The following is a 252217-nucleotide window of genomic DNA, read 5'->3' on the forward strand; positions in this document are numbered from 1 at the left end:
TTATCCAGACTGTGTCAGCCCACTCTCCCCACTACTCCCAGCCCCAATATGTATAGGGCATGCGATGGTGACACAGTACAATACACTGCACACTGATTTATTCTGATAGGGCTCTGCAGACAATATAGGAAGAATAAGGGGCAGCACTGCAAATGATATGGTGAAAGGCACTGTAAATCTTGCAGGTTGACATTTATTGTTTATTGTCTTTTCCTGGAGGCAGAACTGAGCAATGTATTTTTTTTTACATAGGCTAAAAGTAGAGACTCAGAGCTACAAAATGTTATATCATACACTACAGTTGAGGAACAATGGGAAAGTAATTCTGCTTTGAAAGATGATAAACTTTTAAACTCACTTTTGAGAAAATCGCCTTTTGAATGTTTTGGTAGTACTATTGGAGAGCCCTTCTTTGTCTACACCCATTCAGCATCGTTCACACCCTCTTAAGCTTTAGCCCCACCCATCTATTTAACGGTTGATCCAAATGTACTAACAGCAGCAGTCAAGCACCCAAGCTAACTTGCTAGCTACTTCCAGACATTTAAGTGAGAGCGAACAGCTCACTGAACATTACTCGCCCTAGCATGGCTGGTTAGCCTGTTATGTTATCCAGATCATTGGTGACTGCAACTGTGCTGTCAGAATGTCCGTTCATAAATTCAGAGCGCATGCCGGACGTTCTGGCCGATGAACTTACTGGCACCGGCCATATTCAACTGGTGTTGAGCTTTCGTAAATTCATCAGTTATTCTGCCTTCTCAGAATTTACGAATGCACCCGAAATGTTTACTTTCATAGTGGAGTCTTTTGTTAAGACATGTAGCTAGCTAGCTAGGTAAACAATGAACCATGATCACAACTCATGACGTTACTACCCTGCTTGAATCTGCAGGTAGATAACCAACCAGGTTGAATGTTAGCTAGCTAACAGTAGGCTATAGCTAGCTAAGCAAATGGCTCTGAGATACAAATAATAAGGTCATGCACGTAACGTTAGCTAGCGAGCGAGCCAGCCAGCCAGCTAACGTTAGCTAGCTAGCTAGGTAAACAATTAACCATAATTACAAGTCATGACGTTACTACCATGCATGAATCTGCAGGTAGCTAACCAACCAGGTTCATTGTTAGCTAGTGTAACCAGTGCTGAACTGAACCGCTGTAACTCTGCGTTGTATGTGATTGATTGAGACTATAGACGTGAACTTCAGAGATCAGGTTGTTTTACTTCCTCAGAATATTTTCTGCATCTAAAAGAAAAGACAACATATTTCTATTGCACAAATATGTTCTGGCAATTGCCACCTCTTTCTCTCATAGTGCGTAAAAAATATTTTAGAATACAAAAATGAGTACAGCCTCTCCTTATAATGTATCAACACAACACACATTTTACATCGATAAAACTACATAACTGCATCAAAAAGAAAATACAAAACATTTGAAGAGCATAAATATGTTCTGCCAATTGTCACCTTTTTTTAAAACATAGACGCACAATACAAAGGACTGGGATCAGTCGAGGAGCTAGCCATTGTTTGCACTTACAGTACATTAGCTAGAGAAAAAAAAAATCCAACCAGGAAGTGGAAAATCTGAAAATTGTAGTTCTTCTTTTGAATCATTATCGAAACTACAGTGTCTGTGGGGTCACATTGCACTTCCTAAGGCTTCCATTGGCTGTCAACAGCCTTCAGAAAGTTCTTTCAGCCTTCTCCTGTTACTGGGCAGATAATAGTAGCTCAGTCAATCAGTGGACTGCCTATGGACAAAGGGTTTGGGTATGCGCGATCCCGCGGGCGCACCGTTCCTTCTTTTTCTTCTGGAATGAATACGCTATTGTCCGGTTGGAATATTATCGCAATTTTACGTAAAAAATACACTAAAAATTGATTGTAAACAACGTTTGACATGCTTCTTCGAACGGTAATTGAACATTTTGACTTTTCGTCTCTGGTACTGCGCTCGCGCGTTATGCCTTTGGATAGTGATCTGAACGCATGAACAAAACGGAGGTATTTGGACATAAATATGGATTTTTTTGAACAAAAAGAACATTTCTTGTGGAAGTAGCAGTCCTGGGAGTGCATTCTGACGAAGATCAGCAAAGGTAAGAGAATATTTATAATACTAATTCTGAGTTTAGTTGACCCCAAACTTGGCGGGTGTCTGTATAGCTTGCTGGGATGGCGAGCTATGTACTCAGAATATTGAAAAATGTGCTTTCTCCGTAAAGCTATTTTAAAATCTGACACAGCGGTTGCATTAAGGAGTAGTATGTCTATAATTCTTTAATTGTTATATATTTTGTCAATGTTTATGATGAGTATTTTTGTAAATTGATATGCTCATTCACCGGGAGATTTGGTGGGAATACATTTTCTGAACATCACGCGCTAATGTAAAATGCTGTTTTTGAATATAAATATGAACTTTATCGAACAAAACATACATGTATTGTGTAACATAATGTCCTAGGAGTGTCATCTGATGAAGATCGTCAAAGGTTAGTGCTTCATTTAGTTGTGTTTTGGGTTTTTGTGACACATATACTTGCTTGGAAAATGGCTGTGTGGTTATTTTTGTCTATGTACTCTCCTAACATAATCTAATGTTTTGCTTTCGCTGTAAAGCCTTTTTGAAATCGGACAATGTGGTTACATTAAGGAGAAGTGTATCTTTCAAATGGTGTAAAATAGTCATATGTTTGAGACTTGACTTGACTTGACATTCGATTTTTTATGTTTTGTATTTCGCGCCCTGCTGTTCCATTGGATGTTGGCTAGGCGTTCCGCTAGCGGAACGGCTATAGCCAACATTAATATATGATCCTGGTGAAATTCACAAAGTATTTTAACAACTGTTACACTAGCTAACATTAGGCTATAGCTAGCTACGCAAATGGCTCTGAGATACAAATAATGTTCTAAATGTAACGTTAGCTAGCGAGCCAGCCAGCTAAAATTAGCTAGCTAGGTAAACAAGAAACCATAATCACAACTGATGACGTTACTACCCTGCGTGAATCTGCAGGTAGCTAACCAACCAGGTTCAGCGTTAGCTAGCTAACATTAGGACATAGCGAACCAAGCAAATGGCTCTTTCTGTCAAAATTAGAAATGTGTAATACCTGAAAATGTAGCTAGCTAAACTATCTTACCCATATACATCATTCATGGTTTGATGCGTCTCCGGTTGGATGCCATGGTTGCCCTTAGTTTGAAGATATAATCCGGAGACAGGTGTTTTCTCTATCTCCTTAGCTATCATACTCAAATTCCACTGATTTCAAAACTCAGTACTCCAGAAAGTGGAGAGCAACACTTATGCAGTTTTAATTCACGATACATTTTTTTTAAAGCCACGTTAGACAGGATTACCTACACATACTGACCAGCTCAAATAGACAGAAGTGTGCTATATGGCAGACCAATCCAAACTCATCTCTCTGCATGTCCAGCCCACTCATTATCTCATCCAATCATGGCTAGCAGGAAGGTTGTTTTTGCTTAATCTTTGGCTAAATCAACTAGGCTCGTAATTTAACACTTTTATTTGTATTTACAGATAGCATACAAGTTTGTTATTAAGGAACATGAAAGTTCAAGACGGCAAAAACGCATTTTGATAAAAAAATAAAAGTTTACATTCAAACAGCTCTCCTGTGAAGCAGTGACCCGCGACATACGCCTAGTTTCTTGAAACAGGTCACATATTGTAAACATTTTAAGGTTAGGGTTAGGCATTAGGATTTGCGGTGTGGTTAGGATTAGTTTTAATATCAGATTTGATGACTTTGTGGCTGTGCCAACAAATGACCACTCTGCAGAGCTGCCTCCAGAACAAAACTAAAAACGCTAACCTGCGCAAATCTCACTCTGGTGCTGCACACAAGATGGGACCCACCCTTGGTCCTGCCAGTAGGGATGCGTGGGTAAAATCACCGGGGAAGCCAATCCCCAAAAATTGCCGTATTACAACCTACTGTATGTGTTGTGATAATTGCGTTGTTTGCTCAATAACCTGTTAAGCATATGAATTGACACCCTGATATAAAGGCCTAAAACCGAGCCAATAAGAAGACAGTGGCAGAATAATTTCAACCACACATTTGTTTCTTTACAAAAGTGGAGAGCAACATCTATTCAGTGAAGTCCACAAACATATTGCATGTAACAAACAGTTACATGACCTACAGCATGGTCAAGCAAGGCAATGTTTCCTACATTTTCAGACTACTAAACAACTATTGATTTAGAACGAGAGTTACCGCAAGTCGCAAAGAAAACAGGAGCTGCCTCCACTATTCCAGCAGCATTTCAACTTCAACTAATCACCTGTGCTTAGCCTCAACTAAAAGATACTAACAATTATTTAGTCCAATCAACGTAAGCTTAATATGATGTGGCTGTCCTTACTACTAATTTCTATGTGTGTGTGTGTGTGTGTGTGTGTGCGTGCGTGCGTGCAAGTAGAAAAAACATATTGACTCACCCTACTTGTAGAGAAACGCCAATGCCATCCTCCTCTTTCATGTTGCCTAAACGGTCTATGACTTTGTCATTTTATATATTTTTATCAAAAGAGGCCAAATGCTTGCTGGCTTCCCTTGCATTCAAAGCTACTGGCAGCAACAATGTCATACTCATTCTGACCAGACAGCATCAGATAGATACACTACACATACTGAGACAGAGGGGCGCTGTTTTATTCGCTTGGATGCTTTCTTCTGTGAGATACATTCAGCCTCTTGCGAATTGAAGGAAATGTTTGAAACACAGAAAGACGAAAGATAAATTATTTTGTATGTTTTTTCTGGGAAGTCTCGGCTTCCCTTGGCATCCATGAATACATACCACTGGGCGCTGCTCTACTCTGCCCACCCCTCTAAAGGGACGCTCAACTGCTATGGGACAAAATGGGTGAGGGAAACACAAACAAGACATCACATGAGCCCTACATTAAAGACATTTTATGAGCCCAAGCCCCAAAAACCCAAAATTATTGTGCCGTTATCCAATACATAGCCTATGAAATAGGCTACCGCACATTAGTCTACGCGTCACAGAAAATAATAAGGTGCCCATGAAAGCCAGATGGAGATGTGTAAATTACACATACAGTTTATGTACATGCAGTCCTTATATTACTGTAGCATATGCTGCAGCAAATGTAGTGACCACAATGGTCACTTGTACCATTTTTTTTTTAACTGACAAATAAAATCAATCAAACCGAACTGTGCAGCGCAATCAATCCAAACTGTGCGGCGGAAATTTGATGAATGGAAAGAGACATCTGTAACAAAACACCAAAAAGTTGAATGACATTCAGAGATTGTCAAGCCAAGCCTTTGGTACTGGGTAAGCCTACAAGGTAGGGAGGGATGTGTTTTCTGTTTGTCAAGATTGAAATAGACAATTTATTGTGGTCTTAAAAACACACCATGATTTTAAAGTGCCCGAAGTCGGTATGTTTTGTTTATTGGTTGTGTGGTGCATTGGCACAGAAACCTGTTGCTGGATAATTCATTGCTTAGATTTTATATAATTACAAATATGCCATCAAAACGTAAAAAAAAACGTGATTTCCCCTTAGCTGATAATTATCTGCAACCGGCTCTGATCGTGAAGTATTGAAAAAGACAGGGAGAGTGAGTTCCTCTGGTGGTCGGCGAACTCTCAACCTTCTTGCACATAGCCCTGCCTGGCATCGACTGTGCCACAAAAGTGAAGTAGATATCCACGTTTATAAACACAGAGTAGCTACAGTTGTTATTTGTGTTGGTAAACATTATTTTGAGTTAATTCTATGAGCGGGAGGGTGTTCAATTTATTTTACAGTACAAGAGGAGGGTAATGTGAATATATATTTTTTATGTTGGGGTGGGGGGGTGCATTTTATTATTTTTTTTACACCTTGAGTTGGACCAGATCAGACATACATACATACATACATACAGTAACAGTCAAAAGTTTGTACACACCTACTCATTCAAGGGTTTTTCTTTATTTTTACTATTTTCTACATTGTGGAATAATAGTAAAGACATCAAAACTATAAAATAACACATATGGAATCATGTAGTAAACAAAAAAGTCTTAAACAAATCAAAATATATTTTTGATTCCTCAAAGTAGCCACCCTTTGCCTTGACAGCTTTGCACATGCTTGGCATTCTCTCAACCAGCTTCACCTGGAATGCTTTTCCAACAGTTTTGAAGGAGTTCCCATATATGCTGAGCACTTGTTGGCAGCTTTTCCATCACTCTGCGGTCCAAGTTGGTTTGAGGTCAGGTGATTGTGGATGCCAGGTCATCTGATGCAGCACTCCATCACTCTCCTTCTTGGTCAAATAGCCCTTACACAGCCTGGAGCTGAAAAACAAATGATAGTCCCACTAAGCGCAAAACAGATGGGATGGCGTATCGCTGCAGAATGCTGTGGCAACCATTCTGGTGAAGTGTGCCTTATCACTGACAGTGTCACCAGCAAAGCACTCCCACATCACCACACCTCCTCCTCCATGCTTCACGGTGGGAACCACACATGTGGAAATCATCCGTTCACCTACTCAGCATCTCCCAAAGACAGTGGTTGGAACCAAAAGTCTTAAATTTGGACTCATCTGATGTAGCACTCCATCACTCTCCTTGGTCAAATAGCCCTTACACAGCCTGGAGATGTGTTGGGTCATTGTCCTGTTGAAAAACAAATGATAGTCCCACTAAGCGCAAACCAGATGGGATGGGGTGTCACTGCAGAATGCTGTGGTAGCCATGCTGGTTAAGTGTGCCTTGCTTAAGTGTCACACTGACAGTGTCACCAGCAAAGCACCCCCACACCATCACTTGTCCTCCTTCATGCTTCACGTTGGAAACCACACATGCAGAGATCATCCGTTCACCTACTGTGCATTTCACAAAGACACGGCGGTTGGAACCAAAAGTCTCAAATTTGGACTCATCAGATCAAAGGACAGATTTCCACCAGTCTAATGTCCATTGCATGTGTTTCTTGGCCCAAGCAAGTGTCTTTTTCTTATTGGTGTCTTTAGTAGTGTTTTCTTTGCTGCATTTCGACCATGAAGGCCTGATTCACTCAGTCTGCTCTGAACAGTTGATGTTGAGATGTCTGTTACTTGAACTCTGTGAAGCATTTATTTAGGCTGCAATTTCTGAGGCTGGTAACTCTAATAAACTTGTCCTCTGCAGCAGAGGTAACTCTGGGTCTTCCTTTCCTGTGGCGGTCCTCATGAGAGCCAGTTTCATCATAGCGCTTGATGGTTTTTGCGACTGCACATGAAGAAACTTCCAAAGTTCTTGAAGTTTTCCGGATTAACTGACCTTCATGTCTTAAATTAATGATGGACAGTCGTTTCTCTCTGCTTATTCGTAGGTGATTTGAAGTCTGATACAAATCTGATTCCTGGCCATCATTTTTATTTGCCCTTAAGTGGTTTTTAGACTGATATTCGGCGTATCTTGTTGCTTGCTATCTACTCTGCTGACAGTTTGACAAGAACATGAGGTAGCTAACTAGCTTTGTTAAAACCTCTTAAGGATTTGCCTCTTTTTTTCAACATTTTGAATCTTGAATACTCTGAAAGTTGTTTATGAAAGGAAGTTCTGTTTCCCCTGTGGATATAAAAAGGCAGGACTTACTCATTGTGTGAAGTAGCTTACCTTCTGTAAGCATACCTTTCTCTTGATGGACTTATTATAGTCCACAAATGTTGTCTCTGCTCTTTGGGTGGTTATTACAGTTTTATGGCTATATTTGCACACTCACACACAAGTACAGCAGCATGTATACACACACACACACACACACACACACACACACACACACACACACACACACACACACACACACACACACACACACACACACACACACACACACACACACACACACGGTCAGTCATCAGAGAGGATACTGCACGTTATATTTTTGTATTTGTGGGACAAAACCAAAATGGTTTCCACATGTCAGTCACTTTAGTCTCACCCTAGTAACATCCTGGCTTCCTCCTCAGAGTTGATTAATAAGGTGACGGTTTAGAGATGGGAGGTTTTGATAAAGAAATCTGATTAACAGAGGTACCATTTTGGTATATTGGTTTTATTGAAGAGATCTAATCAAACATGATAATACATTTATTATTTTGCAATTGCAGCATGGGAATAGCTTTTTAAAATGAAAAACTCAGTCCCCCCTATACAAAAAAATAGAAATGTCACAGTCCACTAAATACTTTAAGGGCACTATGAAGGGCAGTAAGATAAGCTGCACCAATAATGCATAGTCACTTGTTTTCGTTACCTGGATGTGTCCCAAATGACTCCCTATTTCCTGTATAGTGCATTACTTTTCATCAGAGCCCCATGGACCCTGGTCAAAAGTAGTACAATCGGGAATAAGGTGCCATTGGGATGCAGACCCAGATAGCATACCTTATTCTCCCTAAAAAAAAAATAGAACGATTCACAGACACGTATTGTACACACATCTGCAATGCATATTATGAATATGACTACTGCATATATTTCATGCTAAAACAAATACAAGAACTCAGGTGTATATAAAATACATACATGTGCACTTGAGATAATATATGCATTGCCGTGGGAAGATGTTTGTCGGTGGGGGTGCTGTGATTTTTTGGGGGGAAGGTTACAGATGGCTATATCAGTCCGCTAATACAGGACTAGTAAAGGCCCAGTGGACTACTTTTGTGAAAAATTTTAATTATTCAAAAATATTTGTTAAACATTTTTTGGTTTTATTATTATTTTTCAGGGGATGCTGCAGCACCCTTAGCAACCCTACTTCCCGCGGCTATGAATACATGCACATGTATGCATACTGTGCAGTGCAGTGTGCACTTACAGTACATGCTCATAAAAATTTGTTCACGAGCAGATATACACACATGCTGGACACATGCTCTGACTTTGCATGTTCAGTGGCTGCAGCTTGGAGCTGGAGCGGCTGGGATGGGAGGGGGAGGATAAGAGAGGAGGAGGAGGCGGAGGAAGGAGAACAGGCAGGGTTGGAGTCCCACACAAGGGGAGCTAGCCAGTGGAAAATAAGCCATGTTCATTGCAGTGTGCCTCTGTTAGGAGAGTGCTTCTCTCTCTGTGGCTCGCTCTGTTTTTTGACGACTTACAGAGAGAGTGTGTGCAGGCACAGGCCCTTTATGTGCTCTCTGCTCTCTCTGTGCTTACTCTCTTTCTCTCTTTTTTTCACTTTCTGTTTATCATGACTATTTTGTCAGGAGCTGGTTGAGAGATAGACTTGGCAGGAGAGCGGCAGAACTGGATTTGTGCGAAAGAACAATCGTAGAAAAGAAGTGCATAGAGAAGAGTTTGTTTTGAACTTTTCTTTCTTCCAGCTTGAGAAGATGGAAATCTTTGATGAACAAAGAGAGAAAGAGGGACTGAAAGATGTACGACCTGCAAACAACAAGGTAGGAAGTGCATTAGACACAGCACAGGTTTGCTTCTGTGTGAATGTGTTTGGGGGTGGGGAAGGAGGAGTGGAGACAGACTATTCAATTTATTCAGAATATTCATTTTTCTGAGACAAGTTTAGAAAATGTTGTATAATTGTGACGTGTTCCCAGTGTTCACACGTATAAAGTCTGTATGCGTACTTGTGTATGAACATTTGTATGTTAAAGTGTGTGTGTGTGTGTGTGTGTGTGTTCTCCCAGGGCATGCCTGTGCCTCTTTGTGTTCAGACATCCAGACATCTCACACTTACAGAAATAGAGACACACACACACCACTGTCTCTCCAGTCACTCCACGGTGTACTGAGTGAACTCCAGGGAAGAGTGTAGAAACCTTAGTGAAAGAGCTTGGTTGGACAACGTATTTGCCTGCTCTGCCCAGCGAGAGAACACTGGAATAGTCTTCAATAAACAGTTTTCAAAAGATACACAAATAAATTCAATTAGATGGCTATAAGTTATCAATAACATTCTACAGTTGATAAATATTTTATTGATACACTACATGACCAAAAGTATGTGGACATCTGCTCGTTGAACATCTCGTTCCAAAATCATGAGCATTAATATGGAGTTGGTCCCCTCTTTGCTGTTATAACAGCGTCCACTCTTCTGGGAAGGCTTTCCACTACATGTTGGAACATTGTTACAGGGACTTGCTTCTATTCAGCCACAAGAGCATTAGAGAGGATGGGCGATTAGGCCTGGCTAGCAGTTGGCGTTCTAATTCATTCCAAAGGTGTTTGAGCTCAGGGCTCTGTGCAGGCCAGTCAAGTTCTTCCACACCAATCTCGACAAACTATTTCTGTATGGACCTCGCTTTGAGTATGGGGGCATTGTCATGCTGAAACAGGAAAGGGCCTTTCCCAAACTGTTGACAAGAAGTTGGAAGCACAGAATCGTCTAGAATGTCATTGTATGCTGTAGTGTTAAGATTTCCCTTCACTGGAACTAAGGGGCCTAGCCCGAACTGTGAAAAACAGCCCCAGACCATTATTCCTTCTCAACCGAACTTTACAGTTGGCACTATGCATTGGGGCTTGTAGCATTCTCCCGGCATCCGCCAAACCCAGATTCGTCCGTTGGACTGCCAGATGGTGAAGCGTGATTCATCACTCCAGACAACGCGTTTCCGCTGCTCTTGAGTCCAATGACGGCAAGCTTTACACCACTCTAGCCGACGCTTGGCATTGCGCATGGTGATCTTGGTCTTGTGTGCGGCTGCTCAGCCATGGAATTTCATGAAGCTCCCGATGAACAGTTAATGTGCTGATATTGCTTCCAGAGGCAGTTTGGAACTCAGTAGTGAGTGTTGCAACCGAGGACAGACATTTTTTTACGCTCTACTTGCTTCAGCACTCTGCGGTCCTGGTCTTTGAGCTTGTGTGGCCTACCACTTCGCGACCGAGCCGTTGTTGCTCCTAGACGTTACCATACCATACCATATTTGATGAACTGACTTGTTGGAAAGGTGGCATCCTATGACAGTGCCACGTTGAAAGTCACTGAGCTCTTCAGTAAGGCCATTCTACTGCCAATGTTTGTCTATGTAGATTGCATTGCCGTGTGTTCAATTTTATACACCTGTCTGCACCGGGTGTGGCTGAAATAGCCGAATCCACTCATTTGAACGGGTGTCCACATACTTTTGGTGTATATGGTGTATATTCAGATGCTATTTGTATGTTTGAATATTGTCTTGATATTTGGCTTTTCATGTCATTATTAATGTGGTGTCTTGGTATTTCACTTAGGTTCAGGGAGTTTATGAACTCCTTTGTCTTTCGGTGTTTGTTTTTAGTCATTGCCAGCCATAAACTATGGTGCAATGATGTGAAATGCTTGCTCTCTTTAGGCTTTTTACTGGTGGTTGAGAAGCAATTCATTTCTAATCTAATGTTGGGGAAGTCCCCTGTTTGTTATTAAAATATTATGTTACTGTTATAATCATTTATATTATGATATGAGGTGTAGCTTATAACTGGGATGTTGGGCTAGCTAGTATCACAGGATGATACCTGTAGAGGTAGTGTATCAAAAACACAATCAATCAATCAAATATATTTTATAAAGCCCCCTTTACAGAAATGGTGGTCGCAAAGTGCTTCACAGATACCCAGCCTTAAACCCCAAGATCAAGCAATGCAGAGGCAGAAGCACAGTGGCTTGGAAAAAACATGTCTCGTGTGTTGCGTGTTGTCCTAGTGGGGTGGTGTGCATTCCACATTTTACAACCATTTTTTATTAAAACATTTGATTAGCAAACTGAATCCCATGGATGTATTGCTGTTTGTGTGTTCACTAATGTTCCCAGTGACTGCTGTTGTACATTAAAAAAAATATATATATATATATTTATATATTTTCGATTGTCATAATGTGTAGCATATTTACACTCTCTGTACCCAACATGATTGTATCTTTCATGACATGGCTAAATTGTGTACTAGAGGGTTTCAAAACACACTCGGTGTCCAAAAGGATATCCTGCTAGGAAACAGGCTAAAATAGCCCCCCCCCCTCTATTTTTTCGAAGATCTGAGCAAAGATAGGTCCAGCTGGGGAATATTAACCAATGTGAGTTTCACACAGCCTTGGAACCACATCCCAGTGAACCCATTCACCCTCACAGAATGGGGGGGAGGGGGGGACTGAGAGAGAGAGACGGCATACATTTTAAAAGTAAGAAGAGAAACAGAGAGGGCGACAGAGGTAGGGGAAGCGAGACACAGAATATGTCAAAAAAGAAGGGTTGTGTGGGGTGTTGGAAAAGAGACAGAGATACAGAGAGAGAGAAAGAGAGAGAGAGTGAGAGTGTGAACGTGAGAGACTGTTAGACTGAGAAAAAGAGAGCGAGGGAGGCATGTTTCAGTGCTCTGACTGCATGCCTGACGTTCTTAGTAGCTGACCTCTATGGAAAATAACAACCAAGGTCACCTCGCCATGGCCACTGGCTCTGGATGACTGACCACTGATGTTGCCATAGAGACGCTCAAGTGGAAAAGTCTCTGATCGACTTGACTTGTGTCACTCTGGTGCTTTTAGTGTATCAATAATGTTCTCTAAAAACATAAAAATAACGTTGTTTATCAGTCATTCAAATGTCGAAAAGTCTCTGACTGACTTGACTTGTGTTACTCTGGTGCTGTTGTGCATCAATAAAGTTATTTATCAGTTAAGTGTACAACTGACATGAACACTATTAAACTGACTTGACTTTTGTCACTCTGGTGTTGTTGGGGCTGTTGTGTGTCAATAAAGTTAATCAGATTGATTGTTTATCACTTACTTCATTGCTAGTGTATTTGTTCAATTTGGATGCTCTTACAATTGGGGCTGAAATCATTACTCTAAAAAGGGAACTACAGTAAACACTATCCTACTGATTAACATGAGTCCATCTCATCTGTGGATGTGCTCTTCTTATCCTTTTTCTGCTCTTTTGGACTGGTATCTGCACTATCCTCCGTCGTTAAGGAGTGTTTAAGATTGATTTGTAAAACATCTATGTAAAAGACTCATTCAAGTTCTGATTCAAGAGCATAGTGCCTGACACAGCTGTATTACTGAAAAGAGAAATACAAAATCATGATGTAAAAAATGTCTGCCTGCTTTGAATAACAATGGAGTCCTTTGGATTCATTCAATGTTGATCAATTGAAAGGTATCCACAAGCTATTTTCTATGTGGATTCATACACTGTTTATGTTGAAAGGCATCTGTATTTGCCTGTGGAAGAGAGGGTGGAGGTTTTAGTGGAGGGAAAATTTCCACAGATGCCCTGAAGTGCCACATTGACAGTAGAAGATTTGTGTGTGTGTGTGTGGGGGGGGGGATTAGGGTCAGAGAATCAGGTTATGCCCTTTTGTGTTCTCAAACCCTGCCTCCGGGATCACTGCCGATGGTGACGCAGCACAGGGTCAAAGTTCAGAGCAGAGTGAGCCAGAGGTAGTCAGTGGAGATAGACGATGCGAGGCCATCGAAACATTAAACTGATCCATATTCAGAGCCAGCCGTAACATGTGGCTTAGGTCTGAAAGGGTCATTTGATTTGTGTGGACACAGACCATTTAACAAACGTTTCAGGCCTAATCCCTAAAGAAACCAGTTGAAGGCAACAGTGGCAATGAAAGGCTCCATCCCAACCTTCATCTCTGCTCAGTGGAAAGAGTATGAGGACTGGAGAGAGGAATTAGACTTCAGAACACAGGTACAGAGTTAGAATGACTGTCAGCCTAATGATACTAATTTACCATAAGTAACATAATAAAAACATTCCCAACAAAATCTGTTAGTTTGAGCTAGAGATATAGTTTTTTTTTGCATGGGCTGCGTCTCAATCCACCTCATCTGCCTATGTCGGCCTTCCGCATCTGCGGGGGAAAGTGGCAAAGCTACAGCGCTGTTTGTCAGATCAGTAGAAATTGGTTTTCGCATGAAAACGTCGGTAGCGTCTGAACGGTTTGGCTTACTAACTAATATGACCCCTCTATGGAAAGGGGAGATTCTCACGTACATGGTGGTGTTCTCCACAAGTGTCAAGGGACTCATCCGAAGGGAACCAGATACTGGTTAAAACAATTATTGGAAGTATGGAGGTAGTTTTGTGTCAACAAAAAATAGGTTTCGAAAAACAAAAAGATTCTTATATCGGGATATAGGACAGACACTTCAAAACCTTATTCCTTATTATTTATTTTTTACTGTCTGTTTTGCCATTTATGAATGTGTTTTCAATGCATTTCTATGGACTATAGTAGTAAAGGACAAATGTTGTATATATTTGTTAAATACTTACAGGGGTTCTAAAATTCTAAATCAAATAGCTCAATGATCCATGGTATGACCATTTCTTTTTTATTCCATATGCTAGTTTAGTATAACCTGTCTTTTAAATAAGCATCACCATGGGAAAAGCATATACACTGAGACTAATATATAAAGACAACATGTTAAGGGTTGGTCCCATGTTTCATGAGGTGAAATAAAAGATCCCAGAAATGTTCCATGAGTACAAAAAAACGTATTTCTCTCAAATATTGTGCAAAAAACGTGTTTACATCCTTGTTAGTAAGCATTTCTCTTTTGCCAAGATAATCCATTCACCTGACATGTTTGGCATGTGAAGAAGCTGATTAAACAGCATGATCATTACACAGGTGCAACTTGTGGGGGCAATGAAAGGCTACTAAAAAATGTGTAGTTTTGTCACACAACACAATACCACAGATGTCTCAAGTATTGAGGGAGTGTGCAATTGGCACTCTGACTGCAGGAATGTCCACCAGAGCTGTTGCCAGAGAATTTTATGTTAATTTCTCTACCAATGTCGTATTAGAGAATTTGGCAGTACATCTAACCGGTCTCATGCCAGCCCAGGACCTCCACATCTGGTTTCTTCACCTGCGGGATCATCTGAGACCAGCCACCCAGACAGCTGATGAAACTGTAGATTTGCACAACCAAATAATTTCTGCACAACCTGTCATAAACTGTCTCAGGGATGCTCATCTGCGAGCTCGTCATCCTTACCAGGGTCTTGACCTGACTGCAATTTGGTGTCGTAACCAGTGGGAAAGGCTCACGTTCGATGGCCATTGGCACGCTGGAGAAGTCTGCTCTTCACGGATGAATCCCAGTTTCAACTGTACTGGGCAAATGGTAGACAGCGTGTATGGCATCGTGTGGACGAGCGGTTTGCTGATGTCATTGTTGTGAACAGATTGCCCCATGGCGGCGGTGGGGTTATGGTATGGGCAGGCATAAGATACGGACATCGAATACAATTGCATTTTTTTGATGGCAATTTGAATGTACAGAGATACCGTGATGATATCCTGATGCCCATTGACATGCCATTCATCTGCTGCCATCACCTCATGTTTCAGCATGATAATGCACAGCCCCATGTCGCAATAATCTGTACACAATTCCTTGTAAGCTAAAAATGTCCCAGTTTTTCCATGGTCTGCATACTCACCAGACATGTCCCCCATTGAGCATGTCTGGGAAGTTCTGGACCGATGTGTACGACAGCGCTTTCCAATTCCTGCCAATATCCAACAATTTCGCACAGCCATTGAAGTACAGTGGGACAACATTCCACAGGCCACAATCAACAGCCTGATCAATGCAAAGGAGGTGTGTTGCGCTGCCTGATGCAAATGGTGGTCACACCTGGTACTGACTGGTTTTATGATCCACGCCCCTACCTTTTGTTTTTAAGGTATCTGTGACCAACGGATGCATACAGTGGGGGAAAAAAGTATTTGATGCCCTGCTGATTTTGTACGTTTGCCCACTTACAAATAAATGATAAGTCTATCATTTTAATGATAGGTTTATTTGAACAGTGAGAGACAGAATAACAACAAAAATATCCAGAAAAACGCATGTCAAAAATGTTATAAAATGATTTGCATTTTAATGAGGGAAATAAGTATTTGACCCCTCTGCAAAACATGACTTAGTACTTCGTGGCAAAACCCTTGTTGGCAATCACAGAGGTCAGACGTTTCTTGTAGTTGGCCACTAGGTTTGCGCACATCTCAGGAGGGATTTTGTCCCACTCCTCTTTGCAGATCTTCTCCAAGTCATTATGGTTTCGAGGCTGACGTTTGGCAACTCGAACCTTCAGCTCCCTCCACAGATTTTCTGTGGGATTAAGGTCTGGAGACTGGCTAGGCCACTCCAGGACCTTAATGTGCTTCTTCTTGAGCCACTCCTTTGTTGTCTTGGCCGTGTGTTTTGGGTCATTGTCATGCTGGAATGCCCATCCACAACCCATTTTTAATGCCCTGGCTGAGAGAAGGAGGTTCTCACCCAAGATTTGACGGTACATGGCCCCGTCCATCGTCCCTTTGATGCGGGGAAGTTGTCCTGTCCCCTTAGCAGAAAAACACCCCCAAAGCATAATGTTTCCACCTCCATGTTTGACGGTGGGATCATGGGATCATAGGATCATGGGATCATAGGCAGCATTCCTCCTTCTCCAAACACGGCGAGTTGAGTCGATGCCAAAGAGCTCCATTTTGGTCTCATCTGACCACAACACTTTCACCAGTTGTCCTCTGAGTCATTCAGATGTTCATTGTCAAACGTCAGACGGGCATGTATATGTATTCTTGAGCTGGGGGACCTTGCGGGCACTGCAGGATTCCAGTCCTTCACGGCGTAGTGTGTTACGAATTGTTTTCTTGGTGACCATGGTCCCAGCTACCTTGAGATTATTGACAAAATCCTCCCGTGTAGTTCTGGGCTGATTCCTCACCGTTCTCATGATCATTGCAACTCCACGAGGTGAGATCTTGCATGGAGCCCCAGGCCGAGGGATATTGACAGTTCTTTTGTGTTTCTTCCATCTGCGAATAATCACACCAAATGTTGTCACCTTCTCACCAAGCTGCTTGGCGATGGTCTTGTAGCCCATTTCAGCCTTGTGTAGGTCTACAATCTTGTCCCTGACGTCCTTGGAGAGCTCTTTGGTCTTGGCCATGGTGGAGAGTTTGGAATCTGATTGATTGCTTCTGTGGACAAGTGTCTTTTTTACAGGTAACAAGCTGCGGTTAGGAGCACTCCCTTTAAGAGTGTGCTCCTAATCTCAGCTCGTTAGAAATCTTTCTGATTGAGAGTGGGTCAAATACCTATTTCCCTCATTAAAATGCAAATCAATTTATAACATTTTTGACATGCGTTTCTCTGGATTTTTTTGTTGTTATTCTGTCTCTCACTGTTCAAATAAACCCACCATTAAAATTATAGACTGATCATTTCTTTGTCAGTGGGCAAACATACAAAATCAGCAGGGGATCAAATTATTTTTTCCCCCACTGTATCTGTATTCCTACTTATGTGAAATCCATAGATTAGGGCCTAATTAATGAATTTAAATGGACTGATTTCCTTATATGAACTGTAACTAAGTAAAGTCTTCGATATTTTTGCATGTTGCGTTTATATTTTTGTTCAGTTTAGATGAGTGGAACTTTAAAACAAGAAGAGCATTATACTATTTTAAAATGGAGAACGTTGAATAAATGGTAGTCAGGACAACAGTTCAAATGGTTATAAACTCTGCTGAAATGCACTTTGAGTTCTATCAGCTCCTCTCCTTCCATTTTTCTCTGTCTTCTCTCCCCTTCTCTCCTATCTTCTCTGCTGCTTCCCTTTTTTCCTTAGTAAAATGATCTCACTGCCTCCTCTTTTTTTATGGGGCGAGAAAGTCAAGTTTCACACCTGAAGACAAAGCACTCATCCGCTGACAGCATCAGCCAGCTGTGGTAGGACACACGGTAGATGAGAGTATTTGTTAATGCTAGTGAAGATAGCTAATCCTCTTCATACAGTACATGTGGTTTTATGACCCATCCGGGATAGTTCAATACCGCATGCATGTGTACGCAGAGGGGAGTGAATGCGTATGTCCTGTGTGTGTGTGTGCATGTGTGCCAGACAGTGTGTGAGTGGTTTTATAGGGGACTGATCCAGTCCTTTATGGAGCAGCAGTGTGCGTGTGCTGCTGTCTGGGATGTAGCCGTGGGCAGAATAGAGAAGGCTGGTCTGAGCCTGCAGGCTGGGATTTATTTTGTTAGGTAGAGTAAGCCAGCCCCTCATAAAAGCAACAACTCTAATAAACTAACCCCTGCTGGACCACACGCCCGTAGTCACTAGAAAGATATGGCCTCTCTGGCCCCTTCACTCCCTGGCCAATTCTCGCTCTGGCCCCTTCCCTCCCTGGCCCCTTAGCTCCCTGGCCTCTCTCTTTGGCACTTTCACTCCCTGGCCCCTTCTCTCTCTGGTCTCGTTCTCTCCCTCTTCATTGGCCTCTATTTCCCCTCTCTCCCTCTGCCCTCACCTTTCTTCCCACTCTTTCCTCTCTCTCTCTCTCCACCCTTTCCCCTGTCAATCTTCTCTCCCTTCTCCCTTGGCCTCTATTCTCTCTTCCCATCCTCTCTCCCTACCTTACAGTACCTTTCTTCCCTGCCTTTCCTTTCTAAATTTGTTCTCTCACATGCACATTATTTTTCTCAACCTTCTCCTCTCTCTCTTTCTCTTGCTTACCCTCTTTCTCTCTTTCTACCTCTCTTAATTTTATCTAATTTTATTTCCACAGTCAATCCCCCTTCCCACTGTTTCTCTCCTCCTCTCTCTCTGCTATAGGGGTGTTTAAAAGCACAGGCAAAGAAATAGAAAGACCAAATCTCAGATTGATTCTGCATCCAAAATGGCACCCTATTCCCTACATAGTGCACTACTTTTGACTAGATACTTATGGGCCCGGTCAAAAGTAGTGCACTACATAGGGAAGGGGTTCTTAAACTTTTTCAGCCTGGGACCCAAATATGAAATTATTTGTGTTCCTGGGACCCAAGCTTAGGAAAATATGCAACTATATGTAAATATCGGTACATTTCATTGCCCGTATGCCTAAAACAAATGTAACATAGACAAAACTAAATAACAATTCAATGAAATACCATATACATATCTATTCATGTTTATTTTACCCCACTCTTACATATCTGTCTAGGTTGGAACTGTTGCTGTTAAAATACAACAAATAAGTTTCATTCTGAACTGGAATAAACTGATTTGATCACATCACACAAATGTATAACAGAACGTAATGAGAGATGAGAGATGTGTGGCTGGTTGAAGTTTTCAACAAGCATGTCTATTCTGGGCTCAGTTTTTGACAGTGTAACACTGAGGTCATGCTCAGCATTGAGACTGTTTCTGTACTTGTTTTTTTAGTTTATCTGAGTGGAGTACCCTGACTCGCATAGGTATGTGGTGCTAAACTGGATTAGAACATCTACTGCTTTCTCAGTCAGGCAGGAGACCGCTTCCTGCTGTAGATGAGCAACCCAGAACTGTGTCAAAAAGCATCTTGCTTCAATCAGTTTATTCAAGTTCAGAATACAAATTATTAATTGTATTTTAACAGCAACAGTTCCAACCTAGACTTGTTTTTAACAATCATTTCATTTCATTTTCATCTATACTGTTATTTAGGATTGCACTAAAGTAGCTAGCTAGCTTGCTTTGGCTAATGTAAGCTATTAGCTGTGTACAAGGCCATGGGATTGTTTGAAAGAGAAACTCACATCTACCACAATGAGCGATAGTACTCCCTTATTTCTACTTTTAATCACCTGTTAAAAAATGACAACAATGCCTTGCTAGCTGACTTACTTTTCCACTGTCGAAGCACTGATTCCTGAAGCATTCTGCCCTGTTCTGAACAAACTCCCTGGGTTTAGCATCATACTGTGTATGTTTGGTCAGGAGGTGTCGTTTTATATATTTTTTAATTTTGAGACTCAATATTAAGCACTTCCTTGTACAAAACACATTGTGGGCGCTCCTTGTTATTAATCAAAGTTTGTGTGAAAGAGAGAGAAACTCATCACTGTATTTGCGTTTCATGACAATTGAGCCAGTCAGAACTCAGTCAGTGGCTAGCATGAGTCCATTTGGTGTTGAAGGGAGGAACAAAATTGAGTTGTGATCAGGGAGGGCGGGGAAGGTGTCACGACTTCCGCCGAAGTCGGTCCCTCTCCTTTGTTCGCCTGACTCATCTACACCAGCTACACACAGACGCATTACAGCAGGGACTTGTAAGCATTTCGAAAAGCTGAGTAGCAGTGGTATAAATGTGTTCTCAGAGCGAGTGCTACAGTCAATGTGTTGATAGAACTTCGGTAGCGTTTTCAAAAAATGTCCTTTGCTAAAATCTCCAGCTACAGTAAATGCGGCCTCCGGATATGTGGTTTCCAGTTTGCATAAAGTCCAGTGAAGTTCTTTGAGGGCCGTCGTTGTATCGGCTTGAGGGGGAATATACATGGCTGTGACTATAACCAAGGAGAATTCTCTTGACAGGTAATAAGGTCGGCATTTGATTGTGAGGTATTCTATGTCGGATGAACAAAAGGACTTGAGTTTCTGTATGCTATCACAATCAAACCATGAGTAGTTAATCATGAAAGATACAACCCTGCAATTCTTTTTCCCGGAGAATTCTTTATCCCTGTCTGCGTGATGTATTGAGAACCCAGCCGGTCTGGACAAAGACAGTATATCCCTAGAGAGCAATATTTCCTTGAAACAGAGTATGTTACAATCCCTGATGTCTTTCTGGAAGGAGATTCTTGCCCTGAGCTCGTCTACTTTATTGTGCAGAGACTGAACATTAGCGAGTAATATACTCGGAAGTGGTGGATAGTGTGTGCACCTCCTGAGTCGGACTAGAAGTCGACTCCAAATACCCCTTCTCTGTCGGCGGTGTTTTGAATCAGCCTCTGGAATCAGTTCAATTGCCCTGGGGGGTACGAACAAAGGATTCAATTCGGGAATGTCGTATGCCCGGTTGTAATGCTGGTGAGTTACCGTCGCTCTGATATCCAAAAGTTGTTTCTGGCTGTATGTAATAACACAAAACATTTCCTCGGCTAATAATGTAAGAAATAACACACACAAAAAAAATACTGGAAAGTTGCTTAGGAGCTAGAAGTAGAGCTGCCCTATCTGTCGGTGCCATCTTGCATGATATAGGGAATAGGGTTCAATTTCAGATGCACCCTCAGACTAACTTAAGAAGAGGAAACAGACAGAAACCAGACTATTGTTGAGGCCTTTTTTATTCCCTATGGTGTGCCCTACTTTTAACAGGGCCCATAGGGTCCTTAGGGCTCCGGTCAAAAGTTGTGCACTTTATAGGAATAGGGTGCCATTTGGGACTCTGACTGTTTCAAGTCAACCTTATAGAGTGGCTGTCTCTATGCTCTGTCTCAGTACATGTGCTGCTTGATTCAGATCAGACCCAGCCATGGTAACTGGCTGTTGTAATTGCAAAACTGCAAACTAACTGCAATAGCAGCATACTCTCCACACTCCCTAACAAGTCTGTTAATGTTTTGCCAGAGTGTGTGTGTGCACGCGCACGTGTGTGAGTGAGACAGAGAGCAGAGCAGAGAGGGAGTCCCCTCCAACAGGGCCTCATGGTGGTGTCAGCCTCAGGAACCTGGTGAGCAGTTCTAAGAACTCTGCCTATTGACCAGAGTAAAGGACCAAAATAAACAAGGTCGTAGCTACTGATACAGAGTTTTTGCCCAAGCCCCGCCCCCACTCGCCCCTCCGGAAACCTCTTTCTTAAAGCTAAGGATCCAGATAACATTCTGGCAATGTGTTATTTTACGCACACATTTGTTTTTCTAAAATAGCTGCTGCTCACACTCCCCTTCCCTTCATGTTTCGCTCACCAGGTATCAACATGTGGCGGCTGCTCGCCAGGTGATACACGTGACACAGCTGTCATGTGGATGAAGGGAGGGAGAGGGAGGGAGGGAAAAGAGAGAAGGGGGGTGAGGATAAAGAGAGAGCAAGAGGGAGAAAGCGAGAGGTGCAGGGTTGCGGAAGGGAAACAACCATACAGATATAGAACTACTGAACCGGTTTGGGCCTCCTTCCTGCCACCTGTGCAGATCTACAGCGGCAGAGGGTCTCACACCACCCGGGCTCTGTTTGGCCCCAAGGCTGGGCTTTTTAAAGGGATAGTTTGGGATTCTGGCAATGAGGCCCTTTATCTATAAGTCAAATGAATGTATTGTGTTAGAGGTTTCATTATGTTTGTATCTAAACCAAAGTGGATAATTCTATGCTTGTTCTATACTTCAGTTGGGGTCTCTATAAGCTTCAATTTGATTTTCTAAACTTAGCATGAACGTGCATCCTTGTAGCAGTGTGGGCTAATATAGTCAAAATGTTTGCTTTGGGTAAGTTGAGCCAATGGTTTGAGCCAATTGTAAATTTAGCAAATCGAAGTGTTTTCTTCCCAGGCGTAATGCAAAGCATTATCGCTGGGACATGAGGTAACAACAGGGCCTGGCCAATGTTCAAAGTGTTGGTTAGGTTTTAAGCCTATTTTATAAGATGTTTGAATTTATTAAAAGACAAAAAAGCGATTTGGATTGTGTTGCATTTTGTTTGGGAAATAAAGATAGAAGAAGAAGGCACTGCGTGCTGAAATATTGTTTGCTATACCCATTAAATGTTATGGAGCATAATTAGTGTGCATCTCTATTTATTTTTTGAGAAATAAAGACAGACATGGTTTTTAAAAGGTAGTGGTAATATTTCATTCAGTGAAAGTCAGTATGGCTGTTTGCTCTCAGGTCAGAATGAAAGGCGGCCAGTGCGTGGGAGAGGAAATATTTGTGGAGTTCAAAAAGTACTCACACTCAAAACCATGAAAATGAATAACACAATATTTCATTCAGCACATAAATGTGTAGGGAGCTTAACTTACATTGTCACGCAACTCAATTTACCCCACACCCAGGGGTAAGTTTTGCCAAGAGACCTCTTTTTTTGGACAAGCTATGTTTTCAAAACTGTCATGTTTACATGAATTTCCAGCGATACACAACATATTGAAATCGTTGTACATATTTTTTTATCTTTGTTAGAAAGAATACTTTATTTCCCTTGACAGAGTGATGCTGAATGTAAAAAATGTCTCAACTTACCCCCTCTCCCCTATAAAGGAAGTTGCTAACTAGCGTTAGCGCAATTGCTAACTAGCGTGGGGATGGGGGAGATTTGTTTTTTGGTAAAAGAAAAGACTGTAAAATCACCAGGAATTCAGCTAAAAATTACTTTAATTTAGGAAATCTGTTCCCAAGTATTCCCATGAAACAAATTGACATGCGATCATGTCTCAATGTAATCAAGGTATGAAATTATTATTATTTGAAAATAACTGTGGTCAATTTGCAGTGTACAAATTATTATAATTATGTTCTGGCCCCCAGACCATCCTCTTTGACAAACTTAAAAGAGTGAATGGCTCCCTTCCGACTTATCCTCTCAAGTAGAAGTACTATTACTTTAATTAAATTGTACTCAAATGGAAATAAAACTACTAGTGTAAAAAACTAGTCAAATAAATGTAAAAAGTTGCTCATTTTAAAATTGACCTTAGGTAATTTTGTTACACATGATCTTTTCCATGCAATAAATTGAAAAAGGAAGAGAGGAAATTAATGTACAGTATGAACTAAGTTAATTTATTGTTTGAGTTGCAGCAAGGCACATCTGTATATAAAAAACGAAGTATTTGTCAATACTATTAATATTTGAAAATAAATGTAACATTGAAAGTAATTAAAATGTATTGATATTTTATTATCAATACAAGATAAAGTACAAAAACCAAAAAAATCACCCATTCACGCTCCTTTTCACACTTTTCCACATTCCTCACTCACTCACTCGCTCACTCGCTCACTCGCTCACTCACTCACTCACTCACTCACTCACTCACTCACTCACTCACTCACTCACCCGTACAAGGCCAAACGGGGAGTCCCATAGCACACTCGACATACTTAAAGGATTTGATGTCAAATTTGCTGTGGAGGCAACAACAAAACATAATGTATATAAAAATGTATGAGCAAACCCCCCTGAATTAGAGAAGGGCCTACAGATGTCACATTTAATTGATAAACTATATGTAGGCTACATGTACAGAGTTCATAAAGTTTTTTACAACGAGTGGGTTTAATCCTGAATGCTGATTGGTTAAAAGCACATTCCCATTCCAGCCGGTGCCTATTCCACAAGTTACCACCGGATAAATCTATGATGTTAAAATGCCTATTTACTCAGTTCCATCTGACTGCGCAATCCACTGTCTCATCAGCCCAGCCAGGCAATTTATAAACTTGCTCTCCACTATAAAAAGCATCTGGACATTATCTCACATTTCTTTTAGAATAAAATGTAGATTTCAACAGCTGAGATTTGTACTGTATAAACCTTGCTGTCTGTCTCCGACATTTGCAACAATGTTTACATTTTCAAATTAGATCTCCAGCTCTCCCATAGTAAGGAACGTGTAGAGGTCAAGAGTCCGGACGAGACAGACAGGCAAGCAACGTTTCTTAGCCAGTCAAAATCATGAATCAGTTGGTACCATTTTTATGGATACATACAAAGAAATGTTAATTGAGAAAAGGTAAATCTGCTAGTTTGCAGTCTTTCCAGCTTCAGTTTGAAGTTATTGTGTTAGCAGTGTTGTTGGCTAGCTCCTCTGATCAAGTGTCCTGACGAGAAAGCACATTTTCTGTGCCAGGCGAAATCGCACCTCATTAACTTATTGTTATGGATGTATTCAAATAAATGTCATTAGAAAACAGCTTAAACAAATGCAAATTCAGCTACTGTTGTTATTCTGTCTGCACTGTTTGATGTGACTGTAAGTTAGCCGTATTTGGCTAGCTAGCAAGCAAGGGATAAGAATGTTGCCAGCCAGTATGACAATGGAACATTTAGAACAAACGACTAGGTCACATCCATAGATGCAGAACAAAAATCCTGAATGACTGGGTCGTGTTCCTGGCAACTGAACCAATAGAACAAACGACTTACATGTAGTGTTTCTTGAGCAAAACAAAGGAGTTCTGTTCTAGCGCCTTCACGTTTCTTTGAACTTGCTGTTCGGTTTCAGCAAACACTGATTTTCAAAGGTTATCAAGTCTATCCTGGCTCACTTTGCAGTGAATAGCAGTCCAACACAGGTTAAAATATGCTTACAGGCTGTAGAAGCAGGCAGGCAGGCTAGCAGGCCTGTGTTCATTTTGAGGAACAGCTTTTTTATGTTTGGAGATGAATGAAGCATGTCCATCTTGTCTGACAGACAGTCAAGGTCCCCATTCTGACCTATTGGGCATCAATGATGAGACGAAATCATCTTCATCAGATGAGTGTTGCCTCTGTTGCTCTGTCTTGTCCTATGTCATTGTGTCAAGACGATGCTAATGGTAGGCCAAAGCTGTATAGTGGCAAATACTGCTTTATGTGGCAACTTACTTCATCATATCGCTGACAGTACAATAGCCCAAACAGACTTCCCATACTTGTTATTCTCAGATACTGAGACTGAAGTGTGTCAGATGTTCTCAGACCTAAAAAGATGTCTAATGAGTCCATGTCTTGCTGTGCATATTGTGTAGACTCAAACATTTATATGCACAGTAATATTCACAGTTAGACTTATTGAATCTCTGGCTTTTAGATTAACAATATACTAATTTACACAGGCAAAGTACATGTATATGTCATGACCAAGCAAGCTAATGTTAGCTAGCTAGCTAGCTAGTTCATTTAGCTACTCGGAAAAGCTACTCAATTACAGTAACAAGAGTACTTGTCATTTGTTACTTCCACCCGAGTATTGTATTTGTTTACTTTCATATACAGTACACTTGATTGAGCTTACCCGGCACCAATACCCTCATAGTATTACACTAAACAGATACTTTTATCCAAAGTGAGTCAGTGCATTGAGTACATACATTTTCATTATGTGTTTCTGCAAACATCTCTTTGACACAAAAGCCCATCCGTCTGTATAGTACATTTTTATTTATCTAATACTTCAGCCATATAATGAGGGGGGTAGCAAGAGAGAGGTGAGAGAGAGGGGGAGAAAGAGAGAGATGGGGTGAGAGAAAGACAATACTAGAAAAGGGGGGTGATAGACAGGTGGATGGCACTTTTGTTGTATAGGTTTTGCTAAATAAGTTGTTCAAAAGAAGGACTATGGGTACTAGAGAGCCAACTTGCAGTTCCTATTAGGGATGTGCTGTGGTTATTATATAATATATTATATGATAACAGTTTGATATTAATATCTATCCTTTGCTCTCTGTCTAACTCTTTATCAATTATTTGTTTGTCTGTTTGTCAGGTAATGGTACGATTCGAACCTGGTCCTAAATCTGTTTGTATGGTCTTGCACCCTCCTATGGTCATTGTCATGCCAAACTTATCATATTATCTATCAGCAATCTTCCTCTCTCTCCGGCCCCTTTGTGTCATCAGTCAGTCCATCATCTCTCTGTCATTGGGTCTGAAGTCTCTCACTAACAAAGATAACTTTAAGTTGAGCGGACAGACAGACAGACAACCAGCAGCCCCAGGCCCCTGCTAAAATTATAAGCTATAAATACGATACAGACTTTTAGTCCCAGATGGCTCGGCGGCAGGTCCCCAGCTCTATTCTTAAGGAAGCCTGTTTATCTCACAGAAAATGTGTCCCAAATGGCACCCTATTCCCTATATAGTGCACTACTTTTGACCAAGGCCCTGGTTAAATGTAGTGCACTATGTAGTGGGTAAGTATAATTAGCTGCTCCAGAATGTGATCCAGAATCAAACAATGAACTGGAAGTATCTCTGTCTGACTGTGTTGTGTGTCTCTAATAGTTCTCGAATGGGAAGTGTCCCAAATTACACCACTATGGGCCCTGATCAAAAGTGGTGTACTATATTGGCAAAGGGTGTGATTTGGGATGCATCCATGGTCATGGTTGTTGTTGTTGCTGTTGTTGACTTGGTTTCTTCCCACAGCCGCTGGAGGGCCGTGAGTCTGGCAGGTGAGAGAGTAGTTGACTGTGGGGTTTGTTGCACAATAATTGTGAATATGAATTGCCCAAATTTCAATTGTCCGATTTATGTTAATCTCTGTGTATAGCAGTTAAAATGTATAAATAATCACTCAGTCTGTGAAATGCTGGTGTCGGGAGCTACAATCTAGATTTTTCCAATGGCATTGAATGCCCCCCAATGGTTTCTATAGTGCACTGGTGCTAGACACAAAACCTCTATCACACTTACATAGCCGAGGTCATGGGAAAAAAAGATGCGTATATACAGTGTGTGTGTTTGCGTGCGTGTGCGTGGGTGGGTGCATGTATGACTGTGTGTAAAAGTGCCCACCTGTTTCGATCACCTACAATGCAATCAACATCTGTAATCAACAGCTGTGGATCAGGATAATAATGAAAGAGAACTGATATTAGAAGGCCACAACACCTTCCAAAACCTTACTGCAACACATTTACATCATTACATTTTTACATTTTAGTCATTTAGCAGACGCTCTTTTCCAGAGCGACTTACAGTAGTGAATGCATACATTTCATTTCATTTCATGCATTTGTTTTTGTACATGCCAATCCAGGATGGTATCAGTTTATAAGCCAACAAACATTTTAGCTTTTACAACACCAATCAACCTGACTGATGAGGTTCTTCATAGAGGTTGTAAAGCAATTAAGATGAAATAGGAGCTGAATGTCTGGTGTTAGCTGTAGTGCCTGATGTTAAGGTTCCCTTATTAAGAATTACCCCATGGAATAAGTTACATTATATTCACATTACAAGGTAGAGTTGGGATAATATTGTATTATGTCCACAATGAATATAAATCTCTTTTCATGTAGCGTGGACATAATCTTAGACTGTTAGGTTGGTTTGCTTAACATTTTGTGTGTACACCAGAGGAGGTTCCTCAGAGGAAGAAAGGGAGGACCATCCGCCTCGGTGAATTTAATAAAAAAGAAAAAAATAACATTTCAAAAGTTATAATTTTTCGATAAAACTATACTAAACATAATCACGTCACCATATAATTGATTAAAACATGCTATTTTGCAAAGAAGGTCTACGGTAGCCTCAACAGCACTCTGTAGGGTAGCACCATGGTGTAGTCGGAGCACAGCTAGCTTCCGTCCTCCTCTGAGTACATTGACTTCAATACAAAACCTAAGAGGCTCATGGTTCTCACCCCCTTCCATAGACTTACACAGTGATTATGTCAACTTCCAGAGGACGTCCTCCAACCTATCAGAGCTTTTGCAGCATGAACTGACATGTTGTCCACCCAATCAAAGGATCAGAGAGTTAATCTAGTACTGAAAGCACATGCTTTTGCTAGCTAGCACTGCAGTCCATAAAATGTGTAGAGTAGGTGACTCAAACAGAGAGAAAGAAAATATTTGAACAGTTTTGAAACAATGAATTTCTTGAAAGAAAGAGAGAAATAGAGAGTGTCATTTTTTTTCAGTTTCACTTACTTAGCTAGCAAATGCAGCAAGATAGTTTAGCCTACTGTTACACCCTGCTCAAACAGAAGGATACTATGTTAGCTAACGTAAACTAACTCACTTTTGTACATCGCGCTAGTCCGTACAATTGACCTTATTTTAGTGCCCAAAAAACGTAATACTTCCAGATCAACTGTAATAACAATACCACTGTAAAGCACAATTTCTCCCCTTTCCAACAAAATCAATGATGAGACCTTCATGATGCCCATCTCTGCATGATTCAAGAAGGCAATGAGCTCCGTCGGGTCTTTTTAAAAATGGCGGGTGGGGAAGCGAAACCTATTGCGTGATTGTAAGGAGAGATGTCGTGTGGGAAAACAGCTTTTTTCAATCGATCTGTCCAACTTATCACCTTATCGCCTCTAAAATGTCAATAAAACACTATAAAGAGTTTATATAATGTGTCATTACATACCTATTTGAAGGGTTGTGTCGAATTTGAATCGGGTTTTTAGGGACATGCTAAAGTGATCTTCAGAAGTAAACAGGCTTTGAGAGTCATGATAGCTTGCAGTGATGATGCAAAACATGACTAGGTATCGCCCCTTACCCTGTCCCTTTCTTGTTTTTAAATGGTGAGAGAAGTGCTACACCTGGTGGAGAGAGGCTGTAAGACAGAATTAGCTGCTTTATGCGTGCTGTACGTTACGCCATGACACGTCACGATGTAACGTACAGCGTCGGAGGGGTCAGTTTTTTCAACTTTTCTCCAATACTATAGAGCCATTACCATGTCAATCAACGCTCGAATAGAAGCGTAGTTCACACCCCAGATTTTGATGTCAACACAGTCGCTACGGTCCCATTAGCTTTCTTTGCAGCCTCGTTTGTAGGTCACGGTTGCACACATTTTGTACGGAATGGGGTTAGCGTACGTTAGCTGGCCATGACTATCGAAGACAAAACTGGAACTCTTCCAAGTCGAGGTAAGCTTTTGTTTTTACAAATGTATTGCCACCGGGGCACGGCAGTGCTTGCTGACTGTACACTATAACGTTACTGCATGATTGTAGCGGGTTTACTAATGCGTTAGTTCTATTAGCTATGACTATGATGTTACTTTAGCTAATATGGGGACAATGATGTGTAGCGGTTTGACTTGGAAAGGTTTTTTGCCTGGTTACATACAGCTGATGTGTTGTGTATTGAAGTCCACAAGCAAAGGGAAGAGGTGAAAGGAGGAGAATGTATAACGTAGATGCGAGAAGGAATACAACGTGGCTGCTATGAAACTGTGAACTGTGTTTACGCGTGATCAGCGGTGGTTTCATTCCGCCGATTCTGTTGAAAAACGTTTCTTAAACAGAAGCAAATGGAACAAAACATGGATAAACATAACTGCATTTGTCCAATAGAAACTCTTGTTTGCAACTGTTGGACCAATGATTACACCCACTATCAGCTGGATGCAGGCAAGAGTGTGCAAGACGGTATTGAATGTCACTGTCTGTCTATGTGTCACTGTCTGTCACGTCAAATTTGTCTCTCGACCTGTGTGCACCTACGTTGTAAACTTTCATCCATAGGCTAGGTTGTAGCAACCTCATGATGGGTATAGGGTGAAATTAGAGTGTTATGTAGTAACCTAAACCTATCGATGTTACATTTACCTGGTTGAATGGAATATGAATGACAGTCATCCAATATGCTGTAATAGAAATAAGTCCATGCTCATGAAAAATTGTCCTCCCTCATCTGAAACGGCACTGACCGCCACTGGTGTACAAGTCATTTTTTTTTGTGTGCACACATCAATTCTTTATGTGCACACATCACCTCAAGGGAGTTACCTACCTAGGGTGTGATTGAGTCAGCGTGTCAGCCTTTTGGTTGTAAACGTATTCCCAGTATCCCCATGCTGCTACTCAGAACCATCATACTCCCTCTCCGAAGGCAATGTGGAAAGAGTTATAACTGCATCTTAAATCGTACCCTACACTCTACTTACTTACTTACTTACTTACCCACTTACTTACTTACTTGTATGTGGAGGAGAGAAGCTTGATATGTGGGCAGGAAAAGTAAATAGCGGTTAGTGTGAGTAGGCCCACATGTTCCCAGAGCACTGAGCACAGCCCCTGCAGACTGTGCTCTCATGTCACACTGCGTTTCCTCTCCATCATATCCTCAGGACCACTGCACAGCAGGCAGGCAGGCAGACAGGCAGGCCGGCAGGCAGGCAGGCAGGCAGCCAGGCAGGCAGGCAGGCAGGCAGGCAGGCAGGCAGGCAGGCAGGCTGAACTCTCTCACCCACTCAGCCTGTGCTGGAGTTGTGTGCGTGTGCACATATGTTTGAGTTGCAATATTTTGCTATCTAGCTTTGGTGAGCCGTGTGTGTGTGTGAGCGTGTTTGTGTGTGTGTGTGTGTGTGTGTGTGTCTGTGTGTTTATGTGCTACCTCATGCTTTAACAGCTCTCTTGATATTGATCGCGTGCAGAGTGAGTAAGTGTCATTGAGTAAAATAATATATCTGGAGGGAGGAAGAGAAAGAGAGTGGAGGTAATCGAGAGGGGGAGAGAAGGCATGTTAAGGCACATAAGAAAGAGAGAAAGGGAGAGAGACTATGTGTGGAGAGGAAAGGAAGGAGGAACAGAGGGAGGATGTGTGCAGAGACAGAGAGACAGAGGGAGGAATGGAAGAGAGAGAGAGAGGGCATGTTGTGAGTGAGGCCCATTATTTCCCAGATGTATTTCCAGGGAGGACTGATGGCTGGGGAGGATGGCTACTAGTCCAGTCTGACAGACTGGACTAGCAGAGCTCTGGCTCTGCCCCCCAGCCCTATCCCTCAGCCCTAAAGCCCCTGGGTCCCCCTGCTCGGCTCTGTCACTATGGCCTCAAGGTCCTCTTCATGCTTCTCCCCTGGGAGCCCCCTGCATTTTTGTGGCTAAGTCTGGCCACCCTTGGGATCATAACATGTTGACCAGACTGCACGCGCATGTTGATTTTGTCCCTCCACACCAAATGCGATCAGGACACGCAGATTGAAATATCAAAACAAATTCTGAACCAACTATATTAATTTGGGGACTGGTCAAAAAGCATTAGACATTTATGGCAATTTAGCTAGCTAGCTTGCTGTTGCTAGCTAATTTGTCCTGGGATATAAACATTTGGTTGTTATTTTACCTGAAATGCACAAGGTCCTTGACAATTAGTCCACAGATAAAAGGCTAAAAGTTTGTTTCTAGTAATCTCTCCTCCTTCAGGATTCTTCTTCTTCTTCTTTCGACTTTACATGGTGGTTGGCAACCAACTTTAAGGTGCATTACCACTACCGACGGGACTGGATGTGGACCTCAGTTCATCTTTCAATCACCCACGTGGGTATACGCTCCTAAAAACCACTGACGAGATGGGAGAGGCGGGACTTGCAGCGCGTTAAGCATCACAAATAGAACCAAGTTCTATTTTAGCGCCTGGCTACTCAAACACTCGTTGACGTGCGCGAGCAGTGTGAGTGCAATCATTGAATAACATGTATGTGTACGTTTATTTTGCAATGCTCGCGCACGCAACGCGAGCTGTGTGGTCTGCATGTAAGAGCCCTGAGGTTTCTAAATCAGTTGTTTTGTTGCTCTATGTAGTAAACAGAGAGTCAGCAGAACATACAAATATTTAAAAAACATGCATGTTAGCATATTCTGTGCCTTGCTGACCATAGCACATACTGTACGGGGGGGGGGGGGGGTGAAAGGTAATACTTACTGTAGTTAATGACTGAGGAGTGTTGCTGTCCTGTGAACTGGTGATGTTAGGCGCTGTCTCAGTCCGTCTCTCCCCCTCTCTCTCTTGCTCTCTCTCTCCCTCCCTCCTATCTTTAGGGTGTCCATGATCATCTGTACTGAGTGTCAGTGTCTTTGTTGTAAATATTTTCTTTCTGAATGTGTGAAGATGTTTCCTTTTTCAGGTATACGTCTGTTTATGTGTGCGTATGAGTCATATGAGTCGTAGGATAGCACATACTGTACCATTCTTCAACAGATGCAGGGCAAAGGGGAACACTGGAGAATGTGTCAAATGTCTTCTACAGTTCCAGCCCCAGGGGATAGAGCTACAGCAGATACCAAACTGAAGAAAAGGCAGCAGCCCTACCCGTGTCTGTCTTCTGTGTGTGTGTATGTGTGCGTGTGTGTGTGTGTGTGCTCATCTAGCTCTCAGTCTCATAGCAAAATTTTACATTTCTCCAAATGTCAAATTTTGAAGGTGCTCCAAATGTCAAATTTAGAGCACATTCATTCTCATTTCTATGTCATTACTCATCTAAGGCTCGAGTGGGTTGTGCAATATGAAACTATAAGGCTAATCTGTTCTATTCTATAGGCAGTAAGTGCTCTGTGCATCTGTATCTATTGCACTGTTCAGAATAATAATGTATAGACACACACCCACTGTCCTGTCCCTAACCAGCAGTAAAGGGAGGAGAGAAGGGCCACCTGGTTCATGTGTGTGTGTGTGTGTGTGTGTGTGTGTGTGTGTGTGTGTGTGTGTGTGTGTGTGTGTGTGTGTGTGTGTGTGTGTGTGTGTGTGTGTGTGTGTGTCTGTTTTCAGAGAGCTTTACTTTTAGGGCGAGCCTCTCCACTTAGTTAAACAAAAGGGCCTCACAGTTGGTCCTTTAGATAAACACACTTCCCTGAGAAAACACGGACATGGTTACATTTTAACCTGCCTGGGGAGAGAGGCCTACAGCTAGCTACAGCTACATCCTCCCGTCCTCCCGGACAGTTAGGGTCAGGCAGGCCAGGCTGGGGCTAGGGGCCAGGATGGGCTGCAGGGGTGCATTTTAGAGTCAGACCCAGAGAGAAAGAGAAATAGAGGCTGGCACCCTATCCCCTAAATAGTGCACTGCATTTGACCAGAGTACTTTGGGCTACCATAGGCTCTGGTGAAAAGTAGTGCACTACATAGGGAATAGCCAGGGTGCCGGAGACAGTCATCTGCTGTATGTGAAGACCTCGCTCCGCTCTGCTACCCTGCATGTCAGACAATGACATCTAGTGACATCACAAGACATCTTGTGGCCCTTTTCGCGACTTCAGATTATCACAGGTGTGTGTAAAATATGAAATAATTAAATAACATGATTTTAAAATAAAATATTTAATGACAAAGTTGTAAAAAATTATCCGAAATATAAACCATCAACTTAGTAATACTTAGTAAACCATCAACTTGGTGTTTAATATGACGGTTTCAGCATGAAATATCTGTTATATATTTTTTACACACATTAATTTATTTTACTATGTCAACATGTTTTTGTTTTCAATGTTTTGGCCTTTAACTGGTGGCCATTGTGAAAAAGTAAATAGTTGGACCAGTTGCAGAGGTAATTGAGAATAATGCCATTGTTGATTAGATGATTTGTTTCATTAATTAGGCTCTTAACTTGAACCATATGGTCTGTCTACTAGAAACTCATGGACACAGATATAAAAAATTAATACTTGGGGACGGCAACCAGCAGTCGTGTAAACAGACAGGGCTCCAGAGGAATGCTGGACTCTGTGACCTCACGCCCTGAGTGCTGCTACAGTGCACTGGGTTCAGCTGAAACAGGGCCGCCCCCTGCTGCGGCCCCCAGCCTCGCACCGCCTTAACCCCCCCCCCGCCAGAGCAGAGGCCCCTCAGGGCGGAAAAAAACACACCTCCTTCATCCGACACCTCCGACACACACATGGACACACACATAAGCACATGCACACAAGTCAGCATACACACACAAGTGAATACTCACAAACGAGCACACCCATGCACACACACACACACAGTTCCCACCCTCCCTTAGCCCAGCTGTCAGAGCAGCTCCAGTACCAATTCCTGAGGCTCAAACAGTTTCTTCTTACCCTCCCCATCCGATCTGCTAGATCGTACCCTGTGCTGTACCCTGTGCTGTACCAAGACCTGTAGAAGTACCCTAACTACCTTAAAATAGCTATAGTAGCCTGACTAATTTAAAACACCTACAGAAGTACCCCAACATCAGTTCCAAGACCTGTAGGAGTACCCTAACTACACTATACAGTGCCTTCGGAAAATATTCAGGGGTTAACAACTAACGCCCTGTTGTAAATCAAGGGAGAAGATCCAGGCTTGCACTCTCAAGATACACCAAAGGAATGTGCTTTGTTTCAATATACACTGCTCAAAAAAATAAAGGGAACACTTAAACAACACATCCTAGATCTGAATGAAAGAAATAATCTGATTAAATACTTTTTTCTTTACATAGTTGAATGTGCTGACAACAAAATCACACAAAAATAATCAATGGAAATCCAATTTATCAACCCATGGAGGTCTGGATTTGGAGTCACACTCAAAAATAAAGTGGAAAACCACACTACAGGCTGATCCAACTTTGATGTAATGTCCTTAAAACAAGTCAAAATGAGGCTCAGTAGTGTGTGTGGCCTCCACGTGCCTGTATGACCTCCCTACAACACCTGGGCATGCTCCTGATGAGGTGGCGGATGGTCTCCTGAGGGATCTCCTCCCAGACCTGGACTAAAGCATCCGCCAACTCCTGGACAGTCTGTGGTGCAACGTGACGTTGGTGGATGGAGCGAGACATGATGTCCCAGATGTGCTCAATTGGATTCAGGTCTGGGGAACGGGCGGGCCAGTCCATAGCATCAATGCCTTCCTCTTGCAGGAACTGCTGACACACTCCAGCCACATGAGGTCACATGAGGTCTAGCATTGTCTTGCATTAGGAGGAACCCAGGGCCAACCGCACCAGCATATGGTCTCACAAGGGGTCTGAGGATCTCATCTCGGTACCTGATGGCAGTCAGGCTACCTCTGGCGAGCACATGGAGGGCTGTGTGGCCCCCCAAAGAAATGCCACCCCACACCATGACTGACCCACCGCCAAACCGGTCATGCCGGAGGATGTTGCAGGCAGCAGAACGTTCTCCACGGCGTCTCCAGACTCTGTCACGTCTGTCATGTGCTCAGTGTGAACCTGCTTTCATCTGTGAAGAGCACAGGGCGCCAGTGGCAAATTTGCCAATCTTGGTGTTCTCTGGCAAATGCCAAACGTCCTGCACGGTGTTGGGCTGTAAGCACAACCCCCACCTGTGGACGTCGGGCCCTCATACCACCCTCATGGAGTCTGTTTCTGACCGTTTGAGCAGACACATGCACATTTGTGGCCTGCTGGAGGTCATTTTGCAGGGCTCTGGCAGTGCTCCTCCTGCTCCTCCTTGCACAAAGGCGGAGGTAGCGGTCCTGCTGCTGGGTTGTTGCCCTCCTACGGCCTCCTCCACGTCTCCTGATGTACTGGCCTGTCTCCTGGTAGCGCCTCCATGCTCTGGACACTACGCTGACAGACACAGCAAACCTTCTTGCCACAGCTCGCATTGATGTGCCATCCTGGATGAGCTGCACTACCTGAGCCACTTGTGTGGGTTGTAGACTCCGTCTCATGCTACCACTAGAGTGAAAGCACCGCCAGCATTCAAAAGTGACCAAAACATCAGCCAGGAAGCATAGGAACTGAGAAGTGGTCTGTGGTCTCCACCTGCAGAACCACTCCTTTATTGGGGGTGTCTTGCTTATTGCCTATAATTTCCACCTGTTGTCTATTCCATTTGCACAACAGCATGTGACATTTATTGTCAATCAGTGTTGCTTCCTAAGTGGACAGTTTGATTTCACAGAAGTGTGATTGACTTGGAGTTACATTGCGTTGTTTAAGTGTTCCCTTTATTTTTTTGAGCAGTATACTTTTTCCCGCTGAAACTCTAACACGCTCAAAAGCAAATACTGGAACAATATTTCTAACATAGAACATGGGGAATGGTCAGAGGCGATCTATAGAACACTAATGTCATATTGTTTGTTATTTTGTGATGTAATAAAAAAATATGAAGGAAATACTGTAACTTGGAAAGTATACACTATATATATGAAGTTTCCATGCGTTGTGCATGTAATATGAAAAATTATGAACGTTTTTTTGTTAAGTGCAGGATGTTATGTGAGAAGCTATTAGAGGTAATTGTTTTTCCTAACTTTGCACAGTGAGTAGTTACCGCCCAGAGTGAGTTCAGGGAGCGTCCCAACCTGCTTGTACCACCCCTTTCGAGTAAACTGTATAAATGATGGGTTAAGAAAAAAAACACATTATCCCAGAACAGCGTGAAGCTGCCGCTGCATGCTTAAAGCGATTTCAACTTTGAATCTCAACACGCGGTGGAGATGATAAACTCACCACCCGGACGATCACTGGTAGGGCTGATTAGCTGTTCTAAGTAAAGTATCTTCGAAAGAGAATTTAAGTAGGATCATCCTGTTACTCTGCTAGCCTATCTTCAAAGAAGCCTATTCAAGAGTGAATGGAAGGAAAGTCTACGCTGTTGTTTTGTCCAGGACTACACGACAAGTCACCGGATACCGGACAACTACAAAGAATTTAACGATTGTTGTCGGATAAAGCGGACCAAGACGCAGCGGGGAAATGTGCACTCAACTTCTTTATTAATAGGACAAAGAAGGAAAAACCAAAATATACACGTACACAAAAAGACACAACGACGAATAAAAGTCTGGTAAGGCACAAGGCTATACACAGAGCAATCTCCCACAAAACACAAACAAAACACATGCCTATATATAGGACTCTTAATCAAAGGCAACTACAAGCACCTGCCTCCAATTGAGAGTCCAACACCCTATTACCTAACATAGAAATACTAAACTAGAGAGAACATAGAACATAACCCAAAACCCGGAAATAATAAATCAAACACCCTTCTAAACAAACAACCACCCCGAACCACATAAAACAAATACCCTCTGCCACGTCCTGACCAAACTACAATACAAATAACCCCTATTACTGGTCAGGACGTGACAAAGAAGGACAACAATAGAACAATAGAAGACCATTTCGGACAATCAGAGCCTTACAAGAGTTCCACGAAAAGGCCCAACCCCCTTTCCAAGGCTGCCCTGTTCGCCGAGAGATCCCCGGCGAACCCAGGCATTTCACGTAAATACATTTATGATTTCTTACTCAAAGCGGGCAGCGTTTCGTGTGCAAAGTATATGGTTACTGTAGGTTAGAGTAGTTTCTGAATGAACCAATGTTAATTGTCTCTATCCCTCTCTCTCTCAATCTCTTCTTTAACAAGTAGACATGTTGTTGTCATTCCGCTAGGGACCTGTTTTCAATGTATTAAATCTCCAGTCAGTAACCGGTGCAAAGTGTGTATGTTTATTTTGTGATCTCATATAACCCTTTCACGTGTGAGTTCCAAATATCTCTAACGGTCGCCTCAGCATGAGTTTTTTTATGCACGTGATGTTCGAACGTTCTCTCCATTCCAGGATGTGATTGTTTACATAAACAACAACACTGAATGGCATCAGAGTGGGAGTGAGAGGTTACCTTGATTGACTGCCTGCACGCGCCATTTGTATCAATAAATCACTATCAGAAAATGTTTTGTGTGGTATTATTGATATATTTAGTATTTTATTGATGTTTTTCAATTACCCGTGATAAATCATGCATTCCGATTTTTGCATAAATTGTAATGGGCGCATAGCATGTGTGTAAAATAATGTTTTGAAGGTTGTACTGATTATGATGAGCTAAGCTAATTCCAGCTATGTGTATGGAGCCATGTTTGTTGACATACAATGCATTCTGGGTTTCACGTAATCATCCATTTGACCAAAGATGTTATAACAAAATGAGGTGAGTAAGAGTTCACTCATTTTTTGAGGACTTCTGCAAATGAATGGTGGGATGTGAATGACAGTAGATGACACACCCCTTCAACATGCATACTGTAAACAGACCAAACTCATCTTGTCTTCTCTTATTATCTTCTGTTTCTGTGAGGAAAAAATGCATGGCTGCGCGCTGAAACTAATCGACGGATTACTTTCAATTTCTAGAAAGTGTTTTACCTAATTATTTCGATCAATGGTGAGCTCACTCGTGATGTGATTAATTATACATAGTAATTGCTATTAGCTAATTCATGGTATAGTTTACGTCAGCCGAGAGTTAGAAAATATGACCGCTTGTGTTGCGTCAGTCTTTCCTCAGTTAGCGCTAGGACAAATGTAGTCTACATTTTTCCAGTTAGGATGATTGTGTTATGCTATAGATACTTCTGTAAATATCTGAACATTGCATCCAAAAATAAACTGCTCACATTCTGGACATAACTTTGTAAGGACTGTTTGTGTAAATAGTTTCTGAAAAAAGTGTAGCCAGCTCGAATGCTGATTGTTGCGTCATTTGAAACTGGCCGTTCTAAATGAGCGTTCTAAATGAGTGTTCTAATCACACGGGGTGTGATCGTATGCTTCAGGGACCACTGTAGAACGATCACACCCCGTGTGATGGTACGTGTGAAAGGGTTAATTAGCTATTAAATAAGGAGCTGATCGTGGACTACAGGAAAAGGCGGGCCGAACAGGCCCACATTAACCTGTTGGGGCTAGCAGGCAGTATTTGCACGGCCGGATAAAAAAACGTACCCGATTTAATCTGGTTACTACTCCTGCCCAGTAACTAGAATATGCATATAATTGTTTGATTTGGATAGAAAACACCCTAAAGTTTCTAAAACTGTTTGAATGGTGTCTGTGAGTATAACAGAACTCATTTGGCAGGCCAATACCTGAGAAGATTCCAAACAGGAAGCGCTCTCTCTGACCATTTCATGGCATTCTTGATCATCTCTAACCAAAACAGGGGATCTCTGGCATGACGTGACATTTTCTAACGCTCCCATAGGCTCTCAGAAGGAGCCAGAAAGCTGAATGGTGGCTTTGCAGGCCCTGGCTGAAAAACATTAGCGCATTTTGATAGTGGTCGATCTGAGGACAATGGGACGGGGCACGCATGCCCGAGTCGACTCCATGCTTACTTTCTCTCTCTAGCCCATAGAGGTTAACATCGACGGGGCTGTTTCAAGTTCCTTGGTGTCCACATCACCAATGAACTATCATGGTCCAAACATACCAAGACAGTCGTGAAGAGGGCACGACAATATATTTTCCCCCTCAGGAGACTGAAAAGATTTGTCATGGGTCCCCAGATCCTCAAAAGGTTCTACAGCTGCACCATCGAGAGCATCCTGACCAGTTGCATCACCGCCTGGTATGGCAACTGCTTGGCATCTGACCATAAGGCGCTACAGAGGGTAGTGCGAACAGCCCAATACATCACTTGGTCCAAGCTTCCTGCCATCCAGGACCTATATAATAGGTGATGTCAGAGGAAAGCCCATAAAATTGTCAGACTCCAGTCACCCAAGTTATAGACTGTTTTCTCTGCTACCGCATGGCAAGAGGTACCGGAGCGCCAAGTCTAGGACCAAAAAGCTCCTCAGCAGCTTCTACCCCCAAGTCATAAGACTGCTGAACAAAGAATAAAATTGCCACTGGACAATATACATACACCCCCATCTACATGTACAAATAACCTCAACTAACCTGTACCCCCGCACACTGACTCGGTACCGGTGCCCCCTGTATATAGCCTCATTATTGTATTCTTATTGTGTTACTTTTTATTATTACTTTTTATATTAGTCTACTTGGTAAATATTTTCTTAACTATTCTTGAATTGCACTGTTGGTTAAGGGCTTGTAAGTAAGCATTTCACGGTAAAGTCTACACTTGTTGTATTCGGAGCATGTGACAAATAAAGTGATTTGATTTTAAATAAATAATGAATACATTTTGTGAAGTACTGAATCATAAGTAAGGCTCAGGTTTTTGCAGATGCAAGGAGGTTACGACTGTTCAGAACGATGATATGAATCGAGGTTATGATTATAAGTTGACTGTTTATAGATGCAATAGGTAAAGACCTTTTAAAGTTTAATTCGGGAGATGGTAACTCTTTAAATCAAATAAAATGTTATTTGTCACATAAACCTGTTTAGCAGATGTTATTGCGGGTGTAGCGAAATGCTTGTGCTTCTAGTTCTGACAGTGCAGCAATATCTAACAAGTAATATCTAATAATTTCACAACAAATACATAATACACACAAATCTAAGTAAAGGAATGGAATTAAGAATATATAAATATATGGATGAGCAATGTCAGAGCGGCATAGACTGAGATACAGTCGATAGTATGGAATACAGTATATACATATGAGATGAGTAACGCAAGATATGTAAACATTATTAAAGTGTCATTATTAAAGTGACTAGTGTTCTAGTTTATTACAGTGACCAATGATTTCAAGTCTGTGTATGTAGGCTGCAGCCTCTGTGCTAGGGATGGCTATTTAGCAGTCTGATGGCCTAAGATAGAAGCTGTTTTTCAGTCTCTTGGCCCCAGCTTTGATGCACCAGTACTGAACTTGCCTTCTGGATGATAGTGGGGTGAACAGGCAGTGGCTCGGGTGGATGTTGTCCTTGATGATCTTTTTGGCCTTCCTGGGACATTGGATGCTGTAGGTGTCCTGGAGGCAGGTAGTTTGCCCCCGGTGATGCGTTGTGCAGACCGCACCGCCCTCTGGAGAGCCCTGTGGTTGTGGGTGGTGCAGTTGCCGTACCAGGCTGTGATACAGCCCGACGAGGTGCTCTCAATTGTGCATTTATAAAATTGTACGAGGGTTTTAGGTGACAAGCCACATTTCTTCAGCCTCCTGAGGTTGAAGAGGCACTGTTGTGCCTTCTTCACCACACTCTGTGTGTGGGTGGACCATTTCAGTTTGTCCTGTTGGCACAATGGACTGAGAATCCAGATGGCTGGACCGACTCCGATAGTATATCCAGAGAAAACCATGTTTCTGTGAAACAGAGTATGTTACAATCCCTGATGTCTCAGGAAAGAAACCCTTGCCCTAATCTCGTCAACCTTGTTTTCCAGGGACTGAACATTAGAGAGTAATATACTCGGAAGCGGTGGGTGGTGTGTGCGCCTCCCAAGTCTGACTAGAAAACTGCTCTGACTACCTCTTCTTCGCCGGCATTGTTTTGGGTCGGCCTCTGGAATCGGTTCAATTGCCTTGTGTGGTGCGAACAAAGGATCTGCTTCAGGAAAGTCGTATTCCTGGTCGTAATGCTGGTAATGCTGTTGAGTTACCACCACTCTGATACCCAATAGTTATTCCCGGCTGTATGTAATAACACATAAAATTTACTGGGCAAACAATGTAAGAAATAATACATTAAAAAAAATACTGCAAAGTTTCCTAAGAACTAGAAGCGAAGCAGCCCTCTCTGTCGGCTTATCCATATGGAGCCAGTCAATTAGATAAATAACAGTCTTCAGATTAATCTTAAAGTCAAGTCACAACACTATATAAAGGTCCCACAGTTGGCAATGCATGTCAGAGCAAAATCAAAGCCATGAGGTTGAAGGAATTGACCGTAGAGCTCCGAGACAGGATTGTTTCTAGGCACAGATCTGGGGAAGGGTACCAAAACATTTTTGCAGTATTGAATGGCCCCAAGAACACAGTGGCCTCCATCATTCTTAAATGGAAGAGGATTGGAACCACCAAGACTCTTCCTAGAGCTCGCCGCCCGGCCAAACTGAGCAATTGGGGGAGAAGGGCTTTGGTCAGGGTGGTGACCAGGAAGCTGGTGATCACTTTGACAGAGCTCCAGAGTTCCTCTGTGGAGATGGGAGAACCTTCCAGAAGGGGAACCATCTCTGCACCAATCAGGCCTTTATGGTAGAGTGGCCAGACGGAAGCCACTCCTCAGTAAAAGGCACATGACAGCCCGCTTGGAGTTTGCCTAATGGCACCTAAAGACTCTCAGACTAAGAGAAACAAGATTCTCTGGTCTGATGAAACCAAGATTGAACTCTTTGGCAATGAATGCCAAGCGTCACATCTGGAGGAAACCTGGCACCATCCCTGCGGTGAAGCATGGTGGTGGCAGCATCATGCTGTGGGGATGTTTTTCATCGGCAGGGACTGGGAGACTAGTCAGGATCGAGGCAACAATGAACCAAGCAAAATACAGAGATATCCTTGATGAAAACCTGCTCCAGAGTGCTTAGGACCTCAGACTGGGGCGAAGGTTTACCTTCCAACAGGACAATGACCCTAAGCACACAGCCAAGAGAACGCAGGAGTGGCTTCGGGACAAGTCTCTGAATGTCCTTGAGTGGCCCTGCCAGAGCCCGGACTTGAACCCGATCGAACATCTCTGGAGAGACCTGAAAATATCTGTGCAGCAATGCTCCCTCTCCAACCTGACAGAGCTTGAGAGGATCTGCAGAGAATAATGGGAGAAACTCCCCAAATACAGGTGTGCCAAGCGTTATAACCAAGAAGACTCAAGGCTGTAATTGCTGCCAAAGGTGGTTCAACAAAGTACTGAGTAAAGGGTCTGAATACTTATGTAAATGTGATATATTTCAGTTTTTTATTTTTTATAAATTACCTAAAATTTACGAGGTAAAAAAATGATGTAATACATTTTAGAGCAATTCTGTAACGTAACAAAATGTGGAAAAAGTCAAGGGGTCTGAATACTTTCCAAATGCACTGTATATACAAAAGTATGTAGACACTCCTTCAAATTAGTCAATTTGGCTATATCAGCCACCCCCGTTGCTGACAGTTGTATAAAATCAAGCAAACAGCCATACAATCTACATAGACAAACATTGGCAGTAGAATGGCCTTACTGAAGAGCTCATTGACTTTCAACATGGCATCATCATAGGATGCCACCTTTCCATTAAGTCAGTTCGTCAAATTTCTGCCCTGATAGAGCTGCCCCGGTCAAAAACACAGAAGCTCACAGAACGAGACCGCTGAATGCTGAAGCGCGCGACGTGTTAAAATTTTCTGTCCTCGGTTGCAACACTCACTACCGAGTTCCAGACTCCCTCTGTCAGCATAATAACCGTTAGTTGGGAGCTTCAGGAAATGGGTTTCAGCCGCACACAAGTCTAAGATCACCATATGCATTGCTAAGCATCGGCTTGAGTGCTGTAAAGCTTGCTGCCATTGGACTTGGGAACAGTGGAAACGCGCTCTGTGGAGTGATGACGATCTGGCAGTCAAACGGACAAATCTGGGTTTGGCGGATGCCGGGAGAACGCATAGGGCCAGCTGTAAAGTTTGGTGGAGGAGGATTAATGGTCTGGGGCTGTTTTCATGGTTCGGGCAAGGACCCTTAGTTCCAGTGAAGGGAAATCGTAACACTACAGCATACAATGACATTCTAGACGATTCTGTGCTTCCAACTTTGTGGCAACAGTGTGGGAGAAGTCCCTTGCCTGTTTCAGTATGACAATGCCCCCATGCACAAATCAAGGTCCATACTTAAATGTTTTGTCAAGATTGGTGTGGAAGAACTTTAGTGGCCTGCCTAGCCCTTACCTCTACCCCATCGAACACCTTTGGGATAAATTGGACCGCTGACTGCGAGCTAGGCCTAAATGCCCAACATTAGTGCCTGACCTCACCAATGCTCTTGTGGCTGAATGGAAGCTAGTCCCAACAACAATGTTCCATAATCTACTGGAAAGCCTTTTCAGAAGAGTGGAGGCTTTTATAGCAGCAAAGGTATAATAAGGTATAATACTATATACCTTAAGGTATAATACTATATACCTTAAAGGAGCATTTTAATGATTTGGGGCAATATATTAAGCCTAATGATAGCTTAAAATGTCCAAGGTAGTGTGGAAAATACATTTGAGTTTATCATGTGTTTTTTTTGTCTTTGAAGATATGACCACAAATGTGCCCAAAATGCTGTCCAAGTCACTGTGTTTTGTTGATATTTTGATCCCTCGATTGATAGGATCACATTTCAGCATGCTCCTAATGATTTCAAAATATTGGGTTATATCTGTGAATTAGAATGACATATAATGTGTACCAAAACAGTGATTGCATAATAAGTATTAATAGCCTTCGTATCGTGTCCCATACATCCCATTCCCAAAAAGTAGAGTTCTATTGGAATGGCTTCTGTTCATAGATGCGGTAAAGAGGTCAATGGAACGTAGGTCACAGTCATTGGCTCACATTCAACAAATCTGATCTACTGTAACAAAGACGATTTTCGGGAAATCTGTCATGATTTTTGTCTTGTAACAGACCCACAACGTGGTTACTAAAAGTCAGATTTGGATATATTTGGCTGTTTTCGCTGCATAATATTTAGAAGTTTTCATTTTCAGGTTTAGAAGAAGTGAAGCTAGCATACAGAAATTGGTGGTGGTAGTCAAAGTTGTTTTTACTGTAATGCAGTTTATTGGTGAAGATGACATGAACATACATTCATGGGACAGTTTATTAGGTACACCAGCTGTTCACGAAAATGTATCCCTTCTAACAGACAGTGAGTCACGTGGCCATGGCTTGCTATATGAAGCACGCAGACAGGCATTGAGGCATTCGTTTACTGTTTGTTTAAATATTAGAATAGGCTAAAAGAGTGACCTAAGCGACTTTGAGCATGGTATGATCGTCAGTGCCAGGCACACCAGATCCATTATCTCAGAAACTGCCACCCTTCTGGGTTTTTCACACTTGCCAACTGGAAGCGGCTCCAGTGGAAGCAAATGGCTCTGAGATATGAATAATAAGATCATACACATAACGATAGCCAGCGAGCCAGCCAGCTAACGTTAGCTATCTAACTAACAGTACACTTTAACTTGAAATGAAAAGACTTGATGTCAAAATTAGAAATGTGTAATATCTGAAAAAGTAGCTAGCTAGACTATCTTACCCGTGTTCTGAAATCGGAGTATATAGCCAGAGCGAATTTACCAGCTACGTATATTAACAGTTGTTGCAGTGACATTCTATTGATATCAGTACTTGCATAGTGGAGTCTTCTTGTTAAGACATGTAGCTTTTTCAGATATTACACATTTCTAATTTTGACATCAAGTCTTTTCATTTCAAGTTAAAGTGTACTGTTAGTTAGATAGCTTTAGCTAGCTAGCTAAACAATGAACCATAATACCAAATCATGACATTACTACCCTGCATTAATCTACAGGCAGCTAACCATCCAGGTTCAATGATAGCTAGCTAACATTAGGCTACAACTAACAATACAAATAGCTCTGAGATACGAATAATAACATCATACACGTAATGCTATCTTACCCGTATACATCGTTCATGGATGGACGTGTCTCCCTGTCACGGATGCCATGGTTTAATTTGAAGATTAGTTTGAAGATGTAATCTGGAGACAGGTGTTTTCTCCATCTCCTTAGCTATCATACTCAAATTCCACTGATTTCAAAACTCGGTCCTCCAGAAAGTGGTGAGCAACACATGCCGTTTTACTACGCGATACATAAAAAAAAGCTGCGTTAGACAGGATTACCTACACATACTGACCAGCTCAAATAGACAGAAGCTTGTTATATGGCAGACCAATCCAAACTCATCTCTCGGCATGTCCAGCCCACTCATTATCTCAGCCAATCATGGCAAGCTGGAAGATGGCTGTATTTTTCTGTGGCTAAACCAACTAGGCTCTTAATTTAAGAATTGTATTCGTAGCTAACAAACTAGGTTCAATGTTAGCTAGCTAACATTAGGCTATAACAAGCAATGCAAATGGATTTCTGATTGGAATAATATTACTACACAGATCATACACGTAACGTTAGCTAGCGAGCCAGCAAGCTAATGTTTGCTAGCTAACTAACAGTACACTTTAACTTGCAATAAAAACAACTTTCTGACAAAATAAGAAACTTATATCTGAAAATATAGCTAGACTCATACCCGTATACATCAATGAACGCTTCATGGCAGACTGGAACCATTTAACTCTGTTTTGTTTGTAGCTACATCTTGTTTGACCAGTGTTGTGTCAGGTCACTCCAGTTCACACTGACCGTGGCATGTGCAGAAAGTAGCCCATCACTTGTTCAAACTGATCTGTTGATAGCGTCTGCTAAATTCAGGCCATCAATGTTTTTGAGAAAAGTAGCAAAACTTTTGTAGTTCTCGATGGCTAACATATCTTTCAAAACACTGCGGTAGAAAGGACTATCAACACATACTGAACAGCTCACATTACAGACAGACGCATGCTACATGGCAGACCAATCCAAACTCATCTCCCGGCTTGTCCAGCCCATCCATTATCTCAGCCAATCATGTGGGAAGGTCTCTGACTTTTTCCATGGCTAAACCAACTAGGCTCGTAATTTAACAATTTTATTCATATTTATGGATGGAATGCAAGTTTGTTATTAAGCCACATGAAAGTTCACATGTTCCAGACAAAACATAAGCATTTTGATAAATAATAAATGTTTATGTTCAAATGCCTCTCCTGTGAAGTTGTGACATGCGACCTACACCTAGTTTTCTGAAACATGTCACATTTGTTGATGTAAAAATGAAAATGTAATTGTTTTTCAGCATGTGTGATTAGATTTGGTGTGGGGTGGGGTCTCGAAGTTCTTCTGGAAAAAAATCTTGTCCCCAGAAATTATGGGTTAAAAAATGGGGTCCACTCAAAACAAGTTTGAATAACACCGCTTTAGAGTATAATATGTTAAATCTGCAATGATACTACAGCTAGACATCTTTATTTAGACTTTTACTTACTTTGTGTAAAGGCTGAAAGATCTCATCATAAAAGTATTTTGTAATAATATGGCCATGTGTCCAATATGGCCCCATGTAGCTTGTTGGCGGCCATATTGGAAATGGCCACCAGGGGTGTAATAGACAAAATCTGCGATGGGACTATAGCCCCAAATAAATATTTATAAATGCCGTATAGCTGTGTGTGAAATTTGGAGCCTCTATCACAAAGTCCACAATATCTTCGCGTAGCTGCTGGACTATTGTCAAAATGACCCACATGAAGGTCTTAAGTGTACTTTATGATCAGAATTTTCTAAATTATCTGTGGAGTTTAATTAGTGGGTAGATAACATTATGATCCAAGTCTTTTTGATATTGTTTGGGATAATTTTACCCTCTTTTCTTCTAACAGGAAATCCCAATGGCAGCCATTTTGTAAAAAAATTGGCACCCTCGTTGTCTGAAAGGCTTCCCAGAATGCCTTCAATCTTTAAAATGTTCCTTAAGGTATCTAGTACTAGTGTAAGTTTGAGAATTGTATCATAAATTGTACAATTAATTAACCTTTCTGCTGGACTATGACCTGTCTTTGCAACTATTTTATCTTCTTAGTTTACCCTATGCTGCTTTTTTATCTTCTCTTTCATACACAAATAAGTTATTATCACTAGACAATGCTTTCTCTCTATGACTTGACCTGAGGTGACTGTTCACCTCATCCTTATACCTTTACTATTAGCATTGTGTGGAATGTCATATTCACTTACAATGCAACAAAAATAAGAATGAATTCTGAGCTTGAGGAAGAAAGGTGAAGATAAGTCTTTATAGAGATACTGTAGGGAGAGGAGAGATGCTAGAGAGTGCAGATGGAGAGTTCATTATAATGTTCTGATAAGTCGTGTTTTGCTGAATAAGAATTTTATTTGATCTATTAAAATATCTTGTAATATTATTGTCTTGTAATATTGTTTATTAAAAGATAGTTATGTGTCCGAGTGGGGAATCGGACATAGTGGAAAGACACTGCCCTCTACTGGAATTTGGTCTATATACAGGGAAGAGGAGAGGGACTGGGAGTGAAACAGGGAGGGAGAGAGACAGGGAGAGGGAGAGAGAGACAGGGAGAGGGAGAGAGATGGGGAGGGAGAGAGACGAGGAGGGAGAGAGACTGTCAGGAAGACGGGGTGGGAGACTGATTGGCAGGGAGATGGGGAAGGAGGAAGACGGGTGGGAGAGAGAGTGGCAGGGAGATGGGGAGGGAGAGAGATAGATGGGGAGAGGTACGGGGAGGGAGAGAAAGAGATGGGGAGGGAGAGAGAGACTGCTAGGGAGACGGGGAGGAAGAGTGATGGGGATGGAGAAGGGGGAGAGATAGGGAGAGAGAGACAGGGAGAGGTAGAGGGATGGAGAGCGAGAGACGGGGAGAGGTAGCGAGATGGGAAGAAAGCGGGACGAGGAGGGAGAAAGAGGGACGGGAAAGAGAGAGGAACGGGAAGGGAGAGAGACGAGGAGGGAGACAGAGAGACTGTCAGGGAAACGGGGTGGGAGAGAGAGAAACTGACAGAGAGACGGGAAACTGCTAGGGAGACGGGGGGGCAAAGGGAGCGGGAGAGAGAAAGAGGGATGGGGAGAGAGAGAGAGAGAGAGAGAGAGAGAGAGAGAGAGAGAGAGAGAGAGAAGGAGGGAGAGAGACGGGGAGGGAGAGAGACTGGGAGGGAGAGAGACTGGGAGGGAGAAGGGGAGGGTGAGAGGGAGATGGGGAGAAAGAAAAAGGGACTGGGAGGGGGTGAGGGAGACGGGAAGGGAGATAGATGTGGAAAACGAGAGAGGCTGTAGATTTAGCATAATGACCTAATATAGTAATAATAATAATAATAATATAATGCCATTTAGAAGACACTTTTATCCAAACAAACTTACAGTCACGAGTGCATACATTTTACGTATGGGTGGTCACGGAAATTGGACCCACTGTCCTGGCATTGCAAGCATCATGCTCTACCAACTGAGCTACAGAGGACCTCTTTCTTACTTTTTTGCATAATGCATACATTTTCTGACTCAATAGTAATGTTATGAGTTAGAAAAAACACTTTCTGTCTGGCACACACACACACACACACACACACACCTAGACAGACTCACAGATCAAATCAAATCTATTTATGATAATCGTCTGATCATATGCCAGCTGCTACCTCATTTCATTCAAATCTGCCGTTAGTGAATTATAGCCATTTCTCTCATTAAGTAAATCACCAGCTAACAATGGGGTGGCACAGTCTTGCAGCCACTCACCAATAAATTAATCAGTTTTAATGAGAGTTAATGGTGATCTTTCTAAATGGAAACCTTCCGTCCCTGAAGCTGACAAAGATGCCAATTACTGTCCCACACATCATGTTAACAGACACACACACACACGCACACGCACACACACGAACTGACAGACATACTCACAATCACACAGAATCACACTTACCCCTGAGTCTGAGGAGGGAGAGAGAGATGTCTGGTGCCATAGCAACCAATGCGGATATCTCCACCCTCCCTCCATCAGGAGGAAAGAGAGAGAATGACAGGAACATAATGAGAGCAGAGAGAGGAACAGAGAGACAGACTCACATACACACAAACACGCAGAGAGAGAGAGGAACGAGTTGACATGAGACAGGGCATCTGAAGACACAGAGAGAGAGGGATAGAATGAATGAGAACAAGAGAGGCAGAGAGAGAGAGAGAAGGCAGGAAGAAGAGGGAGGGAGCAAAAAGAGAGATGAAGAGCATCAGAAAAATGGAGGGAAAGAGAGAGAGAGGAAGATGAAGAGCGAAAAACAGACAAAGCGAGGGAGAGAAAGACAGAGAGAAGCTGCTCAGCCTCTCCCAAACACAGACATCTTTCCTGTCTTCATGACTGTGCCTTTCAGTGAGCCGCAGCATACTAGGGTAGAGTCTGAGCATTGACAGACAGTACATGCAGTGACTGACAGTACTCCAGTTAGCCTTTTTAGATAAAACTATACTAAATATAATCACATTAACAAATAATTGATTAAAACACACTATTTTGCAAAGGTCTAAAGTAGCCTCAACAGCACTCTGTAGGGTAGCACCATGGTGTAGCCGGAGGACAGCTAGCTTCCGTCCTCCTCTGAGTTCATTGACTTCAATTCAAAACCTAGGAGGCTTATGGTTCTGCCCCCCTTCCATAGACTTACACAGTAATTATGTCAACTTCCAGAGGACGTCCTCCAACCTATCAGAACTCTTGCAGCATTAACTGACATGTTGTCCACCCATTCAAAGGATCAAATAATTAATCTAGTACTGAAAGCATAAACTACAGCTAGCTAGAACTGCAGTGCATAAAATGTGGTGAGAAGTTGACTCAAAGAGAGAGAAAGAACATTGTTGAACAGTTTTGAACAAATTAATTTCTTCCTAAATGAAGGAGAAGCTAGAGAGAAATAGAGAGAGAGAAAGAGATTTTTTATTATTTTCACTTTCAGGTTCACTTACTTAGCTAGCAAATGCAGCTAGCTAGTTTAGCCAACTGAAACACCCTGCTCAAACAGAGGGATGCTATATTAGCTAGCTGGCTATGACTCTTTAACACAACACTGGAACTCCTCCAAGTCAAGGTAAGCTTTTGGTTTTACAAATTGATTGCCACCGGGGCCCGCCGGTGTAACTGCTTACTGACTGTACACTGTAACGTTACTGCATGATTGTAGCGGGTTTACTAACGCATTAGTGGTAGCCTTCCACAAGCTTCCCACAATAAGTTGGGTGAATTTTGGCTCACTCCTCCTGACAGAGCTGGTGTAACTGAGTCAGGTTTGTAGGCCTCCTTGCTCACACACGCTTTTTCAGTTCTGCCCACATCTTTTCAATAGGATTGAGGTCAGGGCTTTGTGATGGCCACTCCAATACCTTGACAGTGTTGTTCTTAAGCCATTTTGCCACAACTTTGGAAATATACTTGGGGTCATTGTCCATTTGGAAGACCCAAATGCAAGCTTTAACTTCCTGACTGATGCCTTAAGATGTTGCTTCAATATATCCACATCCTTTTCCTGCCTCATGATGCCATCTATTTTGTGAAGTGCACCAGTCCCTCCTGCAACAAAGCACCCCACAACATGATGCTGCTACCCCCGTGCTTCACGGTTGGGATGGTGTTCTTCGGCTTGCAAGCCTCCCCCTTTTTCCTCCAAACATAACGATGGTCATTATGTCCAAACAGTTCTATTTTTGTTTCATCAGCACAGAGGACATTTCTCCAAAAAGTGCGATCTTTGTCCCCATGTGCAGTTGCAAACCATAGTCTGGCTTTTTTTATGGCGGTTTTGGAGCAGTGGCTTCTTCCTTGCTGAGCGGCCTTTCAGGTTATGTCGATAGAGGACTTGTTTTACTGTGGATATAGATACTTTCGTACCTGTTTCCTCCAGCATCTTCACAAGGTCCTTTATTGTTGTTCTGGGATTGATTTGCACTTTTCGCACCAAAGTACGTTCATCTCTAGGAGACAGAACGCGTCTACTTCCTGAGCGATATGATGGCTGCGTGGTCCCATGGTGCTTCAACTGTATATAGTGGACTTTATCTCAGCATTATTAAATGATCAACCTATATAAAATCACGTGAATATTTTTTTTCATCTGAAGGGCTCACAAGATCACAAGGAGTGGAGTAGAAAGGCCATTGGAAGAGGATTTTTCATATGCTCCATGGAGAGGTGTGTCACAGCCTGAGGACACTCAAATTAGTATGATATGTTACGTTTGGTTTGGTTACATACAGTGCATTCGGAAAGTATTAAGACCCCTAACTTTTCCCACATTTTGTTACGTTACAGCCTTACTCGTTTTGGTCCCCTCATCAATCGACACACAATACCCTTTAATGACAAAGCAAATAAATGTTTTATTATTATTTATTCTTCTTATAATTTTTTACCCCTTTTTCTACCCAATTGGTAGTTACAGTCTTATCCCATCGCTGCATCTCCCGTACAGACTCGGAAGAGGCGAAGGTCGAGAGCTGTGCATCTTCCGAAACACAACCCTCCAAGACGCACTAATTCTTGCCACAATGCTTGCTAAACCCAGAAGCCAGCCGCACCAAAAACCTTGTCAGCGTGCATTGCGCCCGGCCACAGGAATTGCTAGAGCGCAATGAGACAAGGACCACCCAGCCAGCCAATCCCTCCCCTAACCCGGACAACGCTGGGCCAATTGTGCGCTGCCTCATGGGTCTCCTGGTCGGGGCCAGCATGACACAGCCTGGGATCGAACCAGGATCTGTAGGGATGCAGTTAGCACTGCGATGCAGTGCCTTAAACTGCTGCGCCACTCGGGAGGCCCCTGTGAAAACAGGTTTTTAGAAATGTTTGCAAATTTATACAAAATTAAAAACAGAAATACCTTACTTACATAAGCATTCAAACCTTTTGCTATGAGACTCGATATTGAGCTCAGGTACATCCTTTTTCCATTGATCATCCTTGAGATGTTTCTACAACTTGATTGGAGTCCACCTCTGGTCAATTCAATTGATTGGACAGGATTTGGAAAGGCACACACCTGTCTATATAAGGCCCCACATTTGACAGTGCATGCCAGAGCAAAAATCAAGTCATGATGTCAAAGGAATTGTCCGTAGAGCTCCGAGACAGGATTGTGTCGAGGCACAGATCAAGGGAAGGGTACCAAAAAATGTCTGTATCATTGAAACCACCAAGAGTCTTCCTAGAGCTGGCCACCCGGCCAAACTGAGCAATCGGGGGAGAAGGGCATTGGTCAGGGAGGTAACCAAGAATCTGATGGTCACTCTGACAGAGCTCCAGAGTTCCTCTGTGGAGATGGGAGAACCTTCCAGAAGGGGAACCATCTCTGGCACCTAAAGACAGGCACCTAAAGACTCTCAGACAATGAGAAACAAGATACTCTGGTCTGATGAAATCAAGATGGAACTCTTTGGCCTGAATGACAAGCATCACGTCTGGAGGAAATCGGTAAAGCAAGGTTATGACAGCATCATGCTGTGGTGATGTTTTTTAGCGAGAGGGACTGGGTGACTAGTCAGGATCTAGGGAAAAATAAACGGAGCAAAGTACAGAGAGATCCTTGATGAAAACCTGCTCCAGACCGCTCAGTACGTGTACAACAACGCTCCCCGTCCAACCTGACAGAGCTTGAGAGGTTCTGCAGTGAAGAATGTGATCAACTCCCCAAAAACAGGTGTGCCATGCTTGTATCATCATACCCAAGAGGACTCAAGGCTGTAATCGCTGCCAAAAGTATTTTGTTACATGTCTGAAAGTACTGAGTAAAGTATTGAGTAAAGTGTCTGAATACTTATGTAAATGTGATTATTCCGGGGGTTTTTCTGTGTTTATTTTTTATTTCTAAAATACTGTTTTGCTATGACATTATGGGGTATTGTGTGTAGATTGATGAGGAAAAAATAAGCCTTACAGAATAAGGCTCTAACATAACAAAATGTGGAAAAAGTCAAGGGGTCTAAGACAGAAGGTTACTTAAGACAGAAGGTTAAGGCAGAAGGTAAGACAGAAGGTTACTTAAGGAAATTCTTAAGAGTTTGATGCACCTGTTCGTCAATTTAAGTAACATAATGAAAAAATCCCCATCAAAATCCATCAGTTAAGCTAAAGATATGTCAATCCAATGCATCCGCCTATGTTTGCCTTCCGCATCTGCGGTGAAAGGTGGCCGAGCTACAGCTGTGTTTGTTAGACCATGAGACATCCCGAAAATTGGGTTGGCTAACAGTTTTAGTAACTAATATGACCCCTCTATATAAGGATGAGAATCTCACAAACACGGTGGCTTTCTCCATTTTGCTCTACAATCCCCGCAAGCCCAACGGGACTCGTCTGAAGTCAGTACCGTCGATGTAACAACCAATATAGGAAATAAACTTCAAAACCATATTCCTTAAGATACATTTTTTGACTGTCTGTTTTGTAATTTTTGAATGTGTTATTCAATGCATTTCTTTGGGCTATAGTAGTAGGCCAAATGAAATATTTTATCAAAACATTTGTACATAATTTTTTGGCCTAAAATTCAAAATCAAATAGCTAAATAATCCATGGTATGACCGTCTTAAAACAATTCCAATGAAAGGAGGGTGGTTGGTCGGGATGGATGGATGAGTGAGCATACAATTTGAACTTTAGCATTTTAGCTATTTAGAAACTTGTTTGCTACTTTTTAGCAACTTTGCAACTAACCTTCCCCTAATCCTAACCCTTTTAGCTAACCCGTCCCCGTCCCCTAATCTTAACCTAACTTCTAACTTTAAACCTAAACTTAACCCTAACGCCTATGTTAGCCAGCTAGCTAACGTTAGGCACAACAAATTAGAATTCGTAACATATCATATGTTTTGCAAATTCGTAACATATTGTTGGTATTGCAATTCGTATATATTGTACAAAATTGCAATTCGTAACATCTCATACGAAATGGATAATGGACATCCACAAATGAATGCATACCATACCATACGAAATGTAACATATCATACTATAAGGAGTGTTGTGGATTTACGAACAGAATAATACGAAATGCTCTGAGACCAGGTTGCATAATCATGTCTTGTGCAATATTGCACGACATCTAAAAACTACGACTGATCACTCTACCTCCTGACGATGGAAATCCAGAAACTGACGATGACAGTGACGACAGTGATATTGACACTGATGGAGACAATGACGATGATGATGTGCGCCCAAATGCCATATGTGGAGAGGAAACTCTTTTCCGCCAGCACTTTGCCAACCTTAATTCTAGGTACGCTCGCATAGCAATCTCCACACTTCGTTTTGGCGCAGTGTCAGCAGAATGGTCTCGCAGAACCCAATATCTAGCTCAGGGTTTCCCAAACACCAAGGGGTGCATGTTTTGGTTTTTACCCCTAGCACTACAAAGCTGATTTGATCATTTGAATCAGCTGTGTAGTGTTAGGGCAAAAAACTAAACATGCACCTCTTTGGGTCCCCAGGACTGAGTTTGGGAAACGCTGATCTAGCTACAGATAAACATTTAAGCTAAGGAATTGGAGAGTATAATACAGATATGCCATAGTGGGCTAACATTTAAGTACAGGTTAGATTACTGTGAACAAATAAACACACCATATTATTTCTTAAGCTTTTTTATTTTAAGAGAGTAATATGCCTCCTGCAAACACAATACTTTTATTAAAAGTGTTGATTTCTCCCGTTGAGGCTGAGCAATGTCCTCCTCAGGGTTTTACTTTTGTATTTTTCTATTTGCTATTAGAGTAAAAGACTTTCATCCACCTGCCAGTTTGGTTTTCTTTTTATTACCATGAATGCCTCAAAATATTACATGTTGTGGTTAAAAAGCTAGAAGCCAAAAACGGATTGGTAGTTCTATGTAAAGAGGGTAATGTGAGACAGCTGTTCATAATGTTCTTTCAAACTAATCTCTCAAACTAATTGGATGATTAGCCTATTTCTCACCACAGTGCCAACCTTTCATGCACCGGTGTGCCTGGGAGTATTATATAATCTAAATAGGCCTAATAACCAACGGTAAAACTGTCCGACACAATTATGATTATATTTTATGATGATTACATTTTAATGTAACAATAAAAACAAGACATATGTAATAGCCTACAACACAAACATGACGCTATGTTGATAGACCTATAATTGGTTTGACGTTAATGTTGCATCAGTCTTGGTTTTGGAAATATGGAATCCACTTTTCTACTTGAAAAACTACAAAACGTCATCCCATGTTGTAAAAGCATGCTGAGATCAACTCATAAGTAACTCATCGCTGAGAATAGGGGAGAAATGTTGGGGAACTACCTGTTATGTCTTACTCTGAGCTGTGAGTAAATTAGGTCACAGTCATTATTTTAGTGCGATACCTAGGAGTAACTAGGTCACTCTCCTAACTAGGTCACTCTAACTCCATCACTCTCCTTGGTCAAATAGGCCTTACACAGTCTGGAAGTGTGTTGGGTCATTGTCCTGTTGAAAAACAAATGATTGTCCCACTAAGCGCAAACCAGATGGGATGGCGTATCGCTACAGAATTCTGTAGTAGCCATGCTAGTTAAGTGTGCCTTGAATTCTGAATATATCACAGACAGTGTCAGCAGCAAAGCAACCCCACACCATCACACCTCCTCCTCCATGCTTCACGGTGGTAACTGCACATGCAGAGATCATCCGTTCACCTACTCTACTTCTCACAAAGACACGGCAGTTGGAACCAAAAATCTCCAATTTGGACTCATCAGACCAAGGGACGGATATCCACCGGTCTAATGTCCATTGCTTGTGTTTCTTGGCCCAAGCAAGTCTCTTCTTCTCATTAGTGTCCTTTAGTAGTGGTTTCTTTGCAGCAATTTGACCATGAAGGCCTGATTCACGGAATCTCCTCTGAACAGTTGATCTTGAGATGTGTCTGTTACTTGAACTCTATAAAGCGTTTATTTGGGCTGAAATTTGTGAGGCTGGTAACTCTAATGAACTTATCCTCTGCAGCAAAGGTAACTCTGGGGCTTCCTTTCCTGTGGCGGTCCTCAAGAGAGTCATAATAGCGCTTGATGGTTTTTGTGACTGCACTTGAAGAAACTTTCAAAGTTAATGGACTGTTGTTTTTCTTTGCTTATTTGAGCTGTTTTGGTATTTTACCAAATAGGGCTATCTTCTGTATACCACCCCTACCTTGTCACAACACAACTGATTGGCTCACACTCATTAAGAAGGAAATAAATTCCACAAGGCACATCTGTTAATTGAAATGCATTCCAGGTGACTACCTCATGAAGCTGGTTGAGAGAATGCCATCAGTGTTCAAAGCTGTCATCAAGGCACAGTGTGGCTACTTTTAAGAATATCAAATATAAAATATATTTTGATTTGTTTAACACTTTTTTGGTTATTATATGATTCCATATGTGTTATTTCATAGTTTTGATGTCTTCACTATTATTCTACAATGTAGAAAATAGTAAAAATAAAGAAAAACCCTGGAATAGGTAGGTGTGTCCAAAAACGTTTGAGTGGTACTGTATGTAAATACAATATTTCTGTATTTAATTTTCAATACATTTGAAAACATTTCTAAAAAAATGTTTTCACTTTGTCATTATGGGGTATTGTGTGTAGATGGGTGACCAAAAATATATATTGAATCCATTTTGAATTCAGGTTGTAACACAACAAAATGTGGAATAAGTCGAGGGGTAAGAATACTTTCTGAAGGCTCTGTATACACCTTCAGTTCATGCTACATCAACTGCTGACTGTGGTCTGAGTAGTATTCTAAATCAGCAAGCCTTGCAGTTAACAGACATTATACTATAGCTATGCTTATATTTGTGCTATTTTGATTGTGTAGGCCTATGCTTGAAAATGTTCTTCAGGTGGGGTCAAGACTTACATCTGCACCACCCTGTAGCACCCACTTCAACACTAAATCTATCGGAAGTCCCCACTGTCTGTAGTAAAAATGTACAGGAATCATGGACATTGAGATTACAGGGATGTGCAATAATATATTATGTGTAATGTTCATTAAGTGTAATGATGATTAAGTGGATGCGTAATACACTTTATTTAAAGTGGGGGGGGGTACAATCTAATCGAATCTACTCATACAACACCAAGTTATTGACCTCCTCTGACTTCCCCTCTTTGTTTTGTGCTTTGCAGGTGGCTGAGTCAACCTTTGTCTTAATGAGGAAATGGTCTATCTTCAATGGTTTTTATGGTAAGTGTTCTTACTCTGTTATTCCTTATGGGCTGTGTATTGTAATCAACTCAGATTCACTACCAGGCCTGGTCTGCAGGTGTCAGTCACACGCCCATCTCCTGCAGCTGTGATCCACTGGGCTGCATACAGCACTAGCAGCAGCTGAAAAATATCCAATCAGGTTCTACACTCCCCTTCACATCCTCCCATTCCCTCCCTACTCAACACATGATGCAGCAGAATCTTGAACGCCCGAGATGTGAGTGAGAGAGGAAATAGTAAAATAACAAAAAGACAAAAGGGATCAGTTTTATGGCACACGCATACGCTCGCACACACACACGCACACACACACACACACACACACACACACACACACACACACACACACACACACACTGACACAAACACAAACACACGTCCTCGGAATCAGACGCATTCCAGCCCTCTTCAGTCAGACTACCAGAGCTCTGAGTCACCTAACCATATAAAATCAAATCATATCAACGTTTATTTGTCACGTACACAGATTGGCAGATGATATCACAGGTGTGAAATGCCTGTGTTTCTAGCTCCAACAGTGCAGTAATACCTAGCAATACAAAAACAATACACACATAATCCAAAAAGTAAAAAATAAAGATATTAAGAAATATCAGAGTGAGAAATGTCAGAGTCCGGAATATAAATATAAATAAATATACAGTACCAGTCAAAAGCTTGGACACATCTACTCATTCAAGGTTTATTTAAAAAAATATATATATATTCAAGGTTTATTTTTTACACATTGGAGAATAAGAGTGAAGACATGAAATGTCACATATGACACATATGGAATCATGTAGTAACCAAAAAAAGTGTTAAACAAATCAAAATATATTTTATATTTGAGATTCTTCAAAGTAGCCACCCTTTTCCTTGATGAAAGCTTTACACACCCTTGGTATTTCATAGTTTTGATGTCTATATATACAGTTGAAGTCGGAAGTTTACATACACAAAGGTTGAAATCATTAAAACCCGTTTTTCAACCACTCCACGAATTTCTAGTCAGTTAGGACATTAGGAAATCTACTTCGTGCAGGACATCTAGGTTAGAACATCTACTTTGTGCATGACACAAGTCATTTTTCCAACAATTGTTTACAGACAGATTATTTCACTTATAATTCACTGTATCACAATTCCAGTGGGTTGACTGTGCCTTTAAACAGCTTGGAAAATTCCAGAAAATTATGTCATGGCTTTAGAAGCTTCTGATAGGCTAATTGACATAATTTGAGTCAATTGGAGGTGTACCTGTGGATGTTTTTCAAGGCCTACCTTCAAACTCATTGCCTCTCGGCTTGACATCATGGGAAAATTTTTAAAAAATCAGCCAAGACCTCAGAAAAAAAATGGTATATCTCCACAAGTCTGGTTCATCCTTGGGAGCAATTTCCAAATGCCTGAAGGTACCACGTTCATCTGTACAAACAATAGCGCGCAAGTATAAACACCATGAGACCACGCAGCCATCATATCACTCAGGAAGGAGACGTGAACTGTATCCTAGAGATGAATGTACTTTGGTGCGAAAAGTACAAATCAATCTCAGAACAACAGCAAAGGACCTTGTGAAGATGCTGGAGGAAACAGGTACAAAAGTATCTATATCCACAGTAAAATGAGTCCTATATCGACATAACCTGAAAGGCCACTCAGCAACGAAGAAGCCACTGCTCCAAAACCGCCATAAAAAAAAGCCAGACTATGGTTTGCAACTGCAGATGGGGACAAAGATCGTACTTTTTGGAGAAATGTCCTTGGTCTGATGAAACAAAAATAGAACTGTTTGGCCATAATGACCATCGCTATGTTTGGAGGAAAAAGGGGGAGGCTTGCAAGCCGAAGAACACCATCCCAACCGTGAAGCACGGGGGTAGCAGCATCATGTTGTGGGGTGCTTTGTTGCAGGAGGGACTGGTGCACTTCACAAAATAGATGGCATCATGAGGCAGGAAAATTATGTGGATGTATTGAAGCAACATCTTAAGGCATCATCAGGAAGTTAAAGCTTGCATTTGGGTCTTCCAAATGGACAATGACCCCAAGTATACTTCCAAAGTTGTGGCAAAATGGCTTAAGAACAACACTGTCAAGGTATTGGAGTGGCCATCACAAAGCCCTGATCTCAATGCCATAGAAAATGTGTGGGCAGAACTGAAAAGCGTGTGCGAGAAAGGAGGCCTACAAACCTGACTCAGTTACACCAGCTCTGTCAGGAGGAATGGGCCAGAATTCAGCCAATTTATTGTGGTAAGCTTGTGGAAGGCTACCCGAAACGTTTGACCCAAGTTAAACAATTTAAAGGCAATGCTTCCAAATACTATTTGAGTGTATGTAAACTTCTGACCCACTGGGAATGTGATGAAAGAAATAAAAGCTGAAATAAATAATTCTCTCTACTATTATTCTGACTTGTCACATTCTTAAATAAAGTGGTGATCCTAACTGACCTAAGACTGAATTTCTACTCAGATTAAATGTCAGGAATTGTGAAAAACTGATTTTAAATGTATTTGGCTAAGGTGTATGTAAACTTCCGACTTCAACTGTATATATAATGGTGTGTATAGACAGTCTGAACAGTATATGAATAGAAAAGGTGTGTACAGCTGTAGTTATATAGGATGAGATATGACTACAATACCGTATGAACAAAAAATGGGCAAAACAGTATGTAAACATTATTAATGTGACCAGTGTTCAATGACTCTAGGGCAGCAGTCTCTAAGGTGCAGGCTAGAGTACCGGCTAGTAACAGTGACTAAGGTTCAGAGAATGGTACTGGGCGGAGGCCGGCTAGTGATGACTGATTAACAGTCTGATGGCCTGGAGATAGAAACCGCTTATCAGTCTCTCGGTTCAAGCTTTGATGCACATGTATTGTCTCCGTCTTCCGGGGCTCGGGTGGCTGAGGTCCTTAAATGTCCATAAAGGCCACACTCCAGCAAAGGAAGTCTGTGTGTGTGTGTGTGTGTGTGTGCGCGAGCGCCAAAGATGATGGACCACAGCACCACCCAGTGACACATACCTTCTGAAGAATGAACAGAGCCTCAAATTTAGATATGGAAAGAATGTGTCTCAAAATGATGCACATGACTTAGATAGAGTATGTCGGCTGAGAGGGATTGAGAAAGTGAAGATGTAGTGAGAAAGATCATGACTCAACTGTATAATAGTACCGCTCTCCTCCTCCTCCTCCCCTTCCCCCTCCTCCTCTTCCTGGCTATGTCAGACCTAGATTAATGTTAGTGATGATCCTATTACTTTGTGATTAGTCTATCTGGGACTGGGAGGATCTGAGCCAGAGCCACGGATGGGCATGTCCTGCCCTGTTGCCTGGAGCTCTCTTACCCTGGCAGCCCAGAGTGCCCTCCACTCCCTGGCTGCAAACAAAGGGGCACAGCCCCACCTCATCTACCAACCTGCCCTCCCGCACACCGACCCGCCCGGCTCAACCAGGGGGGACAGCAACAGCCAATAGCACCTCTCAGCCAGCCATGGTTTGAGACAGGCATGAGACAGGCATTCAGCCAATCAGACTGCACTGCAGCAAAAATAGCAGCAGCACTAACAAACAGAGAGAGAGAGCAAGAGGGAAAGAGGGAGAGAAAGAATGATAGAAAGATACATTTTTTCTCTATCAGACACAGACAGAGGAATTTAGAAAAATGTTCAGGGAGAGGGAGAAACTCAGGTAGAATCTGTCGATTCAATTATTAGGATGACTGACTGCATTGTTTGAATCTATTTAAGGTACAACAGGTACAACGTAAACAATTGTAAGTCCATAAACAGCTCACAGGAAAAATTGACCTGTACTGAAGCTGAATGACATTCATGTAAAAATCATATACTGTATTCCCTAAAGGTTTTCTACAACGCCATCTGATATATCAATACACACAGAGAAAACTAAATTGTGATTGTTACAGTGATTTAATTCCAGACAGACTTTATTGAGAGTCTGGACACAGGCTGATTAAACGTCCTCACCTCCTTTTCATTCCAGCCTTGACCGTTGCCCGATTTAACATACACTTTTCACCAGGGACCCAACTTTCACTGGGGACGGGGACAGGGGGGTGGACATGCCCCACGCACATTCTGAAATTGCATTTTTGTACCCCCCCCCCAGTTTTATCATTGGAATATGATACAAAATGAGGCAATGGTGTGCTTTAGGAGCACGCGGACGCCTCCGAGTGGTCGGGTAGGCTGTTTGTAGTATCTATCCGACTGAATAAAAAACGAACAAAAATAAAATTATGTCCCCTCCAAACCAAAGTTGCGCCCCTGCTTTTCACAGGGCACCCCTGTTTAATATCGACCTATAACAATGCACCTTGATCCATCCACATCCTGGAGGGAACACATTATTTTAACTTAAGGCCTTCCCACACTGTAGGTTGGATTCAGTCTTTTACGATTACTACGTCACATACTGTAAGATGTTGCCAAACTAAAATCTTGATATCAACTGGCCAGATTTTACGATTTGCTTCAGTTCTGTCATCACATTCTGCTATTAGCTTGCGAGGATACATCAGCCAACTGCAGTGGTGAATTTGTATGTGCCAGCACCAGCAGTGCAATTCTCCTTCTATGCTAATGCACGCTTGAAGTGAGCTCGGAAAAAGTTAAAATATTCATTTTAGAAATAGTTTTCACATACAAACTTGTGTCCGAACTCAGAATCAAATATGCTTCCCAAAAAGTAAGATGGTCGCTGTGGTATAACGTTTAATTTGATTAGTGATTTGTGGGCTTGTGGGCTTGCTTTATTGTATTGTATTTGCCGATTTTGAGTAAATTAGGTTTATTTACTCATATCTGCTGCCTGACTCCTCTACACAAGCTACACACAGACCTCATTACAGAATTACTCACCTGAAATGGAGTCAGCAGGAGCAGACGGTCCCCCTTTCTCGGTTGAAGAGCACGTCCAGCAGCACGCGACCTTGTTACAACGTCTGGGCACCGCCATGGATCGCGTGCTGCAGACAATGGATAGATGGGAGAGAGAAGGAGGTTTTCCAACGCCTCCACCAACCCCACTACAGCAGGCTCCACGGTCCACCCCTCCTTCACCCGGTCCCAGCGGGATTCAGCTCGCACTCCCGAGGGAGTATGATGGGACGGCTGCCGGATGCCAGGGGTTCCTACTCCAGCTGGAGCTCTACCTGGCGACCGTCCACCCGGCTCCTTCGGGACGTGAGAGCGTGTCCGCCCTCATCTCCTGCCTCTCAGGTAAAGCCCTGGAGTGGGCCAACGCCGTATGGAGTGAGGGAGACGCGGCATTGGATCATTGCGCAGAGTTCACCCTCCGCTTTCGGGCAGTGTTCGACCACCCGCCTGAGGGTCGAGCAGCGGGTGAATGTCTGTTCAACCTGAGGCAGGGAACGAGGAGTGCACAGGATTTCGCTTTGGACTTCCGGACCCTGGCCGCCAGCGAGGGATGGAATGACAGGGCCCTGATTGATCACTACCGGTGCAGTCTGCGCGAGGACGTCCGTTGGGAGCTGGCCTGCCGAGACACCACCCTCACGTTTGACCAGCTGGTGGACCCTATAAGGTCACGATTGGTTGTGTGCTAGGACAGTTAGCTAGCTCAATCACAATCAATGGAGGCGTCATGGTTATGTGAGGGCTGTAGGTAATGCTTTTCTATAGATGAAAAGCCCTATTATCTGTGGGACCAAGTTTTCACTGTGAAGAACTAATTACACATGGTCTGGAACCATTTTCCTTTTTTACATTTAGCTCGACATTAAATTACTTCAACAATCAGTGTGGATAGAATAGCTTGGACAGACACGTGTAGGGTGTGAGATGCGACTGAAATTTTGCAGATGGGGAGAGAGCGAGAGAGGGTGGAGAAGGAGGCTTGGCTTGAAGCACTGGGCATCTTATTGTTATGACATGCATTATCTGAATTAGGCCAACAGAATTATACCTGCGGAGGAGCGGCTTCTATGAAGGAACATTTCATATCTTTGAACTTCAGAGAGTTGGCTTAACATTGGACCAGCTAGCTAACAACCTTGTGTGTGCAGAGCCGCACCAGAACTACATTTGTAGTAAATAAATCCAATGTGAAACGTGATTACTATAGTATCCTTAACTAGCATTGAAAAGATTAATCCATTCTTCTCTAATAAAACATCTCATTCCCTAATTTCTGAATAACACTTGGAATGTCAGTAGGCTACTAGACTGTGCTTTGGAGGGGGAGAAGCACTTTTGTTCCCAGTTTTGTTTCTGTTCCTCAAACAGAAATAGACGGTAGCTAGTAACGTGGCCAATTCTGTCCTCCCAGGATTATATTTCAAGTAGGATAGCAGCCTACTCAAGAAATGACTAATGTTGGTAGCCATCTAGATGTCACCATGATGCAGTCTACACAGTGTCCTCCTTAGCTTACACAACCCTGTGTGATTCGGGTCACTCGGCTCTCAGCTGCGTGACATACGTCTGTGTCCATATAGCCTCTCCCCGCTAACCATTTGTTTAATTTAAAGAGTGACTACCCCATTAAAAGCAACTAATCCCTTTGAAAACGACCTGTGGCATTGATATTAGTCAAGAACATTTATTCTAGTGTCAAATTTGAGTACAAAGTGTAAATAGGATAATTTTGGTCATGAAGTCAGTCTCGTCTAAAACGAAGTTTGGAACCTCATTGCATCACAATGAGTAAATTAAGATTGGGTTTGGATTACAATTATGTCAACAAATCATGCCCCCTTTTGCCAAGCTCCTCGTGCAAATCGTCCCTCCTCCCACTTCAATCCCTTCATTGAATGGGGCACTGTTGTTTCATTGCCCCCAACGTCCTCAAAGAATGGCAAACTGAAAAGCCTCCACAGACAAATTTCTATGGTTTGGATGCCCTGCCGAAGGACCTTGTTATGATGAATAGCTAAGTGTTTGGAGTTTGTGGATCCCCAAGTCTGCACCAGTAATGCTAGCTTGGTTTGCAATGACCGGTGGTGGTGAGTATAACCAGAGATATTGGAATATATGGACCTCTTTGGTATAACTTAGCTAATGACATTAGATAACGTTATTGCTGGTTATATAGTTAATGTTAACTAACTCACTTTTGTACATCGTGCTGGTCCGTACAATTGACCATTTTTGCGGCCAAAAAACGTAATACTTCCAGATCAACTGTAATATCAATACCATTGTAAAGTACAATTTCTCCCCTTTCCAACAAAATCAATGATGAGACCTTCATGAACAAAATCAATGATGAGACCTTCATGATGCCCATCTCTGTATGATTCAAGAAGGCAATGAGCTTCATCGGGTCTTTTTAAAAAATGGCGGGTGGGGAAGCGAAAGCTATTGCGTGATAGTGAAAGGGAGAGATGTCGTGTGGGGAAACTGCTTTTTTCACCTGATCTGTCCAACTTATCACCTTATCACCTCTAAAATGTAAATAAAACACTAGAAAGAGTTTATATAATGTTTCATTACATATCTATTTGAAGGTTTGTGCCGAATTTGAATCAGGTTGTGTAAATATGTACGGAATGGGGTTAGTCACCGTTAGCAAGCTATCTTTTGATAAAGTGAGGCAGGCTAGCTATAACATTAGCTAGTGAGGCAGGTTAGCTAATGTTTTAGCTAACGTTAGCATAGCTAGCTAGTTATAGCTACCTCATTACAATTTAGCTAGGTCGTAGCTCATACAAGTTTATGGTGTATTGTCTATATATTAGTTATGTAACGTTATCATTTGATAATCTAGCAAGGCAGGCTAGCTAGCTAACTACAGGCTAGCTAATGTTAGCTAGTTAGCTAGCTAGCTAAGGTTAGCCTACAAGTCGAATTTGCAAATTAGTTAGTAGCGCATACAAGTGCATTCTGTATTGTCTAGGGCAGGACTAATCTACTCCAATCTGGAGCTACAGTCAGTCTACATCTGTAAAGCATAGAATTAGGGTTTCCACTACTTGCCACAGAGCCAAAGTCAAAATTGGCTATATCGTAAAAATTCATGAAAACAAAAATTTGCTTTTTGGTCTTAATGTAAGGTTAGGCATAAGGTTAGCAGTGTGGTTATGCTAAGGTTTAAAATCACATGTTAAGATAAGAAATTGTAGAAATAGGCTGGGTTTATGACTTTGTGGCAACTAGTGACAACCTAAAATTAGCTTGACCCGGGTTACTGTCCTGTTGAGACAAACAGTATCATCAACAACGGTAATGTGTGTCACGCAGTCATGCCCTTGCTGTGAGCACTCCTTAAAATGGAACAGGGGAGACACTTGAATCAAGTTGGTGACATTTGACCTGGTCAAAGTTGAAAACTATTTCAAGTTTTGTCCCAATTGCTGTGTTAACCATTCCATTTCACTTCACATATGATATCTGAAGTGAAATAGAAAGGTGAATGCAGCGAAGGGTTGGTTCCACCATGCTAATCATAACCACCATTGATAATGTAATCAGTGCTCTGTGTGTGTGTTTGTGTGTGACCGACAAGTACCTTTGATGAGTTGCCAGGAACTGATCTACACTGCCATGCACATAAATGGGGCGCTGGCAAAGACCTTACCTCCAGCCTTACCTTTTGCCTGCTCACCAACCGTTATTGAAGGGGAGACCAGAATTATGTAGGTTTAGTCTGACCAGTTCAAACTTCAACATAGTATTTGTTTGCTTGTCAGATAATATAGTATATGTTTGTTTGTCAGATATCATCTATTCCAACTGGTGGTGGGTCACATAGTATTCAGTACTCTGTAGGCTACTAACCTATTCAAAGCTTCCACTGGCATCTCACCACACATCTGCCTGTAGTTATTGAACTCAACCTGCAGGAGGTTTGTTGTGATTGAGTGCGGGGGGGGGGGGGGGGGGGGGGAGGACAGCTACAGGTGGGTGTGTTCTGACAGGTGGGTGTGTCTTGGTGGTGGCAAGGACAGACGCAAGAAACAACCACATCAAACCACACCACCAAGCCAACTCACTTTTGGATTCTGTCATGGCCGCCAGCATTTCTTGAGGAGCAAGCCAAAAAACTATACCAAATAAGCGGGTGCACTTCCCCTTTAAACAACATTGTTGTAACGGTCGTCGTATGAAGAGGACCAAGGCACAGCGGGTTGAGTGCTCATTTTAACTTTTATTAGAACACTGAAAAAACAAGCAAACGAACAAACAGTAATGCAGGCTACACACAGCTGTGCAAAAAACAACTTCCCACAACAGACAGGTGAAAAAAGGGCTACCTAAGTATGACTCCCAATCAGCAACAACGATGTACAGCTGTTCCTGATTGAGAGCCATACCAGGCCAACACAAAGAAATACACAACATAGACAGATCATAGAAATAAAAAACATAGAACATAACCAAAAACCCCGGAATACTCTAAACAAACACCCCTCTACATAAACACATATCCCAACAAACCCCGAACCACATAAAACAAACACCCCCCTGTCACGTCCTGACCAAACTACAATAACAAATAACCCCTTTACTGGTCAGGATGTGACAATTGTTCCATAATGTTACAGTATTAGCTAAACCTGTCTTATTTGTAATTGATTTCATAAACTTTATTGGAAATATGCACAGATTCCTGGTTCAAATCAACCCAAGATGATGAACCCTGAAGATGGGACAAAGTGCATGACAAGGTGACCCAGAGGAAGCGCCAGCTGTTCTCAACCCCTACACTCTTGGACAAAAAGATACTACAGTATCTAGAACCAAAAAGGGTTCATCAGCTGTCCCCATAGGAGAACCCTTTGAAGAACCACTTTTGGTTCCAGGTAGAACCCGTTTGGTTCCAGGTAGAACCCTTTAGGTTCTAGGTAGAACTTGGGTTCTATGTAGAACCCTATTGTTTTCCATGTAGAACCCTTTCCACAGAGGGTTCTTCATGGAACCCAAAAGAGTTCTACCTAGAACCCAAGTTCTAGCTTGAACCAAAAACGGTTCTCCTTTTTTCTTAGAGTGTACATTGCCCCATTCTTACAAGTACACACACACACACACACACACACACACACACACACACACACACACACACACACACACACACACACACACACACACACACACACACACACACACACAGACGACATACTCTCTGTCTACCATTCTAAAATTTCTTTTTCTATGCTTGTACTTTTAAATGAGTGTCATAATTATGGTCTTATTTTGCTATATACACCACCGGGTCAAAAGTATTAGAACTTAGAACTTTTTCTTTATTTTTACTATTTTCTACATTGTAGAATAATAGTGAAGACATCAAAACTATGAAATAACACATATGGAATCATGTAGTAACCAAAAAAGAGTTAAACAAATCAAAATACATTTTATATTTGAGATTCTTCAAAAAGCCACCCTTTACCTTGATGTCTGCTTTGCACACTTGACATTCTCTCAACCAGCTTCACCTGGAATGCTTTCAACAGTCTTGAAGGAGTTCCCACATATGCTAAGCACTTGTTGGCTGCTTTTCCTTTACTCTGCAGTTTGACTCATCCCAAACCATCTCAATTTGGTTGAGGTCAGGGGATTGTGGAGGCCAGGTCATCTGATGCAGCACTCCATCACTCTCCTTCTTGGTCAAATAGCCCTTACACAGCCTGGATGTGTGTTGGGTCATTGTCCTGTTGAAAAACAAATGATAGTCCCACCAAGCCCAAACCAGATGGGATGGCGTATCGCTGCAGAATGCTGTGGTAGCCATGCTGGTTAAGTTTTCCCCTTATTCTGACTAAATCACAGACAGTGTCACCAGCAAAGCACCATCACACCTTCTCCTCCATGCTTTACCATGGGAAATACACATGCAGAGATCATCCGTTCACCCACACCGCATCTCACAAGACACGGCGGTTGGAACCAAAAATCTCAAATTTGGACTCCAGACGTAAGGACAAATTTTGACCGGTCTGATGTCCATTGCTCGTGTTTCTTGGCCCAAGTAAGTCTCTTATTCTTATTGGTGTCATTTAGTAGTGGTTTCTTTGCAGAAATTCGACCATAAAGTTCTGATTCACACAGTCTCCTCTGAACAGTTGATGTTGAGATGTGTCTGTTACTTGAACTCTGTGAAGCATTTATTTGGGCTGCAATTTCTGAGGCTGGTAGCTCTAATGAACATATCCTCTGCAGCAGGTTACTTTGGGTCTTCCATTCCTGTGGCGGTCCTCATGAGAGCCAATTTCATCATAGCGCTTGATGGTTTTTGCGACTGCACTTGAAGAAACGTTCAAAGTTCTTGAAATTTTCCGTATTGACTAACCTTCATGTCTTAAAGTAATGATGGACTGTCATTTCTCTTTGCTTATTTGAGCTGTTCTTGCCATACTATGGACTTGTTTTTTTTACCAAATAGGGCTATCTTCTGCACAGTATACCCCCCTACCTTGTCACAAAACAATTGATTGGCTCAAACGCATTAATGTTGTAAATGACTATTGTAGCTGGAAACAGCAGATTGTTAATGGAATATCTACATAGGCGTACAGAGGCTCATTATCAGCAACCATCACTCCTGTGTTCTAATGGCACATTGTGTTAGCTAATCCAAGTTTATCATTTTAAAAGGCTAATTGTTTATTAGAAAACCCTTTTGCAATTATGTTAGCACAGCTGAAAACTGTTGTACTGATTAAAGAAGCAATAAAACTGGCCTTCTTTAGACTAGTTGAGTATCTAGAGAATCAGCATTTGTGGGTTCGATTACAGGATCAAAATGGCCAGATACAAAGTCCTATCTTCTGAAACTCATCAGTCTTTTCTTGTTCTGAGAAATGAAGGATATTCCATGCGAGAAATTGCCAAGAAACTGAAGATCTCGTACAACGCAGTGTACTACTCCCTTCACAGAACAGCGCAAACTGGCTCTAACCAGAATAGAAAGAGGAGTGGGAGGCCGCGGTGCTCAACTAGCAGCTTCATTAAATAGTACCTGCAAAACACCAGTGTCAATGTCAACAGTGAAGAGGCGACTCCGGGATGCTGGCCTTCCATGCAGAGTTGCAAAGAAAAAGCCATATATCAGACTGGCCAGTAAAAATAAAAGATTAACATGGGCAAAAGAACACAGACACTGAATAGAGGAACTCTGTCCCAGCTTTGATGCACCTGTACTGACCTCGTCTTCTGGATGGAAGCGGGTTGAACAGGCAGTGGCTCGGGTGGTTATTGTCCTTGATAGAAAATGTTGCCTTCCTGTGACATCGGGTGTTGTAGGTGTCCTGGAGGGCAGGTAGATTTCCCCCCCGTGAGGCATTGTGCAGACCACACCACCCTCTGGAGAGCGCTGAGGTTGTGGGCGGTGCAGTTACCGTACCAGGCGGTGATACAGCCTGACAGGATGCTGTCGATTGTGCACCTGTAAAAGTTAGTGAGGGTTTTTATTGACAAGCCACATTTTTTCATCCTCCTGAGGTTGAGGACGAGCTGTTGCACCTTCTTCACCACACTGTCTGTGTGCATGGACCATTTCAGTTTGTCGGTGATATGTACACCAAGGAACTTTCCACCTTCTCCAGTGCTGTCCTGTCGATGTGGATAGAGGGGTGCTCCCTTTGCTGTTTCCTGAAGTCCACGATTATCTATTTTGCTTTGCTGACATTGAGTGAGAGGTTATTTTCCTGAAGCCACACGCCGAGGGCCCTCACCTCCTCCCTGTAGTCTGTCTCGTCATTGTTGGTAATCAAACCTACCACTGTTGTGTTGTCTGCAAACTTGATGATTGAGTTGGATACGTGCATGGCCACTCAGTCGTGGGTGAACTGGGCATACAGGAAGGGGCTGAGAACGCACCCTTGTGGGGCCCCAGCATCAGCGGAGTCGAGATGTTGTTTCCTACCTTCACCACCTGGGGGTGGCCTGTCAGGAAGTCCAGGACCCAGTTGCACAGGGTGAGGTCAAGACCCAGGGACTCAAGCTTAATAATGAGATTGGAAGGTACTATGGTGTTGTATGCTGAGCTGTAGTCAATGAACAGCATTCTTACATAGGTATTCCTCTTGTCCAGATGTGATAGGGCAGTGTGCAGTGTGATGGCGATTGCATCACCTGTGGACCTATTGGGCCGGTAAGCAAATTGAAGTGGGTCTAGGGTGACAGGTAGGGTGGAGGTGATATGATCCTTGACTAGTCTCTCAAAGCACTTCATGATGACAGAAGTGAGTGCTACAGGGTGATAGTCATTTAGTTCAGTTACCTTGGATTTCTTGAGAACAGGAACAATGGTGGCCATCTTGAAGCATGTAGGGACAGCAGACTGTGATAGGGGTTGACTGAATATGTCCTTAAACACACCAGCCAGTTGCGCATGCTCTGAGGACGCGGCTAGGGATGCTGTCTGGGTTGGCAGCCTTGCGAGGGTTAACACATTTAAATGTTTTACTCACATCGGCCATGGAGAAAGAGAGCCAACAGTCTTTGGTAGCGGGCCACATCGGTGGCACTTTATTGTCCTCAAAGCACGCAAAGAAGCTGTTTTATTTGTCTGGAAGCAAGACGTTGATGTCTGTGATGGGGCTGGTTTTCTTTTTCTAATCCGTGATTGTCTGTAGACCCTGCCACATACATCTCGTGTTTGAGCCGTTGAATTGCAACTCCACTTTGTCTCTGTACTGACACTTTGCTTGTTTGATTGCCTTACGGAGGGAATACCTACACTATATTTGGCCATATTCCCAGTTGCCTTGCCATGATTAAATGGTATGTGCTTTCAGTTTTGCGAGCATGCTGCCATCAATCCACGGTTTCTGGTTAGGGAAGGTTTTAACAGTCACAGTGGGTACGACATCTCCTATACACTTCCCTATAAACTCGTTCCCCGAGTCAGCGTATATGTCATTGTTGTTCTCTGAGGCTACCCGGAACATATCCCAGTCCACATGATCAAAGCAATCTTGAAGCGTGGAATCCGATTGGTCAGACCAGTGTTGGACAGACCTAAGCACGGGCGCTTCCTGTTTTAGTTTCTGCCTATAGGAGGGGAGCAACAAGATGGAGTCATGGTCAGATTTGCCAAAAGAAAGGCGGGGAGGGCCTTGTATGCATCGTGGAAGTTAGAGTAGCAATGGTCAAGCGTGTTCCTTGTTCGTGTACTGCAATCAATATGCTGATAGAATTTAGGTAGCCTTGTTCTCAAATTAGTTTTGTTAAAATCACCAGCTACAGTAAATGCAGCGTCAGCATATATGGTTTCCAGTTTACATGAAATCCAGTAAATTTCCTTGATGGCCGTCTTGTTATCCTCTTGCAGAGGGGATATACACGACTGTGACAATAACCGAGGAGAGTTGTCTTACATGAGTTGTTAATCATGAAACCGTAAGCTATATTGACTCCGACAGCATGTCCCAAGCTAGCCATGCTTCTGTGAAACAGAGGTGTCTGTGACCAACAGATGCATATCTGTATTCCCAGTCATGTGAAATCCATTGATTAGGGCTTAATTAATGCCTTTCATTTGACTGATTTCCTTATATGAACTGCAACTCAGTAAAATCTGAAATTGTTGCATGTTGTGTTTATATTTTTGTTCAGTATAATAAGAACATAACAGGACTCTTTGTGCGTGGATATAACTGAGTGCAGAACAAAACTGGAAGCTCTCATCCAACACAGAAACAACTCAGTAACTAAACTAAAGGATCAACTCAGGACAAGGAATCTGTTACTGTCTTCAAAATAAACAACAAAACATTTCCCAGAAAGTGACTATAACATTTGACCACGCACACTCAAACAAACTTTTCAATTTTAGTCATTCAGTTTCAAATTCCTTTAGTCACAATAGGAGTAGAGAAACAAGGAAAGGGTCTGATGAGTCTTTCTCTAAAAGGGCAGATGACGAACACCGACCTCACAGCTGACCTATGACTTATTATAGTTCTTCCCTAAAGTTCAGCGGTGGAGATTTATTGACCACCAGTGTCTATGAGGTGACTCGCTGTCTCTGAAAACAATATGCTACACAGCTAGGCTGCTGAAAACAATACATGGCACTGGGTTTGACCGGGGTGTGTCTCATAGTGAGGACACAGAACTAATCCACTTATAGAGATGATTCAGTCCACTGGAAAGCTACCATATGAGGAATTCTTTGAACATTGACACTGTCTCAGATTTTCTCAGTGGAGGTGGGGGGCTTGGCAGTGTGTGTGTGTGTTGAGGGGGAGAGTGTGTTTGGGGTGGCAGGGAAGGTGTGTGTGTGCGTGTGCGTGTGCGTGTGCGTGTGCGTGTGTGTGTGTGTGTGTGTTAGTGTCCATGTATTTATGTCACACTCCAATGCTTAAGGATGTGAAACATTGTGAGACATGTTTGATTCGGGTGGGGATGTGCCTGTCTACACACCACCGCTCTCTGATATGACAAAGGGAAAGGAGGTGTGGTGCTCTTCCCACTGCTGCTGTAGGAGTGGGTTTGGGGAGTGAGGGTGTGTGTGTGTGTGTGTGTGTGTGTGTGTGTGTGTGTGTGTGTGTGTGTGTGTGTGTGTGTGTGTGTGTGTGTGTGCGTGCGTCCTCTAGGATATGAGTCAGGCAGGGAGTAGGGTAAGGAGGGCTGTGTGTGGAGTCAGAACAGGGAGAGGATGAATGACGGGGTTAATTTACTTCCCTCGTCTCCCTGCCACCAGTGAAAGTGTTCTGAGTCATCACAGACATCATGGCATTGGTGGTGTAACCACACACATACACACACGCTGTCGTCCGAGTCATATCCTAGAGCCGTGGGTGGGGAGGAACAGAGGACAGATGTGTGTGTGTGTGTGTGTGTGTGTGTGTGGGGGGGGGAGGGGGGGGGGGTCGAGATTCCATCAAGGCCAGAGGGAGTGTGGTCAGAGAGGGGGACTTATACAAGTCACAAATCTGGGAGCAGCACCATTGCTAACTAGCATAGCTGCTCCCTTTGTTGCAAAAAGTTATTGAATAATTAGAATCCCATTGTCATCTTCAACCTAGACTACAGTCCCCTCCACATTCTAGATATATGGCATTTAGCAGAGACTTTTATCCAAAGCAACTTACAGTCATGAGTGCATTTCTTTCTTTTTTTTATGTATGGGTGGTCCCGGGAATCAAACCCACTTTCTTAGCATTGCAAGTGCCATGCTCTACCAACTGAGCTGTTTCTCTCACTGACCCTCAACATACTCATACTCACAAAGCACACACTATACAGTAACCTAACCAGTCATGCCACTCTTTATTCACAGTTCTGAAACACTCTGACAACAGTTGTGAGGGTCTACTGTACTGATTGCTTCGCCAAAACAGAAAAATAAACCTGTGGTTTTAGAATGCACTTCATTCAATTTCTGTCGACTGTATGTACCCCACGGAATAAGGAGGTGAGAGGAGGTCCCTACTCGTCATGGCTTAAGGAAGAGGTGAGTGAGTGCAGTAGGTGAGAGAAGGTCCCTGCTCCTCATGGCTTAAGGAGAAAGTGATAGAGTGCAGTAGGAGGTGCAGGAGCATAACATTCCTCCCCATGCCCAGAAGTAATCACAAAAAATGTGAACTATGTGGCTGCCATCCCAGTGAGACTTTGAACAGTGCTTAAAATAATAATAAAGTAATATTAGCAAAGTGAACCCAGATGGGACCTAAAGCATTGTGTGCTCTCTCGCTCTCTCTATCTCTCACTCTCACTCCTTCACTCTCACTCCTTCACTCTCACTCTGCAGTTCTAGACCAAGCCAGTTATTATCTACAGAAACGTAACTTGATCCTACGTCCCAAATAGCACCCTATTCCCTTCATGGCAGAGGTGTCAAACTCCTTTTGCCCTGGGGGCCGCATTCGGTCTTCAACGTGATACAGAGGGACGCACTGAAAATGGGTTATATTTCCTCACTGTCAAAATGTTCAAAAAAATGTCCTCTATCCATCGTTTTGGGAATTTTTGATGCTCCCTGACTATCTAGCTTTCATTTTGGTGATTATTAGTGAGCTGGACACTGTATGAATTTAGGTCCATTATGATTTCTACACAGTTTTCATTTGGTTATAGTCATTTTAAAGTATACTGAGTTTGTCCCCACCCCCAAACTACCCACAGGCAGGATTGAACCCCCTAGTTTGACACCCCTGCTCTACAGTGGACTTAAAAGCAGAGCACTATATAGGGAATAGGGTGCCATTTGGGATGCTTCCTGGGGGAGGAACAACAATGGAACAGTATGAACTTCAAGACAAAGAAACACGACCGTGCACACACACACACAAACACACACACACACATACACACACACGCACACGCACACATACACATAAATATACTGTATACAGTAAACAATTTAATTCAAATATGTATGAATGAATCTCTACATGAACAGTATTTCAAATCTTTGTTTATATTGAAAACTATGTACACATTTGTGAATGTACACATTGATGATGTGTATGAATCTTCACTGCCTGTGAATGGCAAAAGGAAGTGCAATCACAGAGATACAGTGACTTCAGAAAGTATTCATACCCCTTGGTTAATTCCCCATTTTGTTGTGTTACAGCCTGAATTCAAAATGGATTTAAAATAAATAACAATCTTACCCATCTACAACCAATACCCCAGAATGACAAAGTGAAAACATGTTTTTAGAAATGTTTGCAAATTTATTGAAAATGAAATACACAAATACATAATTTACGGTACATAAGTATTCACACCCCAGAGTCAATATTTTGTAGAAGCACTTTTCGCAGTGATTACAGCTCTTAGAGTCTTTCAGGGTAAGTCTCTAAGAGCTTTTCACACCTGGATTGTGCAACACTTGCTCATTATTCTTTTCAAAATGCAAAATAGTTACAAGCAATAATGAAGTGGTTAAAAAAGTATATGGGTATTTGCTGATCGCAGTTCGCCATGAATAAAGTGACCCTCCCTATATTTTCAATCAATTATTCTGCAAAAGGTGTGTAAACGGCATTTATGTTAGTCTATCCTCCACCCATGGCTTTTTTGGTATAGGGTACTATCTTCATTTTCCCTGCTTGTATAATGGGACCTACAGCAGTAATTTATTTGTCTAAGCTGTCCCAGGATATTAACACCAGTGTTATGGATGGTAAGAGCCCCTATATGTGACAGTGTACGCCCACTCTATGTCTGTAGTGTTTGACCTGACACCATCACTCTGGAGAAGAGGCACCAAGATCTGGAGATGGAGAACCATATCCAAGTAGTATTTTGTTTGGAAAAGGATGGGGTGATATAGACCATCCATGTTATCTGTGAGGGCTCTGTTGATATTGTGTGGGGTCAAAACCAAGTGAATATGAGATAATTAGACTAGCAAAAAGGGTTTCCTCTGAAAATAACTCTATACAGCCTCTAAAGGAGAAAAGATACCAAGTATATTACATCCAAGCTCAGAAATCCCCTCCTACCTCCTTTAAATAACGGAGACATTGCAAAATAAATGCCATCACACACAACCACATCCATTAAGAAGAAGACACCAAGACCAGAGATTTAGCAACATGCATGTTCTGTTTATACCCAGCCTAGTGCTGTGTGGTGCGAGACGGACATGACGGTGTGTTTCGGGTTGTGACTGACTGGGCAGACACTGGAGATGACAGGACGCCTCTGGGGGTGAAGGAGGACGGGGGGGGGTCTGTCAGATCATACAAGGTGGGGGCGGTGGGGATGGGGGTGGTGGACTGACAGGTGGGATGAGTGGTGGTGGTTTGAGCAGTGGGATGAGGGTGTTGGTGGTTGTGTTGATGGTTGGGATGGTGGTGGGGTTGAGCAGTGGGGTGAAAGTGGGTGGTGGTGTTGATGGTGGTGCTGGTGGTGGTGGTGGGTTGAATGGGATGAGGGTGGTGGAAGTCAGTGGAGGCTGCTGAGGGGCGGATGACTCATAATAACGTCTGGAAACGAGCAAATGGAATGGCCTCAAACACATAGATCCCATGTGTTTGATTCCCTTCCACCAATTCCGCTCCAGCCATTACCACGAGCCCGTCCTCCCCAATTAAGGTGCCACCAACCTTCTGTGATGGTAGTGGTGTTGATGGTTGGGATTGTGGTGATGGTGGGGTGAGCAGTGGGGTGAGGTTGGGTGGTGGTGGTGGTGCTGTCACGACTTCCACCGAAGGTGGTTCCTCTCCTTGTTCGGGCGGTCTTCGGCGGTCGGTGTCGCCGGCCTACTAGCCATCACCGATCCATTTTTCCTTTTCTGTTGGTATTGTCTTTGATTCATTCACACCTGGTTTTCATTTGCTTTAATTTCTGTGTGTATATTTACCCCTGTTTCCCCGCTTAGGTTTGTGCGGGGCTATTTTCATGTTGCTCGTGGAGGTTTTTTCCTCAGTTTATGCACGTGTGTACCGTGTGTTAAGTATAGTAGGAGCGTTGTTTTCCTCCTTCCGTGAGTAACTGTGTGTTCCATTGTCTCGGGCGTTTATGGACCTTGTACCTGTACCGTTTTGGGACTTGCCTATTAAAGACACTACATTGACATCTCTGCTCTCCTGCGCTTGACTCCTTAGCTACCTTCAGTACGAATACGCAACAGGTGCACTGTAAAACATTTCCTTGTAAATGTACAGCATTATACTGGCACCAGGAAAATACTGTACAATTACAGTGAAATTCTCGCTGAAATCTAAATGTAAGAAAAACAATACATTTGTACATAAAAACATTTATTGAAATTGGTAACATCAAAAACAAAATGTACAACAGAATTGAAAATAGAAGTAACAACAGTTAACACATACACTGCCAGTCAAAAGTTTTAGAACACCTACTCATTCAAGGGTTTTTCTTTATTTTTACTATTTTCTACATTGCAGAATATTAGTGAAGACATCAAAACTGTGAAATAACCAAAAAAGTGTTAAACAAATCCAAATATATTTTATATTTGAGATTCTTCAAATAGCCACAGTTTGCCTTGATGACAGCTTTGGACACTCTTGGCATTCTCTCAACCAGCTTCATGAGGTAGTCACCTGGAAGGCATTTCAATTAACAGGTGTGCCTTCTTAAAAGTTAATTTGTGGAATGTCTTTCCTTCTTAAAACGTCAATGGGACAGTTGTTGCTCAATATGTATAATGTGACTAAAATGTTGTTCTAAACAACAACAACAAAAACAGTACATATACGTGTCTTATTATATGGGCAGAAAGCTTAAATTCTTGTTAATCTAACTGCGTTGTCTAATTTACAGTAGCTATCACAAATACCATGTTATTGTATGAGGAGAGTGCATAACAACAAAACACTTTTACCTTTACCACAGCGACAGTTTGATACATTCACATCTGAAGGTAAATAATTTACTTACATTCTGAAATCTTGCTCTGATTTGTCATCCTAAGGGTCCCAGAGATAAAATGTAGTGTAGTTTTGTTTGATAAAATCATTTTTCATATCCTAAAAAGGTTCATATAGTATTCACGATCGATTTTGTATTTCCACTCGTTCAACTTGCAAAGAAAGAAATCTGTGAAAATTGAATGCTAAACGTTGTTTCAACCAGTCAAATGACATTCGTATTTATTCCTCAGACACTCTAAAAAGTAACCAGTCTTTCTATATCATTCTGCATTCAGTGTGTCCACTGGAAAGCCAATTTTAGCAAGGAAAGCACGACACCATTGAGCGCCGATGACACAGGCGGTGTTCACTTGATTGACTGTATCTTTGTCCAATAACCACCAATCACACCAATAATTTTGAAACCTAGCTAGCTAGATAGCCAATGAGCTGTGCTTTATGAGAGTAGGTGGAAACCCTTTGTGTGAAGCAAAATCTTTCATCTAACCTATGAGTCGAGTGGCATTTGGACATTTATGCAAGAGCATGTCGAAGTGTGTTACGCATATCTGTGAGTTATGAAAACTCAGTCTTTGCAAATTTTGAACTTACAATATGGCTACTAATACTGGAAAAGCTAAATCAAAGTCCAGGTATACAGATTTTGGATGATATTCTAGCAGAAATCTACCGGGAAAGTGTCACAGACTTTAGACAAAGGAGAGGATGCTACCTTAGACTGACAAGTGAAATACCAGTCTGTATATTTATATTATATTGTAAATCCGAGCTAATGCAGTTGTTTCAATGGTTGCAAAGTAATAATTTGAAAGATTTTTAAAATATTTTCCTTGATTATTATTATGATTATGATTATTATAATATTTCAAAAATCTCTGAAATGAATACTATGCAACCATTGAAACAACTGCATATATATATATACACTGCTCAAAAAAATAAAGGGAACACTAAAATAACACATCCTAGATCTGAATGAATGAAATAATCTTATTAAATACTTTTTTCTTTACATAGTTGAATGTGCTGGCAACAAAATCACACAAAAATAATCAATGGAAATCCAATTTATCAACCCATGGAGGTCTGGATTTGGAGTCACACTCAAAATTAAAGTGGAAAACCACACTACAGGCTGATCCAACTTTGATGTAATGTCCTTAAAACAAGTCAAAATGAGGCTCAGTAGTGTGTGTGGCCTCCACGTGCCTGTATGACCTCCCTACAACGCCTGGGCATGCTCCTGATGAGGTGGCGGATGGTCTCCTGAGGGATCTCCTCCCAGACCTGGACTAAAGCATCCGCCAACTCCTGGACAGCATCAATGCCTTCCTCTTGCAGGAACTGCTGACACACTCCCGCCACATGAGGTCTAGCATTGTCTTGCATTAGGAGGAACCCAGGGCCAACCGCACCAGCATATGGTCTCACAAGGGGTCTGAGGATCTCATCTCGGTACCTAATGGCAGTCAGGCTACCTCTGGCGAGCACATGGAGGGCTGTGCGGCCCCCCAAAGAAATGCCACCCCACACCATCACTGACCCTCCGCCAAATCGGTCATGCTGGAGGATGTTGCAGGCAGCAGAACGTTCTCCACGGCGTCTCCAGACTCTGTCATGTCTGTCACATGTGCTCAGTGTGAACCTGCTTTCATCTGTGAAGAGCACAGGGCGCCAGTGGCGTATTTGCCAATCTTGGTGTTCTCTGGCAAATGCCAAACGTCCTGCACGGTGTTGGGCTGTAAGCACAACCCCACCTGTGGACGTCGGGTCCTCATACCACCCTCATGGAGTCTGTTTCTGACCGTTTGAGCAGACACATGCACATTTGTGGCCTGCTGGAGGTCATTTTGCAGGGCTCTGGCAGTGCTCCTCCTGCTCCTCCTTGCACAACGGCGGAGGTAGCGGTCCTGCTGCTGGGTTGTTGCCCTCCTACGGCCTCCTCCACATCTCCTGATGTACTGGCCTGTCTCCTGGTAGCGCCTCCATGCTCTGGACTCTACGCTGACAGACACAGCAAACCTTCTTGCCACAGCTCGCATTGATGTGCCATCCTGAGCCACTTGTGTGCCATCCTGAGCCACTTGTGTGGGTTGTAGACTCCGTCTCATGCTACCACTAGAGTGAAAGCACCGCCAGCATTCAAAAGTGACCAAAACATCAGCCAGGAATCATAGGAACTGAGAAGTGGTCTGTAGTCACCACCTGCAGAACCACTCCTTTATTGGGGGTGTCTTGCTAATTGCCTATAATTTCCACCTGTTGTCTATTCCATTTGCACAACAGCATGTGAAATGTATTGTCAATCAGTGTTGCTTCCTAAGTGGACAGTTTGATTTCACAGAAGTGTGATTGACTTGGAGTTACATTGTGTTGTTTAAGTGTTCCCTTTATTTTTTGGAGCAGTGTATATATATAATCCCTAATGAAATATGTGTGTGAACAGCAAACAAGGCACTCGAAAGCCACAACATGTCAAAGTCAACAGACAATACACATTGGGCTCCCGACTGGTGCAGTGGTCTAACACACTGCAATACCTGGTTCGAATCCAGTCTTCATCACATCCGTGATTGGGAGTTCCATAGGGCGGTGCACAATTGGCCCAGCGTCGTCTGGGTTTGGCCTGGGTAGGCGTCATTGTAAATAATAATTTGTACTGACTTGCCTAGTTAAATAAAGGTTAATAAAAAAATAAAAAATACAAATTGGTACACACACTTCACCTCAGTGTTCTCCACTCTATATAATATATGTTTATAGATGTGTTGTTTATTTGATGTATTTCTAAAATAATGGTTCAATAAAATAAGTAATAAACTTAAGTTCTTACTGATTTAAAAAAAAACTTCAACAGTGGTAAAGACTGATTTCAAAGAGCCCACATTCAAGTCCTCTCTTTACACTCAACTACTTTTCTAATTCCCCCCTTCTGACACCCAGGTGACAGACATCTCAGCTTGGATGTCGGCCCACCTCCTCAAGCTCAGTCTCGACAAGACAGAGCGGCTCTTCCTACCATGGAAGGCCTGCCTGCTCCAAGAACTCTCCGTCACGTTTGATAACTCCACGGTGTCCCCCTCCTAGAGTGCAAAGAACCTTGGCATGGCCTTGGACAACACCCTGTCAGTCATTGCAAACATCAATGCAGTGACTCGCTCCTGCAGGTTCATGCTCTACGACATCCACAGACTACGACCTTTCCTCACACAGGAAGCGATGCAGGCGCTAATTCAGGCACTTGTCATCTCCCGTCCACACTACTGCAACACTCTGTTGGCTGGGCTCCCCTCTTGTGCCATCAAAGCCCTGCAAATTCAGAAAGCCGCAGCGCGCCTTGTGTTCAACCTTCCCAAGTTCTTCCATGTCACCTTGCTCCTCCGCACATTACACTGGCTTCCTGTCGAAGATCGCATCATCTTCAAGACCCTGGTGCTTGCCTACGGAACCGTAAGGGGAACTGCCCCTCCCTACCTTCAGGCTACAGTCAACCCCTACACCCAAACCCGAGCACTCTGTTCTGCCACCTCTGGTCTCTTGGCCCTCCCACCCCTAACAAGCTTCCCCCTAATGTCAGGAGAGTGGAGTCCCTGCCCATCTTCCAAAAACTTCTAAAACCCTACCTTTTTAAAGAGTATCTTAAATAAATCCCCCCAAAAGGCAATTGTCTTTTCCTACTAGCACTGTCTTTACTGATAACTACTTTTTTTGGGGGAAAATGTACTTGCTACGATAGTGATGATATGTTATTGTATAACCTAGCTATCCTAACACTAATGCACTAATGTAAGTTGCTATGGATAATAGCATCTGCTAAATTACAAAAAAAGGCTCTGAGAGGCGCAGGGTGAGGGTGAGGGAGCTGACCTGGCCTAAAATGAAAACCTTTTCCATGTAAAGTGCACTGCTTTGACACTTTATTTCCCATTGGGCTGTGGTCATAATGTGTGCACTATACAGTCTATGGAATAGGGTGTAATTTCAGACTTAGCCCTGGACCTGCACTGAGCACTCTGTCTGTCTGTTTTCCTCATTACCACTCCCTGTGTTACACCATCATTGCCACTCTATTCCATTCAGCACTCTTACCTGGTTACTGTTGAGTAGGAAAACGTTTTGAAACAGGGACTAACTGTACCGGAGCTTGTCCAATAAGAAAACAGATTTTGGTGTTTCTGTTGCACTCTTTGTTGCTACAGTGGGCCCCACTGAACAGGACCCTGTAGTGTTTCTCAGGCAACACCTCATTCCAGATTACACAACACTGAGAGCCTTGTGTGTCAGTAAACAGCTGCCAGAGGCCACCTATACTGTACTCAACCTCCAGTTAAACTGCTGTAAACACCGGGTTTACACACACCACACCTTTGCTTCCTCCCTATTGTAGCAAGGCTGCTCAAGGCTCCTGCTTCTACGTTGGGGTTGAGGTTTGGATTAAACCTGAAATAGGAAATAGAGGTGAAGTAGAGATTTTACATTTTTCAATGACCTCTTATGAAATAACCTGTAGTTAATTTTTACTCTTTTTTTTATAGATCTCTCCCTCTGAAGGCTACTGAATACTCTGCTCTCCATCGGGCCAGCTAAATCTTTACTGTATGGCTGCCCAGTCTTTGTCTGTCCTTTATGCTACCCTATTCACTATTGGCCCTGGTCAAAAGTAGTACACTAAATAGGGAACAGGCTGCCATTTGGGACACATTCCTTTGAGTTTGAAGTTTGAAGTCTAGCACATCATTAATTGGGGGATTAGACACCCTGAGAAGTTGTTAATCACCACAGTCATTCACACTCCACACAGACTCACCGGTCTGCCCTGGGCTCTCTCCTCTATGTGTTGGGGCTAGAGGCTGGGGCCTGGGAATGGGGGCTGGAGCTGGGGGATAGGGTGACTGGTGTGAGAATAGGGGCTCTAGGGAAGTGAGGTGAGTCTAGGCATGTGGCTATGGGTGAGACAGGGAGAGACTGGACTGAGACTAGGGGAGACAAGGGAAGTTTCGGCCTGTGGGAGATAAGGGGAGAGTGGGGGAGAGTGGTCCAATGCTATTGGAGCTGATGGTTGTTAATTAGAGGGAAAGCTCTGCAGAGACTGATGGAGGAGAAAGGCTCTCAGGATGTGAGTCCAGGGTGAGAGAGTTCACGCACAAAACGCTGGCTTTTCATCACGTCATGACTCATTCAGTGCGTGTTGTGTGTATGGTCGGTGAGTGTGTGTGAGTGTGTTTACACGTACATGTATGTGTGTGTAAGACAAAGAAAGTGAGAAAGTGTGTAGTTGTGTTTGCGTGCATACTGGCGTTTGTGTATGTTGCGTGTGCGTGGCATGCATACTGGGGTGCATTGTGTTTGTCTGTGTGTGTTTGTGAGTGTGTGTGTCTTACCTCACTGGTTAGGCATTCCTGTAGAGAAAGCGGTGTGAAGTGAAAGAGTGGTACTCTCACAGTGCAGGTATTCATGGCTGTAGCCCCTGTGGGCAGGACCGGCCTCCACTGTTCACAGGACAAAGCCTGTCCAGCAGAGCCCAGACACACTCACACTCACACACACTCACAGAGACAGGGAGGAACAAGGGGAAAGAGGGAGGGGGGGGGTAGAGGATGGGAGAAGGGGGATAGGAGAGGGGGGAAAAGAAAGAAGAGCGATGAGAGAATGTGTGTAGGAACAGACAGAGGGACGAAGGGGAGAGGGAGAGGTGTTCCATGTAATTTCAACAAGCCATGACACCCATCTCAGATTGTTCTGAATTCAATTGCTTCTGTAGTTAGAAGCAAGTAAGATTGGCATTCCTGAAACAAAATTTCTTGTTGAAATTAAAAAGTATCTGGCCATCTTAATTAATAGGATTCAGATGATAGTCAGTAAATATAGTACCCAACATCCGATTTGGACCAAAGTTATTTTTACCAATGAGTAAGACATGAGGAATCCACATTTTCTTGGTCAATAGCCACCCATGGACCACCCACACCCTAGGTAAATCCCACCCCAACAACCAGTATACAGTATAATTGATCTATGTTTGACAAGTAGTATGAAGCTGCAGCTTGTAGTATTGCTTCTCCATACTATGTAATGTATTCCCTGTGAATCTGGTGATGTTTTTACCCATGTTCAGAGAAATTTGTATTTGAATGTACCAGAATGTAGTGTGAATACCATGTTTTGACCATTAGATGCCACTGTTCCTACTATACCGCCACATGCTTTTATCCATTTCGCTGGTCTTTTGTGTTTATTAATTAAAACACTATTATTGGACACAGTGATTCCATGCAACTTATTACGTGACTCGTTAAACACATTTTTACTCCTGAACTTATTTAGACTTGCCATAACAAAGGGGTTGAATACTAATTGAGTCCAGACATTTCAGTTTTTCATTTTGAATAAATTTGTAAAAGTTTCTAAAAACATAATCCACTTTGAAATGATGGGAAATTGTGACACAAAATCTCAATATAATCAATTTTAAATTCAGGCTGTAACACAACAAAATCTGGAAAAAGTCAAGGGGTGTGAATTCTTTCTGAAGCCACTGTACAATTTTGCATAGTGGTAGGCCTCTTAGAGAGCTGGCACATGCTTTCACAGAGGACTGGCTTGAATTGTGACGAGGACCACAAAATTAATTTTAATCATGAGCCAAATATTATGGTTTACTACCCAAAGTTGCAAAGTAAATGTTGTGATCTATTTAATAAACACAAGAGACCAGCAAAATTGATATGGGTGTGGCTGTATAGCAGGAAAAGCGGCATCTAGTGTTCAGACCTGGTACTTTCATACAACTTTATGGTAAATAATGCAAGCGATTTCAACGACAAATTTCTCTGAACAGAAAGAAAAAACATCAATGAATTCACAGGGAATACATGACATAGTATGGAGAATCAATACTCAAAGCCACAGCTTCATATTATTTGTCAACCTTGTAGAACTGATACTGTATACTTGTTTTTGGGTTGGATGGGGTGTGGGGTGTGGGGGTCTGTGGGTGGCTTTGACAATTTTTGCGGGATTCCTCATGTCTTACTCATTGGTAAGAAGAAATTTGGTCTAAATCGAATGTTGGGCACAACATTTATTGAATATCATCTGAATCCTATAAATTAAAATGGCAAAATTGGGTGCAATCAATCAGCTTAATTTCTTAGAGATCAAATTATATTTCAACAAAAGAATGTTTCAGGATTGCTAATCGTATCTGTTACTAACTAGTTAAACGATTTCAGAAAAATCTGAGAGGGTGGGTGTCAATCCTCTTTCTTGTGCTTTTTGTGGTGGAACAACCCAGGGGAGATAGAGAGGAGAGGAGCAAAGAAGGCACTCGGAGAAGGTCTGTGTGTAGCAACAGAGAGAGAGAGGGGGACAGGAGAGTGAGAGTCAGAGTGGACAAGAACCTGACACCCTCAGCACACAGGGGGACAAACACCTACACGGATGTGACAGCATTCTATCCCTCATATGCCCCTCTAGACACAACTACGACAACATAACCAACAAAAACGGGTCACAATTCCTGCAGCTCTGTCGGACGCTGGGTATGTACATAGTCAATGGTAGACTTCGAGGGGACTCCTATGGTAGGTACACCTATAGCTCAGCTCTTGGCAGTAGTTCTGTAGACTACTTTATCACTGACCTCAACCCAGAGTCTCTTAGAGCATTCACAGTCAGTCCACTGACACCCCTATCAGAACACAGCAAAATCACACTCAAAATGAACAGAGCTTTGCTCAATCATGAGACATCAAAGCCAAAGGAACTGAATAATATTAAGAAATTATATAGATGGAAGGAAAGTAGTGTGGAAATCAACCAAAAAACAATTAGGCAACAACAAATTCAAACCTTTCTAGATATTTTCCTGGACAAAATGTTTCACTGTAATCGTGAAGGTGCAAACATGGCAGTAGAAAACCTAAACAGTATATTTGACCTCTCAGCTTCCCTATCAAATCTAAACATTTCAAGCAGACAACCTAAGAAAATTAACAACAATGACAAATGGTTTGATGAAGAATGCAAAAACCTAAGAAAGAAATAGAGAAACCTATCCAACCAAAAACATAGAGACCCAGAAAACCTGAGCCTTCATTATGGTGAATTATTAAAACGATACAGAAATACACTACGGAAAAAGAATGAACAGTGCGGAAGAAATCAGCTCAATGTAATTGAAGAATCCATATAATCTAACCCCTTCTGAGAAAATTGGAAAACTCTAAACAAACAACAACACAAAGAGTTGGATAAACCACTTCTCCAATCTTTTTGTCTCTATAACAAAGAACAAAGAACAAACAGCAAAAACATTTACATGATCAAATACAAATCTTAGAATCAACTATTAAAGACTACTAGAACCCACTGGATTATCCAATTACACTGAATGAACTATAGGACAAAATACCAACCCTCCAACCCAAAAAGGCCTGTGGGGTTGATTGCATCCTAAATGAAATTATAAAATATACAGACCACAAATTCCAATTGGCTATTCTAAAACTCTTTAACATAATCTTCAGCTCTGGCATTTTCCCCAATATCTGGAACCAAGGACTGATCACCCCAATTCACAAAAGTGGAGACAAATTTGACCCCAACAACTACCATGGGATATGCATCAACAGCAACCTTGGGAAAATCCTCTGCATTATCATTAATAGCAGACTCATAAATGTTTTCAATGTACTGAGCAAATGTGAAATTGGCTTTTTACCAAATTACCGTACGACAGACCACGTATACACCCTTCTCATGCTTTGTTGATTTCAAAAAAGCTTTTGACTCAATTTGGCATGAGGGCCTGCTATAGAAATGGATGGAAAGTGGTGTTGAGGGGAAAATATACGACGTTATAAAATCCATGTACACAAACAAGTGTGCGGTTAAAATTGGCAAAAAACACACTTTTTTCCCACAGGGCCGGGGGGCGAGACTGGGATGCAGCTTAAGGCCCACCCTCTTCAAAATATATATCAACGGATTGGTGAGGGCACTAGAATGGTCTGTAGCTACCCGGCCTCAACCTAGAATAGAATAAAAGTCAAATGTCTACTGTTTGCTGATGACCTGTTCGCTGATGATCTCTCCCCAATGAAGGAGGGCCTACAGCAACACCTAGATCTTCTGCACAGATTCTGTCAGACCTGGGCCCTGACAGACAAAAATAATGGTGTTCCAAAAAAGTCCAGTTGCCAGGACCACGAATACCAATTCCATCTACACACCGTTACCCTACAGCACACAAAAAACTAAACATACCTCGGCCTAAACATCAGCGACCACAGTTAACTTCCACAAAGCTGTGAACGATCTGAGAGACAAGGCAAGAAGGGCCTTCAATGCCATCAAAAGGAACATAAAATTTGACATACCAATTAGGATCTGGCTAAAAATACTTAAATCAGTTATTGAACTGTATATTGCCCTATATGGTTGTGAGGTCTGGGGTCTGCTCACCAACCAAGAATTCACAAAATGGGACAAACACCAAATTGAGACTCTGCATGCAGAATTCTGCAAAACATATCCTCAGTGTACAATGTAAAACACCAAATAATGCATGCAGAGCAGAATTTGGCCGATACCCGCTAATGATCAAAATCCAGAAAAGAGCCGTTAAAATTTACAACCACCTAAAAGGAAGCGATTCCCAAACCTTTCATTACAAAGCCATCACCTATAGAGAAATTAACCTGGAGAAGAGCCCCCTAAGCAAGCTTGTCCTGGGGCACTGTTCACAAACACAAACAGACCCCACAGAGCCCCAGGACAGCAACACAATTAGACCCAACCAAATCATGAGAAAACAAAAAGATAATTACTTGACACAATAGAAAGAATTTACAAAAAACAGAGCAAACTAGAATGCTATTTAGCCCTAAACAGAGAGTACACAGTGGCAGAATACCTGACCACTGTGACTGCCCCAAAATTAAGTTAATCTTTGACTATGTACAGACTTAGTGAGCATAGTCTTGCTATTGAGAAAGGCCGCCAAAGGTAGACCTGGCTCTCAACAGAAGAAAGGCTATGTGCACAATGCCCACAAAATGAGGTGGAAACTGAGCTCCGCTTCCTAACCTCCTGCCAAATGTATGACCATATTCAGGGATTCTTAATAGTCAACTTTTGTCGAAATTCGCCGTTTTGAATCCAAAATAGGTGACCTATGTGATTCGTATAGATCTGATGAGAAAAGTTTGGGAGGGGGGAGTTGGATCACTACTGGCTGTAAGCGATCGAGTGATGCGTGTTTGTAAACGTCTGTAGCCATGAAGTGCTCTGAAAGGTTGGTCATGGCTCACATCAACACCATTATCCCAGAAACCCTAGATACACTGCAATTTGCATACCACCCCAACAGATCCACATATTATGAAATCTCTATTTCACTCCGCACTGTCCTTTCCCACCTGGACAAAAGGAACACCTACGTGAGAATGCTATTCATTGACTACAGCTCAGCGTTCAACACCATCGTGCCCTCAAAGCTCATCAAAAAGCTAAGGACCCTGGAACTAAACACCTCCCTCTGAAACTGGATCCTGGACTTCCTGACGGGCCGCCACGTGGTAAGGGTAGGTAACAATCCATCCGCCACGCTGATCCTCAACACGGGGACCCCTCAGGGGCGTGTGCTCAGTCTCCTCCTGTACTCCCTGTTCACTCATGACTGCACGGCCAGGCACAACTCCAATACCATCATTAAGTTTGCTGATGACACAGCAGTGGTAGGCCTGATCAACAACAATGATGAGACAGACTATAGGGAGGAGGTCAGAGACCTGACCGTGTGGTGCAAGGAGAACAACCTCTTCCTCAATGTGATCAAGACAAAGGAGATGATTGTGGATTACATGAAAAGGAGGACCAAGCATGCTCCCATTCTCATTGACAGGGCTTTTGTGGAGCAGGTTGAGAGCTTCAAGTTCCTTGGCATCCACATCACCAACAAACTAACATGGTCCAAGCACACCAAGACAGTTGTGAAAAGGGCACGACAAAACCTATTTCCCCTCAGGAGTCTGAAAAGATTTGGGATGGGTCCTCAGATCCTCAAAAGGTTTTACAGCTGCACCTTCGAGAGCATCCTGACGGGTTGCATCACTGCCTGGTATGGCAACTGCTCGGCCTCCAACCGCAAGGCACTACAGAGGGTAGTGCGTACGGCCCAGTACATCACTGGGGCCAAGCTTCCTGCCATCCAGGACCTCTATACCAGGCGGTGTCAGAGGAAGACCCTAAAAATTGTCAAAGCCTCCAGCCACCCTAGTCATAGAATGTTCTCTCTGCTACTGCACGGCAAGCGGTTATGGAGCACCAAGTCTAGGTCCAAGAGGCTTCTAAACAGCTTCTACCCCCAAGCCATAAGAGTCCTGAATAGCTAATCAAGTGGCTACCCAGAGTATTTGCATTGCTCCACCCCCCCACCCCACGCTGCTGCTACTCTTATTATCTATGCATAGCCACTTTAACGACCCTACCCTACCTACATGTACATGATTATCTCAATTACCTAGACACCGGTGCCCCCGCACAATGACACATTGACTCTGTAGCAGTACCCATTGTATATAGCCTGCTATTGTTATTTACTGGTGCTCTTTAATTATTTGTTTTTCTTATCTCTTACTTTTTTGGGGGTATATTCTTAAAGCTGCATTGTTGGTTAAGGGCTTGTAAGTAAGCATGTGACAAATAAAATGTGATTTTAAAGCCCCTTAAATTTCAATTGAATTGAGAGGAGAGGGAAGAGAGTGAAGGAGGAGGACAATAGGAGAAGGTCTGGACACAGGAGAGAGGGAGAGAGAGGGGGAGAGAGGAGAGGGTGAGGAGAAGGGCAAAGGTAAAGGGTCTGTGTGTAGAAAAAGAGCGAAAGACTTACAGGATAGGGGGAGACAGAGGGAGAAAGGGGAAGAGGGGAGGTCTGATATGTGGTCACCTCACAGATTGAGCTGGAAGACATTACTCAGATGAGTGAGAAGGATAAAAACCTCAACTTATAGAACTAGCACTCCTATGATCCATAACAATAGTTGATCTCAAATCAAGATATCAGAGCAAAAACCACATGAAGTTATGATGCTATTTCCATGTAGCTTTGGATTGTCGACTTTCTCTAAACAACAGTGGAAATATACAGTTTTCCATTTACATTTGGCCCTCTCTCCCTCTCTCGCTCCCTTCCCTTTCACTCTCTGTCTCCTTTCTGTTATTTCCCTACATGAATCTATCCTCTCTCCCTCATTTTACTGCCCCTCCTCATGGATTCTCCCCTCTCTCTCTCCCCTCCAATCCCATCCCTCTCTCCCCCCTCCCACCAGCAATGGTTGAGCCAGCCGACCGGTCGGTTTTGGGCTCTAAGGATTCTCTGTGTGTTCCTTCCAGCCCGGCCGGTCGTCCCGTCGCTGCCCCCCCCTGCTCAGCCCTTTCCCTCTCAGATCGGGTAGCCCGGTTCACTGTGTCCTTAGACAACCCGTGTGCATCTAAAGGAAAGGAAAGGGGCCCCAATCTGGGGAGGCCCACCTCCAGCACTCAGAGAGCCAAACTCTAAAAACGTAACCCTCAACTACTGCCTTCCTTCGTGTATCTGCCTGAAACACTATTGGGGAAGTAAAGTATTTCATCATGTACGCATACACACATGCGTACGTGCACATATACAGTACCAGTCAAATGTTTGGACACACCTACTCTTTCAAGGTTTTTCTTTATTTTTACTATTTTCTACATTGTAGAATAGTAGTGAAGACATCAACACTATGAAATAACATATATGGGATCATGTAGTAACCACAAAAGTATTAAACGAATGAAAATATATTTTTGATTTTAGATTCTTCAAAGTAGCCACCCTTTGCCTTGATGACAGCTTTGGGTTTTTGTTAGGAAAACTTGGCGCCTGACAAGTGACCGGAAATATTTTAATTGATCGGACATTTGAGACATTGAACGGTCATCCATATGCATGGAGTGCGCACCCCATTAGGGCATAACCCATCCACGCAGTCAGCGCTATCAATAAACAAGGGATATTGGCCAAAAGAGCCACATTTACAGTGCATTTGGAAAGTATTCAGACTGCTTGACTATTTCCACATTTTGTTACGATACAGCCTTATTCTAAAATTAAGTAAATAGGTTTTTTTTCTTCATCAATCTACACACAATACCCCATAATGACAAAGCAAAAGCAGGGTTTTAGAAATGTGCTAATTTATTCAAATGAAAAACTGAAATATCACATTTACATAAATAAACCCTTTTTCGTGACCCTGTCTTTCAAAGATAATTCATAAAAATACAAATAACTTCACAGATCTTCATTGTAAAGGGTTTAAACACTGTTTCCCATGCTTGTTCAATGAACCATAAACATAAATACTTATTTCCCTCATTAAAATTTGACATGCATTTTTCTGGATTTTTTTGTTGTTATTCTGTCTCTCACTGTTCAAATAAACCTACCATTAAAATTATAGACTGATCATTTCTTTGTCAGTGGGCAAACGTACAAAATCAGCAGGGGATCAAATACTTTTTTCCCTCACTGTAGGCTAATTCGTTCATTTTTTATATTTTTTATAAAGATAATCATTATATTGTTAGATTATAGGAGTAACTCTGGTGGGCCTACAACATACTTCCTCACCTCAAGTTCAACTCTCCGAGTCAGTTTGATTGCCGTTGCACACCTCCTTCATATCATAGGCCTGTATTATAATGGGCTAATTGCCACACCAAGCCCAAGCCTCCTCTCTCACTCTCTCCTCAGCAGCAGGCACATGCACGTAATAGCTTTCTTAAATCTCCTATATACAGGACAGACACTTCAAAACCTTATTCCTTATGATTTATTCATGAATGGCAATGCGTTTCTAAGGGCTACCCCCCCCCCCCCCCCCCGCCCGAGTCTGAACTAGCCTGACAACTCACAATAAATGATTCCGCTGTTTTCTACATACTTTAGTCTGACTGCCATCATTGAAGTCGTTTGTGGTGACGAGGGACACGAGGGGCGTTGTACAACACAAAGTCATCAGCAATTAAATCATCTCTAATCAATCCGAGTATCAAAGCCAGTGACGCTTTACCCACGTGTGTTCTGGCTTTGGCCCAACCCATCAGTTTCTGGACCAATCAGATGGGGCGGTACTTAGATCCAGACTCATTGTGGAGAAGAAACAAACATCCGTGGGTGTGGTGTAGCATTTGGCAGGAGAAAAAATCTGGGTAGCCAGGCAAGCAATGAACAGCAACCTACAATATATTACAGTAAACCAATGCTGCTACTAGCATTACTGCAGTACTTCAGATAAATAAGGGTGTTAATGCTCCTTATTAAGTGAATATGACAGGTAGCTCTCCTTTTAGCCTTTTAGTTTGAGTTGCAGTGTCTTACTAATGTGTCTTCAGTGCTGTACTGTGGTAACTATATGTGTGTCGCCCTATACTAGAATGTGTCTGACTTCAGTGCTATACTGAACTTTAATATGTCTGTCTTTAGTAGTTCTATAACCATGCAAATTTTATAAGATGCCTGCCTTCAGTTCGATAACTATTCTATACTCACTAAAATTGTGTATGTCTTCACTGCTTCACTGTGCTAATTCTAGACTGAATAGAATGTGTCTGCCCTCACTGCTATTGCTGAGATAATTCTATAATGTGTCTGTCTTCGGTATAACTGTGCTAATTCTATACTCACCTCCTTAAACCACACTCTCACCCTTGGGGGCTGAGCAGTTCAGGAAGTGTCGGTGTAACGAGGGAACGAGAGAGAGAAGAAAGAAAGGGAGGAATGGACTTATGATTATGATTTCACTTAGGACATATAATTTCATTTGCAAGGGTTCAGTTATGCAAACACAGTGCGATCCGTGATTCACCATAAAACACACACGCAAGCATGCACACACATACACACGCTTCACCTTAACACACACACACACACATGCATGCATGCTTCACACATACACACACACAGACACACACCCACATGCTTCACCTTATTACGAAAAGGAAGCAAAACCTCAATGAAGGGTTTTATGAGGCTATGGTTCTAGACTACAGAAATGAATGGAGAAAGACAGAGTATGTTTTGACTCTATTCCCTTTATAGGCCCATTTCCTGAGTAGAAGTAATGACACAGGTATTCCAGGTCTTGTGTGTGTGTGTGTGCCTGCGCGTGCGCGTGTGTGTGTGTGCGCGTGCACCTGTGTTCGTTCGTACCCTTGTGCGTGCATGCGAGACAGCACTGCTCTCTCCATCAATAAGCTGTCCCTCAGCTGGGCAGGGGAATATGAGTCTGATGCAAATGTAACAGAGCTTACAGTACATACAGTACCTACTACATGCTCAGGGCTTCGTGTAGAAGGTAATAAATCACATACAGCAGAAGGCCCAGAACAGTCTCTTAGTAGGAGATCTGGGCCCATATCCACAAAGCATTTCAGAGTAGGAGTGCTCATGCAGGATCTGTCCATATCGGTCATTATTACCTGAAAGGCAAAACTGATCCTAAATCAGCACTTATTCTCTTAGATGCTTTGTGGATACGGGCCTTGCTGTACGGTATTGGAGTGCTAAGAAATGAACTAAACAGGTACTCTAGAATGAACAGAATTAAGCAATAAGGCACAAGAGGCAGTGCCGTATCATGAATACAGTCACAGGTAAATGGTGTTGTTCGGCCCGACGCGATACAGCACTGCCTTATTGCTTTTATAAAACTGTTACAAACATATTAAAATAACAATGAATTACATATTTTCATTAAAACGTTATTTTGATAAGTCATTCATACAATTTCATTCTTCCATCAGACGATGTATTCTGGAGAAAAAAATATGGTTGTTAGTTCTATTTGGTTCTGTTGCTACAGACAAGTGAGACATTGTTTTTAAGGTCGGACAGGCAGACAGAACGTTCCAAACTAAATGCTAGGCTGGAAGCAAGGGGAAATAATGTGCGAGATAAATACAGGAGATTATTCAGACAGCAACATGAACATGATATTCTTATTGACGTGCAGTGATCATTTTCAGATGGAACTGTTAGCAGGCATAGGTGTGTCTTTGACGGCCAATACAGCACAGCTTGGAACGCTGCTTGTCCATCAACATCCAGAATCCAAACCGGTTTTATAATGTATATTATAGTTGGGCTTACTGGTAACAGTATGGGTTAAATATTGTCAACGGGTTCATACAAACAAACATGCACACAGGCCTACATGTAATATGCACTCTCATTACTGATGTGGTATTATAGCAGGCAGATCTCTAAAGAGTGACCTTGAAAATGGAAGTCTATCCATTTCTTGGGGATGTCGGGAAATGCCTTCAAAACCAGCCACTAGGGGCGACAGTGAGTGCTATTACCATCAAGTGCGCTTGGGTAATCTCTTGACTATGGATCACAAGGTTACGCGTTCGATCCCAGTGGTGAACATTCCTTTTTTTATATGTTTATTTCAACCCTATCCCAAACCTTATTCCTTACTTTAACCATTTGGAATGAGTGCCTAAATCTATTGCTTTAACCTCGTCCAAAACCATAACCTTCAAAAATTGACATTTGGAGAAACTTGACGTTTCGAAAAACGTGGATAAATGTCTAATTCTGCAGTGACACTGTGAGAGCTTGTTGATTATCGTCAGCCATCAACAGTACATTGAAACAAACACACATGCACGCACACAAATTCAAGCACGCCCTCACACGCGCACAAACACTGACACACAGTGACTGTCAAAAAAAGGCTTTATGATCCCTGACTGGTGATGCCCTGAATTCCCATGGTGACCCAGAAGCTGTGACCCTGACATCAGCCAGTGAGAGAGAGAGAGAGAGAGAGAGAGAGAGAGAGAGAGAGAGAAAGAGTGTACGTGTTTGTCTATTCCAGTGTGTGTGTGTGTGTGTGTGTGTGTGTGTGTGTGTGTGTGTGTGTGTGTGTGTGTGTGTGTGTGTGTGTGTGTGTGTGTGTGTGTGTGTGCGCTCCCTGGGTCACCAGGCATGTAGGTGCCAGGGCAGGCAGGGCCGGGTGGGGCAGGAAAGAGCACAGCAGACCTCCGTGAACCCAGTCACAGCTACTGAAAGTCAGTGTCTGTGACAAGGCAAAACACACGTGTCACTTGTACCACTGTGGCACTGATTGGTGGGGCGACACAGAACAGAGCGTGAAACAGAACACAGACTTCCACGAACTAACTCAGTCACTACTGGAAGTCTGTGACAAGGCAAGATATGTGTCACATGATACATTGGCTGGCCTGTGATTGGTTCTGTTGGCTTGCGAAAAAAAAGCTGTGTTTGAAGAATGGCCTGGTTCTTGTTTGAGCTCTTTCTGTCTAACAACCCATTCAGTCCATGCAGTGTCTATTTTCCCAAACCCAGAACTGAAATATTGCGTAATTCCATCAGATACTCGATTAAGTTCTGGGGGCAGACGTGATAGAGAAGATACTAGAACGAGGAGCGGAAGCAGAGCGGTAACTCCACGAACCTCTCTTTACAAGTTACGCAGTTCTAAGGGCCAAATGTCCCTTCCCCCTTGCGAAATTTGAAATATGCGAACACCTGTGAAATCATGATCTGTCCAAATGATCCTGCGCACTGGGTCGTTGTTTTGTCATCGCATCCTCGTCTGTCCACGAGAGATTATGCAGTGTCTAACAATACATGCAGTGTGTTGTACAGTTTATGGAACTGGATTTTTGTCACAAGGTTTTTGTCTAAGTTAAAGCAGAGAATCCTTTCACTCCCAAGCGTCTTGGTTGCATACACTCTTAGAATTCTTTTCCCCAAAAGGGTTCTTTGACTGTCCCCATAGGATAATCCTTTTTGGTTCCAGGGAGAACCCTTTTTGGTTCCATATAGAACCCTTTTGGGTTCCATGTAGGACCATTTCCAGAGGGTTCTTCAAAATGGGTTCTTCAAAGTGACAATTTAGAACGGAAATTCATTTTTGATATGCTATAGTAGGCATAAGGTTTAGGTGTGGGATATAGTGAGAGAGAGAGAACTGCAGGTTTTCAGTGAATTTATGTAAATCACGAGGATCATTCGAATTTCCCGCGGCGCCGGACCATTCTATGCAACAACAGAGTGATCAAATTAAGATACCACATCTGAGTCTCTTTCGATAAAAATGTCTGCTAAATGACATATATTATTATTATTATTTATTATCAATAGTAGTAGTAGTACCTGCCTTTTGTAGGTGTGTACACAGTGATCTATTGGCTGCTAAAGTTTTTCAATGGACTTTTATCTCTAGGATGCAAGTACCCTGCTGTTGGTTCATTCTGTAAGAGGCTTATCTGCTTGAAATTTTAGGATCTTCATGGCATTCAAGTATCTCATCTGTTTAGCTCCTTCTCAGATCAAAGGGAGATGTTACCAGTTGCCTCTGACACCTCTGTGCAATGTGGTGATGTATGACATTTTGGGGGGTGCAACTGGTTTTATCACTCGTTTGGCAAAAAGTTGCTCTCCGTATATTTGTGTTTGTTTGCCTGTTCTTTGGATTCTGAGCTTTGTGGGACTGTGAGTAAGGCGGGTTAGTATCTCTGTAAAGTAAAGCTGTGTTTTTGTGTGTGGTGTTTGGTATGTTTCTGTGTGCTCTGAATTCCTCCCGCACTGCAGACAGTCTGAGCAAGGTGCATGATGGGAAGGTGGCTGGCTGGCTGGCTGGCAGGTGGGGGTTTGGGGGTTCAGGGGGAGGAGGGGGGAGGTAGGGTGAACGGATGTGGCGGCAGGCCAGAATCAATTGGCGGTGTAATGAGATGGCCCGATGCCAGGTAACCATGGAGCTACCCCTCTCTTTCTGCTTTCTCTCCCTACTCTCTCCATCCCTGCCTACCAGAGCAGGGTTCAAAATGAAACAGAGAGAGAGAGAGAGAGAGGAGGAGTGGAGGAGAGAGACGAGGGGGAGAAGCGGAGGGAGGGGGAGACGATGGTAGGGACAAACAGACAGACAGACAGATAGACAGACGAGAGAGATTTTTATTTTATTACAAAAAATTACTTTAATAAAAACCACTAAACTAAACCACTAAACAGTGTCGAGGCTGCACCAGCCCCAGCATCATCTCATGTTTCCCGGTCTTCCACCCTGCTCTTTTTGCATGCCCCAAAAGGTTGTTTACTAGACTGTCCCTTTGCCTGTTGGCTAGGCTAATCCTAGAACCTCCAATGTATAGGTCCAGCGTCAGCCCCAACCCTAGGCAGGTACATAACCCACCGAGGACAGAAAACAACCATACCTGCCTGGAACAATAAAAAAAAACTGATGCTGCACTGTCTCCTCCTTCCCGCAGAACAGACACCCCCTCCCCACTGATGGATCAAGGTGCTGTTCATAGCAGTATCCCTGTGTGTGTGTGTGTGTGAGAGAGAGAGAGAGAGAGAGAGAGAGAGAGAGAGAGAGAGAGAGAGAGAGAGAGAGAGAGAGAGAGAGAGAGAGAGAGAGAGAGAGAGAGAGAGAGAGAGAGAGAGAGAGAGAGAGAGAGGTGTGTTGATTTGAGCAGAGAGAAAACAGGGGGGGAAAGTGTCTGAAATCTTAGTATTTGAGGAAGAGAGAAAGAAAAACAGAGAGAGAAAGAGAGAGAGAGATTCAAGGCCTGAGGTCGTCTGCCTTTGGCCTATAGAGCAGGGTTGGAACCGGTTCAGGGAACAGAACCGGACACCGGAAAATAACGTAATTATTTGTGGAACAGAACCCAAACCGGAAACAAAAGTGATCTATGCTGTTCCAGAAGAGAATTGCTATTTTAAAAGTATTGGAACCAGTTAATAACATTATTTTATGTTCCAGTCAATTTTATCCAGTCCCACAAAAATTGCAACAAAGTTCCTATGCAAAGCCCTAACTCTATCACTCAGAAGCTTATTCCAGTTTTTGCCTGGCAGCTGGAAATCTTTGCTAGTGTGTGTGTGTGTGTGTGTGTGTGTGTGTGTGTGTGTGTGTGTGTGTGTGTAGACTACCTGCCCCTCCCCTCTGAAGCATAGTTTACTGTATCCTACTGACAACATTACATTTCGAGAAGAATACATAAACGTTTTTAACGACTTTCGTATGCAGATCAAATCACTTAGCGAGCTGCTCTATCCACACTGATTGGTGAAGTAATTTCATGTCGAGGTAAATGTAAAAAAAATACATGATTTCAGAGGTTTAATAAGGAACATAAAATAATAATATAAATTAGTACTTTTTTGGGTTCGAACCGGTTCAGAACTTTATTTTCCTGGTTGGGTTCAGTGGAACGGAACAAAAAAAACAATGATTTTGAATGAAAAATTATTTTGGTTCCAACCCTTTTCTGAAATACAGACATTGTTATTCTATAGAGGAGACGGACCCACTGGTTGCCCTCTAGGTTAAGGAGAGCTGGTAGTCCCATCCACCAAACTACCAGGAGTGAAACTCAGGGGGTATGCTAATTTGGTATTGATCAGACCTAACCCACTCTACTAATGAATTAAATCAGGAGCATTTTACATCTGGTTAGAAATAAATAAGGAAATTACAGAGAAAAATGTCCTCCTGTGTGCTACCTACAGCATATCTCCCATATAGAATCCCATAGTTTAATAAAGACAGTTTCTCGAACCTAGAGGTGGTTTTCAACCATTTCCAGGCCCAGGAAATGGTTGAACGCCAGAACTGGACAATAACCTGACACACTCAGCACACAGGGGGACCAACACCTACCTGGAGGGGCCAGCATTCCCTCCCCCATATGCCCCCCTAGACACACCGACAACAACATAACCAACAAAAATGGGTCGCAACTCCTGCAGCTCTTTCACACGCTGGGTCTGTAGATAGTCATTGGTAGGCTTCGAGGGGACTCCTACGGTAGGTACACTGACTGTACAGCTCATCTCTTGGCAGCAGAAATATAAGCTACTTTATCACAACTTCAACCCATAATCTCAGAGCATTCACAGTCAGTCCTTTCATACCACAGCAAAATCACAGCCTACTTGAAAAGAGCAATACTCAACCATGAGGCATCTAAGTCCAACAAATTGCATGCTATTAAGAAATGCTATAGATGGAAGGAAGATAGTGTTGAAATTTACCATAGAACAATTGTCCAAAAACAAATCCAATCCCTCCTAGACAACTTCCTGGACAACATTTTTCAAAAAGGTGTAAACTTAGCAGAAGAAAGCCTGAACAGTATAATTGACATATCAGCTAACATATCAAGCAGAAAACCTAAGAAAATTGACAGCAATTAAAAATGGTTTGATGAAGAATGCAAAAAACCTAAGAAAGACATTTAGAAACCTATCCAACCAACACCACAGTGTGTCACGTCCTGACCAGGATAAGGGCTATTTGTTATTGTAGTTTGGTCAGGACGTGGCAGAGGGTATTTGTTTTATGTGGTTCGGGGTGGTGGTTTATTTAATAGGGCGTTTGATTTATTATTTCCGGGTTTTTGGGTAATGTTCTATGTTTGTATTTCTATGTGGTCTCTAGTCTTTTGTATTTCTATGTCTAGTTTATTGGGGTTGGACTCTCAATTGGAGGCAGGTGTTTTCTCGTTGCCTCTGATTGAGAGTCCTATATATGGGTATGTGTTTGTGGGAGCCTGTTTCTTGTTTTCCTGTGTGAGCCTGACAAGACTGTTTTGTTGTTCGTGACTTTTTTCGTTTTGTTATTTTGGTGTTCTCTTATTTAAAATAAATAACAAGATGAGCATCCACATTCCTGCTGCATTTTGGTCCTCTATTCCCGACGACAACCGTTACACAGTGACCCAGAAAACCTAAATATACGCCTTTAATATGGGGTAACACTAAAACAGTTCAGAAATTAACTAAGATAAAAGAAGGAAAACCATGTAAGAAAAAAGCTAAAGGTAACCGAAAAATCCATAGAATAATGTCACTTCTGGGAAACTGGGAAAACACTGAGCAAACAACAACACGAAGAGCTAGCTATCCAAAATGGAGATGTATGGATAAACCACTTCTCCAACCTTTTTGTCCATATAACAAAGAACCAAGAGCAAAAACGCATACATTACAGTTTACTAAACTTAGAATCAACTAATTAAACCCCCCTAGAGTCGATGTCTGTGCCTCTGCAGAAATTGAATTAGCATAACAAAAAATGTCCGATATAAATCTCTGTTTAAGCTAGAGATACTACCTTAACTCAGCAAAACAAGATATGTCCTCTCACTGTCAACTGCGTTTATTTTCAGCAAACTTAACGTGTAAATATTTGTATGAACATAAGATTCAACAACTGAGACATAAGCTGAATAAGTTCTACAGACATGCGACTAACAGAAATGGAATAATGTGTCCCTGAACAAAGGGGGTGTCAAAATTAAAAGTAACAGTCCGTATCTGGTGTGGCCACCAGCTGCATTAAGTACTGCAGTGCATCTCCTGCTCATGGACTGCACCAGATTTCACAGTTCCTGCTGTGAGATGTTACCCCACTCTTCTACCAAGGCACCTGCAAGTTCCCGGACATTTCTGGGGGGAATGGCCCTAACCCTCACCCTCCAATCCAACAAGTCCCAGACGTGCTCAATGGGTTTGAGATCCGGGCTCTTCGGGGGCCATGGCAGAATACTGGCATTTCTGTCTTGCAGGAAATCACTCATATAATGTGCAGTATAGCTGGTGACATTGTCATGCTGGAGGGTCATGTCAGGATGAGCCTGCAGGAAGGGTACCACATGAGAGAGGATGTCTTCCCTGTAATGCACACCTATGAGATTGCCTGCAATGACATTTACGTCATTTAGCAGACGCTCTTATCCAGAGCGACTTACAGTAGTGAATGCATACATTTTTTTTTTCCTGTGCTGGCCCCCTGTGGGAATTGAACCCACAACCCTGGTGCTGCAAACACCATGCTCTACCAACTGAGCTACAGGGAAGGCTACAACAAGCTCAGTCCGATGATGCTGTGATACACCGCCCCAGACCATGACGGATCCTCCACCTCTGTCAGGTGGAGGGTCCGCTCCATCCCGATATAGGGTACAGGCTTCGGTATAACGCTCATTCCTTCGACGATAAACGCGAATCCGAACATCACCCCTGGTGAGACAAAACCGTGACTCGTCAGTGATATTGAACAAATCAAAATCAAATTACATTTTATTTGTCACATACACATGGTTAGCAGATGTTAATGCGAGTGTAGCGAAATGCTTGTGCTTCTTGTTCCGACCATGCAGTAATATCTAACAAGTAATCTAACCTAACAATTTCACAACAACTACCTTATACACACAAGTGGAAAGGAATAAGAATATGTACATAAAAATATATGAATGAGTGATGGCCGAACGGCATAGGCAAGATGCAGTAGATGGCATAGAGTACAGTATATACATATGAGATGAGTAATGTAGGATATGTAAACATTATATAAAGTGGCAATGTTTAAAGTGGCTAGTGATACATTTATTACATCAAGATGGCAAGATGCAGTAGATGGTATAGAGTACAGTATATACACATGAGATGATTAATGTAGGGTATGTAAACATTATATAAAGTGGCATTGTTTAAAACTTCTTAGCAATCAAACCCCTTTAGCGGGATCGATTTGACAACATCCGGTGAAATTGCAGAGCGCCAAATTCAAACTACAGAAATATAAATATTTAACATTCATATAAATACAAGTGTAATACATTCAAATAAAGCTTAACTACTTGTTAATTCAGATTTCAAAAAGGCTTTACGGTGAAAGCTCACCAACTGCAACCAGGCAGTTGCGACACGAAAGTCAGAAATAGCGATATAATATATGCCTTACCTTTGAAGATCTTCTTCTGTTGGCACTCCAAAAGGTCCCATTTACATTACAAATGGTCCTTTTGTTCGATAAAGTCGTTCTTTATATCCATAAACACTCAGTTTAGCTGGCGTGCTTCAGTCAATAATCCACCGGTTTCCCTCCATCAAAATGCATACAAAATTAATCCCAAACGTTACTAATAAACTTTTCCAAACAAGTCAAACAACGTTTATAATCAAACCTTAGGTACCCTAATACGTACCCTAATAAACGATAAAATTTAAGACGGAGAATCGTTATTGTCTTTACCGGAGAAAAACAAAAAGAACGCGCTCTCATCCATGCGCATGGAAAACACTACAGCCAAAATGGGAGACACCTAGAAAAACTACAATTTCTGGCGCATTTTTCAAAAAAACAGTATCAAACTCTTTCTAAAGACTGTTGACATCTAGTGGAAGCCCTAGCAAGTGCAATTTGGGACGATTTCGCCTTATAATAAAAGTGACAGCCATTGAAATCAGTGGTTGGCTGAATTTGTTTGGGGGGGATGCTTTGTCCTCGGGGTTTCGCCTGCCATATCAGTTCTGTTATACTCACAGACATTATTTTAACAGTTTTAGAAACTGTAGAGTGTTTTCTATCAAAATCTAATTATATGCATATCCTAGCTTCTGGGCCTGAGTGACAGGCAGTTTACTTTGGGCACGCTTTTCATCCGGACGTCAAAATACTGCCCCCTAGCCCAAAGAGGTTTTAATTAAAGTGGCTAGTGATACATTTATTACATCAATTGTTCCATTATAAAAGTGTCTAGAGTTGAGTTAGTTTGTTGGCAGCAGCCACTCAATGTTAGTGATGGCTGTTTAACAGTCTGATGGCCTTGAGATAGAAGCTGTTTTTCAGTCTCTCGATCCCCGCTTTAATGCACCTGTACTGACCTCGCCTTCTGGATGATAGCGGGGTGAACAGGCAGTGGCTCGGGTGGTTGTTGTCCTTGATGATCTTTTTGGCCTTCCTGTGACATTGGGTGGTGTGGGTGTCCTGGAGGGCAGGTAGTTTGCCCCCGGTGATGCGTTGTGCAGACCTCACTACCCTCTGGAGAGCCTTACGGTTGTGGGCTCATTGCCGTACCAGGTGGTGATACAGCCCGACAGGATGCTCTCGATTGTGCATCTGTAAAAGTTTGTGAGTGTTTTTGGTGACAAGCCGAATTTCTTCAGCCTCCTGACGTTGAAGAGGCGCTGCTGCGCCTTCTTCACCACGCTGTCTGTGTGGGTGGACCATTTCAGTTTGTCAGTGATGTGTACGCCGAGGAACTTAAAACTTTCCACCCTCTCCACTACTGTCCCGTCAATGTGGATAGGGGGCTGCTCCCTCTGCTGTTTCCTGAAGTTCACGATCATCTCCTTTTTTTGTTGACATTGAGTGTGAGGTTATTTTCCTGACACCACACTCCGAGGGCCCTCACCTCCTCCCTGTAGGCCGTCTCATCGTTGTTGGTAATCAAGCCTACCACTGTAGTGTCGTCTGCAAACTTGATGATTGAGTTGGAGGCGTGCATGGCCACGCAGTCATGGGTGAACAGGGAGTACGGGAGAGGGCTGAGAATGCACTCCTGTGGGGCCCCAGTGCTGAGGATCAGCGGAGTGGAGATGTTGTTACCTACCCTCACCACCTGGGGGAAGCCCATCAGGAAGTCCAGGACCCAGTTGCACGGGGCGGGGTCTAGACCCAGGGTCTCGAGCTTAATGACGAGTTTGGAGGGTACTATGGTGTTAAATGCTGAGCTGTAGTCGATGAACAGCATTCTTACATAGGTATTCCTCTTGTCCAGATGGGTTAGGGCAGTGTGCAGTGTGATTGCGATTGCGTCGTCTGTGGACCTATTGGGGCGGTAAGCAAATTGGGGTGGGTCTAGGGTGTCAGGTAGGGTGGAGGTGATATGGTCCTTGACTAGTCTCTCAAAGCACTTCATGATGACGGAAGTGAGTGCTACAGGGCGGTAGTCATTTAGCTCAGTTACCTTAGCTTTCTTGGCAACAGGAACAATAGTGGCCCTCTTGAAGCATGTGGGAACAGCAGACTGGGATAAGGATTGACTGAATATGTCCGTAAACACACCAGCCAGCTGGTCTGCGCATGCTGTGAGGACGTGGCTGGGGATGCCGTTTGGGCCTGCAGCCTTGCGAGGGTTAACACGTTTAAACGTTTTACTCACATTGGCTGCAGTGAAGGAGAGCCCGCAGGTTTTGGTAGCGGGCCGTGTCAGTGGCACTGTATTGTTCTCAAAGCAAGCAAATAAGTTGTTTAGTTTGTCTGGGAGCAAGACATCGTGGTCTGCGACGGGGCTGGTTTTTCTTTTGTAGTCCGTGATTGACTGCAGACCCTGCCACATACCTCTCGTGTCTGAGCCGTTGAATTGCGACTCTACTTTTTCTCTATACTGACGCTTTGCTTGTTTGATTGCCTTGCGGAGGGAATAGCTACACTGTTTGTATTCGGTCATGTTTCCGGTCACCTTGCCCTGATTAAAAGCAGTGGTTCGCGCTTTCAGTTTTGTGCGAATGCTGCCATCAATCCACGGTTTCTGGTTGGGGAATGTTTTAATAGACGCTGTGGGTACAACATCCCTGATGCACTTGCTAATAAACTTGCTCACCGAATCAGCGTATTCATCAATGTTGTTGTTCGACACTATGAGGAACATATCCCAGTCCACGTGATCGAAGCAATCTTGAAGCGTGGAATCCGATTGGTCGGACCAGCGTTGAACAGACCTGAGCACGGGTGCTTCCTGTTTTAGTTTCTGTCTATAGGCTGGGAGCAAGAAAATGGAGTCGTGGTTAGCTTTTCCAAAAGGATGGCGGGGGAGGGCCTTATATGTGTCGCGGAAGTTAGAATAACAATGATCCAGGGTTTTGCCAGCCCAGGTTGCGCAATCGATATGCTGATAAAATTTGGGGAGCCTTGTTTTCAGATTAACCTTGTTAAAATCCCCAGCTACAATAAATGCAGCCTCAGAATATGTGGTTTTAAGTTTACATAGAATCAAATGAAGTTCGTTCAGGGCCGTGAATGTGTCTGCTTGGGGGGGAATATACACGACTGTGATTATGATCAAAGAGAATTCTCTTGGTAGATAATGCGGTCGGCATTTGATTGTGAGGAATTCTAAGTCAGGTGAACAAAAGGACTTGAGTTCCTGTATGTTGTTATGATCACACCACGTCTCGTTAATCATAAGGCATACACCCCCGCCCTTCTTCTTACCAAAGAGATGCTTGTTTCTGTCGGCACGATGCATGAAGAAACCAGGTGGCTGTACCGACTCCGATAGCGTGTCTCGAGTGAGCCATGTTTCCTTGAAACCAAGAACTTTACAGTCTCTGATGTCTCTCTGCAAGCTAACCCTTGCTCGGATTTCGTCTACCTTGTTGTCAAGAGACTGGACATTGGCGAGTAGTATACTCGGAAGCGGTGTGCGATGTGCCTGTCTACGGAGCCTGACCAGAAGACCGCTCCGTCTGCCCCTTCTGCGGCGCCATTGTTTTGGGTCGCCGGCTGGGATCCGATCCATTGTCCTGAAGGATCCCCTTCAGGAAAGTCGTATTCCTGGTCGTAATGTTGGTGAGTTGACGTTGCTCTTATATCCAATAGTTCCTCCCGACTGTATGTAATAAAACCTAAGATTTCCTGGGGTAACAATGTAAGAAATAACACATAAAAAAACAAAATACCGCATAGTTCCCCAGGAACGCGAAGCGAGGCGGCCATCTCTTTCGGCGCCGGATGTAGAACAAGCATGGGAAACAGTGTTTATACCCTTTACAATGAAGATCTGTGAAGTTATTTGGATTTTTAAAAATTATCTTTGAAAGACAGGGTCCTGAAAAAGGGACGTTTCTCTTTTTGCTGAGTTTAGTTTTTAGCATGGGCTGCGTCTCAATTGCGGCCTTCCGGATCTGCGGTGGAGCAGATCACCGCTACAGCGTGTTTGTCATACCATGAGACTTCGCAAAAATCGATCTTCTCACAAAAACGCCTGTTGCATTTGGTGTCACGTGACTTGTGTGGAGTTGGTACCTCCAATCTGCCAACTTCTGTCTTTAGCATCCGAACAGTTTTGGATACACACTAAAATGACCCGTCTATGGAAAGGTGAGACACTCACAAACATGTATATTCTCTAGGTGATTTGGGATGTTTTAATTGTGCTTCCCATGACTGTGTTTTTATATTTAGTGTTTTTGTTTTTAGTACCAAGTTTGGACACACCTACTCATTCCAGGGATTTTCTATATTTGTAAAATGTTTTACATTGTAGAATAATAGTGAAGACATGAAGACTATGAAATAGCACATATGGAATCGTGTGTTAACTAAAAAAGTGTTAAACGAATCAAAATATATTTTATATTTGAGATTCTTCAGAGGATCCACCCTTTGCCTTGATGACAGCTTTGCACACGCTTGGCATTCTCTCAACCAGGTTCATGATGTAGTCACCTGGAATGCATTTCAATTAACAGGTCTGCCTTAAAAAAATTACATTTCTTGAAATTCTTTCCTTCTTAATGCGTTTGAGCCAATCAGTTTTGTTGAGACAAGGTATCAATCAATCAATCAAATGTATGTATGAAGCCCTTCTTACATCAGCTGATGTCACAAAGTGCTGTACAGAAACCCAGCCTAAAATCCCAAACAGCAAGCAATGCAGGTGTAGAAGCATGGTGGCTTTATAAGCACGGTGCAGGTAGGGGTTGTATACAGAAGATAGCCCTATTTGGTAAAAGACCAAGTTCATATTATGGCAAGAACAGCTCAAATAAGCAAAGAGAAATGACAGTCCATCATTACAAGACATGAAGGTAAGTCAATCTGGAAGAAAATATTTTTCAAGTGCAGTCGCAAAAACCATCAAGCGCTATGATGAAACTGGCTCTCATGAGGACCGCCACAGGAAAGGAAGATCCAGAGTTACCTCTGCTGCAGAGGATAAGTTCATTAGAGTTAACTGCACTTCAGATTGCAGACCAAATAAATGCTTCACAGAGTCCAAGTAACAGACACATCTCAACATCAACTGTTCACAGGAGACTGTGTGAATCAGGCCTTCATGGTTGAATTGCTGCAAAGGAACCACTACTAAAGGACACCAATAAGAAGAAGAGACTTGCTTGGGCCAAGAAACACGAGCAATAGTCATTAGACTGGTGGAAATGTGTCCTTTGGTCTGATGAGTCCAAATTTGAGATTTTTGGTTCCAACCGCCATGTCTTTATGAGACGCAGAGTAGGTGAACAAATGATTTCTGCTTGTGTGCTTCCCACCGTGAAGCATGGAGGAGGTGTGATGGTGTGGGGGTACATTGTGATTTATTTAGAATTCAAGGAACACTTAACCAGCATGGCTACCACAGCATTCTGCAGCAATACGCCATCCCATCTGGTTTGCGCTTAGTGGGACTATCATTTGTTTTTCAACAGGACAATGACCCAACGCACCTCCAGGCTGTGTAAGGGCTATTTGACCAATAAGGAGGGTGATGGAGGGCTGCATCAGATGACCTGGCCTCCACAATCACCCGACCTCAACCCAATTGAGATGGTTTGGGAAGAGTTGGACCACAGAGTGAAGGAAAAGCAGCCAACAAGTGCTCAGCATATATGGGAACTCCTTCAGGACTGTTGGAAAAAGCATTCCAAGTGAAGCTGGTTGAGAGAATTCCAAGAGTGTGCAAGGCAAAGGGTGGGTACATTGAAGAATCTAAAATATAAAACATATTTTGATTTGTTTTTCACTTTTTTGGTTACTACATGATTCTATATATGTTATTTGATCATTTTGATGTCTTCACTATTATTCTACAATGTAGAAAATAGTAGAAATAAAGAAAAAACATTGAATGAGTAGGTGTGTTCAAACTTTTAACTGGTACCATATCGTATTTAGACCACTTGACTTTTTCCACATTTTTTACGTTTACAGTCTTATTCTACAATTGATTACAAAAAAATATTATCATCCATATACACACAATACCCCATAATGACAAAGCAAAAACAGTTTGTAATATATTTTTGCAAATGAAAAAAACTAAAACTGAAATGTAACATTTACATAAGTATTCAGACCCTTTACTCAGAACTTTGTTGAAGCACCTTTGGCAGTGATTACAGCATCGACTCTTCTTCGGTATGATGCTACAAGCTTGACACACCTGTATTTGGGGAGTTTCTCCCATTCTTCTTTGCAGGTTGGATGGGGAGTGTTGCTGCACATCTATTTTCAGGTCTCTCCAGAGATGTTTGATTGGGTTCAAGTCCGGGCTGTTGCTGGGCCACTCAAGGATATTCAGAGACTCCCGAAGCCACTCCTGCGTTGTCTTGGCTGTGTGCTTAGGGCCATTGTCCTGTTGGAAGGTGAACCTTCGCCCCAGTCTGAGGTCCTGAGTGCTCTGGAGCAGGTTTTCATCAAGGATCTCTCTGTACTTTGCGCCGTTCATCTTTGCCTCGATCCTGACTAGTCTCCCAGTCCCTGCCACTGAAAAATGTCCCCACAGCATGGCGCTGCCACCACCATGCTTCAGCATGCCAGGTTTCCTCCAGACGTGACGCTTGGCATTCAGGCCAAAGAGTTTAATCTTGGTTTCATCCGACCAGAGAATCTTCTTTCTCATGGTCTGAGAGTCTTATGGTGCCTTTTTGGCAAATTCCAAGTGGGCTGTCATGTGCCTTTTACTGAGGAGTTACTTCCGTTTGGCCAATCTGAAATAAAGACCTGATTGGTGGAGTGCTGGAGAGATGGTTGTCCTTCTGGAAGTTTGTCCCATCTCCACAGAGGAACTCTGGAGCTCTGTCAGAGTGACCATCAGGTTCTTGGTCACCTCCCTGACCAAGGCCCTTATCCCTCAATTGCTCAGTTTGGCCGGGGAAGGGGAAGAGTCTAGATGGTTCCAAACTTTTTCCATTTATGAATGATGGCAGCCACTGTGTTCTTGGGGACCTTCAATGCTGCAGATTTTTTTTGGTACCCTTCCCACCCTGTGCCTCGACACAATCCTGTCTTGGAGCTCTACGGACAATTCCTTCAACCTCATGGCCTGGTTTTTGCTCTGACATCCACTGTCAACTGTGGGACCTTATATAGACAGGTGTGTGCCTTTCCAAATCATGTCCAATCAATTGCATATATCAAGGATGTACAGTGGAAACAGAATGCACCTGAGCTCAATTTCGAGTCTCATAGCATCTCAAAGGTCTGAATTCTTATGTAAATAATTACGCTTGCTCATTATGGGGTATTGTATGTACATTGCTGAGGATTTTTATTTTTTAAATCCATTTCAGAATAAGGCTGTAACGTAACAAAATATGGAAAAAGTGTTTCTATCAACTAATAGCAGTAAGGCTAAATTCAATGTTTCATCAAATATTTATTTTTATATATTTTTTAAAAATTCGTAAATGGGTCTTAACATTCAAAATCAAATAGAAGGAAAACAGGACAAAATGTAAACCCTCCAACCCCAAAAGGCCTGTGGTGTTGATGGTACCCAAAATGAAATGATAAAATATTCAGACCACAAACTTCTATATTATCCTCAGTGCTGGCATCTTCCCCAATATTTGGAACCAAGTTCTGATCCCCTCAATCCACAAAAGTGGACACAAATTTCACCCCAATAATTACCAATGAATCTGTGCACAGTAACTCTCTGCAGTATCATCAACAGCAGACTCCAACATTTCCACAATGAAAACAATGTCCTGAGCAAATGTCAAATGGGCTTCTCATGCTTTGTTGATTTAAAAAAAAGCTGTTGATTCAATTTGGCATGATGGCCTGCTGTATAAACTGATGGAAAGCGGTGTTGGGGGGAAAACCTATGATATTATAAAATCAATGTACACAAACAATAAGTGTGCGGTCAAAATTGACAATAAACACAGAATGTCTTTCCTCGGACCAGGGGTTGAGACACGGATTCAGCCTGAGCCCCAACCTCTTTAACATTTATATCAATGAACAGAAAAGTCCGCAGCAACCTGCCTCTCCCTACCAGACTGACATTAAATGTCTACTGTTTGCAGATGATCTAGTGCTTCTGTTCCCAACCAACCAGGGCCTACAAAAGAAGTCCCTTGTTTTGACCCAAAACTAAGAAAAACCTTGACTATGTACAAACTCAGTGAGCATAGCATTGCTATTTAGAGAGGTCGCCATAGGCATACCTGGCTCTCAAGAGAAGACAAGATATGTGTCTACTGCCCACAAAATTAAATGGAAACCGACATGCACATTCTAACCTCCTGCCAAATGTATGACCATATACTGTAAGAGACACATATTTCCTTCAAATTACAGAAACTCACAATGAATTTGAACGCAAATCAAATTTTGACAAACTCCCGTATCTGTTAGGCAAAATACCGCAGTGTGCAATCCCAGCAGCAAAATTTCTGACCTGCTGCCACAAGAAAAGGTCAACCATTGGGTCAGAAACACCAATGTAAATATAACCAATGTTTACCTGCCTATTTATTTCCACCCCGTCATTCATACATTCTAATATTTGTACATTGTAAATGTAAATACGTAGCTAATGTAACATTTGAAATGTTATGCTACATTTTTTAACTGCTAATAATATACTATTTTAAACATTGTTATTCTCTTGACATTTTTTTGTGTTTAATGTTTACTATTAGTCTCCAGGTACGTATCCTCCATTCTCCTCCATCTTGCCTACAGAACACTGTCATATAACAACCTGGCATCCCATGAAAGAGAAATGCAATTCTCTGCAAGTCCCAGGGACCCCCACCTCCTCCATCCCTCTTCGGTTCCTTCCTATCATCCTCCCCCTCTCCTCTCTCTTCTCTCTCACTCTCTCCCTCTCCCTTCCCCCTTTCCCTCTCCCTTTCCTCTCCCTCTCCCCCTCTCCCAAAGTGGAGCTGCTCCATTGGGTAGATTAATGGCCTTAGTCAGATTAATTTCACTGAAAATCCCTGCATTTCTTCATCAGGGCTTGGCGCTCCCTCACAGCTTCACAGGCAGGCTATCTCTATCTTCTTCTCTCCCTCTGTATCTATCTTTCTCTCACACTCTCTAACTCTATCTTGCTCTCCATATGTCTGTCTCTCTCTCTCTGTCTCTCTCACACACACTCCTCCTCTTTCTCTCTTCTCTCATTCTCTATCTCCCCTCTCTCTCTCTGCCTCTCTCTCTCCTCTCCCTGTTTGCCTGTCATGTGAGATATGATGTGTTAATATTGCTGTACTCTTGGCTGCAGCAGCAGCATTGTTTTCAGGGTGATTAACACCAAGGCACCAGTTCCTGTAGATGAATAGAAATTACAAACAGGTTAATATAGTAATTAGGTCCCCCTTTCTTACAACCTTTATATCTCCCTCTCTTCCTCTCTCACCCCTGGCTCAATGTGACTACTACAGAAGATTCTTATTGACATTTCCAAAAAGGCAAGGGCTATAGCTTTCAAATGATTCACTGAATAAAAATATAAACACATCATGTAAATTGTTGGTCCCATGTTTCATGAGCTGAAATAAAAGATCCCAGAAATGGTTCATACGCACAAAGAGCTTATTTATCACAAGTTTTGTGCACAAATTTGTTTACATCCCTGTTAATGAGCATTTCTCCTTTGCCAAGAGAATCCATCCACCTGACAGGTGTGACATATCAAGAAGCTGATTAAACAGCATGATCATTACACAGGTGCACATTTTTGTCACACAATACAATGCCACAGATGTCTCAAGTTTCAAGGTTTCGTGCAATTGGCATGCTGACTGCAGGAATGTCCAACAGAGCTGTCATCAGATAATTGAATGTTAATTTCTCTAGCATAAGCCGCCTACAACGTAATTTTTTTAATAAAACGGGTGGGTCTAATCCTGAATGCTGATTGGTGAAAACCGCATTCCAGCCAGTGTCTATTCCACAAGTTGCCACCGGCTAAATCTATGACGTTAAAATGCCTATTTACTCTGTTCCATCTGACTGCGCAATCCACTGTCTCATCAACCCAGCCAGGCACTTTATAAATTTGATCTCCACTATAAAAGAATCAAGACAATATCTCACATTTCTTTTAGACTAACATTTAGTTTTCAACAGCTGAGATTTGTATAAACCTTGCTGTCTGTCTGTCCAACATTTACAACATTGTTTCAATATTGAAATTCGATCTCCAGCTGTCCTATAGTAATGAATGTGTCTGGAGTCGGGACGAGACAAGCAGGCAGGCAGGCTGCGTTTCTCAGCCAGTCGAACTCATGAATCAGCTGGCATAATTTTTATGGATAGTTTTCAATCTTTGCAGCTTCAGTTTGAAGTGGTTGTTTTAGCTGTGTTGTTGGCTAGCTCCTCTAAACAACAGTGTCTTGACGAGTGAGCACATTTTACATGCCAGGTGAAATCGAGCCTCATTAGCTCATTGTCATGGATGTATCAAAATAAATGTCACTAGAAAACAGCATAAACAAATGCAAATGCAGCTACCTTGCTGTTATTCTTGGCTGCACTTTTTGACGTGACTGTAAGTTAGCCGTAGTTGGAACATTTAGACAGAATGACTGGGTCGCGTCCAGTGGTGTAAAGCACCTAGGTAGAAATACTTTAAAGTACTACTTAAGTAGTTTTTTGGGGTATCTGTACTCTACTTTACTATTTATATTTTTGACTACTTTTACTTCAGTAAATTCCTAAATAAATAATGCACTTTTTACTCAATACATTTTTCCTGACACCTAAAAGTACTCGTTACATTTTGAATGGCTAGCAGGACAGGACAATTATCAAATTTGTGCACTTATCAAGAGAACATCCCTGGTCATCCCTATTGCCTCTGATCTGGCGGGCTCACTAAACACAAATGTTTAGTTTGTAAACTATGTCTGAGTGTTGGAGTGTGTCCCCGGCAACCCATAAATAAAAAAACAAGAAAATGGTGTTGTCTGGTATAGGGAATTTTAAATCATTTATACTTTTACTTTCAATACTTAAGTATATTTTAGCAATTACATGTACTTTTGATATTTAAGTATATTTAAAACCAAATACTTTTAGACTTTTACTGAAGTAGTATGTTACTGGGTGACTTTCCCTTTTACTTGAGTAATTTTCTATTAAGGTATCTTTACTTTTACTCAAGTATGACAATTGTGTACTTCTTCCACAACTGGTCGCGTCCATAGATACAGAACAAAAAGACTGAATGACCAGCCGGCTTGGGTAGCAACTCTAGATTTGTGTCGGGACTATATCTTCTGGAAGGATGAAATAGTATGAATAACTTAATAAAAATAACTTTTATGAAAATATGTCAATCACTATTTGAATATGTTAATAACCGTTGTATAAAAGTGATAAAGCCCTCGAAGCCGACATTTCGAGGGCCAATATATCCTCCAAACATCAGCTTCCCGGGCATCAAAAAAAATCTGGCAGAACGTCCAACCGGTCTCACAACAGCAGACTATGTGTAACCACGCCAGCTCAGGACCTCCACATCCGGCTTCTTCACGTGCAGGATCATCTGAGGTGAGCCACCCGTGCAGCTGATGAAACTGTGGGTTTGCACAACCGAATAATTTCTGCACAAACTGTCAGAAACCATTTAAGGGAAGCTCATCAGCATTCTCTTTGTCCTCACCAGGGCCTTGACCTGACCGCAGTTTGGCGTCGTAACATACTTCAATGGGCACATGCTCACCTTCGATGGCCACTGGCATGCAGGAGAAGTGTGCTCTTCACGGATGAATCACGGTTTTAACTATCCCGGGCAGATGTCAGACAGGGTGTAAGGCGACGTGTGGGCGAGCGGTTTGCTGATGTCAGCGTTGTGAACAGACTGCCCCATTGTGGCGGTGGGGCTATGGTATGGGCAGGCATAAGCTTCAGACTTCAAACACAATTGCATTTTATCGATGGTAATTTCAATGCACAGAGATACCATGACGAGATCCTGAGGCCCATTGTTGTGCCATTCCTCCGCCTCCATTACCTCATGTTTCAGCATGATAATGCACAGCCCCATGTCATAAGGATCTGTACACAATTCCTGAAAGATTAAAATGTCCCAATTTTTCCATGGCCTGCATACTCACCAGACATGTCCCCCATTGAGTACGTTTGGGATGCTCTGGATCTACATGTACGACAGCGTGTTCCAGTTCCCGCCAGTATCCACTAACTTCGCACAGCCATTGAAGAAGAGTGGGACAACATTTCACAAACAACAGCCTGATCAACCCTATGCGAAGGAGATGTGTTGCGGTGCATGAGGCAAAAAGTCATCACACCAGATACTGACTGGTTTTCTGATCGACACCCCTACCTTTTTTTTAAGGTACACTGTATATACAAAAGTATATGGACACCACTTCAAATTAGTGGATTCGGCTATTTCAAACACACTCGTTGCTGACAGGTGTATAAAATCGAGCACACCGCCATGCAATCTCCATAGACAAACATTGCCAGTAGAATGGCCTTATTGAAGAGCTCAGTGGCTTTCAATGTGGCACCTTCATAGGATGCCACCTTTCCAACAAATCACTTTGTCAAATTTCTGCCCTGCTAGAGCTGCCCCGGTCAACTGTAAGTGCTGTTATTTTGAAGTGGAAACGTCTAGGAGCAACAACGGCTCAGCCGAGAAGTGGTAGGCCACACAAATTCACAGAACGGAACAGCCAAGTGCTGAAATATTCTGTCCTCGGTTGCAACACTCACTACAGAGTTCCAAACTGTCCGTCGGGAGCTTCATGAAATGGGTTTCCATGGTCGGGCAGCCGCACACAACTAAGATCAACATGCACAATGCCAAGTGTCGGCTGGAGCGGTGTAAAGCTCGCTGCCATTGGACTCTGGAGCAGTGGAAATGCGTTCTCTGAAGTGATGAATCAAGCTTCCCCATCTGGCAGTCTGAAGGAAGAATCTGGGTTTGGCGGATGCCAGGAGGACTCTACCTGCCCGAATGCATAGTGCCCACTGTAAAGTTTGGTGGAGGTGGAATAATGGTCTGGGGCTGTTTTCATGGTTTGGGTTAGGCCCTTTAGTTCCATTGAAGGGAAATATTAACACTACAGCATACAAGGACATTCTAGATGAGTCTGTGCTTCCAACTTTGTTGCAACAGTTTGGGGAAGGCCCTTGCCTGTTTCAGTATGACAATACCCCCATGCACAAAGCGAGGTCCATACAGAAATGGTTTGTTGAGATTACTGTGGAAGAACATGACTGGCCTGCACAGAGCCCTGACCTCAACCCCATCGACACCTTTGAGATGAATTGGAATGCCAACTGCGAGCCAGGCCTAATCGCCCAACATCAGTGCCCGACCTAACTAATGCTCTTGTGGCTGAATGAAAGCAATTTCCCAGAGCAATGTTCCAACACCTAGTGGAAAGCCTTCCCAGAAGAGTGGAGGCTGTTATAGCAGGAAAGGGGGGGACCAACTCCATTTTAATTCCCATGATTTTGGAATGAGATGTTCAATGAGCAGGTGTCCACATACTTTTAGTCATGTAGTGTATCTGTGACCAACAGATGCGTATCTGTATTCCCAGTCATGTGAAATCCATAGATCAGGGCCTAATGAACTTATTTCAATTGACAGATTTCCTTATATGAACTGTAACTCAGTAAAATCTTTGAAATTGTTGCATGTTGCATTTTTATTTTTGTTCAGTGTATATCACTTTCTATTTTCTGACCCAACATTTTTTTAGGGTGTACCTCCCAAAACTTGCTGGGCCCAGTACAGGGCCCAAAACAACCGTTCGGAGTTTAACAGGTTTTAATGTCCATATCAAACACATAAGCCTTTACCTCTTTAGTTTGGTCTAAACTGAAACACCTGATCTCAGTCAGGTCCTTTAGTAAGTTGACTTCTCTATCCCAGTCTCCAGTCATAGCTACAGGCACTATTAAAATGAAGTGCTTTGAAACACTAAAACTATTGACAACTGAGCTGCCACCAACTTAAAGGAGACGCAACGTTATCCTTGTAGTACTCCATGATGAAATCAACCCAGTCTTCGCTACATCGAGTACAGTGCTCCAAGACAGTCTCTCAGCTACAGGCAACAATGCTCCAAGACTGTCTGTCTGTAGGAGAGGCAGTAGATGAGATCACCATGCAAAGAGAGAGAGAAGATGGGATGAGGCTATTAGGGAACAAAGTTGTTGAGCAGCTGTGTTATCCCTTTACTGACTTTCTACTGTCCTCTTCTCCTTTGTCTGTCTGTCTGTCTTCTTTCATCCCTTTTCTGTTCAGAGCGCTATAGTTTTAGATAACATGGCAAGCAACGGAAGAAGCTAGAGGGGGCATGAGGGAGGGGTAAAAGAAAGAAACAGAACAAGAGTTAGAGAGAGAATGAAGCATGATTTCTAGGACTGGATGTTGGCTTCGCTACAAACAGATGTTGCGTGTCATTTGGTTGTTAAGTAGGCAGCTAGCTAGTTAACGGATTTGCCAGCTCATGACCAGCTATTCTTAACTTTTTGGTCATAGTTTCACAATGTTTTGTTTTTTTCTCAATTCTGAAAACTCTGGATGTTGCGGTTATATCATTATCTAATATATATATATATATATACTTTTTTTATGACTGTCCTCTCCCTGGTTGAGTGATGGTTCGTTAGTTTTTGTGCGTCTGTCTGTCTTTGTGACGCGGTTGTTTTCTATTATGTGGTTGTAACCAGTGTGTTCACTCTCTGGGCCTCAGTGGACATGATTCATCAGTTACCGGAAAGAACAAAGAGTTCAGAGCCCAGAGAGACATGTTGGAAAAAAAAGATAAACCTCTCTGCACTCATCAGTCCATAATAGTGCACTATATAGGGCATAGGATGCCAGTTGGGACACAAGACTGTAAGAGGAACGCAAGACAGCTTTAAAGAAACAGCATAATTGCTCCACATTACACTGTACATTATCTGCTCTTACATTATATCTGTGTAGTAGTAGTTAAGAGCATTGGGCCAGTAACCAAATGGTCACTTGTTCGAATCACCGAGTTGACTGGGTGAAGAATATGTTGATGTGCCCTTGAACAAGGCCCTTAACCCTAATTGCTCCTGTAAGTCACTCTGGTTTCCCATTGACGGTTAGCATAAGTTGTAAAGGATTTTGGACTATTGCTGCCCATATTTTACATTCTCATGTTAGCACTGGTATTTCATATATTGCACAATATATGACAATATATTACAGTATGTTACTCATTGCTCCTAGTGATTATCTTGTGGGTCTCTGACCCCTCTTTTCTACTTCTCTCTCTTTCTCTCGCTTACTGATTGACATTGGCTGGGTCCTGGTGGGAGTTAGTCTTTGTTCCCTGTGGGTTCTGGGTGGTTCTCAGGGGTTCTTGGGGTTCAGTGGTGTCTGGGGTTTTGCCTACCATGTCTGCCTGTCACCCTCTCTTCCTTGCTTCCTCACCCCTCTCCCCAGAAGGGTGTTGCCCTTTGTCCTCTGGGGGTTCTGGCACGTTCTAGGGGGTGCTGTATGGGGCCTTAGTCTGGGGTTGTGCCCATGTCTGCCTTGTCTGCCTCCCTCTTTGTTCCCCCGGCTGCTCCAGAGGGGGCCTTAGTTCTCCATGTTGACTAGGCTTCCCAAATGGCACCCTATATAGTGCACTACTGTTGACCAGGGCCCTTTGGGTGATGGGGTACCATTTGGGACTTAGTCTAGGCACTGCGACAGCCAGCCAGGGGACTTGGCAATGTGTGTCCTGAAAGTCAAATGTGTTCATTGAGATTCAAGTGGTGGCTGTGTGAGGCTGAGGCTGTGGCTGTGGAAGAGAGGAGACAGCAGACCCTTGGCAGGGCTCAGACAGCAGACTCAGACTCAGGCAGACTGGAAGACAGAGAGAGCTCCCATTATTATTTACACAGCTTCTCCCTGACACTACTTTAAAATAGGTTATTTCACGTGTTGGTGGGATGGAGGGGGGGGTATGTGTATGTACAAAAATACATTTGATTTTCCTATTCATTTCAATGTTATTATTTTAAACCAGGCCACATGCGTACTGTTCAAAAGAATGTTTGTGTATAGTAGGGTACATACATTTTGCCATTAAATATAATTTAAATTCAGGCCTATTCATTGTAAGGACTGGAGCATAATTAATTTGGAATAATTCCATCAAAACAAAATAGTTGTCAAGGCAAGGGTCTTTGGCAGAACCTTTTTGTTACTACATTCAGACATATAAAGATACCTTCCAATAGACTGAAATGGGTTGGCTGACAGCAGTACACAGTTGGGATTTTTAAGGTCTTGAGGTAGTCATTTAAAATGCCGGACCATTTATAATTGATAGAAGATGTCCAAAATGTGGATGAACAATAACCTAGCCTACTAGTCTGCAATTTTCATGTTTTCATGCAGCTACAGATTTACTGCCAAACCAAAACAGAGAGAACGCTAAAATATTATTAATACAATTTTTTTCAATTTTTTGGGGTCAATGTCGTGTGTTGAAAATGTGTATCAGCCGAAATTTAATCAGCTTGGTAAATATATCCCCCTAAACATCGGGAAGAAATTAGGTGTTAGCACGTTGCGACAGTGAAATGACTCCCTCTGGATCCAGAATCTCTGTGATTTTCATATCCTGAATATTATTAAAAAGGTTAAAGATATGGGTCATACATTCAGACAGAGACACAAAACCAGACAGCCAAAAAATACATATCACTGCATCAGGAGGAGATTAGCTAGATGGAACTGACAGACCGCGTGCCAGATAGGCAGATAATATTTTGCCAGACTCGAGCATCATCATACAGCCAGACACTACTGGCACTACTAGCAGGATCCTCCCTGCATGGCAGGCTGGTCCAGGCTGACCAAGGCTTCTTCCTATGGGGTGACGACACAACTGTGCGCCATTGCTTTGGCCTGACAGTGAGTGAATGGGACAAAGGGTGTGTGAGAGGAAGGAGACTAAGAGAGAGAGTTGCTCTGTTACAGCAGCAGCAGGGTGAGAAGAGGTGAGGCGGGGTGAGACAGCCCTCTCGTGACAAGCGCTACTCTCCCTCTCCGCTAGCTGTAGCTCTCCCTCTGTCTCTGTCCGGCCACGGCCCTCAGCCATTTTGGAAAGGGGAGAGAAAAGTGGCTGCTTTCTCTCTCTCTATGTCTCTCACTACGTGGCGTAGATTGGAAAGGCTGGGGCTGAGGCGAGGGCTGCTCTGTTATGGAGAGGGCGGAGGAGAGGTGAGGAGACTCACTAGGCAGCTGGCTCGCTCGCGTTTGGGGAGAGATGGAAGACATGTTTGCAGAGAAAAGTCCGATGCGAAAAGCAGTCCTTTTTAGTATTCACTTTTCCTTCGAATTTTCAGTTTTTTTTCTCTCCTCAATCTTCTGTTAAGCTTCTATTATTTTTGATCTTGTACTTTCTCACACTCGCTTTTTCTCTCTCTGTCTCTCTTTCTTTCCCCCCTCTTTTCCTCTTTAACTTTCGCTCTGCTTTGAACATTTCTGGGTAAATTTTTCCCCTGCCTGTTCGAGGCGATATCTTTTTGTCATCCCCTTGTTCGATTCAAATCAGGGGAGTTTAAAACAAAAGGAAACGTCCAACGTTTTGGCATAGCTAAGGAGAGTCAGAAACGCAGCCAAGGACCCTGCTGGGATAAAAAAAAAACAGGCAGAATGAAGCAGCGCCAAAAAAAAAAGAAAACACCACCCTTTCCTTTGCATGGTCACAAATTCCACTTTCTCTGTAGCCAGCCCTGAGCAGCTACAACAGCTCCTCCTCGACCACATCTCACCGTCTGCATTCAACCTTACGCCGTCTCTAGCTCGCCGTAGATTTTTTCAAACTCCATCTTGGGGGTGTGGGTTATGTACCCCTGTTACTGAGGATAGGACAGCGGGACAGGAGGGTGAAAGAAGGAAGAAAGAAAGAGGGGGACAGTATCTTTGCTTCAATTTCAGCTGGTGATTTGCTGATATTCTCTTGTTCAAACAATGCTGCTGTTATTAGGCTTTTTTTGCTAGTAGTTTCTGAACTCTTTTTTGAGTATACTGACGTTGGGATGTGTTTGTTACTGTGTGTTGTATGTGTGTGTGTGTGTGTCTGGTTTAAGGGGGTCAGACAGACTCTTTGCTCTGTTCACAATGTGGTTGTAACAATTTATGTGTGTGTTGTTCCAGGTCCCTGCTGTATTTTCACTGAAAGAGCCGGCCTACTCTGTCCACCAAGCCTGACTCCATTTTGATGCCAGACGAAGAGACGAAGACTGACCAGCCCTTTGGTTCCCACACCATGTTGGCTCCAGCCCACACCATTGGCTACCCACTACCACACCAGTACGTTGGCATTTCTCTTTTCGTATTTCTGTATTTTTCTATTCATTTCTCAATTAATTTCTCTCTTGGTATTGGTTGGTCATGATAAGTGCGAAACTGGACCTATGATTCTGTACCTCTCATTCTCTCATGTTCAACTGACCTTACCTTATAGTACCTATATTGTTTTTAACGGTAATTGTGAATTCCTATATTTCTCAGAGATAAGTACGGTAACATAAATAAAGCTAATTAAATCTCTCCCTCGTGTGTATATTCACCCTCAGCTTGTGAAAAATATTTGACAGTGATTGTTCTGAAAGATAGTGTAGTGAGGTACATAAACGAAACATGGTATTTTCAAATCAAAAATATCTTTCAGAGCCATGTTTTGTTTTGTTACGATTTACAGTTCGCTATGACAATTGAATGACCTTTTCAATTTGTAGTCGAATGTCACACGGTCTATCATTTCTGTTACACACCTTACTCAAGAGGTGTGCTGTGTATCTGTAGGGATTAGAGTGACAAGGTGGCTCAGCAGAACTCATTGAGTTCATTGATTTACTGTTAATTCATGTGACCTTTCATTTGACTGTTGTCTTATTCATTGTTTAATTATACCTTCTGCACTATCCCCTGGGGTGACTTTCTCTATAGCAGTTATTAAATTGTCTTTATATAAGAGCTATGGCCAGATTTAAATCCATTCTAACTCGTTTTTTTGTTGTTGCAATTCTGCATTGCAGTATTTCTTCAACAAATGTACTCACACCCTGACATTTTAAGTGGTAACAGATATTATTTGCAAAGTCTGTATAGGTCAATTTTTATATTACAATTCAGAAATCAGGAAGATGGGCAGAGATATCTGAAATGAAATATTTATTGTTCATCCCGGATACTAATGGTGGACACCTGAATGATTTTTTTCCTGGCTACCTCTTGAAAATAATGAATATACGCTAACATGAAATGCAATAAGGCATTGTAATAACCAACGTACTATTCTCTCTCCTCCCTTTCAGATTTTGATATTGAGAGGCAAAAGTACATGAGTCATATAAGGGTTATACAACGCCAAGCGCATATGACAGTCATGTGTCTTGTCCACTTCATTGTGCCATATTACAGTAGCTCTCCAATCTTTTCTCAACTGATAAGTGGTATATAATACATTTCAGACGGACAGATTTGGAAGGTCTCGTTCGGTTGTCAAACGGAATAGTAGTGCAGTGTATCAACCTCGGCTTGTTATTGAAGGTAACATTTGATAAAGAATAGAAAATCTTGCTTCAATATATTTTTTCAGGACAAAAGTTTGAAACCTCAATATATACTCAAGGATAGGCCCCTTATGTTATTGTCAACCACCACAATCATATTAGTCTGAACCTGTATTCAGGCAAGGTTTCCATGCGCTTTCCTACATTTCTTGACTTGCCTAGTTAAATAAACATTAAAAAAAACTTGAGGGATCATTTCAATTTGTGTATGAATGATTCTAACAATTGTCCTTCACTGTAGTACATTTTTTGTTAAAGCCAAAGTGCAAAAAAATGACAAGAAATGAATGAGGAATTACCATGAGATTTTAAAGGGGCATTGCATTTAAATACGTGATTTCCTATATTTTTTTTATTAGATTTCCACACTATGCGGTCAAATAACAATCTGAAATTGTAAAAAGTATGATAATACCCTTTTTGTGTATGAGCTTGTCGGGAAAAAAATACTGGAATTCAACCTGTTCAGGTGGGTTTTGGCCCACATCATGACGTCACAATGTGATCTAATTATAATAGACCAATGACTGTTCACCTGTGTAAAAGGGTGGTCTCTAGACAATCCTATCAGCCAATCAGGGCTGTGTATGTAAATATCTTAACGTTAGTTTCCTAACACCCACATGATCAGACTGAGCAGTTCAAGGGCCAAAGGAGGCTCAGGGAAATAAATAATAAAACATATATTTGGAGTTATTTCCATGAAATGAACACACAGTGATTTATTAGTGATGATTTAAAACTTACAAAGATGGCATGGGGGCTTACGTGTTTGGGGGAAGTGTACATTCCTAAACGATGTTGACAGAATTTGTATTGCTCTTTTGTTAGTGAGGAATTCTTTCATTTTTTATTACTGACAATTGATTGTGTTTTGTGTCATATTGTGTGATGTTTTGTTAGTGCGTTGTGTCATGCCATGTCGTGCTGTGTGTCGTGAAGCGCCATGTTGTGTGCGCGAAGACTGTCCTTCAGTGGGTTTTCACCTCCTAGATGTCCAGCAGATAGAGTGGATATAGAGATTATAGAACTATACAGGAGACAGTTATATACTATACAGGAGACACATTTTCTCAAATGATGACACATGACCTTTAGGAGGCATTCTGGTATTCTATGTTTCCTTATTGTCCTTTGTCAGCCTCTGTCAGACACAGAAGGACTCCCGACAATGGATTATAAATGATAACGTTATCATTAACATGTTTCCTAGTTTAGACAAGACTATTCCTCATCATGTTTAGTACCCGAAGAGAACTTGCCAGCTGCCACAAACCCGTAGATCCGAACTTGTGGTGACTGGCCGCACAAGCTCGTGTCTATAGGTATGTGTCTGTGTGGCCATCACAGCACCCCTCTCTGACCTATGAGTATACAGTACAGATAGGCTGTAGGAAAGATATTGGAATACCGTATCAGGACGATATGTGATAACCTTATGGAGAGGCAGGGCTGGGGCAGGGTGGGGAGAGAGGTACTTGAGGTGAAAGGTTAAATGGTTAAAGGATAACATCCAGTGGAGCCCCACCCTTAGGACAACCTTATTGTACAAGTGACATACTTCTATTGGGCTCCTGCATGAGATTTTCCATCCCTATTCCCAAGCCTGTCATATTCCTAATCCTCACTTTACCCCTTTTTGCTACCCCCACCACAGCCTTATCCCAAATCTCATCTCAAAAACCCAGTCTCCTGCCCTACTCACCACAGCTAACACCCCCAGCCATATCCAGCTCAAACTCCAACTGTACTCATATTCCCTGCCTTTTTACCTCACACATCTACCCAGCCATTCTAAACTACTGCTGCCCCCCCCCCCCCCCCCCACTACACCTCTGTACCCCTCACCCCCAAATGTATAATGCGGTACAAATTTTTTGGACCGGTACAAGTTTTTTTCTGCCCACCCCCCAATGCAGGCAGTGTTCCCACAGGTTGAGGTAGTAGGTTGTATAGTTCAGAGTGACATCACAGGAGATAACTGTACAGCCTCCTAGCTTTCCCTGAGGAAACGCCAATCATCATCTGCTGGAAACTGCTGAAAAAAAACAATGCAAAACTGCTGTCAACATGGGTATTAGTATTCATGTGTTTTTCAGTCATAAATTGCATTTTGTGATTTTTTTTTACAGATTATTTACTGTGTACACTAATGTTAGAGCAGGGTTTAATGTTACCATATGTCAATCTATACAGTATTTACAATTCCATTTCAATATGACATGATTGGGCTGTTGCACAATCGCTCAATATTTTTATTAAATTTGACTTATGTCAGTTTAAGGACACCTGTCAAAGAAACAGATGTATCCTCTATTCCCAATACAGCTTGGAAATGAACAACTCATCTACATTGAGAACAGTCTAACAATTAACATTCAACTAACTTGTTTTGAATTCTGTTGTGTTTGTGTGGGTGTGAGATATCGTACTTTTAAAAACTGAAAAAAAGAGCGTGAGACAGAGTACAGTAAAAGAGAGGACGACAAGAGACTAAGACTAGCACATGTATGAACACGCCAGGGAGTGAGCAGCGAGGCTTGTGGGAGGGACGTGGTAATGAAAGATTCCACTAGGGGAAAACCATAGAGTAGAGAACAGTAGGGCCGCAGGCAGCTGGGGGAAGAACACAACGATCTGTAGCCAATTATGTACAAAGTTCAGATTCACTTCTTCCTTCACCTCTTTACCAAAATTACATCATGGTCCCTCGCTTCACAGCTGTGCGATAAAGACTCTGCTGCATGCTGGGATCAAAACCTCCAGACAACTTTCATTACTGTACATCACAGAGAACAATATCATCTTAATATTAATGTATAAATGATGATTAGCAGACGCTTTTATCCAAATCGACTTACAGTAGTGAGGGCATCCATTTTTAGTATAGAGAGCTTGGGACTATAAGGTTCTATATGCAAATTGAGTTAGACAGCCTTGTTATGTTCAATATTCTTTACCTATACAGTTCTCTAAATACCCAAATTCGTGTTAAGTTCAAAATAATACAAGATAGAAATTGCTGACACCATTCAAAACAATGAGGGTTCAGGACTTTAAAATAAATGATCTCAGAATCCTATTTTTGCAAATAGATCCTTAACATCCCAAGCACTCGTGGCCCCAGCGGGAATCGAACACGCAACCTTGGGATTGCTAGTATAACGTTCTTACCAACTGACTCACAGGGCCACCACAGACCAACAAACTCACTCAACTGATTGAATAATGTGAACTGCACATTAAATCATATTTGATGACTATGAACATCAATTTCTTTAGGCTTAACCTATCATTTCCCATATGCCTTGCTAAACAGAAGGTGACTAATATTTATGTCTGTAACCCCTACTACTACACCAGCGTGTCCGTCACTGGCTGCGGGCAGCCTTTGGTCAGATAAAACACACCCACACACACAGACAACCTCTCCCTCCCTGCTCCGTTTTCAGCTCCGTTAGCAATGTGGGTCGACTCATGCGTTAACCTAGCGATCTCAGTTCATGCATTACACACATTCTTACCTCCCTTCAGTAACAGTTTGTTATGGTATAAAGAACACATACGCTTTCATGTTTAATTTAAGGGACGTTTATTGTACTTATCAATGTTTTGGATGAGCGCTTTGTTTGTTTCTCTTCCATTCTCTCCATCTCTGTAGCTTCCGGGTATGCTGGAATAAAGACCCTAGCTACGGCAATTGTGCTGGCTTTGTAGTGCCTGTCCAGAATTGCGCGTTCATGTGTATGGGCGGAATGGAAGACACCATGTCAGTAGTGGTGGGGTTATATAAATGTGTTATATATTGTGCTATATTCAATTATGCTAAACCTATTGCAAAGGTACAATGAAGATAATTCAAAAAATGTTTAGCTGAGTGGAAAATGTACGCTTTGATGTTTGTAATGGCTTGATTTGTATGTTTGGTATGTTCTTAAGGGAGGGGCTTCCCCCTACAAAAGGAGCCTCTCAATTCAAGAGGCCTTTTCATTGAGCTGTTAATGGGACTGCACTGCTGTCCCCATAATGTATACTTTTGTGGCAGTACTGGTTTCTTTCGGAATCATCACGTAAATGAATGCCCTTGCACAGAAGTGCTTCTGCAGGTCCGCCATCATTTTATTTGGTACATTTTAAGTTTAATGTAGGCTTAAATTGCAGTTAAGGTTTTTCAGTTTAGCCTTCTGGCCTACTCTGTGACAGAATGCTTGGGACTATAAGATTCTATCAGCATTTGTCAACATTAAATAGAAATCAACAGTAAAAAGACAGTGAATAATAACAATGGCGAGGCTATAACAGTAGCGAGGCTATATACAGGCACCGGTTAGTCGGGCTAATTGAGGTAGTATGTACATGTAGGTATGGTTAAAGTGACTATGCATATATGATAAACAGAGAGTAGCAGTGGCGTAAAAGAGGGGTTGGTAGGTAGTCCGGGTAGCCAATGTGCGAGGGCACCGGTTAGTCGGGCTAATTGAGGTAGTATGTACATGAATGTACAGTATAGTTAAAGTGACTATGCATATATGGTAAACAGAGAGTAACAGCAGTGTAAATGTCATGCTCTATTCAATGTTCTCTACCTATACAGTACTCTAAATACCCACATTCGGGTTGTTAAGTTCAAAACAATACATCATTAAAAAAATTGCTGACACCATTCAAACCAATGAGGGTTTGGAAATTTAAAGTAAATTATCTCAGAATCATATTTTTGCAGATAGAACCTTACAGTCCCAAGCTTTTGTGGCCACAGTGTGAATTGAATGTGCAATCCTGGGATTGCTAGGATAACGTTCTTATCAACTGACTCACACAGGACCACAGACAGACCTCCAAACTCACTCAACTCACTGAATAATGTAAACTGTACATTAAATAATCTTTATAATGAATATGAGCACTACCATCATTTCTGAAGGCTTAACCTGCCATTTCCCATTTGCCTTGTTGAGCAGAAAGTGACCAATATTTAGTTCTGTAATCTCTACCACTACACCAACTTTTTTCTATAATGAGGTGAGGTTTATTACAACATGCAGGAAGGTTCAACAAGTTCAGTCTATATTTGTTGGGATTCCAATTTGGGTGGTTATAGGTTTACTCTTTAGATGCCATAATATGTTAGTGTCATCTATCTAACAATAGCTCTGTTATCTCCTGAGTGGGAATGTGACTCTTCTAGACATGTCTTTACTGTGAGTCAAAGTGACACATACTGGAGTGCAATTTTAAGTAGGTGAGGGGTTAATTTTCACTAAGCAATATCTCTGTTTGATGCCACATTTGATACATTCTTGCCATCAGTCAATTGGCTTGCACTGTGTAAACATAAGCACCTTGTGATACACTGACACCAAGGTTGATACTGCATTGCTAAACGAATGCAGACCACAGACCAGAGCGACATTTTAAAAATCCATCGGACAGCTCTGAATCTCACAGTTCTGTTTCGTACTCCATTAGCTTGGACTGGCCTTGTTAGGCTTGTCTGGTCCACCCAACCCAATAACTTTACAGAGATAGATAGCAGACTCATTTATATATTTCTGCCATTATAGCATTTGTGACAGCCTGGGCAGCCTGGGCAACCCATAGGAATCCCCATCCAGCTGACTACTTTGACTACTTTAACATGGCGGAGGCATGGTGGAATCCCTCAATGGCTCTGCCCATGCAAAAATAGCCTTTTGGCCACTAGAGGCCTCTATCATTCTCTATGGTCTCCCTCCCATTTCCCTGGGCAGCAGGCAGCCAGGCCAAAGTGAACCAGCGGACGCCCCATGTTGGTTCGAGGTGGTAGTGGTATGAAGTGGTGTGTGCCGGGGTGGATTGGGGAGTGGTGTGACGGTGAGAGAGGGTTTCCGCTCTAACTCTTTGTTCTCTGTCCCAAGGCCACCGGTTGAGGTGGGGGGGTAAGGGTTGGGGGAGGGGGAGACTGAGGGGAGAGGTGAAAAGTTCACGGCTCCTAGACGGGGGAGGGGAAGGGGGGTGTACAATGAGGGGGAGGTAGGAATGTACATTAACCCCGCTGACTTACTCTGTCACAATTTACGATCGTCTCCCTCTGTGCTCAAAAAACAGGAGGGAATATGACAACATATTTTGTCAGTGAGTGTGCGTGTGTGTCTCTTATTGTGTGTGTGTGTGCTTGTTTGTGTTTGCGTGTTTCCCTGTCTCTCACGCTCTCACTTACCCTTTCTGGGTGTTAGTAAATGGCTGTCAATATACTGTGGCTGCTGTGGTGTGGAGCGTCTAATATTAGCTGGCTGTGTGTGTGTGCTTGTGCGGGCTGATGGATGAGAGTGGCTCAAGGTGACAGTGATAAGGGGTGGTTAGAGAAAGAAAAATACAGGGATTCTCTCTCTGCAATACAAAGATGATTTGAGCACCAGACCAACTGTGGACTCCTGCAGCTGCATGTGATGTGATGATGAGCACACAGAGCATGTGATGTCTGTCTGTGACACAGTGAAGGATTGGCTTAGTATGGAAACACATAGGAATGGACTGATTGCTTAGTATGAAAGCACATAGAAATTGTTATCTCTAAGGGTGGACACAGCTAGGCTCTACCTAATGAATCTGCAAGAGAATGTGAGATAAAGTGAGTATGTTATGAGAAAAAAAAGTATTTACCTGTCACCTCATGTCTAGGCTAGACACTACCATGTTATACTATGCTATAACTGTTTCCATGATTAGCTTTTTCTTATGGATATTGATACATTCAATGGAAAATAAGAGAAGTAACAAGGTAGCGTGAGAGAGAGAGAGAGAATGTGGACGTTGATTCTGCTGTCATTGATTTGTGCCCTCTGCATGTCGTCCCTCAGCAGTCCCTGTCGCTGCATTTCTCTCTTTCCTCTCTCCGTCTCTCTCTTTTCATCTCCTGTTTAAATTAAAACATTTACCGGTCCTAAGCTCATGTTGATAAGATATTTAGACAGGCACATCACATAAAATAGTTTATATATTTCTTTCCCTCTCTCTCTCTCTCTCTCTCTCACTCTCTCTTTCTTTGAGTCTGCATGAACTCATTCACTCCGTTCCCTCGCCTGCTCTTGCTCACTCCCTCCCTCTCTCCCTATTCTCTCTCTTGCTCCCTCCCTCTCTCCCTTGCTCCCTCCCTCTCTCCCTATTCTCTCTCTAGTTCCCTCCCTTCATGAAACACACTCTCTATTACCCAGTTGCACAGAGAGGGATCGAGAGACAGGAACAGCGCTAAGAGGGAATGGGAGAGGAGAGAATGCCGGACATGCTGACCAGAAACGGATTCAGATTTTTTTATTTGGACAGAAAAGGAGCAGGAAAACGGGACATTGTAAGGCGAGAAGCGATTGTCGTTCTCTGTCCCTCTCTCATTCCCTTCCTTCGTCCCTCTTCCGCGCTCTCTCCTTCCTTCTCTCTTTCTCTGTCTGTGTGTCTCTCCTCCCTCTCTGTTAGCGGGCCTCTGGGTCTAACTGATTTCAGCTGTGGGAGGAAATGAATGGATTATATTTATTTCTCTGTCCAGCCCTGTCCTGCTGCTGCTGTCGGATGCTGTCTCTAAAAGGGAGGAGTAGGGCAGGGAGGGCAGGTAGGCAGGGCGGACAGGCAAGGAGCGCAGACAGGCAGGCACAGGATTGGGCAGGCAGACAGCGAGGGAAGGCAAGGCACAGAGTTTACTTTCTTCTGCCCTGGAGACTCACTCAGTAGACTGCCATTCTGAGACAGCTAGAGGGAGAGGAGGGAAAGAGAAAGAAATGAAATGAGAGACAGAGAGAAAGAAAATGAGATGAGAGAAAGGGAGACAGAAGAAGAGGGAGAGAAAGAGAAAGAAAGAGATACAGAGAGAAAGAGAAAGCCAGATAGGCAGACAGATAAAAAGAGAGGGAGAGAGAGAGAGAAAAGAGAACATGGGTTAATGTGCCCCAGCAGAGCAGAGTGAGCCAGCCATGGAGAGGAGCCAGCCATGTAGAGGAGCTAGCCGTGGAGAGGAGCTAGCTGTGGAGAGGAGCCAGCCATGTAGAGGAGCTAGCCGTGGAGAGAAGCTAGCTGTGGAGAGGAGCCAGCCATGTAGAGGAGCTAGCCGTGGAGAAGAGCGTGGGTAGAGGGACTAGCCTAGCAACAGGCGTTGGTTGACGCATTCTTTCCTATCATTCCATTATGTCTTTGTTAATTTACATTTATTTTCACCATCTGTCTGCCTGCCTGCCTGTCTGCCTGCCTGTCTGTCTGTCTGTCTGTCTGTCTGTCTGTCTGTCTGTCTGTCTGTCTGTCTGTCTGTCTGTCTGTCTGTCTGTCTGTCTGTCTGTCTGTCTGTCTGTCTGTCTGTCTGTCTGTCTGTCTTTCTGTCTGTCTGTCTGTCAATTGGATCAGATGACACGGCAGGCTTCCGCTTGTTTTCTCTCTTGGCCATTGGACACATGAGGCAGTGGTTCACATGTGCAAGATTAGGACACACCGGGAGAAGGGGAGGAAAAGGGTAATGGGTTTACAGTGCAAATGTGTGTGTGTGTGTGCGCGCGCTTCTACTGTATGTGTGTGCGCTCCTGTGTGTAAATGCATGTTTGGTAAGTATTTAGTATGTGCACCTTGTTACTCTGGCAGATGTCAGGTATGCTGGCATCATGGCCCTGTCTCTTTCTTCTTTCTCGCTCCTCTCGCTTCTCTCTCTTTCTTGACAGTCAGCACTTAGTCCCACAGGCCTATTGATCTCCTGCTCAATTTGTTTCTCTCAATGCTTGTTCCTTTTTTTTCCACGCTGGCATGTGCCTCCTCTCTATTCTCATTCTTCTCTCTCATCACATAAGCTCTTTTTAGAATGATCCCTCTTTTTTCTCACACATTTTCATTGTCACTCTCTGACTCTGCCTGTTGCTTCCTCTACTTCTTCACCCTTTCTCCCTTTTTCTCGTTCTCTCTCTCACTCGTTCTCATGCTCATTCTGTCTCATTTTCTCTCTGTCTCCATCTAACTCTGAAATTCTCTCTCTCACCCTCTCTCTCTTTCTCCACATGGTGGAGTCTTGCATGTCTGAGCAGCAGATGTCCAGACAGCAGTCTGACTGGAGCAGTCTCACACACTACGATAGCCCGCAGGATCACCCCGCTGCTGCAACAATGTCCACTGACTAAGATATCGCTCTCTTTTTTGCTTTCTCTTTCCTCTTCCCTTCTCTCTCCTTTGTCTTTCTCACTTCTCTGTCTTTCTCCTCATTTTACCCCTCTGTCTCGTGCTCTTTCTGTCTCTCGCTCAGACACAGATCAGACTGCGGCAGCCTCAGCAACCATGACTAGAACGGTGAGTTTGAGTTCCCTCTCTTCCTTTCTTCCTCTCTCCCATCGCCCTCCTACTCTTCCTGACAGACAGCCCTTATTCGAGATGCTGCCTTTACTGTATTAGGTCTACCATAAGCTCTGTGTAATGTCACTATAGCGAATAGTCATGTTCCCGGCGGATGCTGCCTGTCTATATCTCTGAGGTCTGCTATGTGTGGAAGGTAAAATATGGGGCACAGAGCTCTCATATGAAGGAAAGTTATTTACTGTTGGTAATGGAGATTGGCTTTCATGGCCGCTGGATCCTGGCGGTCCGTTTTAGGTGTGATGGCGCTAGCAGTCTGCCGCAGCCTTTCTGGTCTGGCTCCCATTGTGTGTGTGTGTGTGTGTGCCCACTCACGCATGTGCTGTATGCGTGTGGCATTGTTGAATTTTTCAATTTGTGGAGGCTCTCTTAATTGTTGATGGCTGTGATGGAGATCAAAGATTGGCGTTGTAATCTTATGGCTGTCATAGCCTGGAGCTTAAGCTTTCTTTTGGACACTGTGTTACAGATTGATGTGTGTGCATGGGTGTGTGTGTCAGTGCATGCGACTGGTCATTGCAGTTGTGTGACTGTGTGCTCGATCTCGTGTGTGTGCTGTATGTGTGTGGTCATACTTGTGTGTGTGCCTGTACTTTTTGAATGTGTGCATTTGTGGATTTGTGTATATTTCTATGTGCTACATTTGTGTGTTGTGGTATTTCGTGCATGCTTGTGCGCGGGTTTGTGTGTGTATGTATTGCAATGTGTGATAGATATATGGGGGCATGGGGCCGTGTGTTGTGTGTGTGCCCTGACTGAAGGTTGCACTTGTTGTATGCCACAACACTGACACAGTGAGACAGTGATAGTCTTCTGTACTCCAGCACAAAGCTAGGGGGACAGCTAGAGGGACATTGTCTGTGTGTTTCAGTTAAAGCAACGTGCTGATGTCCTATCTTTCTCTCCTCCTTGCTTGGATAGATGAGCCTTACCGAATCTTGTACCTCTCTCAATCCCTGAGACCCTAACTTGTGACTTTTTCCTGTGATGTGCACGGGTTGGGTTCTCGGGAGCTGCGAGGGGTGCTCACACATCTCCGGAAAATAGCATTTTCTGAAAATAAATGAGTTTTTTGGCTGGCGGTGGAGAATAGACATCACGCTAGTGACAGAAAGCGAGAGATCGCTTTTTTTCTCACCTCAGGCAGGAGGAGGAGAAACGCTTGCCTCATCTGAGAAATAAAGGGAGAGGCAGAGAATGAGGGAAATGTTAGACATAGTTAATATATTGAGGTAATGTTCAGTCTGTAGGAGAAATAGAGGGAGGAGAGGAGTAGGGAGGAAAGGAAGAGAGAAGGAAGCGCAGGGTTGGGGAAGTAGCTTACTGTAGCACAGTGGAATGTAGGCCTGAGGGACATGTGACTGACCGGGATGGAGGGATAGAGGGATGGAGGGATGGCGGGAAAGAGAGAAGGAAAAACTAGGGAAGAGACTTACACCACAGCGCAACGATTTCCACTTGTCCGCTTGTCCACTTGTCCGCTTGTCCTAGCCATCCTCCCTCTCTCCCGCACTTTCTCTCATCCCCTTCCATCAATTTATCAATACTATGGGCCTGTGGCCTCAGTTTGAGAGCAGCACAAAGTACTGGTGAGAGCGTGGTCCTGACTGCTCGGTACACCTGTGTTTGACCTCATGGAAACCTTCGTCAGCCAACCTCGGAGCTCAAATTCACTCAAATCTCTGTGTGTGTGCATGTGTGCTTGTGTCTGTGATTTCTCTGCTGGGTGGCTATAAACTGTGATATATAGGGCTCAGTCTGGGCAGATGTCTATGTTGTAAGTGTATTCTCTAGAGTATGCTGTGTGAGTGAGTAAGTGAAAATTAGAGCTGTGATTTTCTATAGTGTTCTTCATGGTGTGATTGTATCATATTGTGTAGACTGTATGCTGAACTTGATAAAAACAGCGATGGAGTATGTTCTTTTGAAGGTGGAACTTTCCCTTAAATTGGATCCTTTTCCATTTATTATATTTAACATAAATCGTAAAAATGTCCACAGTACGTTATGTCCTACTGTAAGGTGGTTCCATACCAACAACCATGCCAACCACCTTTGGTTTGAAATAACATCCTGTTATTGTGTGTCATCAAATGGTTGCTTCAGCGAAATACACTGCATGTTACTGGGTGTGTAAGATGGCGTGTTTGTGTCAGTAAACCATAGACAGAAATAGTGTACGTCGGGAGAAAGCGTGAGATATTTAGTGTTCCAGTTGTGTGTGCTTGTCCCACGATACTGTAGTTGTGTTACTTGGTAAGGAGCTGTGTGTCTGTGTGTGTGTGTGTGTGTAGTAGGATGTGGTAGAGTAGTGACTGATTAACGTATCGTGGGATGCCAAATTTTCCCAAATTGAAGCTCAAATACTGCATTTCTACACAATTTCAAACCTCTAAAACAGAATTTGGAGTACAGCAAAAACAAGCAAAATTGACTCCAGCCATTATCACCTTGTTGCTGTAGCTTCATTCAGGTCAGTCAATAAGGGACTTGACATTCTACAAACTCATCATACAAGAATTATCTGCTACACACTAGCTCAGCACCGGGATTAAAACTCTAGTTTAGTTTAATGTCAAATCAAACAGCAGCTAACTAGCCAAAGCCAACTACTACAGCCATCTTTACCTCACACTATTCTCTGCAGCTGCGTCGATAAGCTTCTGCTCTCAGGTGTATTCATGGTCCTAAAGTCGGTCCGCTGATACCACTAAACTGCATTTGCCTGTTAATCGTGATTGGAATGATTTTAGTAATCTATTTTAAATTGTTGATATTGAGCTAAGGTATACCCAATTGATGCCCCTGCTCTGCCCCCCCCCCCCCCCCCCCCGGTCCCTTGTCCTAGTCTCTTGCAGTGTTTCTAAAATGGCTGCCCATCCATAAAAGCCAGCACTACCGATCAACCAGTATCTACGAGCACTGCGCCACCCCCACCCCCACCCCCCCTTCCCGTGCGTTACGAAATGTTTCTGTAATGCGTTTTCTAACAAATGCCCTAAATGACTATATGGTTCTATTAGCATTATGACATCAAATATCGGTAACAGTGAGGGCAAATTAAATGTATGAATTGTTTAAACCTCTGGATAGTAACGTGACCTATTCTCATTGTAACAGTCTCAATAAAGAACATTTCCCCTTTTCCACTTGTCGTTTTATGAGAAAAAGCCTCAACTTTGACAAACCTGCATGTCTCTAACATTGACTGCCTCTCAACTCTCGGGTTTGTCTAAGCATTTGTCTATTTTTGTCTGTGTGTGTGTGTGTGTGTGTGTGTGTCCTCATGTGTCCTAGTTTCTTCATGCTTCCCATGTGGTCTAGTATATGTGGCACGATCTCAGTATAGTGCCCACTGATCCTCAATGTGAAGGAACCTGAAATGATCTCCTGGTCCTTTCTCTGGGTGGTAGTGTGGTGCTGTATGGCTTGTTGGTAGAGCATGGCACTTGCAATGCAATGATTGTAGGTTCGATTCCCGGGGTCACTTATATGTAAAAATGCAGTTGCTTTGGTTCCTCTGTGTGACTGTGAATCTAGCTTTATCTCTCTTGTCTGCAACACAACAGCATGCCATTTCATGTAGAAGCACAGTTCAACAAGTCTTCCAACACAGAAAAATGCATCTAGGACTGATTGGCTCTCACAGTTGGATATTAAGATAAATAAAGCTCTGTTTCAGTCCATTTCGCTTGATAGTTAGCTAGCTACAGCTACATCACTGAGTGAGTGAGTGAGAAGACACGTCTGTCAAGCTACCTTCTTCTCCCCCTCCCCCTTATCACTGCAGTAATGTTGCAGCTCTGATCTCTCTCCGTCTGCCTGGCAGCTCAGCCAGCTCAATTGTTCTGCCAGTGCCGCCTTCCCCTCCTTGTCTGTGTGCCAAAGGGCACCCTACCACAGCCAGTGCCTTATGGGCCAAAATTAGTGCCCTATATAGGGAATATGGTGGCATTCGGGACACAGCCCTGTCTTCTGGGGGCTGACGCTGCTTTACCCGCCCTGTCAGCCTGCCTGCCTGCCCTGGCCCAATCGAAGGTAACAGCGGTGGACAGACACAGGGCTCCCTCCCATCCCGCTGACTATGGTGCTCAAAGCTTGACACTCAGGTGCCCAGTGCAGGACAAGACAGGTTAATCTATTCTGGCTCCGAATCGGCAGTATTGGAATTGGCGACGCCAAGCCTCAGTTGGTGCCATTACCCCTTACCTACACGTGGGGCTGGGCACTGCCTCTCAGGCTCCCTGTCTTCCCCTGCCCTCAGTATTAGAGTTGGCGACACAATTCCGTATCCGCTGCCATTATTACCCACAATGCCACTCCCTGTCCCTGTCCTCCCCTGCCCTCAGTCCTCTGCCCTTGCCAACCACCCTGCCGAACTCCCTACTGACCTGCCCTCTGCCCCCCATTTCCAATTAGAAATTTCAGATGTGATTTCCCCTTACAAAAAATGTATCAACCCCTACAAATTTGTACACATTTTTATCCACATATATGCCATTTAGCATATAATAATTAACAGTTGTTGCAGGATTCACTTCCTTCTGTAGAAAACTGGTTCAATTTAAGATCCTACATAATATGTATTTTACCACAATACTGTCTGCGGTTCTGTCTACTCTAAACCCCTCACACTCTAAGGTGCACCATCATCATACACTCCCCTCGCAAAATGCCAGAGAGATGTGACTGAGACGCGCAGCTCGACGGTACTATTTATCGCTGCCAACCATGGCAACTGGTAGTTCCCATTGAAGATGTATAATATACTACAGTCTGTCCCTGATTGTCTGCCGGTTTATATTCTGTGAGAATGTGTGTTGTGAGTCACAATGTCGTGTGTGCATGTGTGTACCATTGGGTTAAGTGAGTGTTTGTGTGTGTGTGTGTGTGTTTGTGTGTGTGTGTGTGTGTGTATATATGAGTGGAGGGGTGTGAGGCGGGAATCACAGCAGCAAGGGTAGACTGATGACTCTCCTTGGCAGGCTCTCTACTGTTTCACCATATGTTCAGGACTGGCACCCATTGTACAATACATCTATTTCACTATAGTGCATCACACGCATAGCAACACACTCCACATAATATACTTCCATAAACAAAAACTGTCTCTAAATATACCCCAAATAGACACGCATGATGTCAAACATAGTTTATGTTCGTACATGCTTATACTCAAATGATATGCATGATTGGTCATATTTAAATGTGTGGTACAGTGTGTTGCTTTGTATATGTATTTTCTTGAAAAACAAGTTGTATTATACGCAAAGCAAGGTGTCAAGCAAAAACAGGTTTTCAGAAATGATTGAAAATGTATTAAAAATAAAAATCTTAGATATAACATTTACATAAATATTCAGACATTTTACTCTGTACTTTATTGAAGCACCTTTGGAAGCGATAACAGCCTCAAATCTTCTTGGATATGACGCTATAAGCTTGGCACACCTGTATTTGGGGAGTTTCTCCCATTCTTCTCTGCAGTTCCTCTCATCATGTCCAATCAATTGAATTTACCACAGGTGGACTCCAATCAAGTTGTAGGAACATCTCAAGGATGATCAATGGAAACAGGATGCACCTGAGCTAAATGTTCTCTCTCATAGCAAAGAGTTTTTGCTTTTGTCATTATGGGGTATCTTTCCTAATGCGCTGTATTTTAAGTCAGCCTCATTCATGTACTCTATGACCTGTATACAATTTAGATCATGTGGTATGTAGCCTTACAAAATGTTTGTTATATGCTTTGTGTTGGTGACTGTCATGTATTGAACGTATAAAATAAAATGTTTCAAAGAAAGAAGCACTAATGCACTCATTCTGTTCACAGTATACACACATACCAATGTGAGTTTTTAAATGTTTATTTTATTTAACCTTTATTTAACTAGGCAAGTCAGTTAAGAACAAATTCTTATTTTCAATGACGGCCTATAAAAAGGCAAAAGGCCTCCTGCTGGGACGGGGGCTGGGATTTAAAAATAAAATATATATAAGACAAAACATACATCACAAAAAGAGAGACACCACAACACTACATAGAGAGACCTAAGACAACAACATAGCATGGTAGCAACACAAAATGGAAGCAGCACAACATTGTAGCACCATAAAACATGGTACAAACATTATTGGGCACAGACAACAGCACAATGGGCAAGAAGGTAGAGACAACAATACATCATGCGAAGCAGCCACAACTGTCAGTAAGCGTGTCCATGACTGAGTCTTGAATGAAGAGATGGAGATAAAACTGTCCAGTTCGAGTGTTTTTTGCAGCTCGTTCCAGTCGCTAGCAGCAGCGAACTGAAAAGAAGAGCGACCCAGGGATGTGTGTGCTTTGGGGACCTTTAAACCTCTTAACGATCTGACCCTTTTTTTCAATTTTTGCCTTAAATGACATACCCAAATCTAACTGCCTGTAGCTCAGGTCCTGAAACAAAGATACGCATATTCTTCGTACCATTTGAAAGGAAACACTTTGAGGTTTGTGGAAATGTGAAAGGAATGTTGGAGAATAAAAAAACATTAGATATAGTAAAAGATAAAACAAGGAAAAAACCAACAGCTTTTTTGTATTTTTTTGTACCATCATCTTTGAAATGCAAGAGAAAGGTCATAAAGTATTATTCCAGCCCAGGTGCAATTTAGGTTTTTGGCCACGAGATGGCAGCAGTGTATGTGCAAAGTTTTAGACTGATCCAACGAACCATTGCATTTCTGTTCAAAATGATGTATCAAGACTGCCCAAATGTGCCTAATTTGTTTATTAATAACTTTTCATGTTCAAAACTGTGCACTCTCATCAAACAATAGCATGGTATTCTTTCACTGTAATAGCTACTGTAAATTGGACAGTGCCGTTAGATTAACAAGAATTTAAGCTTTCTGCCAATATCAGATATGTCTATGTCCTGGGAAATGTTCTTGTTACTTACAACCTCATGCTAATCGCATTAGCCTATGTTAGCTCAACCGTCCCGCAGGGGACCCACCGAAATGTGACTGGCAGAATGGGTGTTGTATGTGGAGGATCTCAGATAAGGGGGGGTGAGGCCTAAGAGGGTTTTATAAATAAGCATTGCGACGAGTATACAGAGATGACCAGTTTACAGAGGAGTATAGAGTGCAGTGATGTATCCTATGATGAGCATTACATCTAGCCGCTCGAGAGCACCCTTATCTGCCGATCTACAAATTATGTCTCCCTAATCTAGCATGGGTAGGATGGTCATCTGAATCAGGGTTAGTTTGGCAGCTAGGGTGAAAGAGAAGCGATTACAATAGAGGAGACCAAGTCTAGATTTAACCTTAGCCTGCAGCTTTGATATGTGCTGAGAGAAGAACAGTGTACCGTCTAGCCATCATCCCAAATACTTGTATGAGGTGACTACTTCAAGCTCTAAACCCTCAGGAGGTACGAAAAACACCGGTTGGGAGACAAACATTCTTGTTATCAAACCACATGACCTTTGTTTTGAAGGTGTTCAGGACAAGGTTAAGGGCAGAGAAAGCTTGTTGGACACTAAGAAAGCTATGTTGTAGAACGTTTAACACAAAATCCAGGGAGGGGCCAGCTGAGTATAAGACTGTATCATCTGCATATAAATGGATGAGAGAGCTTCCTACTGCCTGAGCTGGGGCCAAGCATCGAGCCTTGAGGTACTCCCTTGGTGACAGGCAGTGGCTGAGACAGCAGATGTTCTGACTTTATACACTACGCTCTTTGAGAGAGGTAGTTAGCAAACCAGGCCAAAGACCCCTCAGAGAGACCAATACTCCCTAGCCGGCTGAAAGGAATGGAATGGTCTACTGTATAAAAAGCTTTGGCCAAGTCAATAAAAATAGCAGCACAACATTGCTTAGATTAAAGGGCAATGGTGACATAATTTAGGACCTTTAAAGTTGCAGTGACACATCCATAACCTGAGCAGAAATCAGATTGCATACCAGAGAGAATACTATAGACATTAAGAAAGCCAGACACTTGATTATTGACAAGTTTTTCCAACACTTTGATAAACAGGGCAAAATAGAAATTGGCCTATAACAGATAGGCTCAGCTTGATCTCCCCCATACATGAAGGGAACATTTCGGCATTTGCTGTATGATTGATGAGAAAGTCCATATTGCAAATGTACGGTCCCTTACTAGACGTCCGCGAATGTTTGTAAAATTCGCGGACGGCATTGGGCCGTGCACCGGGGCCAGATCTTCCGGGAAGTCACCGAACGGAGTCTCTCGGACATTCGGTTTCCGTTTTATAACATTTTCAAATTTCTTTCATTTTTCACCTGTCCCGGATTATACCACAAGAGGGCGAATGGAATCATATTGCAAATGTAACAAATATCACCAATCACGACGTGGCCTTTTCTCCTAAATGGAAAAGACTTCGAAGACGAAACTTGGTGAGCATTGGTTTGGCATAATGTGCAGTTGGCCCCGAACAAGATGGAGTCGAGGCCTCAACGCCTTTTGAGTTAAGGCCATTTTTCTGGGATTAAAGGTCAAAAATTAAAATAGAGCGCTAATTTGACCGCTTCACGTCATGAGCCTACGGTGTCAGGAAAAAAAGAACCAGACATTTATCTATCGTCATTTAAGAGAAATCGTACAATGTACAATTGGTGATATTCAAAAAATTTAGTTTTTTTCCCAAAAAAGTTACAGATCCAGTTGCAGCGTGTTCAGATGAATCCGTTAAGGCGGGATTCGGAGCTCTGTCAGATTTCTGTGATTTTCTGAAATAACACACACTCGTTCAACCCTCTGTAAACAAGTCAGTTAATGTAAAGACTTAAAACTCAATATTCTATAAGAGCCTAACCCAAGGAGGATATGTGTTCACTTTCAGCTTCCTGTGTCAACCGGAAGTGCCTTAAAATGGTGTCATAGGGGCTGTTTCAAAGGGTTAAAAAGGTCAGATCTTAGCAACGCCCTGAAAAAGTGGATTTTCAGCACCAATTAAGGTCGCTGCTCGGGCTCCAAAGGACCTATCGAGCTGAAACTTGGGATTCGGGGTTGCCTCAGCTAGGTCTACACATAAAGTCAGAGCTGGACCCGCAGCTAGAACATAACTACATGTTTTACATTTTTATTATGGTTTAATCTGAAGGCGCTTTGAATTATGGGCCAGCTCTGATATATGTGATAGTTTGGTGTCAGATGGTATCAGTTTGGTGTCAGAATGATATCTAATTGACTGATGGAGACCCACTTCTCTCATGTCACCATCGAGCGATGGAGAGGAACCACTAGCACTGCCCGGCCATCTCTAGTTCATCGGGTCAGTCAATTTTGCATTCTGCAGTATTTTTGAGCACGTCAAATTCGTAATGGTAAAGGTCATTTTGGACGTTTTTCCAAAAATCGTTAAAAAACAACAGAGTCCCACTTCTCCCTCATCATACATGACAAATAGACCATCTAGGTTGATTCATGGCTTAACATAGGGCTATATATCATTTGGGCAGTATAAATGCCATTTGGACATGGTTCACTGACTTTTGGGTTTGGAAACCGACTTCCTATGATCGTACATGGCAAATGGACAAACATCCTGATTTGGCACATTCAATACATGTATAATTGACAAAAAAATTATTGGACATTTCATTTGGACATTTCTTATGGCATTTGGCAAAAAAAAGAAAAAAAAGTAACTTTTGACTTCGACTTTTGACTTCCTATGAAATCATATTGCAAATGGACAAAACCTTATGTACAAGCAAAAAAAATGATGTCAATAAAATATGTCAAAAGTATGTTCATACAGTTCTTATACATATGTAATTGACAAAGAAATTGAAAGAATTTCGAAAAACGGTCCAGAAAGCACTTTTTTAAGGGAGTGATAAGTTTTCGAAAAAAATGCATTTTTTTTCAAAATTTGACTCTTGGGTTTTTACTTGTGTTACATTTGCAATAAGAAAATTCACGGTGGAGCGCGCTTGCCATCTATTGGATATTTGCTGTGATTTGGCACATTCAATACTTTCATACATGTATAATTGACAAAAAAATAATTGGACATTTCATTTGGACATTTCTTATGGCATTTGGCAAAAAAAAGAAAAAATGTCACTTTTGACTTCCTATGAAATCATATTGCAAATGGACAAAACATGTGCCTTATGTACAAGCAAAAAGAAGAAGAAAAATTAAGTCAATAAAATTTGTCAAAAGTATGTTCATACAGTTCTTATACATGTGTAATTGACAAAAAAATAATAAAAATAAAAAATAATAAAAAATAAATAATCGAAAGAAATTCGAAAAACGGTCCAGAAAGCACTTTTTTATTAAAGGGGTGATAAGTTTTCCAAAAGAAATTCATTTTTTCAAAATTTGACTCTTGGGTCTTGACTTGTGTTACGTTTGCAATAAGAAAATTCACGGGAGAGCGTGCTCACCATCTATTGGATGTTTGCTGTGATTTGGCACATTCAATACTTTCATACATGTATAATTGACAAAAAAAACGTCCCCCACAGACACTGTAGTTTCAATAGAGAATCAAAAGAAGAACTACAATTCCTGCTTGGAATTTTCTCAGGTTTTTGCCTGCCATATGAGTTCTGTTATACTCACAGACACCATTCAAACAGTTTTAGAAACTTCAGAGTGTTTTCTATCCAAATCTACTAATAATATATGCATATTCTAGTTTCTGGGCCAGAGTAGCAACCTGCTTAAATTGGGTACGTTTTTCATCCGGCCGTGAAAATACTGCCCCCTAGCCCAGACAGGTTAAGGGGTCACTAAGAGGTTAAAGTAACTAACTTTAGCCTTCCGGATAGCCTGAGTGCACTTATTTCTAATTTTCCTGAACAAGAGCCAGTCAGCCAGAGTAAGCGTGTGCTGAGCCTTTCGTCAAATGGAATTCTTGAGGTGGAGTAACTGCCAGATCCAATCGGAACCATGGGCTGAACCTGTTTGTAATTCTAATTTTGTCATTTTCTTTACGTGTTTGTTATCAATACTACTGAAACATATATTTGACAGATGGGATCAAGCTGATTCTATGCCAATTTACAGAGGCCAGGTCATGAAGGAAGGCTTGCTCATTCAAGTTTTTTAGCAAGCATCTATGACAAATAAGGACTGGTCGTTTCATTGAGCAGCCATTATGAACAGAGGCTGTAAAACAGTGATCACTAAGGTCATTACAGAAAACATCAGACTGATACTTATCTGGATTATTTGTGAGGATAACATCAAGGAGTGTAGCCTTTTCTGGGTGTTTGGAGTCATACCTTGTAGGATTGGTAATAATCTGAGAAAGATTTAGGGAGTCCCATTGCGTTAGGACTTGGTGGACGATAACACCCAGCAAAAGTCAACAAAGAGCTATTTTAAAGTTTAATGCATAAAACCAGCAAATCAAATTGTTTGGGGACCGACGTGGTGGAGACAACCGGGCACTGAAGGTCTTCCTTAGTAAAGATTGCCTCTCCACCACCTTTGTAGATCTGTCTTGCTGAAAAAAGTAACAACCACAAAGGTTAAACATCCGTGTCCACGTCTCAGTAATGACCAATACATCTGGATTGGAGCTGTGAACCCACACTTTCAATTTATCAATTTTAGGTAATAAGCTTCTAGTGTTAACGTGCAGAAAACCCAGGCTTTTACAAGAGCAGAAATCAGCGAAGCAGATATCAGAGCAGAAGTCAGAATTAGGGATAGCAACTGTAGATGGGACAGGTGATGCACATTTAAATGTGCATCAGATGGCAACAAAATCATATTGTACAGCAATTTCATCAGGTAACATGAATACAAAGCCGGCTACAGGTGGTTGGAATAGGATGGGAGGCCAAGAGTCCATGTAACCAACAGAGTCCCGAGTGTGGGAACAAACATTTTCTATCCCACGGTCAGGTAAACAAGCAAGTTCATAGTCAACATAGCACGCAGGGGTCATGAGGCAAATAGCATGAAGCACAAGAAAAAATATAACATCTTGGGGCTAGCCATTGTAAGTTTTGAGTCACTCGCCCCAACAGTTAATGTGTGCAGGAGGCGAGCAAAAGCTCGGGAGAAAGGGAGGAGTGTGCCGGGGGTACCTGTACCAGACAGGGGGAGACAGGCCTTGGCAGACGGTGAACATATTGCCAAGTGGAATCCAAGCAGCAGTGCAACAGGCAACGGGAGTAGGTGTCACACCCACTTGGGAGAAGCTTTTTTCGGGGGGGCAGAATGCTTGTAGAAAATCCCAGATAGCTAGCTAACATAGCTAGCAAGTCTCTGTCCCCCGTTTTTTTCCACGTGGAAAAGATTGTTAGCTAGCGATGTCTCTTCAATTTAGGCGAATGGTCCTTTACGACGTCCAAACAAAGTTGTCCTGTGGCTGTTGTATTTTGGAGATTGCGAGGAGGATATCTTCTGATAGCAACAATATTGTTTCTTATTGAGGTAATTTACAATTGAAGTGTTCTGGATGCATATCAGTTCAAAATAGAGATGAATCCAGGTGGTACTGTATTGTAAGGACCTCTGCACAGATGGAGGGGGATTCAAAGGACTTTGGGTGGGGGGAGGCTGTGAAACTCTCCTGCCATTGTTGGGCTCAAGGGCTTTGGCACCTCTCACTTCACACCTCAGTGCTAATTGAAGTTACAGACGGATCTGTTCTGTCCGAGCAAGCTTGGTAGCCTCAATGTAACATTCAGTCCTTATGAAGTAAAATATATAATTGTAATTTATTTTTCTTCATGGCTTTAAAAGTAGCTTCAAACTAAACATTACTCACTCAGTTCAAGGTTGGATGGTGTTTTCAGGTTTCTTGTGCTTCTTTTGTTGGTCATTGGTTTGCCAGTGCATTTGTATGTAGACCTTGGAAATAAGAATTGTTGGTAGTAGGAATCCTTCCAGGTCATTTAGTCCAAAATCAGGTTGTAGGTTATGTTGTGGAGGGTAGTATTCTGTATATGTCCTTACTGAAAAATCCAAGTTTACCTAACTCTAAATTAATGTAATATATACTGAGTATGTCACGTTTGTCGTCGGTGAAGGAGGACCAAAACGCAGCAGGTACGTGTATGCTCATCTTGATTTTTTATTACTCTCAAAAATGAACATACAAGGAAACGAACGAACAACTATAAACAGTCTGGCCAAGCAAAGCTCAACACAGCACAATCACCCACAAATACCAAACACAAACACACCCTACTATATGGGACTCTCAATCAAAGGCAGATAGACAACACCTGCCTTCAACTGAGAGTCCCAACCCCAATTAACCAAACATAGACATACACTTACTAGACTCCACATAGAAATACTTAAACATAAACCAAAACCCGGAATTACTAAATCAACCACCCTTTTAACAAAAACACACCACCCTGAACCACATAAAACAAATACCCTCTGCCACGCCCTGACCAAACTACAAAAACAATTAACCTTATACTGGCCAGGACTTGACAGAGTAAGTCTGTGTCTATGACACTCTGTAATTTGTCGATGTACAGTGCATACGGTAAGTATTCAGACCCCTTGACTTTTTCCACATTTTGTTATGTTACAGCCTTATTTTAAGATGGATAAAAAAGCCATCCTTCAATCTACACAAAATACCCCATAATGACAAAGCAAAAACAGGTTTTTATAAATTTTTGCAAATCTATTAAAAATAAGTATTTAGACCGTTTACTCAGTACTTTGTTGAAGCACCATTGGTAATGATTACAGCCTCGAGACTTCTTGGGTATGACGCTACAAGGTTGGCACACCTGTATTTGGCGAGTTCCTCCCATTCTTCTCTGCAGATCCTCTCAAGCTCTGTCAGGTTGAATGGGGAGTGTCACTGCTCAGCTATTTTCAGGTCTCTCCCGGGATGATAGATCGGGTTCAAAACTGGGCTCTGGCTGGGCCACTTAAGGATATTGTCCCGAAGCCACTCAACCTGTTGGAAGGTCAACCGTCGCCCCAGTCTGAAGTCCTGAACGCTCTGGAGCAGGTTTTTTTTTTTGGGGGGGGGTATCAATCTTGTCTCATCGCTGCAACTCCCCAACGGGCTCGGGAGAGGCGAAGGTCGAGTCATGCATCCTCCGAAACATGACCCGCCAAGCCGTGCTTGTTAACACCCGCTCGCTTAGCCCGGAAGCCAGCTGCACCAATGTGTCAGAGGAAACGCTGTTCAACTGATGACTGAAGTCAGCCTGCAGGCGCCCGTCCACCACATCACCATGGGGTAATGTGTTTAGATTAATGAGGAAATATCTGTTTTTATCAATGTTAGAATAAGGCTGTAACATAAAATGTGTAAAAAGTCAAGGGGTCTGACTACTTTCTGAATGCACTGAATGTACTGAGTTAGTATGTACTGAGTTACTATGCTCTAAGTAGGATGTACGTATATGATGTCCTTTATTTAGTCCAGGGGAAAAAACATGATCAAATATTTCATTCTGTCACAGTTCAAAATGAAACTGGGTTTGAATTGGAGTAAGCTTGTTAGTTGGTGGTTGTCTGTCAATATTAAGTAAAGTCAGCCTTCAATTGCTGAGTACAGCATGTTTCATGCTTTGTGAGACTCTATGACGGCTTCCCAAATGTCACCTTATTACCTATGGGCCCTGGTCAAAGGTAGTGCACTAACAGGATGCAAACAGTAAGTGATAGAGAAACAGAAACTGTAAATGAAGCCACTATGAACGTGAATCACTGTATAAATATGCGTCATAATTGGCACCCTATTCCCTATTTAGTGCACTACTTTTGACCAGGGTCCATTGGGCTCCAGTCCAAAGTACTGCACTTTATATGAAATAGGGTGCCATTTGGGATGCAACCACTGTGTCTCTCTCTGCAGTAAGTCTCTAGAAGCCCTATCTATTTGTGTCTGCACTGTACTGTATACTGTATCTATCTGTTTACTGTTTGAACTGGACTTCAATCTGCTGTTTTTGACAATTGACAATTGTCTCCTATAATGAATTTCTTATTTTAGTTGTTTGTTACTTGAATGTCTTAAATCTGACGTTTTGGTTGATGCACATTAATGATTGTTTGGTGCTTTGTGTTTTACAAGCACAGCCATTTTGACAGCGCTTTTCTTTTCAGGTCACTGGAGTCTGTCTATACCCCAGTACCACCAGCTGTGAGACAATCAGACGGCTGTTTGATCAGATATGACTCATCAGTGTGCCAATCACAGGCTTGTTTGATCACATCCATGCACACAGTTTTATGTGTTCCAGACAGAAGCAGTGGATGACAGAGCCAGAAGAAGGAGAACCGCACTGTCACTCCCTTTAGGTCTAGAGAAACACTTTCATAGGGAGATTCTCAATTGTATACTCCTCGTGTCTTCTCTCCTCCTCAAAACCCATTGGAGAAGGTCAGAGGGGAGGGCAACAAGCTCTCACCATCTCGTTCATCCACGTTTCTCTAAACATCAATTTCGAAGTTGCTCCAAACATCAAATTTCAAACTACTGCTCTGTATCGTTCAATTTCTCAAAATTCGTCAAATTTCGAGGTTAAGGGTTAAGTTTAGGTACTCATGCCGATTGATTAAGGTAAGGGCTAAGGTTTGGGATAGAGTTAAAACAAAAAATCGTGTCCACCACTGGGATTGAACACATAACCTTCTGATCCAGAGTCATGTGATTGACATATCCTCCGTCCCCGTCCACAACATCCACGCCTACTTGATGGTAATAGTGCTGCCCCTAGTGGCTAGTTTTGAAGGCATTTCCCCACATCCTCAGGACATGGATCGACATCCAATTTCGATGTCAATCTAGAATGATCTCCCTGGGAAGGGATCTCTGGCTTTCTCATCCAATGGGTGTTGAAAAGGAGACGAAGAGAGAGGACGCGATGAGTATGTAATTGATATCTTCCCAAAATCTAGAAATACCTACAAACACACACACGCACACAAACACTTCTCTGTCTTCCCTAAAAGCAGTCTCTCTTTCCCTCTTTCCCTCCCCCTCTCTCCCCATCCTTACATAACATTTGGCCTACATACTGAATCTAAAGGCAACTGATAGTGTTTTACCACTATTCCTCTTTTAGCAAAATCTATCCAATCCCTCCTAGTATGGATTTACCTTTGCACCTTTAATATCAAGCAAACCTTCTGAATTTGAGAACAAAATTCTTATTATTGTCAACAAAAATAATGATATTGAAAGCAAAACATGTATAGAGAGCAAAATAAATAATTTCGCCAGAAAATAATTTTGAAAGGCAAGAACAAATGAATAATTTTCTATGATAACGCGATTGCAATGAAACCCTTTCCTTTTTGCCTGACATTTTTTAAATCTTTGGTTATGCTGCCATGCCCTTTGCTTTCACTGACTTGTTTTGCATTTGCAAAGTTTTAGCAGATTCATTCTGTGTAGGCTGGGTTTAGAGGGAGGCGTAGATGATGCGTCTCTATTGGTCAACCGGTTTTGGAGTGACAGTTCATCCTAATGTTTATATCCCAGCTAACAGCTTAAAATTATGGCCAGTACAAATATGTTAGATAACAAGTGTTAAGAGGCAAGAGGGTTTTCTGCTAACTAGCCAGCCTATGTATAAAAAAGCTTGATTGTTATTTATTTAACTTTTCATTTAGGCTAAAATTGACTTAGTGCCAACTAGCTAGCTAGCCCACTAGGGCTGACAAGCCTAACCAGCTAGGACAACATCAAGAAACCCCTTTAGGCAAGTGTCTTTCGTGCCATGTAATTTCACAATTAGAAGATGCATTGAAACAATAAGCTAGCTACAGTAGCTAACTAGAACGGATATATACAGTTCATTCGGAAAGTATTCAGACCCCTCAACTTTTTCCAAATGTTCTTACTTTACAGCCATATTCTAAAATGGATTAAAAACATTTTACCCACAATACCCCTTAAAACCTATTGGGGATAGGGGGCAGTATTTGCATGGCCGGATAAAAAACGTACCCGATTTAATCTGGTTACTACTCCTGCCCAGTAACTAGAATATGCATATAATTAGTAGATTTGGATAGAAAACACCCTACAGTTTCTAAAACTGTTTGAATGGTGTCTGCGAGTATAACAGAACTCATATAGCAGTCAAAACCCCGAGACAGATCGAAACAGGAAGTGGAATTCTGAATTGCGGACTCAACTTCATCACGTTGCCTATTAATCACACCGTGAGCTATGGTTCATTGAGCACTTCCTATTGCTTCCACTAGATGTCCCCAGTCTTTACAAAGTGATTTGAGCCTTCTACTGTGAAAACTGACAGAATGACACGCTGTGGAACGTGGTCACACGGAGAGGGCCATCACCATTATGACACCGGCGCCCCTAGCTACCCTCCCCTTTCGAAACGTTTTGAAACACAATGCAATCGTCTCCCTCGAATCTTATTGGAGCACTAGTTGAAAAACGCCCTAAAGATTTATGTTATACAACGTTTGACATGTTTGAACGAACCTAAATAAGAAAAAAATGCATTTTGTTGAAAGAGTAGCCTCGCGCACGTCGGAACTTTTGGTGCAGCCTTCAGAACGCGCTAACAACAACAAGCTAATGGAACATAAAGGATGAACTTTTTCGAACGAAAATACATTTGTTGTGGACCTGGAATTCCTGGATGGCGCTGACCAGTATTGCTAGCCCATTGTTCTGAGTATCGCATCCCCTTTTATCGCAAAGTGTGATTACCCAGTAAAGTTATTTTTAAATCTGGCATTACAGGTGTTTTCAAGAGATATTCATCTATAAATCTTAGAATGACAATATTACATTTTAAAAATGTTTTTGAATAGTAATTTAGTAAATTGTAGCGCTGTTTCATCGGATGCATTTGAGGGAAAATAGTTAGTCAACGTTACGCACCGATGTAAAATGCTGTTTTTATATATAAATATGAACTTTATCGAACAAAAGAATGCATGTATTGTCTAACATGATGTCCTAGGTGTGTCATCTGATGAAGATTGTCAAAGGTTAGTGCTGCATTTAGCTGTTTTTTGGATATTTGTGATGCATGTGGTTGGTCGGAAAATGGCTATGTGGCTACTTTTACGATATACTCCTCTAACATAATCTAATCTTTTGCTTTTGCTGTAAAGCCTTTTTGAAATCGGACAACGTGGTTCGATTCAGGAGAGGTGTATATATAAAACGATATAATTTGAAAAAAAAAATTGAAAAAAAAAAGTATATAAAATTTTGTTATGCTAATGGCGATAGGATTTTTCGCTGGATGTCCGTCCCGCCGCACAGGGGTTAACAAGAAGTTAAGCTTTATTTTGATGTATTACACTTGTGATTTTATGAAAGTTAAATATTTATAATACTGTCGTTTGAATTTCGCGCTCTGCAATTTCACAGGATGTTGGCCAGGTGGGACGCTGCTGTCCCACCTGCCCATAAGAAGTTAATCCATTTTAGAATAAAGCTGTAATGTAACAAAATGTGGAAAAAGTCAAGGGGTCTGAATACTTTCCGAATGCACCTTATATCAATGAGCGTTAGCATATTAGCTAACAATTGCTGCATCCAAAATAGTTATTTTGCAAAGATCACAACCAAATATAATCTTAGCGACTGTAAGCATGAATCAAAACATAATTGTAAGCGTATGAGATCCCAAAAAAGTTATTTTGTTTAGAAGTAATAAACACGTAAATCTAGGCTATGTTGAATGAGCGCAGATGGCGATAGCTTTCTTACTGCCACCAAGAGTTGCTTGCTTCTGTGCGTGACGTCAGTGTGTTGTGTACTGAAAAAGGTCCTATACAGTCTATACATCTAACTTCTGGAATTAGCAATCAAGCTACTTTATACAGTAACAAACAAGTTTCTAGCAAGTTATCTAACATGCTTAAATGTATCTAGATTGAATGAATGTGCCACAACCTTGCAAACCTTGCAAAGTAAGGCAACGAAAGCAAAGGGGAGGGTAGCGTAATCAAAGATAGAAAAAGTTGCAGGTTACTACATGATTCAATGTGTTATTTTACAACGGAACGATTTGATGAGCTAGCTAGCTAGCTACATAGTTGTCTTTGCTGTCTTTGTATCAAGGATAAAGGTGTAGCTTTGAGAAACTAACAAGGTTAGCTAGCCAGCTGTATTCGTTCGTTCACGCCGTTTTCCAAACGCCGTTTTCCAAACGGCGTCAACACCACAACACCACAGCCACTGCTAGCTAGCCAACTTGACCAACTAGCAGTACTGTAGAAACTAAATGCATTACAACGGAACGTTTTGATTGGTGTAATGTTAGCTAGCTACATAGTTGTCTTTGTATCAAAGATAAAGGTAAGATAAAGGTAAACACAGCCATTGCTAGCTAGCCAACTCTAGCAGCTAGCAGTACTGTATAATTTTTAGTCAATAAGATTTTTGCAACGTAAGCTTAACTTTCTGAACTTTCGAGACGTGTAGTCCACTTGTGTAGCTAGCAGGACTGACTTTGTGTTAGCTCGTCAACGTTTAATCACTTCTGCATTATGAAAGGAACTAGAGACGGACACGTATGATCCATTGGTAGTTTGTTGTAACCAAGTATTGGTGCTAACATTGTGTATTGGTGCTAACCGTGTGTTATTGGATGCTAGCATGCTAGTTAGCTACGGCGTCATAGGACACGGTGCACTGGGTGGGTTTCACGGAAGAATACTGTACCAAGTTATCTAGCTGAATAAACTAAGTTTGAGCCTATTCCTGGAAACATTGAACCACTGTAGTTTACATCAACTATATTTCTAAAGTGCAAGTTGGAAAAGTTATATGAGTGTTTCAGTGAATGGTTAGTGAGGGAGGCCCTGCGCTCTCGCTTCCCCAGTTGTTTAGTTAATTTTCATTCCAATCTCCTTTGCATTAGCATAGCCTCTCCTGTAGCCTGTCAACAATGTGTCTGTCTATCCCTGTTCTCTCCTCTCTGCACATGCCACACAAACGCCTCACACCGCGTGGCCGCTGCCACTCTAACGTGGTGGTCCCAGCGCGCACGACCCACGTGGAGTTCCAGGTCTCCGGCAGCCTCTGGAACTGCCGGTCTGCGGCCAACAAGGCAGAGTTCATCTCAGCCTATGCTACCCTCCAGTCCCTCGACTTCTTGGCGCTGACGGAAACATGGATTACCACAGAAAACACTGCTACTCCTACTGCTCGTCTCCTCATCTGTGTTCTCGCATACCACGAGAGCATCTGGTCAGCGGGGTGGTGGCACTGGAATACTCATCTCTCCCAAGTGGACATTCTCTCTTTCTCCCTGACCCATCTGTCTATCTCCTCATTTGAATTCCATGCTGGCACAGTCACTAGCCCATTCAAGCTTAACATCCTTATGCTTTATCGCCCTCCAGGTTCCCTTGGAGAGTTCATCAATGAGCTTGACGCCTTGATAAGTTCCTTTCCTGAGGATGGCTCACCCCTCACAGTTCTGGGTGACTTTAACCTCCCTACGTCTACCTTTGACTCATTTCTCTCTGCCTCCTTCTTTCCACTTCTCTCCTCTTTTGACCTCACCCTCTCACCGTCCCCCCCTACTCACAAGGCAGGCAATACGCTTGACCTCATCTTTACTAGATGCTGTTCTTCTACTAATCTCCCTGCAACTCCCCTCCAAGTCTCTGACCACTACCTTGTATCCTTTTCCCTCTCGCTCTCCTCCAACACTACTCACTCTGCCCCTACTCAGATGGTATTGCGCCGTCGCAACCTTCGCTCTCTCTCTCCTGCTACTCTCTCCTCTTCCATCCTATCATCTCTTCCCTCTGCTCTATCCTTCTCCAACCAATCTCCTGATTCTGCTTCCTCAACCCTCCTCTCCTCCCTTACTGCATCCTTTGACTCTCTATGTCCCCTTTTCTCCCGGCCGGCTCGGTCCTCCCCTCCTGCTCCGTGGCTTGACGACTCATTGCGAGCTCACAGAACAGGGCTCCGGGCAGCCGGGCGGAAATGGAGGAAAACTAGCCTCCCTGCAGACCTGGCATCTTTTCACTCCCTCCGCTCTACATTTTCTTCCTCTGTTTCTGCTGCTAAAGCCACTTTCTACCACTCTAAATTCCAAGCATCTGCCTCTAACCCTAGGAAGCTCTTTGCCACCTTCTCCTCCCTCCTGAATCCTCCTCCCCCTCCCCCTCCCCCCCTCCTCCCTCTCTGCGGATGACTTTGTCAACCATTTTGAAAAGAAGGTTGACGACATTCGATCCTTGTTTGTTAAGTCAAACGACACCGCTGGTCCTGCTCACGTTTCCCTACCCTATGCTTTGACCTCTTTCTCCCCTCTTTCTCCAGATGAAATCTTGCGACTTGTGACGGCCGGCCGCCCAACAACTTGCCCGCTTGGCCCTATCCCCTCCTCTCTTCTCCAGACCATTTCCGGAGACCTTCTCCCCTATCTCACCTTGCTCATCAACTCATCCTTGAACACTGGCTACGTCCCTTCCGTCTTCAAGAGAGCGAGAGTTGCACCCCTTCTGAAAAAACCTACACTCGATCCCTCTGATGTCAACAACTACAGACCAGTATCCCTTCTTTCTTTCTTTTCTCTCCAAAACTCTTGAGCGTGCCGTCCTTGGCCAGCTCTCTTGCTATCTCTCTCAGACTGACCTTCTTGAAACCTGACTGATTTGGATCAAGACTGGTCATTCAACTGAGACTGCTCTTCTCTGTGTCACGGAGGCTCTCCGCACTGCTAAAGCTAACTTTCTCTCCTCTGCTCTCGTCCTTCTAGACCTATCTGCTGCCTTTGATACTGTGAACCATCAGATCCTCCTCTCCACCCTCTCCGAGTTGGGCATCTCCGGCGCGGCTCACTCTTGGATTGCGTCCTACCTGACAGGTCGCTCCTACCAGGTGGCGTGGCGAGAAGCTGTCTCCGCACCACGTGCTCTCACCACTGGTGTCCCCCAGGGCTCAGTTCTAGGCCCTCTCCTATTCTCGCTATACACCAGGTCACTTGGCTCTGTCATATCCTCCCATGGTCTCTCCTATCATTGCTACGCAGACGACACACAATTAATCTTCTCCTTTCCCCCTTCTGATAACCAGGTGGCGAATCGCATCTCTGCATGTCTGGCAGACATATCAGTGTGGATGACGGATCACTACCTCAAGCTGAACCTCGGCAAGACGGAGCTGCTCTTCCTCCCGGGGAAGGACGGCCCGTTCCATGATCTCGCCATCACGATTGGCAACTCCATTGTGTCCTCCTCCCAGAGTGCTAAGAGCCTTGGCGTGACCCTGGACAACACCCTGTCGTTCTCCGCTACCATCAAGGCGGTGACTCAATCCTGTAGGTTCATGCTCTACAACATTCGCAGAGTACGACCCTGCCTCACACAGGAAGTGGCGCAGGTCCTAATCCAGGCACTTGTCATCTCCCGTCTGGATTACTGCAACTCGCTGCTGGCGGGGCTCCCTGCCTGTGCCATTAAACCCCTACAACTCATCCAGAACGCCGCAGCCCGTCTGGTGTTCAAGCTTCCCAAGTTCTCTCACGTCACCCCGCTTCTCCGCACACTCCACTGGCTTCCAGTTGAAGCTCGCATTTGCTACAAGACCATGGTGCTTGCCTACTGAGCTGTGAGGGGAACGGCACCTCCGTACCTTCAGGCTCTGATCAGTCCCTACACCCAAAGAAGGGCACTGTGTTCATCCACCTCTGGCCTGCTCGCCTTCCTACCTCTGCGGAAGCACAGTTCCCGCTCAGCCCAGTCAAAACTGTTCGCTGCTCTGGCACCCAAATGGTGGAACAAGCTCCCTCACGACGCCAGGACAGCGGAGTCAATCACCACCTTCCGGAGACACCTGAAACCCCACCTCTTTAAGGAATACCTGGGATAGGATAAAGTAATCCTTCTACCCCCCCAAAAAAAAGATATAGATGTACTATTGTAAAGTGGTTGTTCCACTGGATATCATAAGGTGAATGCACCAATTTGTAAGTCGCTCTGGATAAAAGCGTCTGCTAAATGACGTAAATGTAAATGTTATTTCATAGTGTGGATATCTTCATTATTATTCTACAATGTAGAAAATTGTGAAAATAAAGAAACCCTGGAATGAGTAGGTGTGTCCAAACATTTGACTGGTACTAGATAGATATAGAGATATATTTATATCCTATCTATCCAAATTCTCAAAAAAAAACTTGGAGGCAGATGCTTGAGAAATTATCAACTATCTGGCAACAGCTCTAGTCTTTTATTGTCCCCAGCACAAGGTGCACCTATGTAATGATTGTGCTTTTTAATCAGTTTCTTGATATGCCACACCTGTCAGGTGGATGAATTATCTTGGCAAAGGAGAAATGTTCACTAACAGGGATGTAAACAAATGTGTGCACAAAACTTTAGAGAAATAAGCTTTTTGCGCTAATGGAACATTTCTGGGATTTCAGCTCATGAAACCAACACTTTACATGTTGCGTTTCTATGTTTACTGTACATTGGTTAACCCAAACTTGCTTTCTAAAGTTGTCAAGGAAATACATGTATTTCCTATCACCAAGTAATTTACAGTTTCTATGCCTTTAGTTTTCCATGTGTGCCAATTTATCGATGAATTCTGAAAAGCTATCCAAGGATTGTTCCATGAGGTTGTGTCTCTAGGAAGTGATATTGGTTCTTGTAAAATGTTCATTTTCTTTCATTTAGTTAATGTGTTCTTGACTATGAAGTTGGTAATGTTCTTCGCGTTTTTATTTGAAAATAGACATTTAAAAAGATTCTGGGGATGAGGATGCATATCTTTAATATGTACCAATTTTTCCTCTTTAGCACATTTTAAAGAAAACAAATACAAAACTTTGTCAGCAATGCCATTCTAAAGAGGTTTTTTTCTACCTGAAAGATTTATGGGAAGATTATTCCATTTCAATTAAATTTGCTTTCATATTGTTGAGTAATGGAATAAAGTTATCTTCATGTATTTTTTGTCACTTACAGTGCCTTGCAAAAGTATTCATCCTCCTTGGCGTTTTTCCTATTTTGTTGCATTACAACCTGTAATTTGAATGTATTTTTATTTGGATTTCATGTAATGGGCATACACAAAATAGTCAAAATTGGTGAAGTGAAATTAAAATAACTTGTTTCAAAAAATTATAAACGGAAAAGTGGTGCGTGCATATGTATTCACCCCCTTTGCTATGGCACCCCTAAATAAGATCTGGTGCAACGAATTACCTTCAGAAGTGACATTAGTTAGATTGCACACAGATGGAATTTATTTAAGTGTCACATGATCTGTCACATGATCTCAGTATATATACTGAAAGGCCCCAGAGTCTGCAACACCACTAAGCAAGGGACACCACAAAGCAAGTGGCACCATGAAGACCAAGGAGCTCTCCAAACAGGTCAGGGACAAAGTTGTGGAGAAGTACAGATCAGGGTTGGGTTATAAAAAATATCCGAAACTTTGAATATCCCATGGAGCACCATTAAATCCACTATTAAAAAATGGAAAGAATATGGCACCGCAACAAACCTGCCAAGAGAGATCCCCCCACCAAATCTCATGGGCCAGGCAAGGAGGGCATTAATCATAGATGCAACAAAGAAACCAAAGATAACACTGAAGGCGCTGCAAAACTCCACAGCAGAGATTGGAATATCTGTCCATAGGACCACTTTAAGCCATACACTCCACAGAGCTGGGCTTTATGGAAGAGTGGCCAGAAAAAAAGCCATTGGTTAAAGAGAAACATGAGCAAAAACATTTGGTGTTCGCCAAAAGGCATGTGGGAGACTCCCAAAATATATGGAAGAAGGTACTCTGGTGAAATGAGAGAAAAATGTAGCTTTTCGGCCATAAAGGAAAATGCTATGTCTGTCGCAAACCCAACACCTCTCATCACCCAGAGAACACCAGCCCCACAGTGAAGCATGGTGGTGGCAGCATCATTCTGTGGGATGTTTTTCATTGGCAGGGACTGGAAGGCTGGCCAGAATTGAAGGAATGATGGATGGTGCTAAATACAGGGAAACCTGTTTCAGTCTTCCAGAGATTTGAGACTTGGATGGAGGTTCACCTTCCAGCAGGACCATGACCCTAAGCATACTGCTAAAGCTACACTTGAGTGGTTTAAGGAGAAACATTTAAATGTCTTGGAATGGCCTAATCAAAGCCCAGACCTCAATCCAAATGAGAATCTGTGGTATGACTTAAAGATTGCTGTATACCATGTTGTGTAAATCAAATGATACCAACCCCCAAAAATACATTTTAATTCTGAGCTGGACCCAAGCAAAGAAACAATAATCCAAAACACCCCTAAGCTAGACTAGCCTACTTCAAGCTAGCTAACTAACCAAAAATACAGTGGGTGGTCCGCCCAGTTCTAACGAGGGTACTTAGACAAAGTATTCCTACGGGTAATGTATGCCCATGGGCGACTTGCCTTGGTACCCCCTTTTCCCACCAAACAAACAAACAGTCAAACAACAAAAAAATACTCACAGGATAACCGGACATATGTGACATGTAGTTGCAAAACAAAAGAGATCAATACAGAGAGATAGAGATAGGGACACAGAGAGAGAGCGATTGAGAGAATGAACACAAAAGATTGATCTGGGGAGAAACAACTGACTGGGTTTTTAAACCAAGGGAAAGGGGATGTGATTGGTTGAGGGAAAAGGAACAGGTGTCTTCTGATTGGTGACTGATTGGGGAGTGATGATTGTCACCTGTGAGGGGGAGAAGGAGAGAAAAGAAATACACATACAGGATACACACTCAGGATACTTGTATCCGTAACAGTCTGTGAGTATAACTGAACTCATATGGCAGGCAAAAACCTGAGAAAAATCCAACCAGGAAGTGGGAAATCTGATGCTTGTAGTCTTTTCAAGTCATTGCCTATCTAACACACAGTGACTTAGGGTTCATTTTGCACTTCCTAAGGCTTCCACTAGATGTCAACAGTCTTTAGTACCTTGTTTCAGGCTTTTGCAATGAACAGAGAGCGAACAAGAAGGCCGGGAAGTTGGTGACTCAGAAAATGACGAGTTCATTGGCGCGCATCCACGTGATGAGGTAGCTGTGTTCCATAACGTTTTTCAAGACATTGGAATCGTTCGGTTGGAATATTATTGAAGTTTTATGTTAAAAAGGCCCTAAAGATTAATGCTATACAACGTTTGACATGTTTCTACGAACGTAAATCGAACTTTTATTTACTTTTCGTCGTGAAATTTTCAGCGCGCTTCCTGAACGTGCAAACAACAAGGAGGTATTTGGACATATATTATGGACTATATCGAACAAAACAACATTTATTGTGGACCTGGGATTCCTGGAAGTGCCTTCTGATGAAGATCATCAAAGGTAAGTGAATATTTATAATGCTATTTATGATTTTAGATGACTCCAAAATGGCGGGTATCTGTAATGCCTGATGTATTTTTCTGAGCGCCGTACTCAGATTATTGCAAAGAGTGCTTTCCCCATGAAGCTTTTTTTAAATCTGTCACAGCGGTTGCATTAAGGAGATGTTTATCTATAATTCTTTGAATAACAGTTTAATATTTTATCAACGTTTATGATGAGTATTTTTGTAAATTGTTGTGCTGATTCACCGGCAGTTTTGGAGGCAAAATATTTTCTGAACATCACGCGCCAATGTAAAATGGGGTTTTTGGATTTAAATATGAACTTTATCGAACAAAACATACATGTATTGTGTAACATTGAGTCCTAGGAGTGTCATCTGATGAAGATCGTCAGAGGTTAGTGCTTAATTTTAGCTGTATTTCTGTTTTTTGTGACCCCTCTCCTGGCTGTGTGGTTTTTCTTGTGTTGGCACTGTCCTAACATAATCTAACTTTATGCTTTCGCCGTAAAGCCTTTTTGAAATCGGACAATGTGGTTGGATTAAGGAGAGGTGTATCTTTAAAATGGTGTAAAATAGTTGTATGTTTGAGAAATTTTAATTATGACATTTTGTTGTTTTGAATTTGCCGCTCTGATATTTCACTGGCTGTGTCCCGCAGGTGGCGTCCCACATAGCCCATAGAAGTTAAAGGATTGCTGTAGATTGTGAGTTATTCTTATGCATATTTTTTATTATTATGAAAAGGGATCATTACGTTTTCAATATTGGTCAGGTATATCAGGAGATTATCTGCAAATACATTTAGTTTAAATTCATGTTTGGGTCTTGTCTAGGACTGTAGCCGGTGATTGTCAAGCAAATAACTGCCGGTCTCATGGTAATTCATGGTAATTGCACGTTAATTAACATTAACACATTTAGCATCTCCTGTCTTCCACGCATAGCCTGCAAGCCACTGATGCAGACCTTTGGAACATCTACATCTTAAAAAGTCTAATAAATCCATGTAATATTGCCTACACTATCACAATGAATCCATTATTTATTTTAGACAGGTCTAAAGAAACATGATATGAAGAAAATGTAGTCTATTTCAGAAGAACAGAACATTATATTCTGAGTTGTCCTCATATTAGGCCCTGATCTGGCTATGCTATATGGCTGTGAACTACACTAGTTCATTTAGTAGACAAGATTTGCTTAGAATTCCGTGACATTATTTTATAGAATGAAGAATACAATTGAACATAGCTGAATAAAATAGAAAGGATATTTTCTCCAAACGATTTGAGTGAGTGCACATATGCGGGCGGCTATTCTGTTTTGAGCAGTTAACAAAGAAACCAACTTCCTGTGTATGTATGCCAGTTAGGCTAAAATTGTCACCCATCAGACTATTCTTGATTTAATCTTGTTTTTAAATATCCTAAATAACATGTGTGTGAAATAATTTTTTATTTAGAATGGACCATTATCATCCACCTGTCAGAATCGGGGCTGGGGGAGAAAAAAGTCTATTCACTTAAATAGCGAATGGAGGATGCTTTTCCCGTGGTTCATTTTCATGCCAGCCAGGGAGGCTATACTCCTGTTGTAAAGAGAAGAAATGTGATTAATATTAGGAAAGTTGTTAAATAAATATAGTAGCCCTAGCTGATGGAAAGCTGATGGGATCCTTCTCTTTTTAAGAGGCCATCACTCTGTTTTCTCAAGCAATTGCATAGTCTATAGAAATGTTCCGCAACATGAGCTCATGGGCTCTCATGAAGTGTTTGATTAGATTTTCAATTACATTTGCATTGGTGTCACAGTGATTAGAGGGACAATAGAGTGCTGAGTACCAGGCAGTTAGCAAGTCTTCTAGGCTACTAATGACCATCAGCAGCATCAGAGTTTGGAGAATCCTAATTACTGTGACTAAACAGTCACGTGGAATTTGACTGCCATCATGACTCATGACTGCTGGTGTGGCAGTAATATGGTCACCGTAACAGCCCTAGTCCTGTCTAATTCTCAGTGAGAATTTTTTAACAGTATTTCAAATTTATTCTTGGGTGATCTCTGTTTTTAATTATTATTTTTTGTCTGCTGATAGTTGCTTCAGAGTTATGTCTAAGAAGGTTATAGGATCTGTCCCACTTACTGTTTAATTCTGATTTATAGACATATTCATGGTAATGTTTAAAATTGTAATTCATCACATTGTTGTTTCTAATTACCACGTTTGTATCTTCATCTTTTAAAATTATAACTGGTTTAGCATGTATTCGTTTTGTGAGAGATGCAAGGTATTTACCAGGTTAATTTGCATTTTAGAAGTATGGTTTATTTGAGATGAACCTCAGTTGTTGGCTCTCTTGAGAAGTAAAATATCGTATTCCTGCTTAAATTCAGTAATTGTAAAGATTGTTTATGGGCATTTTCCAAATAATAATTTATTTTTCTTTAATATAATTTCTAAATCAGATTTAACTTTTGCAGAGTATGAGATTATCATTCCCCTAATGTACACTTTAACCTCTTATGGATAGGGGGCAGTATTTTCACGGCCGGATAAAAAACGTACCCGATTTAATCTGATTATTACTCCTGCCCAGAAACTAGAATATGCATATAATTATTAGCTTTGGATAGAAAACACTCCAAAGTTTCTAAAACTGTTTGAATGGTGTCTGTGAGTATAACAGAACTCATTTGGCAGGCCAAAACCTGAGAAGATTCTGTACAGGAAGTACCCTGTCTGACCATTTCTTGGCCTTCTTGATCATCTCTACGTGACACTTCCTACGGCTCCCATGGGCTCTCAGAAGGCGGCAAAAAGCTGAATGGTGGCTTTGCAGGCCCTGGCTGAAAAACATTAGCGCGTTTGGATAGTGGTCGGTCAGAGTACTATGAGACTGAGGCGCGTGCACGAGTCGACTCCATGTTTACTTTCTCTCTCTTTGTACTAAAACACGGTTTCCCGGTTGGAATATTATCGTTTTTTTACGAGAAAAATGGCATAAAAACTGATTTTAAACAGCGGTTGACATGCTTCGAAGTACGGTAATGGAATATTTAGAAATGTTTTGTCACGAAACGCGTCGGGCGCGTAACCCTTCGTCACCCTTGGATAGTGTCTTGAACGCACGAACAAAACGCTGCTATTTGGATATAACTATGGATTATTTTGAACCAAACCAACATTTGTTATTGAAGTAGAAGTCCTGGGAGTGCATTCTGACGAAGAACAGCAAAGGTAATAACATTTTTCTTATAGTAAATCTGACTTTGGTGAGGGCTAAACTTGGTGGGTGTCTAAATGGCTAGCCCTGTGATGCCGGGCTATCTACTTAGAATATTGCAAAATGTGCTTTCACCGAAAAGCTATTTTAAAATCGGACATAGCGAGTGCATAGAGGAGTTCTGTATCTATAATTCTTAAAATAATTGTTATGTTTTTTGTGAACGTTTATCGTGAGTAATTTAGTAAATTCACCGGAAGTGTTCGGTGGGAATGCTAGTTCTGAACGTCACATGCTAATGTAAAAAGCTGTTTTTTGATATAAATATGAACTTGATTGAACAAAACATGCATGTATTGAATAACATAATGTCCTAGGAGTGTCATCTGATGAAGATCAAAGGTTAGTGCTGCATTTAGCTGTGGTTTGGGTTTATGTGACATATATGCTTGCTTTGAAAATGGCTGTGTGATTATTTCTGGCTGGGTACTCTCCTGACATAATCTAATGTTTTGCTTTTGTTGTAAAGCCTTTTTGAAATCGGACAATGTGGTTAGATTAACGAGAGTCTTGTCTTTAAAATGGTGTAAAATAGTCATATGTTTGAGAAATTGAAGTTATAGCATTTTTAAGGTTTTTGAATTTCGCGCCACTCGATTCCACTGGCTGTTGACTAGGTGGGACGATTTCGTCCCACATACCCGAGAGAGGTTAAATAGAAGAAAAGAGAGAGATAAGGAGAGAGAAAGACTGCTACTAATGTTTTGGCTGTATAATACCGCCAATGACTACATTAAGGAATTGTCAGTCTCTCCTTCTCTCTCTGTTTTCTTCTATTGAATCCAAAATACAACCTTCTGTTTATCTTAGAACAATGCCTGGACTAGTGCTCCCACACCGCCGTAGCCCGGGCGAGCGCCCTCCCAAACATCAGGGTTATAAGATACGCTATCTTCGAATGATCCAAAGGAAACGAAGAGGGCTGCAGCTCGAAGATGAGGGAGCACTGGGAGAGAAACACCCGGCATGTTTCAGGATGGCGCTCCGGAGGTGGTAAGTGGGGTTCTCGGAGTGCCGCTGTAGGAAGGAGAGAAGCACGCTAGTAGCTGGGTTACTGAGAGTCTGGGTGGGTACCGTTGTAGCTTGCTGCCTATTAGATAACCCGCAGAGTTGCTCTAGTAAGGTGTGGAAGGTTTAGTCATGGCGTTCCACTACGGTGTGGAATCCTTCCACAAGGTTCAGTAGCAACTACTTGTGTCTTCCAATGGAGGTTCATTGTGAGGAGACAGTGTTGCAGAGCTGGTACGAGTCTGCTGGGTCATGGCCAGTTCGTACTATCATGACTCAGGATATGACCCAGTTGCAGACACAGGAGGCAGATATTACAGTTCTCATAATGTTTATTATACAAGGGGACAGGCCAGGGCAGGTCGAGGGCAGGCAGAGGTCAGTAATCCAGGGCAGATTCAATGAGGTACAGAATGGCAGGCAGGCTCAGGGTCAGGGCAGGCAGAATGGTCCGAAATCCAAGGCAGCTATAAACAGGTACAGAACGGCAGGCAGGCTCAGCGCAGGAAGAATGGTCAGAACCGGGAAGACTAGAAAACAGCAACTAGAATCACTCAAACACACTGGTAAGACTTGATGGGACAAGACAAACTGGCAACAGACAAACTGAAAAAAACCTGGTATAAATACACATGGGATAATGGGGACAAATGGGAGACACCTGGTGGGGGGTGGAGACAATCACAAGACAGGTGAAACAGATCAGGGCGTGACAGGTAGGGGGGCCGGCTGTTGCCCACTCGTCAGTCAAATGCTCAATATAGATTATTATGACACCATGGTCGCTGGCCATGACCATTTATTGTTTTCAACCAGTCCACCCCAATAAAAGATGGTCCGGCCCTTCAGACGGCCAATCCGCTCATGTGTGTGTTTGTGTGCGCACGCCATGGCAATAGTCATCAGAGAGCTTTGACAGAGAGGGAGAATAGAGGAGAGGAAATGGAAGCCAGCAACAATAGAAAGAGTATCAGAGCCTTTTCTTGCCTTACACTCTACAACCATTCACCAGATCCGTCTGTCCATTACACACACACACACACACACACACGCACACACACACGCGCACGCACGCACGCACGCACGCACGCACAAACAAGTGTGATAGATAAGAAGAGACTCAATCAATAGTGTATTGCCTGAGAGCAGCTGTTGGCTGTGATGAGAAAGCATCAGAGCTCTGTCTCAATGGACACACACACACTCTCACCCCCCCCCCCCCCCCCCCCCCCCCCACACACACACACTAATTTGGCTCACCAACAGCTGCAGCGAGGTGCTCCATTCAGTCAAGAGAGCTGCTGCTTGGGCTGCCATGGGCTTCAGCATTATTGGATCTCTCATGTTGAGAAACAACTTCCCATCCCATCTGCTCCCTGAACTCTCACTGTTTGCATCCCAAATGATACCCTATTTCCTTTATAGTGCACTAATTTGCAAAGTAGTGAACTACATATTGAATAGGTTGCCATATGGGATGCTGTCATCGGCTCACCCAGGTCATTTAATCAGGATCGTATCTGAGGGAGACTTTAAATCAGTCGTGACTTCTAATATTTGAGGTGCATCAAGGTTGCACACATCAAGATGAGGTGGTTTAAGAGAGAAAGTAAGATCTGGATAAACACAAGTCACTGATGTAATAAGAGAGAACTGCTGGGAAGTCAATGATGCCTTTGTGAGCGCTGCCTCCCGGACATAACAGATGTTTGGATAAAGAGCATCAGATGTGGACCTATAAGAATTAATCTTTAAAAGAACCTGTCATTTTCCAAGGTGTTTCTACCACCTTTTTCCAAATGTTCTGTTATGAATGGTATTTGGGTTGTAGACAAATGGAGAACATATAAGGAATGAGGGAAGATAGGGAAGTAGAAGAGTAAAATACAAAAAATAAGAAATGCAAATAGACAAAAAAGGCAGTGAAAGCAAAATTAGATTGTGGGATTAAGAGAAAGTGAATGGAACTGCCTGGCTGTTAGTGTGAAGAGAAAGAGAGCAGAGAGAGAGAGAGAGGCCACTATTCTAGAAAAATCCTGATCCCCTAATATTTGTTAAATGACTGCTCTTCGCAGATGACCTGCGCCTGCTTTCACCCAGCACATGGCCTATAGCAGAGCCTGGCCCTGCTAGATCAGTACTACCAGACCTGGGCCATGGCAGAAAACCTCCAAAAGACCAAAATCATGATTACCCAGAGAAGATCCAGATCTAAGGGAATTAGACCAAAGTTCTCAATTGATACAAAACATATAGAGTTCTGCACACACTATAATTACCTTGGTTTAAAAACACCTAAATGTAGCAGTAAATGAACTGAGAGAAAACACGCAGGACATTCTCTGCTATTAAAATACAAATTGAAATTGAAATACCTATTAAAGTTTGGCTAAAACTAATTTAATGTGTTATTAAACCAATTTCACTTAATGGCAGTGAGTTGTGGAGTCCACTTGCAAAACAAGATTTCACCCAATGCATGCAGAGTTCTGTAAGATTCTCTTGCATGTCCAGAAGGAAACTACAAACATTGCATGCAGGCAAATATCCACTAATAATAAGAACACTGAAAGTATCAATTATGGTTTGGAAACATCTAAAATACAGTGACAATGCCAAGCAACCTGTTCTACAAAAACAAAAAAAACACACACTGAAGCCTCAGGACCAGAACATTCAATCTATCAGAATAAACCAAACTACAACACAGTCAAAACGAAATAACATCACTATTGGGAAACCCAAGCACAAAGCAAAATGCAGTGCTATCTGGCTGTAAATCGACAGTACACAACCATTTGACCATGGTTACTGACCAAAACTTTTGAAAAACCTTGGCAAAGTACAGACTTAGTGAGCATAGTCTTGCCATTGAGAAGGGTAGACACAGGAAAACCTGGCTGCCTGTAGAGGAAAGGCTATGCAGTCACTGCACCACTGCAGAACCTGAGACAGAGCAGTATACATGACAAAATGTCAAAATTGTAAAGCAATTGCAGAGATTTCCCTAAATTTGAAATCATCATTGAAGGTTTCCAAGACCTCTCTGATGAGAAGAGGCTACCCGTCCTGTTGGGAAGAGGACGCAGAGAGCTGTGAGTTGGCAGCGGACTACATTACTGCCTGCCATAAAATAAGGGACAGTGTCTGACAGACCAACCATCCTGCACATGTTTTTGTGTTGTTTATTTACGTATTTTCTTACAGATTTCCATTTCTAAAACAACCTCGTGGTTGGTCGTTGTTGGTACATATTGTCCTGTTTCTGACAATCTTGATTATTATATTTTTTTATTATGTTGCTAATGATATTGTTAATTAATTCTTTCCAAAGTCCACTTTGGCAATATGTATATTGTTACATCATGCCAATAAAGCAATTGAAATTGAAAATGAGAGGGAGAGAGAGAGAGTTTTGCCTCAGATTCCACCGTCATTTGGTCGCTTGAGAAAAAAGAGAAACACATACTGTCTGCTTTCCATGGCAACGTGATGCTATTATCGTATCTTGCCATTCATTGTTAAAGGACTTCAGTTGACATAGAGAGAGAAAATAGAGAGAATATATATATATAGTGATATATACACTGTTCAAAAAAATGAGAGTAGGTGGAAACCCTTTGTGTGAAGCAAAATCTTTCATCTAACCTCGCGCGTATGAGTCGAGTGGCATTTGGACATTTATGCAAGAGCATGTCGAAGTGTGTTACGCATATCTGTGAGTTATGAAAACTCAGTCTTTGCAAATTTTGAATTTACAATATGGCTACTAATACTGGAAAAGCTAAATCAAAGTCCAGGTATACAGATTTTGGATGATATTCTAGCAGAAATCTACCGGGAAAGTGTCACAGACTTTAGACAAAGGAGAGGATGCTACCTTAGACTGACAAGTGAAATACCAGTCTGTATATTTATATTATATTGTAAATCCGAGCTAATGCAGTTGTTTCAATGGTTGCAAAGTAATCATTTGAAAGATTTTTAAAATATTTTCCTTGATTATTATTATGATTATGATTATTATAATATTTCAAAAATCTCTCAAATGAATACTATGCAACCATTGAAACAACTGCATATATATATATATATATATACACTGCTCAAAAAAATAAAGGGAACACTAAAATAACACATCCTAGATCTGAATGAATGAAATAATCTTATTAAATACTTTTTTCTTTACATAGTTGAATGTGCTGACAACAAAATCACGCAAAAATAATCAATGGAAATCCAATTTATCAACCCATGGAGGTCTGGATTTGGAGTCACACTCAAAATTAAAGTGGAAAACCACACTACAGGCTGATCCAACTTTGATGTAATGTCCTTAAAACAAGTCAAAATAAGGCTCAGTAGTGTGTGTGGCCTCCACGTGCCTGTATGACCTCCCTACAATGCCTGGGCATGCTCCTGATGAGGTGGCGGATGGTCTCCTGAGGGATCTCCTCCCAGACCTGGACTAAAGCATCCGCCAACTCCTGGACAGTCTGTGGTGCAACGTGGCGTTGGTGGATGGAGCGAGACATGATGTCCCAGATGTGCTCAATTGGATTCAGGTCTGGGGAACGGGCGGGCCAGTCCATAGCATCAATGCCTTCCTGTTGCAGGAACTGCTGACACACTGCAGCCACATGAGGTCTAGCATTGTCTTGCATTAGGAGGAACCCAGGGCCAACCGCACCAGCATATGGTCTCACAAGGGGTCTGAGGATCTCATCTCGGAACCTAATGGCAGTCAGGCTACCTCTGGCGAGCACATGGAGGGCTGTGCGACCCCCCAAAGAAATGCCACCCCACACCATGACTGACCCACCGCCAAACCGGTCATGCTGGAGGATGTTGCAGGCAGCAGAACGTTCTCCACGGCGTCTCCAGACTGTCACGTCTGTCACATGTGCTCAGTGTGAACCTGCTTTCATCTGTGAAGAGCACAGGGCACCAGTGGCGAATTTGCCAATCTTGGTGTTCTCTGGCAAATGCCAAACGTCCTGCACGGTGTTGGGCTGTAAGCACAACCCCCACCTGTGGACGTCGGGCCCTCATACCACCCTCATGGAGTCTGTTTCTGACCGTTTGAGCAGACACATGCACATTTGTGGCCTGCTGGAGGTCATTTTGCAGGGCTCTGGCAGTGCTCCTCCTGCTCCTCCTTGCACAAAGGCGGAGGTAGCGGTCCTGCTGCTGGGTTGTTGCCCTCCTACGGCCTCCTCCACGTCTCCTGATGTACTGGCCTGTCTCCTGGTAGCAACTCCATGCTCTGGACACTACGCTGACAGACACAGCAAACCTTCTTGCCACAGCTCGCATTGATGTGCCATCCTGGATGAGCTGCACTACCTGAGCCACTTGTGTGGGTTGTAGACTCCGTCTCATGCTACCACTAGAGTGAAAGCACCGCCAACATTCAAAAGTGACCAAAACATCAGCCAGGAAGCATAGGAACTGAGAAGTGGTCTGTGGTTACCACCTGCAGAACCACTCCTTTATTGGGGTATCTTGCTAATTGCCTATAATTTCCACCTGTTGTCTATTCCATTTGCACAACAGCATGTGAAATTTATTGTCAATCAGTGTTGCTTCCTAAGTGGACAGTTTGATTTCACAGAAGTGTGATTGACTTGGAGTTACATTGTGTTGTTTAAGTGTTCCCTTTATTTCTTTTATATATATATATATATATAAAGAGAAAGAGAAAGGTGGGGGAATGGAGAGAGAAGGCTGGAACATTCTTCCCTAGCTCACAGCTGGGAAATGGAGTGAAATAGGGAGAGAGCGAGAGAGAGACAGTGAGGAGGGGGGTGAACAGGTTGCCTTTTCTCCTCCCTTTTCTCTTTGATTTGATCACTGTCCAGCTCTACCTCTACTGCATTAACCACTGACGGACCACATCTCAGTTCCTGGGAATGAGGCCCTCTCTCTAATTGACAGGATGCAAGGAAATGTCCACTTGCCTTAGCCTGGTCCCAGATCTGTTTGTGCTGTCTTGCTAGCTACTTTGGTCATTGCCATAAATTTGGTGAGGCAATGACCATAGGACTTGGTAAGACAGCACAAACAGATTAGGAACCAGACCAGACTAGCCTTTACAACGACATGTGTGTTTGTCTTAGCCTTAAGGACAATGCATCTGAAAAGACGTGTGTGTGTGTGTGTGTGTGTGCAGTTGTTGCTGTGGTGACTCAGTGAGTAGTGATAGAGGATGGCTGAGTCATATTTCATGTCATCATCATCAGTAGAGTGGAAAGTAGAGAGTTTATTACAGGTGCTGGCAGTTGTACTACCACTGTTTGGTCTTGATGGGGCACACATTGATAGTGGCAGATTTGTTAGCAGTCATATACCCTTTTCACACTATTGTGCAGACCCCAACCTATCTGGGTTGGTTCCTTTTCTCCTTTTCAACATGGTTACAGTAACAATATTGAACATTTAACCAGTCCAGCTCAGTACAGCTTGGTAGTGTGGAAAGCCCTATATTGTCCATCCCACACCAGCTTATATAACGGTTTACAATCAGTGCATTCAATTAAGGTGAGTAAAACAACCACATCACAATCATTGCAAGTAAAACCTTCCTCTTAAAAACAGCTGCTATCTGCAAAATCATCAGCACTAGGAAGAAAATAAATGAAAATTGAGAATGTGAGTGTGTGGCGCCGGAAGAAATGGCAGCAGTTTTACGGGCGCCAAACCAATTGTGCTATTTTGTGTTTTTTTGCATTATTTGTAACTTATTTTGTACATAATGTTTCTGCAACTGTATCTTACGGCAAAAAAAGAGCTTCTGGATATCAGGACAGCGATCACTCACCTCGGATTAGACAAAGATTTTTTTCTTCAACAAACAAGACGCACAAGACATCCTCCAAACACCCGGCAGGGCCGACATCCACGTTATTTGCAAGAGGAAGCAACGCAGGTACAGAGGACAAAGAGCCGGATGCCTCGTGAGGACCCGGAGAAGGCGAGTGGGAAAGCTGCCGTTACCGTCAATACTACTCGCCAACGTGCAATCATTGGACAATAAACTAGACGAGGTACGATCACGAATATCCTACCAACGGGACATCAAAAACTGTAATATCCTGTTTCACGGAATCGTGGCTGAATGACGACATGGATATTCAGCTAGCAGGATACATGCTGCACCGGCAAGATAGAACAGCACACTCCGGTAAGACGAGGGGGGGCGGTCTGTATATATTTGTAAACAACAGCTGGTGCACGAAATCTAAGGAAGTCTCTAGATTTTGCTCGCCTGAAGTAGAGTATATTGTGATAAATTGCAGGCCACATTACTTGCCTAGAGAGTTTTCAGCTATACTTTTCGTGGCTGTTTATTTACCACCACAGACAGATGCTGGCACTAAGACCGCACTCAGTCAGCTGTATAAGGAAATAAGCAAACATGAAACCACTCACCCAGAGGTGGCACTCCTAGTGGCCGGAGACTTTAACGCAGGGAAACTTAAATCAGTTCTACCAAATTTCCATCAACATGTTAAATGTGCAACCAGAGGGAAGAAAATCTAGATCACCTGTACTCCACACACAGAGACGCGTACAAAGCTCTCCCTCACCCTCCATTTGGTAAATCCGACCACAACTCTATCCTCCTGATTCCTGCTTACAAGCAAAAATTAAAGCAGGAAGCAGCAGTGACTCGGTCTATAAAAAAGTGGTCAGATGAAACAGATGCTAAACTACAGGACTGTTTTGCTATCACAGACTGGAACATGTTCCGGGATTCTTCCGATGGCATTGAGGAGTACACCACATCAGTCACTGGCTTTATCAACTCTAACCCGGAAGCTTACAAGAAATCCTGCAACGCGCTGCAATGAACCGTCAAACAGGCAAAGCGTCAATACAGGACTAAGATTGAATCATACTACACCGGCTCCGACGCTCGTCGTATGTGGCAGGGCTTGCAAACTATTACAGACTACAAAGGGAAGCACAGCCGCAAGCTGCCTAGTGACACGAGCCTACCAGACGAGCTAAATGACTTCTATGCTCGCTTTGAGGCAAGCAACACTGAGGCATGCATGAGAGCATCAGCTGTTCCAGGTGACTGTGTGATCATGCTCTCCATAGCCGACGTGAGTAAGACCTTTAACCTGTTTGGGGTAGGGGGCAGTATTGAGAATTTTGGAAAAAATATGTTCCCATTTTTAACTGCCTCCTACACCAACTCAGAAGCTAGAATATGCATATTATTGTTCAGGTTTGGATAGAAAACACTCTGAATTTTCTAAAACTGTTTGAATGGTGTCTGTGAGTATAACAGAACTCCTATGGCAGGCAAAAACCTGACAAGGTTTCAAGCAGGAAGTACCCTGTCTGACAAGGAGTCGTGCGTCTTGCATCTTTTTATTGAAAAGTAAGGATCTTAGCTGTAACGTGACAATTCCCAGGGCTCCAATAGGCTCTCAGAGCCCGCGAAATAACTGAAGGTTTACGAGGGAGCCTCAGGTTGAAACAGATTATCGCCTTTTGTAAGTGGATGCTCAGAGGACCTTTGAATGATGCGCGTGCATGAGACGCTCCCGAGGAGAAATTTTATTCGGCTGTTTAGGCTCAATGCATACTCCCGGTCGGAATATTATCACTTCTCTACGACATAAATGGCATAAAAATTGGTTTTAAACAGCGGTTGACATGCTTCGAAGTACGGTAATGGAATATTTAGACATTTTTGACACGCCAATGCGCCATGCGCGAGACCGTGAAGAAGCATTCTAGAACTCACGAACAAAACGTCGCTGTTTGGATATAACGATGGATTATTTGTGACCAAACCAACATTTGTTATTGAAGTAGAAGTCCTGGCAGTGTATTCTGATGAAGAACAAGCAAGGTAAGAACATTTTTCTTATAGGAAATGTGATTTTGGTGGATGCTGACCTGGGTGGGTATCTAAATAGCTAGCCCTGTAATGCCGGGCTATGTACTTAGATTATTGCAAAATGTGCTTCATCCGAAAAGCTATTTTAAAATCGGACATATCGAGTGCATAGAGGAGTAATGTATCTATAATTCTTAAAATAATTGTTATGCTTTTTGTGAACGTTTATCGTGAGTAATTTAGCAAACTGTTAGTAAATTCAACGGAAGTTTGCCGGGGGTTATGCGTTTTCTGAACGTCACATGCTAATGCAAAAAGCTGTTTTTTGATATAAATATGAACTTGATTGAACAGACATGCATGTATTGTATAACACAATGTCCTAGGTGTGTCATCTGATGAGGATCATCAAAGGTTAGTGCTGCATTTAGCTGTGGTTTGGGTTTGTGTGACATTATATGCTAGCTTGAAAAATGGCTGTCTGATTTTTTCTGGCTGGGCACTCTGCTGACATAATCTAATGTTTTGCTTTCGTTGTAAAGCCTTTTTGAAATCGGACAGTGGGGTTAGATTAACGAGATTCTTGTCTTTAAATAGCTGTAAAATAGTCATATGTTTGAGAAATTGAAGTAATAGTATTTCTAACGATTCAAAAATCGCGCCACTGGAATTTCAGTAGCTGTTACGTAGGTGGGACGAAATCGTCCCACATACCCCAGAGAGGTTAAACAGGTCAACATACTCAAGACTGCGGGGCCAGACGGATTACCAGTACGTGTGCTCTGGGCATGTGCTGACCAACTGGCAGGTGTCTTCACTGAAATTTTCAACATGTCCCTGATTAAGTCTGTAATACCAACACGTTTCAAGCAGACCACCATAGTCTCTGTGCCCAAGAACGCAAAGGCAACCTGCCTAAATGACTACAGACCTGTAGCACTCACGTCTGTAGCCATGGAGTGCTTTGAAAGGTTGGTAATGGCTCACATCAACACCATTATCCCAGAAACCCTAGACCCACTCCAATTTGCATACCGCCCAAACATATCCACAGATGATGCAATCTCTATTGCACTCCATACTGCCCTTTCCCACCTGGACAAAAGGAACACTTACGTGAGAATGCTATTCATTGACTACAGCTCAGCGTTCAACACCATAGTACCCTCAAAGCTCATCACTAAGCTAATCCTGGGACTAAACACCTCCCTCTGCAACTGGATCCTGGACTTCCTGACGGGCCGCCCCCAGGTGGTGAGGGTAGGCAGCAACACATCTGCCACGCTGATCCTCAACACTGGAGCTCCCCAGGGGTGCGTGCTCAGTCCCCTCCTGTCTTCCCTGTTCACCCACGACTGCATGGCCAGGCACGACTCCAACACCATCATTAAGTTTGCAGACGACACAACAGTGGTAGGCCTGATCACCGACAACGACGAGAGCCTATAGGGAGGAAGTCAGAGACCTGGCCGGGTGGTGCCAGAATAACAACCTATCCCTCAACGTAACCAAGACTAAGGAGATCATTGTGGACTACAGGAAAAGGAGCACCGAGCACGTCCCCATTCTCATCGACGGGGCTGTAGTGGAGCAGGTTGAGAGCTTCAAGTTCCTTGGTGTCCACATCAACAACAAACTAGAATGGTCCAAACACACCAAGACAGTCGTGAAGAGGGCACGACAAAGCCTATTCCACCTCAGGGAACTAAAAAGATTTGGCATGGGTCCTGAGATCCTCAAAAGGTTCTACAGCTGCAACACCGATAGCATCCTGACTGGTTGCATCACTGCCTGGTACGGCAACTGCTCAGCCTCTGACCTCAAGGCACTACAGAGGGTAGTGCGTATGGCCCAGTACATCACTGGGGCTAAGCTGCCTGCCATCCAGGACCTCTACACCAGGCCACCCCAGTCATAGACTGTTCTCTCTACTACCGCATGGCAAGCGGTACCGGAGTGCCAAGTCTAAGAGAAAAAGGCTTCTCAACAGTTTTTACCACCAAGCCTTAAGACTCCTGAACAGGTAATCAAATGGCTACTCGGACTATTCGCATTGTGTGCCCCCCCACCCCAACCCCTCCTTTTACGCTGCTGCTACTCTCTGTTTATCATATATGCATAGTCACTTTAACTATACATTCATGTACATACTACCTCAATTGGGCCGACCAACCAGTGCTCCTGCACAGTGGCTAACCGGGCTATCTGCATTGTGTCCCACCCACCTCCCGCCAACCCCTCTTTTACGCTACTGCTACTCTCTGTTCATCATATATGCATAGCCACTTTAACCATATCTACATGTACATACTACCTCAATCAGCCTGACTAACCAGTGTCAGTATGTAGCCTTGCTACCTTTTTTGCACTATTGGTTAGAGCCTGTAAGTAAGCATTTCACTGTAAGGTTTACACCTGTTGTATTCAACGCATGTGACAAATAAACTTTGATTTGATTTGATTTGAAGAAAGACAAGTACAACAACTCCCTCGTATAGTTTAACTCGCTCTGCTCTGTTCTCTCCCAGCGGGCCCAGAGGAGCCACATTAACATTCTCCTCAGTAGCACCACAGGATCTAACTTCAATGCTGTCTGACCACAAACAAAAGACAGAGTGTGTGTGGCACCGAGACAAGCTGGGAGTGTGGGACTGTGTGTGAGACCCAACAGAAAGAGACAGGGGCAGAGAGAAAGAGAGGGAAATCAGGAGAGGCAAATGGAGAGAGAGAGAGAGAGAGAGAGAGAGAGAGAGAGAGACAGATAGACAGACAGACAGACAGACAGACAGACAGACAGACAGACAGACAGACAGACAGACAGACAGACAGACAGACAGACAGACAGACAGACAGACAGACAGACAGACAGAGACAGACAGACAGACGTCATGAGCTCAAGGGCTCTTGAGTTCTTCTGCAAAAAAAACGGAATTAGAGTTGGAATAACATAAACTCAGCAAAAAACGAAACGTCCTCTCACTGTCAACTGCGTTTATTTTCAGAAAACTTAATATGTGTAAATATTTGTATGAACATAACAAGATTCAACAACTGAGGCATAAATGACTAACAGAAATTGAATAATGTATCCCTGAACAAAGAGGGGGGGTCAAAATCAAAAGTAACAGTCAGTATCTGGTGTGGTCACCAGCTGCATTAAGTACTGCAGTGCATCTCATCCTCATGGACTGTACCAGATTAACCAGTTCTTGCTGTAAGATGTTACCCCACTCTTCCACCAAGGCAACTGCAAGTTCCCGGACATTTCTGGGGGGAATGGCCCTAGCCCTCACCCTCCGATCCAACAGGTCCCAGACGTGCTCAATGGGATTGAGATCTGGGCTCTCCTGCCTTGCAGGAAATCACGCACAGAACGAGCAGTATGGCTGGTGGCATTGTCATGCTGGAGGGTCATGTCGGGATGAGCCTGCAGGAAGGATACCAAATGAGGGAAGAGGATGTCTTCCCTGTAACGCACAGCATTGAGATTGCCTGCAATGACAACAAGCTCTGTGACACACCGCCCCAGACCATGATGGACCCTCCAAATTGATCCCGCTTCAGAGTACCGGCCTCGGTGTAACGCTCAGTCCTGCGACGCAGATGAGCAGGGACCCTGGTCATCTTTCTTTTACCGTTTTTCAGAGTCAGTAGAAAGGCCTCTTTAGTGTCCTAAGTTTTCATAACTGTGACCTTAATTGCCTACTGTCTGTAAGCTGTTAGTGTCTTAACGACCGTTCCACAGGTGCATGTTCATTAATTGTTTATGGTTCATTGAACAAGTATGGGAAACAGTGTTTAAACCCTTTACAATGAAGATCTGTGAAATTATTTGGATTTTTACAAATTATCTTTGAAAGACAGGGTCCTAAAAAAGGGACGTTTCTTTTGTTGCTGAGTTTAGATCAAAGTGGATTTTTTCACAAGGACTTATACAGGATACTACCCTCTTCATCAAAACTTTCACTCCAAATCCAAATAACAAACCTACAACCTTGATTTTGGACAAAATTACCTGGAAGGATTCTTACTACCAAGGACTATCAAGAAAAAACTCATAGAAAACCAAAAACTGCTTAAGAAACACAGCAGAAAGCTGGAAATACCATCCAACCCAAAACGGAGTTGGTAATGTTCAGTCTGAAGCTACTTCTGAATCCAAAAAGTTAAAAGAAATAATCTCTAGGTAATTTTGTTATATATATCTAAGTACAAAATGGCTACTAAGCTACCAAGCTGCAATGACAGAACAGACCTTGCTGCAACTTCAGATTAAGATGGCACCAACAGACATGGCAGCTCTGCTTCTATCTCCTAAGCAACTTTGCAGTATTTCGTTTTTTTGTCTGCTATTTCTTACATTATTATTAGCTCAGAATGTTTTTTGTGTCATTACATACAGTCGCAAAAAACTTTGGGATATCAGAGCAGTGGTGACTCACTTGCATTACGACCAGAAATACGACCTTCTCGAATTGGATCTTTTGTTTGTACCCCCCAGGGCAATCAAACTTATTCCGCCGGCGGAAAAGAGGTTTTCAGAGTGGACTTCTAGTCCGACTCAGGAGGCATGCACACCATCCACCGCTTCTGAGTATATTACTCGCTAATGTTCAGTCTCTAGACAATAAAGTAGACGAGCTCAGGGCGAGGGTCTCCTTCCAGAGAGACATCAGGGACTGTAACATAATTTGTTTCACGGAATCATGGCTCTTTATAATGTCCCTGTCCATACAGCCAGCTGGGTTCTCAGTACATTGCACAGACAGAAATAAAAACCTCTCCAGGAAGAAGAAAGGTGGTGGTGTATGTTTCCTGATTAACTACTCATGGTGTAATTGTGATAAAGTACAGAAAATCAAGTCCTTTTGTTCACCCAACCTAGAATACCGCACAATGAAATGCCGACCATAATACCTCCCAAGAGAATTCTCTTCGGTTATATTCACAGCCGTGTATATTGCCGCTCAAGCCAATCCCACAACGGCTCTCAAGGAACTTCAATAGACTTTGTGCAAACTGGAAACCACATATTCTGAGGCTGCATTTATTGTAGCTGGGGATTTTAACAAAGCAAATTTGAGGAAAAAGCTACCGAAGTTCTATCAACACATTGACTGTAGTACTTGCCTGCTAAAACGCTAGACCATTGCTACTCCCCCTTTCAGGAAGGCCTACAAGGCCCTCCCCCGCCCTCCCTTTGGCAAATCAGATCACAACTCCATTTTGCTCCTCCCTTCCTATAGGCAGAAACTCAAACAGGAAGTACCTGTGCTAAGGTCTATACAATGCTGGTCTGACCAATTGGAATCCATACTTCAAGATTGTTTTGATCAAGCGGACTGGGATATGTTAAGGGTAGCCTCAGAGAATAACGTTGACGTTTACACGGACTGAAGTGTTTAGGGGATGTTGTTCCCACTGTGACTATTAAAACCTACCCAAACCTGAAACCATGGCTAGATGGCAAAATCCACACAAAACTGAAAGCGTGAATCACAGCATTTAACCATGGCAAGGTGACGGGAAATAGGGTTGAAGACAAACAGTGTAGTTATTCCCTCCATAAGACAATCAAACAGGAAAAACATCATTACAGATACTAAATGAAGTCGCAATTCAACGGCTCCGACATGAGACGTTTGTGTCAGGGTCTACAGACTGGGTCATGGACTTCCTGACAGGTCGCCCCCAGGTTGTGAAGGTAGGAAACAACACCTCCATCCTCAACACAGGGGCCCCACAAGGGTGCGTGTTCAGTCCACTCCTGTACTCCCTGTTCACCCATGACTGCATGGCCACACACGCCTCCAACTCAATCATCAAGTTTGCAGATGACACAACAGTAGTTGGCCACAACAATGACGAGACAGCCTACAGGGATGAGGTGAAGACCCTGGTGGGGTGGTGCCAGGAAAATAACCTCTCCCTCAACGTCAACAAAATGAAGGGCTGATCGTGGACTTTAGGAAACAGCAGAGGGAGCACACCCCTATTTACATCGACTGGACCACAGTGGAGAAGTTAAAAGCTTCAAGTTCCTCGGTGTACACATCACTGACAATCTGAAATGGTCCACTCACACAAACAGTGTGGTGGAGAAGGCACAACAGCGCTTCTTCAACATCAGGAAGCTGAAGAAATTTGGCTTGGCCTCTAAGACCCTCACAAACTTTTACAGATGCACAATTGAGAGCATCCTGTCAGGCTGTATCTCCACCCGGTACTGCAACTGCACCGCCCGCAACCGCAGGGCTCTCCAAAGGGTGGTGCGGTGTGCCCAACGCATCATCGGGGGCACACTGCCTGCCCCCCAGGACACCTACAGCATCCGATGTCACAGAAAGGCCAAAAAGATCATCAAGGATATCAACCACCTGAGCCACGGCCTGTTCACCCAGTACCATCCAGAAGGCGAGGTCAGTACAGGTGCATCAAAGCTGGGACCGCGAGACTGAAAAAATGCTTCTTTCTCAAGGCCATCAGACTGTTAAATTGCCATCACTAGCTGGCTACCTCCTGGTTACTCAGACCTTAGAGGCTGCTGCCCTATATATATACACATGGACTCACTGGTCACTTTCATAACGGAACAGTAGTCACTTTAATAATGTTTACATACTGTTTTACTCATTTTATATGTATATACTGTATTCTATTCTACTGTATTTTAGTCAATGCCACTCCGACATTGCTCGTCCTAATATATATATATTCCTTAATTCCATTGTTTTACTTTTAGATTTCTGTGTATTGTTGTGAATTGTTCGATTCTACTGCACTGTTGGAGCTAGGAACACAAGCATTTCACTACACCCGCAATAACATCTACTAAATATGTGCATATGACCAATAAAATTTGATTTGATTTGACTTAGCACTGAAGTGTGAAGTGAGATGTGTGAAAACTCTTGAGCCCAATTATGGCAGCAGAGTTTCACAGCCTCCCCCACCCAAATGCAGAGGCCTTTGAAGCTCCCTACTCCATGGCTTCCTGCTGTGCAGAGGTGACCACAGTACAGTGCCCCATGGATATAAAAAATAACACTGCACGCAATAAGTACAAAAAAAGCTCCTCAAAGACAATCCAGAGACACTATTTGCTGGCTGCTACAAAGAGGAGAATGTAAGTAACTTAATTTTCCACACAGACCATCCCCTGGCATGGCACAGTGCTATAAGAGCACACTACCCCTATGTCAAGAGAGAGGGTATTGGCCCTGGGTGAAAATTCAGAATACTATACACTGAGGAAATTGACACAACCTCTGTCAACATGTACAAGTCTTAGACAGTAATGGTGCAGGGCATCCTCATGCATTTTCAGCAGGACTTTTACGGAATCAAAGAGAGAGCACAGCAGGAAAAGCTCTCTCTCGGTGATGACTCCGCCATCCTGAGTGAGTCTGATCACACCTCATCCTCAAACTGCCCTGCAGATGAGAAGCCACAAGAGGAGAGTCAGCCCCCCAGCACTGAACAGACCCAGGTCCCACAACTGCACTGCTCCTCCATTGTTGAGAGAGACAAATTCATAGAGCTGGAGAGAGAGATGGTGGAGGTTAAAGAGCTAGTCCACACACTCCAAACAACTTTTGCCAGGACCCTGAAGGACGTCACCCTCAACTGCAGCCTAGCACCTCACACAGGAGCAACAGATCAACGGACTCCCTGCCCAGACCAGCAAATCACCCTCCCAGACCTGCGAGACCCCCTCCTGAAGGATCTACACTGAGAGAACCCACGCCAAGAGTACCTACACCCAGACCACAGCATCACCAGCCATATCCCTACCCCAACCAGCCGAAACCCCCTCACACAAAAAAACAAACCCAGGCCACAACCGATATACAATAGGCCCCCACAGATCAGAACATTGCCCCTTCTGCCCCCCCACCCATGCTCCCCGCAACAAGGACCTCAACATGACAGCCGCACATATTCTCAGACCATGAGCAGAGCAACAGGCCCAACCCCCACTAAAACACCTGCCCAAGCCCCATCCTGCGACTTAAAAGGTATGTATCAGATTCTCAACATGCTCTGCTCACACCTACTGTAATCGTCTAAACCTAAACCACACAAAAACAACACTGGAAACTATGGAACACAAAGCTTTTACTATCTCATACTGGAATATTCAAGGTCTGAGGTCATCTGCCTTTGGCCTAAAGAGCTGAAACCCAGACTTCATCAAAGAAATTGGAAATACAGATATTGTCATCCTACAAGAAACATGGTATAGAGGAGACGGACTCACTGGTTGTCCTCTAGGTTACAGAGAGCTGGTAGTCCCATCCACCAATCTACCAGGTGTGAAACAGGGAAGAGACTCAGGGGGGTATGCTAATTTGATATAGAGCAGTCCTAACCCACTCTATTAAATTAGTCAAAACAGGAACATTTTACATCTGGCTAAACATTTATTAGGAAATTGTCTCAGAGAAAAATGTCCTCATGTGTGCTACCTATATTCCCCCAATAGAATCGACATACTTTAATGATGACAGCTTCTCCATCCTAGAGGGGGAGATCAACCATTTAGAAGCCCATGGACATGTCTGTGGTGACTTAAATGCCAGGACTGGACAAGAACCTGACACTCTCAGCACACAGGGGGACATACACCTACCTGGAGGTGACAGTATTCCCTCCCAAATATGCCCCCTGAGACACAACTATGACAAAACAACCAACAAAAACGGGTCACAACTCCTGCAGCTCTGTCCACTCCAAACTGTCAATGCATAAATCATGAATCCAAATGTTGTCGATGTTGCAAAAATGTATTGGAATTTCACATAGCCATACCACAAGGTAGCTACCCTACCTGCTTCATTCAAGTCTCAACACACACACATCATGCCTGTCTCAAGCGTGACTGCACTCTATAAAGTTCACCCCCACACCGCTCTCACTCTCTCCCCCAACCCACCCATAGTCCATGACGTTACCTCCACCCCATCATCGTCACCAGTCATCTCATCACCTCACACCAAATCATATAACCACGTCACCAGGTCAGCTTCTTGTCTTTTCAAGCCTACAGATTATAAAGCCCCATCACTCTGTTGGGAATAAAGGCAGATCTGGACACATCTAGCTCAATACTCAGTGGCTGTTTGTATTGTGTGTTTATGTTTTGCCAGCCTATATGTCTAAACCTTAAACTCACGGTCACTCAATGTGTCTTATAATCCAGTGTTCTCACAGACGGGCGGATAGACAAATACACGCACGCACACATGCACGGACGGATAAGTACACACAGTGTTCACCCTTCAGTGCTAGTCTTAATCCTCTTGCCATGCAGGTACGTACATCACAGCACCTTTCCACTGGAATACACTTCTTATCTTCTAATCAGAGGACATTTCCATGGAGGTAGGCTCCTCTCCACTAACCCTCTCTTGGCCTTGCCTGGTTTCAGAATAAATGAAAGAAGGGACTATGGCATTGCCTTTTGACCAAAAATGTCTGGTAGACACAGAGCTCTGTGCTTATTGGTATGTCAGCCACTATAATATTCCCTGCAGGAGAGAGACGATGATGATTGTAATCACTCTGAACCGTGACACAATTTACACCATGCTGAGAGGATTCATGACTGGTATTTTTGCAAAACATTCACAATGTGATGCTTATAAACTGATACCAGGCTGAACTGGAAGAAGCATTAATCCTGCTAGCAGTCTGTCATCAATGACATTTGACTGTATTGTAAAAAGTAATTTTGCCTTTTAGTTGTTTCAGCTCATTTTCCAACATCAGCTCAACTGAAAAATTCTGAAGATGTTGGGATGTTGACTGAAGGAGTAATGTTGCCCAGTGAATTAACCAATAATTGTTGACTGAACTTTAATGAAATCTCTGAATATCTTGCGAGTGGATGCTCAAAACTATCCGTATGTGGAATTCAAATTTGAAATTTGAGGTTATCCACCATCTTTGTTTCTCGGGTTCACTGTGGTCTGATTCAGTGGTGATTTTACCATGAATTTCAGCATTTGGTGAGTACATTCCCATTAACACACTTTGTGTCATTTTTTGTTGTTGTTGAAACAGTTTCCATCAATATATGATTTTAACTGTTTCTTTGCTAACGTTGGCCAAGGCTAGCTAACATTAGCTATCTAAACGTACATCAGTCAGCCACGTTTAGATCGCTAACGTTAGTTAGTTCCAGATTAGTTATATGTTATACCGCCATGTGTGAAAAATATGTTGTTTTAAAACTGTGTATTTATATAGCTTTTATCAAATGAATGTAAACCTAACTAGGACTCAGCAGGCACTAGGCTAGTAAAGTCATGGGTCTGGGCTAGACAGTAATATCGAGGCCTGTAACCTTTGAATGCATTTTGACGTTTGATCTCAAGCTTTCCGTGCTGTCTGCCATTGAAAATTAGTTATTCTGCACCGCAGTCATTACCGCATTTTGTGCTCCATAGCGGAGTTTCTGCAGCCCCCAACAGCTGTGTGTGTGTCTTGACCACTTATGTAGTGGTAAAACAATAGGTGGGTAAACTCTGATCACTGGTTGCGGTGAAAAAAGTAACACTCCCAATACTCCCTAACTTACTCCTCAGCCTGAAATGTCCCCAATTGTGCAAGCGGTTAGCTAGCTTTTAGTGTGGCACCGACGAGTAAGACGCTTCAGGAGGGTGGTCACGTGTGCTAGCAAGTACCATGTGCTAAGTAGAGGTCCCGAGTTCGCGCCAGGTATGGGCCGAATCGGGAGGATGTGGTACTCGCTAAGCAAGCAGCGTGACGTCCTTCACACATGCAGAGAGCAAAGCGCCTTTTCTCTGGAAGAGCTTTCCTCCTGTATTTTTTGCTAGTTAGAAAACTTGTCAATTCGGCAAAACTTCAAGGAAAAAAACATTAGAGAAAGGCAGTACACATCCTCTTTTCTATAAACATGGTTTTATAAGCTCCTAATATGGGATGCAAATGAGACAATTTTCAGTAAGACCAACTGTGCTGCTGTCCATCAAATAATCCAACCATAGCTGCAGGTATAGAGACACGAAATGGTAACATCATAAACCTAACGTTAATGTGTCTGATTTACTGTGTTATCCCTGTATTTCACACGGACAAATATTGAAAAAAAGTAATTAACCATTGTTTTATGATTTTTTTAATGAAAGAAGTGATTACTAGCAAGTGAATAAATACTGATGTTCAAGCAGTGACATGCAGTCAGTGTAGGCAGGGTAGGCAATGATGACCCTGTGATAATCTAACAATATAAAGCTGTTGTGAAAAGCAAAATGTTTTTTCTCAATAATTCTGGGGGTTTTTATGCTCAAAACCTACACATCTGCCAAAACTGCCTCAGAACCTCAGGAAAGAGCCCAGGGTATTCATGCCTTTCTTTCCATCCATTCCAATCAATTAAAATCTATGATGTGCACTGCCTTTCCTGACTCCAGTCATTGTTAATGGACAGGGTTAGTGTCCCTTCATTGCACTGCTTTGACTAGCTAGAAGTATCTTCATTGCATTGAGACGATTTCATATTTTACGCATTGCGATTCGCTAAACATGTTGTGTGGGTATTGCCTAGGGTAAGCTTTGCACATTTGGGAATGTCTACATACTTTGGGGCTTGCATCCCTTGAACTAAATAAAGCTAGCTAGCTAGCTAGCAAAAACAACTAGACAAATGGACACTACTACTGCACCTCAAAATAAATTCCTAGTTGAAATAATGTAACAAATTTGCTATTTGGACGGTTTGAAGAGTTAATGACAGGTAAGGCAGCTGTCAGGCAGGCTGAACATGATTACTGGACTGTCCACTTGTCTGAAATGTCATTACCAATGAATACTTTTTGCCCAGATTTTACACATCTTGGATTTACTTTTGCTTTGTGGACGTAATGGGAATGGGGCTTCTCCCGCCACTCAATGCCTTGGCTTCTACAAGATGGAGCTTCTAACTACTCTACAACCATTCTACTTTGGTGGCTGCCCTGCTGTGTGCATGCAGAAAAAAAATATTCTATGACTTCTACAACGCTGTCACTGAGAAGTTCACCAGACAAATGGAATTCATTTACAAGTAAACATAGGCCTAAATGTATTTCCCTTTGAAATGTGCGGGTTAGGCTACTGTTGAATCATGAGAATAGACAGCATCCCTTTGAATGCATTTGATGTATCAAGCAAGAATTTTGTTTTGATGAGACACTTTTTAGAAATTTCATTATGACCTTATTTATTATACACTGAGTGTACAAAACATTATTAACACCTGCTTTTGGACCCAGAGAAAGGTCAATCCGGACCGGATAACATAGCATTTTGTTATATAAAAGTAAATTATTTTTAGACAGCTTTAAAAAATCAACCCGGGCGCAGCGGGCTCTTTAACTCAGGAACCTCTCTTTCTTGCTCTCTCTCAAAGCAATGCCCACCTCTACTAGTGCCCCGTCTAATCCAATTGCGTGGTTATATGCAAATACAAGTGGCCGTGCCTTACCCAATCACATCAATCTAAACATCCTCTCCGGAACCTTGGGACAAGAAGGCAGAGAGAAATATAAATATTTGACCGCGGTTCAACTGTTAATATCAGACATAGAAGGAGCTTAGTTAACAATATCTTTGTTAATATGTGACTCTAGATTCAGTCTTAAAGACAAGACTCTCGTTAATCTAACCACATTGTCCGATTTCAAAAACGCTTTACAGCGAAAGCAAAACATTAGATTATGTCAGGAGAGTACCCTGCCAAAAATAATCACACAACCATTTTCAAAGCAAGCATATATGTCACAAAAACCAAAACCACAGCTAAATGCAGCACTAACCATTGATGATCTTCATCAGATGACACTCCTAGGACATTATGTTATACAATACATGCATGTTTTGTTCAATCAAGTTCATATTTATATCAAAAACCAGCTTTTTACATTAGCATGTGATGTTCAGAACCAGCATACCCACCGAAAATTTCTGGTGAATTTACTAAATTACTCATGATAAACGTTGACAAAATACATAACAATTATTTTAAGAATTATAGATACAGAACTCCTTTATGCAAACGCTATGTCAGATTTTAAAATAGCTTTTCGGCGAAAGCACATTTTGCAATATTCTGAGTACATAGCTCGGCCATCACAGGCTAGCTAATTTGACACCCACCAAGTTTGGGGCTCACTAAACTCAGAATTACTATTAGAAAAATAGGATTACCTTTGCTATTCTTCGTCAGAATGCACTCCCAGGACCTCTACTTCAACAACAAATGTTGTTTTGGTTCCAAATAATCCATAGTTATATCCAAATACCTCCGTTTTGTTCGTGTGTTCAGGTCACTATCCGAAGGGTAACGCGGGAGCGCATTTCATGACATGTCAAACGCTGTTTAAAATCAATTTTTATGCTATTTTTCTCGTAAAATAGCAATAATATTCCAACCGGGCAACGTTGTATTCATTCAAAGACTGAAAGAAAAAAATGGAGAAGTCTCGTGAATGCGCATCTCAGTCTCACTGTCCCCAGGCTGACCACTTACAAACTCTGCTGCTGTACTTTGCCCAGAGACAGCAGACACCCCATTCCACTTTCTGGCGGCTTTAGAGAGCCAATGGAAGCCTTAGAAAGTGTCACGTTACAGCACAGATGCTGTATTTTCGATAGAGATGCAACAGAAGGACAACAAATTGTCAGACAGGGCACTTCCTGTATGGAATCTTCTCAGGTTTTGGCCTGCCAAATTAGTTCTGTTATACTCACAGACACCATTCAAACAGTTTTAGGAACTTTAGAGTGTTTTCTATCCAAATCTACTAATTATATGCATATTCTCATTTCTGGGCAAGAGTAGTAACCAGTTTAAATCGGGTACGTTTTTTATCCGGCCGTGAAAATACTGCCCCCTAGCCCAGACAGGTTAACTCCGCAATATAAATAGGTTATATACATGAAATAATGGCATATGGCATTACAGTTATATGCACAACTATAAAGGGCTATAAACAGAGCAGCATAAACATTAACCTAAACATTCACATATCGCTGAAGAGAGATAAACTTATTACTGAGATAGACAAGAGAAGATTTATGACACCCTCTCCCTCCGACCTGGTGCAGCTCTGAATCTGCCAGGCTGAGATCTTATCTGATCTGCCTGGGTGCAACAGAGTCATAAATCACTCTGTGCATGCAAGCTCCCGAGATCCATCATTGAAACTTTTCTTGAAGCTTCCAGAAGTTCGCACATGATAGCGCAATAAAACACTCTAGCAAAGGCCACTATGAAAAGCACTGCTGTAGCCTGCACATATACAAGTCTGGTACTGGTACTTAATGAATTATAATCGCACAGCACTGCGGTAGTGTGCACATATGAAAGGCTGGTACTGGTGCTTAATTATAATTGCACAGCATAACCCCCCCAATAATAAACCAGCTGCAATTTACAGGTAGATGTATGCACAACATTCCAGAGCATTCTTAATAATGTTCACACTAACAATCCTTAGAATAAAGTTACTCCTTCACTCCTCAGACTACGATTAGTCTCTGGCCTGAGTGAGCTGGTGCTGTGTCCAGATGTACATTTCCAAGCGCTCTGATTGGTTGGGGTAGCAGGGCTATTATGGGTGAGTGACAACTAAGGTAGGCTGAGGAGCTAAACGAATGGGACAAAAGTATGTGGACACCACTTCAAATTAGTGGATTTGCCTATATCAGCCACACCCGTTGCTGACAGGTGTATAAAATTGAGCACATGGCCATGCAATCTCCATAGACAAACATTGGCAGTAGAATGGTCTTACTGAAGAACTCAAAGTGGCACCGTCATAGGATGCCATATTTACAACAAGTCAGCTTGTGAAATTCCTGCCCTGCCCCGGTCAACTGTAAGTGCTGTTATTGTGAAGTGGAAAAGCCTAGGATAAACAACTGCTCAGCCGAAAAGTGGTAGGTCACACAAGCTCACATAACGGGGCCGCCGAGTGATGAAAAGCGTAGCGCGTAAAAATGGTCTGTCCTCGGTTGCAACAGTCAATACTGAGTTCCAAACTTCCTCGGGAAGCAATGTCAGCACAAGAACTGTTCGTTGGGAGCTTCATGAAATGGGTTTCCATGGCCGAGCAGCCGGTCACAAGCCTAAGATCACCATGGGCAATGCCAAGAGTGGGCTGGAGTGGTGTTAAGCTTGCCTCCATTGGAAATGGTTTGTCGAGATCGGTGTGGAAAGATCTAGACTGGCCTGCACAGAACCCTGGCCTTAACCCCATCGAACACCTTTGGGATGAATTTCCAACCTCACTAATGCTCTTGTGCTCTTGTGGCTGAATGGAGCAAGTCCCCGCAGCAATGTTCCATCAGGTGGAAAGCCTTCCCAGAAGAGTGGAGGCTCTTTTAGCAGCAAAGGGGGGGATCAACTCCATATTAATGCCCATGATTTTGGAATGAGATGTTCGACAAGCAGGTGTCCATAGACTTTGGTCATGTAGTGTATTGACATCTGTTCATCTGTTGACTCTCTCTTTTTGCACAGGTGTTTATTGTGTATAGAACATCTACAGTACCTGCAAGATAAACAGAGTTTACCTCTTCATTGTTTTATATGATGCCCTCCTAGACCTGCCACTTCACTGGGCAATTCACTGGCATGGCCTGTCATCATGTATGATTAGACAGAGAGAGGAGACAAGGAGGATGAAGAAGAGAAGAAGGAGGAGGAGGAAATAGGAGGAATCATGTATGGAAGTATAGAGTAACAGGAGAGGAAGAAATGAGGAATTGATGGAAAGGTACAGTAATGAGAGAAAAATAGGTGGGCTTTGAAGTGTTAAAGAGGTGTGGGGAGGGCGGGAATAAGGTAGGGAGGGCGTTGTGAGAACATGGTGTGGGGGCGGGGGCGGAGGGGGGGTGAAGACTGGGGAGGAGGAAGAACGGAAGCGGTTTGCGGATTTTGGAGAGTAATGAAAAGAGAAGGCAATCGAGTTCAACTAGATGAAAGAAGGGGGAGAAAAGAAAGGAAGGAAAAAACGGGGGGAAAGAGGAAAAATAGAATTGAGGGGGCCAGAGAGAGGAAAGAGGAAAGAGAGAACTCAGAGGTGGGAGAGATGGGAGAATGAGAGAGCTGCAATGCAGTGATATGCTCTCTTCCAACCGGCACACAGAAAAACATCCAGGCAGACACAAAACCCAGGCAGTTTGTTACATTTGTTGTGTTTGTTGTTCCCTTGAGCTAAATGATTATAACTAGCTAACATTGTCCATAACTGTGTTTAAAAAAAAAAATAAAAATAAATAAAGAATTCACCTTTATTTAACCAGGTAGGCCAGTTGAGAACAAGTTCTCATTTACAACTGCGACCTGGCCAAGATAAAGCAAAGCAGTGCGACAAAAACAACAACACAGAGTTACACATGGGATAAACAAACGTACAGTCAATAACACAATAGAAAAATTGTATTTACAGATGGGCTGTTTATAGATGGGCTGTGTACAGTTGCAGCGATCGGTAAGCTGCTCTGACAGCTGATGCTTAAAGTTAGTGAGGGAGATATAAGTCTCCAACTTCAGTGATTTTTGCAATTTGTTCCAGTCATTGGTGGCAGAGAACTGGAAGGAAAGGCGGCCAAAGTAGGTGTTGGCTTTGGGGATGACCAGTGAAACATACCTGCTGGAGCGCATGCTACGGGTGGGCGTTGCTATGGTGACCAGTGAGCTGACATAAGGCGGAGCTTTAGCTAGCAAAAACTTATAGATGACCTGGAGCCAGTGGGTTTGGCGACGAATATGTAGCGAGGACCAGCCAACGAGAGCATACAGGTCGCAGTGGTGGGTAGTATATAGGGCTTTGGTGACAAAAGGTCAGTGGCGGTCAGTGCCGTAATATAAGGGAGGATGATAATTTTTTTCATGAGCATGGCCTTATTTCTATTATGTCATGTTGGATGACTGTCATTCATATTCCATTCACGCAGTTCAATGTATGGTTGCTACAACCTATGAATGAAAGTTTACAATGTAGGAGCACACAGGTCGAGAGAAAAATTTGAGGTGACAGACTGACACATGGGCAGAATTAGAATTAATCTGTTTGAGCAGGGTGATGCAGTAGGCTAAACTAGCTAGTTGCAATTGCTAGCTAAGTAAGTGAAACTGAATGTGAAAAAATTACGAAATCTCTCTCTCTATTTCTTTTTTGCTTCTCCTTCATTTTGTAAGAACTATAATTCTTCAAAACTGTTCAACTATTGTCTTTCTCTCTCTTTGAGTCAACTACCCACCACATGTTATGCACTGCAGTGCTAGGTAGCTTTAGCTTTCAGTACTAGATTCATTCTCTGATCCTTCGATTGGGTGGACAAGTCAGTTCATGCTGAAAGAACTCTGATATGTTGGAGGACGTACTATGGAAGTTGTCATAATTACTGTGTAAGTCTATGGAAAGGGGTGAGAACCATGAGCCTCCTAGGTTTTGTATTGAAGTCAATGTACCCAGAGGACGGAATATGTCTGTCCTCCGACTACACCATGGTGCTACCCTACAGAGTGCTGTTCAGGCTACTGTAGACCTTCTTTGCAAAATAGTGTGTTTTAATCAATTATTTGGTGACGGGATTATATTTATTGTAGTTTTATCTAAAATGGATAATTTTTTTCATGTTTTACCATTTTTATTTTTTATCAAATTTACTTCCTCCTCTGAGGATCCTCCACTGCATTGAAGCTGGGTCGGAATGTCTTCCTGCCTTTCTTGTAGACTGGTGTTGGGAGGACCACTGGCAGAAGTCTTAAAGCGATGTCACCTTGTGCATTTTGAGAGAAGAATGTTAAGTGAATAACTTGATTGTTTCAGTCAAAACATTAATGAGCATCTGAGGCACCACCAGCAGGTAACCTAACTTACTGTAGCAGGCATAGAAAAAAAAAAGCGTGGTGTCCTCACTTCCATTTTCCAGGAGAAACGGAAGTTCGGTTGAAAAAAACAGAATCATCTGCTTTCTGCCAACACCACTAACCATGCTCTATATGTTGCACATGTCAATGTTCAGAGGATGTTGCTGTATTACAAAATTATATAATATGGGTAAGTTCAAGCCTACTGTACATACCTGGTCCTCTGAAGCACAGTTGGTAAACCATGGTGCCACTTAACTCAGGTAAGGCTGTCAAACTTGTCCAATCACCATCCAGTTGTCCATGTTTCATAAGCCAATCATGTATAGCTTCTCGTTCTTTGAAAGAATCACTCAAACAATAGCGTCTCACCCATCCAGCTTTGAATTATGGATGACGTGAAAGTAAAAAAGCAAGCTGGTTGGCTGGAGCTAGCGCGGCCAAGAGCAATCCTGATGCCGAATTCCACTTTTCAAATTAGAATGTAAGATCCGAGAGTAAATAGCTAATCAATTATGTTGTAAATCATTTTATTGTTGCATGCTAATAGTTTCCAATTTAACCAAAGGATAGCCATTGTCATCGGCAATTTACTAGCGAGATACTGTAGATATATAGCCAGGAGTTATGATGGCTCTAGCTAGCTAGCTAGCTAACAGAGCCCCACCTGTTCTGAGCACCACACTTTTAGGTAAAAATAAATAAATAAATAAAATAATTGCCCGTTGAGTTCTGCCACAGAGTTATTTTAGAAGTGCCCATCCAAGAAGGCTCAAGATCATTAGCCACAGATTGAATGACATAAAATCACATTATATCTACAGTAGCTTTAATTCGACTGATCACGTCAACATCTTACTTTCAAAGTCATAGCTAGCAGTCATCATCAGTTGTCATCAAGTCGACAATCTAATGGCAAATTATTTTTCATCCTTGTCATATGAAGAGAAATAATGAAGAGAAATTATATATAAAACATATCGGTGCTCATCGGCCATTGTACATAAAGATTACACAACAAGTTTGAAATCGCAAATTCAACAATGTGTCGTTTGGAAGGAATCAGTGGCTAACGGCAAGCGTTGCAAAGAAACCACTAACGTTAGCCTGCTATTCAATGGAGTGGCTGTGTTTTTTTCCAGAGTTCTCACTATATATCCAGAGAATGCCAGACTTTGATGAGTGTTTAATGACAAAATTTGCTGCACCACCTTCACAAGGTGAGTCCAAATATGTCTTGTATGCTGCTGCATAAATTATGTAATATGCAAGGGAGAAATGTATATTTTAGCTAAGAAAGTACTAAGTGTATGTTGTGTAGTAACCTGTTAGTAGTCCATGTGCCTCACCCTAAAAATGTGATCTATTTTCACCAACGCAGTATTGTAAACACATCGTTTGTGGCCCGGTGTGTGCTTTTTTGCCTACATTTTTGTACAGCTTTGACAGTGCTACTGATAGTAGTTGTGGTGCTTGGCTTGCACGTGCAAATTCAACACACATTATATCACAGAATTGTGTTATTTGACATGTCAAATAGTGTTATATGACGTGTATCTTTTTTGACACGCAAAGACCCAAACAGAGTTCAATGTGCCTCACCCAAATAATTGGTCTATTTTGACCTTTTCATTTCACCTACTGTTCTAACTTGGTGGTGCACAAATAGCCTATAACCTGTTTAAGACAAATGTGATCATTGAATATTGTAAAAGGTTTCATTATCTGTTAATATGCCACATTTATTTATCCTATGGCTCTGACGTGTACACGGAGTACACTGTAAGAACGACCCATGTTCTGAATTCTGTCGCTGTACATTTCAAATGTGCTGAACACACAGCTATATTTACTACAGTACATCCGTCGTCGCTTGCTCATTAATGTCTTAATCGAAATTACGGATTGCCTCTCATCCACTTGTCATCTCCTTTTGCCATAGTGAAATCGGAGGGTGCCAAATTCAAAATACAAAATTGTAATATTAAACATGAATGAAAATACAAGTGTCATACATGATCCTTTAGCTTAGAATCTTGGTAATTGAACTGCGTTGTCAGATTTCAAAAAGGCTTTACGGCGAAAGCATAGCATTCGATTGTCTGAGGACAGCGCCTCACATTAGCATATTTTCCAAACCAGCCAAATAGCGATAAAATAAATCACTTACTTTTGAAGATCTTCCTCTGTTTGCAATCCCAGGGGTCCCAGCTACACAATGAATGGTCGTTTTGTGTGTTAAAGTCCTTCTTTATATCCCAAAAACGCTGTTTAATTGGCTCCATTGAATTCAATAATCCAGTCCTTCAACATGCATACAAAGGATTCCAAAAGGTTACCAGCAAAGTTCATCCAAACGAGTCAAACTATGTTTTTTATTAATCTTCAGGTTGTCTAATATCTAAATAAATGATAATATTTCAGACGGAAATTACTATGTTCAATAGCAAAGGAAAAGAACGAAGACCGCGCCCACATTCACGTGCGCTAAAAAGACTACTTTTGCCCTGGCACTCAACTTGGAAAGACTACAAATATTTATTCATTGTTAAAAAGACAAGCTTAAAACTTTGTATAAAGACTGTTGACATCTACGGGAAGCCATAGGAACTGCAATCTGGGAGGCGGAAATTAGATCTTTCAATAGCATTGCATTGGAAGTCATTAGGAACTAAAAAAAAAAAACTTTTCCGGATCGATTAACCTCGGGTTTTTGCCTGCTATATCAGTTTTGTTATACTCACAGACATTATTTTAACAGTTTTAGAAACTTCAGTGTTCTCCATCCAATTATACCAATTATATGCATATCTTAGCTTCTGGGCCTGAGTAACAGGCAGTTTACTTTGGGCACATCAGACAGGCGGAAATTCAGGAAACTAGCCTTACTCGCAGAGAGGTTAAGCAAATCTGCCATATCAGCTATGTTTTTATGTTTTGTGGCTTTGCTGGCATGTATCCCACTTTTGTTTTTTTGCCCAACCAAGATGTACATGTTAAAATCGCCACTGTAGCTATGTAGCAATGAAATTGTCATCTGCGTTTGGATTTCATGACAAGGTAAAATATTAAGCCAGCTAGCTACGGTTGTTATTTCACTTCTGTGAAGTTGCTATATCTAGCTAATGAGTTCACTAGTTAACCAGTAGCACCTAAGTTAGCTAGCTAGTTGATTTGTCATGACACAAGTTGAAGCTGGAAATCGTTTTTGGTGACACACTGGCAGCTATCAGATTTACAGAGAATTGAAATCTGCATTCATTTTGACATGACAAGTTAAATATCAAGCCAGCTAAAACTTTAGTGGAAGATACAGCTGTATAAAATAGCTACTGTGGCCATCGTTTGCTTTGACATCCAGGGGACAAACATGTATCTTGTTTTAAACATGTCTACCCATAGCTACTAATAATTTATTTGTTTATGAATTACAATGCATCCATAATATAGCCTCACATAGCTGATATAGGCTAAGTGCACTAATTTGCCATGATGCTTGATTAGCCTAATTGCTTGACTACAGACTAACTTCCCAATAACACCATGTATTCTTGTAGGCTGACTGTATTAGCCTAGTTTACATTAGGTTTGTTATGTACTGCTTATTGTTCTTCACTTTGCTGTGGGTGGGAGAAATCACTATGTCAGCTGAGACCCTCTCACAGGTGTTTTGTAAGACATAAGTAGAAAGTGAATTGTCTTGGATTCTCTCTTACCTCTCCTTACCTTCTACCTCTGTAGTATCTATGACCAGAGGAAAACTAATGAGAACGATGGCATACTGAATAAGTTCTTTCCATCTCACCTGTAGTCCAGCTAGTCCAAAACAAACATCACCTGCTTAATGTACACTACAGTCATGACGACACAGCTAAAACACAATGAGTGAAACACACTTTTATTAATATTTTAAATGCTCTGACTCTTTCCTCGTATCTTTTCTCATGTCTGTCCTTCCCATCAGTGACCATGTCTGTCAGTGACCAGTGTGTTACCATGTTATAATTCCAGTGTATTATATAACGGATAATATAATTCCAGTGTAATATTCGCTCTCAATGTCACTCTTTTCCTACTATTTCTCCCTCTCTATTTCTCCATCTCACAGTGAAGGGGGTGAATTTCAATGGCCCTAGGAGTGAGTTTGTGGTCAGTGGCAGCACATTCGCTGCCACTAACCACAAACTCTGCTTGCATAGTCCAGTTCATGGAGGGAGACATAGGAGTGGTGAGGGAGAGGGAGGGATGGTGGGTGTTAAGATGAATATATGATGATAAAAAGGGCCTCGCTGCTTGAGGAAATGGGCGGGCACAAGTAATACCCTGAAATAAAACGATATAGTATCAGTTTCACAGTTTTATTCTCACTCACTAATCTCAATCTGTCACTTCACTCTTCTTCAAATAACAGGTGTGCCTTGTTAAAAGTTAATTTATGGAATTTATTTCCTTCTTCATGAGTTTGAGCCATTTAGTTGTGTTGTGAAAAGGTAGGGGTGGTATACAGAAGATATCCCTATTTGGAAAAAGACCAAGTCCATTTTATTGCAAGCTCAAATAAGCAAAGAGAAATGACAGTCCATCATGACTTTAAGACATGAAGGTCAGTCAATCCGGAACATTTCAAGAACTTTCAACGTTTCTTCAAGTGCAGTCGCAAAAACCATCAAGCGCTTATGATGAAACGGGCTCTCATGAGGACCGCCACAGGAAAGGAAGACCCAGAGTTACCTCTGCTACAGAGGATAAGTTCATTAGAGTTACCAGCCAAATAAATGCTTCACAGAGTTCAAGTAATAGACACATCTCAACATCAACTGTTAGGCCAGCATGGTCAAATTTCTGCAAAGAAACCACTACTAAAGGACACCAATAATAAAAGACTTCCTTGGGCCAAGAAATATGAGCAATGGACATTAGACTGGTGGAAATATGTCCTTTGGTCTGAAGAGTCCAAATTTGAGATTTTTGGGTCCAACCGCCGTGTGTTTGTGCGATGCAGAGTAGGTGAACGGATGATCTGCGCATGTGTAATTCCCACCGTGAAGCACGGAGGAGGCGTGATGATGTGGGGTGCTTTGCTGGTGATACTGTCTGTGATTTATTTAGAATTCAAGGCACACTTAACCAGCATGGCTACCACAGCATTCTGCAGTGATACGCCATCCCATCTGGTTTGCGCTTAGTGGGACTATCATTTGTTTTTCAACAGGACAATGACTCAACACACCTCCAGGCTGTGTAAGGGCTGTTTGACCAAGAAGGAGAGTGATGGAGTGCTGCATCAGATGACCTGGCCTCCACAATCACCCGACCTCAACCCAATTGACATGGTTTGGTATGAGTTGGACCGCAGAGTGAAGGAAAAGTAGCCAACAAGTACTCAACATGTGTGGGAACTCCTTCAAGACTGTTGGAAAAGCATTCCAGGTGAAGCTGGTTGAGAGAATGCCAAGAGTGTGGAAATCTGTCATCAAGGTAAAGGGTGATTGCTTTGAAGAATCTCAAATATAAAATATATTTTTTGGTTTTTACTTGATTCCATATATGTTATTTCATAGTTTTGATGTATTCACTACATTTCTACAATGTAGAAAATAGTAAAAAATAAAGAAAAACCCTTGAATGGGTAGGTGTGTCCAAACATATGACAGGTTCTGTCAAATATGAGATGTATTTTCTAGTATATCTGAAATATACTATAATATCATTACACTTCAACACACTTAAGGATCTTACCCTTTTTTCAATTTTCGCCTAAAATGACATGCCCAAATCTAACTGCCTGTAGCTCAGGACCTGAAGCAAGGATATGCATATTCTTGATAGGAAACACTTTGAAGTTTGTGGAAATGTGAAATTAATGTAAGAGACTAAACACATTAGATCTGGTTAAAGATAATTCAAAGAAAAATATGTTTTTTTGTTATTGTATTGTTCCACCATCTGGAACAACCGTCTGGGTAGCCATTTTACTAGATATGCAGGAGTCTTAGGGCTTGGGGGTAAAAGCTGTTTAGAAGCCTCTTGGACCTAGACTTGGCGCTCTGGTACCGCTTTCTGTGTGGTAGCAGAAAGAAGAGTTTATGACTACGGTGGCTGGAGTCTTTAACCATTTTTAGGGCCTTCCTCTCACACCGACTGGTATAGAGGTCCTGGATGGCAGGAAGCTTGGCCCCAGTGATGTACTGGGCCGTTCGCACTACCCTCTGTAGTGCCTTGTGGTCGGAGGCTGAGCAGTTGCAATACCAGGTAGTGATGCAACCAGTCAGGATGCTCTCGATGGGGCAGCTATAGAACCTTTTGAGGATCTGAGGACCCATGCCAAATCTTTTCAGTCTCCTGAGGGGGAATAGGTTTTGTCGTGCGCGCTTCACGACTGTCATGGTGTGCTTGGACCATGTTAGTTTGTTAGTGACGTCTCAACCTGCTCCACTGAAACCCCGTCAATGAGAATGGGGGTGTGCTTGGTCCTCTTTTTCCTGTAGTCCACAATCATCTCCTTTGTCTTGATCACATTGAGGGAGAGGTTGTTGTCCTGGCACCACACGGCCAGGTCTCTGACCTCCACCCTATAGGCTGTCTCGCTGTTGTCGGTGAACAGGCCTACCACTGTTGTTTCATCGGCAAATTTAACAATGGTGTTGGAGTCGTGCCTGGTCGTGCAGTCATGAGTGAACAGGGAGTACAGGAGGGGGCTGAGCACACACCCCTGAGGGGCCCCTGTGTTGTTGCCTACTCTTACCACCTGGGGGCAGCCCGTCAGGAAGTCCAGGATCCAGTTGCAGAGGGAGGTGTTTAGTCCCAGGGTCCTTAGCTTATTGATGAGCTTTGAGGGCACTATGGTGTTGAACGCTGAGCTATTGTCAATGAATAGCATTCTCACATAGGTGTTCCTTTTGTCCAGGTGGGAAAGGGCAGTGTGGAGTGAAATAAAGACTGCATCATCTGTGGATCTGTTGGGGCAGTATGCAAATTGGAGTGGGTCTAGGGTTTCTGGGATAATGATGTTGATGTGAGCCATGACCAGCCTTTAAAAGCACTTCATGGCTACAGACGTGAGAGCTACGGGTCGGTAGTCATTTAGGCAGGTTACCTTAGTGTTCTTGGGCACAGGTACTATGGTGGTCTGCTTAAAACATGTTGGTATTACAGACTCGGACAGGGAGAGGTCGAAAATGTCAGTGAAGACACTTGCTAGTTGGTCAGCACATGCTCGCCGTACAGGTCCTGGTGTTCCGTCTGGCCCTGCAGCCTTGTGAATGTTGACCTGTCTAAAGGTCTTACTCACATCGGCTGTGGAGAGGGTGATCACACAGTCTTCCAGTATAGCTGGTGCTCTCATGCATGTTTCAGTGTTATTTGCCTCGAAGCGAGCATAGAAGTAGTTTAGCTCGTCCGGTAGGCTTGTGTCACTGGGCAGCTCTCGGCTGTGCTTCCCTTTATAGTCTGTAATGGTTTGCAGGCCCTACCACATCCGACGGGCATCAGAGCTACTCGATCTTAGTCATGTTTGCTTGCAGAATTGAGGGAAGTGGGTTATTTGATAATCCAACTTCTCAGCAGGCAGCCTGCTCTGGGGGTTTGTTTTGTATGTATTTTGGGTTTTCTGTTTCTATGTGGGTTTGTTCTAGTTGTCATTTTCTATGTGTTGGTTTTCATGATCGGCCGGGTATGGTTTCCAATCAGAGGCAGGTGTCTTTCGTTGTCTCTGATTGGAAGCCATACTTAGGCAGCCTGTTTTTCCTTTGGGGTTGTGGCTAGTTGTTTTCCGTTCTGGTCGTTTTTGTTATTTTGTAGTGTCTTCATTAAAATTATTGAAAATGAGCACTATCCACGCTGCGTCTTGGTCTCCATTCATCAACCGCTGTGACATACTGTTTTTATTTGTCGGCTTTAGGCATATGTATTTTACATAGTTGATAATGAAGTTATGGGCCTACTGCTGCATTGGCCTATAGGCTATCTCTGAGTTACACTACCGCTCAAAAGTTTGGGGTCACTTAGAAATGTCCTTGTTTTTGTCCATTAAAATAACATCAAATTGATCAGAAATACAGTGTAGACATTGTTAATGTTGTAAATGACTATTGCAGCTGGAAACGGCAGATCTTTTTAAATGGAATATCTACATAGGCGTACAGAGGCCCATAATCAGCAACCATCAATCATTTTATAACATTTTTGACATGTGTTTTTCAGGATGTTTTTGTTGTTATTCTGTCTCTCACTGTTCAAATAAACCTACCATTAAAATTATAGACTGATCATTTCTTTGTCAGTGGGCAAATGTACAAAATCAGCAGGGGATCAAATACTTTTTTCCCTCACTGTATGGGTAAGCGTAACAAAAATGTTTTCAGCATTGAAGGTCCCCAAGAAAACAGTGGCCTCCATCATTCTTAACTGGAAGAAGTTTTGAACCCCCAACACTCTTCCTAGAGCTGGCCACCAAGCCAAACTGAACAATCGGGGGAGAAGGGCCTTGGTCAGGGAGGTGACCAAGAACCCGATGGTCACTCTGACAGAGCTCCAGAGTTCCTCTGTGGAAATGGGAGAACCTTCTAGAAGGACAACCATCTCTACAGCACTCCACCAATCAGGCCTTTATAGTACAGTGGCCAGACGGAAGTCGCTCCTCAGTAAAAGGCACATGACAGCCTGCTTGGGGTTTGACAAAAGGCACCTAAAGGACTCTCAGACCATGAGAAACAAGATTATCTGGTCTGATGAAACCAAGACTGAACTCTTTGGCTTGAATGCCAAGGCTCAAGTCTGTAGGAAACCTGGCACCATCCCTTAGGTGAAGCATGGTGGTGGCAGCATCATCCTGTGGGGATGTATTTCAGCTGCAGGTAATGGGAGACTAGTCAGGATCGAGGGAAAGATGAAAAGAGCAAAGTACAGAGATCCTTGATGAAAACCTGTTTCCAAACGCTCAGGACCTCAGACTGGGGCCAAACTTCACCTTCCAACAGGACAACAACCCTAAACACACATCCAAGACAATGCTGGAGTGGCAGACAAGTCTTTGAATGTCCTTGAGTGGCCCAGCCAGAGCCCAGACTTGAACCCGATCAAACATCTCTGGAGAGACCTGAAAACAGCTCTGCAGCGAAGAATGGGAGAAACTCCCCAAATATAGGTGTGGCATGCTTGTCGCATCATACCCAAGAAGACTCGAGGATGTGATCACTGCCAAAGGTGCTGCAACAAAGTACTGAGTAATGGGTCTGAATACTTATGTAAATGGGATATTTCAGTTTTTAATTTTTAATACATCTGCACATAATTCCCAAAAAATGTTTTTGTTTTTTTATTATGGGTTATTGTATGTAGATTGATGAGGGAAAAAACAATCAAATCAATTTCAGAGTAAGGCTGCAACATAACAAAATGTGGAAAAAGTCTAGGGGTCTGAATACTTTCTGAATGCACTGTAGATCTGTATAAATGGTAGGATAAATTGTAAGCTTCTCCAAACTTGAAACTCATGAGCTGGCTATAGTTTTTATTATTAAAAAAATGTGTGCATGTGCGCGCACACACAGGAGATCCGGTGAAGAAATGGGCCTGCCTATGGAAATCAATTGCTTGTCTAACTGATTCGTTCTGGCGCAGTGGTCTGGATCATGACATTGTGTGGCCCCACTGCTGAAAACCCCACAGGGCTCAAGGGCCAGGAAGGCATAAGGTACTTATCATTCTACTCATACAAATCTCAACATATAACTAATATCTTACAGTTTTTAACAATTGCTTAAACACTAAAAGTGGTAGTTGAGGAACACTCAGTGAAACCATTAACTCTTGTACCTAATCTTCAGACCAAGTCTGCAAAACTGCAAGCACATTATCTGCTTTGCACTCAGTTTGCAATTGTAAAACACACTTTTTGTAAAACACTAAACACAGTTCTCTACATTAGATACATCATTCAAAACTAACAGGTCTTGTGTTTTGTTTGGAAAACACTGCCATTCCAAATGCCACACTCATTAACCGATTACCTACACCCAGTGCTCACGTGTGAAATCACTTACAGCTAATTTCCTCACTTAGAAATCAGAGCTTGAGCACTATAAATAGGCTTCAGGTTGGCTTCTTGGTTTGGACAACAAATGGAGGCCAATTTTGGAGAGAGAGTTAGATGAAGAGGAGTGAGAGTAAGAGGGGGACAAGGAGGAAGAGGACAAAGACGAGGACAAGGACGAGGAAGAAGACGAGGAGTAGGAAAAGGAAGAAGAGATAGGCGAACAATCACAGATGAGATCCGGGCCACTTTGGTTGACCATGTGGTCAACCATGGTTGGAGTTTCAGGGAGGCTGGGCAGAAGGTCCAGCCTAACTTGAGCCGCTACACTGCAGCAAGTATCATCCGCACATTTCGAAATGAGAACAGGTAAGTAAACGTATCCTCTATACCATGCTACTGTAATTACAGCACTGCAGCACTTACAGCACTACAGTAACACTTCATTACATACTGAAAAAATATCTTGCACCCTAACCATTCACATCATGTTTTTTCAGAATTGCTAGACAACCCTTCAATGGAGGAAGAAACCGGCTGTTGAGAGCAGAGCAGGAACAACATATAGTGAATATGGTAATTTCAAACAACTGCATACGTTTACGACAACTGCAACACTACATCATGACTGACAACACAACATTCAGTAACATAAATAGGGTGAGTTTATCCACACTTGGCCGTCTCCTGAAACGCCATCAGATTCGTACGAAGCAGCTCTACAGAGTACCATTTGAGCTAAATTCTGACAGAGTGAAACAACTGCGCTATGAATACATACAAGTAAGCTATACTATCCTGTCATTGGTACTGTATTCCAATGTATTATGCTACATATTGACTGCTCTATGTCTATTCATACTGTCATACAATAATGTTTTGTCTCATCTGTTTCAGAGAGTTATGGAACTAGATGCTGCTGCAGAGCATCATGATTTTGTCTATGTTGATGAGATCGGCTTTAACCTAGCCAAAACAAGACGCAGGGGAAGAAACCTCATAGGACACCGTGCCATCGTCAATGTCCCTGGACAGCGTGGTGGCAACAGCACAATGTGTGCAGCCAGAATGGTGTCCTTCATCATGCAACTCTTGGTCCTTACAATACTGCCCACATTATCACCTTCCTTGACACCCTGCATACTATACTCATTCCCAATGACCAGAGGATTGGGCTAGAACAGTCCAGGTTTGTTGTCATCTGGGACAACGTCAATTTCCACCAGGCTGCTCTGGTCCGCAATTGGTTCATTGACCATCCGCAAGTTTTGATGCTCAACCTGCCACCATATTCTCCATTTCTAAACCCAATAGAAGAGTTATTTTCGCCGTGGCATTGGAAGGTATACCACATTCTCTCTCAAACACGTCATGAGGGTGCAGAGGGAGAAACTGATGATTCGTGGAGAAAAGAACAGTGGGCCAGACCACGTCCAGTGCATGTCCTCCTGAGCCAAAGTCTACTGCCACCCCCATACCAGTCTACTGCTAGCCAACCCCACCCATGCAAAATACTTGATTGGTTGTTACTAGCCATACTCCACCCCTTTTTTATATTCTTCCTGAAATGAGAACTTTTAGGAGTTGTTTCCTCTGTTTGGATGGATGCTGTCCTATGTTTGGATAATGTTGTCATTCACTCAGAATCACTCAGTTGCCATGCCCACTCATTACATTGGGCCCCTAGGGTGTGTGTGTGTGTGTGTGTGTGTGTGTGTGTGTGTGTGTGTGTGTGTGTGTGTGTGTGTGTGTGTGTGTGTGTGTGTGTGTGTGTGTGTGTGAGCGCGTGTGTTTCACATTTGTCATTAATAAAAAAATATATTTCATGTAATTCTTTGAATTACTTTGTAGGTCAATCGTTCTTCACTTTTAATACCTAAAATTGTCAGATATTTTATGTCTTTATACTTACAGTATAGCAGGTAATAAGCAGTCAACAAGAAACAATAACTGATTCAAGATAATTGCATGAGCAAGGTAACAAACCTCATCAGAACAACACTTCTATACATGTATGTTATAATTATAAGATCACTTTTAGAAATTATAGCGGTTGTTAAGAGATTTTATTTCTGGCTAGGGCTGGATTTGAACTTGCGACCTTCGGGTCCACTCTTCCCCTTCTTAAAACACAGGAAAAAACAAATGTTTATTTTTTATTTTTTCAGCTGCTCTCTCACTCTTTTTCTCTCTAATGACAAGGATGTAGATAACAATGGTAACACTTTACCGTAAGTGTGCATTCATTAATATGTAACCAAATAGTAAGTGTATTAGAACATAGTAGTTACATGTAATTACAATGTAATAAGGGTTTAGCTGTATACACTAAAAAGTAAAGGTTCCTGGAGTATCCTTTAGGGGTTCTTCAAATTGAAACTGTGGGGGAACCCCTAAAAGTTCTTCGAAGAACCCCTTATAATGGTTCCTCTAAGAACCTTTTGGGGTTAATTTGTTTAACTCCCTTTCCAATATTTTAATAATTATAACAATATTGACAACATGGATTTAAATAACTCATTGTTTATTTAGTGGCATCACAAATGTGAATTCATATTTACAAAACAATTGATCAAACAAAACATATTACAAAATTGCAACATTTTTGCAGGCATGTCAGACCATAATAAATAATAAATGTACTTTGTATAGTGCTTTTCATTACAATTAATTTGTTTATAAAATAATGTTGTACAACAAAAACAAACGTTAAAAATGAATCATAGGTAGACTAACAATATTGTAGACGTGATGCTAAATGCAGCTCTTTTTGCTTTTGTGTGTGTGTGTCCAACAACCACTTGCCCAACAACCACTTAGTTATGTTAGGAAGTTTGCAAGTTTGCCATCTTTATGACCGGCCCTTGGTAACTTCACCCAACTTCTCTTATCCCCAGAACACAGTAACTTAAGAACATAAGTGTTTTTCTGACATTTTGGGGAAATTTAACTGAGAATAAAAAATACAGCCCTAGCAGAGACCCACGTCCCAAGGGGACGTCCTCGAGGGCGTGGATGTTCTCCCCATCAAAGGCCAGCATGATTTCACTCTCATGGTGAAATGGATTTCCACCGATGTGCAGTAAAGGAGTAGGGAGCGGTGAAATGTGTGTCAACAAAAGAAAGAAAAGATTAATACACATACAATTATCAAAGAACATAACAAATGTTCAGCTGTAGTTTTATATAAGCATGCACACTTATGTTTATGAAGAAACAGATTATTTGTGCATAAGCATACCTTGCCAAGGACATCACGGGTCCTCATTGAAGAAGTAGAGCAAGAGCAGGATCGCTGCTGTGGTCTCGAGTCCTAGTAAAGTAAAGCAATGATCTTCCTACACTTGCTAATTTTATTACAAAATACATATTTTTAATGTGCTATGTATTGGCTACATTAGAGAAAGGGAAGGAATAAGAGAAAATACCCCTGTGTGCCTCTTCTGCATTGTCCTTCAGGGACTGTCAAAATAGCAGGATGATGTCCTAACCCCTGCCTCTGCTATCATTTTGCCACTAGCCTTGCGGAGTCCTTGAATTTTACTTTTGTCTATATCCATTCCACGGACATGATTCATTTCTGAGAAGATCTGAAAAGATAATTTGCACACATTTGTATGCTAAAAGATTTCAGTTTATATTGACTGCAACAGTTTGTAGGTTAAATGTACACTTCAAATGCAACATATCCTAATATTCTTCTTGATCCCAATTGCATTGTGTCCATGTTCTGTAAGAGAAAGTGTGTCAAAGAATAGTCTTACAAGCATTTTAAAATATATTAGGGGTCACTTCGAAATGTCCTTGTTTTTGAAAGAAAAACATTTTCGTGGTCAATTAAAATAACATAATAAATCAGAAATACAGTGTTGACATTGTTAATGTTGTAAATTACTATTGCAGCTGGAAACGGCTGACTTTTAATGGAATATCTACATAGGCATACAGAGGCCCATTATCAGCAACCATCACTCCTATGTTATATTATTATATTGAAAGGTAGCCCACGACCTTGAACACCCTCTGCTTTTTCAGTCTTTTTTTTCCTGAACTGTAGACATACGTCCATATAACATTATGCACTTAAACATTATATACTTATACGTTGTGTTAGCTAATCCAAGTTTAACATTTAAAAGGCAAATTGATCATTAGAAAACCCTTTTGCAATTACAGTTGAAGTCGGAAGTTTACATACACTTAGGTTGGAGTCATTAAACCTAGTTTTTCAACCACTCCACACATTTCTTGTTAACAAACTATAGTTTTGGCAAGTCAGTTAGGACATCTACTTTGTGCATGACACAAGTCATTTTTCCAACAGACAGACAGATTGTTTCACTTATAATTCACTGTACCGCAATTCCAGTTGGTCAAAGTTAAAATACACTAAGTTGACTGTGCCTTTAAAAAGCTTGGAAAATTCCCGAAAATTGTTTCATGGCTTTAGAAACTTCTGATAAGCTAATTGACATAATTTGAGTCAATTGGAGGTGTACCTGTGGATGTATTTCAAGGCCTAACTTCAAACTCAGTGCCTCTTTGCTTGAAAACCTAAAGAAATCGGCCAACACCTCAGAAAAAAAATTGTAGACCTCCACATGTCTGGTTCATCCTTGGGAGCAATTTCCAAACACCTGAAGGTACCACATTCATCTGTACGAACAATAGTATGCAAGTATAAACACCATGGGACCACACAGCCGTCATACCGCTCAGGAAGGAGACACGTTCTGTCTCCTAGAGATGAACGTACTTTGGTGCAAAAAGTGCAAATCAATCCCAGAAGAACAGCAAAGGATCTTGTGAAGATGATGGAGGAAACAGGTACAAAAGTATCTATATCCACAGTAAAACAAGTCCTATATCGACATAATCTGAAAAGGCCACTCAGCAAGGAAGAAGCCACTGCTCCAAAATCACCATAAAAAAGCCAGACTACGGTTTGCAACTGCACATGGTGACAAAGATCGTACTGTTTGGAGAAATGTCTTCTGGTCTGATGAAACAAAAATATAGCTGTTTGGCCATAATGACCATCGTTATGTTTTGAGGAAAAAGGGGGAGGCTTGCAAGCTGAAGAACACCATCCCAACCATGAAGCACAGGGGTGGCAGCATCATGTTGTGGGGGTGCTTTGCTGCAGGAGGGACTGGTGCACTTCACAAAATACATGGCATCATGAGGAGGGAAAATTATGTGGATATATTGAAGCAACATCTCAAGACATCCGCAGGAAGTTAAAGCTTGGTCGCAAATGGGTCTTCCAAATGGACAATCACCCCAAGCATACTTCCAAAGTTGTGGCAAAATAGCCTAAGGACAACAAAGTCAAGGTATTGGAGTGGCCATCACAAAGCCCTGACCTCAATCACATAGAACATTTGTGGATAGAACTGAAAAAGTGTGCACGAGCAAGGAGGCCTACAAACCTGACTCAGTTACACCAGCTCTGTCAGGAGGAATGGGCCAAAATTCACCCAACTTATTGTGGGAAGCTTGTGGAAGTCTACCCGAAATGTTTGACCTAAGTTAAACAATTTAAAGGCAATGCTACCAAATAGTAATTGAGTGTACAGTATGTAAACTTCTGACCCACTGGGAATGTGATGAAAGAAATAAAAGCTGAAATAAATAATTCTCTCTAGTAATGTTCTGACATTTCACAGTCTTAAAATAATGTGGTGATCCTAACTGACCTAAGACAGGGAATTTTTACTAGGGCTAAATGTCAGGAATTGTGAAAAACTGAATTTAAATGTAATTGGCTAAGGTGTATGTAAACTTCCAACTTCAACTGTACGACCTTAGTTGTAAAACATAGTAATTTTTCTGGGAGCGAGAGGGAGCTGGCCGTTTTTTCCCCCTTTTCAATCGTTGGGCCTTTCCGACCTGACATTGGGATTTTCCGTGGGTGTGGGCAATTATTGTTGAATTTCCACTCTATAGTAGTATTGAAAGAACTTTAAATTTAAACTTTTTCTCATTTGTGTTCCATGAATATACATGCCATATGACAGCTTGAGTATGCTAGCTTGCCTTTAAACACACAAAAAGTGTCTAATGTTCGTTGATTTCAAGGAATATATTATTTAAATGTGTGCAGTGTCATGACACACCTCTGGATTTAGCTGTTTCCTTTTTTTACCCTTCTTCTTCTTCTTTTTTTCATATTCACTGTCAGTGGATGACGAGCCGTCTGAGCTTGAAAAATCTGAGCTATTGTCCGACTAACACATCTTGTCAACGTTGTCCCCTGAAACATAAAAGGAGTTAGTCATATGTTACAGAACAAACCTTTTCCAGTTACACATGAAGATAATTATACTGAACCTGACTGTGCAGTTAGACAAGTAATTTTTTCCCCACATGGTTTGTGTTAAGGTAATTAAACAATAGAGCTATCAAGGCATTGACTTGAATCCCTCCATTTCCCTCTCACTGGCACTCACACACATGCTATGGTTTTGTATTGATAAGATTGAATTGATTCCTATACTTAACAGAATCATTGAGTAATTGGATTGTTAACGGTTATTTTTTATTTAAAGGCTCTGGAAAGATAAATGGAGTATCTAGCTTAAACAATGAGCGTGTGCCGATGTAAACGCATATCTCCCATAGAATTCCATTCATTGGTAGTTGGGGTATTTAGGGTAGTGAAAGATAGAAATAAAATAAATGGTATCAAAGTGGGTGTTAAGCAGCCCTTAAAGTACTCAGCATCTGCTTGAATTTGAAATTACAAGAGATCGAATTCAGCAGACTTAACAATGGCCAGTTTGGAATGTTGAGGAAATTGAATTGGAGTCTATGGGAGCTTTGGGGTATTAAAAGGTCTGTAGCATAAAAAGTAAAAGTAGTATGAAGAAGAAAAGTCATAGCTAGAAATAGCATGTAACCCTGGACTGAATACAGTGGTGATAATACTTTAAACGTTTTTTAAAGTAGATAGGGAGCACAAGAAAGTGGACGGAAGAGGAATAATAAAATTAAGAATGCGGAATAACAAGAGTGTTCTTGCTCTCAGCAAGCACGCTTATCATAATACCTCCATTATATTAACTAATTTCCTTTGTGCATGGATGCAGCCAAGCCAATCAGGCAGTAGTCTACACAGGCAGCACATTTCTGCCAAAATGTTATCATGAATGAATGAGTTTGCGTACTTGGGCCCACCCCTTTTGTGATGTGAAATGACACATTCATGACTAGCTGTGCTCATGTCGCATACACATAGTCATTTTTGCCTAATTTGAAGCTTACTTACCAAGGTTCTACCTACTAGCTAGCACTTTGCAGTGTCAACATTACAGATTCGTCACATAAACAATATCAAAAAGCCAGCAGAGTCTGGTACTTTTGTCAGGTCAGATATTTAACATTCTCCCCCAAATAATTGTATTGTTGTTTCTACTGGAAACAAAAATGATGATGAATCAAGCAATACTTACCATCTATGGGAGGTACATAATCATCTACAGCAACCACAGTTGGTTCCCATACATCTTACTTAGGGATCTCGACATCTACCAATTCAGTTATGGCATCAATCTCTGCTGATGAGGCCATCTTCTTACATTGTTTGTAAGACATTCTATGGATGAACAAATAACACATTTTCAGTGTAAACCAAAGTGCTGTTGAAAAAGGTGTCCTCCACTCCAAAAGGAACCCATTATAAATGTGTGGGACATACAAACATGGTTTTCAGAATCACTAAGGGTCTAGTGAGCTCTCATCTAAAATGGTACTAAAATGTACGTTTATCTAATTGCAGGTATTCATTCCCGCTATGGCTATTACAAGTGCAACACTGTATAATACTTCTAAGGTTAATTAAATTAATGCATCAGGAATTATTGTAGGAATACAAATGTAATTACAGATATTATCACATGGGAGCTATTACTATTTGTCTACATTGTATATAATTTTGGTTGTATTACGTTATCACTTCTTAAGTAACTCCAATGTTGGTAACAATTTCTATTGGCTCCCAAGTGGTGCAGTGGTCTAAGACACTGCTTCTCAGTGCAAGAGGCATTACTGCTTCTCAGTGCAAGAGGCATTACTGCAGTACCTGGTTTGAATCCAGGCTGCATCAATCACATCTGACTGTGATTGGGAGTCCCATAGGGTGGTGCACAATTGGCAAAGCGTCTTCCAGTGTAGGCTGTCATTGTAAATAAGAATTTGTTCTTAACTGACTTGCCTAGTTAAATAAAGGTCACATAATGAGCTGGCTAGAGCCCTTGCATACAACTAGCTAGCAAGCTAAAGCAGCCAGCTTGTCTAGCTAACAGTAACTACCAGCAAATGGTTTGGCTAAGCTATTAATATTAATCTTAGCTAGCTTATTAACTGAGGTTGTTAGGCTAGTGACTTTACATTTGTTTATGAAGAACATCTAAATTAGATCCGGACTATTTGAGTGGGCTTCTATTCGGCTACACATGAAAAAGCTATAGCCAGGCTCCTAGCTAATACTATTATATTGTATTTAGCTAGCTACCTACTGTAGTTTACTGTAACCAATGTAAACTGGCTTGCCTAACAACTGTCAGCAAACTGGCTTATCTTGCTATGGCAACGATTAACATGCCTTTTTCGTCTGTTACATTGTTAGCTAGATAATATAATTTGCAAAATACAACTAGCTAGCTACTGTTTGTGTAAACCAGCTAAATTCCAGCTGTGTCACTTAGTCCTTAGCTAACGTTAGCTAGCTAGCTATGTTGCTAAAGACAGACTGGGACCGAGAACGAGATGGTCCCACAAAAGGCTCCTCATTTGCACTGAGTTGTCACATGAAATCCACCGATTATCAAGACAAATTCAATTCAAAATCGTAACTACAATAATATCTTACTATTTACTTACCATGATTGGCCTTGGTCAGCGTTGACTGTCACTGCGTTTTGTCCTCGATGACGTTAAACAACATGTGAACAAGTGAACGTCTCTTTTTTTGGTCCAATTTCCAGCTGGATACAAATTTTTACTCTTAAAGTGCGCACCCAAATCCAATACTGTTTTTACCTGACCCAAGGATTTTTAATTGAACATAGCTCGTGTGCTAAGTCATATATTTTAGCCAAAAAAACAGCTTAAAAGGTCAAATTAAGGTTGTCAAATACCTCCAGAAGAAAGGCCTGCTCAAGGTGTCCTATCAGAAAATTTACTGGCATGTGTGCAAAGATGGATACATATGGTAAGTTAATATTACAACCAGTGACGATTTTAGCATGTAAAGCTTGGTGGGATAAACCAAAAAAAGAGGGATGAATGCCGGAAAAGCAACAACACTAAACAATAGATTCGTTTCACTATAATGGTGACAAACGTTGCCCACAAACTGTTAGGGCCTACACAAAGTAGTCCCAACAGTACAGCGACAGAATTCAGAACATGGGCCGTTCTTACAGTGTTCTCCCTGTAAACCAAGTCTGAACCTTAGGATAAATAAAGGGGCATATCAGCAGACAATGAAAGCTCTTACAATATTTGATGATGACATTTCTCTAAAACAGGTTATAGGCTACATGTGCACCACCAAGTCAGAACAGTAGGCAAAGTTAAGAGGAGAAAATAGACCAAATTATTAGGGTGGGGCACATGGGCTATTAACAGCTTACTACACAACATACACTCAGTATTACTTTCTTAGCTACAGTATACATATCTCCTTGGCATATTACATAATTTATGCAGAAGCATACAAGACATGTTTGGACTCACCTTGTGCTGTGCTGACTTGAACATGAAGGTGGTGCAGCGGTCCTTCGTGGGCAAATTTTGTCATTTACTTTATTATCAAAGTCTGGCATTCTCTGGATGAATAGTGCTTTCATGACAACTGGGAACTCTGGAAAAAAACATGGTTGAATCATGATGACGTCAGTGATCTTCAGGTCAGTGCTCTAGAAAGAAGCCCGAGTTACAGACTTACAATTCCGAGTTGGATGACCGTTCAAAACGTATTTTCCCAGTCGGAGCTCATTTTTTCCAGAGTTCCCAGTTGTTTTGAACTCACTGAAGTCTGATTTCCCAGTTCAGAGTTAACAGATGTTTTGAGCGTGGCAGAAATCATGCTGAATGGACAGCATGGACAATGTTGAATGGTTATCATTTAAAGCTTTGGGAAATGTGGGGCTCAAAACAGGTGGGGCTCTACCCCACCTGCCCTGAATGACGGGTCATCACTGGTTACAACTGGTATTGATTGGTCTGGAGAACTTTGGAAAAGTTTGAAATGAAGAGTACTGTAAGAAATGTTTGAATATGTAAATGTAAGTGAATGAAACTTTCATCTTGAGCTGGTATGTAGCCTAATTAGCTAGTCTCATAGGTTCTAGGCGTATATACAGTAATCAGTGGAGGCTGGTGGGATGAGTTAAAGGAGGACGGACTCATTGTAATGGCTGGAATGGAATTAATGGAACAGAGTTAAACAAGTGGTTTGTAAATGTTTGATACCGTTCCATTAATTTATTCCAGCCATTACAATGAGCCCGTCCTCCCACCAGCCTCCTCTGACATTGACCAATATATTATTTCAAAAGACAGAACACATTTAAAAAAATGTTGCTATGAACATGCATTGAAGACAATATTCTAAGCTTTCCAGTAGACAGTGTCCTTCATAATTGTTAATGTCCTGCTCGAGAAATTTGATTTCCAGTCTTTCTACAAGGGCCTGCGCTCCTCTGTGTCCAGACTGCATTCCAACTCTGGACAGTCTTGACTGCACACCCTTCTGGTATACCTTTCGCCTGCAGTCTACCACTCAAGATGTTTCATGTCTGTCTGGAAAGCTTTTGTTCTGCTATTTCCATCAATGTGGATGTATTCCTACTGCTACTGAAAAAGTTAATTGATATGCTTAACACCCCAGCCGTCCTACATTCTAAGCTAGATGCCCTCAATCTCACACAAATTATCAAGGAACCTACTAGGTACAACCTTAAATCCGTAACAATGGGCACTTCGATATCATCCTGACCAACTTGCCCTCTAAATACACCTCTGCTGTCTTCAACCAGGATCTCAGCGATCATTGCCTGCGTGCGTAATGGGTCCGCGGAAACGCTCCCTAAAACACTTCAGCGAGCAGGCCTTTCTAATCGACATGGCCCGGGTATTCTGGAAGGATATTGACCTCATCCCGTCAGTAGAGGATGCCTGGTGGCTCTTCAAAAGTGCTTTCCTCTCCATCTTAAATAAGCATGCCCCATTCAAAAAAATGTAGAACTAAGAACAGATATAGCCCTTGGTTCACCCCCGACTTGACTGCCCTTAACCAGCACAAAAACATCGTCATTGTCACCACCGATAAATCTAAGACAATCAATCATTTCAATAAGCATTTTTCTACGGCTGGCCATGCTTTCCACCTGGCTACCCCTACCCCGGCCAACATCTCAGCACCCCCTGCAGAAACTTGCCCAAGCCCCCCCCCCCCCCCCCCCCCCCCCCCCCCCCTTCACCCAAATCCAGACAGCTGATGTTCTGAAAGAGCTGCAAAATCTGGATCCCTACAAATCAGCTGGCCTAGACAACCTGGACTCTCTCTTTCTAAAATTGTCCGCCAAAATTGTTGCAACCCCAATTACTAGCCTATCCAAAGATTGGAAAGCTGCCGCCGTCATCAAATCATATCAAATTTATTTATATAGCCCTTCGTATATCAGCTGAAATCTCAAAGTGCTGTACAGAAACCCAGCCTAAAACCCCAAACAGCAAGCAATGCATGTGAAAGAAGCACGGTGGCTAGGAAAAACTCCCTAGGAAAAACTCCCTAGAAAGGCCAAAAACCTAGGAAGAAACCTAGAGAGGAACCAGGCTATGAGGGGTGGCCAGTCCTCTTCTGGCTGTGCCGGGTGGATATTATAACAGAACATGGTCAAGATGTTAAAATGTTCATAAATGACCAGCATGGTCAAATAATAATAATGATTGTAGTTGTCGAGGGTGCAACAAGCACGTCCGGTGAACAGGTCAGGGTTCCGTAGCCGCAGGCAGAACAGTTGAAACTGGAGCAGCAGCATGGCCAGGTGGACTGGGGACAGCAAGGAGTCATCATGCCAGGTAGTCCCGAGGCATGGTCCTAGGGCTCAGGTCCTCCGAGAGAAAGAAAGAAAGAGAGAAAGAGAGAATTAGAGAGAGCATATTTAAATTCACACAGGACACCGGATAAGACAAGAGAATACTCCAGATGTAACAGACTGACCCTAGCCCCCCGGCACATAAACTACTGCAGCATAAATACTGGAGGCTGAGACAAGAGGGATCAGAAGACACTGTGGCCCCATCCGATGATACCCCCGGACAGGGCCAAACAGGCAGGATATAACCCCACCCACTTTGCCAAAGCACAGCCCCCACACCACTAGAGGGATGTCTACAACCACCAACTTACCGTCCGAAGACAAGGCCGAGTATAGCCCACAAAAATCTCCGCCATGGCACAATCCAAGGGGGGGCGCCAACCCAGAGAGGAAGACCACGTCAGTGACTCAACCCACTCAAGTGACGCACCCCTCCCATGGACGGCATGGAAGAACACCAGTAAGTCAGTGACTCAGCCCCTGTAATAGGGTTAGAGGCAGAGAATCCCAGTGGAAAGAGGGGAACCGGCAAGGCAAAGGGGGAGACTCTCTAGACCCGAACTGTTATAGACCTATATCCATCCTGCCCTGCCTTTCTAAAATCTTCAAAAGCCAAGTTAATAAACAGATCAACGACCATTTCGAATCCCACCGTACCTTCTCCACAATGCAAACTGGTTTCTGAGCTGGTCATGGGTGCACCTCAGCCACGCTCAAGGTCCATAACGATATCATAACCGCCATCGATAAAAGACAGTACTGTGCAGCCATATTCATCGACCTGGCCAAGACTTTCGACTCTGTAAATCACCGCATTCTTATCAGCAGATTCAGTAGCCTTGGCTTCTCAAATGACTGCCTCACCTGGTTCACCAACTACTTTTCAGAAAGAGTTCAGTGTGTCAAATCGGAGGGCCTGTTGTCCGGACCTCTGGCAGTCTCTATGGGGGTGCCACAGAGTTCAAATCTCGGGCCGACTCTTTTGTCTGTATATATCAATAATGTCGCTTTTGCTGCTGGTGATTCTCTGATCCACCTCTACGCAGACCACACCATTCTGTATACTGTGTTAACTAAACTCCAGTCGAGCTTCAATGCCATACAACTCTCCTTCCGTGGCCTCCAACTGCTCTTAAATGCAAGTAAAACTAAGTGCATGCTCTTCAACCGATTGCTGCCCACACCCTCCCGACTAGCATCACTACTCTGGACGGTTCTGACTTAGAATGTGTGGACAACTACAAATACCTTGGTGTCTGGTTAGACTGTAAACTCTCCTTCCAGACTCACATTAAGCATCTCCAATCCAAAATTAAATCTGGAATCGACTTCCTATTTCGCAACAAAGCCTCCTTCACTCATGCTGCCAAACATACCCTCATAAAACTGACTCTCCTACCGATCCTTGACTTCGGCAATGTCATTTACAAAATAGCCTCCAACACTCTACTCAGCGAACTGGATGTAGTCTGTCACAGTGCCATCCGTTTTATCACCAAAGCCCCATATACTACCCACCACTGCAACCTCTATGCTGGCCCTCACTACATATCCGTCGCCAAACCCACTGGCTCCGGGTCACCTATAAGTCTTTGCTAGGTAAAGCCCCGCCTTATCTCAGCTCACTGGTCACCATAGCAACACCCACCTGTAGCACATGCTCCAGCAGGTATATTGCACTGGTCATCCCCAAAGCCAACACTTAATTTGGCCGCCTTTCCTTCCAGTTCTCTGCTGCCAATGACTGGAACAAATTGCAAAATTCTGTAAAGCTGGAGTCTTTTATCTCCCTCTCTAACTTTAAGCATCAGCTGTCAGAGCAGCTTACCGATCACTGTACCTGTACACAGCCAATCTGTAAATATCACACCCGACTACCTCATCCCCATATTATTACTTACCCTCTTGCTCTTTTGCACCCCAGTATCTCTACTTGCACATTATCATCTGCACATATATCACTCCAGTATTAATGCTAAGTTGTAATTATTTTCGCCTCCATGGCCTATGTATTGCCTCCCTCCCTACTCTTTTACATTTGCACACACTGTACATAGATTCTTTCTATTTTTATTTTGTTTTGTGTTATTGACTGTACGTTTGTTTATGTGTAACACTATGTTGTTGTTTTTGTCGCACTGCTATGCTTTATCTTGGCCAGGTCGCAGTTGTAAATGAGTACTTGTTCTCAACTGGCCTACCTGGTTAAATAAAGGTAAAAAAAAAACAACCTTGCCTAACCCGGACGATGCTGGGCTAATTTTTCATAATTCATTCTGATTAGACAGTGGCCTAACGGATAAGGTTCTGGACTTCTTAGCCAGGGATTGTGGGTTCAAGTCTCATCTGGGGTGGTTGAAAGCAGTGTGGTGCAGTGGTAGAGCGCTGGGCCCATAACCCAGAGGTTGACGGCTTGAAACCATGTTCTTCAAAAACAGTTTTAACAAGCATTTCGCTACACCACAAGCATTTTGCTACACCTGCAATAACATCTGCTAAACACGTGTATGTGACCAATACATTTTAATTGTGTTCCGCCCTTTGGGACTGCCGATCAAGGCTGGTTGTGGGGTTATTGTCTTGCTGGAAGATCCACCTGTGGCCAAGTCTTTTGGCTAAAATGTCATGGTACTTGGTCAAGTTCATGATGCCTTTGACCTTAACAAGGGCCCCAGGACCAGTGGAAGCACAATTGCCCCATAACATCAAATATCTACAACCATATTTTACAGTAGGTATGAGGTTCTTTTCTCCATATGCATCTTTTTTCCTTTTCGACATAGGAATTTTACATGTGTGTTACCAAATTTTTATACCGCAGTGAAACAGGAAGCCATGGAAGGTCACAATACAGTTCCTTAATCTGAGATCAATTAAACAAGAAGAATGTTAACGCAGATTACATTTTGTTTGATTTTATTTATAAGAAACTTTAAGGATTAAGAGTCCCAATATATTTTACACCTATATTTTTTACATAAAATTATTACTTGTTTAACAAAATCTCTTTCTATGATCAATTGCATTAGTATAAAATAATATAATTGTTCAATAGTTTTGAGTAATATAGCTCAATATTTGTAGTATTTATTTTATACAGTCTTTTTTGCTCATCTTTATCAACGGTGCCAAATATTGGATTTTGGACCTGACTATAGAGCTACTGTACATACAATGATTTATATAAACACTGCATTACTGATGATATGTATTGGCCAGTGAGAGACTTTGAAGGCTCTAGTTGGCCATATTGGCACACCCCAGAAGGAGTAGTCCTCGATAGGAATTAATTGAATTCTACAGTATTTCAATGAACTGTATCATGGACAAAACTACATGTTTTTAAGGATTTTGTTGTTGTAGTGGGGAAAGTAACATTAGAACTTCCAAAACATTAGACTATTTTATATTATATTTTTATATTTAGTTCACATTGCATAATGTGAAAGTATGCGTTAAGCTGTCTGTAATAGAATAAACGTGGCAAAAAAACAATGTAGACATTAATAAATGCATTTCTATAGCTATTGGAGAAGTGGTGGCTTCAAAACAGCGCCCATTTAATGTATACACTGAGTGCACAAAACATTAAGAACACCTTCCTAATATTGAGTTGCACTCCATTTTCACCCTCAGAACAGCCTCAATTCGTCTTATTTTGAATGTAAATGTGCAATATTGCATCAACATTGCTGAAGAACAAAAGTGGTCGCATAGTTTTCTATGCAAAAAGTGTACAATGAACCATTGTACATGGGCCTTCAATTAATTTTTTAAAATTATTATTATAACATAAAGTGCATGTTTTCTTGAGAACAAAGAAGAGTTGAACAAAAATAATAATCTGAATGCACAGAACGTCACTGTGGGTTGTGCAAACGGTGTGAGAGCCACTCTGAGACACTGGTGCAGATGTTCAGTGGTTCACTGGTGCGGTATTTGTTTTTCATAAAGTTCATTGTGGAGAAGGCAGATTCACAGCTGTATGTGTGCAACTACCACACATTATACCCATTATACCAGCGTAGAAGCTTCGTCACCTACATAGGTATTACCAAATCCCTTACCAATTCACATTCCTTGCAGAAAAAACTATTTGCAAACCTTTTAAAACGTCCAGAAAGACAGTGGTTTTAGAAGTGTATTTATAAATTAAAAGACATATTGTCTGTGAATGGATGTGGATGAAAGAATTCTGCCAGTGTTTTAATGTCCTAGTTTCATATTATTTTCTCTACCTCCAACTCTATATATCCAAGTGAGCCTATGAGGACCTTGGGGATCAGATTTACCATTATACTCATTGATCAAACGTATAACAGACACTGCTCAAAAGGAGTTGTTTGTGATTTCTACACTCAGTTGCCACTTTCTTAGGTTCACCACCCTATTCACAAAAATAAATTGCTCCTACATACACCAAGTCCAGTGGTCTTGGCTTGCTAGACACTAAAGCATGCAGAGTATGCTTATTCAGGTATTCAGGTATTCTGTTACTGTTTGTTTGAACTTAAGAATGTGCAAAATGACAGCATAGTCTGTGATGGTCTTTGTAACTCAGAAAAGTTCCAAAACAGTTTTTTTTTAATAATTCCAACCCTCAGCTTGTACTGACTGTAATAAACTCCAACTGGACTTAAAAACTTGAACAGTCTATCTCCTTTTCCAGTTTCAACAACGGTTTGAATTGACGCTGTTCCAGATGCAAAGGGGGTTCTTCCTAATAAAGTGACCACTGTCCACTGTATCTATATACTTTCCAGAATGTGTTCTGGGAATACCCGGGTAATTAAACATTTGGCTGTAAGTGTTGAACAGTTGAATCTATTACCTCATGAAAAAAGCCTGAAAAATGAAATACTGATACTGGAAAATACATTTTGGGAGGTTTAATGTACTTTGATGTAAGTTTGATGTACCTACTGTAGTTATTGTAATTCATGTTACATATATTTCTAAATCCCACATGGTGATCTCATGGAACCTTGCTCTTTTTATGTCTTAGCCATTAAGGGGAGGTGTTATTTTTATTCTGCATTAGGCTTACAGGAAATACAGAAAAAAAGGAGGGAATACTTAGACTTACATTAGCTTACAACAAGGTTGACTAAGTGTTTTCAAGGTAAACCTTTGGCTCCAATGGATCATGTAAAGCAGAAAGATGATCTTTTGGGGAACCCTTTGCTACAGGATGTGGGAAGGGGGAAAAGCACAGACAGTGACAGAACAATTTAGTATGCAACTGTGAGGGGCAGATTTTGTCTTTGAAACACAACCTTTAGAACTATGGGTTCCAGAAAGCGTCTTTAAATGTGTCAACAATGCATAAAAATGTGGTCCTCTTTTTTTACAGTCTTCAATGCGAAGCAAGACTGCTCAATGTGTGCTTTGCATCATCCAGAGAAAACTGATGATCATCTGACCAACTGGGTTTGTCTTTGTGTAATATAGGCTATAAAAACTCATGTAGTTTCATCCTTCAAGATGTTTAGAAGTATGAAACTTTGTCTTGAAACTTTTTCATCAAGGTTATCCTTGTGTTATTGCTAGGTTTGCACATTTTGGGGAATATTCAGAGGTGGCAACTTTTTGTGGGAATTAAAGGGAATATATGGGAATTCACGGAAATATATGCAAATTAATGTTAATACCATTTAAAAGTAGATGTTTTTTGCATTGGATATATTTACCATATCATATGGAGACAGAAAAATAAACCTTTTACCTTATCATAAGTAGACAAATGGCAAATTATTAAATCCTTCCAATAGAAAAAATATATAATTTAGTTACGAATTGAACATTAATTAAATGAGTTGACTCTTCACATGGGATGATTTCGCTGAACAACAAAAGAAAGGGAATATTGAATGATCCTGTCAGAAGGTGAGTGTAGCTGGTGCATGAAGTCAGGTGCAGGAGAGCAAAATGAGTGAGCAACGTACTTTACTTACAAAATAAAGGCACAAGGTAAACAAATACAGTAGACCAATAACCAACGGTAAACATTACGCACGGGTGAACACAGCACCCGTCGAAAAACCAGCCATCATGAACCGAACTGAGCATAGAAATAATCACGCACAGCAAACACGGGGGAAACAGAGGGTTAAATACATGAACATGGAATTGGATAATGAAAAGCAGGTGTGTAGAAAATAAAGACCAAACCAATGGAAATTGAAAGATGGATCAGCGATGGCTAGAAGACCGGTGACGTCGACCACCGAACGCTGCCTGAACAAGGAGAGGGACTGACCTCGGCGGAAGTCGTGACAGATCCCCAATGATCTATCGCATCTCCCAAAAACATTTTCAACATACATCTGTAAAATGATAGTCTAGAAACTAAAGCTTTGGTTGTCTTCCTCTCAGGCTTCAATGTGTTCTCCCTGGACCTCCTCAATGTCCACCTCTTGAACATCAGACTCTGAGGCCTCACCTTCACTGTCACCTTCCAACCTTGTTGAGGATGGCTCGTTGTCAGGCTCAAAAAGCCAAAATTTGCCTGGATGGCCACCAATTTGTCAACTCTTGTATTGGTCAGCCTGTTGCATGCTTTGGTGTGTGTGTTCCCAAACAAGGACCAGTTGCGCTCTGAGGCAGCTGATGTTGGTGGGATTTGGAGGATGATGGAGGCAACAGGGGAAAGAGCCTCAGATCCACAAAGTCCCTTCCACCAGGTGGCTGATGAAATATGTTGGCACAACTGCCATATTGCATCTCCATCCATCCAAGGGCTTTGGGCCTTGCTTGGAAGTGTACTTCGCCAGACTGCCAAGAACCTTGCCCTCATCCAGGCCAAAGTGACGAGACACGGTAGTGATAACACCATAGGCCTTGTTGATCTCTGCACCAGACAGGATGCTCTTGCCAGCGTACTTGGGGTCCAACATGTATGCTGCGGCATGTATGGGCTTCAGGCAGAAGTCTTCACACTTTTTGATGTATTTCAGAACTGCAGTTTCCTCTGCTTGGAGCAACAGTGAAGTGGGCAGGGCAGTATGGATTTCTTCTCTTACATCTGCAAGCAGAGTCTTAACATCAGACAGGATGGCATTGTCTCCCTCAATCTGTGCAATGGCTACTGCTATAGGTTTCAGGAGTTTCAGGCTGCTTACCACTCTCTCCCAAAATACATCATCCAGGAGAATCCTCTTGATGGGCTGTCCATATCGGCAGATTGTGATATGGCCATTTCCTGGAGAGACTCCTTCCCCTCCAGGAAACTGTCAAACATGATGACAACACCACCCCAATGGGTGTTGGTGGGCAGCTTCAATGTGGTGCTCTTATTCTTCTCACTTTGCTTGGTGAGGTAGATTGCTGATATAACTTGATGACCCTTCACATACTTAACCATTTCCTTGGCTCTCTTGTAGTGTTTCCATTGTTTTCAGTGCCATGATGTCATTGAGGAGCAGATTCAATGCATTAGCAGCACAGCCAATGGGTGTGATGTGAGGGTAGACCAAGCAGCCTTCATGTTCGCAGAATTGTCTGTCACCAGTGCACATACCGTCTGTGGTCCAAGGTCATTGATGACTGCCTTCAGCTCATCTGGAATGTAGAAACCAGTGTGTCTGTTGTCCCTGGTGTCTGTGCTCTTGTAAAATACTGGTTGAGGGGTGGAGATGATGTAGTTAATTATTACTTGCCCACAAACATTCGACCACCCATCAGAGATGATTGCAATACAGTCTGCTTTCTCTATGATTTGCTTGACATTCACTTGAACTCTTTTGAACTCTGCATCCAGCAAATGAGTAGATAAGGCATGTCTGGTTGGAGGGGTGTATGCTGGGCGAAGAACATTCAGAAATCTATTCCAATACACATTGCCTGTGAGCATCAGAGGTGAACCAGTTACATACACAGCTCGAGCAAGACATTCATCAGCATTTCTCTGACTACGTTCCTCCATTGAGTCAAAAAAACTTCTGATTCCAGAAGGACCATGAGCTGTTGCTATCGATAAGGTGTCTGATCCATCATTTTCAACTCGAATAGAAGTAGAGGGACTTTTGTCAGAGGTTGTGCGTGCTGAGGGAACTTGGACAGATTTTAATTTAATTTTTTATTTAATTTAATTAACCTTTATTTAACTAGGCAAATCAGTTAATTAAGACAAAATTCTTATTTACAATGACGGGGCTGGGATTAAAAATAAAATTAAAAATAACATATAAATATAGGACAAAACACATATCATGACAAAAGAGACAACACAACACTACATAAAGAGAGACCCAAGACAACACCATAGTAAATGATGATGCTGCATCTTTGTTGCATTCTTCACATATGATTTGGCACAGTATTTGCAAATGTACAAAGCTTTCCCTTCTACATTAGCTGCAGTGAAATGTCTCCACACATCAGATAGTGCCCGTGGCATTTTCCTGTAAAGATTAGAAAACAAATGAGTAAAAAAATAAAAAATACAATTCCATGTACAGATAAATAGTTAAGCAGTTAGATTAAACAACTCCGTTGTAAGATAAATGTTTTAAAATGAAACATGTATGGAAACAGGTGAATTAACACTCCTCAGTTAGCAGGCTCAAGCAAGCTAAACCCTGCATGGTAGCAAAACTAGCTAGCAGAAATTGTTATTAACAAGTTAGAAATTATTTAAACACACTTTGCTGTAGGCTACTATTTACTAGTTAACAAAAAATCCTGTATGTCGTATAAAATATATTCACCCCACCCAGTATTGTAATCAAAACTTACCAGAAAGCCTGTAGTCCTTGGCTCAGACAGTGTTGTAGTGTGGGCTCAATAGCATCCCAATAGCATCTCAAGATCTTGAGAATCAGCTGTACAAGTGATGGAAGAGTACACTGAATATGTGATGAAAGAATGCACTGTGTATGCAGAGGGTTGCAATTCCATTGAATTGGGGATAGTTTAACCAAACTATCCCACAAGACCTATAATTGCCTTATGTGTATCCCACAAAGAAGGTTCACTGTTATAAGCTAACTTTTTTGATAAATTTAAGCAAAATTCCCCAAATTTTTCTCAAAAGTGAGTTTACAAGTTGATCAGCTTTCAAAGCAGAATTACTTTCCCATTATTTCCTCAAATGCAGTGTATGATATACCATTTTGTAGCTCTGAGTCTCTACCTTTATCCAATGTAAAAAAACAGATATTCAAATGTTGCTACTTAAAATAGTGTAAAATAGTCAAATGTTTGAGAAATTGAAGTTATAGCATTTGAGGTATTTGTATTTCGCGCCACGCGATTCCACTGGCTGTTGACTAGGGTGGGACGCAAACGTCCCACCTAGCCCAGAGAGGTTAAAACATCTTACTAATACTGTTTGTATGCTGTGCATATCTTTTCCATATAGAACCACAACAGTTCACTACTGCTATTCCAAGTCCAATTATCAATCAAATCAAGATCCATTGCATATAACCAAAGTGTGTGTGAGTGTGTGCTTAATGTGTGGTGGTAGGGGTGAAGAAGAAAAAGGAATAAAAACCCTGAAAGGAGAAGCATCCACCTTGTTCTAATCGGATATCCGATTAGAACAGGCCCTGAAGCAAGGATATGCATATTCTTGGTACCATTTGAAAGGAAACACTTTGAGGTTTGTGGAAATGTGAAATGAATGTAGGAAAATATAACACAATAGATCTGGTAAAATAGGGTTAACATAGTGTTTTAGCTTACATATTTGATTACATTGTGTATGTTCATACAGCCATTATTATTCAACATCTCCTCACTTGGGATTTGAACTCACAACCTCTAGATCTGGTGTCACGATTCTCTAAAGCAGAACCCAGAAGCAGACCAGGACAAGGTGAGTTGAACGAAGGTGAGTATTTATTTACAGACTCAAATGTGAAAGCAGAATAATCCAGGAGACGGAGCGGGCAGCGGAGGTGAGTTGGTGAGAGTGAATAGGCAGATCCAATGATGTCACAGAAGCCACCGACGACCAGGCAGGGGTGGGGTGAATGTTTCCGGGTGAATGACTGTAGACAGAGTAAACGGAGGTGAGTACACGGCAAGCAAACATTACAGAACAACAAAACTAACTGTAGTAAACTTGAGGCTGATACGCTGACACAACATACTGTTCATTGCTAACGATCCAGCAGGGAATGGATGTCCAGTCAGAGCTTATGAAGTGGAGAGGTGATGATCAGGACCAGGTGTGCAGATGCGGGTAATCGAGAGATCTCCCGCCTAGCTTCGTTGCCCGGCAACCAGACGGGGTGCGTTCAGGAACCTCAGGAAACAGACTCCAAGACAGAAAACAGGCAACTCGGGCAGAAAAAAGACCCAGGAAGCGGGATTCATGACATCTGGAGTATATTGATCTTTCCACTACGCCACAAAATCTGCAGCATTCTCTGAAATCCCCAACACATTCATTACCTATGATACATCTCTGCACTTTCAACAGAGCTGAGAGTCACTTTGAAGTGCAAAGTGTAGGAATAAAGGTGAAATCAATCATTAACACAGACATGGTGGAGTAGCAGGAAGATTTGAATGTTGCGAACCAAGAGTTTGTAAGTTCAAATCCCAAGTGAGGATATGCTGAATTATAATGACTGTTAAACATACACAATGTAATCAAATATGTTGGCTAAAACACTGTATGTAAATCCTTTCATGTGTACGAGCACACTGGTGTGATCATTCCACAGTGGTCACTGCAGCATATGCAACCGACAGTGTTTGAGCTCGCCATACTAATTTTTTGCACAAACATATTCTTTAGACTTAGTATTAGACTTAAAACGAATCATCCAGCGATCATACACTGTTTACCAGGGGCCGGGCTACCGACGTTAAGGCTAATCTGAAGATGGTGCTGGCTAAAGCTAAAACTGGCGAGTGTAGAGAGTATAGAGATATTGTTATCCACGTCGCACCAACGATGTTAGGATGAAACAGTCAGAGGTAACCAAGCGCAACATAGCTTCAGCGTGTAAATCAGCTAGAAAGATGTCGGCATCGAGTAATTGTCTCTGGCCCCCTCCCAGTTAGAGGGAGTGATGAGCTCTACAGCAGAGTCTCACAACTCAATCGCTGGTTGAAAACTGTTTTCTGCCCCTCCCAAAAGATAGAATTTGTAGATAATTGGCCCTCTTTCTGGGACTCACCCACAAACAGGACCAAGCCTGGCCTGTTGAGGAGTGACGGGCTCCATCCTAGCTGGAGGGGTGCTCTCATCTTATCTACGAACATAGACAGGGCTCTAACTCCACAATGAAATAGGGTGCAGGCCAGGCAGCAGGTTGTTAGCCAGCCTGCCAGCTTAGTGGACTCTGCCACTAGCACAGTCAGTGTAGTCAGCTCAGATATCCCCATTGAGACCGTGTCTGTGCCTCGACCTAGGTTGGGCAAAACTAAACATGGCGGTGTTCGCCTTAGCAATCTCACTAGAATAAAGACCTCCTCCATTCCTGCCATTATTGAAAGACATCGTGATACCTCACATCTCAAAATAGGGCTACTTAAAACCTCTTACATCTAGACGTTCCGCTAGCAGAACACCTGCTCCAATATCCAATGATAGGCGTGGCGCGAATTACAAATTCCTCAAAAATCCAAAAACTTCAATTTTTCAAACATATGACTATTTTACACCATTTTAAAGACAAGACTCTTCTTTATCTAACCACACTGTCTGATTTCAAAAAGGCTTTACAGCGAAAGCAAAACATTAGATTATGTCAGCAGAGTACCCAGCCAGAAATAATCAGACACCCATTTTTCAAGCTAGCATATAATGTCACATAAACCCAAACCACACATAAACCCAACAACTGTGATTATTATTATTTGACCATGCTGGTCATTTATGAACATTTGAATATCTTGGCCATGTTCTGTTGTAATCTCCAGCCGGCACAGCCAGAAGAGGACTGGCCACCCCTCATAGCTTGGTTCCTCTCTAGGGTTCTTCCTAGGTTTTGGCCTTTCTAGGGAGTTTTTCCTAGCTACCGTGCTTCTACACCTGCATTGCTTGCTGTTTGGGGTTTTAGGCTGGGTTTCTGTACAGCACTTTGAGATATCAGCTGATGTAAGAAGGGCTATATAAATACATTTGATTTGATTTACCACGTTATGTCCTCAATGTGTTTTTGGTTGCAATGTTCAGACAATCACAGAAGTAGCAACACAATTCTCATCCAAATCGGAAAGGAAGGCTACATTAGTTCTAGCGCTAATGGAGTAAAGTGAGCTAACACAAGCGGTCATATTTAGCTAACTCTCGGGTGACAGAAACCATAATATGAATTAGCTAATAGCAAATACTATTTATAATTTATCACATCATGGGTGAGCTCACCAGTGATCAAAATAATTGAGTAAAACACTTTCTAAAAGTTGAAAGTAATCCGACAGTGGGTAGTTTGTGGACACCGCCATGTTTGTTTTTCTGTATCAACCAAAGATAAGAAGAAGTGACAAGATGAGTTGGGTCTGTTTGCAGTGTGCATGTTGAATGGGGTGTGTCTTCTACCATTATTCACTTCCCATCCTTCACTTCCGGAAGTTTACTCGAAAGACTAGTGAAACATCCTTCATTCTTATTTTGTTATAACATCTCATTTGGTCAGACAAATGTTTACGTGACACCCGAACGTGTTGTATGATGTCAACAAATATGGCTTCACACATAGCTGGCAATTAACTTAGTATTAACTCATCATAATGTCAAGGCTGTTGGTAACTGGTGAAAGGAGTCAGGCGCAGGAAAGCTGAGATGCGTGGACAAGGTATTTAATACAAGAAAAACACCAGTATAAACACAATACTATGGTGCTGGAAAAATACCGGTACCATGAAATAAACGGGCGTCATAACAAAACCCGCTAACAAATATACCAGCCGTCAGATACAGCCTTACAATAAAACAAACACACACACAAACATGTATTGGGGGAATTGAAACCAGGTGTGAAAAAAATCAAAGACAAAACAAATGGAAAATGAAAAGTGGATCGGTGATGGCTTGAAGGCCAGTGACGTCGACCGCCGAACGCCGCTCGAACAAGGAGAGGGACCGACTCCGGCGGAAGTCATGACACATAATCAGTATAACCTTCAAAAAAGTATTTTACACACATCATACAGTGCCTTCAGAAACTATTCATACCCCTTGACTTATTCCACATTTTGTTGTGTTACAGCCAATTCAAAATGTATTCAACATTATGTTTCTTTCGCCCATCTACACACAATAACCCATAATGACAAAGTAAAAACATGTTTTTAGAAAAGTTTAAAAATGCATTGAAAATAAAATTAGGAACTATCTAATTTACATCAGTATTCCCACCCCTGAGTCAATACATTTTAGAATCACCTTTGGCAGCGATTACAGCTGTGAGTCTTTTTGTGTAAGTCACGAAGGTTTGCACACCTGGATTGTACAATATTTGCACATTATTATTTTGTGTTGGATTTGCCCCAAACACAACGCTTTCTATTCAAGACATAAAGTGAATTTCTTTGCCACATTTATAGCAGTTGTAGTCTGGTGCCTTATTGCAAACAGGATGTGTGTTTTGCCATGTTGTGGAATATTTCCTTCTTTTCACTCTGTCATTTAGGTTACTATTGTGGAGTAAATACAATGTTGTTGTTCCAACCTCAGTTTTCTTCTATCAAAGCCATTCAACTCTGTAAGTGTTTTAAAGTCACCATTCACCTCATGCTAAAATCCCTGAGTTTGCTTCCTCTCTGACAATCTACCAATAGGTGCCCTTCTTTGCGAGGCATTGGAAAACCTCCCTGGTCTTTGTGGTTGAATCTGTGTTTGAAATTCACTGCTCGACTGAGGGACCTTGCAGATAATTGTATTTGTGGGGTACAGAGATGAGATAATCACTCAAAAACTATGTTAATTGAACACTATAAATGCACACAGAGTCCATGCAACTTATTATGTAACTTGTGAAGCCAATTTTTACTCCTGAACTTATTTAGGCTTAACATAACAAAGGGGTGGAATACTTATTGACTCAAGACATTTCAGCTTTAAACAAGTTATTGCCTGATTTAGATCTTATCTGTTGGAAAGATATCAGTTTGTCTCTAGGGATGGTTTGTCCTCTGACAAATCAATTGTAAGTTTCGGAGTTCCTCAAGGTTCCGTTTTAGGACAACTATTGTTTTCACTTCATACTCTACCTCTTGGTGAAGTCATACAGAAACGCAATGTCAACTTTCACTAATAGTCATTATAATACAATATCATATAGCAATAAATCAATATTACAATGAAGTAACATAATAACCCTGCTATAAAAATATTAAGTTGCATGACAGTATGAGTACAATTGACCACAATTGAATATAACACTGTAAAGGTTATGAAATTGCTACCTCACATGTCTGTGGTTATAAAGGAATACACACAGATTACATTATGTTCCATAAATAGCTACATACAGTGTGCTACATTAGAAACGACATATCACGATATAAAGAGACTATTATGATAACGTAATAAGGCACATACTTTGATAGTGTCACGTCCTGACCAGTATAGGGGTTATTTGTGATTGTAGTTTGGTCAGGACGTGGCAGAGGGTATTTGTTTTATGTGGTTCGGGGTGGTGGTTTGTTTAGAAGGGTGTTTGATTTATTATTTCCGGGTTTTGGGTTATGTTCTATGTTTTTGTATTTCTATGTTCTTTCTAGTTTAGTAATTTCTATGTTAGGTAATTGGGTGTTGGACTCTCAATTGAAGGCAGGTGTTTGTAGTTGCCTTTGATTGAGAGTCCTATATATAGGGATGTGTTTTGTTTGTTAACTGTGGGTAGTTGTCTTTAGCACTGCTGTTATGTGTATAGCCTGCTAAACTGCTTCCTGTCGTCGTTTATTGTTTTTCCGTGTTCAGTCTTTATTTAGAATAAATATAATGATGAGCACGCAACCCGCTGCGCCTTGTTCTCTCTTCACGAAGACAGCCGTTACAGATAGGAATTCACACAATGTAATTATTAGTAAGGAAAACAACAATAAAGGCAACGCTGGCGCCAGATGGAAAATGCACCAGGGGGAAAAAGTTTGGCCAGGTTTTGTTCTGACTGGAGATGCCAAATGTCTGAATACTTGACCTGGGAAAACACTGGAGGAGTGTTTGGGCTCTCATCGAAGCGAGAATTTTGTCTGACTCATGGAGTTAATCCTCGTCTTACATTAGCAAGGGCAGCGTGGGTTAACTGTCCTGTTGCATATCAATAACATTTTGGAACAGCGTGCGCATTCTGACATCACACATTTAAAAAAAAAAACTTGTGCCGGGGGGACCGTTAGAGATTTTTGGAACTCACGCATGAAAAGGTTAAGTACTTTTTGTGTGTGTCTGGTGTCCCTAATATTGCCAACAGACAAAGACCTGTGAATGGATCAGTGGTTCACCAATCAGGGCCTTGATGGGCTTGGCAAATTAACAAGGGGTGATGTGTAATGAAAATAGGGTGCCCGTGCCTTAGGTAGAATCAGCCGGGTACTAAACAAAAACTCCAGGGGACCTTGACACAACATTCCCAGAACGTCCTAAAATCATCCTCAGGAACATCACCGGACAAACCAGGAACAAGACAAAGCCTCCAGGGCCAAATTGTATCTATGATTGTTTGTTTTCCATTCATGCTTTTATCTGTTCTATTTATATCTGTAAATCAACCGATGACATCAAGCCACACCCAGCCTTGATTACAGACACCTGTGTGTCCTTCTAAACTATATAAATTGGTGACCCGACGTGTTTGTCATTATACCGTGATGAAGACATCTTGTCTGTTGAAACGTTGGTTATTAAATTATTCCATCTGAGCTCCTAGTGTGAGGCTCTCCTTTTCTTTTTCAAGTGTTCTACTCTGCTTGCCAGCACCTCGCCTAAACAGCTGTGTGATTCTTTCACCTCCAGAAAACCTCCGGGGACCATGAAACAACATCCCAGGAACATCCTGAAAACGTCCTCGGAGACATCCCTGTGACAAACCATGAACTAGACAAAATCTCCAGGGGACCGTGACACAACATCTCAAGAACGTCCTAAAAATGTCGGCGAGGACGGCCCCGGGACAAACCGGGAACTAGACAAAACCTCCAGGGAACCATGCCACAATGTCCTGACCACTTTAGGCCGACCAATTAGACACATTTCGGTTTACAAGGATAGCCTTGCTATCTACAACCAATCAGAGTTTTTGGAAACAGGCGTCTGGACACTACACCCGCCCACTCAGGCCAGTGAGTATTTGTTTAATGAGTGAAGTCATAACTTTATCTGAAGGACTATTAGTGTAAACATTATTACGAATGCTCTGGAATGTAGTGTGTGCATCTACCTGTAAATTGCAGTGGGTTTATTATTGGGGGGGAATAAAAACCCTGAAAGGAGACGCATCCACCTTGTTCGTATCGGACATCTTGTTGGGTCAGAACCAAAGTCAAAGTCAGCATAAGTGTACTAGCAGGTGAAGGCATTCACAGCCGACCACTCAGACGAGTGAGGGCATACCAGCCAACCGTTTTTTTACACACATACACACACCCACGCTACCGCCCAGTCACGTATTCCAACAACAGCCAAGAATCCAGTGGTTGAGGGATCAAGGTAAGTTTTCTGAGTAACCACGGCAACCCTGACCACCAACAGAATGCCAGGTGTCTGAGTTCCATGCTTCAGGCCCAGCGGGGTTTCCCACCCTTCAATTAAGGGGTTCCCATGCTGCCCCATACCCCTGTAAGCCTCCCCTGCCCTCTCTAGATCAGGGATTAGAGACAGAACAGGGTACGCCACTTGACCACATTTTCACACCACTCTGGGCAGAGAAACATGCAGATGGAGAAATGTCTGCATTTTGGGAAAAAAATTTAGTCTGAAGTCTGACCATACCACCATGGTTTATGTGGGGTAAAAGCATTGTTGTGTAGAAGATTGTACCTTCTCAAGATACTTCCATGAACTTGAACACCTTGTCCTGTGTATATACCAGAGTTAGTTTTCCTCCTGCCTTTATGTAAAATGACTGTATTATGGCTTCACCAGTGGAGGGTGTAGTCAGTCTGGCATTCACCGGGATTGCTTCCCAAATGGCACCCTATTCCCTATTTAGTGCATTACTTTTGACCATGGCCCCAAAGAGACCCTCCCTGGTGCTGGTTAAGGAGGGCTGTATTTGTTCTGAGGTCTTCTAAGCTGGTCTATCCAACTGACCCGGGGCTCTTTTGGCCTGGCTCCACGTAGCACAAAAGGGACGCGGCATTCCTGATGTCTGCGGCTAATCTGTGGTGTCAGCTTGTGTTAACGCCGCGCAGCCAAATCTGAGGGCACGCAGGGCCGTGGAATATTAAAAACCCCAACGGCAGAATTCCTCCAGAGGTTGGAGGAGGGCAGAGCACGGGCAGGGAGGGAAGAGGAAGGGTGAGAGGCTGGGGGTCAGCTAAGGTTGAGCGGCGGGTGGCGGGCAGGCCAGGTATACTGCAATGGACAAAAGGCGAGGCGAGGTAAGGAGAGAGAGAGAGGGAGGAGGGGAGAGGAGAGAGGGAGGAGGGGTAAGGTGAGAGGGAGGAGGGGTGTGGCAAGGTGAAGATACAGGGAGGGGGGGCTAGGTGAGGGAGGAGGTAGGGAACGCACATAAAAGACAATGCATCTTCTTACTTGTCTTGACTCACTGCCAATAGACTAGGACTAAATTAGCCTTGTGTTTTAATAATTTTGTTCCTTCAGTTGATAACCCAGATTCACTGGATTCCACTTCCCAAACTATTTCTGCATGCTACCACAAAAGTTTCCCAGTCACAAGATATACATCCTGATTCATTTTAAACCTGTTATCCTGCTAGTTCTATCCTTCTTCTCTCCTTGTTTTCACAGGGCAGGTAGTGTGACAGATGGAGTGAGTGACTCATTCTCAAGGTTGTGTCACCAATGTCAGTGTCCGGATACCCATACTAGTGTACTACATACTTAAACTGCATACTATTTACTCCTTGTCACATACTATTTAGCACATGGCATTTAGTAAAAAGTATGCAATATGCCACAGCCGCAACGGCCTATAATGCACCCATCCAGCACTCTAATGTCCATGAGAATGGAGAGGGGCTGAGTGGGGATGCCCAGCTCAGACAACCAGAGAAATTTTGACTGGTTCCCCCACAGTAGGATGGCATGAAAAGGGGTGTGAGAAAGGGGAGAGGAAAAGTTCTGTATGGCCCACCAGAGTACTCGCCACTACACGTGAGCCTGGTCTTTTTGTGGACAGGAGGACACAAAATGACCAGCAGTTCCACAACACAGGCAACTCTCTGTGAGAAGCTGGTGTAGACGTTCGGCTGGGGACAGCCTAGCTCTGCCTAGTTGCATCGGCTCGGGACGAGGTGAATCGGCAGACTTCGGAGACAATCGGGGGAACTCGGGTAGAATCCTTGGAATCCTTGGGTAGGCAAGTGGAATTGGACCTCTTCTCCTTCCTACGTTCCCAATGCCACCGATCGATCCGGATGGTCATGGCAATGAGCAAGTCTGTAGTTCCCGGGAAAGCTAGAAAACAGAAACTAGAGAAAGACAGGAGCACAGGGAAACGCTGGTAGACTTGACGATACAAAACGAACGAGATCACAGCTATAAGTACACTGGGGACAATGGGGAAGATGGGCAAGACCTGGAGGGTGGTGGAGACAAGCACAAAGACAGGTGAAACAGATGTGACAGATCAAAATCTAATCAAACTTTATTTGTCACATGCGCCAAATACAACAATTGTAGACCTTACCGTGAAATGCTTACTTACAAGCCCCTTTAACGAACAGTGCAGTTCAAGAAGAGTTAAGAAAATATTTACCAAATAAACTAAAGTAAAAAATAAAAACTATGCATAGCGAGTAGCAGCAGTGTACAAAACAAATAGAGGGAGGGGGGGTCAATATAAATAGTCCGGTGGCCATTTGATTAATTGTTCAGCAGTCTCTCCTGAGGGGGATAAGGCGTTGTCGTGCCCTCTTCACGAATGTCTGGGTGTGTTTGGAACATGATAGTTCATTGGTGATGTGGACACCAAGGAACTTGAAACTCTCGACCCACCCCACTACAGCCCCGTCTATGTTAATGTGGGCCTGTTTGGCCTGACTTTTCCTGTAGTCCATGATCAGCTCCTTTGTCTTGCTCACATTGAGGGGGAGGTTGTTGTCCTGTAGCATATGATGTAGCATATAATGCAATACTCGTGATAATTTTAAGGAAAACAAAAACTATTTAGCCTACATTTGAACCAGCGGAGGCTACTGAGGGGAGACCGGCTCATAATAATGTCTGGAATGGATACCATATGTTTGGTGTATTTGATGCCATTCCACTGATTCCGCTCCAGCCATTACCACGAGCCCATCCTCCCCAATTATGGTGCCACCTACCTCCTGTGATTTTAACACCACCACAGAAGCTTTGGGCATCTTCCCAATTAAGTAGCCTAATTTTGTTGTTTGGCTACTTGAAGAGAACTAGAGCCTATCCCACCTCTTCCAATGCATTGTTGAAAAGTGTGCATCGAATTCTATTAGATAAAGATCCGAAATGAATATAACATCCTGGCAGGATGTTATACTCACCATACTCGTTTTTTGAAATGTTGCATACTACTAAACGTTCTATTTTTGCATACCGTCATGGGTAACTGCGTTGTTTCCCACTTTTTGTTGATTTCGGAAATATCATCCCCATATCTAATTTATCAGCTGTTGTCAAAGCTGAAATGGGTATGACATCCGGGCATTTAAAGTATACTTGATTATCGAAATGTCACATACTATAAAACTTTTTTTTTCTTCATATACTCAAACAGCCTACTATTTAGGACACTAGTATGGGCATTCGGGCATGTCCACTGATCAGAGAAAGAGAGGGGGAGAAGAAAGAGGGAGAGCAGAGGTGAAAGCACAGACAATAGTGGGTATGGGGGACAGAGGTGAGTTACTGATGTCTAGTGTATGAGGCTTTGTCAGACGTCTATAAGACTACATTGTGCTCTTATTCCAGACCAATAAGACTGGCCCCTCAATGCAGTCTTTGTACCAATAAATCGTCATTGACACTGAGGGTCATAGCTCAGCAAACACCAAGTTCAAGTTCTCACTGTATGTAGGTTACACTGTGTCCATTCTCAAAACACAGATAGTTTTATACTAAATTTACAGTATAGCAATATACATATTGTATACAGTATTGTATACAGTACGTGTATTAGCAGAGCCAGAGAATACCACATGGTAGTATTGTAGTACACACAGCAAAGCACCAGCAGAGATCCCACCAGTAGAAAAGCTAGCCTAGAGTGTGGGTTGTGACTGCATGTGAGGGATAGCTTGTCTCTGGTCCTGTGGGGTGTTTGGCAGTTCACAGTACAGTACAGTATGAGACTCATGGAATACAACACAGCTTCACACACAGGGGCATGAAAGAGGTGACAAGGACTTGCTGAGTGCTGTCACATTAACAGTGATTGGTGCTCGTTGACTTACCAGCCAAAAGACATGACAGACCCCTGGTACTATAGGCCAAGGCAGGCATCCAACAAGAGTCTAACTCTCCCCAGTCACAGAGGGAGACAGGCAGGCAGGCAGACGAGTTGTAGAGCAAAATGGAGAACACCATTGTGTTCGCGAGAGTGGTCATAATAGTTTGTAGGCCAAACTGTTCGGACGATACAGACCTGAGAAGATCTATGTTCGGGATGTCTCAAGGTCTGACAAACACTGCTGTAGGTCGGCCACCTTTCACTGCAGACACAGAAGGCCGACATAGGTGGATGCAGTGGATTGAGACGCAGCCCATGCAAAAAATGTTATGTTACTTAGATTGACGCACGGGTGCAAAAAAATCTAACTAAATGATTGGATTTGTTAAAAAAACATATGTTATTTATCTTTGTGTAGCATAAGATTAATCAATCAATCACTCAATGTACATGCAAAAACACAGATATTAAAAATGATTTTTTTTAAATCTACCTGCCGTAGTGCATGCTGGGAAAAAAAACTCAATTTGTTTTCATAACTTAAAAAACCACATAAACATGTAAGTCCCCACATTCTGGTGTACAAAGCGCTCTGTGAACGCCGTAGGGTCCCGTGCCTTATAGTTCCAAAAATCCCCATCTGTCTGCTCTCTGTTTCATCTCTCTCAGCAGTGCAGACTTGAAGTGTCAGGTTTCAGACCCCATATTTGCATAGGGAGTGACGTGTCACAATTTCTGGCCTATCCAGAGAAATAATACATTATCTCTTCCTCTGAGCGAGTGAGCCCAGTCTAGGAGACGGCAAATGAATTGTGACAGTCTAACCTAACGAGTCCAGCCATTGCTGTGATATTCTCAGCCGGATTTAAAGCTCTCAACATGAAAAAATACTAAATAATTTCATAGAACTGGTCACAGACAGACAAAATCCCCTCCTGCTTAAAGCTGAAGTTGTAATGAGTCTGCACACATTTAAATGGTGTTTCTGTGCCGCTCAGTGGACATTGAGGAGAAAATGCCCTGTCGTCAGTTATATGAAATAGTATAAATATTGTACTGTCACTAAGTATGATCATATTTATTTTACAGTAATTAAATTCACTTTTGTTGAATAGGAAAAACATCATTTATGATTTGATTTTTCATATTTTCATAATATTTGTACTATGTTTGAGTTTGTGTCCTCAAAAGTGAGTACACCTCAGCAATTGATAACCATTTTTACCAGACAGGTGAGTTCTAGACATTTCTAAAACTATGCAACATTACCAGTTATTGTTTATGGCCAATTCATGAACAATTATTACGTTTGAGTATGTCTATTTAGGTGGAAATCAAAATGTTGCCCTATCATTCAAGATGACTTTTCATTGACTTTGAGTTCAACTTACTAGAAGTATTTGAGTTAAAAATGCCTTTGGGATTACAGTGTGTTTATCCGCCAGGGCATGTTTTGAGATCAATATTACAAATCATACAACCCTGCATGAGAAGTGGAATTAGCCTGTGATGTTGACTGTGTATTGAGAGAGAGCCTACTGCCCTCCTCCCTCTTTCTTCAGCAGTGCTGGCTGTCTGGCCATGCGGTATCTCAGGGAAGTGGTAGCCTTCCCTGCGCCGCATTTCAGCATTCCTCTTTCCTCCTTCCACCCTCTTCCCTCTCTCCTTCCCTCCCCCTCTTCCCCTCCATACCCTCTCCTCCTCCCGAGAGAGGCCCCATGGCGGTGCAGCACCATCGGGTCAACGAGTGCAGACCATTACCCACAAGTTACCCATTACCTCTGGCGCAGCCCAAATTTGAATATGCAGTGCTGCTCCTTTAAGACGCTGAAACAGGAGTCAACTGAATGCACTTGGACTGAGACACAGAGGCAGCCAAGATGGAGAGAGAGAGGAAGAGAGATTGAGAGAGCGACAGAGAGAGTCCAGTAGGGGAGGGAGGGAGGAAAAAGAGAAGCTCATTCCTTCCCTGCCCCCCGCTACAAAGCTGTTAAGTTGCCATTATTCATGTGGTAATATTATGGGTGTCGGTTTGCTCACTGCACCACTTGCAGAGAAAAGGATTATTGTTGCTAGGAGAGGAGAGGCGCAGCCTTCTCTCATTGGCCACCAGGAAGCGTTCGACGGCCCAATGAGAGCCTTCCCCAGCATCAGTAGGACAGTGGAGCAGAGCAGCCCGCACATGCAGACCTGATTAATATGTCAGACATTTTTTATGTGTTATAGTGAATCAGAGACTAGATGTATTGAAAAGACTGCGGTAGGGAGGGATGGTGTGGGTGTGTGTGAGTACATGCAAGCGTATGCATGGGATGTTTTAGGAGTGCATGCATGTATGTACAGTGTGCCTTGGCCTATGGGTGTACATATGTGTGTGTCTACAGTTTGTAAGTGTAGGTGTGTTTGGATGTCTGTCCATGTTCCCGAGTGCTTGTGGAGAACCTGGTTTTATGTACTTCCAAAAGAGCTAACACATGTAGGCACACGGACGCTGATACACACATACATGCACCGCGGGCACACATGCCTACACACACACACACACTACTATACTGTGTCATGGCTGGCATCCTCACATGAGCTTAGTCGTGAGTCTCTGCTGCACAAAGAGACACAGATATCAAATCATGTGCATTAGGAGGTCATGTGCTTTGTGAGTAATTACATCTTTCGTGTCATCGCACTGACAGCGCTGCATAGCCATATCCAGATTCCTTTGCCTAAACGAGAAAGGAGGCACATGGGGTCGAAATACTTCCTTGATTATTCATCAACCTTATTTAGAAAAGTTCAATTTATACTCAAAGTGCTTTGGGTTTGGCACCTTCATCTCTGAGCCCACATCCACATCCCTCTGTGTAGCTTAGCTCTGGTCTATGTCCATGGACAATTCCTTCCAACAGAATACACCTCAGGGCCAACTGGCCACAAAACCAGTTGGTAGGCTATAGCTCTCAGTGTGATGAAGACCTCACTCTCAACCTTGTCTGTCACTAAGGCCTGGATAGTAACAATATATCACAGACTTGTATCCTTTTTTAAACTTAGAGTTGTACGTGTAAATGTACTCATCAAGCCCTGTTTGCAGTTTGAAAATACATGAAACTGCCTGTGTATTTATTACAGATCCCTCTTCTACTTACAGAGTCTAAGAAGCATTTTATTGCCATTTTATATAACTCTCATCAAGCTGGTCCTGTTCTATTTTTCTTGATTTTCTTGGTTTTCGTAAAGTTACATAATGATAGTGATATTGACCTTGGAGTGAGTGCTGCTCATTCCCAAAGCTACCCTCTTACAGAGAGACATGAGTCCTTAGAAAAAGGGTTCCTAAAAGGGTTCTTTGGCTGTGCCAACCCTTTAAAGAACCTTCTTTGGTTCCATGTAGAACCCACTATGGAAATGGTTCTGGAACCTTTTAGGTTCTAGATATACCTTTTTCTTCCAAGAGTGTAGATGTACTCCTATTACTCCTAAGTCGTTTTGTGTGTTTTGTCCACCTCTGCATCACCACGGCAACACTCCTTATGTGAGACAGATACAGCTCTCACTGTCTGAAAGGTCAAGGGTCGAATGTTAGGGATCAGGGTCAAGGCCATGAGGTCACATGTGCCTGTCTCAGTAAGATCACCTGACTATTCCTTCCCCAGATACAGAACAAGACTATATGTACTTGTAAAATTACGTTACAAATGTTGTACATTATTCAGTCTTGCTAGAAATTATTTTTATGCCAGTATGCTGTATGTGTAATAAAATCATATAGTAATATAACAGCAATATAATCACTCTAAACAAAGAATAAATGTTTATTATTTGTAATAACAGTTATACCAATGTGTGTGCTCTGTTCTAAGAAGCTACAGTCTAGGCACATTTCTATAGCACTCCCCAAAGTTGGAATGGCAGATAACAGTGAATGTGCTTATTTGGCAGAAAGGATGCAGCCAGCGTTATCAGCTAGATTTAGAGCTTTGGTTCTTAAGTGGTTGCGTTCCAGAGCTTAAACTAGCGGTGAGGTAAACGAGAGAAATTGTTCAATCCTTTTTCTCTCTTCTTTTGTTCTCTCCTCTGTGGACATGTGCTTCTGTCCTGTGTGGTGAGACGTGTGTGTGTGTGTGTGTGAGGTGGTGGTGGTAAGACGGCAGGGGGGGCTCCCAGTGCAGGTGTTTGGGGGGGATTTGCAGGGCACAAACACACACACAGAGCTGTGGTTACCTCCCGCCTCACCTCCTGCATGCTTTACCGCCAGATCCTGAACCTCATTCTGCTATGCTGCTTCCTTTTATTATTAATTATTTTTCTCTCTCTCTCAACACCATCTAGTACGGGGCCTCTGTACGTTGAGCCTACTTTCTTTATCAACTTTTTTTCTCATACATGAGAGAATAAAGTTTCATACTTTATAGTCAGACTTACAGGCACTGACGGATCTTCTCCACACTACGGACATCAACCCTGCACATCTGCTCACTCACCCTGACCTCTACTGGCTATACAGTGAATCACACTGTGGTAATTCATATTTTTTACTGTAGGATCCTGAGCTTAGATTCAAACATGGGTTAGATGCTAACATGGGTCTTTTGTCTTGATCTTGTCCACATTCTGATTGTGTCCAAAAATGTGAGCACTATCAGAATGTGGATCAGGAGAAAGGACGCATGTTAGCACAGATATAAGCAGGTTTCATGAAGTAATGAGTTGCCATAAGTGTTTTTCAAATCAAAATCAAATCTAATTTCATTTGTCACATGCGCCGAATACAACAGGTATAGACCTTACAGTGAAATGCTTACTTACAAGCCCTAACCAACAATGCAGTTTAAAAAAAAGAAAATAACAAATAACAAATTACAATTAAAAATAAAACAAATAAAAAACATTAAGAATAAGTTATAAAAGTAACAAATAATTAACGAGCAGCAGTAAAATACAAATAGCGAGGCTATATACAGGGGATACCGGTACAGAGTCAATGTGCGGCAGCACCAGTTAGTCGAGGTAATTGAGGTAATATGTACATGTAGATAGAGTTATTAAAATGACTATGCATAGATACAAACAGAGAATAGCAGCAATGTAAAGGGGGGGGGGGGGCAATGCAAATAGTCTGGGTAGCCATTTGATTAGATGTTCAGGAGTCTTATGGCTGGGGGAGAAGCTGTTTAGAAGCCTCTTGGACCTAGACTTGGCTCTTCGGTATATCTTGCCGTGCGGTAGCAGAGAGAACAGTCAATGACAAGGGTGGCTGGAGTCTTTGATTGGTATTTATAATGAGTTGATTGAGTATGGAAGTTGTAAATGTAGGGGGAAAAAGATAGGCAACGTTTTTGCCCGTCGTCAACAACAGCACCTTTCTGTCTGTCACTCTATCTTTGATGATGTAGATAGATGACAGTGTGCTACCAAGGCTCAGTTCGGACTCATCCCAACACTCTGTGTCTGTTTGTCTGCCTGTCTGTGTTTGTAGCCTGCATTCTGATATATGGGTGACAGAAAATAACCAGGTCAAAAAGAAAAGCACTGTGTAGAAATGGATGAACAAATACAGAATAGAGGAGACTGACTCTTCAGTCCTGGGTGATTCCACGAAAAGAGTGCCTTTGATATTATAAGTAGAAATTGTGCACCAATATTGAATTTCAAAAGACTGTTAAAGTGAGACCAGGCACCACACCCTCATTGTTTTCCCCCCCCTTAATCAAATCACACTCTCCCTGTCACAATGGGTGGCTTGTGGATTCCGAAGAGTCAGGCGCAGGAGACAGAAAGATTCCGTTAATCAATTTAATAAAAATATCCACACGGAAAATATGCAAGGTATGGAGTGCAAGGTGTGCAAAAGTAATGCACCACCTTTAAAAGAACGTAACCAGGGACGCAGCCCAAAAGGAATAGCGTAACTCCACAATATACAGAACCACATGAAACACACCCTGACCAACGAACAATCCCGCACAAACAACAAACCTAACTAACTACCCTAAATACCCCTCCCCACTAACAACTAACACAAAACAGGTGCGCAACTAACCTTGGCCTAACTAACAGAACGTGAAACATAAATCGATGGCAGCAAGTAGGCCGGCGACAACGACCGCCGAGCGCCGCCCGGGCGAGGAGGGGCGCCACCTTCCATAGGTGTCGTGACACTACCTTTACTAGTTGAATGTAAACACAATTATAATATTTTTTTTATAAAAAATTATGCGGAAATATGTTAATTGCCTCATTTGCATATTTGTATAACATATATCAGAAATGTTTTTATAAAAAAAATATATTAAATATGCCCATATTTGCAAATTGCACAAATCCATTTTTCAGGACTGGTTGAAGTCAACAAAATGTAACCAAAATATTTAGGCTAAGACAACACAACATTTGGTGAATGCAGATGCTTCTGAAGCTGAGAAAAAATGAGTTGGTGTGTGGGAAGAGTCTGACTTTCGGGAAATGGCATTAAAGACAAGTACACTGAATTTAGACTACCAAACCACAAATGCCTATTTAGACCCAATCACCATCTCTTAAAATTAAGTTACTAAATATAGTTTAGTATGTAACACTATGAAAATGGCTTTTAAATTATGTGTAATTTTATGTAGTGAGCTTTGAAATGATTTTTGTATGTCCATTTTAAAGTGGTTAAAATTCATTAAAATGTTGATGACCGTATGATAAACTAAAGAAAATGTTTTTTTAATCAAGTTTTTTAAATGTTTAATATTTAATGTTTGGAAAGACCAAAATACCAACAAATCTCAAAATTGATAGGTAGATGCAACATTTTTTTTTCAGCCTGTGGTGCCTGAATATAGACTCGCTAAAGTGGCAAAATTCTGTGCACTGAACCCCTACATTTCTCCAAGTTTTTACCATAATTGTAAACCCCAAGTTACTTTGTTGTTTTGACAAAGTAATTCCTTAAGATTATTTATTTAATATTAGTGATTCATTTAATAAGTCTGTCCCTCATTTTAAGGTCAACCCTTTTGTTTTAATCTGGTGAAACTATTCCTTTAAAAATATTTTTTCAAAAGAAACATTGAACATCTAAGTGTCTTGTTGAAATGCTCTTGGTAACTGCAGTTCTGTACAGGATCTCCAGCAATAGTAAAATAAACTAAGCTTTATGAAGGAGATACAATAGTAAACCTATGATATTGTTCTCAAAACCATAGCATAAGTTACAATTTAATATGCAGTGCCTTCGGAAAGTATTCATACCCCTTGACTTATTCCACATCTTCTTTTGTTACAGCCTGAATTCAAAATGGAATAAGCATTTTTTTTATCATCCATTTACACACAATACCCATAATGCCTAAGTAAAAACATGTTTTTACAAATTTTTACAACTTTATTGTCCTGAGTCAATATAGAATCACCTTTGGCAGCGATTACAGCTGTGAGTCTTTCTGGGTAAGTTGATCATTGCTAGACAGACATTTTCAAGTCTTGCCATAGATTTTCAAGCCGATTTAAATCAAAACTGTAACTAGGCCACTCAGGAACATTCAATGTCATTTTGGTAAGCAACTCCAGTGTATATTTGTCATTGTGTTTTAGGTTATTGTTCTGCTAAAAGGTGAATTTGTCTCCCAGAGTCTGTTGGAAAGCAAACTGAACCAGGTTGTCCTCTAGGATTTTGCCTGTGCTTAGCTATTCCATTTATTTTATTCCCCACAATGTTTTTTTATTTATATTTTTTTAATGTACAGACTTCCTTTTCTTTTTGTCACCTAGTTTAGTATTGTAGAGTATGTACAATATTTTTGGTCCATCCTCAGTTCTCCTTACAACAGCAATACAACTAACTGTTTTAGCAAGTCACAAAGTAAGTTGCATGGACTCACTCTTTATGCAATCAATTATTTCTGAATGACCTCATCCCTGTACCCCACATATACAATTATCTGTAAGTTTCTCAGTTGAGCAGTGAATTTCAAACACAGATTCAACCACAAAAACCAGGGAGGTATTCCAATGCCTTGCAAAGAAAGGCACATAATGGTAGATAGCAGACATTGAATATCCCTTAGAGCATGGTGAAGTTGTTAATTACACTTTGGATGGTGTATCAATACACCCAGTCACTACAAAGATGCAGGCATCCTTCTTAACTCATTTGCCAGAGAGGAAGGAAACCACTCAGGTGACTTTAACCAATAAGAGTCTAAGTCCTGTCTAAGCCAGGTGAGAGTGGAGTACTACTAAACTATATGGAATTGTTTTAAGAAGGTCATACCAAGGCTCATTTTGCTATTTTTATTTAGAATTTTAACCCCCTAAGGTTGATGTCCACGCCCCCACGGAAATCGAATTAGCATAATAAAAAAAATCCCTATTGGATGCATCTCAATTAATCACATCTGCCTATGCAACACTTCCACATCTGTTGTGAAAGTTGACAGAGCTAGAGCTAGTGTTTGTCAGACCATGAGACACTCTGAAAATAGGTCTTCTCACAAAATCAGCTGTAGCGTCCGAACGGTTTGGCCTACAAACTATTATGACTCCTCAATGAAAACATGAGGCTCTCATGAACACAATTGAGTTAACAATTGAGTTCTCAACTGAAGTCGGTATAGGTGATCTGACAACCTCTGTCTCTAGCGTCCGAACAGTTTGGGCTATACACTAATATGACCCCTCTGTGTAAAGGTGAGACGCTCACGAACACTCGTCTGAAGGTCTCCCGGTACCAGTCCAAATTTTTTTTATGGCAGTATATATGGAGACTGTTTATTGACAAAAATAAGGGGTTAAATACACGTACTTGTTTTTATTTATAATAAGAATATTTCATGATCTTTCTTATATCTCTCAGATATAGACACTTAAGAACAAACTTCCTTTAGATTTTTTGGGGGAGACTATATGTTGTTCCATGCAATGAATTTGTTATTCATTGTGTTTGTATGGGCTAATAGCACTAAGGCCAAATACATTTAAAATATATATATATATATATTTTTTTTTGATACTTCAAGTGGTTTTAAGCAAAGTTTTACTCTTGAACTTATTTAGGTTTACCATAACAAAGAGGTTGAATACTTATTGACTCAAGACATTTCAGATTTCATGTTTTATTAATTTTTAAAAATCTAAAAACAAAAGTCCTCTTTGACATTATGGTGTATTGTGTGTAGTCCAGTGACACAAATCTCAATGTAATCCATTTTAAATACAGGCTGTAACACAACAAAATGTGGAAAAAGTCAAGGGGTGTGAATACTTTCAGAAGGCTACAAGTTACAATGTGATTCGTATAGTTTTACAAAAGTGTTCAATCAAAACCCCAAGATAAAATACAACACTTCTGTGTGATCGTATAGCTATCAAGGTAGGGCTGTGATGGTCATGGAATTTTGCATTGCGGTAATTGGCCAGCCAAATGACCGCGGTCACCGTAATAAAAGTTGGAATAGCAAAAAACAACAACTTTTTAAACGCACATTTTCTTCTCTCCTCCACTCCTGGCTGCTTGTGCTGCCATAGACATTTACATTTACATTTTAGTCATTTCGCAGACGCTCTTATCCAGAGCGACTTACAGTAGTGAATGCATACATTTCATACATGGCCCCCCGCGGGAATCGAACCCACAACCCTGGCATTGCAAACACCATGCATTGCAAATACCATGCTCTACCAACTGAGCTACAGGGAAGGCTAGAAATATAATGAATTGAACGGGCGTCCCCATTCAAGTCGATGGTGCCATAATGGGTGGACTGGCAGCCATTGCGAGTGTACCTATAGGAGCAAAGAGATCAAAATGCATGAAATGAAATGTATGTATTCACTACTGTAAGTCGCTCTGGATAAGAGCGTCTGCTAAATGACTAAAATGTAAAATGTAAATGTAAAATACAAAGAGATCAACATTGCATTCCATCCATATTACTGGCCTGTATGACAAAGTGAAAATAAAGTAGCCCGTGTAAAAAAAATCCACTACAAATCATTCATTCTGTTTGCAGCAAGGCTGTTCAGTAATATTGCAAGACAACATGGCTGTACCTTTTGGCCTAAATTAAAAACTACAGGGTTGGGCCAATTCTAATACAACAGAACACAGAGTGAAAATGTCTCTATTTGCAAGTATTGTGGTGACATGTTCACTCTGTGTTCTGTTGTATTGGATTTGGCCCAACCCTTTCGTTTTTTAATTTAGCCCAAAAGTACATGTATTTGCAGTGTTGTGTTGCAATATTACTTAACAGCCTTGTTGCAAACAGAATTAATGACTTGGAGTAGATTTTTTAACCACTTCGCTTTAGGGGGCAGTATTTACACGGCCGGATGAAAAACGTACCCAAATTAAACGGCCTACTACTCGGGCCCAGAGTCAAATATTTGCATATACTTAGTAGATTTGGATGGAAAACACTGAAGTTTCTAAAACTGTTTGAATGATGTCTGTGAGTATAACAGAACTCATATGGCAGGCAAAAACCTGAGAAAAATCCAACCAGGAAGTGGGAAGTCTGAGACTTGTAGTCTTTCAGACCATTTTCTGTTGAAACTACAGTGTCTGTGGGGTCAACTTGCACTTCCTAATGCTTCCACTAAATGTCAACAGTTTTACAAAGTTGTTTGAGTCTTCTATGATGAATCTTGACCGAATAACAGCCGGTTCAAGCAGTGTACTGTCTGAGGTCATGTAGTTACTTCATACACATTCACACATGGATAGCATTTTAGAATTTTCTTCTGTAATGAATACGCTATTGTCCGGTTGGAATATTATCGATTGTTTGTTAAAAACACCCTAAGGTTTGATTGGAAACAGCATTTGACATGTTTCTACAAACGGTAATGGAACTTTTGAGCTTTTCGTCTATTGATTTGCACCCCAGTCTCGTGCCTTTGGAATAGTGTTCTGGACGCGCCAACAAAACGGAGGTATTTGGACATAAATTATGGACTTTATCAAACAAATGAACATTTATTGTGGAAGTGGGAGTCCTTCCAAGTGCATTCCGCCGAAGATCAGCAAAGGTAAGAAAATATTTATAACAGTATTTTAGAGTTTTGACGACACCGTGGCTTGACGGCTAACTGTATAGCTTGCATTTATGGCGGAGCTCTGTACTCAGAATATTGAACAATGTGCTTTCTCCGTAAAGTTATTTTGAAATCTGACACAGCGGTTGCATTAAGAGGTAGCGTATCTATAATTCTTTAAATAATTGTTATATATTTTGTCAACGTTTATGATGAGTATTTCTGTAAATGAATGTGCACATTCACCGGAGGTTTTGGAGGCAAATCATTTTCTGAATATCACGCATCAATGTAAAATGCTGTTTTTGGATATAAATATAAATATGAACTTGATCGAACAAAACATACATGTATTGTGTAACATGATGTCCTAGGAGTGTCATCTGATGAAGATCAAAGGTTAGTGCTTCATTTTAGCTGGATTTTGTTTTTGTGACATCTCCTTGCTAGGAAAATGGCTGTGTGGCTTTTCTTGTTTAGGTGGTGTCTTAACATAATCTAATGTTTTGCTTTCGCTGTAAAGCCTTTTTGAAATTGGACAACGTGGTTGGATTCAGGAGAAGTGTATATTTAAAATGGTGTAAAATAGTCATATGTTTGAGAAATTATTAGATTTTTGATGTTTTGAATTTCGTGCCCTGCTGTTCTGTTGGCTAGGGGTTCCGCTAGCGGAACGCCTGGATGCAACATGTCATGTTATGGGTATGCTTGTCATCAGCAGGGACTGGGGAGTTTGTCAGGATCAAAAGAAATATGAAAGAACCAAAGCCCAGGTAAAAATATGAAAACCCACCTCAGTCTTCTGAAAACCTAACCATGAGATTTTATTTTCTATCAAGACAATTACACACATTTTAATGACAAAGACTCACCACAATTGCTTTCCAAGAGGAGTTGAGTGTTCCTGAGTGGTCTAGTCTCAGTCCTGACTTAAATTTTCTGTCCAACAATGATCCAAAACTATATTTACTGAGCCTGAGCAAATTTGACAAAAACAATAGACACGTTTGCCTAAGAGTTGTGCAAAGTTGGAAGAATCTTAATGGAAATGATTAACAGCTGTAATGGCGGCAGCAGGTGCATCCATCAACTATTAACTCAGGGTAGTGTAGACTTATCCAATTATGATATTTCATTTTTTTTTTTATTTGTTCTTAATTTGGAAATATAAAACTTTCTTTCACTATACAAAATGTGGAGTAGCTTGTATAGATCTGTAAGGGAAAAACATGTCATTTAATTTTAGATTTAATTTATAGCAGAAAAATGTGAAGGTGCAAACTTTCTACAGGCACTGTATGTGCTAAAATACAGATACATTTGAAGTCGGAAGTTTACATACACTTAGGTTGGAGTCATTAAAACTCGTTTTTCAACCACTCCACAAATTTCTTGTTAACAAACTATAGTTTTGGCAAGTGGGTTAGGACATCTACATTGTGCATGCCAAGTAATTCTTCCAACAATTGTTTACAGACAGATTATTTCACTGTATCACAATTCCAGTGGGTCAGAAGTTTGAATACACTAAGTTGACTGTGCCTTTAAACAGCTTGGAAAAATCCAATTTGTAAGTCGCTCTGGATAAGTGCGTCTGCTAAATGACGCAAAATGTAAATGTAAATTCCAGAAAATGATGTCATGGCTTTAAAAGCTTCTGATAGGCTAATTGACATCATTTGAGTCAACTGGATGTGTACCTGTGGTTGTATTTCAAGGCCTACCTTCAAATTCAGTGCCTCATTGCTTGACATCAAAGGAAAATCAAAGTAAATCAGTCAAGACCTCAGAAAAAGAGTTGTAGACCTCCACAAGTCTGGTTGATTCTTGGGAGCAATTTCCAAACGCCCGAAGTTACCACATTCATCTGTACAAACAATAGTACGCAAGTATAAACACCATGGGACCACACAGCCGTCACACCGCTCAGGAAGGAGACATGTTCTGATGAACGTACTTTGGAGATGAATGTACTTTGGTGCGAAAAGTGCAAATCAATCCCAGAACATCAGCAAAAGACCTTGTGAAGATGCTGGAGGAAACAGGTACAAAAGTATGTATATCCACAGTAAAACGAGTCCTATATCGACATAACTTGAAAGGCCGCTCAGCAAGGAAGAAGCCACTGTTCCAAAACCGCCATAAAAAGCCAAACTACGGTTTGCAACTGCACATGGGGACAAAGATTACACTTTTTGGAGAAATGTCCTCTGGTCTGATGAAACAAAAATAGAATTGTTTGGCCATAATGACCATCATTATGTTTGGAAGAAAAAGGGGGAAGCTTATAGTTGAAGAACACCATCCCAAAAGTGAAGCACGGGGGTGGCAGCATCATGTTGTGGGGGTGCTTTGCTGCATGAGGGTCTGGTGCAATTTACAAAATAGATGGCATCATGAGGAAGGGAAAATGAAGTGGACATATTGAAGCAACATCTCAAGACATCAGTCAGGAAGTTAAAGCTTGGTCGCAAATGGGTCTTCCAAATGGACAATGACCCAAAGCATACTTCCAAATTTGTGGCAAAATGGCTTAAGGACAACAAAGTCAAGGTATCTGAGTAGCCATCACAGAGCTCTGACCTCAATCCTGTAGAAAAGGTATGGGCAGAACTGAAAAAGTGTGTGCGAGCAAGGAGGCCTACAAACCTGACTCAGTTACACCAGCTCTGTCAGGAGGAATGGGCCAAAATTCACCCAACTTATTGTGGGAAGCTTGTGGAAGGCTAACTGAAATGTTTGACCCAAGTTAAACAATTTAAAGGCAATGCTACCAAATACTAATTGAGTGCATGTAAACTTCTGACCCACTGGGAATGTGATGAAATGAATAAAAGCTGAAATAAATAATTCTCTACTATTATTCTGACATTTCACATTCTTAAAATAAAGTGGTGATCCTAACTGACCTAAGACAGAGACTTTTTACTAGGATTAAATGTCAGGAATTGTGAAAAATTGAGTTTAAATGTATTTGGCTAAGGTGTATGTAAACTTCCGATCTCAACTGTATTTTAAACCATCTTTTGCACCTTGCCGATGCCACTCGGCCATCGCTCATTCATAGACTTACATGTACATATTCTCATTCACCCCTTTAGATTTGTATGTCTTAGGCAGTTGTTGGGGAATTGTTGGATTACTTATTAGATATTACTGCACTGTCAGAACTAGAAGCACAAGCATTTCGCTACTCTCACATTAATATGTGTATGTGACAAATAAAATACAATTTGATTTACAATGGTCTAACAGTGATGTGGACAAACTCAGTATTAATATCCCGAAAGAATGAAATGATCTCACCACAGATAGGGGGAAAATTACTGGGTGATTGGGGTTTTTCAGAGGTGGCAGGTAGCCTCTGAGCTAACTCCCTGATTTGCTCCATAATAGCCTTTAACCCATGGTCGTGGTGTTCCGTCAAGGACCTGACACCTTCCAAAAGGCCCTGTACCAACTCCTCATGTCTCCGAATGGTGGCAGGGAGACAGCGTGGCGGAGCTGGTCCAAGTCTGCTGGGTCTGCCGTGGCCAGTTCATACTATCAAGGCATAAGGCGAGACCCAGATGCAGACACAAGAGGCAGAGGGTTGGAGTCTTACAATGTTTAATAATCCAAAGGGGTAGGCAAGAGAATGTTCGTGGAGAGGCAAAAGGTCCAAACCAGATCAGAGTCCAGGAGGTACAGAGTGGCAGACAGGCTCGTGGTCAAGGCAGGCAGAATGGTCAGGCAGGCAGGTACAGAGTCCAGAAACAGGCAAGGTTCAAACCAGGAGGAGTCGAAAAAGGAGAATGGCAAAAAGGAGTACGGGAACTGACTTGACTAAACATACAAGATAAACTGGCACAGAAAGACAGGAAACACAGGGATAAGTAGACTGGGCAAAATAAGCAACACCTGGAGGGGGTGGAGACAATCACAGGAACAGGTGAAACAGATCAGGGCATGACAGAAGGTGTGACAAAGACGTGATTATGGAAATATGAGACTAAGCTAACCCTAACTTCATTCTCCTAACCTTCCACATGAATCATCCTAACCTACTATGCATTTTAACCTTAACCCTTTTCCTAACCTTAACCTCATTCTCCTAACCTGCCACGTTAGTTATCCTAACTTTCTATGTTAATTCTCCAAACCAGCTACATTAGTTCGCTTAACCTGCTATATAAACATTAAGCTGACCCGACGTGCACTTGGCTATGGCCAGTCTAACCCACTGAGGTATAATAAGAACTGGACACAAGAGGTCCAACTTGTTTTCAAGGTAATCTAATCTACTCACGTTCGCATAGGCTGATTCATGAACAGTCTATATCTGAGTTGCATCGGGTTTAATACGGAACATCACATGAGCAGTAGCACTCAGTGTGCACAGGTAGCAGCGTGAGGATCCAAAAAATTGCTGGCCAAAATAAAAAATAATAATTTAGATTTTTGTGCAAATGTATAAAAAATAAAAGTGAAATATCACATTTACATAAATATTCAGACCCTTTACTCAGTACTTTGTTGAAGTGGCGTTGGCAGTGATTACAGCCTCGAGTCTTCTTGGGTATGACGCTACAAGCTTGGCACACCTGTATTTGGGAAGTTCTCCCATTCTTCTCTGCAGATCCTCTCAAGCTCGGTCAGGTTGGATGGGGAGCATCACAGCACAGCTATTTTCAGGTCTCTCCAGAGATGTTCGATTGGGTTCAATTCCAGGCTCTGCCTGGGCCACTCAAGGACATTCAGAGACTTGTCCCGAAGCCACTCCTGCGTTGTGTTGACTGTGTGCTTAGTGTCGTTGTCCTGTTGGAAGGTGAACCTTCTCCCCAGTCTGAGGTCCTGAGCGCTCTGGAGCAGGTTTTCCTCTGTACTTCCGTCTGGCCACTCTACAATAAAGGCCTGATTGGTGGAGTGCTGCAGAGATGGTTGTCCTCCTGGAAGGGCCTCCCTTCTATTGACCATTGGGTTCTTGGTCACCTCCCTGACCAAGGCCCTTCTCCCCCGATTGCTCAGTTTGGCCGGGCGGCCAGTTCTAGGAAGAGACTTGTTGGTTCCAAACTGCTTCCTTTTAAAAATGTTAGAGGCCACTGTGTTCTTGGGGACCTTCAATGCTGCAGGTTTTTCTTTATTTTTACAATTTTCTAAAATTGTAGAATAATAGTGAAGACATCAAACTATGAAATAACTCATATGGAATCATGTAGCATTCCAGGTGAAGCTGGTTGAGAGAATGCCAAGAGTGTGTAAAGCTGTCATCAAAGCAAATGGTGGCTACTTTGAAGAAACTCAAATAAAATATATTTTGATTTAACACTTATTTGGTTACTACATGATTCCATATGTGTTATTTCATAGTTTTCATGTCTTCACTATTATTCTACAATGTTGAAAATATTCAAAATAAAGAAAAACCATTGAATGAGTAGGTGTGTCCAAACTTTTGACTGGTACTGTAGATTTCACATTGTTCATATAGTTGGCAGAAATTATATGGGATTAAATATAGACTGGCTGAAGGAGAAGACGATTTGTTAAAATAAGGGTATGTTGCTAACACCATCTCGGTAAGTAGCTATTGTAACTAGCTAGCTAGCTTCTTTGCAACAAGCTAGCCTAGTATTCATTGCAAATATCTGACTGCTACTAGGATAGTATTCTGTACCAGACCAAATGCATAAATAAGACAACAAAAATGAGTTCAATCAAATATGGAACAAATGAAAATGCTCAGTATCTTTCTTTTTGATCAAAGTAGATAGTAGCTAGTTAGCTGACAGCAAAGATGTGCAGGAGCTTGCAGGGATTTGTAGTCATGCATGATGTCTACTTTGACGCTAATTAGCATTTTCAAATCGGAGAGTTAATACAGTGCCTTGCAAAAGTATTTATCCCCCTTGGCGTTTTTTCCTATTTTGCTGCATTACAATCTGTAATTTAAATTGATTTTTATTTGGATTTCATGTAGTGGACATACACAAAATAGTCCAAATTGGTGAAGTGAAATGAAATGAAAAGAAAATAACATGTTTTAAAAATTCTCAAAAATTAAAAACGGAAAAGTGGTGCGTGTATATGTATTCACCACCTGTGCTATGAAGCCCCTAAATAAGATCTGGTGCAACCAATTACCTTCAGAAGTCACATAATTGGTTAAATAAAGTCCACCTGTGTGCAATCTAAGTGTCACATGATCTGTCACTCGATCTCAGTATATGTACACCTGTTCTAAAAGGCCCCAGAGTCTGCAACACCACTAAGCAAGGCGCACCACCAAGCATGCGGCACCATGAAGACCAAGGAGCTCGCCAAACAGGTCAGGGACAAAGTTCTGGAGAAGTACAGATCAGGGTTGGGTTATAAAAAAATATATGAAACTTTCAACATCCAACGGAACACCATTAAATCCATTATTAAAAAACGGAAAGAATATGGCACCTCAATAAAACCTGCCAAGAGAGGGCCGCCCACCAAAACTCACAGATCAGGCAAGGAGGGCATTAATCAGAGCGGCAACAAATAAACCAAAGATAACACTGAAGGAGCTGCAATCCTCCACAGCGGAGATTGGCGTATCTGTCCATAGGACCACTTTAAGCCGTACACTCCACAGAGCTGGGCTTTACGGAAGAGAGGCCAGAAAAAAGCCATTGCTTAAAGAAAAAAAATAAGCAAACACGTTTGGTGTTAGCCAAAAGGCATGTGGGAGACTCCCCAAACATATGGAAGAAGGTACTCTGGTCAGATGAGACTAAAATTGAGCTTTTTAGCCATCAAGGAAAACACTATGTCTGGGGCAAACCCAACACCTCCCATCACCCCGAGAACCCTATCCGCACAGTGAAGCATGGTGGTGGCAGCATCATGCTGTGGGGCTGTTTTTCATCGGCAGGGACTGGGAAACTGGAATGATGGACGGCGCTAAATAAGGAAATTCTTGAGGGAAACCTGTTTCAGTCTTCCAGAGATTTGAGACTGGGACGGATGTTCACCTTCCAGCAGGATAATGACCCTAAGCATACTGCAAAAGCAACACTCGGGTGATTTAAGGGGAAACATTTACATTTCTTGGAATGGCCTAGTCAAAGCCAAGACCTCAATCCAATTGAGAATATGTGGTATGACTTGCTGTACACCAGCAGAACCAATCCAACTTGAAGGAGCTGGCTTAGTTTTGCCTTGAATAATGGGCAAAAATCCCAGTGGCTAAATGTGTCAAGCTTATAGAGACATACCCCAAGAGACATGCAGCTGTAATTGCTGCAAAAGGTTGCAGGTGAATAGTTATGCACTCTCAAGTTTTCTGTTTTTTTTGTCTTATTTTTGTTGTTGTTTCACAAGAAAAAATATTTTGCATCATAAAAGTGGTAGGCATGTTGTGTAAATCAAATATACAGCCCCCCCCCCCCAAAAAAAAAAAATCAATTTTAATTCCAGGTTGTAAGGCAACAAAATAGAAAAAAATGTCAAGGGGGTGAATACTTTCGCAAGCCACTGTAGAGCCGAATATATCGATAAAAGTATTCTTGTCCAAGAGAGATTAACACAGTTATCAAAATATAACGCCAAGGAAAGCCTACATGAAACACACACCTTGTTTGAAGTGGTTTTAATATCCCCTATGAGAAATATTTATGAAAATAATTGAGACCATTTACATGTTTGACTGCTAGGTTTTATGGGTATTATGATGCATCCACTGTGGCGTTCTACGGTAAATTACATTAAAAGCCAATTTATGCTTGATCCGAAAATGTGGTCAGAGGCTTCGTATGAAAACCCTGATGTCTGCGGAGGCTTTTTCACAGTAAATTCTGTACGTCCACTTCAGACATTGGATTGATCATGCAGAGCCTTTTATCTGGAGATTACATCCTGGTCTTTGCAACCACCGAACTGCAGTACCGCATTACGCCAGTTTTTCATGAGTAACATGAAAAACAAATCATTTTGGAGAAAGTCACAACTTACAGGGACATTTATAACCCTGTTACACCTGGACCACTAACACTCCCTCAAGGCTTCTCATAATACCTGAGAAGCCTAGAAGAAATATGATTACTTTTATTTACATAGGACATGCATGTAGGTTGATTGGAAAAACATTCATCACTGTACAATAATACACCCACTGGACTGAAAACAGAGTTTCTATGTTTATTGGATTGGAAACAGAGAGACAGGAGAGGCAAGAAGAGTGTGCTGAAAGAACACTTGGTCAGATTTCAATTCATGCTCTGACACAGTGGTATATAGTTTTCTAGAGGAAGCAGCTTAGACCGTTAGAGCAGCTAGACCACCCCAGGCCACTGGTGGCTTTACTATCACTAACATTTAATTCAATTTATATATCAATAATATCAATGACTGATAAAGGTCAGAAAACAAATTAGAAACTTTTATAGTATCACTTTTTATAAAAAATGTACCACAGAACATAGTAAAACAATTTGTATAAAATGTACAAAAAATACAAAAGATTGTTAGTGGTTAAAGATGCACCCTTGGGATATGCATGCGTAACTTAATGTAAAGTAAGGCATCCGATTCTGCACTGTAAAAAGTAATTCGTTCTGCTAACAATTATTTTATGTGGAAACCAGTTGCCTAGAACCATTTGAGTAACCCAACTCAGAGTATTTCAGTGTGTAATACTTAAAGTGACATCACCACCCATATGGTCTTCTTAAGTTGTAAATACTTAAATGTTTAATGTTTTATGAACTTTTTGAAACTAAATTGCATGATGTAATCTGATCTATAACAATTTAAGTTAATTGAACATGGATATTTGTTGTAGTGAATGTACACACTTAGTCTCTCTAATAGCAGATTTCGAAAAGGAGTTTGAATAAGTACAATTATAATTTATATATAAATGCCTGGATTACTTTAATTTCGGTGAACCTTTTATACAATGGGTTAAAGTTATGTACAGCAACCCCAGGTGTAAAATAGTAAATACTGGTTAGTATGTATTGAGCTTTTAAGAGTAGTAAAAGGCTGTCCATTGTCTCCATATATATTTATTATGGCCATCAAAATGCTAGCTATTAAAATTTGATCCAACAAGAACATCAAGGGGTTAGAAATCCAGAGGTTAAAAACAAAAATGTGTCAATGTATGCCAATGACTCAAGTTTTTTCTTAAGTCTGCAATCTGGATCCCTGCACAGTCTCATTGAAGATCTAGATCACTTTTCTAGCCTCTCTGGACTAAAACCTAATTATGACAAGTGTACAATATTACGCATTGGATTGTTAAAAGTCAGTGTTTACACTATCTTGTAGTTTACCAATAAAATGGGAGGAAGGTGAAGTAGACATACTTGGTATTCATATCTCAAAAAATATAAATTAACTTACCACAACCAATTTCTATAGAAAGTTTGCAAAAATAGATATGATTCTGCAACCATGGAGAGGTAAATACTTGTCTCTTTATGGAAAAATCACATTTATTAACTCTTTGGTCCTATCACAGTTTACTTACTCATGGCATTGCCATTAGTAAAAAAAAAATTAAAAAAAATCATATGAGCAAAAAATATTTCACTTCATTTGGAACGCTAAACCAGACAAAATAATTAATATGCGTTTTGGGGGCTAAAAATATGAAATATTAAAGCATTAAACGTCTCACTAAAAGCTTCACTCATATATAGATTATACTTAAAACCGAAATGGTTCTCCAGTAGGTTATTAAGAAAGGTTAATCCTTGTTCAAAAATTGCCTTTATACAGATTACAACTTCTCTTTTCCGACTAATTGAAAATGAGATTTGTTTAAAGTGTGCCCTTTCATAAACAAGCCATACAAAGCTGGTTACAATTTCAATTTTACCTTCCAGAAAAGACAGAACAAATATTATGGTTAAACTCAAATACTGATTAATAAAAAAAAGTTATTTATGGAAAAAAAAGGTATTATATGTATTATTGATAATATGAATAGAAATAGTGGAGTTAAGTAACACATGCAGCTATCAAAAATATATGGGAATGTCTGCTCAATCCAAAGTTAAAACCAATTGATTGCAGCATTACCAAGGGCAAGGGGAAGAGGGAGAATGTTTGGAACTTGTTTGTCTGCCATATACTAAAGATACAAATTGTCTGAAAATGATTGGCATAAATAGAAAAATATACCAGTTTTATTTGAGGGCAAAAATGTTGACCGCTGCGCCATACAGGTTGCAAAATAAATGGGAAGAGATTTTCGATGTACCGATTCCATGAAACATGGTATATGAACTGATACAAAAAAACTAAATTTGATTCAAGACTGACTTTTTCACTTAAAATTATTATACAAAATTC

At 42.1% G+C, this 252217-nt stretch overlaps 2 long non-coding RNA genes across 3 annotated transcripts; one reads left to right on the top strand and one right to left on the bottom strand.

The window, feature by feature from the left end:
- The first annotated feature begins 9073 nt into the window (after nt 1-9073).
- LOC115154948 (uncharacterized) lies at nt 9074-121732 on the top strand. 2 transcript variants are annotated; one of them, XR_003867976.1, is made up of 3 exons: nt 9074-9472; nt 57738-57795; nt 120120-121732. It is a non-coding gene; the product is annotated as an uncharacterized LOC115154948 (long non-coding RNA). The 2 variants fall into 2 exon arrangements; XR_003867975.1 differs by lacking the exon at nt 120120-121732 and having other exon boundaries at nt 9076-9472; nt 57738-58275.
- Nucleotides 121733-204417: 82685 nt separating this feature from the next.
- On the bottom strand, nt 204418-207182 carry LOC115153727 (uncharacterized). The gene is made up of 3 exons (XR_003867754.1): nt 207145-207182; nt 205716-205858; nt 204418-204517 (listed from the first exon to the last, which is right to left on the bottom strand). It is a non-coding gene; the product is annotated as an uncharacterized LOC115153727 (long non-coding RNA).
- Nucleotides 207183-252217: the final 45035 nt, after the last annotated feature.

Source organism: Salmo trutta, chromosome 19 (genome assembly GCF_901001165.1).
Source record: "Salmo trutta chromosome 19, fSalTru1.1, whole genome shotgun sequence".
NCBI lineage: Eukaryota > Metazoa > Chordata > Actinopteri > Salmoniformes > Salmonidae > Salmo > Salmo trutta.